General features: G+C 49.1%; 7 protein-coding genes, 2 long non-coding RNA genes and 4 pseudogenes across 16 annotated transcripts; 8 read left to right on the top strand and 5 right to left on the bottom strand.

Moving 5' to 3' along the window:
- Positions 1-17,103: 17,103 nt before the first annotated feature.
- LOC100345716 (carbonyl reductase [NADPH] 1) lies at positions 17,104-20,127 on the bottom strand. The gene is made up of 3 exons (XM_002721254.5): positions 19,703-20,127; positions 19,055-19,162; positions 17,104-17,810 (listed from the first exon to the last, which is right to left on the bottom strand). The coding sequence occupies exons 1-3, from the start codon at positions 19,989-19,991 to the stop codon at positions 17,374-17,376; spliced, it is 834 nt and encodes a 277-aa protein (XP_002721300.3). The 5' UTR covers positions 19,992-20,127; the 3' UTR covers positions 17,104-17,373.
- A 5,873-nt stretch (positions 20,128-26,000) lies between these two features.
- On the top strand, positions 26,001-29,741 carry LOC138842983 (carbonyl reductase [NADPH] 1-like). Its single transcript, XM_002721253.5, has 4 exons — positions 26,001-26,261; positions 26,420-27,170; positions 27,630-27,737; positions 29,024-29,741. Exons 2-4 carry the CDS (start codon positions 26,882-26,884, stop codon positions 29,458-29,460), a joined length of 834 nt encoding a protein of 277 aa, XP_002721299.3. The 5' UTR covers positions 26,001-26,261; positions 26,420-26,881; the 3' UTR covers positions 29,461-29,741.
- Positions 29,742-33,094: 3,353 nt separating this feature from the next.
- Positions 33,095-183,712, top strand: LOC100348276 (carbonyl reductase [NADPH] 1). 3 transcript variants are annotated; one of them, XM_008274855.4, is made up of 4 exons: positions 33,123-33,584; positions 34,765-34,872; positions 35,871-36,002; positions 36,845-38,569. In XM_008274855.4, the coding sequence occupies exons 1-4, from the start codon at positions 33,296-33,298 to the stop codon at positions 37,279-37,281; spliced, it is 966 nt and encodes a 321-aa protein (XP_008273077.3). In that variant the 5' UTR covers positions 33,123-33,295; the 3' UTR covers positions 37,282-38,569. The 3 variants fall into 3 exon arrangements, with proteins under 3 accessions (XP_069927951.1, XP_008273077.3, XP_002721308.3); XM_070071850.1 differs by lacking the exons at positions 35,871-36,002; positions 36,845-38,569 and adding an exon at positions 183,186-183,712 and having other exon boundaries at positions 33,095-33,584; XM_002721262.5 differs by lacking the exon at positions 35,871-36,002 and having other exon boundaries at positions 33,130-33,584.
- LOC138849231 (uncharacterized) lies at positions 52,907-62,619 on the bottom strand. The gene is made up of 2 exons (XR_011387692.1): positions 62,502-62,619; positions 52,907-53,144 (listed from the first exon to the last, which is right to left on the bottom strand). It is a non-coding gene; the product is annotated as an uncharacterized lncRNA (long non-coding RNA).
- Positions 62,537-66,230, top strand: LOC138843082 (carbonyl reductase [NADPH] 1-like; annotated as a pseudogene).
- On the top strand, positions 91,114-94,670 carry LOC138843083 (carbonyl reductase [NADPH] 1-like). 2 transcript variants are annotated; one of them, XM_008274854.4, is made up of 4 exons: positions 91,114-91,402; positions 91,871-91,978; positions 92,975-93,106; positions 93,950-94,670. In XM_008274854.4, the coding sequence occupies exons 1-4, from the start codon at positions 91,114-91,116 to the stop codon at positions 94,384-94,386; spliced, it is 966 nt and encodes a 321-aa protein (XP_008273076.3). In that variant the 3' UTR covers positions 94,387-94,670. The 2 variants fall into 2 exon arrangements, with proteins under 2 accessions (XP_008273076.3, XP_002721307.2); XM_002721261.5 differs by lacking the exon at positions 92,975-93,106.
- LOC138849232 (uncharacterized) lies at positions 103,563-105,677 on the top strand. The gene is made up of 2 exons (XR_011387693.1): positions 103,563-103,632; positions 103,750-105,677. It is a non-coding gene; the product is annotated as an uncharacterized lncRNA (long non-coding RNA).
- LOC138849441 (carbonyl reductase [NADPH] 3-like) lies at positions 141,640-142,772 on the bottom strand (annotated as a pseudogene).
- LOC127487583 (alcohol dehydrogenase class-3 pseudogene) lies at positions 143,375-144,072 on the top strand (annotated as a pseudogene).
- On the bottom strand, positions 147,499-157,024 carry LOC100345202 (carbonyl reductase [NADPH] 1). 4 transcript variants are annotated; one of them, XM_070071853.1, is made up of 6 exons: positions 156,896-157,024; positions 156,235-156,324; positions 151,008-151,309; positions 150,096-150,572; positions 149,528-149,635; positions 147,499-148,221 (listed from the first exon to the last, which is right to left on the bottom strand). In XM_070071853.1, exons 4-6 carry the CDS (start codon positions 150,382-150,384, stop codon positions 147,785-147,787), a joined length of 834 nt encoding a protein of 277 aa, XP_069927954.1. In that variant the 5' UTR covers positions 150,385-150,572; positions 151,008-151,309; positions 156,235-156,324; positions 156,896-157,024; the 3' UTR covers positions 147,499-147,784. The 4 variants fall into 4 exon arrangements, with proteins under 4 accessions (XP_069927954.1, XP_069927952.1, XP_069927955.1 ...); XM_070071851.1 differs by having other exon boundaries at positions 150,096-150,844; XM_070071854.1 differs by lacking the exons at positions 151,008-151,309; positions 156,235-156,324; positions 156,896-157,024 and having other exon boundaries at positions 147,499-148,737; positions 150,096-150,839.
- On the top strand, positions 157,044-160,436 carry LOC100344949 (carbonyl reductase [NADPH] 1). Its single transcript, XM_008274853.4, has 3 exons — positions 157,044-157,468; positions 158,009-158,116; positions 159,727-160,436. Exons 1-3 carry the CDS (start codon positions 157,180-157,182, stop codon positions 160,161-160,163), a joined length of 834 nt encoding a protein of 277 aa, XP_008273075.3. The 5' UTR covers positions 157,044-157,179; the 3' UTR covers positions 160,164-160,436.
- On the top strand, positions 164,779-182,388 carry LOC100347782 (carbonyl reductase [NADPH] 1-like; annotated as a pseudogene).
- Positions 183,713-195,344: 11,632 nt separating the features above from the next.
- On the bottom strand, positions 195,345-202,629 carry LOC100344692 (carbonyl reductase [NADPH] 1). 2 transcript variants are annotated; one of them, XM_070071857.1, is made up of 3 exons: positions 202,232-202,629; positions 201,286-201,393; positions 195,345-199,301 (listed from the first exon to the last, which is right to left on the bottom strand). In XM_070071857.1, the coding sequence occupies exons 1-3, from the start codon at positions 202,611-202,613 to the stop codon at positions 198,874-198,876; spliced, it is 918 nt and encodes a 305-aa protein (XP_069927958.1). In that variant the 5' UTR covers positions 202,614-202,629; the 3' UTR covers positions 195,345-198,873. The 2 variants fall into 2 exon arrangements, with proteins under 2 accessions (XP_069927958.1, XP_008273071.3); XM_008274849.4 differs by having other exon boundaries at positions 195,350-199,301; positions 201,286-201,402.
- Positions 202,630-211,338: the final 8,709 nt, after the last annotated feature.

Consider the following 211,338-nt stretch of genomic DNA (forward strand, 5'->3'; position numbering starts at 1 on the left):
GTATTTTCCCTCTATATACCTAATTTGTGGATTTTTAAAAATCATGCAGTAATTTTTTTTTAAGAATTATTTTATTTATTTGAAAGACAGAGTTACAGAGAGAGGTAGAGCCAGAGAGAGAGAGGTCCTCCATTCTGCTGATTCACTCCCCAAATGACCGCAACGGCCAGAGATGAGCTGATCTGAAGTCAAGGACCTGGGCCATCCTCCACTGCTTTCCCAGGCCACAGCAGAGAGCTGGATCGGAAGAGGAGCAGCCGGGACTAGAACCGGCGACCATATGGGATGCTGGTGCCGCAGGCGGAGGCCTTAACCCCCTGTGCCAGCCCCTGCAGTAATGTTGAATCTTAACAGATTGCTTCCTCATACACAGAGTAACTCATGGACTTAGAAAACTTAGAACAAACCACACCTGGGCCATCACTGTGTCACAGCAGGGTACGACAGCTACTTGTGATGCCAGCGTCCTGCACTGGAGTTCCAGCTCAAGTCCTGGCTGCTCCCCTTCCAAGCCAGCTCCCTGCTAATGCATCTGGGAAAGAGTGACAGCCCAAGTACTTGGGCCCCTGCCACCCACGTGGGAGTTCTAGGCTCCAGGCTTTGGCCCGGCCCTGCCTAGGCTGCTGTGGCCATTTGAGGAGTGAACCTGAGGATGGAAGATCTCTTTCTATCTCTCTCTCTGCCTCTTCCTCTCTCTGTGTAACTCTGACTTTTAAATCAATCAATCAATAATTATTTAATAAAACAGTAAATAAAGAGAGAACATGTCAAACCTCAAATTAGTAGGAGACAAGAAACAATAGGATCAGAGTAGAAACAAATGAAAATGAAACTTTAAAAAGGTCAATGCAGAAGGTTAACAAAATAAAAAACCTTTTTTTTTTCCCAAAAGGTAAACAGAAAGGGAAACAGCTTATATCTTGATCTCAGACCCCGAGCCTCTGAAGTGTGAGAGAAACTCACTTCTATTGTATACAGATGCCCCGCTCCCGGGATTTTGTTATAGCAACACAAACAGCCAAAGACCTACACAGACAGAAATTCATGGCACACAAATCAGGAATAGGCACCTTTCTACTGTGATTACAAGGAGTCTATGATGTCGAAGTTCATGTGTCTTCCTCCCGTGGGAATTGCTAGGGCAGCTTTTCCTGCAGACTCCTCCCCCTCTGTGTGAGATGACAGCAGAACAAGGATGTTCTCTAAAGGTGGCTCCTGACAGGCTGTTGCAGAGCTCAGGAATCAATGTGCAAGATGAGAATGGCTGTACATTTAAAGTGAAGGTTTATCACTTGTTTGCCATCATTAAAACACTGTTTGTGTGGTTTTCTCTTAGAGCTCAGTGATTCTTTGGCCCCTAGTCTGCATCTGCAGGAGCAGCGTTTGCTGCCCGACGCTGCCCTCTTGTGGTCTTGTGGCCGCTGCACTGCCTGGCAGATGCATCAGTGCCCAGGCTTCCACAGCCAAATGCCTCACAGTGGCTGGCCTCAAACAGCAGAGATCCATTCTCTCACAATTCTAAAAGCCACAAAAAGAACATCAAGGCATTGACAGCGTCTGCAAGGATTTGCTTTAATGTTCTTCCTATCCCAGTTGGCCTCATCTTAGGTAATTATATGTACAAGCAGTTACAGAGCAAGATTGGGGGCTCTGTAGGATGGACCAGTGATCTTCCTCCTAGAGACACCCAGTTCATCAGCTATGCACACACCAGGCCACCTTCACAAGAGCTAAGGAAGCTGGTAAATTCCTGATGGAACAGCACAGACACTCTGTAAGCCAGTGGAGGGACAGGACAAACTTGCCTCCATTGCCAGTGTGACACCTACAACTTCTACCTTACCTGCTCCTGGCTCAGGTGCCATCTTACTGGAAAAATGTAAGAGGACACTGTGGCCCCACCAGTATACAGACCACCAGCCTTGGCTGTGGGGGATTACACAGTGCTCACTGGCTTCAAGTCCACTTTAGAAAGACATGCCTCTTGCTCTCTTCTCCTCTCTCTCTTTCTCTCCCTCCTTCTCTCCATCTCCTAATCTATCTCTCTTGATCTCTCTTACACTCTCCTCCCTCTTTTCCTTCTTCGCCCCTTCCCTCCAGTCTGTTGGGTTTCCCCCAGTAAACCCTTCCCCTTACTCCGGTGTTTGGTGTGTTTTGTGGCCGCCTTACATTGGTGATGTGATGCTGATTCAGGCTCCCCCAGTGACTTTGCTCTCCCTTCAGGGATCTTTGAGCTGCTCTGGGGTCCTGGATTTCTGTCAGTCACAAAACACACCCCTGGAACTCCTTCCACACCACCAAATGGCCATGATCTCCATCCACACATTGGCCTTTCAAATTCTGAGGTAAGATGCGGAACGGGAAGTTCTCATGGCAACTTCTACTTTGAGTTGTGGTTCTCCTCTCATCTGCTTGTCTGAAAGTCCTAGTGCTAGTGCCAACCACAACTCCTAAAGGCTTTTAGTCTCTATGGATACCGTGTCCAGGCAACCGTGAGTGTGGGTGATGACTCAACCTCTTGTTTTCCTTTCTACAAGCTAAGCCCTAGGCTCCTGTGGGCACTTGGGTGATGACCCTACCTTCTGCTCCCATATCCTCATGCTAGTCAGACAGCCGGGATTCCAAGGACACTTGCTGTCCACCGATCTGACCTATTAAGTTGCCATGGGAACTTTCTCTAACCACGTTTGGTCCAAGTCTCCTCTTGGTAGCCTCTTAAGTACTATGGTTCTTCTCAAATTGGCTCCAGCCCACAAACATTGATGCCTCATTCTTCTCTGTAATTGAGCATGGCCCATGTATGACCTTAACAGTCAATAAAGTGGCCCCTCCATGGCAGCGCATTTGGCCCTGAGGGATCAGCCCATAGTTGAAGAGGTTTGACCCTGATATCATTCAAGATCTTTATCACCTCTGTGAGCATTCGGGAAAATGGAAGGAGATCCCATATGCTCAAGGTTTTCTCTCCAATCTACACCTTCTATGTGTACTGCTCTCTGGCCCAGGTCCTATTGGCCTCCAAAGTTTCCACTAGAGGTCAAGAGCCTGAGCCAAAACCTCTTCTTTCTACGTTTGCGGCCCCAACTTTTCACTATCTCAGCTCACTGTACCTCCCCCTCCCACCCAAGAATTCGGACTTTATCCTAGAACCAGGTCTGGTCCAAAGTCTACTCTTCCTGTCTTAGTGATTCTCTGGCAAGTCTTGGAATGGCTATCTCCACGCTTTCACTCTCCAGCCCTAGTCCTCCAACTGGTCTTTTGTCCCTCCCTCTCTTGTTCCAGTTCTACCATAAGAATAGCAAAGGAGTGGTAATTGATCCTTTTGAGCTCCCAGCCTAATGAAACAAATTAGGTATCCCACCCTTCTGGTGGCTCTTTTGTTTTATCTTGAGCAAACCGGACAGGAAAATCAGGTCTTTTGATCTCCACTTCTTGTTCTTGGTGCATCGACCTTTGGCCCACTGTCACCTTTGGGAACTGTCTTGCAGCTGCCTCAACCTTTTATTCAGAGGCAGGCCCAAGTGGCTGATTGACTATGATGTCATGGGCCTAAGGTGTTCTTAGGAAAAAAAAGCAACTGTAACTAGACACTGAGTTTGAAGCAATTTCTATCTTTGAATCCAGGAAGATCACTACCTTTAAAAATATTGCTTTGTAACTTGCTGAACTTATTTTGCAATTAATTTTAACAGGTTTCTGGGTAAACAGTACTCAGTGAAACAGCAATGGGTAATTAGTACTTATTCTTGATGAATGCAATTTTAATTTTAATTGAATTCAGATAGAGATATAATGTCAGCATCTTAAGTGTAACTGCTAATTTAAATTGGGTAAAGGCAAATGAGATAAATATGTCTAAATGTAAACTTTGGTACTCTCAGTATGTTATATTCTATAGAAAAACTATTTGGGTTGGTTTAACAAATATGTTTTCATAAACTGTCCATGAAAAATAGCTCAACACTGCTTAAAGTAACTCATTCTGAAATCTAATTTGTTACCTTATTTAAAAATGTCACCTTAATTTGGAGATTGTTAACAGGTTATTTCAAAACATGAATCAAGAAAATTGGCAGATGGAAAACATCACAAGTATAGAAACGTGTGCTTGGTAATAAAGGTTAAGAAGGAAAGAGTGTTCTTGGTGAGGAAGGTTAAGAAGGCAAGAGTTCTTTTGAATAGAAAGGACATGGTTCTAAGAATGACTTCATCCTGATGGCTAGTTGACTCTAGACTGGAATGGACATGATGGAATGTTTCAAGTAAGTTGAAGAGGGTGTGTGGAAGTCACAGAAGGTTATGAAAGAAAGAAATCTTGAATATAAAAGCTATTAATCTATTTCTCTTTGATATAGAATTAGAATCTGATCCTCTATTAAAGCAATGAGTTAAAGTAATCTATTATGTTCTCTTGATGTCTCTGTTAAATTCTAATGGTTTAGAAATAGCTGATTTTTTATTAAGAGCTATGGGTTAAAAGCAGGACACACAGCAGACTCATAGAATGGCAAATGCCCAAAACAGCACTCCTGCCTCAGAATCAACCCTTGGGACATTCGGATCTGGCTAAAAGGTCCATGAGAGTCTCACAGGCATGGGAAGCCATGACACGGTGGCAAAAAACAATCTAAATGAAAGATCCTGGTGAACAAGACCCCAGCAGAAGGAACAGGCCATCGAAGAGGGAGGCGCCTTTCTCTGAAGGGAGGAAGGAACCTCCACTGTGATATGGCCTTGACTAAACAAGTTCAGAGTCAGTGAACTCAAGGGGCTTCCATAGCCTAGACAGCTCATGGCAAGAGTCTCGGGTGATTGCTGACGTCATAAATAAGAGTGCCAATTGTTAATCAACAACGGGAGTCACTGGGTACATGCTCCCCACGTAGGATCTTGTCCTTAATGTGTTTTATTATGAAACTTAAAAACAACACTACTAGTCGAACAATACCCTATACCTTGTGCGGTTGTGTGAGTGCAGCCTGTTGAAATCCTTGCTTAGTGTATACTAAGTTGATCTTCTGTATATGAAGGTGATTGAAAATGAAACTCGATAAAGGGCGGGATGGGAGAGGGAGTGGGAGAGGGGAGGGCCGTGGGAGGGAGGGAGGTTGGGGGGGGAGCCACAACAATACAAAAGTTGCACTTTGTAAATTCACATTTATTAGATAAAAAAATAAATATATGCTTATTCTATGTTATGTTATATGTGTATACATACTGTATATCTACATGGGAAAATTTATTAAGAGTTTTTATTTTAATTGGCTTATAGTTAAAAGATTGCCCATAAATTTAAACAGCTAAAATTAATCAAAGATACATTTTGATTCATGTGGACCTGAATCTCTGTATCAGATGTTTTAAATCTGTTGGTAGAAATTAAAACGTTTTATATGTTTGTGTTTGAATTTGCTAGTTAAACAAATTACATCATGTTAGATATTTAAGAGATATTTCCAAATACATGTATTCTTAAAATTTATAGAAGGCATTGGACCTTCCAGTAAGTGTTTTCCTAAGTTGTTATATAATGGTTGAAATTGCTTGCTAAGTTTTTATTTGATATTGCTGTTATCAGTAAGCAATCTGGGACTCGCACCCTCATTTATCTGTTCTAAGCCCAACTTTCCCCCTCATTTCCCCCTCATTTCTCTATTCTCTTTGAGGTAGGAAATTAATGCTATTCTGAAGGACTCTTCAGATGCAAAATTTGATGTTTACATCTTATAAAAGGGAATGGCTAACATTTTCTGTAATAACATAGCCAAAATGAAAGCTTAAATTATAATTTCACAGCTAGATCTACTTCGCCATGGGCAAAGCCTCTCAGACCAAACAAAGGGAGAGAAAGTTTTAAAGTGAGGACCTAGCTTTCCTCATGGGCATTGTCTACCTGAGAAAAACCACTGTCAGAGCCTGCCTGTGACTATGAATGTCTAGTTCAGGCCACAAAGATTAGAGATGAGACCTGAGCACCCCTTGACTTGCATCCTCTGGTCTGCTTTAACAAAAACCAGGAGGAAGAGAAAGCTAGGCATCAGAAGCAATGTAAAGATAGGTGCAGGCCTACTAAGGGCTGCTCTGTACAGTGATCTGCCCTCAGGGAGACCCAACAGGCCAGTCCAAGCAGTGGCTTTCGATGTGGAAAGCCAGGACTGCAGCAGAAGTCAGCTTATGAAGAGGCCTGGCAGCTCGGCCAGCCAAGAGTTGGATCACCGGAAACAGAACTGCCCTGGAGTCAAAGGACTTCAGGTCAGAGCTGCAGACCTTTCTGGCTCCAAGCTGAAAAGCCCTTCACTAGGCCAGCTTCCAAAGTAACCCCTGCTGTGGAGGGGGCGGCCAAGTAGGGTCAGCAACGTTGCAGGCAGCACTGCAAATTTCCTGTTAGAGATGCCACCTGTCTTCACCTGGCCCGCTCTCCTCCCAGGCCAGCTGGGTAATGGAAGTCAACAGGGTGCCTTCCTGAGGAGGTTCACACCTCCCTTAGGATGTACCCCATGTGGAGATATAAATAGGTCTGGGCCTCATAACTGGCAAAGCCTTAAAGCCCACCTGATTATTACCAGGCCCCCTCTGTCTGTTTCTATTTGGCTCAGACAGCACATTTCTTAAGTCCTCTAATAATGACTCTGTCCTTTGTTCTAGACCCTGTCTAACCCACTTGGGGCCTCATTCCTTTGTAATCATAGCCTCTACTCTAACATCAGTGGCTCTGCTCCCAACCTGTGTGTACTGATGGTCCTCTCCCCCACTTAATGTAGTATGATCAGAATTTCCTCCATAGTTAAACTCCTCTACCTGCAAAGTACCTCCTGGTCTTGGTTGGCATCAGCTTTAAACCACATCCATCAAACAGTCCTCACAAGGATCCAGAGACCCCCACCCCCATTTCTTCTCCTCTATAAAATCCTCTCATTACCTGGTTAATGCCACTCTTAGGATCATTGGTTGCTATTCTCACCCTGTCTTTTATACTACCATGTCTGTTTAAGTGTTTACAGCAAGTGATAATGGAACCAACCAAGGCCTTCAGCAACCAGGCTGTCAACCAAATGCTGCTACAGGGATATACTCGGCTCCCCACCCAGGAGACAGCGGCTTGAGACATCGCCCCATGCCAGCGAAGAGTACCTCATCGCCCCATGACAGCAGGAAGTAGCTCTAAAGACAGATCATCATCCCTCTACCCCTCCTGGACTTTTGGGGCTAATGTAATCCCATACAACTCCTGCTTTATAAAAAACAAAAGGGGGAAGTGTTAGTAAAATGGCGCAGTCTTATGTATGGCACGATCTACACCCTGACTCCATCCCAGGCTCTAGCACCCACCACCATTGCTGGAAGCCAGGAGGGCAAATGGCCCAATCACTGGTGTCAGCCCCACCTACAACCTAATGGGATTCGCTTCTCCTACTTCTCTGCTCACCCCCCAACCCCCGGCAAAGTTTTAAAGGACCTTCTCTTGAACACGTGTCTCTCGCTCTCCTCTTTTCTCTCCCTTTCTCTCCTCTCTCTCCTTCTTTCTGTCTCCTGACCTCTCTGTATATCTCTCTTGATCTCTCTTATGCTCTCCTCTCTCTTTTCTTTCTTCGCCCCTACCCTTGTCTGTCGAGTTTCCCCCAATAAACTCTTTCCCTTAAAAAAAAAGAAAGACATGCCTGCATCTTGGCAGGGTGGACTGAGCCCCCTGGGTCCTGTGGGGCCCAGATTCCAGGGCCACACAGCACTGTCCACTGCAGTAGATTGTGGGGGCAGTGCAGCCTGGATAGAGAGTCCCTGGGATTCTGGAAATAAGAAGGCTGGTCCGGTCAGAATTGGGGACCATACTCTTCCCCGTTGCCTCTCCTCTTCTACCACGTGGAGAATTTCAGAATACAGCTGGGTCCCCATGCACCTGCTCGTCTGACCTCAGAGGCTCGAGCTCCCCGTACACTGGGGCTGGATCTCACAGTGGGGTTGAGGTCACAATAGGGAGTGAGTCATGTGCAGAAACACTGTGGACTCTGCACACATATGGGTGGGTAAAGGGAGTCTGAACACACACGAGGCAGTGCCAACATCCTCTCCCCACACTGAGAGTGGCCAGGGGCGCTCACCCCACCCACCTCAGGGATTACTTGGACTCCTGGCTGCACCACTGAGTGAATGGTGACTGGATCTGCTCCATAGGTGCTCCACCTAGCCCAGGAGCACCTTGCTCACTGGGAATTGTCACGGAGCTCTTTGTGTGGAACCTAACATGGGACAACACCTTAGCTTGCTGGGATCTCTGGCCCACAGGGTCAGTGCTGGCCCAGGCCTAGTATAGGGCTCAGGGCTCTGAGCTCCAGTGTCTCCTGCAGAAACTGCCAGAATTTAGGTTCTGCTGCTCACTGGATGCTGGGGCCTGAGGTAGCTGTGCACAGCCCAAACCACAAACAGCGCACAGAGAGGGGCCCACGACAGCTTGTGTTGCTGTTACAGTGCCAGAGTCACTCTCACGTTCCAGCCACTGTCAACACAGCTAGGAGTCTCTAAGTGCTCCCAGGCCAGGACTCTAAGTCACCCAGCTCCTAGAGCCAGCACAGAGCCTACAATGCCAGGGCCTGATTGGATACTGGCTGGTAGTCTAAGTGCCAGGCTACCCGCAACTCCAGCAAGGCCTACTCCCAACACCCAAGAAGCTCACCACACCAGTCCTTCCCCCGAGACACCTGCAGAGCTGTGTGGTGGGAATCGCAGTGAACATATCGAGCACAGGGAGAGCCCAGATCCCTGTGGCAGCTACCACCAACTATACTGAATAAAGGGATAGGGAGACTGCATTATAAGATGTAACCAGGACTTAGAGACTCATAACGCACTCTACCACACCAACACCCAAGGCACATCAACAAAAACCATCCTTAGAAATGAAAGAATTATGGCCAGTGCCTCGGCTCAATAGGCTAATCCTCCGCCTGTGGCGCTGGCACACCGGGTTCTAGTCCCAGTTGGGGTGCCGAATTCTGTCCTGGTTGCTCCTCTTCCAGGCCAGCTCTCTGCTGTGGCTCGGGAGTGCAGTGGAGGATGGCCCAAGTGCTTGGGCCCTGCACCCCATGGGAGACCAGGAAAAGCACCTGGCTCCTGGCTTCAGATCAGTGCAGTGCACCAGCCACAGCACGCTGGCTGCAGTGGCTGCAGTGGCCATTGGAGGGTGAACCAACGGTAAAGGAAGACCTTTCTCTCTGTCTTTCTCTCTGACTGTCCACTCTGCCTGTAAAAAAAAAAAAAAAAAAAAAAAAGAAATGATAGAATCAAGACATCCCCCAGATACACAAAAATCAACATAGAAACACAAGAAATACGAACAAGGAAGGCAACATATGACTTCCCAAAGGGAATATAATAATGCATTAACATTGAGCCAGGGAGAAAGGGAGAATGACAAAATGCTAGAAAAAGAATTCAAGAGAATGAATGTAAGGTTCCTGAAAAATACAGAGGAACAACAACAACAACAAAAAAACGAATAGATTAGGAAAACAGGAGATGACATGGATGAGAAATTCAGCAAAATGATAGAGATGTTGAAAAAAATGAAACAGAAACATTACAATATTATAAATGAATTCTCAAGAAGACAAGTTTAAAGACATCATGGAAAGCCCTTACAGACTAGGTGAAGCAGAAGACAGGATAGCAGCTCTGGAAGACAAGTCCTTTGAAATACCTCAGCTCAAAAGAAGAAAAGGAAGAAGAAAAAAGGAATGCAAACGGTGTTTGAGATCTATGGGGTCCCACAGAACCGGGGCTGTGGGAGCTATTGTGCTTCCTTGATTCTTCATGTTTCCTATGTGCCTATGTTGATGCCCACGCATCTGATGTAACAGTGGCATCTTCTCTACGGACCAGCACTCATTGGAAAGATTTACGTTTCGTGCAGATGATGGGATGCTGGGTGTCAGTTGAGTAGTGGCTTTGGCTTTGGTCCTAGGTGAGTCTACAAGTGTAATCTCTAGTGATTTTCATAGCTCTAACCAATGCCAGCAGTATCTATGAGTGCCTCCATGGTCTAGCTTGTGGAGAGAGTTAGGTATGACTGAAGTGGACATGGGCTTCCTAAGGTTTTTGTCTCCAGATGGTTGATTATCAGTCACCCTGGGGTTTGTGATGGCAGTAGCTATGTTGGTATTGCCCTGGGACACAGAGGGGGACTGTCCCCTCATTTTTCCAGGGGAGTCTGCATGACATGGGGGCTTGTGGCACCACTAGCTGTAGCCCTGGAAATGTGGAATGTGGATGGGACTTTCCTCAGGCCCTTTTGTGTGGGTGTGGGTAATGCCGGGGTTTGTAACAGCGAAAGCTCAGCTTCAGTCCTGGAAGATGTGAAATGGAACTTGTTGGGGGCCCAAGGGCTGAGTGCAGGTCAGTCTGTGGATTGTGTGCCAGCAGGCGTAGGTCTGGAGCTTTGGCATGGAGACGGGCCCCTTCCAGGTCCCAGGGTGTGAACACAGGAGACTGTGGAGTCAACTACAATAGTCGCTGCCACAGAACTGCAGGCGTTCTGTAGCCTTACCCTCAGACTTCCTGTAGGTTAAGCTGGGGACTGTGCAGTAGCAGGTGCGTGCCTGGAGCAGTGGAATGCAGAGAAAGCCTCCCCCAGGGCCCACAGGGGACGCACAGTGGACCCTGGGACCCATAGAACCAACAGTCAGAATTCTAGATCTTCAGAATGCAGTGGGGTGCTTACCTAGGTCCGTCGGCACAAGTGTCCGTTGTGCGGGTGATTGTGGACTGGTCACTGCGAGCCTGAAGCAGAGGAATCCAGAGGGGGCTTCTGACTCCCATCTGCGAGTGCGGGGTGCCCCAGGGATTACAGCATCAGTTGGCATGGTCCCAGAGCTGCAGGACCCGGCTGTCCCCAGGTCCCAGGGTCATGCGTGGGTGATGCTGGGGCTTGTGGCCTGGCTACCCAGCTCCCTGAGCTAAGAGGTGGAAAAGCAGACTTCCGCAGGTCCGGGCTTCAGGGCTGTTATCTGTTGTTGCTGCTGCTGAGCTCCAAGAAGCAGAGCAGAACCTCTCTAGACCTTGGGGGTGGGGGAGGGAGATGGGCCGGGGCTGCGCCCAGTAGTCTCACAGCTGTGGGCAGCAGAGTGGCCTGCTTTCCTCTGTGTAGCTCACTGTCTCCCAGAGCTCCTGGTGGTGAAGGGCTGTCTGCTGGCTCCTGAGACAGGATGGAGTGTACCTGCACCTGGGCTATAACAGCTCGGGTCTGGGGCTTTTGCTGGGGCCGGGGGAGGGAGGCAATGGGGGGTTCTTTTTTGGAGCAAAGCAGTCATTTGGACCTCAGTCAGCTTCTAGACTGCATTGAGAGCCAGTGAGGACTGGGGGATTCTGCTGTAATTAGGGCTGCCAGTGCCAGTGGGGCTGGGGTGACTGGGTCTCCTTGCTAACTTGTCCTGGCACGGCTGAGTGCCCTGATGTGGAAGCCAAGTTCAGGCCTGAGTGTGCTTCGTTCCTGTTCTGTCCCGCCTTTCGAGTCTCTGTGCTGTTTAGGGCCCATCCTTTCTTTCCTGAAGTTTTCCCTTAGTCGAACTCAGGGAAACGTGGTCCTAGCGTTGTCCTGGTTCTCACCCCGTGGGGACAGAGGCCAGGCCAGGGCCGCTCTCTGCTGGTATTTCAGATCTCTGCCCAGGTCTGGTTTCTGGTGAGGGCCCTGTCCCTGCTTCCCAGATGCTGCCTTGCTGCTGTGGCCTCCAGATGGGATGGACGTGGTCTCCTCACACAAAAGGGAAAGAGGCAGCTCCACTGGCCAAGCTTGCAGAGGCCATCGATCCCATCTGTGAGGTAGAGCCCCCTGACCTGAGTACCCCCTGCATCACTGTTTCCTGTGCTATGCAGAGGAGGACCAGAGCTCTGTGTAGCTCAGTTAGAGACGCATGGGCATGGTTCCTGCATCAGCTCAGTTCCGGTGAGGCCACCTCTGCTGTGTCACATCGTGGCAGTTGGCCATGGTGGGCACACGCGTGGGATCAAGCCATCTCCTCCCCAGACAGGAAGCCTGAGCAAGAAGAAGAGGGGCCAGGCTTGCTCCTTTTACAATAACCTTTTACAATAATTCCAGGGAATCACATCCATGCCTTCAGGGCCCAGGGTCCTCCCCGTGCCCAGGACCTCCCACAGGTCGCACATCTTAAAGGGCCCACATGTCCACATTTCCACACGGGGCTGCTTGGGGGACAACCCACCCCCAGCTGTAGCACTGCTGCACAGCTCTCCCTGCTGACACCACCACTTCTGTGCCTAGGTTCAGTCCCTGAGTTTGTAGGGACAAGCACATCAAACCACACAAGCATACATAACACTTAGTGGACTTTTGATACAATTTCCATTTATATTCATATCTTTTCACATTATTATAAAAGGAGTGATCATGAGTTCTTGTAGAATATGTATTATGGAAATATGGTGGAAGGACTTCATAACTTTGTATCAGTATTCAGAAACTTTTTAATTCCATTTCCACAAACTTTTTCTAAGTTCTTAAAAATACCTATTTTTTATTTGAAACTCAGAGTTACAGAGAGAGAGAGAGAGAGAGAGAGAGAGAGACAGTGATCTTCCGTCCACCGGTTCACAACTCAAATGGCAATGGCCAGGGATGGGTCAGGCCAAAGCCAGGAGCTTGGGACTCCAGCTGGGTGTCCTAGTGGCTGGCAGGGATCCAAGCACTTGGACCACCTCTGCTGCATTACCAGGGAGCTAGATCAGAAGAAGGGCAGGTGGGATTCTAAACACGATGTCTGCATCTCAGGTGGTGGCTTAGCCCCCCTACCCAGGGCCCTCTTTTTCCATTTCGGAGCCACTTGCTGACACTGATATGCCAACTCCTCTGATCAGTCCCAGTGCTTGGCTCTGGGAAAACCTAAGGCTAAGGCCACGAGTTCAGTGAGGGCCGTCTACCGAGCGGTGTTCGGCCCACCTCTTTTCTTCAGCTTCAAGTTACTCTTGGTGTGCTTGTTTCCATATTTGTAAAAACCACTTCATCAGAAAATCTCGGGCCTGCCGAGTTTCTAAATCTGCTGACCACTGTCCAATTGAATTCCTGCCTCTATAATGAATTTTCACTGCTCTCTGAGCATCCTAGACATGTACTCATCCAAAAGTAGGAGCATTACCCATGTGTGATCACCCCTTTCATTCATAGCCTACTGGTGAGATCCAGTGAGTGCACTGATGGTTCTCTCCAGTAGGAGCTGGTTCTCTGAAGACGAATTTAAACCCGCTGTATTTTCATTCAGCAATCACTGTCACACATGGAGCTTCCATGGTAGTCTGCAGCAATTGGGGGGGGTATAGAAGGTTCTGGAAACATGTGAAAGAAGGTTAAGCAAACAGGAAGTATGCGTCCTCAGATAAAGGATAACTGAGATAGGGATCAGGATCTGCCTCTGTGGATATAAATGGGTGAGTCAGACAGTAATAAAATTTCCTGGGAGGTGTGTGCTCTCTGAGCAATGTTGATTATTTTAGTGAGCAGAATGACACAGCAAAAGGACCATTACATTACAGGTCCTGGGAGTAAGTTGGTAGAGGTCTCCAGACCCATGACTGTGGCTGGGCTGTGGTTGTTGGTATGTGACCTTGCTTGGCCACTCTGCGTCCACCCAGACTCGCCCAGATCTGGACACCAACACATATGGAAGATACAGATACGTACAGATAACAACCAAGACAGTTACATGGAGCTTGCCCATTTGTTTGGCTTTATGGATCATGTCATGACTGCAAGCACCTACTGTTTCTGGACCACAGAGGGGCTCTGGTGGTTGGATTGTCCTAACCATTGGGAATCTCAGTCTCTTCACCTCTGGGCTGATGTTTTCCCTTCTTCTTGCAGCCTCACTAAAAGGAAAGGAGAGACAAAGGAGCAAACAGATTCAGAATCTGAGGAAGGCAGGCAAAGGAAGTGTGTTCAGGTGTTTTGTATGAGTTGTGCCCACAGAGCTGGCCCTACTAGTCAGGTGTTCTGTCGTGAGCTGTGCACACAGAGCTGGCCCTACTATGCACGATGGACAAAGGCCCAAGGGAAGTTCCAATTGACTTCTCCAAGCAGTGCACTGGTCCCTGGATGTCTTTGTCTCTCTTGGCTGCACCGGCCTGCTCTGCTGGAGCTACGTGGGCTTCAGAAGCTGGCCCTGTTCTGAGCAAAAGCCTGCCAAAGTTAATGACAACCTGAAGAAAGTTGTGGTCAGGAACAATGGAGGGCATAATACAGTAGGTCTTGTTTCCAGGCTCCTTGGTGGGACCTATGTGAGTAAGTTTTGGGGAGTGCCTTAGACATTTCTATTCCCCAGTGGCTGATTACTGAATTTAGGGGTGTGGTAGGATGACTAGGATCGATTGTGGACTCGTATTTAGGAGCAACACTGCAGTTTCCTGTTTTGGATGAAAGCACTGGCATGGTGGGCAGTGGGCACACAGATGAGGCAGAACACCTATCGGAGAACCCCACTCCTGATAACAGAGCAGTGAAGCGATGGCCTCTGTCTTCATTGCCTACTTGCTCCCAATACTGCTGGGGGTTTCTGACCCAGGGAATGAACTGTATTTCATTCCCACTAGTGAGTCCAGCACACTTGTAATTCAAATTTCTTTTTTTTTTCAAACTTTTATTTAATGAATATAAATTTCCAAAGTATAGCTTATGGATTACAATGGCTTCCCCCCCATAACGTCCCTCCCACCCGCAACCCTCCCCTTTCCCACTCCCTCTCCCCTTCCTTCACATCAAGATTCATTTTCATTTCTCTTTATATATAGAAGATCAGTTTAGCATACATTAAGTAAAGATTTCAACAGTTTGCTCCCACACAGAAACATAAAGTGAAAAATACTGTTTGAGTACTAGTTATAGCATTAAATCTCAATGTACAGCACACTAAGGACAAAGATCCTACATGAGGACTAAGTGCACAGTGACTCCTGTTGTTGACTTAACAAATTGACTCTCTTGTTTATGGCCTCAGTAATCACCCTAGGCTCTTGTCATGAGCTGCCAAGGCTATGGAAGCCCCCTGAGTTCACTGACTTTGATCTTATTTAGACAAGGCCATGGTCAAAGTGGAAGTTCTCTCCTCCCTTCAGAGAAAGGTACCTCCTTCTTTGTAATTCAAATTTCATCGAAGAATAATAAGGGAAGAGGGGAAATGCCAGCTCCCATATTCCATCATGACAGAATTCCACTTATTCCTCTCTTCTGCTCCTTTGTCATTGCTAACACCTGTCTGCGGGAAGAGAAGGGTGCATAGGACGTATGGATATCTTCTTTTGCTCAACGGAATTTCTTCAACAATAGGTCTGTATTTACCTTACACACTGCTGTAGGTTGAAATGAAAGATTCTCAGTGTAAGCTTAGTTTTGTTTGTTTAAAAGAGCGTATGGACTAGAGTGATGTCAACTTAAAATTGTCCTCAGGGCTGGCGCTGTGGCTCAACAGGCTAATCCTCCGCCTTGCGGGTCTGGCACACCGGGTTCTATTCCTGGTCGGGGCGCCAGATTCTGTCCAGGTTGCTCCTCTTCCAGGCCAGCTCTCTGCTGTGGCCAGGGAGTGCAGTGGAGGATGGCCCAAGTGCTTGGGCCCTGCACCCCATGGGAGACCAGGAGAAGGACCTGGCTCCTGCCATCGGATCAGCGCGGTGCGCTGGCCGCGGCAGCCATTGTAGGGTGAACCAATGGCAAAGGAAGACCTTTCTCTCTGTCTCTCTCTCACTGTCCACTCTTCCTGTCCAAAAAAAAAAAAAAAAAATTGTCCTCAGTTGTGGCTGAAAAATGCTACTACCCCAGTGTAATACTTGTTGTAAACAACTCAAGTTAACGTGTAAGGAAGCCCAGTAAATGTGGCATCCTGGACTTTAATATCCTGCCATTCACAATCCTGACAAGTGTGGAGATTGTGATTTGTGTGGCTTATTGCACATTTTTTCCTCATTCCTGAGGGTTAATGATTTAAAAAGTGTGTTTCCTATCTGACCATTGGAAAGCATAAAAATATTTTTGACTCAAAATTAAAAGAAAATCTAAAACTCAAAAAACCCAAATTACTAGGAGGAAGGGAAGAACCCTATTAAAATCAAAACTTGCAACGTAAACCTCACTTTTAAAACATGGGCTGCATGCTTTTTTCCATTCTCTAGGTCTGAAATTCACTGGCAAGGAAGGAAGATCATGACAGTAGAGTCCTCACACAACAGGTAGTGACTGTGGAGGTGAGGGGACGGGGGACATTTTCATGTCAACCAGCTCCGTGGGGTGATGAGCAGAGAACGGGTGCCTGTCGGCACCGGCAGGGGCGGGGTCAGCTCTGACTACAAGTACTAATGAGAGCAGACACTTTGCGTGTACATCCGTCAGGGCTGTTTCAACACTGCATATCCATACATGTCATCATATGATCCCCATTTGAAAACTAGCAAACTGACGCAGCATAATTGCTTACATATTTTGAGACCACACATTCAGGTGGCAGGGCTGGGATTCACCCCCCCCCCCCAGGTTTTCTGAGCTTCAAAGAATTCAAAATAGTATAATGAGACGCCCAACTCCATAAATGTGAACATTGCATGTTGGACTGTGTAGATACTTTGCTGAGATGTCAGTGTTGCAGATCTCAGCACACATCCACCCTGCATAAATGTAAATAAAGGAGACTTGATTTTCCCTGGGGTCAGAGTGCATTACAGCAGAGTGCTTCATATAAAGTATGCACTCATGACACACATGGACACTGACTGTTTTCCCCAATGACTTAAGCTTCTTAAAGAAACCAGGCCAGGTCAGTGCTCTTCCCTTCATGGTAAGGTCATGGTATGGTCCCTGTTCTCTCTGAGCTTGGAAAACTGAAGCCTAAGAGCCACATCCTGCCACGCTCCCCAGTCTCCATGCTGTGTTACCCACTGGTCCATCTGAGTAGTTGTGACTGAGTGTGGGACACAGAGAGCCCGGGATATTGACCCTCAGGGTCTTTCTAGAGAGTTTGCTGAATTCTGACCTGCATCCTCTCTTCCACTGCCCTAACTTTAAGATGCTTTTCCTTGTGGAAAGAGCTGTGTCAGCAAGTAAACAAAATGCACACGATCTCAGTAAAGAATTATTTATTCAACTCTTGAATCACATTCATTATTTTCAGCAATTACAGTTTTACTCCCCCTATACCTACAGGCAGTCACAAGAGTTCACAGAGGTAGGAGTCAACTCAGGGAGGAGCCCACGCAATAGCAGTACATTAGTAGAGATTAGAGATATTTGCATTTTTCCCCTATGGATAGAAAATTTGTTGACAGTCAAAAATCCTTTAGGTTAAATCAGGACAGGCTAGGAAGCAGGATCCACCGGAGGAGCTGGGGGTGAGCTCACCACTGTTCAACCCTTTTTTCCACGACAAACTGTCCATGAGGGCCCTCGGCATCTGGAGGCAAAAGGGCCAAGTACACGGGGGTCTCTGCTCCTTCTTCTGGGCTCTTGGTGGCGTTGGGTCCTGCCATGTCAGTTCTCACCCACCCTGGGCAGCAGGCGTTCAGGAGGATCTTGTCCCCTCCCCTCTGCTCACTCAGGTGCCTGGCCTGGATTCTGGACAGCACAGTGACTCCGATCTTCGTCACCCCATATGCGGTACTAGGCCAGCCTTCCTTCTGGTGCACCCCCTTCTTCGTGTCTTCCACGAACTTCTTCATGAGCCCCACCAGCTCCTCCTCCGTGATGGTCTCACTGCGAAACTTCTGCTGCAGCTCCGGGCTGCAGGATTTAAGGGCCCTGAGACTCTCCATGCTGGACACGTTCACCACTCTGCCTAAAATGCACCAGAAATCACTGGTCGGAGAGGCGTGTACAAGACAGCTGGAGCCCAAAGGCGCTGGGATTTGAGACCAGAAAGCTTCCTCTTGAGAAACAAATGCCAGTGTGCATTTTAAGAGAAAATGATGTAGATGGTGTAGAGACTGCATAAGGAACTCCATTAAAAACTACGCAAGGAAGGTAACATTGGGGAGATCTGTCCTTAGAGGTCCCAGTGAACCAGTCTTGGAGGCTTCAGAATCTTTCAAAAGGACAGAACAGGGAATAGGACAGGAGTTGAGAGTAAACCCTATATGCAAATCCTCAACCTCACATTTCCACCCTTTGAGAAGTGACTGCTGTTCTTTCTTGGTGTAGATGTGCTGAGTGACAGTTCACCTCCTGTCTCATTACTTGGGATTATTGTTGCAGCACTTCACAACAAAGAAATACGATCATGCGCACATCAAGAACAATGAGTGTACTGAATAGCAGGGAATATGAGCATGGAGTTAGGCAGGGTCAGATTATGGAATCCCTGTGAACCGTGGTGAGATCTGCACTTTGCTCCTGGAGGACTTCTGCGAGGGGTGGCCATCAGAGCCTGTGTAGGAAGCCAAGAAAGGAAAGGACCCAAGAAGAGACGTCTCTTAGGGGGGTTGCAGCTGTGCAGAAGCCCACGGGAAGGCCAGCTCTGCAGCTGGGAGCAATGGGCGGGGAGAGTGAGTGGGCACAATCTTGGGACCTGTAGTGACTGTGAGGTCTCTGTGCAGGGTGACCTCCAGGACCTGGTGGGTGGCCAGGGTGACGCAGGAGGATGACGAATGTTCTCTGGAAATGTGTTAGCTGGGGAGGGGCATCAGGAGGAGGAGAGGAAGGAGGAACTCCAGGAGTACCCTAGGCAGGTGACAGAGTTTAGGGGGATGATGGATGGCTGTAGGAAGCCTCTGCTAGCCAGAATGCCACTCATGAAGCAGAGGGCACAGAGTTGTATCGAACAGGTCTCCAACAAGAGATGGGCATGGAGGCAATAAAAGCCCTTCTTGGATTTGTGAGCTAAGACTGCAGGGTCAGAAGGTGCCAGGTCTGCCAAGAGCAGAGACTGCAGGGCCAGTGCAGGAGCGGGGACGATGTCCTGACCCAGGACTGCCCAGGCCAGTGCAGCTGGAGCAGGACAGGCAGCAGGGATGGAGCTGAGAGCTCAGGCAGCAGGGCCAGCTCCCTCCTGAGGGCACAGCGTGGGGTCCCCAGGAGGCTCACCTCCAGGCCTCATGAGAGGCAGCAGCTCCGTGCAGACATCTCGGGTGCCATCAAAGTTTGTCTTCATAGTCACTTCCGCTTGAATATGAAAGGGGGTGGTGCCCGCAGCTTTTAGGGCAGAGAGAACACGGTCAATTAACAGCAAGCACGAGAGACCACTCCACTTGTGACACGGGTGACTTCTGAGTTGGGTCTGGGTGCAGTCACAGCATCGCGCCAGCGTCTATCCCTGGTTTGACCACGGCCTCTCTCTGTAAGACGGCAGCACTGGGAGAGGCTGGGCGAAGCCTGCTGGCCTGGGCTCTGGAGTTAACCAGTTCCAATTTACTTATTCCAGAAGCAGTTTAAAATCTACCCCACACCCTGACGCCAATCACCCAGACACTGCGAATAGCTCCTAGAAATGACGCCCTGGTGTCCAGCCAAGGAAATACAAAGGTCCCTGTGGCCGGGGATGCCTCCCAGTCTCCGGGCTCTCTCCCTGCCTTCCCTGCAGCCTTCCTTCCCCTCCCGGAGTGGGGGAGGGGGGCTGTTCCAAACTCCATAGGCGCAGGGCCCACCCCAGGCTCCCCAGACAGGCGCGGCCCACTCTGGCTGGGGGTTCTGGGCCGTCCCACCCCACACGCCCCCCTCCCGCCCCGCCCTCACTTTTGAAGGCGATGCCCGCGTTGTTGACCAGCACGTTGAGGCCCCCGTACTCCCGGCGCAGGAAGTCGCGCAGGGCGCGGATGCTCTGCAGGTCCGTGATGTCCAGCTGGTGGAAGCGCGGGCTCAGGCCCTCGGCCTGCAGCTGCTGCACCGCCGCCCGGCCCCGCGCCTCGTCCCGCGCCGTGAGCACCACGTCCCCCGAGAAGAGCCGGCACAGGGCGCGCGCGATGGCGAAGCCGATGCCCTTGTTGGCGCCGGTCACCAGCGCCACGCGGCTGCTGGACGACATGGCTCGGCTGTAAGCGTGGGATTCGGGCGCGCAAAGCGACCGCGACGCAGGCGCCAGGGATGCAGTCCCGCGTCTCGGCTGTGTGTGCACCCGTAGTGGAGGCTGGGCCGTGCGGCGAGTGCGCAGGCGCAGCCCAGGCGCAGGCCCCGCCCCGGAGACCCTGGTTTCCAGTTACCGCCGGGCTTCCTAGCCCCGCGACCTTGGTGACCTCGGGAACCCCGCTGGTGAGGACGGGCTGCTGCTGCAGGTGCACGCCCGCCAGGTAGCAAAGGACCCTTCAGGTGGGCCTTGTTACTGTTCTCATTCACCGGTTACCTCGCTTCTTTAAAGTTTTTTTTTTTTTTTTTTTTTTTTTTTTTTTTTTTTTTTTTTTTTTACCCCTATGCCTAAGTATCCTTTATGCTGGAGATGAATTGGCACCGATAGACTCTGCCCTCCCCCGGCGTTCTAAAAAAGAGCGCCTAAATTAAAATCTTCGGACGTACAGTTGTAAAATAAACAGAAAAATCGCGGGGATCAGGTTTGGTCGGGTCCCTCCCTGGATGCCTGGAAGCCAAGCTCCTGGCGGGTCCCTGCCAGGTTTTCCTCTTGCGGTGGGAAGCATTTAGGGAAGAGCTCCCTGGCTGCGCCGTGGAGCGCCATGGTCTTACCTGGAAGGGGTCCTGCGGCACAGGTGCGAGGGGGTCTCGCAGCCCTGTTTTATACTCAGTGTGTCGGGGTACACCTTGATGTTCCCATTCCAAGTGAAAAATGGATATATCCTGGGCAGTGGGGGGCTACAAATGGTCAGGCTGGGAAATGGATTTTGCTTGCTACTCACTACTTAGCACAGAGGAATGAGGCTCTAAGTTCAAGTTTCATGTCTGTGCCATCTCACAGGTGGCCACTGGACTCAGCGGTTGTTTCCATGTAAATTTAAGCAAACTGAAGGCAATGAAAATTTTGGTTTTTCAATTCAGGAGCCACATTGTAAGTGCTTGTGTTTTAGTGACCACTATTCTTGGCTGTGCTGTCCTAAAGCATCTCCATCCTTGGCAAGTTCAGAAGGAAGCTGCTTTAAATAGATCCTAGTGGTGTTTGCATGTTAAGGTAGGTCTCTAACCAGTGGCTGGACAGAACTGAAACTGGGAAGGCCCTTGCTGTTTTCACTGTTAGTGTTGGAAATTGTTTTAACTTCATGTGCAGTTGGAAGATGTAACACAAAGATTCCTTATGCTATAACCATTCTGTGTTAACAGTTTGCAAAACTGCAGTGCAGTTTCAAATTTGCATTTTGCCCACAAAGCAACACACCGTCCTGTTCAGAGTCCCCCAGTTCTGTGTGTGTGGTGTTTGCCCGTGTGTGTATAGTCCGGCAGAGTTCCATCACGTGCCGTTTGCATTTCCACCACTGCAGTCCAGATCAGAATCTTTGCACCTGCGCCAGGAGCCCCTGTTGCTCTTGTAGAACCAAACACTCCTCTCTTGGTCCCTCGCAAATCTGTCCTCTGACATCCATGAAACACTCCTCTGTTGGTGCCTCGCAAATCTGTCCTCTGACAACCATGAATTTGTTCACCATTTAATCATTTAAAAATTGTTATCCTTTAGAAAATATGTACACAGAGACAGGAGTCGTGGAAGAGCAGGTTATGCCCCTGCTTACATCACCTGCACCTTGTATTGGAGAGCCCCTTTGAGACCCGGCTCTTCCGCTCCCTATCCAGCTTCCTGCTCATGCATCCTGAGAGCCAGTAGATGATAACTCAGTGCTTGGCCCCTGCTCTGGGACTGGGTGACTGGGATAGAGTTCCTGCCTCCTGGCTCCTGGCTCCTGCCTGGTGCTGTCCTGGTCTGTGGTCATTTGTGGGTGTACCAGTGGATGGAAGATCTGTTTCTCTTTCCCTTTATCTGTTTCCCTTCCTTTCATACTACAAAAAAACAAACAAATGAACTTCTAAATGGTATATAGATGGAATTATACCACCTGGGATTATTTTTCCCCAGTGAACTGAATTGAGAGCTGCCTGGAATTTCTCCCCTATCTCAGTTTATATATGCCATGTTGTTTCTTGGTTCCTTTTTTTTAAAAAAAGATTTATTTATTTATTTCTTTGAAAGTCAGTGTTACACAGAGGGAAGGAGAGGCAGAGAGGTCTTCCATCTGCTGGTTCACTCCCAATTGGCCACAATGGCTGGATCTGTGCCTATCTGAAGCCAGGAGCCAGGATCTTCTCCTGGGTCTCCCACACAGGTGCAAGGGCCCAAGTACTTGGGCCATCTTCTACTGCCTTTCCAGGCCATAGCAGAGAGCAAGATCAGAAGTGGAGCAGCCAGGACTCAAACCAGTGCCCATCTGCGATGCTGGCACTTCTGGCGATGGCTTTATCCGCTATGCCACAGTGCTGGCCCTCATCCTGGTTTCTTTATAATTTGTCTGTAGGTAGTGTGAGCCAGTGTTAGACAGCAGTGGGTGGATTAATTACAGTACCACACCTGTCAGTGATAGCACGTGGTATGCGGGGAACTTTGGTAGTGGGGAGCACCCTGCTGTTTCTAAAGGCAAACTTGGGGGGCCCAAGAATCATGATCTCAGCCCAATTTTGTTATACTTTAATACTGTTACCCACACAGAACTGACAGGTCAGCTTGGCTGGATGCCTCACTTAACCTAATCCTGGTGAACTTCCAAAAGATCATGGGAAAATTAATTTAAAATATAATGCACATTTTCTATGACTTTTAAATTTTGTTTACTTCTTTATTCATTCATTCATTTGACCAAAGGGGGCAGGGATGATCTCCTATCCACTGATTCTCTCCTTAATTGCTCAGAACAGAAGGGGGAGGGCAACGCTGAGAACCAGAAACCCGATCTAGAGGTGGGTCAGCTCCATCACCTGCTTCCTCTTGGGGCACACGCTTTGAATCAGCTGTAATCCAGAGGTGGGGATACAACTGATATTCCAGTATGGGATATGAGTACATTGACTGCTAGACCAAACGCCCGTGACCTTTTTGAACTTACCTTCATTGTACCATGTGCTGGGTCAGATGCTACCACCATCCCAGGAGGGATGGCCGAGGCAGGACAGGCAGGCATGCGCTGGCTATTCTTGAGATGCCAAGGAAGCTGCCCTTTTGGAGCCGTGGAATTAGCTCCTGGCCTGTATATCGGAGTAACCAGGGGAAAAGGGAACTGCTTCCTCTCAGGACTGGCGACCTGCAGGAAGCCAGTTCCCTGCCAACGTGCATGAGCCATTTGAGTGTAGTGTCTGCAAGTGGGCTTCATGCTTGAAACAGAAATAGCCTCACCCATGCAAGGTGGAGGAGGGGCCCTGGACACTGGGGGTCCCCTCTGCCCATCAGGCTGGGGAGCACTTGAGCTGGGACGTGTGGGTCAGTGGCTCTCAGCTCTGTCCTTTGTGCCCTCATCATTGCTAAGGCTTAGTCAACACAGCCTTGTCCACATTTCTCCCGAGTGCACAGTTTGCAGCCCACCTGGAGAGCACTTGGCCTGTGTGTGTCTTCCAGGGATGGGAGTATCTGCAGACTCCTCCCCTGTGTGAGCAGTGACAGCAGAACCAGGGTGTTATTCCAACGTGGCTTTTTAGCAGGCTGTTACACAGCTCAGAAATTATTCCATAAAAAGATAATGGCTGTAAATATTTAAAGTGAAATTAATACCTGTGTGCCATCATTGAAACACGACTTGTTTGGTTTTCCCCCTAGGCCTCAGTGATTATTTTGGCCCCGAGTTTTCATCTGCAGGATCAGCGCTTGCTGCCCGACACTGCCCTCTTGTGGACTTGTGGCCGCTGCACTCTGGGGCAGGTGCATCAGTCCCTGGCTGCCATATGTAAGTGCCGCATGGTGGGGACCTCAAACAGCAGAGATCCATCCTCTCAGGGTTCTGGAAGCCACAAGCCCGAGGTCCAGGAGTGGCAGGGCCCTGCTCTCTCTCCAAGCTCTGACCCAGGATCCTCCCTTGCCTCTCCCAGTGGCTGCTGCTTGCGTCTGTCCCTGGTGGGCCTTGAACATGGCAGCAGAACTCCAAGCTGTGCCTCTACCTCACACAGCCTCTTCTCTACGGAGCATCCGTGTGTCTTCTTCCCTTCCTATAAGGAACCTTGTCTTTCGATTTAGGACCTGACCATCCCTAATCCAGCATGATGGGTACCGAGGGTGCCCAGTGTCCTGTGGCCCCTAATCCAGCTAGCACAAGCAGGGCTTGTGTCTTATGCCATGTTGGCAGGGAGACTGGCTTCCTGCAGTTACTAGACATAACAGTAAGAATCTCTCTTTTTCCTGGGCTACTTTGAACATAGAGGCCAGGAACTAATTCCAGGACACCTAGGGCAGCCACCCTGCTGGCGTCTGGACTAGGCATCACTACCTGCTCGTCCTGCCTTGTCAGGCCCTGCTGGGACACGTGGCAGCCCTTTTCCCATCATTTGTATATTTGAGGTAACTTCAAAAGGTCTCCTAAGGGGACGGGCATTGGCCTAGCAGTTAAAATGCCTGTAGCCCATGTTGAATAGGTGGGTTAGATTCTCTCTTCTGGTTCCTGATAGCAGCTTCCTGCTGCAGTCACCCAGAGGTAGAGCAAGTAACTACTTAAGTAGTTGGGTCCATGACGTCCACATGGGAAACGCAGATAGAGATGTGGCTCCCAGCTTTGGGTCTCTGCTCATTCTGGGCATTTGAGGAGTTAACCAAGGAATGGAGATATCTCTCTCCCTCTCTCCCTCTCTCCTTCTCTCCCTCTCTCCCTCTCTCTTTCTCTCTCTCTCCCTCTCTCCCTCTCCCTCCCTCCTTCCATCCTTCTCTCTCTCTCTCTCTCTCTCTCTCTCTCTCTCTCTCTCTCTGTCTCATACACACACACACACACACACACACAGTTGAATGAATGAATGAATTTTTAAAATTCGTAGAGATTGTGCACTATCTTTTAAGCCATTTTTCCCCAGGACCTTATAGAAGTTCACTAGTGTTAGTTAATCTGGAGCATCCAGCCCCATTGACCTGTCAGTTCTGTGTTGATACCAGTACTAAATGGTAAAGAAATTGGGCTGAAAATCAATATTCTTGGGCCCTTTTGGGTTTCTCCTTTGAAACAGCAAGAGGCTACCATGGCCAAAGCAGGGAACTGTATCAAATTCAGGGCAGGTGGACTTGAACAGGCGCTTTGATATTGCAGGCAGGCACCAGAGGTGACAGCCTATCCCACTGTGACACAGCACCTATCCAGGTACTGTACATTTGCAAATCATTACCAATGATGGAAAGTGGGCAAAGTATAAGGCATCTCTGTATTATTTCTTTTTTTTTTTTAATTTTTGACAGGCAGAGTGGACAGTGAGAGAGAGAGACACACACAGAGAGAAAGGTCTTCCTTTTGCTGTTGGTTCACCCTCCAGTGGCCGCTGCGGCCGGCACACTGTGGCCGGCGCATGGCGCTGATACGAAGGCAGGAGCCAGGTGCTTTTCCTGGTCTCCCATGTGGGTACAGGGCCCAAGGACTTGGACCATCCTCCACTGCACTCCCAGGCCATAGCAGAGAGCTGGCCTGGAAGAGGGGCAAGCGGGACAGAATCCGGCGCCCCGACCGGGACTAGAACCCAGTGTGCCGGCGCCGCAAGGCGGAGGATTAGCCTATTGAGCCACTGCACCAGCCAAAACAACAACAACAACAACAACAACGACAACAACAACTCTGTATTATTTCTAACAATTGCCTGTGAATCTACAATTATCTCAATAACAATTTCACTTCAAAAACAGCAAGGGTCTTTCCCAGTGATCAACCTTCTGTTAAGCCACTGGTTGGAACCCCACCTTGCAGCAACCTAATGGAATCCTTATAAAGCACCACGGTCCATCCGTTATGCCCAGTGTCTGCACAGCCCAACACTGTGTCCACAGAGACTGAACACTGGGTCTGTGGCTACTGCAGCTGAGAAATGAATTTTCTCTTGCATTCATTTAGTTTCTTGAAATTGACATGGAAGCAGCCAGTTGTGTGTAGTGGCAACCTACTGGATGACACAGAAATGAAACCTAACCTGTAGTCACCAGCCCCTTACCTATAACGTCCTCAGGAATATACTATGTCACAATAGTGAGCAGTGAGGAACATTGATTTCCCACCGCAAGGCGATGGATGAAGTCTCTGGGAAGAGACCTGTTTCTTCATTAACCATGGGGCTAGAAAGGAGTATCTCGACACCTTGAGGGAACTATAGGGCTGGGAAGGCCCCAGCACCTGTGCCCTGCAGGACTCCCAGCCAGGTAAGATGATGGCCCTGCAAGGGCCCAGGGCGCCCTCTGCTATTCCACTCAGTGCCTTGCATGCCGGTGGATCAGCGGGACAAGAGGAGCCAGTGGCTGTGCTTTTGTCTTGTTATGGGGAAACCAACAGAAGCCTGTCCCTTGTCATTCTCTTCCAGTTCATCTCACAACACTAATGCCAAAGACGCCAGCTCCTGCGATATTTTTCAAAACAGCAGAAAGTATGTGCATACAGGAGTCTAGGTTTGCGAGGACAGTGAGGAGCAGTTGAACAGTTGGGAGAATCTGGGGGGGAAAAAAAGAACTTTAGAGAATGGGGATAAAGGTCAGCTCAGATCCACAGCACGGCCAATCAGAATGGTTCTTTGTGCCTGGCACGCAGGCGCTAGCAGCCACCAACTTGGTCCTCAGCCAATTATTTCGCAACTTAGAGGCAGGTTGCTCCAACCCCAGACCTGCACTACAACCCCAGGAACTTACTGGAACACAAGCCCTGCACAGGCTGGGGGCGGGGCAGCGCCTCCCTCTGGACCTGCTCTGCACCTGCACACTTAGGCTCCAGACCCACGCCGACAGCATTGCTCCCCAGCTCAGGCTCTGAGTTGAACTCCCACTCAGCCATGTCATCCTGCAGCCGTGTGGCGCTGGTGACCGGTGCCAACAAAGGCATCGGCTACACCATTGTGCGCGACCTGTGCCGGCTCTTCTCGGGGGATGTGGTGCTCACGGCGCGGGACGAGGCGCGGGGCCGGGCGGCCGTGCAGCAGCTGCAGGCCGAGGGCCTGAGCCCGCGCTTCCACCAGCTGGACATCACGGACCTGCAGAGCATCCGCGCCCTGCGCGACTTCCTGCGCAAGGAGTACGGGGGCCTCAACGTGCTGGTCAACAACGCGGGCATCGCCTTCCAGGGTAAGGAGTTCGTGCACCGTGTGAGAGACCTCCCCAGATCACTGCAGCTGGGATGGGCAGAGCCTATGGGGGGAGCCTGTGTGGTCCAGAACAGACCTCCCTGGGAAGGAAAAGGAAGTCTCATGTTGGGCAGTACCCTTGGGGCCCCTGGGGACTGGGACCCTTTTCCAGCCAAAGGAGCCTGGGTGTTTCCCAGACTGGACACCAGGGAGCGTGTCCAGGCTTCCTTCAGTTTCTCTTTGATTGAGATTTAGAGGGTGGGTCAATTTTTAAGTGTATTTAAAATAAACAATACATTGTATACAATAATAGTAATAGTGATAATGACCAACATGAGATACCAGGGTAGATCCTTCACTCCCCCAAGGGTGCCCTCCTGCAGAAATGGATCAGCTGTTTTGTTCCTGTAGCGTTCTGGCCAAGGCTGTGTGTTTATTATCTGTTCTCTGCCCCTAAAAGCTGCGGATACCACGCCCTTTCATATTCAAGCGGAAGTGACTATGAACACAAACTTTGATGGTACCCGACATGTCTGCACAGAGCTGCTGCCTCTCATGAGGCCCGGAGGTGAGTCTCCTGGGGACCCCACACTGTGCCCTCAGGAGGGAGCTGGCCCTGCTGCCTGAGCTCTCAGCTCCATCCCTGCTGCCTGTCCTGCTTCAGCTGCACCAGCCTGCTGCTACCCCTGCCAGGGGCTGTCCAGAGTCAGGACATCGTCCCCGCTCCTGCACTGCCCCTGTGGTCTCTGCCCTTGGCACACCTGGCGCCTTCTGACCCTGCAGTCTTAGCTCACAGGTCTCCTGGGAGAGGCTCCTCATTTCTCCCATGCCCATCTCATGTCGGAGGCCCTGGGGGTGCCACCCTGGGCCCTCTCTGCTCCCTGAGTGACCTGAGTCAGCCTGGCAGGTCCTTCCTAGCAGTCACCCACTGTATCCCCCAGAGGACGTCTCCTCCTTAGACACCCTGAGCTGTCCTGCCTCTCCGTCACCTCCTGATGCCCCTCGCAGGCTAAAACGCATTTCCAGAGGCTGCTCCTCCACCCCTGTGTCACCGTGGGCACCGACCCGATCCTGGCAGTAACCCTGCCCTGCCCCGTCCTCCACGGTCACTTCCAGGTCTGAGACGGAGCTCCCTCAGTCTCCCCCTGCATTGTATCCCAGTTGCACAGCAGGGGCCTTGGACGTGGCAGATTCACTGTGGTTCTGGAAGAATGCGAATCCCTAGGGACCCCAGTTCTTGAGTCCCCTCCTTCCCAAGCCTCTGTGAACTTGCTGCATGGATTCTCCCTTCTGAGAGATAATTTGGACGCACAGTCTGGGCCCTTGGCATGGTTTGCAGGGAGCTGCATTCTCTGTTGCTGCCTAACTCCTGGCTCAGTTTAACTGCACTTCAGTGGGCTCATTGTGCACAACACGACACAGGATCCTATTTGCTGTGGAACGTGGTACAGCACTCATCCCGAGTGATGCAGTGACATGCATGTACACCAAAAGACAAGCAGCCACTAACAAAACATTGAAACGTGGGATGCAGACTGAGGACTTCACATTCGGTTCCCTCTCAACTCCTGTCCAGTTCCCTGTCCTGTCCTCCTGGCAGGTCCTGCTGCTTACAGGACCCTGCGTTACTGGGACCTCGAAGGCGGCTCGTTGCAATGTCACTGCCTTCTCTGCTCACCCAGAAGGTGAAGGCAGAAGTGGAGTCGTTGGCTGTGTGACCACCATGCTGTGTCTGTCCATTTCACTTGGAAATCACTCTGCCATTTGTTTGTCGGGTTTCTCAAATCCCAGCACCTTTGGGCTCCAGCCGTCCTGTGCAAGCTTCTCCTGATAGTGATTTCTGGTGTATTTTAGGCAGAGTGGTGAACATGTCTAGCCTGATGTGTCTCAGAGCCCTTAAATCCTGCAGCACGGAATTGCAGCAGAAGTTTCGCAGTGAGACCATCACGGAGGAGGAGCTGGTGGGGCTCATGAAGAAGTTTGTGGGAGACGCGAAGAAGGGGGTGCACCAGAAGGAAGGCTGGCCTGACACTACCTACGGAGTGACCAAGATCGGAGTCACTGTGCTGTCCAGAATCCAGGCCAGGCACCTGAGTGAGCAGAGGGGAGGGGACAAGATCCTCCTGAATGCCTGCTGCCCAGGGTGGGTGAGAACCGACATGGGGGGACCCAACGCCACCAAGAGCCCAGAAGAAGGAGCAGAGACCCCCGTGTACTTGGCCCTTTTGCCTCCAGATGCCGAGGGCCCTCATGGACAGTTTGTCATGGAAAAAAGGGTTGGACAGTGGTGAGCTCACCCCCAGCTCCACCCACAGGTCCTGCTTGCTAACCTGTCCTGATTTAACCTAAAGGACTTTACACTGTCAGCAAATGTCCCAGCCACTGGGGAAATCCAAACATTGCTAGTAACTAAGACCTACAAATGTTCTACACCTTGTGTAGATAACTCAGTGACCTGACTCTTAATTCTCTGAATTTTCTTGCGATATCCTCTGTGTATGGGGAGAGACTAGTTGTAATGGCTGGAAATAACCCAGGGAAATCAAGAGTCAAATAAATGATTCATTATAAAGCTGCTATGCACATTGTTCGAATACTGAGAAAATTCATCCCACAAATCTGATCACAGGAAAAGTGAGAGCCAGGGAATGGATGGGGCAACTCAGGAGATAGCAAGCACTAGAGACAGGACACAAAGGAAACGTCCTTGGCTCTGTAGGCCACACACCCGGTCACAGACACTCAGATGGGCCATTAGGTAAATGAAAGCAGATACTACATGGAAAACAATGAATGTGTCTGAAGATGGCCCTCAGACTTCAGGATTTGGACCTGTAGGACTACCTGGACAGTACTGCACAGGGAAAGGCAGTTGACCTCTTTCTGTAAGCAGCCTAAGTCACTGGGAAGGAGAACCAGTGTCCGTGTGTGACATGAGGGCCACTTGTGGGAAGCACTCAGCTATGAAGTCCTCTGAGATCACTGGGAGTCTGCAGGAAAACCTCTCCCATGAATCCCATCCCCGGAAGACTCGCACAGGCCAAGTGCTCTCCAACTGGGCTGCACCACTCTGCACTCAGCAGAAGTGTAGGTAGGCATGGCCGTGTTGACTAAGCCTTGGCAACGCTTTTCCAAGCTACGTGGTAGAAACCAGACTTTAGGAGAAGCAGACTTTAGGGCTTAAAGGACAGAGCTGAGGGCCGATGACCCACTCGTACCAACCTGGGTGCTTCCCAGCCTGATGGGAATGGAGGTCCCAGTGTCCCAGGCCCCCTCTCCACCTGGCAGGGCCTGGCCCTTTCTGTTTCATGCATGAAGCCCACGTTCAGACACCTCACTGGGTTCCTGCCACACTGGCAGGCAGACCGGCTTCCTCCAAGAGTCGGAGCCGAGAAGAAGAAGAGGCCCCCTTTGCCATGAGTTAATCTGAATACAGAGGCCTGGGTCTGATTCCTGGGCACCAAGGGAGCGGCCACCCTGATTCCCTCAAGATCACCATCACAGGCCTGCCTGTCCCGCCTGCTCAGGCCCTGCAGTAGCCTTGTCCCCACTTCATTAGATACACAAGGTGACTTCAAAACGTTTGTGCAAGTGGTGGGCATTCGGCCTAACCTACACCCCACACCAGAGGACCTGGGTTAGACCCCCAGGCTCTTGCTCCTGATGGCAGTGTCCTGCTAACACTGAGGCAGGAGGCAGCAGGCCACGGCTCAAGTGGCTGGGAGCCTGCTAACGGGGGCTTCGATGGAGTCTCTGTCTTCCAGTGTTGGCCTGCAGGCATTTCGGGAATTTGAAGAGTGAACCAGTGAATGAGAGATGTGTGTCTCAAATGAATAAAGACAATTGTTTAAAATTCATAGAAAAAGGTGCATTATCTTTTAACTAGAATTTCCCACGATGAAGTTCACGAGGATTATTGTCTGGGCCATCCAGCCACATTGACCTGTGGATTCTGTATGGTGCTAACACTAAATGCTAAAGAAATCAGGCTGAACATCATGATTCTTGGGCTTCGGTGGTGAGGCAGCAGGAGGCACCCCACAGACAGATTTCCCCGCACACTGTGTGTTATCCACTCTCATACTGGTGGATTTAATCCAACCCACTTCTGGCTAATACTGGGTCACACTACCTCCATACAAGGTAGCCAGTAGTGTGGAAGGAAGCTGGCCATTGTTGGAGCAACATGCATGGTGGCAAGGAAGCGTATAAACCATCTCCTAGTTAACTGCTGCGGGAGAAATCCCAGGAGGTCACACACTGGATGATCCATCTCTGTAGTATATTTGAACTGACAAAAGGGTGGAAATGGTGAACAGATTCATGGCTGCCAGAGGACAGGGTTGGATTAGGGGACAAGGGAGGAGTGTTTGTTTCTACCAGGGTGACAAGGGGATCCTGATGCAGGTGGACAGGCTCTGATTTTTTTTTTTAAAGATTATTTACTTGAAAGTCAGCATTAGAGAGAGAGAGAGAGAGAAAGAGAGAGAGAATCATCTATCTGCTGGTTCACTCCACAACTAGCTGCAACGGCTGGAGCTGTGCTAATCTGAAGCCAAGAGCTTCTTCCGGGTCTCTCATGTGGGTCCAAGGGGCCCAAACACTTGGGCCATCCCCTACTGCTTTCCCAGGCCACAGCAGAGAGCTGGTTCAGAAGTGGAGCAGTGGGACTCAAACCAGCACCAACATGGGATGCTGGCAATGCAAGTGGCAGCTTTTACCAGCTGTGCCACAGCACCAGCCCCCATGGCTCTGATCTTGACTGCAGTGATGGAAATGCAAAATTGCATGAGATGAACCTGTCCAGAACTAAACACACGGGCAAACACACACACAGAGCTGGGGGACTCTGAGAAGGGTTGCACTGTTCTACAGTGGTCTTAACTGTGATATTTTACTGTGCATATCCCAAATTGTTACTGGTGATGGCAATCGGCAAAGTCTATGGAATCTCTGTGTTACTGCTCACAACTGCATGTGGATCTACAATTGTCCCAATAAAAATGTCCCTTGGAATGCAGCAAGGGTCTGTCCTGGGCTGTTGACCTTCTGTTAACCCCTGGTTGGACCCTCCCTTACAGCAACCTATCCGGAATCCGTGTGAAGCCCCATGGTCCGTGAGAAATGTCCTGTGCCTGCACAGCCCAGACAGTGGCCATTGAGACACGAACACTGAGCACCTGAAACGTGACTATTGCAGCTAAGAACTGACTTTTTCATTGCATTCATTCAGTTTCCTATAACGGACATTGCAGTGGCCACTTGTGTGTGGGGGCAACTACTGGATGACACGGAAATGAAAGCTGACCCTACAGCCTCCAGTCCCCCATTCTAAGCAGACCGCAGTGAGGAGCATTCATTTCCCACCACTCAACCAATTGGCCATGTCTCCAAGGATGGAACCAACTCTTCATTTTGAAAGGGGGATAGAAATCCTGACACACTGTGGAATAGTAGGCAGTGAAAGTCCTTCGCACCTGTACTCTGCAGGACCCCCATCCAGGTGAGAAGACGGCCCAGCAGGTGCACAGACCCAGATGTGTCGCTAGCTGCTTTAGCCAACGTTTCCCAAACAACCTCAGGAACAAACTTAGCTTCTGTTCCCTGGTTAGGGGTGAAATAAACAGACACTTGATCTTCTATAATTTTCCCCCCAATATATTGTGCAATTCTAGTACCAAAGATGGCAGTTCCAGGAATACTCTCAGAACACCAGAGAGAATGTGCATAAGGGGGGTCCCAATTCTACAAGGACAAGGAGGAATAGGTGAACAGCTGGGGGGATGGGGGAAGGGAAGGCTTTGGAGAAGCAGAGATAAAGCTCAGCTCAGATCAATAGCGTGTCCAAGTTGAACAGATCTTTGATGCTAGGCAGGCCACTAGCAGCAATCACCAGCCTAGGTCCTCGCTTGGCTGGTTTTGCAACACCCAGCCAGGAGGCTCTCTGGGAATCTGCATGCAAGGTCATTATGGAACTGGAAAGCCCTGCCCAGGGCTGGGCGGGGCGGAGCCTGCCTCTGCAGCTGCACACTCAGGCGGCTCCGGGCACAGCAGGTGCCTCTGCGAGGGTATAGCCTTGCAGCTCAGGCTGCGAGGTCTGCGGGTGTTGTGAGCTCCCACCCAGCCATGTCGTCCTGCAGCCGCGTGGCGCTGGTGACCGGCGCCAACAAGGGCGTCGGCTTCGCCATCGCGCGAGACCTGTGCCGGCTCTTCTCGGGAGACGTGGTGCTCACAGCGCGGGACGAGAGGCGGGGCCGGGCCGCCGTGCAGCAGCTGCAGGCCGAGGGCCTGAGCCCGCGCTTCCACCAGCTGGACATCACGGACCTGCAGAGCATCCGCGCCCTGCGCGACTTCCTGCGCCGGGAGTACGGGGGCCTGGACGTGCTGGTCAACAACGCGGGCATCTACATGGATTGTAAGGAAGGGGTCCCCTGAGCTTGCAGCAGGGTTGGGATGCATCTGTGGGAGGATCCTGCTGTGCACCTTGGGAGACTGGGGTCTGAACAGCGCCCCATGCGCGCACTCCCCAACCCCCGACGACACTCCCCAAGGAGTGGCAAGGAAAGGCTGGGAGGGTGGGGGTGGGACCTGTGGAGCTTCTGAGAACTGGGACCTCTTTCCAGTCAAAGTGACCTTGGTCTTTCATACTGGGGAGCATCTCCAGGTTTTTTTTTTTTTTTTTTCCAAAATTTCTATGTGACTGAGATGTAGGACTTTTCTGAAATTGTAACTGATTTTGAATTAAATAAGAAATTGTCAAAAACGATAATAGGAGATCAGCAGTATCTTCTTCTTTTTTAAAGATTTATTTTATTTATCTGAAAGAGTTACAGAGAGAGGTAGAGACAGAGAGAGGTCCTCCATCTGCTGATTCACTCCCCAGATGGCCGCAACGGCTGGAGCTGTGCCGATCCAAAGCCAGGAGCCAGGAGCTTTTTCTGGGTCTCCCACACGGGTGCAGAGGCCCAATGACCTGGGCCATCTTCTACTGCTTTCCTAGGCTACAGCAGAGAGCTGGATCGGAAATAGAGCAGCCGGGACTAGAACTGGTGCCCATATGGGATGCTGGTGCTTCAGGCCAGGGCTTTAACCCGCTGGGCCACAGTATTTTCGTAAATAAGTGGAGGACCATGTCAGAGTAGGAGATTAACATTGGCCAGGCACTGTGGCTAGAGGCAGACTTACTCAAGGTTGCTGGGTTTCCCATGCTCTGCTTTTATGTCTACAGAATTCTGGTCCCTGGGGCCGGCATTGTGGCAAGCTGCCAGTTAGCCCTCCCACTTCCATTGCTGGAGTGGCAGTTCCAGTCCTGGCTACTCTGCTTCCCCTGCAGAATCCTGCTAATGCATTAGAGTGCAGCAGAAGATGGCTCAAGTGCTTGGGTCCCTGCAATCTGTATGGGAGACCTGAATGGTGTTCCTGGCTTCTGGCTTTGGCTTGGTCCCAGTCTTGGGTGTTGTGGGCATTTGGGGAGTAAACAGCAGGTGGAAGATCTTATTCCATTTAAAGTAGATGAACATTAATACATAAAATAAATTCCAAGAATTCTAGCCGATGGTTATGATTGACGGAAACTGTTCTCTATGCCCCAAAAGTACAGGATTCCACCCCCTTTCATATTAAAGCGGAGGTGACTATGAAGACAAACTTTGATGGCACCCGAGATGTCTGCACAGAGCTGCTGCCTCTCATGAGGCCCGGAGGTGAGTCTCCTGGGGACCCCATGCTGTGCCCTCAGGAGGGAGCTGGCCCTGCTGCCTGGGCTCTCAGCTCCATCCCTGCTGCCTGTCCTGCTCCAGCTGCACCAGCCTGCTGCCGCCCCTGCCAGGGGCTGTCCTGGGTCAGGACATCGTCCCTGCTCCTGCACTGCCCCTGCGGTCTCTGCCCTTGGCACACCTGGCGCCTTCTGACCCTGCAGTCTTAGCTCACAGGTCTCCTGGGAGAGGCTCCTCATTTCTCCCATGCCCATCTCATGTTGGAGGCCCTGGGGGTGCCACCCTGGGCCCTCTCTGCTCCCTGAGTGACCTGAGTCAGCCTGGCAGGTCCTTCCTAGCAGTCACCCACTGTATCCCCCAGAGGACGTCTCCTCCTTAGACACCCTGAGCTGTCCTGCCTCTCCGTCACCTCCTGATGCCCCTCGCAGGCTAAAACGCATTTCCAGAGGCTGCTCCTCCACCCCTGTGTCACTGTGAGCACCTACCTGATCCTGGCGGTCACCCTGCCCTGCCCTGTCCTCCACGGTCACTTCCAGGGCTGGAACTGAGCTCCCTCAGTCTACCCCAACCCATGCATCCAGGTGCGCAGCTGCCCTTAGGTGTGGCTGTGGACAGGTGCAAACCTCCCCTGGGACCTCCCCTCTCCAGCACTTTCCTCTCTGGCATTCTGTCCACCTCTGACGGTCTCGCCCCTCCCCAGAGTCCAGGCCCTGAGCGTGGCTTACAGGGGCCTCCTTACCATGACCCGGCTAACTCCAGGCTCATGGTCACTGCCCTCCAGTGGGCTTTGTTCCCAACACAGCACACGGTCACTGTCTTTGTTGTGAAGTGCTGTGACACTCACCCCAGCCACACTCCTTCCATCTACACCGAGAGGCACCAGCCGACACTTGCAGGAAGACTGGTATGCGAGGTGGAGAGTTGAGGACTTGCTCATACGACTTACTCAACTCCTAACCTGTTTTCCTGACCTGTCCCTGGGGAAGGTCCTACTGCCTCCAAGACTCTAGTTCGGCAGGACCTCAAAGGATGGCTTTTCCAATGTCGCTGCCTCCTCTACGGATTCAGACTTGAAGGCAACAACGGAGCTCCTGCAGGCTGGCGTGGTGTCGTAGCCAGTAAGTCCTCCCCCTGCGAGCCAGCATCCCATATATGTGCCTATTCGAGTCCCAGCTGCTCCACTTCTGATCCAGCTCCCTGTTGATGGCCTGGGAAAAGCAGCAGAAAATGGCCCAAGTACTCGGGCCCCAGCCACCCACATGGGAGACCCAGATGAAAGTCCTGGTCCTGGTTTTGGCCTGGCTTAGCCCTGGCCATGGCGGCCATCTGGGGAGTGGAAGTGGAAAATCTGTATCTTTTTGTCTCTCCCTATCCCTATGGGAGTGGCCAAAGGTTGGAAGACCTTTCCCTCCTTCTGTCTCTCCTTCTCTCTCTGTAACTTTGACTTTCAAATCAGTCTTTAAAAATTGGAGCTTCTTATGCCAGTACCGCACCATCCTTGCCTGTTGCCCTTAGAATACACACTGCTGTGTGTCTCTCAAGAGAACGTTCTCTGGTCTTAAATCCCCATCAGCTTCGGTCTTTACCAGCCATGATGTGCACACCTTTTCACATAGTGATATTTTAAAACTTATTTATTTGTTTGATAGGTAGAGTTATAAACTGAGAGAAAGGTCTTTCATCTGCTGGTTCACTTTACAAACAGTTGCATTGGCCAGAGTGGACCGATCTGAACCCAGGAGCCAGTAGTCTCTTCCATGTCTCCCACATCAGTGCAGGGGCCCGAGCGCTTAGCCCAACTTCCACTGCTTTCCCAGGCCCTAAACAGAGAGCTAGATTGGAGAAGAAGGTCCTGGGACATGAACTGGCACCCATATGGGATGCCGGTGCCACAGGCAGAGACTTAGCCTACAGTGCCACAGCACTGGCCCCTCATATAGTGATTTCTGGTGCATTTTAGGCAGAGTGGTGAATGTGTCCAGCTTGGAGGGTCACCGAGCCCTTAAATCCTGTAGCCCGGAGCTGCAGCACAAGTTTCGCAGTGAGACCATCACGGAGGAGGAGCTGGTGGGGCTCATGAAGAAGTTTGTGGGAGACGCGAAGAAGGGGGTGCACCAGAAGGAAGGCTGGCCTGACACTACCTACGGAGTGACCAAGATCGGAGTCACTGTGCTGTCCAGAATCCAGGCCAGGCACCTGAGTGAGCAGAGGGGAGGGGACAAGATCCTCCTGAATGCCTGTACCCCAGGGTGGGTGAGAACGGACATGGCGGGACCCAATGCTCCCAAAAGCCCAGAAGAAGGAGCAGAGACCCCCGTGTACTTGGCCCTTTTGCCTCCAGATGCCGAGGGCCCTCATGGACAGTTTATCAAGGACAAAAAAGTTGAACAGCTATGAACTCACCGCCAGCTCCAGCCACAGGTCCTCCTTCCTAGCCTGTCCTGATTTAACCTAAAGGACTTTACACTGTCAGCAAATGTCCCAGCCAATGGGGAAATCCAAACATTGCTATCAACTAAGACCTGCAAATGTTCTACGACTTCTGTTGGCTACTCAGTGACTAGAGTGCTAATTCTGTGAATTCTCTTGAGATCCCTCTGTGATGGGGGAGAGAGGGTGCGATTGCTGAAAATAACAACTGGAAATCAAGGGTTGAATGAATGCTTCTTCAGAAAGGTCTATATGCAGATTGTTTATGTGCTGATGAAAATCCACCCCACATGCCAGGACAGGGGAGAGAGATTGGGCTCAAGTAGGAATTCAGGAAGCAACCTTGGGAACTGATACTCAAAGGTTGCCTGGAAGGAGGAGGGTTGACAAAGGGTAGGGTTGGTCTTTGCTAAAGTGACCTAGCAGGATTCTTTTTGAAAGCAGACTGGGGTGATCAGATGTCCCCTGTGGAGTGGTGTGGGGTGAGAAATGTGGTCAGGAGCCAGGGTGAGCGATCCTGGCCAGGGCTTGCAAGGACAGAGGCTGAAGCCCCAGGTCAGTCCTTGTTGAGCAGAGGCGTCAGAAGAGCTCCAGGAAATTTGGTCAAGGAGCGAGGCTTTGTTATGGCCCAGGCAGACACCAGCCAGGCCATGCTGTTGGTTCTTGAGGCTCCTGGGGCACTGCTCTCTTTGTTCCCATAAATGCTGAGTAAGTGCTTCCCCCAGGGGGAGGCCCTGAGTAATCACAGCTGGATTGAATGGAAGCTCAGGTCTAAGGCAGAATTGCCCGGCTGTGCAGTTTAAAGAAGGGTCTCTGCAGAAAGATCTCAGTGCAGTTCTCCAGGTGCATTACATGTTGGGCTGAGCGAGGTGGACACAGGTGTCTTGCATTCAATGGTGGATGTATCTGGATGAGGTGTGTGGGGTTCCAGGATAAAGTGGAGTTCTTAATCATGCAGGTCTGTGCCTACATCTGGTATTGATAGATTACTCATTAGCAGCTCCCTGCTGTGCACTGGGAAAGCAGTGGATGGTGGAACAAGTACTTGACTTCTGCCAGCTGTGTGGGAGACCCAGATGGCGTTCTTGGCTATGTTTGGTACAGCCCCAGGTACTGAGGACATTTGAGGAGTGAACCAGAGGATAGACGATCTCTTTCTCTCTCTTTCACACACACTCTCTCTCCCCCTCTCCCTCTCCCTCTCTTACCGTGACACTCACATTCAAATAAAGAAATAAATGGTTTAAATAGTAAAGTAGTGTTGAAGTTAACAGACTGTGCTTTGTCAGATGGCCTTTTCACAAAAACACAAAGCTCTACCACCTACTGAGACCAGGGAGCAGCGTCAGGGCCACAGAGACTTAGGTCAAAGGTGTCCTCACAGGCACAGTTGAAGCAGGACCCAAAACCTATGACTAAGAAACAGGAAAGTGAAGCAAATGTGGACACAACTGTCACATGCAAACCGGGAACATGAAATGCAAAGATCCCCTGTTTAAGCAGAAACAGCTCGAGCACCCGTTGTCCTGGAAGACGTCTACGTTTAGAAAGATGAGGTCATTTCAGCGACTATCACACAACTACTCTGGTCCAGCCCCAGAGGAGGTCTCAGTCACTCCCCTCTGTCCTAAAATCACCTGCCTGCCAATTATGTGAGCATGGGGTCAATGCTCACGACCACGTGGCGTCTGTTGGTCCCCCTCGCACAGGAAGTTCCTACTGAGGTGATTGGTGTTTCCTGTAGTGATCTGATTTTCTGGCATTCCCCCAGGAGGTCTTGATGGCTCTTTGGAGAGCACTCAGGAGACATGGCCAGGCCTCTGGCAGGGCTGGTAGTAACAGGGAATTGTGAGAGGCACAGAAGCAGATGGGCTCAAGGACTCCTGCAAGGAAGAGGAATCCCCCAAGTTCCCCACATCTGTGAGGACGGAAGCCAAGCGTGGGGACAGCACCGTGGTGTGCAGTGAGCAGATCGGAGACTGACACAGAAGGTGCGTTCCTAGGAGACGGTCTCAAGGCTGCAAGGACTGGCATCCTGCTTCGTTCATGTTGCAGGGTGGAGGGAAGAGTGGGCTGGCTGGGGGGGGGCAGACACCAGACGTGGAGGGAAGGAGCCAGGACCAGGAGCTGCCACCACTGTGTCCCTACGGGGCCCGCAAGGACACTCATGAGGCCCCTGGTACCTCCAGTGAGAACACAGACGAGTCCAAACACAACCCCCCAGTTTGAGCCCACAGTTCCTCTTCCTGTGCAAGAAATTAAAATGTTGGGGGAAGATGAAGAGGGAATTTTTAAAATGTGGGCCAAGCTGTTCTAATTGGCTTCAGAGAAGGGCAACCCAGAGTGGAAGGAGGCAGTAACAAGGGGTCTCACCTTCCTTTCCTTTCCTTTCCCCTCCTCTCCCTCCCCTCCTCTCTCTCTCTCTCTCTCTCTCTCTCTCTCTCTCATGTGTATCTCCATCTCTATCACTATCTCTATCTCCATTATATTTACTAAGATTCTGCCCATAGCTTTATGTAACAAGACAACAGCATACCAGCCTGCCACTCAACTGGTTTATGCTTAAGTCTCTGTTCCAGTAGGAAGCTATTTAAAAAAGAAATGAAAAGCCTGCTGTGTACATGCTAACTATCTTGGCGGGTATGCCATGAAACATGGAACTGAACTTCAGAAAGCAAGCGTAAGGAGTTAATAAAGCTGATCCTTGAAACCTAAATAAAATTCGGACAGAGAATAAGTAACTAGCCCTGGTTACGTGTGAAATTTTCCTGAGTGGTTAAAGCTTACCACCACAAAGCATGCATTGTGGACTCTTTAGCTGGCAAGGTCTGAAAGTGCCAGTGTCTATTTGAAATGCTTCTTCTCCAAAGCCCAGGTGAAGCCAGAGTTAATGCCCAGGGCGTCCATTTTAATGCTAAAACTATTCAGGTACTGTTCAGGGGGAGGTAAAGCCCAGGCTGCAGAGGGCCTGTTTCTCTGGCTCACTCAAAGCCGCCCAGGACAGAGCCCCAGGACGAGCTCAGCAAAGGGCAGGAGTGCTGTCCGATGGCGATGGCGTCTCCATCCTTTGGCTAAGATCAAGCCTAGAGCGCTGTCCGCAGCTCTGAGCGCCCCAGGAAGCCGGCGACTGTGTCCCCAGAAAGAGGATGTGTGAGGACCCAAGTCACTGCTGTTGTGCTTGCTAGAGACAGCAACCCCACCCCATCCCCAACCCTAACAGCTCCTTGTCCAGGTCAATAAATGTATACAAGGGGCAAAATTAAACACACTTACCTACAGTGTAAGGATTTTAGAACATCAGTGTGTTACTGGGAAGCAAAGGGTCCTTGTCTTCATGCAAGAAAGAATTCAGGCGTGAGACAGACAGCAGTGGAAAGCAACATAGCCAGGTGCATCAGGGTAGGGACAGCTGTTAAGAACAGATGGGCACCTCTCCAGACAGAACCTGAGAGAGTGTGTGGTTCACATTTAGACTGGGGTTTTTAAGGGGATGGGTCTTGCCTTCCCACCTTTTCCCTCCCCCTCTCCTTCTCCTCCTGAACAAAGGACTTGTTGGATGTAAATACAAAAAATTCCTTGCTGAGTATTTCCCCCTGAAGTTATCAGACAGGGGTAGCCTGGCTGTCATTGCCCCGCCTTAGAGGAAAGATGGTTATCAGGCCAGGTAGAAGGGGCATCAGGATCCGGGCAGGACGTTTGAGGTGCAGATACTGGGCTGACCAGGAAGGTTATCAGGATGGCTTTGAGTTGCGGATGCTGGACCACTGTAGATGTCAATTCCTTAGGGCTTTGTCACACACACATAAGCTCATTTCTGACTTCCTACCTAACAAATGGAATTCCTACTTTAAAAGATTTAACTCGGCTCATGTGGCCTGGGTACAAGCTAGAGGATGGAGGGGTTGAAAGGTCATCACAAAACACACCCAACACCAGGGTAAGGAAAAGGTTTATTGTCGGGTCGGGGAAACCCTACAGGCTGCCTCCCCGTGCACAGAGAGAGCAGCAGCCTGTACTGGGAGAACAGGTCTTCTACAGCTTTCCACTTGTAGGGACTTGGGAGGGGCAACTCCCGTTAGGGTGGGGGTGGAGCTGACGCTTGTGGTTGGGCCATTTGGTCACCTGACTCCTAGTAAGCCAGGCTGGGCTTACTGTGCAAGATGGAGTCTGGGACTTGAGATGGCACCTGAGATAAGACAGCTTGGCAACATATCACACTGTAGCGTGTCGCTTGTTCATGCTCACGCTGGTGTGGTTGAATAGGGCCCGGGCTCCCTGCCTCTGCCCAGCTTCTCGAGGGAGCATTGAAGCACGTACATACAGGACAGATCAAAATTCAGAATTTAGAAGTTGTAGTTCTGATTCTATTGATAGCTTATTGCTTTCACGTATCATGAATATGGAAAACGGTAGGCTGGGACCATGGCAATTTAGAACGTTTTGACATCCTGGGAGCCTGCTGGCTGGAGACAGAATGCCCCTTCCAGAGTCGGTGAATTCCTGGAGATAGCAAATTCCTTTGCATGCACACACACTTTGATACCTAAACCAACTAAGCAGGAGCTCATATTCCCGACCACCCACTTATCAAACCCCACTCAACCAGCCAGTGGTTCCCTTGCCCCAAATCACTCCAGGGCCAGCTACTGGACCTCTCAGGACCACCCTGATAGCCCAAAGCCCTCTGATAAAATTCTAAATCCTACACTTGCTCTACATCCCTTACCCCGCCTCACCTACTCTTTCCAGCAGAAACCACAAAACAGGCTCTGACTTGTGCCTTTTCCTGTCTCCCTTCTGCCTCCTGACATACCAGCAAGAGCATCAGAAGATCCACACAGAGGCACACATCCAGGAGGCAGTCTAAGATCTCGAGTCTGCAAGAATCTACATCCGACCAGACACGCCAGGTGGATTTTGAAGGTCACCTTTCTGAACCCAGCGTAGGAAATCAAATCTGAAGTAAATGGGGACCCGCATAGCTGTGACCTCAAGGGCTACTTCTTGATGTCACAGCCAAGTTTTTCAAATGCTGGTTAGACTGACTTAGTCTCCCGTGTCCTATTGACTGGTTGTGCAGCAGTGAATTATAATCCCGCAGTTTCACCTCTTCCTCCAGCACTAGTTTAGAATGCAACCCACCTCCCCACTGATGCTGCGGTGCTGCCTTGTGCTCAGTTTGGGCTTGCAGAGCAGGATCTCATGGCAATGGAGAATGGTGGGAATCTGTCACTTGAGGAAACTTCTCCCTTCCTATGTTCATCATCTCAGAATCATTGGCTATGAACTGTAAGGAGAAACAGCAAGTTCAAGGGTACAAATGCCTCATAACTGCTTCCTGAGTATGCTCCAATGAACTATCTAATACCTATGAGAACAACAAAAAATCTGATTATTAAAAAAAATACAAGGGTCAGTGTTTTGTACAGCGGGTTAAGCTGCCTCCTATGACGATAGCAGTGCCTCTGAGTACTGGTTCAAGTCCCGGCTGCTCCACTTCTGATCCAACTTCATGCTAATGCACTTGGGAAAGCAGAGAAGATGGCCAAACCTCTTGAGCCCCTGCCACCCCCATGGGAGACCCAGACAGAGTTTCAGGCCTCTGACGTCAGCCTGGCCCAGCCCTTGCCCTTGTGGCCAGTTGGGGGAATGAACCAATGGGGGGAAATGCTCTTTATATCTGTCTCTTCCACTTCTTCCATAACTGAATTTCATACAAATAAATCAATCTCTTAAAAAGGCATCAAAAATTGTATAGAGACTTGCTGGGCAAGGAGGCCATTGGTTGAATAAACTCTGTCCAACAGATGCCCGCGTGGTCTTGACACTGAGTCTAATGCCCGCGTGGTGAGTAGGCAGGTGCTATCAGGCAAAATTTAGACTGAGATCCGTTCTCTAGCTGGTTAGTACTAGTCATGGGGGAGAGCTGCTGACACGCTCTGCAATGAACAAATCTCTGCAATCTTATCTTCCTAAATCATAGCAATCTTCCAAGACAGTTGTTGCTCCAACTGTTTGCATTTGAACACTCTATCTTGCTTTGTATGCGTTCTGTTTTCACTGTCGTTCACCTACGTGGCAAGATATCTCTGTATCTTCTTCAATCCCTGTTTTTCAGCCCCACGTTTTGGCCATACTTCAGCCTATGATCAGAGACGTCACTGACCTACAGCACAGTGCTGTTTATCTGTGGTCATGATGGCGGTCACTGGTCTCCGTGTGTGGCAGAGCCTCCTGTTTTTGTCAGATGGTCATCGGACAGACATAGCAATGTTTTAGCAATATTTAAAGATTAATCATTGAACCATGTTTTTATTGCTTATTTATTGATTTGAGAGAGAGAGAGAGATTCAGAAAGACAGAAATAGAGATAACTTTCATCCTCTGGTTCATTCCCCAAATGCCTGCAACAGCCAAGGCTCAGCCAGTCTTCCTCCTGTCTGATAACTTCAGCGGGGAAAACTCAGAAAGGAATTTTTAGTATTTACATCCAAAAAGTCCTTTGTTCCAGTAGGAGAAGAGGGGAAGGCAAGGCCCATCCCCTTAAAAACCCCTGGCCTCAACTGGACTGCGCACTCAGCCCTCTGCCTCTCTGCTGAGTCGCCCGCCTGGCCTGCCCAGGTGTACTCTCCACTCAGCCAAGTAGCCTCACTCTCCCCCAGTCTGAGCGACTGGGCACTCTCTCTCAGGTTCTGTGTGGAGAGGTGCCCATCCGTTCTTATAGATATCCCTGCCCTAATAAAGCTTGCTATTTTGCTTTCCACTACTCTCTGTCTCACACCTGAATTCTTTCTTGCGTGAAGACAAGGGCCCTGCCATTCTCATGCTACAATGACTGTATCTGTTTAAGTATCTCAGTCTTCGTAAGTAATCCATGTATGATTATTAACAATAGATAAATTTGCTTTTTAAAATATTTATTTTATTTATTTGAAAGACAGTGTTACAGATTGAGGTAAAGACAGAGAGAGAGAGATCTCCCATCCGCTGGCTCACTCCCTAGATGGCTACAGTGGCTGGAGCTACACTGATCTGAAGCCAGGTGCCTCTTCTGGGTCTCCCACATGGGTGCAGGGGCCCAAGGACTTGGGCCATCTTCTACTGCTTTCCCAGGCCACAGCAGAGCTGGATGAGAAGAGGAGCAGCCAGAACTAGAACCAGCCCCCATATGGGATGCCAGTGCTTCAGGCCAGGGCATTAACTTGCTGCGCCACAGCGCCGATCCCCAACAATAGATAAATTTAAGCAAGTTAAATGCTTCTAAGTATAAATAAAAAACGAATAAGTAGAAAAAAGTAAAAATTCTAAGTATAAAATTATGTTTTTGGCCAGCACCGCGGCTCAACAGGCTAATCCTCCTCCTTGTAGCGCCAGCACACCGGGTTCTAGTCCCGGTCGGGGCGCTGGATTCTGTCCCGGTTGCCCCTCTTCCAGGCCAGCTCTTTGCTGTGGCCTGGGAGTGCAGAGGAGGATGGCCCTGCACCCCATGGGAGACCAGGAGAAGCACCTGGCTACTGCCTTCGGATCAGCGCGGTGTGCCAGCCGCAGCGGCGCTGTGGCAGCCATTGGCGGGTGAACCAACGGCAAAGGAAGACCTTTCTCTCTGTCTCTCTCACTATACACTCTGCCTGTCAAAAAAAAATTATGTTTTTAATAGGTAAATATGTGAGATTTGAGAGATATGTTTTAAATAAATAAACATTTGACCAGAAACCACATGGCTGGTGTAATACTAGGAAAAAAAAGTAAGACATATACTGAACAATTAAAGAAGTGTTTTAGAAAATGTATGAAACATGCATCTATGAGATTAATTTGGCTCAGATGAAAATAAAATCCCATATATAAGTTTCTGAAAACTGTGCCATTAACAATGTTCTAACGTTAACCAAAATTTGGCCCCCTACACTAAAGGAATCAGGTTTTCTTAAGATGTAGACATATTAATATGTATTACAAGATGCCTTGATCTTTAATTGTAAAATCTGTTCTCTAATCTAAACTGCAGCTTCTGATTTCCACAGTGTCTGTGTACTTGGGACGCCCTTGACTCTCTGGGCAGCGCCTGTGAGCTGTTTCTCCTCCCTGGTTCTCACCCTGCTAGAAACGGACACTAAAAATGTTTGTCTTGGAACCTAGGAGAACAGGACCATTTCATTCTTTACCTCTGGTCTTTCCTGATGTCTTTACATTGTTCCAAACAGTGAGACAGTTTCTTACACTCATGCTTCTAGTCCAGGTCTTACCATGGCCTCTGTTGGTGAGGGACCAAAAGGGGGAAAAGATTTTGTATTTTGTTGCTGCAATTTACTCTGGTCTGTAACTCAGGTGAAATCACCCTGGCTGAATGGATGATGAGTGTTTCTCACAGGGGTCAGGGATCCTGTTTTTGACCAAGCGTTTGGAAACTTTGGATATTGTAGTCAGGCTTTCTCAATCAAAGTTTCAAATTAAGGTCTCTGAGCTTGGGATTTGCAGCTGGGCCCCCGAGAGACTTCATGGATGCAGTTCTCACCCTACAGAGATCAAGCAGATGAGGCTCAGGTGGATTGCACAGAAAGTACTCTCAAGTTATAGAACAAACAAATGCCATGTCGCATTGCTATAGGTGCATTGCTGATACACTATTCTAGTGTTCTTGGACTTTCATACAGGCCTGCTGGTTCTGATTCGATGTCGTCAGGCATGATTGTGAGCTTAGTAATAACAAAGACCTGGGGGCTCTGGGACGCTTTCACAAGTGCCCCTCCCACCACAGGCCCCTACCTGAAGGACAGAAAGGTCGCAAAACTCTCCTGTGCTTTTGAACGGTTTGACAAATTCTATCCAAGTTTTAATCATGATGCTTTCACATCTTTAGTCATCCACAGTTGTGGTTCTTCTCTGAAAACACAATCAAAGGAGACTACAAACAAATGTTTGCAAATACAGTTGTCTGACTAAAGCTCAGTGAACACACTAACCTTTCCAAAAACTGGTAAGGACACTGATGGATTCACAGACCTGCTAATGGAGATCACGCAGGACAAGAAGCAGTTACAGGAGAGGCAGCAACGTGAACTTATTGTGTGTGTCTGTGTCTTCCATAAGCCATTGTTGCTTCTTACTTAAAGACCTCTTCTTCTAGGTTAAAGATTTTCTTGTGATTCCTATGGGATACACTGCTTTGGTGAAATACAGTTTTGCAAACAAGAGGTAAAAACAATTCCCTTTCCCTCTGAGTCTACCCAAAATCCAAAAACTTTTGTAAGATTTTTCATGGCAATGTGTGGTTTACGTGAGTCCACTAAAAATCTGTTCTTGTCTGAATAGGATATAATTAAAAACACTGACATGTCCAAATATCACACCAGTTCAAGTCCCAGCTGCTCCACTTCAAATGCAGCTCTCTGCTATGGCCTGGGAAAGCAGTGGAAGACGGCCCGAGTGCTTGGACCCCTGCACCCATGTAGGAAATCTGAATGAAGCTCCTGGCTCCTGGCTTCAGTCTGGACCAGCCCTGGCCATGGCAGCCATTTGGGGAGTGAACCATTGATGGACGGCTTCTCTCTCTCTGCCTCTGCCTCTCCCTCTCTGTAACTCTGCCTTTCAAATAAATAAAAACGCTTTATCTAGAACATTCTCTAGGACTTTCAGATCCGCACCAAATTGGCTTACAGGGCCGGTGCTGTGGTGTAGCGGGTAGAGCCGCCACCTGCAGTGCCAACATCCCATATGGGTGCCATTTCCAGTCCCGGCTACTCCACTTCGGACCAGCTCCCTGCTGTGGCCTGGGAAAGCAGTAGAAGATGGCCCAAGTCCTGGGCCCTGCACCCACGTGGGAGACCAAGGGGAGGCTCCTGATGGTCGCAGCTCCATCCGTTGTGGCCATTTGGGGAGTGAACCAGTGGATGAAAGACCTCTCTGCCTCTCCTCCTCTCTCTGTGTAACGTGTAACTCTGACTTTCAAGTAAATAAATAAATCTTTAAAAAAATCTTTATTTAAAAAAAAAGCATCCCAGTATCTGAGTGGAAAGAAAGCAAACCTGTCTTTGATCAGAAAACATACACACTTATGCAGCCAAACTGATGGAATACTTAAGCAGCTACCAAACTTGAAAGAATACAGCAAGGTCACAGGATACAAAACTGACACAGAAAAAAATAGCATTTTTTTAACTAGCAAGAAATACAACTTAAAATTTTTAAATCGCACCATTTGTAATATATGAATTACCTGGTTTTTGTGGGTGGTTTTGCTCAGTAGGTACACAAAACATAAAATCTGTTAATAGTATCACGGGTAATAGATTAATTACTGATCTTGTTGGTGGATTTGTTCAGTAAGAGTCGGAAATTTGCGGATACTTTAGCCTCTAGCCCAGCGCGCCGGGGCGGGACTCGCTAAATGCACGACTTGGAAGGGAGGCGACTGTACTGCGGCGCACAGAACACCGCCGGGACTGCCCAACCTGCCGTCTCACTCACATCTTTCTCGCACGCAACAACTACAAACTGAGGGAACCTCGCAGCCGGCCGCACTCCCGTCACCTCGGCAACGGAAGCCCTTCCGGTTCCCCTCAGCGCCGGAAACGGCCTCAAAGATGGCGTCGGCGGTGGGCGGGGCGGAGCGTCCCGAGGCGCATGCGCAGTTCCCTCAGGCTCGCCGAGGCGGGACCGCGAGTGCTGTGGGCCGCGAGCCCTCGCTGGTTCCCGGCCCCGCGTCCCGGGTTCCCTACGCCCTCCCCCGCGCCTTCCCGCCTGGCGGGACCGGCCAGGACCAGGCCCGCTCCACCTCGCCGTTTCTGCCTCCTCCCGGAGCCGGCCTTACGGGACGCTGAATTTCTCTGTTTCCGACAAAATTCAGCGTCCGCCCTCCCTCCCCGCCACGCTCGGGGCTGTGCTTGCGGACTCGAGGCTGTGCTTGCGGACTCGATTCCGAAGAGTGAGCATTGAAGGGGTCGCAGGAGGCTGGCCAGCACGGCCAGGGCACCGCGGGCACCGTGAACCGCCTTGATGGCCCGGGTTCTCCCCGGAGCCCCGGTGCTTCCACGAGAAAGCAAACCGCGCGACACCTGCCCAGCGTTCCTAAAACACGCTTTTCCGTCGCTACAAAATAAAATCTACAGGCTTGTCGTAAACCAGAGGAAGCTGGAGACGCAACACCTAAACGCAGTGTATTCCTAGAGGAGAAAGTGGGGGGAGCAGGACACCCTAAATAAAAGGCGGAGCTTAGCTGACGCTGCCCCGAGTGTCCACAGCTCCCTTGTACAAATGCAGCATAGCAAGAAGATGAGGCTAACGGGAACTGGGGGCGAAAGGCGCTACATTCGCAACTTTTCAGTAAAACTATTGTGACATTCAAGTTTTTAAAGGTCTGCTGGTTAAGACGCCTGCATAATAAGGTGCCAACACCTCCGAGTTGCCAGGGCTGATGACTGGCTCCGGTGCCCAAGTCCAGGTTCCCGCCCATGGCTTAAGGGGCTGCCTCCCTGCCTCCCAAGTGCCTGACCTGGATGAGTTCCAGGTGCTGGTTCTACTGGACTCCACACCTTTGTGGGCATTTGGGGGAGTGAACCGCTGGATAGAAATTGCTGTGGCTCACTCTCTCCCAACAAATAAATAAATACAAATTAAATTAAAAGGCAGTCCTATGGCCGGCGCTGCGGCTCACTAGGCTAATCCTCCGCCTTGCGGCACCGGCACCCCGGGTTCTCGTCCCGGTCGGGGCGCTGGATTCTGTCCCGGTTGCCCCTCTTCCAGGCCAGCTCTCTGCTGTGGCCCAGGAGGGCAGTGGAGAATGGCCCAGGTGCTTGGGCCCTGCACCTGCATGGGAGACCAGGAGGAAGTACCCTGCTCCTGCCATCGGATCAGCGCGGTGAGCCAGCCGTGGCGGGCATTGGAGGGTGAACCAACGGCAAAGGAAGACCTTTCTCTCTCTCTCTCTCACTGTCCACTCTGCCTGTCCAAAAAAAAAAAAAAAAAAGGCAGTCCTAGAAATAGATGCTTTCAAACTTGGAGATGTTAAAAAATAACTGTTGGGCACCAAAAAAATATGTGGATCCCCGCAGAGACCCCCAGAGCGTCGATCACACCAAACTGCAAAAGCAAGGTTTGTTCTGGAGTACAAGCCGCAACAGGGACCCCATCCAACCAACCGACACAGCGGAGGAAGGAGTGAGGCCCCGGTCTTTGTTAGGGAGAGTTTTTAAAGGAAAAAAGGGCTACATCAGCAGGAAAAAAGAGTTACATGCAGCATAGAAGCTCTGGGCACAGGGAGTTACTTTGTTCAGCGATCTCTACTGTGCTGTCCTTGGTCTGCCGAGCTAGCTGTCCCTGGTGAGCTTTGATATAATGCCTGAATGCCTGCTTTTACAAGGACCCGGGTCTGCTATGGGAAACGGAGGCTGCTTTTCTATTGTTTTAAAAATGGAGTCACTTTGGTTCTTCATAACATTTTGGGCATGTTAAAATTTTTCAGACTTTGAGCAGAAATTCGTGAATTGGGCAGCTTCAAACCAAAAGTAGCTTGGGTATCCTCCAAAAAGACACTAAGGGAAGCTTTTCATAGGGTGAATACAGAAACAGAACAGAGAAATTATTTTCAGCAAAAGAAAATGGGAACAAAGTATTCCCTTGGGAAGCACAAGACCAGCTGTGTTTGGCTGAGTTGAAGTCTCGCCTTCTTTTCAATTCTAGTTAGTTTTTAGTTTATTTACATAGGAACCTTGTTTAGTTTATTTATATGGGCTCTTATCGTTTACCACATCACACTTTGTAATTGCTTTGAAGTTACTTCATTTCTACAAATTGAAGACTTGTGGCAACCCTGCATCAAGTGTCCAGGAGCACCATTCTCCCATCAGCAGGGGTTCACTTTAGGTCTCTATCACATGTGATAATCCCACAATATTCTAAAGCTTTTCATTATTTTATCATGCTGATCTGTGATCTCTGCTCTGATGTTAGTATTTGTTGCAATTGTTTTGTGATATCATGCAACCTGGCAACCTTAATCAATGAATGTTATATGTATTTTTTAAGATTTTCTTTATTAATTTGAGAGGTAGAGTTACAGACAGTGAAAGAGAGAGACAGAGAGAAAGGTTTTCCATCCACTGGTTCAGTCCCCAAATGGCTGCAACAGTCAGAGCAGTGCCGATCCAAAGTCAGGAGCCAGAATCTTCTTCCGGACTCCCGCATGGGTGCAGGGGCCCAAGAACTTGAGCCATCTTCCACTGCTTTCCCAGGCCATTAGCAGAGAGCTGGGTCGGAAGTGGAGCAGCCGGGACTCGAACTGGCACCCATATGGGATGCTGGCGACGCAGATGGGGGATTAACCTACTGCGACACAGCACCGGCCCCTGTATGTTTTCTTTCTTTCTTTCTTTCTTTCTTTCTTTCTTTCTTTCTTTCTTTCTTTCTTTCTCTCTTTCTCTCTTTCTCTCTTTCTCTCTTTCTCTCTTTCTCTCTTTCTCTCTTTCTCTCTTTCTCTCTTTCTCTCTTTCTCTCTTTCTCTCTCTTCTCTCTCTCTCTCTCTCTTTCTCTCTCTCTCTCTCTCTCTTTCTCTCTCTCTTTCTCTCTCTCTTTCTCTCTCTCTTTCTCTCTCTCTTTCTCTCTCTCTTTCTCTCTCTCTCTCTTTCTTTCTACAGGCAGAGTGGACAGTGAGAGAGAGAGAGACAGAGAGAAAGGTCTTCCTTTGCTGTTGGTTCGCCCTCCAATGGCCGCCGCGGCTGCAGCCAGCTCACCGCACTGATCTGATGGCAGGAGCCAGGTGCCTCTCCTGGTCTCCCATGGGGTGCAGGGCCCAAGCACTTGGGCCATCCTCCACTGCCTCCCTGGGCCACAGCAGAGAGCTGGCCTGGAAGAGGGGCAACCGGGACAGAATCCGGCACCCCGACCGGGACTAGAACCCGGTGTGCTGGCGCCGCAAGGCGGAGGATTAGCCTCGTGAGCCGTGGCGCCGGCCCCCTGTATGTATTCTAACTGCTGGCCTGATCAGCTAGCTACTCACCCATCTCTTTTCCTCTCTTTGGGCATCCCTACTCCCTGAGACACAATGACATTAGGTCAGTTAATAACCCCCCAATAGACTCTGAGTGTTCAGGTGAAGAAAGCAGTCATACATCTCTCACTTTAAATCAACAGCTGAGTGAAGAAGACCTGACAAAAGATGACACAGATCAAAACTCGGGCTCTTGGGGACCTGCACTGTGGCTTAGTAGGCTAAGCCTCAACCTACAGCGCTGGCATCCCTTAGGGGTGCCGATTCCTGTCCTGGCTGCTCCTCTTCCAATCCAGCTCTCTGCTTATGGCATGGAAAAGCAGCCTAAGGTGGCTCAAGTGCTTGGGCCCCTGCACCTGCCTGGGAGACCTGGAGGAGGCTCCTGGCTCCTGGTTTCAGATCAACCCAGCTCCAGCCACCATGGTCATTTGGGGAGTGAATCAACAGATGGAAGACCTTTCTCTGCCTCTCCCTCTCTGTGTAATTCTACCTGTCAAATAAAATAAAATAAAATAAAATAAAATAAAATAAACCAAACCAAACCAAACCAAACAAAATAAAATAAAAGACTCGGCCTCTTGCACTGAAAAGTTAGCCAAGGTTCGAATGCAAAGGAAAAACTCTTGAAGGAAATTAAATGCAGTTTTCCAGTGAACACACAAATGGATGCTAAGAAGGCAAAACAGCCTCACTGCTGGTGTGGAGAAAGATGAGTGGTCCGGATAGAAGATCAGCCCCGCCGCAGCATTCTGTTAAAGCAAAGTCTAAGCCAGAGCAAAGCCTTAACTGTGCTCAAGTCTATGCAGGATAAGAGAGATGAGACAACTGCAGAAGAAACGTTTGAAGCTAGCAGAGGTTTTGTGATGAGGCTGAAGGAAAGAAGCAATCGCTGTGACCTAAAAGTACAAAATGCAGCAGCAAGTCCCGGCGTAGAAGCTGCAGCCAGCCACCCAGAAGAGCTAGCTAAGATCACCGATGAAGGCGGCTACACCAAAGAACAGAGTTTGGGTGCAGAACTAAGCAGCCTTATATTGGAAGATGCCATCTGGGACCTGCACAGCTCGAGAGGAAAAGTCAACACCGGACAACTGCTTCCAGAACTTCCAGGGAGAGGCTGGCTCGCTTGTGTGGGGCTAAGGTCAGTGGCCAAAGGTAATGCTCATTTACCACTCCGGAAAGTTCTAGGTTTTTTTTTTTTTTTTTTTTTTTTTTTTGACAGGCAGAGTGGTTAGAGAGAGAGACAGAGAGAAAGGTCTTCCTTTGCCGTTGGTTCACCCTCCAGTGGCCGCCGCGGCCGGCGCACCACGCTGATCCGATGGCAGGAGCCAGGTGCTTCTCCTGGTCTCCCATGGGGTGCAGGGCCCAAGTACTTGGGCCATCCTCCGCTGCACTCCCTGGCCACAGCAGAGAGCCGGCCTGGAAGAGGGGCAACTGGGACAGAATCCAGCGCCCCGACCGGGACTAGAACCCGGTGTGCCGGTGCCGCAAGGTGGAGGATTAGCCTATTGAGCCGCGGGCGCCGGCCAGTTCTGGGGTTTTAAAGAATTATACTAAATCTATTCTGCCCATGTTCTATAGATGAAACAACAAAGCCTACATGGCAAGACATCTGTTTACAACGTGGTTTATTGAATATTGTTTTTAAAGATTTATTTATTCATTTGAAAGGCAAAGTTACAGAGAGGCAGAGGAGGGGAGAGAAAAGGTGCTTCATCCACTCGTTCACTCCCCAAATGGCTGCAATGACTGGAGCTGGGATGATCTGAAGCCAGGAGCCAGGAGCTTCTTCTAGGTCTCCCACATGGGTGCAGGGTCTCAAGGATTCGGGCCATCTTATACTGCTTTCCTAGGCACATTAGTGACAAAGGCAGGCAGATAGGCTCAAATTGATTCCATCTGTAAGCTGGAGACCACACCTTCATCCTGCCCCCTTTGGTGATCTTATGCCCCTACCTGCTCTCACCTGTACACCCACCTGCCAATCAGACTATGTAAACACTCCCCTTTTTAAGTGAATAAAAGGCCTGGAGCATGGTGGGCCTCTCCCTTATTGTCCTGTGCCTTTACCCATGCAGCCTCTTGGCCACCTCTCTGCCTTTGCTTTCCTGCCCATGCTAAGCTCCCTGTGGCTGCTTATAACCATAGGCCTCGCTCCGCGTGGCTCCCAGCCCGCTCTCTGCCTGGTGTGGACCCAGCTTGTGCTTCCAGACTTCCTTCTCCCCTAAATAAAGCCCTCACTTTCCTGTGCATTCCTTTCACTGAATAACTGTTTTTTTAAAAAAATTACCATGTCACCTGGTTTATTTTAAGCTGATATTCAGAATTCTTCTCTGGATAGCAAGAACCCACCAAAATCATTAATATCTAAAAATTATTAATAAGGCCAGCTGATATCATTAGCAGGGAGCTGCTAGGACTTGAACTGGCACCTCATGGGATGCCAGCACTGCGGGCAGTGGCTTTTACGTCCTACACCACACTGCCAGCCCCTTTACTGAACATTTTGAGCCCACTGTTGAGAACTACTGCTTAGGAAAAAAAAAATCCTTTCAAAACACTACTACTAATTGGCAATGGATGGGGCCGGTGCCATGGCTCACTTGGTTAATCCTCCGCCTGCGGCACCGGCATCCTCTGTGGGCACTGGTTCTAGTCCCGGTTGCTCCTCTTCCAGTCCAGCTCTCTGCTGTGGCCCGGGAAGGCAGTGGAGGATGGCCCAAGTGCTTGGGCTCCTGCACCCACATGGGAGCCCAGGAAGGGGTGCCTAGCTCCTGGCTTCGGATCAGCGCAGCACCAGCCATGGAGGCCATTTGGGGAGTGAACCAATGGAAGGAAGCCCTTTCTCTCTGTGTCTGTCTCTCACTGTCTATAACTCTACCTGTCAAATAATAAAAAAAAATGGTAATGGACCTGGTCATTCAAGAGCTCGGGTTAATGTTGTTTTCGTGCTGTTCATACAACATTCTGCAGCCCATGAAATTCATATTGTTATGTCTGCTAATACAGCAGCCACGTTACAGTCAATGCATTAAGGGGTAATTGCAACTTTTATTTTTAATTGCAACTATTATTTTTTTAATTTATTTGACAGACAGAGTTAGATAGTGAGAGAGACAGAGAGAATGGTCTTCCTTCCGTTGGTTCACCCCCCAAATGGCTGCTACGGCCAGCGCTGTGCCCAAGCGAAACTAGGAGCCAGGTGTTTCCTCCTGGGCTCAAATGCGGGTGCAGGGGCCCAAGCACTTGGGCCATCCTCCACTGCCCTCCCGGGCCACAGCAGAGAGCAGGCCTGGAAGAGGAGCAGCCGGGACTAGAACCAGGGCCCATATGGGATGCCAACGCTGCAAGGTGGAGGATTAACCAAGTGAGCCACGGCACCAGCTCCCAAATTGCAACTATTATTTAAAGTATTATCATTTTCAAAACATATTTTGTAAAGTTACAGCTGCTGTAGATGGTGATTCCTTTGATGGGTCTGGGCAAAATAAGTTGAAATCTTCTAGAAAGATTTCCCGTTCTAGATGCCATTGAAGTGAGCTTTGGCCTGACCTGAGTCACTCTATTTTGTCTCTGATCTCTAATCACTCTGTTTGTCCTCTTTTTCTAATCAATTGCACAACTACTATGTACTCAAAAATTAGCCTTGTAAAAATGTTATTCATAAGGATTGTTTACATTAAGTGCTAGGAAAATGGGTTCAGTGCGCCCTCAGAGATAAGCGTAACCTTGCTTGTTCTGGCTTCTGTAACGAATGCTTGGCTTTGGATTAACTCCCAACAGGATGTGGTTTTTGCCTTTATAAGCTTACCCTGAGCTCTGTAAGGGCTGCATGATTTGGAGAGCACATGCCCCCACCCTATCACTCCTCCCTCCCTCCCCCCATCCCCTACTCCCCATCCAGTGCAGCCACCAGCTTTGCTGGCTTTGCTGACTCTCAGAAGTAGACTCCATAATTCAGCCTCGAGACTTTGGCAGAATGTAACACCGTTAAAATCATTCCTGACTGATGGGAGGAAGTCAGAATATCAATATTAACAGGTATTTGGAAAATGCTGATTTCAGCCCTCACACATAACTTTGAGGAACTGAATACTTTATTGAAGGAAGTAACAGCAGAAGTGGTAGATGGGCCAGCACTGTGGCATAGTGGGCAAACCTCTGCCTACAGTGCCAGCATCCCATATGTGCACTGGTTCAAGTCTCAGCTGCTCCTCTTCCAATCCAGCTCTCTGCTATGGCCTGGGAAGGCAGTAGAAAATGGCTCTGCACCCGCATGGGAGACCTGGAAGAAGCTCCTGGCTCCTTGCTTCGGATTGGCCCAGGTCCAGCCATTTTGGGAGTGAACGAGCAGATAGAAGACCTCTCTCTCTGTCTCTCCCTCTCTCTGTAACTCTACCTCTCAAATAAATAAATAAAATCTTTAAAGAAGAAAATTGGAATTAAAATGGGAACCTGAAGATATGGCTGAATTGCTGCAATTCTATTGGATGAGAAGTTGCTTCTTACAGATGAACCGCAAGAATGATTTCCTGACGTAGAATTACTCCTGCTGAAGATGCTGTGAACATTGCTAGAATGATTACACATGATTTAGACTATTACAGAAACTTAGTTGATAAAGCAATGGCAGAACTTGGGAAGACTGAGTCCAGTTCTAAGAGAAGTTCTGCACTGGGCGAAATGCTGTCAAGCAGCACTGGATGCTACAGGGAAATCTTACTGATGTCCTAATAAGCTGCCACACCCACTCCAATCTTCAACAAGCACCACCTCGACCAATCAGAAGTCAACAACAAGGAGGCAGGACCTTCCACCAACAAAACCTCATGACTGGCTGAAGGCTCAGATGAACCCTTTAGTGTTTTTTTTTTTATTATTATTATTTGTTTCATTGCCATAAAGTGTTTTTATTTTTTAAGATTTATTTATTTGAACCATAGAGTTAGAGAGACAGAGACAGAGAGAGATTTTCCATCTGCTAGTTCACTCCCCCAAATGGCCTCAGCAGCTGGGGCTGTGCTAGGCTGAAGTCAATAGCCAGGGGCTTCTTCCATGTTTCCCAAGTGGATGCAGGGGACCATGGACTTGCGCTATCTTCCGCTGCTTTCCCAGGTGCATTAGTAGGAGCTGGACTAAAAGTGGAGCAGCTGGGACTTGAACTGGGGCCCATATGGGATGCTGGCATTGTAGGCCATGGTTTAATGAGCTGTGCCACAGTGCCCACCCCACAATAAAGTATTTTTTAAGTATGGTATATACGTTGCTTTTTTAGACATAATGCTATTTTACATACTTAAAAGACGATAGTGTAAATATAACTTTCATAGGCACTGGGAAAACAAAATTTCATGAGACTTGTTTTGTTGTGATAATCACTATTGTGAGGGTCTGGAACTAAAATGCCTCCAAGGTATGACTATCTTAACAGATTGATAATTCAGAGAAGTCATTGAATATCAGCGCTCTTTCTTACTTTCCATATGACCATTCTTAGGGAGGTGGCTGTTCAAATCACCTTTCTGTTTTCACTTGTGGTCTTAAGATCATGGATGTAGCTCTAGGCATCCATTCTTATAAACTGTACTCAAGACAGGAATAAAGGGTGGCATTGTGGTCCAGTCCCAGCTACTCTACTTCCAACCCAGCTTCCTCCTAATGTATCCTGGGAGGCAGAAGGTGGTGTGAGTGCCTGGGCCCCTGCCAGCCGTTTGGGAGACCTGATGGAGTTTTGGGCTCGTGGCTTCAGCAAGAGCTGTTGTGGACATTTGGGGAGTGAACCAACAGATGGAAGATCTACTTCTCTCTATCTTTCTTTATCTTTATCTATTTACTGCTCTGCTTTTCAAGGAGATGAAAATAAATATTTTTAGGAAGGGAGAAAGGCGTGGTTGAAAGGCGAGCATTGCTTTCAAGAAGGAGGAAAATGATGTATGTTCCGATTTTCCTCATGGGAATTGACAAAGATTCTCTTCTTGATCAAACACTAGCCAGAGTCCTCTGAACAAAAGCTTGTCCAATAGAAACTACAGATTTTCAGCTGGCGCCACGGCTCACTAGGCTAATCCTCCTCTGCCTGTGGCGCCGGCACCTCGGGGTTCTAGTCCTGGTTGGGGCGCCGGATTCTGTCCCAGTTGCTCCTCTTCCAGTTCAGCTCTCTGCTGTGGCCCAGGAAGGCAGTGGAGGATGGCGCAAGTGCTTGGGCCCTGCACTCGCATGGGAGCCCAAGAGAAGTACCTGGCTCCTGGCTTCGGATCGTTGCAGCGTGCCAGCCACAGCACGCCTGCTGTAGCGGCCACTTGGGGGGTGAACCAATGGAAAAAGGAAGACCTTTCTCTTTGTCTCTCTTTCTCCATCTAACTCTGTCAAAAAAATAAAATAAAATAAAATAAAAAGAAACTACAGCTTCTCAGCACAAATGATTTCACCCCCCATGCCTCCAAATGTAAAGACCTAATCAGTAAGAGTGGGAATTTGGTACGGTAGCTAAGAGCCCACTTCAGGTGCCAGCATCTTGCATTGGAGTGCTTGCTTTGAGCCCTGGCTCCACTCCAGAAATGTGTAATGTGGGAGGCAGCAGAAGTAGTTGAGACCCTGCCACCACGTGGGAGACCCAGATGCTTCAGTCTGGCCCGGCCCTGGCTGTTGTGGGCATTTGGGGTGTGACCCAGATCTAATGTAATATGTCCACCTTTCAAATAAAATAAAAATAAATAATTTAAAAAAACTACTTAAGCACTAACATAGTTTCTAATAACTCAGGGCTGTGTCCCTAGGATGACCCTGTTCCCTCCATTTAAGTGCCTTCCTAAGATGTTCAAAGCTGCCAAAACAAAAACAAAAACAAAAACAAAAACAAAAACACAAAAACAAACAAACAAACAAAAACCTCATTCTAGCCAACATCTAACATTAGGCCCCTGACCACATTTTCTTAAAGCATTAACTGAAAAAGTCTTATAGATATGAATTTTTCCTCTGTCCCTTTAAGATGTGCATTTGCCTCAGGAGAGTTTTTCTCAAGGACTTCATTAAATACAGTGGAAATTGGATCAAAGTATGATTTCACAAACCGCATGCTTTGTTGCTATACAAGGAGAATTTTTCTTATGTCCAAAATGCTCAAAGAGGGAGAGATTAACAGAACCAAACCTCATGGGGAACACAACCATTATACAAGGTATGTTGACCACATAGTGAATAAGCTCCAAAATAAAGTCCAATTTCTCAATCAGTATAAAAACAGGCCAGGGCCAGCATTGTGGTGTAACTAGTCGAGCCACCGCCTGTGATGCCAGCATCCCATATGGGCACCACTTTGAGTCCTAAGTGTTCTGCTTCTTATCCAGCTCCCTGCTAATGCACCTGGGAAAGCTGCAGAGATGGTCCATGTGCTTGACCCCTACACCCACATAAGAGACTCAGATGAAGTTCCTGGCTTCTGGCTTTGCTCTGGCCCAGCCCCAGCTGTTGCAGCCATTTGGAGATTGAACCATTAGATGAAGGATCTCTCTCTCTCTCTTTATCTCTCGGAGTGAACCATCGGATGGAGGATCTCTCTCTCTCTCTCTCTCTCTCTCTCTCTCTCTCTTCCTCTCTCTGTGTAACTCTGCCTTTCAAATAAATAAAGTAATTTTTTTAGAAAAGTAGGCCTTGGTGGGAAGCGAAGTCTACCTAAGGTTGGAAGTGCATCTTTATGCCAGTGGTTCTCGGGAGATGCTGGCTTGACCACCACAGTGGAGACAGTAACCACCTATGATGTCGCCCACCCCGCACACACTAGAGGGTGGAGCTAGGGGGTGCTGTAACTGACTTCACAGCTCCAGAGCCTGCTGCAGCTCTACACATGTGCAGAAGGAGCTGACAGTACAGCCTACTGTGTGCATAGTCTTAGTCTAAGGTCTCCAAATGTTGGTCAAATTCAAGTTTGTATGTATTTCAAAGTCCAGTAGTTAGGCCCGTAACTCCTGTAGGGGAGATCTGACAACATTTGAGATAACATTCCCAAGGAGAGGGTAATTTCACTCCAGGCTCTCACATCTAAGAACTAGTAAGATGTAGCACTCTTGAAGATGGCAAATACACCCTAAAACATCACCTAGCAAACCATGTGAGTATTTGGAATCATTTCAAAGGTATGTTACAGGCCTGCAAGCCATTCCTTTGAAATGCAATCATCAGAAATGACAGATCCTCTTTCAGTCTTTTTAGTAGGACAGAATTTTCATTTTGCTAATTGTCAACTACCAGACACGGCCATTAACCAGCATTTCTACGAAGCAGCCCTCTGTAATTTTTCTGTCCCTGATTGCTCAAGCCCCACCGTTCCCCCTTTCAGGTCTCTCATTCTCCCTTTAAAATCCACCCTCTCTCCTCTACAAATAAAAATTGAGTTCAGCTTCCACTAGGCCAACTTATTATTGCAATAACACGTTGCTGATTAAAAGCTGTCCTGAACACTTTCACGGGTACATGGCTTGGTTCACCTTTGGCAGGACTGACTAAATTGTTTAGAATTACATAACTAGTAAGCATTTGGGCCGCGGTTTGAATCCAGGAGCCAAAGTCCATGCTGTACTGAGCACCTCAGATAAGCAAAAAGTGAAAGGAGAAAAGACAGTGTCAAGTGAAGTTCGTGAGCCAGGAAAGCCCCTGAGGCTTCACAATTCATAATTTAACAAAATCCTGTGCCAACATTTTCTATTTGAATCGACACCATGGACCAGTGCTCTTTAAGAAAAATAAAATAACTGCTCAAACCAGGTAAAGTGCATTAAAGGTGTGAAGGTTATTCCACAACAGATGTGATACGATTCTTTCTCCACACAGCTGCCAGGCTGGTCTCAGTACGCCGATGTCCACCACTAAGCAGTGTCAGGAACTCCCATCTTTACTCTTTGATTTTATTTTGATTTGCTTAGAACCCAGACAAGGTCCCAGGGATGGGGCCCCTCACAAACACACCACTAGAATTAAGATCCAAAATACAAAATCATTCACGTAGAGCTTAAGCGTGGGTTTAAATTCTCATGATTTTCAAGAACAAATTTTCAAAAAATATCTTCTAGTGAAATCTGTCAGTCACTTCCCCTATGATTCCTCCCTTATTCCCATGCTTATAAAGATCTTTACACACACTAAAAATACAATTTTTATGGTTTCATTTGTAAATCAGCTTTCTTCTCTCGCTTTACGAATTACTTGGTGTATGTTGTAATTTTTTTTCTGATCATCACTTCCTTTCTCTAGACCAATTTTAGAAAATTTATTTCTTTCCTCCACTAACTGTTTATGCCACCTATATCATATACTGAATTTTCATTAATGCCTAATATTTTTAGACTGCATTTTATGGAGCATGCTTCTCCCATTGAACAACTCTCCTAAAGTAAACACAGATCAGAGTGAAGATCCTACTTCACGTCCCTCCTAGAGTTTGTGATTTGAAATATCAGGAGGCTCCCAGGCCCAGAGTTCCCTGAACAGCCTGTTCTATCTTCGATGGCTATGAGCAAATTTAATCCATCCCACTTTCTTCTTCTAATAATGCATACCCAGCTACAGAAGAAAGTAATTAATGGTGTGGAAAAAAGCCAGCCACGAACAGAGCAAACATTCACTGAGAGAAGGAAGCAATAACGTTCTTAATTACCCTGAATAGAAAAAAAATCCATGAAGATACACGTTGTATAAGTCCATACGTGTAACATTTGAAACCACAAAATGGTAGAAAGGCTGAGCACATGCAAAGCCGTCAGAGGCGGGAACTGGGTTGGGGCTCCGGGAGAGTGCTTTAGTTCTACCAGAGCCACAGGGGCTCCTGGTGCGGGTGCCAAGGTCCGATCTGGACTGCAGTGGCGGAAACGCAAAACTGCACGGGATGAAACGGTGCTGGACCAAACACACCTAAGACTAGGGAGCTCCGAACAGGATGGAGGATTATTTTGTTGTCAAATGGCTCACTGTGGTATTGTACTGCAGTTTTAAAAATTGTGAAGACAAAATGGAACTGGATAAAGCCTAAGAAATCCCTGGATTGTATTGTACTACTGCATGTGAAGCTAAACCATCTTAATAACACTAACAGCCAGAAGAGCAAGGGCCTTTCCCAGTTTAAATTCTGCTAAGCCACTGATCACAAACCTGCGTTAAAATAGCAGCATTCCTGGAATCTGTCCAAAGCACCTTCCTTCAGAACCTTCTTCAAGAATGGACATGTCCGGGCCGGCGCCCGGGCTCACTAGGCTAATCCTCTGCCTGCGGCGCTGGAACCCTGTGTTCTAGTCCCAGTTGGGGCGCCGGGTTCTAGTCCTGGTTGCTCCTCTTCCAGTCCAGCTCTCTGCTGTGGCCCGGGAAGGCAGTGGAGGATGGCCCAAGTGCTTGGTCCCTGAACCCGCATGGGAAACCAGGAGGAAGCAGCACCTGGCTTCTGCTTCGGATCAGCGCAGCGCGCCAGTTGTAGAAGCCATTTGGGGGGTGAACCAATGGAAGGAAGACCTTTCACTCTCTCTCTCACTGTCTAACACTGCCTGTAAAAAAAAAAAAAAAAAAAAAAAGAATGGACATGTCCTGGATCTGGACAGCCCAAAACAGTGGCCACGGTGGCACACGAACATTGCCCATCTAGAATGTGGCTATTGCAACGACATTTTTCATTGCATGAATGCCGCTCATTGAAGCTGACATTGAAACGGACACGTGTGCCTAGTGGCAACCTATGCGATGACACAGAAATTAAATTGACCTTCAAGTCACTTATCCCTTTGTTGGAAGCAGGGAGGACAATGCATTTCCCACCGCTGAGCCATTTATAAATCCCCCGAGGATGTATCCATTTCTTCATTTTGAATGGGGATATAAAGGTGCACTCGCACACACTGAGTGTATAAAACAGGGCTGCGAGGCCCCCTCGCACCTGTGCACCGCAGGACCCAGCCAGGTAAGGCGATGGCGCTCCAGGCACGCGCAGACAGCAAACTGCACGCTGCTTCCCTAAACGCGTCCCACTGCAAGAGGAAAACCTGGCCAAGGACTCTCAGGAGCTTAGCTTCCATGCGCTCAGGGAGGGACCCGACAGAAGCTGATCCCCTGTAATTTTCCTCCGAGTTTATTGCGTAACCCTACTTTCAAACATTCCCTTTCCCCCTGCAGGTTTCGCAAGGTCCACCGAGGTCACTAGGTGCAGTAATAAGAAATCAAGCCTTACCGAGGCGGGGCCGGCGCCAGCGCCGGCGCACTCGCGAAGCTGCACCGCACTCAAGACTCCGGGCACGCATCCAGCGGGCTCCAGACCGGCGTAGACTCCCGGACACCCCGCATAGCGCAGGCTCCGCGCCAGGGTCGTTCTCCACGCAGTGGTCCAGCGGTGACAGCCCAGCGATGACGAGTGACCGCCGCGTGGCATTGGTGACCGGCGCCAACAAGGGCATTGGCTTCGCCATCACGCGCGCCCTGTGCCGGCTCTTCTCCGGAGACGTGGTGCTCACGGCGCGGGACGAGGCGCGGGGCCGGGCGGCGGTGCAGCAGCTGCAGGCCGAGGGCCTGAGCCCGCGCTTCCACCAGCTGGACATCACGGACCTGCAGAGCATCCGCGCCCTGCGCGACTTCCTGCGCAAGGAGTATGGGGGACTGGACGTGCTGGTCAACAACGCGGGCATCGCCTTCAAAAGTGAGGGCGGGGACGCGGGGGTGGGACCGCCCAGAACCTCCAGCCAGAGTGAGCCACGCCTGTCAGGGCAGCCTGGGTTGTGCCCTGCACCTTTCGGGGAGGCGGAATGGGATGGGGGAGGCACAGAGTCCAGCCACAGAGACCTTTGTGTTTCCTTGTCTCCAAGGTTTTCTTCGCAGTGTCTGGGTGATTGGCGTCAGGGCGTGGGGTAGATTTTAAGCTGCTCCTGAAATAAGTAAATTGGAACTGGTTAAATCCAGAGCCCAGGCCAGCAGGCTTTGCCCAGCCTCTCCCAGTGCTGCCCTCTTACAGAGAGAGGCCGCGGTCAAACCAGGGATAGACGCTGGCGCGATGCTGTGACTGCACCCAGACCCAACTCAGAAGTCACCCATGTCCCACGCGGTTCTACTAAATGGAGTAGTCCCCTGTGCTTGCAGTTAATTGACAGTGTTCTCTCTGCCCTAAAAGTGGAGGATACCATGCCCTTCATATTCAAGCGGAAGTGACTATGAAGACAAACTTTCATGGCACCCGAGATGTCTGCACAGAGCTGCTGCCTCTCATGAGGCCCGGAGGTGAGTCTCCTGGGGACCCCACGCTGTGCCCTCAGGAGGGAGCTGGCCCTGCTACCTGGGCTCTCAGCTCCATCCCTGCTGCCTGTCCTGCTCCAGCTGCACCAGCCTGCTGCTGCCCCTGCCAGGGGCTGTCCTGGGTCAGGACATCGTCCCTGCTCCTGCACTGCCCCTGCGGTCTCTGCCCTTGGCACACCTGGTGCCTTCTGACCCTGCAGTCTTAGCTCACAGGTCTCCTGGGAGAGGCTCCTCATATCTGCCATGCCCATCTCATGTCTGAGGCCCTGGGGGTGCCACCCTGGGCCCTCTCTGCTCCCTGAGTGACCTGAGTCAGCCTGGCTGGTCCTTCCTAGCAGTCACCCACTGTATCCCCCAGAGGACGACTCCTCCTTAGACACCCTGAGCTGTCCTGCCTCTCCATCACCTCCTGATGCCCTTCGCAGGCTAAAACACATTTCCAGAGGCTGCTCCTCCACCCCTGTGTCACTGTGGGCACCTACCTGATCCTGGCGGTCACCCTGCCCTGCCCCGTCCTCCATGGTCACTTCCAGGGCTGGGACTGAGCTCCCTCAGTCTACCCCAACCCATGCATCCAGGTGCGCAGCTGCCCTCAGGTGTGGCTGTGGACAGGTGCGAACCTCCCCTGGGACCTCCCTTCTCCAGGACTTTCCTCTCTGGCATTCTGTCCACCTCTGACGGTCTCGCCCCTCCCCAGAGTCCAGGCCCTGAGCGTGGCTTACAGGGGCCTCCTTACCATGACTCGCTAACTCCAGGCTCATGGTCACTGCCCTCCAGTGGGCTTTGTTCCCAACACAGCACACGGTCACTGTCTTTGTTGTGAAGTGCTGTGACACTCACCCCAGCCACACTCCTTCCATCTACACCGAGAGGCACCAGCCGACACTTGCAGGAAGACTGGTATGTGAGGTGGAGAGTTGAGGACTTGCTCATACGACTTACTCAACTCCTAGCCTGTTTTCCTGACCTGTCCCTGGGGAAGGTCCTACTGCCTCCAAGACTCTGGTTCGGCAGGACCTCAAAGGATGGATTTTCCAATGTCGCTGCCTCCTCTACGGATTCAGACTTGAAGGCAACAACGGAGCTCCTGCAGGCTGGCGTGGTGTCGTAGCCAGTAAATCCTCCCCCTGCGAGCCAGCATCCCATATATGTGCCTATTCGAGTCCCAGCTGCTCCACTTCTGATCCAGCTCCCTGTTGATGGCCTGGGAAAAGCAGCACAAAATGGCCCAAGTACTCGGGCCCCAGCCATCCACATGGGAGACCCAGATAAAAGTCCTGGTCCTGGTTTTGGCCTGGCTTAGCCCTGGCCATGGCGGCCATCTGGGGAGTGGAAGTGGAAAATCTGTATCTTTTTGTCTCTCCCTATCCCTATGGGAGTGGCCAAAGGTTGGAAGACCTTTCCCTCCTTCTGTCTCTCCTTCTCTCTCTGTAACTTTGACTTTCAAATCAGTCTTTAAAAATTGGAGCTTCTTATGCCAGTACCGCACCATCCTTGCCTGTTGCCCTTAGAATACACACTGCTGTGTGTCTCTCAAGAGAACGTTCTCTGGTCTTAAATCCCCATCAGCTTCGGTCTTTACCAGCCATGATGTGCACACCTTTTCACATAGTGATATTTTAAAACTTATTTATTTGTTTGATAGGTAGAGTTATAAACTGAGAGAAAGGTCTTTCATCTGCTGGTTCGCTTTACAAACAGTTGCATTGGCCAGAGTGGACCGATCTGAACCCAGGAGCCAGTAGTCTCTTCCATGTCTCCCACATCAGTGCAGGGGCCCGAGCGCTTAGCCCAACTTCCACTGCTTTCCCAGGCCCTAAACAGAGAGCTGGATTGGAGAAGAAGGTCCTGGGACATGAACTGGCACCCATATGGGATGCCGGTGCCACAGGCAGAGACTTAGCCTACAGTGCCACAGCACTGGCCCCTCATATAGTGATTTCTGGTGCATTTTAGGCAGAGTGGTGAATGTGTCCAGCTTGGAGGGTCACCGAACCCTTAAATCCTGTAGCCCGGAGCTGCAGCACAAGTTTCGCAGTGAGACCATCACGGAGGAGGAGCTGGTGGGGCTCATGAAGAAGTTTGTGGGAGACGCGAAGAAGGGGGTGCACCAGAAGGAAGGCTGGCCTGACACTACCTACGGAGTGACCAAGATCGGAGTCACTGTGCTGTCCAGAATCCAGGCCAGGCACCTGAGTGAGCAGAGGGGAGGGGACAAGATCCTCCTGAATGCCTGTACCCCAGGGTGGGTGAGAACGGACATGGCGGGACCCAATGCTCCCAAAAGCCCAGAAGAAGGAGCAGAGACCCCCGTGTACTTGGCCCTTTTGCCTCCAGATGCCGAGGGCCCTCATGGACAGTTTATCAAGGACAAAAAAGTTGAACAGCTATGAACTCACCGCCAGCTCCAGCCACAGGTCCTCCTTCCTAGCCTGTCCTGATTTAACCTAAAGGACTTTACACTGTCAGCAAATGTCCCAGCCAATGGGGAAATCCAAACATTGCTATCAACTAAGACCTGCAAATGTTCTACGACTTCTGTTGGCTACTCAGTGACTAGAGTGCTAATTCTGTGAATTCTCTTGAGATCCCTCTGTGATGGGGGAGAGAGGGTGCGATTGCTGAAAATAACAACTGGAAATCAAGGGTTGAATAAATGCTTCTTCAGAAAGGTCTATATGCAGATTGTTTATGTGCTGATGAAAATCCACCCCACATGCCAGGACAGGGGAGAGAGATTGGGCTCAAGTAGGAATTCAGGAAGCAACCTTGGGAACTGATACTCAAAGGTTGCCTGGAAGGAGGAGGGCTGACAAAGGGTAGGGTCGGTCTTTGCTAAAGTGACCTAGCAGGATTCTTTTTGAAAGCAGACTGGGGTGATCAGATGTCCCCTGTGGAGTGGTGTGGGGTGAGAAATGTGGTCAGGCAGCCAGGGTGAGCGATCCTGGCCAGGGCTGGCAAGGACAGAGGCTGAAGCCCCAGGTCAGTCCTTGTTGAGCAGAGGCGTCAGAAGAGCTCCAGGAACATTTGGTCAAGGAGCGAGGCTTTGTCATGGCCCAGGCAGACACCAGCCAGGCCATGCTGTTGGTTCTTGAGGCTCCTGGGGCACTGCTCTCTTTGTTCCCATAAATGCTGAGTAAGTGCTTCCCCCAGGGGGAGGCCCTGAGTAATCACAGCTGGATTGAATGGAAGCTCAGGTCTAAGGCAGAATTGCCCGGCTGTGCAGTTTAAAGAAGGGTCTCTGCAGAAAGATCTCAGTGCAGTTCTCCAGGTGCATTACATGTTGGGCTGAGCGAGGTGGACACAGGTGTCTTGCATTCAATGGTGGATGTATCTGGATGAGGTGTGTGGGGTTCCAGGATAAAGTGGAGTTCTTAATCATGCAGGTCTGTGCCTACATCTGGTATTGATGGGTTACTCATTAGCAGCTTCCTGCTGTGCACTGGGAAAGCAGTGGATGGTGGAACAAGTACTTGACTTCTGCCAGCTGTGTGGGAGACCCAGATGGCGTTCTTGGCTATGTTTGGTACAGCCCCAGGTACTGAGGACATTTGAGGAGTGAACCAGAGGATAGACGATCTCTTTCTCTCTCTTTCACACACACTCTCTCTCCCCCTCTCCCTCTCCCTCTCTTACTGTGACACTCAATACATTCAAATAAAGAAATAAATGGTTTAAATAGTAAAGTAGTGTTGAAGTTAACAGACTGTGCTTTGTCAGATGGCCTTTTCACAAAAACACAAAGCTCTACCACCTACTGAGACCAGGGAGCAGCGTCAGGGCCACAGAGACTTAGGTCAAAGGTGTCGTCACAGGCACAGTTGAAGCAGGACCCAAATCCTGTGCCTAAGAAACAGGAAAGTGAAGCAAATGTGGACACAACTGTCACATGCAAACCGGGAACATGAAATGCAAAGATCCCCTGTTTAAGCAGAAACAGCTCGAGCACCCGTTGTCCTGGAAGACGTCTACGTTTAGAAAGATGAGGTCATTTCAGCGACTATCACACAACTACTCTGGTCCAGCCCCAGAGGAGGTCTCAGTCACTCACCTCTGTCCTAAAATCACCTGCCTGCCAATTATGTGAGCGTGGGGTCAATGCTCACGACCACGTGGCGTCTGTTGGTCCCCCTCGCACAGGAAGTTCCTACTGAGGTGATTGGTGTTTCCTGTAGTGATCTGATTTTCTGGCATTCCCCCAGGAGGTCTTGATGGCTCTTTGGAGAGCACTCAGGAGACATGGCCAGGCCTCTGGCAGGGCTGGTAGTAACAGGGAATTGTGACAGGCACAGAAGCAGATGGGCTCAAGGACTCCTGCAAGGAAGAGGAATCCCCCAAGTTCCCCACATCTGTGAGGATGGAAGCCAAGCGTGGGGACAGCACTGTGGTGTGCAGTGAGCAGATCGGAGACTGACACAGAAGGTGCATTCCTAGGAGACGGTCTCAAGGCTGCAAGGACTGGCATCCTGCTTCGTTCACGTTGCAGGGTGGAGGGAAGAGCGGGCCGGCTGGGGGGGCAGACACCAGACGTGGAGGGAAGGAGCCAGGACCAGGAGCTGCCACCACTGTGTCCCTACGGGGCCCGCAAGGACACTCATGAGGCCCCTGGTACCTCCAATGAGAACACAGACGAGTCCAAACACAACCCCCCAGTTTGAGCCCACAGTTCCTCTTCCTGTGCAAGAAATTAAAATGTTGGGGGAAGATGAAGAGGGAATTTTTAAAATGTGGGCCAAGCTGTTCTAATTGGCTTCAGAGAAGGGCAACCCAGAGTGGAAGGAGGCAGTAACAAGGGGTCTCACCTTCCTTTCCTTTCCCCTCCTCTCCCTCCCCTCCTCTCTCTCTCTCTCTCTCTCTCTCTCTCTCATGTGTATCTCCATCTCTATCACTATCTCTATCTCCATTATATTTACTAAGATTCTGCCCATAGCTTTATGTAACAAGACAACAGCATACCAGCCTGCCACTCAACTGGTTTATGCTTAAGTCTCTGTTCCAATAGGAAGCTATTTAAAAAAGAAATGAAAAGCCTGCTTTGTACATGCTAACTATCTTGGCGGGTATGCCATGAAACATGGAACTGAACTTCAGAAAGCAAGTGTAAGGAGTTAATAAAGCTGATCCTTGAAACCTAAATAAAATTTGGACAGAGAATAAGTAACTAGCCCTGGTTACGTGTGAAATTTTCCTGAGTGGTTAAAGCTTACCACCACAAAGCATGCATTGTGGACTCTTTAGCTGGCAAGGTCTGAAAGTGCCAGTGTCTATTTGAAATGCTTCTTCTCCAAAGCCCAGGTGAAGCCAGAGTTAATGCCCAGGGCGTCCATTTTAATGCTAAAACTATTCAGGTACTGTTCAGGGGGAGGTAAAGCCCAGGCTGCAGAGGGCCTGTTTCTCTGGCTCACTCAAAGCCGCCCAGGACAGAGCCCCAGGACGAGCTCAGCAAAGGGCAGGAGTGCTGTCCGATGGCGATGGCGTCTCCATCCTTTGGCTAAGATCAAGCCTAGAGCGCTGTCCGCAGCTCTGAGCGCCCCAGGAAGCCGGCGACTGCGTCCCCAGAAAGAGGATGTGTGAGGACCCAAGTCACTGCTGTTGTGCTTGCTAGAGACAGCAACCCCACCCCATCCCCAACCCTAACAGCTCCTTGTCCAGGTCAATAAATGTATACAAGGGGCAAAATTAAACACACTTACCTACAGTGTAAGAATTTTAGAACATCAGTGTGTTACTGGGAAGCAAAGGGTCCTTGTCTTCATGCAAGAAAGAATTCAGGAGTGAGACAGACAGCAGTGGAAAGCAACATAGCCAGGTGCATCAGGGTAGGGACAGCTGTTAAGAACAGATGGGCACCTCTCCAGACAGAACCTGAGAGAGTTCGTTGTTCACATTTAGACTGGGGTTTTTAAGGGGATGGGTCTTGCCTTCCCACCTTTTCCCTCCCCCTCTTCTTCTCCTCCTGAACAAAGGACTTGTTGGATGTAAATACAAAAAATTCCTTGCTGAGTATTTCCCCCTGAAGTTATCAGACAGGGGAAGCCTGGCTGTCATTGCCCCGCCTTAGAGGAAAGATGGTTATCAGGCCAGGTAGAAGGGGCATCAGGATCCGGGCAGGACGTTTGAAGTGCAGATACTGGGCTGACCAGGAAGGTTATCAGGATGGCTTAGAGTTGCGGATGCTGTACCACTGTAGATGTCAATTCCTTAGGGCTTTGTCACACACACATAAGCTCATTTCTGACTTCCTACCTAACAAATGGAATCCCTACTTTAAAAGATTTAACTCGGCTCATGTGGCCTGGGTACAAGCTAGAGGATGGAGGGGTTGAAAGGTCATCACAAAACACACCCAACACCAGGGTAAGGAAAAGGTTTATTGTCGGGTCGGGGAAACCCTACAGGCTGCCTCCCCGTGCACAGAGAGAGCAGCAGCCTGTACTGGGAGAACAGTCTTCTACAGCTTTCCAGCTGCAGGGACTTGGGAGAGGCAACTCCCGTTAGGGTGGGGGTGGAGCTGATGCTTGTGGTTGGGCCATTTGGTCACCTGACTCCTAGTAAGCCAGGCTGGGCTTACTGTGCAAGATGGAGTCTGGGACTTGAGATGGCACCTGAGAGAAGACAGCTTGGCAACATATCACACTGTAGCGTGTCGCTTGTTCATGCTCACGCTGGTGTGGTTGAATAGGGCCCGGGCTCTCTGCCTCTGCCCAGCTTCTCGAGGGAGCATTGAAGCACGTACATACAGGACAGATCAAAATTCAGAATTTAGAAGTTGTAGTTCTGATTCTATTGATAGCTTATTGCTTTCACGTATCATGAATATGGAAAACGGTAGGCTGGGACCATGGCAATTTAGAACGTTTTGACATCCTGGGAGCCTGCTGGCTGGAGACAGAATGCCCCTTCCAGAGTCGGTGAATTCCTGGAGATAGCAAATTCCTTTGCATGCACACACACTTTGATACCTAAACCAACTAAGCAGGAGCTCATATTCCCGACCACCCACTTATCAAACCCCACTCAACCAGCCAGTGGTTCCCTTGCCCCAAATCACTCCAGGGCCAGCTACTGGACCTCTCAGGACCACCCTGATAGCCCAAAGCCCTCTGATAAAATTCTAAATCCTACACTTGCTCTACATCCCTTACCCTGCCTCACCTACTCTTTCCAGCAGAAACCACAAAACAGGCTCTGACTCGTGCCTTTTCCTGTCTCCCTTCTGCCTCCTGACATACCAGCAAGAGCATCAGAAGATCCACACAGAGGCACACATCCAGGAGGCAGTCTAAGATCTCGAGTCTGCAAGAATCTACATCCGACCAGACACACCAGGTGGATTTTGAAGGTCACCTTTCTGAACCCAGCGTAGGAAATCAAATCTGAAGTAAATGGGGACCCGCATAGCTGTGACCTCAAGGGCTACTTCTTGATGTCACAGCCAAGTTTTTCAAATGCTGGTTAGACTGACTTAGTCTCCCGTGTCCTATTGACTGGTTGTGCAGCAGTGAATTATAATCCCGCAGTTTCACCTCTTCCTCCAGCACTAGTTTAGAATGCAACCCGCCTCCAACTGACGCTGCGGTGCTGCCTTGTGCTCAGTTTGGGCTTGCAGAGCAGGATCTCATGGAATTGGAGAATGGTGGGAATCTGTCACTTGAGGAAACTTCTCCATTCCTATGTTCATCATCTCAGAATCATTGGCTATGAACTGTAAGGAGAAACAGCAAGTTCAAGGGTACAAATGCCTCATAACTGCTTCCTGAGTATGCTCCAATGAACTATCTAATACCTATGAGAACAACAAAAAATCTGATTATTAAAAAAATACAAGGGTCAGTGTTTTGTACAGCGGGTTAAGCTGCCTCCTATGACGATAGCAGTGCCTCTGAGTACTGGTTCAAGTCCCGGCTGCTCCACTTCTGATCCAACTTCATGCTAATGCACTTGGGAAAGCAGAGAAGATGGCCAAACCTCTTGAGCCCCTGCCACCCCCATGGGAGACCCAGACAGAATTTCAGGCCTCTGACGTCAGCCTGGCCCAGCCCTTGCCCTTGTGGCCAGTTGGGGGAGTGAACCAATGGGGGGAAATGCTCTTTATATCTGTCTCTTCCACTTCTTCCATAACTGCATTTCATACAAATAAATCAATCTCTTAAAAAGGCATCAAAAATTGTATAGAGACGTGCTGGGCAAGGAGGCCATTGGTTGAATAAACTCTGTCCAACAGATGCCCGCCTGGTCTTGACACTGAGTCTAATGCCCGCGTGGTGAGTAGGCAGGTGCTATCAGGCAGAATTTAGACTGAGATCCGTTCTCTAGCTGGTTAGTACTAGTCATGGGGGAGAGCTGCTGACACGCTCTGCAATGAACAAATCTCTGCAATCTTATCTTCCTAAATCATAGCAATCTTCCAAGACAGTTGTTGCTCCAACTGTTTGCATTTGAACACTCTATCTTGCTTTGTATGCATTCTGTTTTCATTGTTGTTCACCTACGTGGCAAGATATCTCTGTATCTTCTTCAATCCCTGTTTTTCAGCCCCACGTTTTGGCCATACTTCAGCCTATGATCAGAGACGTCACTGACCTACAGCACAGTGCTGTTTATCTGTGGTCATGATGGCGGTCACTGGTCTCCGTGTGTGGCAGAGCCTCCTGTTTTTGTCAGATGGTCATCGGACAGACATAGCAATGTTTTAGCAATATTTAAAGATTAATCATTGAACCATGTTTTTATTGCTTATTTATTGATTTGAGAGAGAGAGAGAGATTCAGAAAGACAGAAATAGAGATAACTTTCATCCTCTGGTTCATTCCCCAAATGCCTGCAACAGCCAAGGCTCAGCCAGTCTTCCTCCTGTCTGATAACTTCAGCGGGGAAAACTCAGAAAGGAATTTTTAGTATTTACATCCAAAAAGTCCTTTGTTCCAGTAGGAGAAGAGGGGAAGGCAAGGCCCATCCCCTTAAAAACCCCTGGCCTCAACTGGACTGCGCACTCAGCCCTCTGCCTCTCTGCTGAGTCGCCCGCCTGGCCTGCCCAGGTGTACTCTCCACTCAGCCAAGTAGCCTCACTCTCCCCCAGTCTGAGCGACTGGGCACTCTCTCTCAGGTTCTGTGTGGAGAGGTGCCCATCCGTTCTTATAGATATCCCTGCCCTAATAAACCTTGCTATTTTGCTTTCCACTACTCTCTGTCTCACACCTGAATTCTTTCTTGCGCGAAGACAAGGGCCCTGCCATTCTCATGCTACAATGACTGTATCTGTTTAAGTATCTCAGTCTTCGTAAGTAATCCATGTATGATTATTAACAATAGATAAATTTGCTTTTTAAAATATTTATTTTATTTATTTGAAAGACAGAGTTACAGATTGAGGTAAAGACAGAGAGAGAGATCTCCCATCCGCTGGCTCATTCCCTAGATGGCTACAGTGGCTGGAGCTACACTGATCTGAAGCCAGGTGCCTCTTCTGGGTCTCCCACATGGGTGCAGGGGCCCAAGGACTTGGGCCATCTTCTACTGCTTTCCCAACCACAGCAGAGCTGGATGAGAAGAGGAGCAGCCAGAACGAGAACCAGCCCCCATATGGGATGGCAGTGCTTCAGGCCAGGGCATTAACTTGCTGCGCCACAGGGCCGATCCCCAACAATAGATAAATTTAAGCAAGTTAAATGCTTCTAAGTATAAATAAAAAACGAATAAGTAGAAAAAAGTAAAAATTCTAAGTATAAAATTATGTTTTTGGCCAGCACCGCGGCTCAACAGGCTAATCCTCCTCCTTGCAGCGCCGGCACACCGCGTTCTAGTCCCGGTCGGGGCGCTGGATTCTGTCCCGGTTGCCCCTCTTCCAGGCCAGCTCTTTGCTGTGGCCCGGGAGTGCAGAGGAGGATGGCCCAAGTGCTTGGGCCCTGCACCCCATGGGAGACCAGGAGAAGCACCTGGCTACTGCCTTCGGATCAGCGCGGTGTGCCAGCCGCAGCGGCGCTGTGGCAGCCATTGGCGGGTGAACCAACGGCAAAGGAAGACCTTTCTCTCTGTCTCTCTCACTATACACTCTGCCTGTCAAAAAAAAAATTATGTTTTTGATAGGTAAATATGTGAGATATGAGAGATACGTTTTAAATAAATAAACATTTGACCAGAAACCACATGGCTGGTGTAATACTAGGAAAAAAAAGACAAATGCTGAACAATTATAGAAATGTTGTAGAAAATGTATAAAACATGCATCTATGAGATTAAGATGGCGAAGATGAAAAGAAAATCACATATAAAAGTTTCTGAAAATTGTGCCATTAACAGTGTTCTAACACTAACCAAAATTTGGCCCCCTACACTAAAGGAATCAGGTTTTCTTAAGATGTAGACATATTAATACGTATTACAAGATGCCTTGATCTTTAATTGTAAAATCTGTTCTCTAATCTTCTAAACTGCAGCTTCTGATTTCCACAGTGTCTGTGTACTTGGGACGCCCTTGACTCTCTGGGCAGCGCCTGTGAGCTGTTTCTCCTCCCTGGTTCTCACCCTGCTAGAAACGGACACTAAAAATGTTTGTCTTGGAACCTAGGAGAACAGGACCATTTCATTCTTTACCTCTGGTCTTTCCTGATGTCTTTACATTGTTCCAAACAGTGAGACAGTTTCTTACACTCATGCTTCTAGTCCAGGTCTTACCATGGCCTCTGTTGGTGAGGGACCAAAAGGGGGAAAAGATTTTGTATTTTGTTGCTGCAATTTACTCTGGTCTGTAACTCAGGTGAAATCACCCTGGCTGAATGGATGATGAGTGTTTCTCACAGGGGTCAGGGATCCTGTTTTTGACCAAGCGTTTGGAAACTTTGGATATTGTAGTCAGGCTTTCTCAATCAAAGTTTCAAATTAAGGTCTCTGAGCTTGGGATTTGCAGCTGGGCCCCCGAGAGACTTCATGGATGCAGCTCTCACCCTACAGAGATCAAGCAGATGAGGCTCAGGTGGATTGCACAGAAAGTATTCTCAAGTTATAGAACAAATGCCATGTCGCATTGCTATAGGTGCGTTGCTGATACACTATTCTAGTGTTCTTGGACTTTCATACAGGCCTGCTGGTTCTGATTCAATGTCGTCAGGCATGATTGTGAGCTTAGTAATAACAAGGACCTGGGGGCTCTGGGACACTTTCACAAGTGCCCCTCCCACCACAGGCCCCTACCTGAAGGACAGAAAGGTCGCAAAACTCTCCTGTGCTTTTGAACGGTTTGACAAATTCTATCCAAGTTTTAATCATGATGCTTTCACATCTTTAGTCATCCACAGTTGTGGTTCTTCTCTGAAAACACAATCAAAGGAGACTACAAACAAATGTTTGCAAATACAGTTGTCTGACTAAAGCTCAGTGAACACACTAACCTTTCCAAAAACTGGTAAGGACACTGATGGATTCACAGACCTGCTAATGGAGATCACGCAGGACAAGAAGCAGTTACAGGAGAGGCAGCAACGTGAACTTATTGTGTGTGTCTGTGTCTTCCATAAGCCATTGTTGCTTCTTACTTAAAGACCTCTTCTTCTAGGTTAAAGATTTTCTTGTGATTCCTATGGGATACACTGCTTTGGTGAAATACAGTTTTGCAAACAAGAGGTAAAAACAATTCCCTTTCCCTCTGAGTCTACCCAAAATCCAAAAACTTTTGTAAGATTTTTCATGGCAATGTGTGGTTTACGTGAGTCCACTAAAAATCTGTTCTTGTCTGAATAGGATATAATTAAAAACACTGACATGTCCAAATATCACACCAGTTCAAGTCCCAGCTGCTCCACTTCAAATGCAGCTCTCTGCTATGGCCTGGGAAAGCAGTGGAAGACGGCCCGAGTGCTTGGACCCCTGCACCCATGTAGGAAATCTGAATGAAGCTCCTGGCTCCTGGCTTCAGTCTGGACCAGCCCTGGCCATGGCAGCCATTTGGGGAGTGAACCATTGATGGACGGCTTCTCTCTCTCTGCCTCTGCCTCTCCCTCTCTGTAACTCTGCCTTTCAAATAAATAAAAACGCTTTATCTAGAACATTCTCTAGGACTTTCAGATCCGCACCAAATTGGCTTACAGGGCCGGTGCTGTGGTGTAGCGGGTAGAGCCGCCACCTGCAGTGCCAACATCCCATATGGGTGCCATTTCCAGTCCCGGCTACTCCACTTCGGACCAGCTCCCTGCTGTGGCCTGGGAAAGCAGTAGAAGATGGCCCAAGTCCTGGGCCCTGCACCCACGTGGGAGACCAAGGGGAGGCTCCTGATGGTCGCAGCTCCATCCGTTGTGGCCATTTGGGGAGTGAACCAGTGGATGAAAGACCTCTCTGCCTCTCCTCCTCTCTCTGTGTAACGTGTAACTCTGACTTTCAAGTAAATAAATAAATCTTTAAAAAAATCTTTATTTGAAAAAAAAAAAGCATCCCAGTATCCGAGTGGAAAGAAAGCAAACCTGTCTTTGATCAGAAAACATACATACATATGCAGCCAAACTGATGGAATACCTAAGCAGCTACCAAACTTGAAAGAATACAGCAAGGTCACAGGATACAAAACTGACACAGAAAAAAATAGCATTTTTTTAACTAGCAAGAAATACAACGTAAAATTTTTAAATCGCACCATTTGTAATATATAAATTACCTGGTTTTTGTGGGTGGTTTTGCTCAGTAGGTACACAAAACATAAAATCTGTTAATAGTATCACGGGTAATAGATTAATTACTGATCTTGTTGGTGGATTTGTTCAGTAAGAGTCGGAAATTTGCGGATGTTTTAGCCTCTAGCCCAGCGCGCCGGGGCGGGACTCGCTAAATGCACGACTTGGAAGGGAGGCGACTGTACTGCGGCGCACAGAACACCGCCGGGACTGCCCAACCTGCCGTCTCACTCACATCTTTCTCGCACGCAACAACTACAAACTGAGGGAACCTCGCAGCCGGCCGCACTCCCGTCACCTCGGAAACGGAAGCCCTTCCGGTTCCCCTCAGCGCCGGAAACGGCCTCAAAGATGGCGTCGGCGGTGGGCGGGGCGGAGCGTCCCGAGGCGCATGCGCAGTTCCCTCAGGCTCGCCGAGGCGGGACCGCGAGTCCTGTGGGCCGCGAGCCCTCGCTGGTACCCGGCCCGCGTCCCGGGTTCCCTACGCCCTCCCCCGCGCCTTCCCGCCTGGCGGGACCGGCCAGGACCAGGCCCGCTCCACCTCGCCGTTTCTGCCTCCTCCCGGAGCTGGCCTTACGGGACGCTGAATTTCTCTGTTTCCGACAAAATTCAGCGTCCGCCCTCCCTCCCCGCCACGCTCGGGGCTGTGCTTGCGGACTCGATTCCGAAGAGTGAGCATTGAAGGGGTCGCAGGAGCCTGGCCAGCACGGCCAGGGCACCGCGGGCACCGTGAACCGCCTTGATGGCCCGGGTTCTCCCCGGAGCCCCGGTGCTTCCACGAGAAAGCAAACCGCGCGACACCTGCCCAGCGTTCCTAAAACACGCTTTTCCGTCGCTACAAAATAAAATCTACAGGCTTGTCGTAAACCAGAGGAAGCTGGAGACGCAACACCTAAACGCAGTGTATTCCTAGAGGAGAAAGTGGGGGGAGCAGGACACCCTAAATAAAAGGCGGAGCTTAGCTGACGCTGCCCTGAGTGTCCACAGCTCCCTTGTACAAATGCAGCATAGCAAGAAGATGAGGCTAACAGGGGAACTGGGGGCGAAAGGCGCTACATTCGCAACTTTTCAGTAAAACTATTGTGACATTCAAGTTTTTAAAGGTCTGCTGGTTAAGACGCCTGCATAGTAAGGTGCCAACACCTCCGAGTTGCCAGGGCTGATGACTGGCTCCGGTGCCCAAGTCCAGGTTCCCGCCCATGGCTTAAGGGGCTGCCTCCCTGCCTCCCAAGTGCCTGACCTGGATGAGTTCCAGGTGCTGGTTCTACTGGACTCCACACCTTTGTGGGCATTTGGGGGAGTGAACCGCTGGATAGAAATTGCTGTGGCTCACTCTCTCCCCAACAAATCAATAAATACAAATTAAATTAAAAGGCAGTCCTATGGCCGGTGCCGCGGCTCACTAGGCTAATCCTCCGCCTTGCGGCACCGGCACCCCGGGTTCTCGTCCCGGTCGGGGCGCTGGATTCTGTCCCGGTTGCCCCTCTTCCAGGCCAGCTCTCTGCTGTGGCCCAGGAAGGCAGTGGAGGATGGCCCAGGTGCTTGGGCCCTGCACCTGCATGGGAGAGCAGGAGGAAGTACCCGGCTCCTGCCATCGGATCAGCGCGGTGAGCCGGCCGCGGCGGCCATTGGAGGGTGAACCAACGGCAAAGGAAGACCTTTCTCTCTCTCTCTCTCACTGTCCACTCTGCCTGTCCAAAAAAAAAAAAAAAAAAAGGCAGTCCTAGAAATAGATGCTTTCAAACTTGGAGATGTTAAAAAATAACTGTTGGGCACCAAAAAATATGTGGATCCCCGCAGAGAGCCCCAGAGCGTCGATCACACCAAACTGCAAAAGCAAGGTTTGTTCTGGAGTACAAGCCGCAACAGGGACCCCATCCAACCAACCGACACAGCGGAGGAAGGAGTGAGGCCCCGGTGTTTGTTAGGGAGAGTTTTTAAAGGAAAAAAGGGCTACATCAGCAGGAAAAAAGAGTTACATGCAGCATAGAAGCTTTGGGCACAGGGAGTTACTTTGTTCAGCGATCTCTACTGTGCTGTCCTTGGTCTGCCGAGCTAGCTGTCCCTGGTGAGCTTTGATATAATGCCTGAATGCCTGCTTTTACAAGGACCCGGGTCTGCTATGGGAAACGGAGGCTGCCTTTTTTATTGTTTTAAAAATGGAGTCACTTTGGTTCTTCATAACATTTTGGGCATGTTAAAATTTTTCAGACTTTGAGCAGAAATTCGTGAATTGGGCAGCTTCAAACCAAAAGTAGCTTGTGTATCCTCCAAAAAGACACTAAGGGAAGCTTTTCATAGGGTGAATACAGAAACAGAACAGAGAAATTATTTTCAGCAAAAGAAAATGGGAACAAATATTCCCTTGGGAAGCACAAGACCAGCTGTGTTTGGCTGAGTTGAAGTCTCGCCTTCTTTTCAATTCTAGTTAGTTTTTAGTTTATTTACATAGGAACCTTGTTTAGTTTATTTATATGGGCTCTTATCGTTTACCACATCACACTTTGTAATTGCTTTGAAGTTACTTCATTTCTACAAATTGAAGACTTGTGGCAACCCTGCATCAAGTGTCCAGGAGCACCATTCTCCCATCAGCAGGGGTTCACTTTAGGTCTCTATCACATGTGATAATCCCACAATATTCTAAAGCTTTTCATTATTTTATCATGCTGATCTGTGATCTCTGCTCTGATGTTAGTATTTGTTGCAATTGTTTTGTGATATCATGCAACCTGGCAACCTTAATCAATGAATGTTATATGTATTTTTTAAGATTTTCTTTATTAATTTGAGAGGTAGAGTTACAGACAGTGAAAGAGAGAGACAGAGAGAAAGGTTTTCCATCCACTGGTTCAGTCCCCAAATGGCTGCAACAGTCAGAGCAGTGCCGATCCAAAGTCAGGAGCCAGAATCTTCTTCCGGACTCCCGCATGGGTGCAGGGGCCCAAGAACTTGAGCCATCTTCCACTGCTTTCCCCGGCCATTAGCAGAGAGCTGGGTCGGAAGTGGAGCAGCCGGGACTCGAACTGGCACCCATATGGGATGCCGGCGCCGCAGATGGAGGATTAACCTACTGCGACACAGCACTGGCCCCTGTATGTTTTCTTTCTTTCTTTCTTTCTTTCTTTCTTTCTTTCTTTCTTTCTTTCTTTCTTTCTTTCTTTCTTTCTTTCTTTCTTTCTTTCTTTCGACAGGCAGAGTGGACAGTGAGAGAGAGAGACAGAGAGAAAGGTCTTCCTTTGCTGTTGGTTCGCCCTCCAATGGCCGCCGCGGCTGCAGCCAGCTCACCGCACTGATCTGATGGCAGGAGCCAGGTGCCTCTCCTGGTCTCCCATGGGGTGCAGGGCCCAAGCACTTGGGCCATCCTCCACTGCCTCCCTGGGCCACAGCTGAGAGCTGGCCTGGAAGAGGGGCAACCGGGACAGAATCCGGCACCCTGACCGGGACTAGAACCCGGTGTGCTGGCGCCGCAAGGCGGAGGATTAGCCTCGTGAGCCGTGGCGCCGGCCCCCTGTATGTATTCTAACTGCTGGCCTGATCAGCTAGCTACTCACCCATCTCTTTTCCTCTCTTTGGGCATCCCTACTCCCTGAGACACAATGACATTAGGTCAGTTAATAACCCCCCAATAGACTCTAAGTATTTAGGTGAAGAAAGCAGTCATACATCTCTCACTTTAAATCAACAGCTGAGTGAAGAAGACCTGACAAAAGATGACACAGATCAAAACTCGGGCTCTTGGGGACCTGCACTGTGGCTTAGTAGGCTAAGCCTCAACCTACAGCGCTGGCATCCCTTAGGGGTGCCGATTCCTGTCCTGGCTGCTCCTCTTCCGATCCAGCTCTCTGCTTATGGCATGGAAAAGCAGCCTAAGGTGGCTCAAGTGCTTGGGCCCCTGCACCTGCCTGGGAGACCTGGAGGAGGCTCCTGGCTCCTGGTTTCAGATCAACCCAGCTCCAGCCACCATGGTCATTTGGGGAGTGAATCAACAGATGGAAGATCTTTCTCTGCCTCTCCCTCTCTGTGTAATTCTACCTGTCAAATAAAATAAAATAAAATAAAATAAAATAAAATAAAATAAACCAAACCAAACCAAACCAAACAAAATAAAATAAAAGACTCGGCCTCTTGCACTGAAAAGTTAGCCAAGGTTCGAATGCAAAGGAAAAACTCTTGAAGGAAATTAAATGCAGTTTTCCAGTGAACACACAAATGGATGCTAAGAAGGCAAAACAGCCTCACTGCTGGTGTGGAGAAAGATGAGTGGTCCGGATAGAAGATCAGCCCCACCATAGCATTCTGTTAAAGCAAAGTCTAAGCCAGAGCAAAGCCTTAACTGTGCTCAAGTCTATGCAGGATAGGAGAGATGAGACAACTGCAGAAGAAACGTTTGAAGCTAGCAGAGGTTTTGTGATGAGGCTGAAGGAAAGAAGCAATCGCTGTGACCTAAAAGTACAAAATGCAGCAGCAAGTCCCGGCGTAGAAGCTGCAGCCAGCCACCCAGAAGAGCTAGCTAAGATCACCGATGAAGGCGGCTACACCAAAGAACAGAGTTTGGGTGCAGAACTAAGCAGCCTTATATTGGAAGATGCCATCTGGGACCTGCACAGCTCGAGAGGAAAAGTCAACACCGGACAACTGCTTCCAGAACTTCCAGGGAGAGGCTGGCTCGCTTGTTTGGGGCTAAGGTCAGTGGCCAAAGGTAATGCTCATTTACCACTCCGGAAAGTTCTAGGTTTTTTTTTTTTTTTTTTTTTTTTGACAGGCAGAGTGGTTAGAGAGAGAGAGACAGAGAGAAAGGTCTTCCTTTGCCGTTGGTTCACCCTCCAGTGGCCGCCGCAGCCGGCGCACCACGCTGATCCGATGGCAGGAGCCAGGTGCTTCTCCTGGTCTCCCATGGGGTGCAGGGCCCAAGTACTTGGGCCATCCTCCGCTGCACTCCCTGGCCACAGCAGAGAGCCGGCCTGGAAGAGGGGCAACTGGGACAGAATCCAGCGCCCCGACCGGGACTAGAACCCGGTGTGCCGGTGCCGCAAGGTGGAGGATTAGCCTATTGAGCCGCGGCGCCGGCCAGTTCTGGGGTTTTAAAGAATTATACTAAATCTATTCTGCCCATGTTCTATAGATGAAACAACAAAGCCTACATGGCAAGACATCTGTTTACAACGTGGTTTATTGAATATTGTTTTTAAAGATTTATTTATTCATTTGAAAGGCAAAGTTACAGAGAGGCAGAGGAGGGGAGAGAAAAGGTGCTTCATCCACTCGTTCACTCCCCAAATGGCTGCAATGACTGGAGCTGGGATGATCTGAAGCCAGGAGCCAGGAGCTTCTTCTAGGTCTCCCACATGGGTGCAGGGTCTCAAGGATTCGGGCCATCTTATACTGCTTTCCTAGGCACATTAGTGACAAAGGCAGGCAGATAGGCTCAAATTGATTCCATCTGTAAGCTGGAGACCACACCTTCATCCTGCCCCCTTTGGTGATCTTATGCCCCTACCTGCTCTCACCTGTACACCCACCTGCCAATCAGACTATGTAAACACTCCCCTTTTTAAGTGAATAAAAGGCCTGGAGCATGGTGGGCCTCTCCCTTATTGTCCTGTGCCTTTACCCATGCAGCCTCTTGGCCACCTCTCTGCCTTTGCTTTCCTGCCCATGCTAAGCTCCCTGTGGCTGCTTATAACCATAGGCCTCGCTCCGCGTGGCTCCCAGCCCGCTCTCTGCCTGGTGTGGACCCAGCTTGTGCTTCCAGACTTCCTTCTCCCCTAAATAAAGCCCTCACTTTCCTGTGCATTCCTTTCACTGAATAACTGTTTTTTTTAAAAAAATTACCATGTCACCTGGTTTATTTTAAGCTGATATTCAGAATTCTTCTCTGAATAGATAGCAAGAACCCACCAAAATAATTAATATCTAAAAATTATTAATAAGGCCAGCTGATATCATTAGCAGGGAGCTGCTAGGACTTGAACTGGCACCTCATGGGATGCCAGCACTGCGGGCAGTGGCTTTTACGTCCTACACCACACTGCCAGCCCCTTTACTGAACATTTTGAGCCCACTGTTGAGAACTACTGCTTAGGAAAAAAAAATCCTTTCAAAACACTACTACTAATTGGCAATGGATGGGGCCGGTGCCGTGGCTCACTTGGTTAATCCTCCGCCTGCGGCACCGGCATCCTCTGTGGGCACTGGTTCTAGTCCCGGTTGCTCCTCTTCCAGTCCAGCTCTCTGCTGTGGCCCAGGAAGGCAGTGGAGGATGGCCCAAGTGCTTGGGCTCCTGCACCCACATGGGAGCCCAGGAAGGGGTGCCTAGTTCCTGGCTTCGGATCAGCGCAGCACCAGCCATGGAGGCCATTTGGGGAGTGAACCAATGGAAGGAAGCCCTTTCTCTCTGTGTCTGTCTCTCACTGTCTATAACTCTACCTGTCAAATAATAAAAAAAAATGGCAATGGACCTGGTCATTCAAGAGCTCTGGTTAATGTTGTTTTCATGCTGTTCATACGACATTCTGCAGCCCATGAAATTCATATTGTTATGTCTGCTAATACAGCAGCCACGTTACAGTCAATGCATTAAGGGGTAATTGCAACTTTTTTTTTAATTGCAACTATTATTTTTTTAATTTATTTGACAGACAGAGTTAGATAGTGAGAGAGACAGAGAGAATGGTCTTCCTTCCGTTGGTTCACCCCCCAAATGGCTGCTATGGCCAGCGCTGTGCCCAAGCGAAACCAGGAGCCAGGTGTTTCCTCCTGGGCTCCCATGCGGGTGCAGGGGCCCAAGCACTTGGGCCATCCTCCACTGCCCTCCCGGGCCACAGCAGAGAGCAGGCCTGGAAGAGGAGCAGCCGGGACTAGAACCAGGGCCCATATGGGATGCCAACGCTGCAAGGTGGAGGATTAACCAAGTGAGCCACGGCACCAGCTCCCAAATTGCAACTATTATTTAAAGTATTATCATTTTCAAAACATATTTTGTAAAGTTACAGCTGCTGTAGATGGTGATTCCTTTGATGGGTCTGGGCAAAATAAGTTGAAATCTTCTAGAAAGATTTCCCGTTCTAGATGCCATTGAAGTGAGCTTTGGCCTGACCTGAGTCACTCTATTTTGTCTCTGATCTCTAATCACTCTGTTTGTCCTCTTTTTCTAATCAATTGCACAACTACTATGTACTCAAAAATTAGCCTTGTAAAAATGTTATTCATAAGGATTGTTTACATTAAGTGCTAGGAAAATGGGTTCAGTGCGCCCTCAGAGATAAGCGTAACCTTGCTTGTTCTGGCTTCTGTAACGAATGCTTGGCTTTGGATTAACTCCCAACAGGATGTGGTTTTTGCATTTATAAGCTTACCCTGAGCTCTGTAGGGGCTGCATGATTTGGAGAGCACATGCCCCCACCCCATCCCTCCTCCCTCCCTCCCCCCATCCCCTACTCCCCACCCAGTGCAGCCACCAGCTTTGCTGGCTTTGCTGACTCTCAGAAGTAGACTCCATAATTCAGCCTCGAGACTTTGGCAGAATGTAACACCGTTAAAATCATTCCTGACTGATGGGAGGAAGTCAGAATATCAATATTAACAGGTATTTGGAAAATGCTGATTTCAGCCCTCACACATAACTTTGAGGAACTGAATACTTTATTGAAGGAAGTAACAGCAGAAGTGGTAGATGGGCCAGCACTGTGGCATAGTGGGCAAACCTCCGCCTACAGTGCCAGCATCCCATATGGGCGCTGGTTCAAGTCCCAGCTGCTCCTCTTCCAATTCAGCTCTCTGCTATGGCCTGGGAAGGCAGTAGAAAATGGCTCTGCACCCGCATGGGAGACCTGGAAGAAGCTCCTGGCTCCTGGCTTCGGACTGGCCCAGGTCCAGCCATTTGGGGAGTGAACTAGCAGATAGAAGACCTCTCTCTCTGTCTCTCCCTCTCTCTGTAACTCTACCTCTCAAATAAATAAATAAAATCTTTAAAGAAGAAAATTGGAATTAAAATGGGAACCTGAAGATATGGCTGAATTGCTGCAATTCTATTGGATGAGAAGTTGCTTCTTACGGATGAACCTCAAGAATGATTTCCTGACGTAGAATTACTCCTGCTGAAGATGCTGTGAACATTGCTAGAATGATTACACATGATTTAGACTATTACAGAAACTTAGTTGATAAAGCAATGGCAGAACTTGGGAAGACTGAGTCCAGGTCTAAGAGAAGTTCTGCACTGGGCGAAATGCTGTCAAGCAGCACTGGATGCTACAGGGAAATCTTACTGATGTCCTAATAAGCTGCCACACCCACTCCAATCTTCAACAAGCACCACCTCAACCAATCAGAAGTCAACAACAAGGATGCAGGACCTTCCACCAGCAAAACCTCATGACTGGCTGAAGGCTCAGATGAACCCTTTAGTGTTTTTTTTTTTTATTATTATTATTTGTTTCATTGCCATAAAGTATTTTTATTTTTTAAGATTTATTTGTTTGAACCATAGAGTTAGAGAGACAGAGACAGAGAGAGATTTTCCATCTGCTAGTTCACTCCCCCAAATGGCCTCAGCAGCTGGGGCTGTGCTAGGCTGAAGTCAATAGCCAGGGGCTTCTTCCATGTTTCCCAAGTGGATGCAGGGGACCATGGACTTGCGCTATCTTCCGCTGCTTTCCCAGGTGCATTAGTAGGAGCTGGACTAAAAGTGGAGCAGCTGGGACTTGAACTGGGGCCCATATGGGATGCTGGCATTGTAGGCCATGGTTTAATGAGCTGTGCCACAGTGCCCACCCCACAATAAAGTATTTTTTAAGTATGGTATATACGTTGCTTTTTTAGACATAATGCTATTTTACATACTTAAAAGACGATAGTGTAAATATAACTTTCATAGGCACTGGGAAAACAAAATTTCATGAGACTTGTTTTGTTGTGATAATCACTATTGTGAGGGTCTGGAACTAAAATGCCTCCAATCTTAACAGATTGATAATTCAGAGAAGTCATTGAATATCAGTGCTCTTCTTACTTTCCTATGACCATTCTTAGGGAGGTGGCTGTTCAAATCACCTTTCTGTTTTCACTTGTGGTCTTAAGATCATGGATGTAGCTCTAGGCATCCATTCTTATAAACTGTACTCAAGACAGGAATAAAGGGTGGCATTGTGGTCCAGTCCCAGCTACTCTACTTCCAACCCAGCTTCCTCCTAATGTATCCTGGGAGGCAGAAGGTGGCGTACGTGCCTGGGCCCCTGCCAGCCGTTTGGGAGACCTGATGGAGTTTTGGGCTCGTGGCTTCAGCAAGAGCTGTTGTGGACATTTGGGGAGTGAACCAACAGATGGAAGATCTACTTCTCTCTATCTTTCTCTATCTTTATCTATTTACTGCTCTGCTTTTCAAGGAGATGAAAATAAATATTTTTAGAAAGGAAGAAAGGCGTGGTTGAAAGGCGAGCATTGCTTTCAAGAAGGAGGAAAATGATGTATGTTCCGATTTTCCTCATGGGAATTGACAAAGATTCTCTTCTTGATCAAACACTAGCCAGACTCCTCTGAACAAAAGCTTGTCCAATAGAAACTACAGATTTTCAGCTGGCGCCGTGGCTCACTAAGCTAATCCTCCTCTGCCTGTGGCGCCGGCACCCGGGGTTCTAGTCCTGGTTGGGGCGCCGGATTCTGTCCCAGTTGCTCCTCTTCCAGTCTAGCTCTCTGCTGTGGCCCAGGAAGGCAGTGGAGGATGGCCCAATGGGAGCCCAGGAGAAGCATCTGGCTCCTGGCTTCGGATCGGTGCAGCCCGCCGGCCACAGCACGCCTGCTATAGCGGCCACCTGGGGGGTGAACCAATGGAAAAAGGAAGACCTTTCTCTCTGTCTCTCTCTCTCTGTCTAACTCTGTCAAAAAATAAATAAAATAAAATAAAAAGAAACTACAGCTTCTCAGCACAAATGATTTCACCCCCCATGCCTCCAAATGTAAAGACCTAATCAGTAAGAGTGGGAATTTGGTACAGTAGCTAAGAGGCCACTTCAGGTGCCAGCATCCTGCATTGGAGTGCTTGCTTTGAGCCCTGGCTCCACTCCAGAAATGTGCACTGTGGGAGGCAGCAGAAGTAGTTGAGACCCTGCCACCAGGTGGGCGACCCAGATGCCTCAGTCTGGCCCGGCCCTGGCTGTTGTGGGCATTTGGGGAGTGACCCAGATCTAATGTAATGTGTCCACCTTTCAAATAAAATAAAAATAAATAATTTAAAAAAAAACTACTTCAGCACTAACATAGTTTCTAATAACTCAGGGCTGTGTCCCTAGGATGACCCTGTTCCCTCCATTTAAGTGCCTTCCTAAGATGTTCAAAATTGCCAAAAAAAAAAAAAAAAAAAAAACCAAAAAAAAAAAAACCAAAACCCCCCCCCCCCCCCCAAAAAAAACCTCATTCTAGCCAACATCTAACATTAGGCCCCTGACCACATTTTCTTAAAGCATTAACTGAAAAAGTCTTATAGATATGAATTTTTCCTCTGTCCCTTTAAGATGTGCACTTGCCTCAGGAGAGTTTTTCTCAAGGACTTTGTTAAATACAGTGGAAATTGGATCAATGTATGATTTCACAAACCGCATGCTTTGTTGCTATACAAGGAGAATTTTTCTTATGTCCAAAATGCTCAAAGAGGGAGAGATTAACAGAACCAAACCTCACGGGGAACACAACCATTATACAAGGTATGTTGACCACATAGTGAATAAGCTCCAAAATAAAGTCCAATTTCTCAATCAGTATAAAAACAGGCCAGGGCCAGCATTGTGGTGTAACTAGTCGAGCCACCGCCTGTGATGCCAGCATCCCATATGGGCACCACTTTGAGTCCTAAGTGTTCTGCTTCTTATCCAGCTCCCTGCTAATGCACCTGGGAAAGCTGCAGAGATGGTCCATGTGCTTGACCCCTACACCCACATAAGAGACTCAGATGAAGTTCCTGGCTTCTGGCTTTGCTCTGGCCCAGCCCCAGCTGTTGCAGCCATTTGGAGATTGAACCATTAGATGAAGGATCTCTCTCTCTCTCTTTGTCTCTCGGAGTGAACCATCGGATGGAGGATCTCTCTTTCTCTCTCTCTCTCTCTCTCTCTCTCTTCCTTTCTCTGTGTAACTCTGCCTTTCAAATAAATAAAGTAATTTTTTTAGAAAAGTAGGCCTTGGTGGGAAGCAAAGTCTACCTAAGGTTGGAAGTGCATCTTTATGCCAGTGGTTCTCGGGAGATGCTGGCTTGACCACCACAGTGGAGACAGTAACCACCTATGATGTCGCCCACCCCGCACACACTAGAGGGTGGAGCTAGGGGGTGCTGTAACTGACTTCACAGCTCCAGAGCCTGCTGCAGCTCTACACATGTGCAGAAGGAGCTGACAGTACAGCCTACTGTGTGCATAGTCTTAGTCTAAGGTCTCCAAATGTTGGTCAAATTCAAGTTTGTATGTATTTCAAAGTCCAGTAGTTAGGCCCGTAACTCCTGTAGGGGAGATCTGACAACATTTGAGATAACATTCCCAAGGAGAGGGTAATTTCACTCCAGGCTCTCACATCTAGGAACTAGTAAGATGTAGCACTCTTGAAGATGGCAAATACACCCTAAAACATCACCTAGCAAACCATGTGAGTATTTGGAATCATTTCAAAGGTATGTTACAGGCCTGCAAGCCATTCCTTTGAAATGCAATCATCAGAAATGACAGATCCTCTTTCAGTCTTTTTAGTAGGACAGAATTTTCATTTTGCTAATTGTCAACTACCAGACACAGCCGTTAACCAGCATTTCTACGAAGCAGCCCTCTGTAATTTTTCTGTCCCTGATTGCTCAAGCCCCACCGTTCCCCCTTTCAGGTCTCTCATTCTCCCTTTAAAATCCACCCTCTCTCCTCTACAAATAAAAATTGAGTTCAGCTTCCACTAGGCCAACTTATTATTGCAATAACACGTTGCTGATTAAAAGCTGTCCTGAACACTTTCACGGGTACATGGCTTGGTTCACCTTTGGCAGGACTGACTAAATTGTTTAGAATTACATAACTAGCAAGCATTTGGGCCGCGGTTTGAATCCAGGAGCCAAAGTCCATGCTGTACTGAGCACCTCAGATAAGCAAAAAGTGAAAGGAGAAAAGACAGTGTCAAGTGAAGTTCGTGAGCCAGGAAAGCCCCTGAGGCTTCACAATTCATAATTTAACAAAATCCTGTGCCAACATTTTCTATTTGAATCGACACCATGGACCAGTGCTCTTTAAGAAAAATAAAATAACTGCTCAAACCAGGTAAAGTGCATTAAAGGTGTGAAGGTTATTCCACAACAGATGTGATACGATTCTTTCTCCACACAGCTGCCAGGCTGGTCTCAGTACGCCGATGTCCACCACTAAGCAGTGTCAGGAACTCCCATCTTTACTCTTTGATTTTATTTTGATTTGCTTAGAACCCAGACAAGGTCCCAGGGATGGGGCCCCTCACAAACACACCACTAGAATTAAGATCCAAAATACAAAATCATTCACGTAGAGCTTAAGCGTGGGTTTAAATTCTCATGATTTTCAAGAACAAATTTTCAAAAAATATCTTCTAGTGAAATCTGTCAGTCACTTCCCCTATGATTCCTCCCTTATTCCCATGCTTATAAAGATCTTTACACACACTAAAAATACAATTTTTATGGTTTCATTTGTAAATCAGCTTTCTTCTCTCGCTTTACGAATTACTTGGTGTATGTTGTAAATTTTTTTCTGATCATCACTTCCTTTCTCTAGACCAATTTTAGAAAATTTATTTCTTTCCTCCACTAACTGTTAATGCCACCTATACCATATACTGAATTTTCATTAATGCCTAATATTTTTAGACTGCATTTTATGGAGCATGCTTCCCTCATTGAACGACTGTCCTAAAGTAAACACAGATCAGAGTGAAGATCCTACTTCACGTCCCTCCTAGAGTTTGTGATTTGAAATATCAGGAGGCTCCCAGGCCCAGAGTTCCCTGAACAGCCTGTTCTATCTTCGATGGCTATGAGCAAATTTAATCCATCCCACTTTCTTCTTCTAATAATGCATACCCAGCTACAGAAGAAAGTAATTAATGGTGTGGAAAAAAGCCAGCCATGAACAGAGCAAACATTCACTGAGAGAAGGAAGCAATAATGTTCTTAATTACCCTGAATAGAAAAAAAATCCATGAAGATACATGTTGTATAAGTCCATACGTGTAACATTTGAAACCACAAAATGGTAGAAAGGCTGAGCACATGCAAAGCCGTCAGAGGCGGGAACTGGGTTGGGGCTCCGGGAGAGTGCTTTAGTTTCTACCAGAGCCACAGGGGCTCCTGGTGCGGGTGCCAAGGTCCGATTTGGACTGCAGTGGCGGAAACGCAAAACTGCACGGGATGAAACTGCGCTGGACCAAACACACCTAAGACTAGGGAGCTCCGAATAGGATGGAGGATTGTTTTGTTGTCAAATGGCTCACTGTGGTATTGTACTGCAGTTTTAAAAATTGTGAAGACAAAATGGAACTGGATAAAGCCTAAGAAATCCCTGGATTGTATTGTACTACTGCATGTGAAGCTAAACTATCTTAATAACACTAACAGCCAGAAGAGCAAGGGCCTTTCCCAGTTTAAATTCTGCTAAGCCACTGATCACAAACCTGCATTAAAATAGCAGCATTCCTGGAATCTGTCCAAAGCACCTTCCTTCAGAACCTTCTTCAAGAATGGACATGTCCGGGCCGGCGCCCGGGCTCACTAGGCTAATCCTCTGCCTGCGGCGCTGGAACCCTGTGTTCTAGTCCCAGTTGGGGCGCCGGGTTCTAGTCCTGGTTGCTCCTCTTCCAGTCCAGCTCTCTGCTGTGGCCCGGGAAGGCAGTGGAGGATGGCCCAAGTGCTTGGTCCCTGAACCCGCATGGGAAACCAGGAGGAAGCAGCACCTGGCTTCTGCTTCGGATCAGCGCAGCGCGCCAGTTGTAGAAGCCATTTGGGGGGTGAACCAATGGAAGGAAGACCTTTCACTCTCTCTCTCACTGTCTAACACTGCCTGTAAAAAAAAAAAAAAAAAAAAAAAAAAAAAAAGAATGGACATGTCCTGGATCTGGACAGCCCAAAACAGTGGCCACGGTGGCACACGAACATTGCCCATCTAGAATGTGGCTATTGCAACGACATTTTTCATTGCATGAATGCCGCTCATTGAAGCTGACATTGAAACGGACACGTGTGCCTAGTGGCAACCAATGCGATGACACAGAAATTAAATTGACCTTCAAGTCACTTATCCCTTTGTTGGAAGCAGGGAGGACAATGCATTTCCCACCGCTGAGCCATTTATAACCCCCCGAGGATGTATCCATTTCTTCATTTTGAATGGGGATATAAAGGTGCACTCGCACACACAGAGTGTATAAAACAGGGCTGCGAGGCCCCCTCGCACCTGTGCACCGCAGGACCCAGCCAGGTAAGGTGATGGCGCTCCAGGCACGCGCAGACAGCACACTGCAAGCTGCTTCCCTAAACGCGTCCCACTGCAAGAGGAAAACCTGGCCAAGGACTCTCAGGAGCTTAGCTTCCATGCGCTCAGGGAGGGACCCGACAGAAGCTGATCCCCTGTAATTTTCCTCCGAGTTTATTGCGTAACCCTACTCTCAAACATTCCCTTTCCCCCTGCAGGTTTCGCAAGGTCCACCGAGGTCACTAGGTGCAGTAATAAGAAATCAAGCCTTACCGAGGCGGGGCCGGCGCCAGCGCCGGCGCACTCGCAAAGCTGCACCGCACTCAAGACTCCGGGCACGCATCCAGCGGGCTCCAGAACTGCGTAGACTCCCGGACACCCCGCGCAGCGCAGGCTCCGCGCCAGGATCGTTCACCACGCAGTGGTCCAGCACAGCCCAGCGATGCCGAGTGACCGCCGCGTGGCGTTGGTGACTGGCGCCAACAAGGGCGTCGGCTTCGCCATCACACGCGCCCTGTGCCGGCTCTTCTCCGGGGACGTGGTGCTCACGGCGCGGGACGAGGCGCGGGGCCGGGCGGCGGTGCAGCAGCTGCAGGCCGAGGGCCTGAGCCCGCGCTTCCACCAGCTGGACATCACGGACCTGCAGAGCATCCGCGCCCTGCGCGACTTCCTGCGCAAGGAGTATGGGGGACTGGACGTGCTGGTCAACAACGCGGGCATCGCCTTCAAAAGTGAGGGCGGGGGCGCGGGGGTGGGACCGCCCAGAACCTCCAGCCAGAGTGAGCCAAGCCTGTCAGGGCAGCCTGGGGTGTGCCCTGCACCTTTTGGGGAGGCGGAATGGGATGGGGGAGGCACAGAGTCCAGCCACAGAGACCTTTGTGTGTCCTTGTCTCCAAGGTTTTCTTCGCAGTGTCTGGGTGATTGGCGTCAGGGTGTGGGGTAGATTTTAAGCTGCTCCTGAAATAAGTAAATTGGAACTGGTTAAATCCAGAGCCCAGGCCAGCAGGCTTTGCCCAGCCTCTCCCAGTGCTGCCCTCTTACAGAGAGAGGCCACGGTCAAACCAGGGATAGGCGCTGGCGCCATGCTGTGACTGCACCCAGACACAACTCAGAAGTCACCCATGTCCCACGCGGTTCTACTAAATGGAGTAGTCCCCTGTGCTTGCAGTTAATTGACAGTGTTCTCTCTGCCCTAAAAGTGGAGGATACCACGCCCTTTCATATTCAAGCGGAAGTGACTATGAAGACAAACTTTCATGGCACCCGAGATGTCTGCACAGAGCTGCTGCCTCTCATGAGGCCCGGAGGTGAGTCTCCTGGGGACCCCACGCTGTGCCCTCAGGAGGGAGCTGGCCCTGCTACCTGGGCTCTCAGCTCCATCCCTGCTGCCTGTCCTGCTCCAGCTGCACCAGCCTGCTGCCGCCCCTGCCAGGGGCTGTCCTGGTTCAGGACATCGTCCCTGCTCCTGCACTGCCCCTGCAGTCTCTGCCCTTGGCACACCTGGTGCCTTCTGACCCTGCAGTCTTAGCTCACAGGTCTCCTGGGAGAGGCTCCTCATTTCTCCCATGCCCATCTCATGTCTGAGGCCCTGGGGGTGCCACCCTGGGCCCTCTCTGCTCCCTGAGTGACCTGAGTCAGCCTGGCAGGTCCTTCCTAGCAGTCACCACTGTATCCCCCAGAGGACGACTCCTCCTTAGACACCCTGAGCTCTCCTGCCTCTCCGTCACCTCCTGATGCCCTTCGCAGGCTAAAACACATTTCCAGAGGCTGCTCCTCCACCCCTGTGTCACCGTGGGCACCTACCTGATCCTGGCGGTCACCCTGCCCTGCCCCGTCCTCCATGGTCACTTCCAGGGCTGGGACTGAGCTCCCTCAGTCTACCCCGACCCATGCATCCAGGTGCGCAGCTGCCCTCAGGTGTGGCTGTGGACAGGTGCGAACCTCCCCTGGGACCTCCCTTCTCCAGCACTTTCCTCTCTGGCATTCTGTCCACCTCTGACGGTCTCGCCCCTCCCCAGAGTCCAGGCCCTGAGCGTGGCTTACAGGGGCCTCCTTACCATGACTCGCTAACTCCAGGCTCATGGTCACTGCCCTCCAGTGGGCTTTGTTCCCAACACAGCACATGGTCACTGTCTTTGTTGTGAAGTGCTGTGACACTCACCCCAGCCACACTCCTTCCATCTACACCGAGAGGCACCAGCCGACACTTGCAGGAAGACTGGTATGCGAGGTGGAGAGTTGAGGACTTGCTCATACGACTTACTCAACTCCTAGCCTGTTTTCCTGACCTGTCCCTGGGGAAGGTCCTACTGCCTCCAAGACTCTGGTTCGCCAGGACCTCAAAGGATGGATTTTCCAATGTCGCTGCCTCCTCTACGGATTCAGACTTGAAGGCAACAACGGAGCTCCTGCAGGCTGGCGTGGTGTCGTAGCCAGTAAATCCTCCCCCTGCGAGCCAGCATCCCATATATGTGCCTATTCGAGTCCCAGCTGCTCCACTTCTGATCCAGCTCCCTGTTGATGGCCTGGGAAAAGCAGCAGAAAATGGCCCAAGTACTCGGGCCCCAGCCACCCACATGGGAGACCCAGATGAAAGTCCTGGCTCCTGGTTTTGGCCTGGCTTAGCCCTGGCCATGGCGGCCATCTGGGGAGTGGAAGTGGAAAATCTGTATCTTTTTGTCTCTCCCTATCCCTATGGGAGTGGCCAAAGGTTGGAAGACCTTTCCCTCCTTCTGTCTCTCCTTCTCTCTCTGTAACTTTGACTTTCAAATCAGTCTTTAAAAATTGGAGCTTCTTATGCCAGTACCGCACCATCCTTGCCTGTTGCCCTTAGAATACACACTGCTGTGTGTCTCTCAAGAGAACGTTCTCTGGTCTTAAATCCCCATCAGCTTCGGTCTTTACCAGCCATGATGTGCACACCTTTTCACATAGTGATATTTTAAAACTTATTTATTTGTTTGATAGGTAGAGTTATAAACTGAGAGAAAGGTCTTTCATCTGCTGGTTCACTTTACAAACAGTTGCATTGGCCAGAGTGGACCGATCTGAACCCAGGAGCCAGTAGTCTCTTCCATGTCTCCCACATCAGTGCAGGGGCCCGAGCGCTTAGCCCAACTTCCACTGCTTTCCCAGGCCCTAAACAGAGAGCTGGATTGGAGAAGAAGGTCCTGGGACATGAACTGGCACCCATATGGGATGCCGGTGCCACAGGCAGAGACTTAGCCTACAGTGCCACAGCACTGGCCCCTCATATAGTGATTTCTGGTGCATTTTAGGCAGAGTGGTGAATGTGTCCAGCTTGGAGGGTCACCGAACCCTTAAATCCTGTAGCCCGGAGCTGCAGCACAAGTTTCGCAGTGAGACCATCACGGAGGAGGAGCTGGTGGGGCTCATGAAGAAGTTTGTGGGAGACGCGAAGAAGGGGGTGCACCAGAAGGAAGGCTGGCCTGACACTACCTACGGAGTGACCAAGATCGGAGTCACTGTGCTGTCCAGAATCCAGGCCAGGCACCTGAGTGAGCAGAGGGGAGGGGACAAGATCCTCCTGAATGCCTGTACCCCAGGGTGGGTGAGAACGGACATGGCGGGACCCAATGCTCCCAAAAGCCCAGAAGAAGGAGCAGAGACCCCCGTGTACTTGGCCCTTTTGCCTCCAGATGCCGAGGGCCCTCATGGACAGTTTATCAAGGACAAAAAAGTTGAACAGCTATGAACTCACCGCCAGCTCCAGCCACAGGTCCTCCTTCCTAGCCTGTCCTGATTTAACCTAAAGGACTTTACACTGTCAGCAAATGTCCCAGCCAATGGGGAAATCCAAACATTGCTATCAACTAAGACCTGCAAATGTTCTACGACTTCTGTTGGCTACTCAGTGACTAGAGTGCTAATTCTGTGAATTCTCTTGAGATCCCTCTGTGATGGGGGAGAGAGGGTGCGATTGCTGAAAATAACAACTGGAAATCAAGGGTTGAATAAATGCTTCTTCAGAAAGGTCTATATGCAGATTGTTTATGTGCTGATGAAAATCCACCCCACATGCCAGGACAGGGGAGAGAGATTGGGCTCAAGTAGGAATTCAGGAAGCAACCTTGGGAACTGATACTCAAAGGTTGCCTGGAAGGAGGAGGGCTGACAAAGGGTAGGGTCGGTCTTTGCTAAAGTGACCTAGCAGGATTCTTTTTGAAAGCAGACTGGGGTGATCAGATGTCCCCTGTGGAGTGGTGTGGGGTGAGAAATGTGGTCAGGAGCCAGGGTGAGCGATCCTGGCCAGGGCTTGCAAGGACAGAGGCTGAAGCCCCAGGTCAGTCCTTGTTGAGCAGAGGCGTCAGAAGAGCTCCAGGAACATTTGGTCAAGGAGCGAGGCTTTGTCATGGCCCAGGCAGACACCAGCCAGGCCATGCTGTTGGTTCTTGAGGCTCCTGGGGCACTGCTCTCTTTGTTCCCATAAATGCTGAGTAAGTGCTTCCCCCAGGGGGAGGCCCTGAGTAATCACAGCTGGATTGAATGGAAGCTCAGGTCTAAGGCAGAATTGCCCGGCTGTGCAGTTTAAAGAAGGGTCTCTGCAGAAAGATCTCAGTGCAGTTCTCCAGGTGCATTACATGTTGTTCTGAGGGAGGTGGACACAGGTGTCTTGCATTCAATGGTGGAGGTATCTGGATGAGGTGTGTGGGGTTCCAGGATAAAGTGGAGTTCTTAATCATGCAGGTCTGTGCCTACATCTGGTATTGATGGATTACTCATTAGCAGCTCCCTGCTGTGCACTGGGAAAGCAGTGGATGGTGGAACAAGTACTTGACTTCTGCCAGCTGTGTGGGAGACCCAGATGGCGTTCTTGGCTATGTTTGGTACAGCCCCAGGTACTGAGGACATTTGAGGAGTGAACCAGAGGATAGACGATCTCTTTCTCTCTCTTTCACACACACTCTCTCTCCCCCTCTCCCTCTCCCTCTCTTACTGTGACACTCACATTCAAATAAAGAAATAAATGGTTTAAATAGTAAAGTAGTGTTGAAGTTAACAGACTGTGCTTTGTCAGATGGCCTTTTCACAAAAACACAAAGCTCTACCACCTACTGAGACCAGGGAGCAGCGTCAGGGCCACAGAGACTTAGGTCAAAGGTGTCGTCACAGGCACAGTTGAAGCAGGACCCAAATCCTGTGCCTAAGAAACAGCAAAGTGAAGCAAATGTGGACACAACTGTCACATGCAAACCGGGAACATGAAATGCAAAGATCCCCTGTTTAAGCAGAAACAGCTCGAGCACCCGTTGTCCTGGAAGACGTCTACGTTTAGAAAGATGAGGTCATTTCAGCGACTATCACACAACTACTCTGGTCCAGCCCCAGAGGAGGTCTCAGTCACTCACCTCTGTCCTAAAATCACCTGCCTGCCAATTATGTGAGCGTGGGGTCAATGCTCACGACCACGTGGCGTCTGTTGGTCCCCCTCGCACAGGAAGTCCCTACTGAGGTGATTGGTGTTTCCTGTAGTGATCTGATTTTCTGGCATTCCCCCAGGAGGTCTTGATGGCTCTTTGGAGAGCACTCAGGAGACATGGCCAGGCCTCTGGCAGGGCTGGTAGTAACAGGGAATTGTGAGAGGCACAGAAGCAGATGGGCTCAAGGACTCCTGCAAGGAAGAGGAATCCCCCAAGTTCCCCACATCTGTGAGGACGGAAGCCAAGCGTGGGGACAGCACCGTGGTGTGCAGCGAGCAGATCGGAGACTGACACAGAAGGTGCGTTCCTAGGAGACGGTCTCAAGGCTGCAAGGACTGGCATCCTGCTTCGTTCACGTTGCAGGGTGGAGGGAAGAGTGGGCCGGCTGGGGGGGCAGACACCAGACGTGGAGGGAAGGAGCCAGGACCAGGAGCTGCCACCACTGTGTCCCTACGGGGCCCGCAAGGACACTCATGAGGCCCCTGGTACCTCTAGTGAGAACAGACGAGTCCAACCACAACCCCCCAGTTTGAGCCAACAGTTCCTCCTCCTGTGCAAGAAATTAAAATGTTGGGGGAAGATGAAGAGGGAATTTTTAAAATGTGGGCCAAGCTGTTCTAATTGGCTTCAGAGAAGGGCAACCCAGAGTGGAAGGAGGCAGTAACAAGGGGTCTCACCTTCCTTTCCTTTCCCCTCCTCTCCCTCTCCTCCTCCCTCCCTCCCTCCCTCCCTCCCTCCCTCCCTCTCTCTCTCTCTCTCTCTCTCATGTGTATCTCCATCTCTATCACTATCTCTATCTCCATTATATTTACTAAGATTCTGCCCATAGCTTTATGTAACAAGACAACAGCATACCAGCCTGCCACTCAACTGGTTTATGCTTAAGTCTCTGTTCCAATAGGAAGCTATTTAAAAAAGAAATGAAAAGCCTGCTTTGTACATGCTAACTATCTTGGCAGGTATGCCATGAAACATGGAACTGAACTTCAGAAAGCAAGCGTAAGGAGTTAATAAAGCTGAACCTTGAAACCTAAATAAAATTCGGACAGAGAATAAGTAACTAGCCCTGGTTACGTGTGAAATTTTCCCGAGTGGTTTAAGCTTACCACCACAAAGCATGCATTGTGGAATCTTTAGCTCTCAAGGTCTAAAAGTGCCAGTGTCTATTTGAAATGCTTCTTCTCCAAAGCCCAGGTGAAGCCAGAGTTAATGCCCAGGGCGTCCATTTTAATGCTAAAACTATTCAGGTACTGTTCAGGGGGAGGTAAAGCCCAGGCTGCAGAGGGCCTGTTTCTCTGGCTCACTCAAAGCCGCCCAGGACAGAGCCACAGGACGAGCTCAGCAAAGGGCAGGAGTGCTGTCCGATGGCGATGGCGTCTCCATCCTTTGGCTAAGATCAAGCCTAGAGCGCTGTCCGCAGCTCTGAGCGCCCCAGGAAGCCGGCGACTGTGTCCCCAGAAAGAGGATGTGTGAGGACCCAAGTCACTGCTGTTGTGCTTGCTAGAGACAGCAACCCCACCCCATCCCCAACCCTAACAGCTCCTTGTCCAGGTCAATAAATGTATACAAGGGGCAAAATTAAACACACTTACCTACAGTGTAAGAATTTTAGAACATCAGTGTGTTACTGGGAAGCAAAGGGTCCTTGTCTTCATGCAAGAAAGAATTCAGGAGTGAGACAGACAGCAGTGGAAAGCAACATAGCCAGGTGCATCAGGGTAGGGACAGCTGTTAAGAACAGATGGGCACCTCTCCAGACAGAACCTGAGAGAGTTCGTTGTTCACATTTAGACTGGGGTTTTTAAGGGGATGGGTCTTGCCTTCCCACCTTTTCCCTCCCCCTCTCCTTCTCCTCCTGAACAAAGGACTTGTTGGATGTAAATACAAAAAATTCCTTGTTGATTATTTCCCCCTGAAGTTATCAGACAGGGGAAGCCTGGCTGTCATTGCCCCGCCTTAGAGGAAGGATGGTTATCAGGCCAGGTAGAAGGGGCATCAGGATCCGGGCAGGACGTTTGAAGTGCAGATACTGGGCTGACCAGGAAGGTTATTGGGATGGCTTTGAGTTGCGGATGCTGGACCACTGTAGATGTCAATTCCTTAGGGCTTTGTCACACACACATAAGCTCATTTCTGACTTCCTACCTAACAAATGGAATCCCTACTTTAAAAGATTTAACTCGGCTCATGTGGCCTGGGTACAAGCTAGAGGATGGAGGGGTTGAAAGGTCATCACAAAACATACCCAACACCAGGGTAAGGAAAAGGTTTATTGTCGGGTCGGGGAAACCCTACAGGCTGCCTCCCCGTGCACAGAGAGAGCAGCAGCCTGTACTGGGAGAACAGTCTTCTACAGCTTTCCACTTGCAGGGACTTGGGAGGGGCAACTCCCGTTAGGGTGGGGGTGGAGCTGACGCTTGTGGTTGGGCCATTTGGTCACCTGACTCCTAGTAAGCCAGGCTGGGCTTACTGTGCAAGATGGAGTCTGGGACTTGAGATGGCACCTGAGAGAAGACAGCTTGGCAACATATCACACTGTAACGTGTCGCTTGTTCATGCTCACGCTGGTGTGGTTGAATAGGGCCCGGGCTCCCTGCCTCTGCCCAGCTTCTCGAGGGAGCATTGAAGCATGTACATACAGGACAGATCAAAATTCAGAATTTAGAAGTTGTAGTTCTGATTCTATTGATAGCTTATTGCTTTCACGTATCATGAATATGGAAAACGGTAGGCTGGGACCATGGCGATTTAGAACGTTTTGACATCCTGGGAGCCTGCTGGCTGGAGACAGAATGCCCCTTCCAGAGTCGGTGAATTCCTGGAGATAGCAAATTCCTTTGCATGCACACACACTTTGATACCTAAACCAACTAAGCAGGAGCTCATATTCCCGACCACCCACTTATCAAACCCCACTCAACCAGCCAGTGGTTCCCTTGCCCCAAATCACTCCAGGGCCAGCTACTGGACCTCTCAGGACCACCCTGATAGCCCAAAGCCCTCTGATAAAATTCTAAATCCTACACTTGCTCTACATCCCTTACCCTGCCTCACCTACTCTTTCCAGCAGAAACCACAAAACAGGCTCTGACTCGTGCCTTTTCCTGTCTCCCTTCTGCCTCCTGACATACCAGCAAGAGCATCAGAAGATCCACACAGAGGCACACATCCAGGAGGCAGTCTAAGATCTCGAGTCTGCAAGAATCTACATCCGACCAGACACACCAGGTGGATTTTGAAGGTCACCTTTCTGAACCCAGCGTAGGAAATCAAATCTGAAGTAAATGGGGACCCGCATAGCTGTGACCTCAAGGGCTACTTCTTGATGTCACAGCCAAGTTTTTCAAATGCTGGTTAGACTGACTTAGTCTCCCGTGTCCTATTGACTGGTTGTGCAGCAGTGAATTATAATCCCGCAGTTTCACCTCTTCCTCCAGCACTAGTTTAGAATGCAACCCACCTCCCCACTGATGCTGCGGTGCTGCCTTGTGCTCAGTTTGGGCTTGCAGAGCAGGATCTCATGGCATTGGAGAATGGTGGGAATCTGTCACTTGAGGAAACTTCTCCCTTCCTATGTTCATCATCTCAGAATCATTGGCTATGAACTGTAAGGAGAAACAGCAAGTTCAAGGGTACAAATGCCTCATAACTGCTTCCTGAGTATACTCCAATGAACTATCTAATACCTATGAGAACAACAAAAAATCTGATTATTAAAAAAAATACAAGGGTCAGTGTTTTGTACAGCAGGTTAAGCTGCCTCCTGTGACGATAGCAGTGCCTCTGAGTACTGGTTCAAGTCCCGGCTGCTCACTTCTGATCCAACTTCATGCTAATGCACTTGGGAAAGCAGAGAAGATGGCCAAACCCCTTGAGCCCCTGCCACCCCCATGGGAGACCCAGACAGAGTTTCAGGCCTCTGACGTCAGCCTGGCCCAGCCCTTGCCCTTGTGGCCAGTTGGGGGAGTGAACCAATGGGGGGAAATGCTCTTTATATCTGTCTCTTCCACTTCTTCCATAACTGCATTTCATACAAATAAATCAATCTCTTAAAAAGGCATCAAAAATTGTATAGAGACTTGCTGGGCAAGGAGGCCATTGGTTGAATAAACTCTGTCCAACAGATGCCCGCATGGTCTTGACACTGAGTCTAATGCCCGCGTGGTGAGTAGGCAGGTGCTATCAGGCAGAATTTAGACTGAGATCCGTTCTCTAGCTGGTTAGTACTAGTCATGGGGAGAGCTGCTGACACGCTCTGCAATGAACAGATCTCTGCAATCTTATCTTCCTAAATCATAGCAATCTTCCAAGACAGTTGTTGCTCCAACTGTTTGCATTTGAACACTCTATCTTGCTTTGTATGCATTCTGTTTTCACTGTCGTTCACCTACGTGGCAAGATATCTCTGTATCTTCTTCAATCCCTGTTTTTCAGCCCCACGTTTTGGCCATACTTCAGCCTATGATCAGAGACGTCACTGACCTACAGCACAGTGCTGTTTATCTGTGGTCATGATGGCGGTCACTGGTCTCCGTGTGTGGCAGAGCCTCCTGTTTTTGTCAAATGGTCATCGGACAGACATAGCAATGTTTTAGCAATATTTAAAGATTAATCATTGAACCATGTTTTTATTGCTTATTTATTGATTTGAGAGAGAGAGAGAGATTCAGAAAGACAGAAATAGAGATAACTTTCATCCTCTGGTTCATTCCCCAAATGCCTGCAACAGCCAAGGCTCAGCCAGTCTTCCTCCTGTCTGATAACTTCAGCGGGGAAAACTCAGAAAGGAATTTTTAGTATTTACATCCAAAAAGTCCTTTGTTCCAGTAGGAGAAGAGGGGAAGGCAAGGCCCATCCCCTTAAAAACCCCTGGCCTCAACTGGACTGCGCACTCAGCCCTCTGCCTCTCTGCTGAGTCGCCCGCCTGGCCTGCCCAGGTGTACTCTCCACTCAGCCAAGTAGCCTCACTCTCCCCCAGTCTGAGCGACTGGGCACTCTCTCTCAGGTTCTGTGTGGAGAGGTGCCCATCCGTTCTTATAGATATCCCTGCCCTAATAAAGCTTGCTATTTTGCTTTCCACTACTCTCTGTCTCACACCTGAATTCTTTCTTGCGCGAAGACAAGGGCCCTGCCATTCTCATGCTACAATGACTGTATCTGTTTAAATATCTCAGTCTTCGTAAGTAATCCATGTATGATTATTAACAATAGATAAATTTGCTTTTTAAAATATTTATTTTATTTATTTGAAAGAGTTACAGATTGAGGTAAAGACAGAGAGAGAGATCTCCCATCCGCTGGCTCACTCCCTAGATGGCTACAGTGGCTGGAGCTACACTGATCTGAAGCCAGGTGCCTCTTCTGGGTCTCCCACATGGGTGCAGGGGCCCAAGGACTTGGGCCATCTTCTACTGCTTTCCCAGGCCACAGCAGAGCTGGATGAGAAGAGGAGCAGCCAGAACGAGAACCAGCCCCCATATGGGATGGCAGTGCTTCAGGCCAGGGCATTAACTTGCTGCGCCACAGGGCCGATCCCCAACAATAGATAAATTTAAGCAAGTTAAATGCTTCTAAGTATAAATAAAAAACGAATAAGTAGAAAAAAGTAAAAATTCTAAGTATAAAATTATGTTTTTGGCCAGCACCGCGGCTCAACAGGCTAATCCTCCTCCTTGCAGCGCCGGCACACCGCGTTCTAGTCCCGGTTGGGGCGCTGGATTCTGTCCCGGTTGCCCCTCTTCCAGGCCAGCTCTTTGCTGTGGCCCGGGAGTGCAGAGGAGGATGGCCCAAGTGCTTGGGCCCTGCACCCCATGGGAGACCAGGAGAAGCACCTGGCTACTGCCTTCGGATCAGCGCGGTGTGCCAGCCGCAGCGGCGCTGTGGCAGCCATTGGCGGGTGAACCAACGGCAAAGGAAGACCTTTCTCTCTGTCTCTCTCACTATACACTCTGCCTGTCAAAAAAAAAATTATGTTTTTGATAGGTAAATATGTGAGATATGAGAGATACGTTTTAAATAAATAAACATTTGACCAGAAACCACATGGCTGGTGTAATACTAGGAAAAAAAAGACAAATGCTGAACAATTATAGAAATGTTGTAGAAAATGTATAAAACATGCATCTATGAGATTAAGATGGCGAAGATGAAAAGAAAATCACATATAAAAGTTTCTGAAAATTGTGCCATTAACAGTGTTCTAACACTAACCAAAATTTGGCCCCCTACACTAAAGGAATCAGGTTTTCTTAAGATGTAGACATATTAATACGTATTACAAGATGCCTTGATCTTTAATTGTAAAATCTGTTCTCTAATCTTCTAAACTGCAGCTTCTGATTTCCACAGTGTCTGTGTACTTGGGACGCCCTTGACTCTCTGGGCAGCGCCTGTGAGCTGTTTCTCCTCCCTGGTTCTCACCCTGCTAGAAACGGACACTAAAAATGTTTGTCTTGGAACCTAGGAGAACAGGACCATTTCATTCTTTACCTCTGGTCTTTCCTGATGTCTTTACATTGTTCCAAACAGTGAGACAGTTTCTTACACTCATGCTTCTAGTCCAGGTCTTACCATGGCCTCTGTTGGTGAGGGACCAAAAGGGGGAAAAGATTTTGTATTTTGTTGCTGCAATTTACTCTGGTCTGTAACTCAGGTGAAATCACCCTGGCTGAATGGATGATGAGTGTTTCTCACAGGGGTCAGGGATCCTGTTTTTGACCAAGCGTTTGGAAACTTTGGATATTGTAGTCAGGCTTTCTCAATCAAAGTTTCAAATTAAGGTCTCTGAGCTTGGGATTTGCAGCTGGGCCCCCGAGAGACTTCATGGATGCAGTTCTCACCCTACAGAGATCAAGCAGATGAGGCTCAGGTGGATTGCACAGAAAGTATTCTCCAGTTATAGAACAAACAAATGCCATGTCGCATTGCTATAGGTGCGTTGCTGATACACTATTCTAGTGTTCTTGGACTTTCATACAGGCCTGCTGGTTCTGATTCAATGTCGTCAGGCATGATTGTGAGCTTAGTAATAACAAAGACCTGGGGGCTCTGGGACGCTTTCACAAGTGCCCCTCCCACCACAGGCCCCTACCTGAAGGACAGAAAGGTCGCAAAACTCTCCTGTGCTTTTGAACGGTTTGACAAATTCTATCCAAGTTTTAATCATGATGCTTTCACATCTTTAGTCATCCACAGTTGTGGTTCTTCTCTGAAAACACAATCAAAGGAGACTACAAACAAATGTTTGCAAATACAGTTGTCTGACTAAAGCTCAGTGAACACACTAACCTTTCCAAAAACTGGTAAGGACACTGATGGATTCACAGACCTGCTAATGGAGATCACGCAGGACAAGAAGCAGTTACAGGAGAGGCAGCAACGTGAATTTATTGTGTGTGTCTGTGTCTTCCATAAGCCATTGTTGGTTCTGCACGTAGAGACCTCTTCTTCTAGGTTAAAGATTTTCTTGTGATTCCTATGGTATACACTGCTTTGGTGAAATACAGTTTTGCAAACAAGAGGTAAAAACAATTCCCTTTCCCTCTGAGTCTACCCAAAATCCAAAAACTTTTGTAAGATTTTTCATGGCAATGTGTGGTTTACGTGAGTCCACTAAAAATCTGTTCTTGTCTGAATAGGATATAATTAAAAACACTGACATGTCCAAATATCACACCAGTTCAAGTCCCAGCTGCTCCACTTCAAATGCAGCTCTCTGCTATGGCCTGGGAAAGCAGTGGAAGATGGCCCGAGTGCTTGGACCCCTGCACCCATGTAGGAAATCTGAATGAAGCTCCTGGCTCCTGGCTTCAGTCTGCACCAGCCCTGGCCATGGCAGCCATTTGGGGAGTGAACCATTGATGGACGGCTTCTCTCTCTCTGCCTCTGCCTCTCCCTCTCTGTAACTCTGCCTTTCAAATAAATAAAAACGCTTTATCTAGAACATTCTCTAGGACTTTCAGATCCGCACCAAATTGGCTTACAGGGCCGGTGCTGTGGTGTAGCGGGTAGAGCCGCCACCTGCAGTGCCAACATCCCATATGGGTGCCATTTCCAGTCCCAGCTACTCCACTTCGGACCAGCTCCCTGCTGTGGCCTGGGAAAGCAGTAGAAGATGGCCCAAGTCCTGGGCCCTGCACCCACGTGGGAGACCAAGGGGAGGCTCCTGATGGTCGCAGCTCCATCCGTTGTGGCCATTTGGGGAGTGAACCAGTGGATGAAAGACCTCTCTGCCTCTCCTCCTCTCTCTGTGTAACGTGTAACTCTGACTTTCAAGTAAATAAATAAATCTTTAAAAAAATCTTTATTTAAAAAAAAAAAGCATCCCAGTATCCGAGTGGAAAGAAAGCAAACCTGTCTTTGATCAGAAAACATACACACTTATGCAGCCAAACTGATGGAATACTTAAGCAGCTACCAAACTTGAAAGAATACAGCAAGGTCACAGGATACAAAACTGACACAGAAAAAAATAGCATTTTTTTAACTAGCAAGAAATACAACTTAAAATTTTTAAATCGCACCATTTGTAATATATGAATTACCTGGTTTTTGTGGGTGGTTTTGCTCAGTAGGTACACAAAACATAAAATCTGTTAATAGTATCACGGGTAATAGATTAATTACTGATCTTGTTGGTGGATTTGTTCAGTAAGAGTCGGAAATTTGCGGATGTTTTAGCCTCTAGCCCAGCGCGCCGGGGCGGGACTCGCTAAATGCACGACTTGGAAGGGAGGCGACTGTACTGCGGCGCACAGAACACCGCCGGGACTGCCCAACCTGCCGTCTCACTCACATCTTTCTCGCACGCAACAACTACAAACTGAGGGAACCTCGCAGCCGGCCGCACTCCCGTCACCTCGGCAACGGAAGCCCTTCCGGTTCCCCTCAGCGCCGGAAACGGCCTCAAACGTGGCGTCGGCGGTGGGCGGGGCGGAGCGTCCCGCGGCGCAGGCGCAGTTCCCTCAGGCTCGCCGAGGCGGGTCCGCGAGTGCTGTGGGCCGCGAGCCCTCGCTGGTACCCGGCCCGCGTCCCGGGTTCCCTACGCCCTCCCCCGCGCCTTCCCGCCTGGCGGGACCGGCCAGGACCAGGCCCGCTCCACCTCGCCGTTTCTGCCTCCTCCCGGAGCCGGCCTTACGGGACGCTGAATTTCTCTGTTTCCGACAAAATTCAGCGTCCGCCCTCCCTCCCCGCCACGCTCGGGGCTGTGCTTGCGGACTCGATTCCGAAGAGTGAGCATTGAAGGGGTCGCAGGAGCCTGGCCAGCACGGCCAGGGCACCGCGGGCACCGTGAACCGCCTTGATGGCCCGGGTTCTCCCCGGAGCCCCGGTGCTTCCACGAGAAAGCAAACCGCGCGACACTGCCCAGCGTTCCTAAAACACGCTTTTCCGTCGCTACAAAATAAAATCTACAGGCTTGTCGTAAACCAGAGGAAGCTGGAGACTCAACACCTAAACGCAGTGTATTCCTAGAGGAGAAAGTGGGGGAGCAGGGCACCCTAAATAAAAGGCGGAGCTTAGCTGACGCTGCCCTGAGTGTCCACAGCTCCCTTGTACAAATGCAGCATAGCAAGAAGATGAGGCTAACAGGGGAACTGGGGGCGAAAGGCGCTACATTCGCAACTTTTCAGTAAAACTATTGTGACATTCAAGTTTTTAAAGGTCTGCTGGTTAAGACGCCTGCATAATAAGGTGCCAACACCTCCGAGTTGCCAGGGTTGATGAATGGCTCAGGTGCACAAGTCCAGGTTCCCGCCCATGGCTTAAGGGGCTGCCTCCCTGCCTCCCAAGTGCCTGACCTGGATGAGTTCCAGGTGCTGGTTCTACTGGACTCCACACCTTTGTGGGCATTTGGGGGAGTGAACCGCTGGATAGAAATTGCTGTGGCTCACTCTCTCCCCAACAAATCAATAAATACAAATTAAATTAAAAGGCAGTCCTATGGCCGGTGCCGCGGCTCACTAGGCTAATCCTCCGCCTTGCGGCGCCGGCACCCCGGGTTCTAGTCCCGGTCGGGGCGCCGCATTCTGTCCCGGTTGCCCCTCTTCCAGGCCAGCTCTCTGCTGTGGCCCAGGAAGGCAGTGGAGGATGGCCCAGGTGCTTGGGCCCTGCACCTGCATGGGAGAGCAGGAGGAAGTACCCGGCTCCTGCCATCGGATCAGCGCGGTGAGCCGGCCGCGGCGGCCATTGGAGGGTGAACCAACGGCAAAGGAAGACCTTTCTCTCTCTCTCACTGTCCACTCTGCCTGTCCAAAAAAAAAAAAAAAAAAAAAAAAGGCAGTCCTAGAAATAGATGCTTTCAAACTTGGAGATGTTAAAAAATAACTGTTGGGCACCAAAAAATATGTGGATCCCCGCAGAGAGCCCCAGAGCGTCGATCACACCAAACTGCAAAAGCAAGGTTTATTCTGGAGTACAAGCCGCGACAGGGACCCCATCCAACCAACCGACACAGCGGAGGAAGGAGTGAGGCCCCGGTGTTTGTTAGGGAGAGTTTTTAAAGGAAAAAAGGGCTACATCAGCAGGAAAAAACAGTTACATACAGCATAGAAGCTCTGGGCACAGGGAGTTACTTTGTTCAGCGATCTCTACTGTGCTGTCCTTGGTCTGCCGAGCTAGCTGTCCCTGGTGAGCTTTGATATAATGCCTGAATGCCTGCTTTTACAAGGACCCGGGTCTGCTATGGGAAACGGAGGCTGCTTTTTTATTGTTTTAAAAATGGAGTCACTTTGGTTCTTCATAACATTTTGGGCATGTTAAAATTTTTCAGACTTTGAGCAGAAATTCGTGAATTGGGCAGCTTCAAACCAAAAGTAGCTTGGGTATCCTCCAAAAAGACACTAAGGGAAGCTTTTCATAGGGTGAATACAGAAACAGAACAGAGAAATTATTTTCAGCAAAAGAAAATGTGAACAAAGTATTCCCCTGGGAAGCACAAGACCAGCTGTGTTTGGCTGAGTTGAAGTCTCGCCTTTTTTTCAATTCTAGTTAGTTTTTAGTTTATTTACATAGGAACCTTGTTTAGTTTATTTATATGGGCTCTTATCGTTTACCACATCACACTTTGTAATTGCTTTGAAGTTACTTCATTTCTACAAATTGAAGACTTGTGGCAACCCTGCATCAAGTGTCCAGGAGCACCATTCTCCCATCAGCAGGGGTTCACTTTAGGTCTCTATCACATGTGATAATCCCACAATATTCTAAAGCTTTTCATTATTTTATCATGCTGATCTGTGATCTCTGCTCTGATGTTAGTATTTGTTGCAATTGTTTTGTGATATCATGCAACCTGGCAACCTTAATCAATGAATGTTATATGTATTTTTTAAGATTTTCTTTATTAATTTGAGAGGTAGAGTTACAGACAGTGAAAGAGAGAGACAGAGAGAAAGGCTTTCCATCCACTGGTTCAGTCCCCAAATGGCTGCAACAGTCAGAGCAGTGCCGATCCAAAGTCAGGAGCCAGAATCTTCTTCCGGACTCCCACATGGGTGCAGGGGCCCAAGAACTTGAGCCATCTTCCACTGCTTTCCCCGGCCATTAGCAGAGAGCTGGGTCGGAAGTGGAGCAGCCGGGACTCGAACTGGCACCCATATGGGATGCCGGCACCGCAGATGGAGGATTAACCTACTGCGACACAGCACTGGCCCCTGTATGTTTTCTTTCTTTCTTTCTTTCTTTCTTTCTTTCTTTCTTTCTTTCTTTCTTTCTTTCTTTCTTTCTTTCGACAGGCAGAGTGGACAGTGAGAGAGAGAGAGACAGAGAGAAAGGTCTTCCTTTGCTGTTGGTTCGCCCTCCAATGGCCGCCGCGGCTGCAGCCAGCTCACCGCACTGATCTGATGGCAGGAGCCAGGTGCCTCTCCTGGTCTCCCATGGGGTGCAGGGCCCAAGCACTTGGGCCATCCTCCACTGCCTCCCTGGGCCACAGCAGAGAGCTGGCCTGGAAGAGGGGCAACCGGGACAGAATCCGGCACCCCGACCGGGACTAGAACCCGGTGTGCTGGCGCCGCAAGGCGGAGGATTAGCCTCGTGAGCCGTGGCGCCGGCCCCCTATATGTATTCTAACTGCTGGCCTGATCAGCTAGCTACTCACCCATCTCTTTTCCTCTCTTTGGGCATCCCTACTCCCTGAGACACAATGACATTAGGTCAGTTAATAACCCCCCAATAGACTCTGAGTGTTCAGGTGAAGAAAGCAGTCATACATCTCTCACTTTAAATCAACAGCTGAGTGAAGAAGACCTGACAAAAGATGACACAGATCAAAACTCGGGCTCTTGGGGACCTGCACTGTGGCTTAGTAGGCTAAGCCTCAACCTACAGCGCTGGCATCCCTTAGGGGTGCCGATTCCTGTCCTGGCTGCTCCTCTTCCGATCCAGCTCTCTGCTTATGGCATGGAAAAGCAGCCTAAGGTGGCTCAAGTGCTTGGGCCCCTGCACCTGCCTGGGAGACCTGGAGGAGGCTCCTGGCTCCTGGTTTCAGATCAACCCAGCTCCAGCCACCATGGTCATTTGGGGAGTGAATCAACAGATGGAAGACCTTTCTCTACCTCTCCCTCTCTGTGTAATTCTACCTGTCAAATAAAATAAAATAAAATAAAATAAAATAAACCAAACCAAACCAAACCAAACAAAATAAAATAAAAGACTCGGCCTCTTGCACTGAAAAGTTAGCCAAGGTTCGAATGCAAAGGAAAAACTCTTGAAGGAAATTAAATGCAGTTTTCCAGTGAACACACAAATGGATGCTAAGAAGGCAAAACAGCCTCACTGCTGGTGTGGAGAAAGATGAGTGGTCCGGATAGAAGATCAGCCCCGCCGCAGCATTCTGTTAAAGCAAAGTCTAAGCCAGAGCAAAGCCTTAACTGTGCTCAAGTCTATGCAGGATAAGAGAGATGAGACAACTGCAGAAGAAACGTTTGAAGCTAGCAGAGGTTTTGTGATGAGGCTGAAGGAAAGAAGCAATCGCTGTGACCTAAAAGTACAAAATGCAGCAGCAAGTCCCGGCGTAGAAGCTGCAGCCAGCCACCCAGAAGAGCTAGCTAAGATCACCGATGAAGGCGGCTACACCAAAGAACAGAGTTTGGGTGCAGAACTAAGCAGCCTTATATTGGAAGATGCCATCTGGGACCTGCACAGCTCGAGAGGAAAAGTCAACACCGGACAACTGCTTCCAGAACTTCCAGGGAGAGGCTGGCTCGCTTGTGTGGGGCTAAGGTCAGTGGCCAAAGGTAATGCTCATTTACCACTCCGGAAAGTTCTAGGTTTTTTTTTTTTTTTTTTTTTTTTTGACAGGCAGAGTGGTTAGAGAGAGAGACAGAGAGAAAGGTCTTCCTTTGCCGTTGGTTCACCCTCCAGTGGCCGCCGCGGCCGGCGCACCACGCTGATCCGATGGCAGGAGCCAGGTGCTTCTCCTGGTCTCCCATGGGGTGCAGGGCCCAAGTACTTGGGCCATCCTCCGCTGCACTCCCTGGCCACAGCAGAGAGCCGGCCTGGAAGAGGGGCAACTGGGACAGAATCCAGCGCCCCGACCGGGACTAGAACCCGGTGTGCCGGTGCCGCAAGGTGGAGGATTAGCCTATTGAGCCGCGGGCGCCGGCCAGTTCTGGGGTTTTAAAGAATTATACTAAATCTATTCTGCCCATGTTCTATAGATGAAACAACAAAGCCTACATGGCAAGACATCTGTTTACAACGTGGTTTATTGAATATTGTTTTTAAAGATTTATTTATTCATTTGAAAGGCAAAGTTACAGAGAGGCAGAGGAGGGGAGAGAAAAGGTGCTTCATCCACTGGTTCACTCCCCAAATGGCTGCAATGACTGGAGCTGGGATGATCTGAAGCCAGGAGCCAGGAGCTTCTTTTAGGTCTCCCACATGGGTGCAGGGTCTCAAGGATTCGGGCCATCTTATACTGCTTTCCTAGGCACATTAGTGACAAAGGCAGGCAGATAGGCTCAAATTGATTCCATCTGTAAGCTGGAGACCACACCTTCATCCTGCCCCCTTTGGTGATCTTATGCCCCTACCTGCTCTCACCTGTACACCCACCTGCCAATCAGACTATGTAAACACTCCCCTTTTTAAGTGAATAAAAGGCCTGGAGCATGGTGGGCCTCTCCCTTATTGTCCAGTGCCTTTACCCATGCAGCCTCTTGGCCACCTCTCTGCCTTTGCTTTCCTGCCCATGCTAAGCTCCCTGTGGCTGCTTATAACCATAGGCCTCGCTCCGCGTGGCTCCCAGCCCGCTCTCTGCCTGGTGTGGACCCAGCTTGTGCTTCCAGACTTCCTTCTCCCCTAAATAAAGCCCTCACTTTCCTGTGCATTCCTTTCACTGAATAACTGTTTTTTTAAAAAAATTACCATGTCACCTGGTTTATTTTAAGCTGATATTCAGAATTCTTCTCTGAATAGATAGCAAGAACCCACCAAAATAATTAATATCTAAAAATTATTAATAAGGCCAGCTGATATCATTAGCAGGGAGCTGCTAGGACTTGAACTGGCACCTCATGGGATGCCAGCACTGCAGGCAGTGGCTTTTACGTCCTACACCACACTGCCAGCCCCTTTACTGAACATTTTGAGCCCACTGTTGAGAACTACTGCTTAGGAAAAAAAAAAATCCTTTCAAAACACTACTACTAATTGGCAATGGATGGGGCCGGTGCCGTGGCTCACTTGGTTAATCCTCCGCCTGCGGCACCGGCATCCTCTGTGGGCACTGGTTCTAGTCCCGGTTGCTCCTCTTCCAGTCCAGCTCTCTGCTGTGGCCCAGGAAGGCAGTGGAGGAAGGCCCAAGTGCTTGGGCTCCTGCACCCACATGGGAGCCCAGGAAGGGGTGCCTGGCTCCTGGCTTCAGATCAGCGCAGCGCCGGCCATGGCGGCCATTTGGGGAGTGAACCAATGGAAGGAAGCCCTTTCTCTCTGTGTCTGTCTCTCACTGTCTATAACTCTACCTGTCAAATAATAAAAAAAAATGGCAATGGACCTGGTCATTCAAGAGCTCTGGTTAATGTTGTTTTCGTGCTGTTCATACAACATTCTGCAGCCCATGAAATTCATATTGTTATGTCTGCTAATACAGCAGCCACGTTACAGTCAATGCATTAAGGGGTAATTGCAACTTTTTTTTTAATTGCAACTATTATTTTTTTAATTTATTTGACAGACAGAGTTAGATAGTGAGAGAGACAGAGAGAATGGTCTTCCTTCTGTTGGTTCACCCCCTAAATGGCTGCTACGGCCAGCGCTGTGCCGATGGGAAACCAGGAGCCACGTGCTTCCTCCTGGGCTCCCATGCGGGTGCAGGGCCCAAGCACTTGGGCCATCCTGCACTGCCCTCCGGGGCCACAGCAGAGTGCTAGACTGGAAGAGGAGCAGCCGGGACTAGAACCAGCGCCCATATGGGATGCCGACACTGCAAGGTGGAGGATTAACCAAGTGAGCCAAGGCACCAGCTCCCAAATTGCAACTATTATTTAAAGTATTATCATTTTCAAAACATATTTTGTAAAGTTACAGCTGCTATAGATGGTGATTCCTATGATGGGTCTGGGCAAAATAAGTTGAAATCTTCTAGAAAGATTTCCCGTTCTAGATGCCATTGAAGTGAGCTTTGGCCTGACCTGAGTCACTCTATTTTGTCTCTGATCTCTAATCACTCTGTTTGTCCTCTTTTTCTAATCAATTGCACAACTACTATGTACTCAAAAATTAGCCTTGTAAAAATGTTATTCATAAGGATTGTTTACATTAAGTGCTAGGAAAATGGGTTCAGTGCGCCCTCAGAGATAAGCGTAACCTTGCTTGTTCTGGCTTCTGTAACGAATGCTTGGCTTTGGATTAACTCCCAACAGGATGTGGTTTTTGCATTTATAAGCTTACCCTGAGCTCTGTAGGGGCTGCATGATTTGGAGAGCACATGCCCCCACCCTATCACTCCTCCCTCCCTCCCCCCTATCCCCTACTCCCCACCCAGTGCAGCCACCAGCTTTGCTGGCTTTGCTGATTCTCAGAAGTAGACTCCATAATTCAGCCATGAGACTTTGGCAGAATGTAACACCGTTAAAATCATTCCTGACTGGTGGGAGGAAGTCAGAATATCAATATTAACAGGTATTTGGAAAAATGCTGATTTCAGCCCTCACACATAACTTTGAGGAACTGAATACTTTATTGAAGGAAGTAACAGCAGAAGTGGTAGATGGGCCAGCACTGTGGCATAGTGGGCAAACCTCCGCCTACAGTGCCGGCATCCCATATGGGCGCTGGTTCAAGTCCCAGCTGCTCCTCTTCCAATCCAGCTCTCTGCTATGGCCTGGGAAGGCAGTAGAAAATGGCTCTGCACCTGCATGGGAGACCTGGAAGAAGCTCCTGGCTCCTGGCTTCGGACTGGCCCAGGTCCAGCCATTTGGGGAGTGAACTAGCAGATAGAAGACCTCTCTCTCTGTCTCTCCCTCTCTCTGTAACTCTACCTCTCAAATAAATAAATAAAATCTTTAAAGAAGAAAATTGGAATTAAAATGGGAACCTGAAGATATGGCTGAATTGCTGCAATTCTATTGGATGAGAAGTTGCTTCTTACGGATGAACCGCAAGAATGATTTCCTGACGTAGAATTACTCCTGCTGAAGATGCTATGAACATTGCTAGAATGATTACACATGATTTAGACTATTACAGAAACTTAGTTGATAAAGCAATGGCAGAACTTGGGAAGACTGAGTCCAGGTCTAAGAGAAGTTCTGCACTGGGCGAAATGCTGTCAAGCAGCACTGGATGCTACAGGGAAATCTTATTGATGTCTTAAGAAGCTGCCACACCCACTCCAATCTTCAACAAGCACCACCTCGACCAATCAGAAGTCAACAACAAGGAGGCAGGACCCTCCACCAGCAAAACCTCATGACTGGCTGAAGGCTCAGATGAATCCTTTAGTGTTTTTTTTTTTTTTTTTGATTATTTGTTTCATTGCCATAAAGTATTTTTATTTTTTAAGATTTATTTGTTTGAACCATAGAGTTAGAGAGACAGAGAGAGATTTTCCATCTGCTAGTTCACTCCCCCAAATGGCCTCAGCAGCTGGGGCTGTGCTAGGCTGAAGTCAATAGCCAGGGGCTTCTTCCATGTTTCCCAAGTGGATGCAGGGGACCATGGACTTGCGCTATCTTCCGCTGCTTTCCCAGGTGCATTAGTAGGAGCTGGACTAAAAGTGGAGCAGCTGGGACTTGAACTGGGGCCCATATGGGATGCTGGCATTGTAGGCCATGGTTTAATGAGCTGTGCCACAGTGCCCACCCCACAATAAAGTATTTTTTAAGTATGGTATATACGTTGCTTTTTTAGACGTAATGTTATTTTACATACTTAAAAGACGATAGTGTAAATATAACTTTCATAGGCACTGGGAAAACAAAATTTCATGAGACTTGTTTTGTTGTGATAATCACTATTGTGAGGGTCTGGAACTAAAATGCCTCCAAGGTATGACTATCTTAACAGATTGATAATTCAGAGAGGTCACCAAATATCAGTGCTCTTTCTTATGTTCCACATGACCATTCTTAGGGAGGTGGCTGTTCAAAATACCTTTCTGTTTTCACTTGTGGTCTTAAGATCATGGATGTAGCTCTAGGCATCCATTCTTATAAACTGTACTCAAGACAGGAATAAAGGGTGGCATTGTGGTCCTGTCCCAGCTACTCTACTTCCAACCCAGCTTCCTCCTAATGTATCCCGGGAGGCAGAAGGTGGTGTGAGTGCCTGGGCCCCTGCCAGCCGTTTGGGAGACGTGATGGAGTTTTGGGCTCGTGGCTTAAGCAAAAGCTGTTGTGGACATTTGGGGAGTGAACCAACAGATGGAAGATCTGCTTCTCTCTATCTTTCTTTATCTTTATCTCTTTCTTTACTGCTCTGCTTTTCAAGGAGATGAAAATAAATATTTTTAGAAAGGGAGAAAGGCGTGGTTGAAAGGCGAGCATTGCTTTCAAGAAGGAGGAAAATGATGTATGTTCCGATTTTCCTCATGGGAATTGACAAAGATTCTCTTCTTGATCAAACACTAGCCAGACTCCTCTGAACAAAAGCTTGTCCAATAGAAACTACAGATTTTCAGCTGGCGCCGCGGCTCACTAGGCTAATCCTCCTCTGCCTGTGGCGCCGGCACCTCGGGGTTCTAGTCCTGGTTGGGGCGCCGGATTCTGTCCCAGTTGCTCCTCTTCCAGTCTAGCTCTCTGCTGTGGCCCAGGAAGGCAGTGGAGGATGGCCCAATGGGAGCCCAGGAGAAGCATCTGGCTCCTGGCTTCGGATCGGTGCAGCCCGCCGGCCACAGCATGCCTGCTATAGCGGCCACTTGGGGGGTGAACCAATGGAAAAAGGAAGACCTTTCTCTCTGTCTCTCTCTCTCTGTCTAACTCTGTCAAAAAATAAATAAAATAAAATAAAATAAAAAGAAACTACAGCTTCTCAGCACAAATGATTTCACCCCCCATGCCTCCAAATGTAAAGACCTAATCAGTAAGAGTGGGAATTTGGTACAGTAGCTAAGAGGCCACTTCAGGTGCCAGCATCCTGCATTGGAGTGCTTGCTTTGAGCCCTGGCTCCACTCCAGAAATGTGCACTGTGGGAGGCAGCAGAAGTACTTGAGACCCTGCCACCACGTGGAAGACCCAGATGCCTCAGTCTGGCCCGACCCTGGCTGTTGTGGGCATTTGGGGAGTGACCCAGATCTAATGTAATGTGTCCACCTTTCAAATAAAATAAAAATAAATAATTAAAAAAAAACTACTTCAGCACTAACATAGTTTCTAATAACTCAGGGCTGTGTCCCTAGGATGACCCTGTTCCCTCCATTTAAGTGCCTTCCTAAGATGTTCAAAATTGCCAAAAAAAAAAAAAAAAAAAAACCCAAAAAACAAAAAACCTCATTCTAGCCAACATCTAACATTAGGCCCCTGACCACATTTTCTTAAAGCATTAACTGAAAAAGTCTTATAGATATGAATTTTTCCTCTGTCCCTTTAAGATGTGCACTTGCCTCAGGAGAGTTTTTCTCAAGGACTTTGTTAAATACAGTGGAAATTGGATCAATGTATGATTTCACAAACCGCATGCTTTGTTGCTATACAAGGAGAATTTTTCTTATGTCCAAAATGCTCAAAGAGGGAGAGATTAACAGAACCAAACCTCACGGGGAACACAACCATTATACAAGGTATGTTGACCACATAGTGAATAAGCTCCAAAATAAAGTCCAATTTCTCAATCAGTATAAAAACAGGCCAGGGCCAGCATTGTGGTGTAACTAGTCGAGCCACCGCCTGTGATGCCAGCATCCCATATGGGCACCACTTTGAGTCCTAAGTGTTCTGCTTCTTATCCAGCTCCCTGCTAATGCACCTGGGAAAGCTGCAGAGATGGTCCATGTGCTTGACCCCTACACCCACATAAGAGACTCAGATGAAGTTCCTGGCTTCTGGCTTTGCTCTGGCCCAGCCCCAGCTGTTGCAGCCATTTGGAGATTGAACCATTAGATGAAGGATCTCTCTCTCTCTCTTTGTCTCTCGGAGTGAACCATCGGATGGAGGATCTCTCTTTCTCTCTCTCTCTCTCTCTCTCTCTCTTCCTCTCTCTGTGTAACTCTGCCTTTCAAATAAATAAAGTAATTTTTTTAGAAAAGTAGGCCTTGGTGGGAAGCAAAGTCTACCTAAGGTTGGAAGTGCATCTTTATGCCAGTGGTTCTCGGGAGATGCTGGCTTGACCACCACAGTGGAGACAGTAACCACCTATGATGTCGCCCACCCCGCACACACTAGAGGGTGGAGCTAGGGGGTGCTGTAACTGACTTCACAGCTCCAGAGCCTGCTGCAGCTCTACACATGTGCAGAAGGAGCTGACAGTACAGCCTACTGTGTGCATAGTCTTAGTCTAAGGTCTCCAAATGTTGGTCAAATTCAAGTTTGTATGTATTTCAAAGTCCAGTAGTTAGGCCCGTAACTCCTGTAGGGGAGATCTGACAACATTTGAGATAACATTCCCAAGGAGAGGGTAATTTCACTCCAGGCTCTCACATCTAGGAACTAGTAAGATGTAGCACTCTTGAAGATGGCAAATACACCCTAAAACATCACCTAGCAAACCATGTGAGTATTTGGAATCATTTCAAAGGTATGTTACAGGCCTGCAAGCCATTCCTTTGAAATGCAATCATCAGAAATGACAGATCCTCTTTCAGTCTTTTTAGTAGGACAGAATTTTCATTTTGCTAATTGTCAACTACCAGACACAGCCGTTAACCAGCATTTCTACGAAGCAGCCCTCTGTAATTTTTCTGTCCCTGATTGCTCAAGCCCCACCGTTCCCCCTTTCAGGTCTCTCATTCTCCCTTTAAAATCCACCCTCTCTCCTCTACAAATAAAAATTGAGTTCAGCTTCCACTAGGCCAACTTATTATTGCAATAACACGTTGCTGATTAAAAGCTGTCCTGAACACTTTCACGGGTACATGGCTTGGTTCACCTTTGGCAGGACTGACTAAATTGTTTAGAATTACATAACTAGCAAGCATTTGGGCCGCGGTTTGAATCCAGGAGCCAAAGTCCATGCTGTACTGAGCACCTCAGATAAGCAAAAAGTGAAAGGAGAAAAGACAGTGTCAAGTGAAGTTCGTGAGCCAGGAAAGCCCCTGAGGCTTCACAATTCATAATTTAACAAAATCCTGTGCCAACATTTTCTATTTGAATCGACACCATGGACCAGTGCTCTTTAAGAAAAATAAAATAACTGCTCAAACCAGGTAAAGTGCATTAAAGGTGTGAAGGTTATTCCACAACAGATGTGATACGATTCTTTCTCCACACAGCTGCCAGGCTGGTCTCAGTACGCCGATGTCCACCACTAAGCAGTGTCAGGAACTCCCATCTTTACTCTTTGATTTTATTTTTATTTGCTTAGAACCCAGACAAGGTCCCAGGGATGGGGCCCCTCACAAACACACCACTAGAATTAAGATCCAAAATACAAAATCATTCACGTAGAGCTTAAGCGTGGGTTTAAATTCTCATGATTTTCAAGAACAAATTTTCAAAAAATATCTTCTAGTGAAATCTGTCAGTCACTTCCCCTATGATTCCTCCCTTATTCCCATGCTTATAAAGATCTTTACATGCACTAAAAATGAAATTTTTATGGTTTCATTTGTAAATCAGCTTTCTTCTCTCACTTTACAAATTACTTGGTGTATGTTGTAAATTTTTTTCTGATCATCACTTCCTTTCTCTAGACCAATTTTAGAAAATTTATTTCTTTCCTCCACTAACTGTTAATGCCACCTATATCATATACTGAATTTTCATTAATGCCTAATATTTTTAGACTGCATTTTATGGAGCATGCTTCCCCCATTGAACGACTGTCCTAAAGTAAACACAGATCAGAGTGAAGATCCTACTTCACGTCCCTCCTAGTGTTTGTGATTTGAAATATCAGGAGGCTCCCAGGCCCAGAGTTCCCTGAACAGCCTGTTCTATCTTCGATGGCTATGAGCAAATTTAATCCATCCCACTTTCTTCTTCTAATAATGCATACCCAGCTACAGAAGAAAGTAATTAATAGTGTGGAAAAAAGCCAGCCATGAACAGAGCAAACATTCACTGAGAGAAGGAAGCAATAATGTTCTTAATTACCCTGAATAGAAAAAAACCCATGAAGATACACGTTGTATAAGTCCATACGTGTAACATTTGAAACCACAAAATGGTAGAAAGGCTGAGCACATGCAAAGCCGTCAGAGGCGGGAACTGGGTCGGGGCTCCGGGAGAGTGCTTTAGTTCTACCAGAGCCACAGGGGCTCCTGGTGCGGGTGCCAAGGTCTGATCTGGACTGCAGTGGCGGAAACGCAAAACTGCACGGGATGAAACTGCGCTGGACCAAACACACCTAAGACTAGGGAGCTCCGAATAGGATGGAGGATTGTTTTGTTGTCAAATGGCTCACTGTGGTATTGTACTGCAGTTTTAAAAATTGTGAAGACAAAATGGAACTGGATAAAGCCTAAGAAATCCCTGGATTGTATTGTACTACTGCATGTGAAGCTAAACCATCTTAATAACACTAACAGCCAGAAGAGCAAGGGCCTTTCCCAGTTTAAATTCTGCTAAGCCACTGATCACAAACCTGCATTGAAATAGCAGCATTCCTGGAATCTGTCCAAAGCACTTTCCTTCAGAACCTTCTTCAAGAATGGACATGTCCGGGCCGGCGCCCGGGCTCACTAGGCTAATCCTCCGCCTGCGGCGCTGGAACCCTGTGTTCTAGTCCCAGTTGGGGCGCCGGGTTCTAGTCCTGGTTGCTCCTCTTCCAGTCCAGCTCTCTGCTGTGGCCCGGGAAGGCAGTGGAGGATGGCCCAAGTGCTTGGTCCCTGAACCCGCATGGGAAACCAGGAGGAAGCAGCACCTGGCTTCTGCTTCGGATCAGCGCAGCGCGCCAGTTGTAGAAGCCATTTGGGGGGTGAACCAATGGAAGGAAGACCTTTCACTCTCTCTCTCACTGTCTAACACTGCCTGTAAAAAAAAAAAAAAAAAAGAAGAATTTTAAAGAAGGGTCTCTGCAGAAAGATCGCAGTGCAGTTCTCCAGGTGCATTACATGTTGGTCTGAGGGAGGTGGACACAGGTGTCTTGGATTCAATGGTGGAGGTATCTGGATGAAGTGTGTGGGGTTCCAGGATAAAGTGGAGTTCTTTTTTTTTTTTTTAACTTTTATTTAATGAATATAAACTTCCAAAGTACAGCTTATGGATTACAATGGCTTCCCCCCTATAATGTCCCTGCCACCCGCAACCCTCCCCTTTCCCACTCCCTCTCCCCTTCCATTCCCATCAAGATTCTTTTTCAATTCTCTTTATATACAGAAGATCAGTTTAGCATACATTAAGTAAAGATTTCAACAGTTTGCTCCCACACAGAAACATAAAGTGAAAAATACTGTTTGAGTACTAGTTATAGCATTAAATCACAATGTACAGCACATTAAGGACAAAGATCCTACATGAGGAGTACGTGCACAGTGACTCCTGTTGTGGACTTAACAAATTGACACTCTTGTTTATGGCATCAGTAATCACCCTAGGCTCTTGTCATGAGCTGCCAAGGCTATGGAAGCCCCCTGAGTTCACCGACTCTGATCATATTTAGACAAGGCCATGGTCAAAGTGGAAGTTCTCTCCTCCCTTCAGAGAAAGGTACCTCCTTCTTTGATGACGCGTTCTTTCCACTGGGATCTCACTTGCGGAGATCTTTCATTTAGGTTTTTTTTTTTTTTTCCCCAGAGTGTCTTGGCTTTCCATGCCTGAAATACTCTCATGGGCTTTTCAGCTGGATCTGCATGCCTTAAGGGCTGATTCTGCAGCCAGAGTGCTGTTTAGGATATCTGCCATCCTATGGGTCTGCTGTGTATCTCACTTCCCATGTTGGATCGTTCTCTCCCTTTTTTATTCTATCAGCTAGTATTTGCAGACACTATTCTTGTTTATGTGATCCCTTTGGTTCTTAGTCCTATCATTATGATCAATTGTGAACAGAAATTGATCACTTTTTAGTGAGATATTAGCAGAAAATTTCCCAGGTTTGGAGAAGGACAGAGAAATCCTAGTACAGGAAGCTCATAGAACCCCTAATAAACATGACCAAAAGAGATCCTCACCACGACACGTTGTAATTAAACTCTCCACAGTGAAACATAAAGAAAAGATCCTAAAATGTGCAAGAGAGAAACGTCAGATTACTATCAGAGGATCTCCAATCAGACTCACAGCTGACTTCTCATCAGAAATCCTACAAGCTAGGAGGGAATGGCGAGATATAGCCCAGGTACTGAGAGAGAAAAACTGCCAGCCCAGAATATTATATCCTGCAAAGCTCTCATTTGTGAATGAAGGTGAAATAAAGACTTTTCATAGCAAACAGAAATTGAAAGAATTTGTCGCCACTCGTCCAGCCCTGCAAAAGATGCTTAAAGATGTGTTGCACGCAGAAACACAGAAACACGGTCATCAATATGAAAGAAGGTAAAGGAAGGAAACCTCACAGCAAAAGATCACAGGGAATTCAAAGCATATATTAGAACTTATCTTTGGCAAATGGCAGGGCAAAGTTACCACTTATCAATAGTCACATTGAACATTAATGGCCTGAACTGTCCAGTTAAAAGACACCGGTTGGCTGATTGGGTTAAGGAACAAAACCCATTTATTTGCTGCTTACAAGAAACACATCTTTCCAACAAAGATCCATACAGACTGAAAGTGAAAGGCTGGAAAAAGATATACCATGCCAACAGAAATGAAAAAAGAGTGGGCGTAGCCATGTTAATATCAGACAACATAAACTTTACCACAAAAACTGTTAAGAGAGACAAAGAGGGGCACTATATAATGATTAAGGGATCAATTCAACAGGAAGATATAACAATTACCAATGATATGAACCTAACTATAGGGCACCGGTTTATCTAAAAGATTTGTTAAGGGACTTAAAGGGAGACTTAGACCCCAATACAATAGTACTGGGGGACTTCAATACTCCACTCTCAGAAATAGACAGATCAACAGGACAGAAGATCAACAAGGAGACAGTAGATTTAAACGACACTATAACCCAAATGGATCTAACAGATATATACAGAACTTTCAATCCTACAGCTAAAGATTTTACATTCTTCTCAGCATTCTGTAGGATTGACCACATACTAGGCCATAAAGCAAGTCTCAGCAAATTCAAAGAATTAGAATCATACCATGCAGCTTCTCAGACCATAAAGGAATGAAGTTGGAAATTAGCAACTCAGGAATCCCTAGAGCATATGCAAACACATGGAGATTGAACAAGATGCTCCTGAATGAACAATGGGTCATAGAAGAAATTAAAAGAGAAATCAAAATTTTTCTGGAGGTAAATGAGGATAACAGCACAACATACCAAAACTTATGGGACGCAGCAAAAGCAGTTTTAAGAGGAAAGTTTATATCAATAGGTGTCTACATCAAGAAATTGTAAAGGCACCAAATAAATGAGCTTTCAATTCACCTCAAGGATTTAGAAAACCTACAGCAAACCAGACCAAAATCTAGTAGGAGAAGAGAAATAATTAAAATCAGAGAAGAAATCAACAGGATTGAATAAAAAAAAAATTACAAAAAATCAGCCATGCGAGGAGCTGGTTTTTTGAAAAAATAAACAAAATTGACACCCCATTGGCCCAACTAACTAAAAAAAGAAGAGAAAAGACCCAAATCAATAAAATCAGAGATGAAAAAGGAAACGTAACAACAGACACCACAGAAATAAAAAGAATCATCAGAAATCACTACAAGGACTTGTATGCCAGCAAACAGGGAAACCTATCAGAAATGGATAGATTCCTGGACACATGCAACCTACCTAAATTGAACCAGGAAGACATAGAAAACCTAAACAGACCCATAACTGAGACAGAAATTGAAACAGTAATAAAGGCCCTCCCAACAAAGAAAAGCCCTGGACCAGATGGATTCACTGCTGAATTTTACCAGACATTTAAAGAAGAACTGACTCCAATTCTTCTCAAACTATTCAGAACAATCAAAAAAGAGGGAGTCCTCCCAAATTCTTTCTATGAAGCCAGCATCACCTTAATTCCTAAGCCGGAAAAAGATGCAGCATTGAAAGAGAATTACAGACCAATATCCCTGATGAACATAGATGCAAAAATCCTCAATAAAATTCTCGCCAATAGAATGCAACAACACATCAGAAAGATCATCCACCCAGACCAAGTGGGATTTATCCCTGGTATGCAGGGATGGTTTAATGTGCGCAAAACAATCAATGTGATCCACCACATTAACAGACTGCAGAAGAAAAACCATATGATTATCTCAATAGACGCCAAGAAAGCATTTGATAAAATACAACACCCTTTCATGATGAAAACTCTAAGCAAACTGGGTTTGGAAGGAACATTCCTCAATACAATCAAAGCAATCTATGAAAAACCCACAGCCAACATCCTATTGAATGGGGAAAAGTTGGAAGCATTTCCACTGAGATCTGGTACCAGACAGGGATGCCCACTCTCACCACTGCTATTCAATATAGTTCTGGAAGTTCTAGCCAGAGCTATTAGGCAAGAAAAAGAAATTAAAGGGATACAAATTGGGAAGGAAGAACTCAAACTATCCCTCTTTGCAGATGATATGATTCTTTATTTAGGGGACCCAAAGAACTCTACTAGGAGACTATTGTAACTCATAGAAGATTTTGGCAAAGTAGCAGGGTATAAAATCAATGCACAAAAATCAACAGCCTTTGTATGCACAGGCAGTGCCACGGCTGAGGAAGAACTTCTAAAATCAATCCCATTCACAATAGCTACAAAAACAATCAAATACCTTGGAATAAACTTAACCAAGGACGTTAAAGATCTCTATGATGAAAATTACAAAACCTTAAAGAAAGAAATAGAAGAGGATACCAAAAAATGGAAAAATAGTCCATGCTCATGGATTGGAAGAATCAATATCATCAAAATGTCCATTCTCCCAAAAGCAATTTATAGATTCAATGCAATACCAATCAAGATACCGAAGACCTTCTTCTCAGATCTAGAAAAAATGATGCTGAAATTCATATGGAGGCACAGAGACCTCGAATAGCTAAAGCAATCTTGTACAACAAAAACAAAGCTGGAGGCATCACAATACCAGATTTCAGGACATACTACAGGGCAGTTGTAATCAAAACAGCATGGTACTGGTACAGAAACAGATGGATAGACCAATGGAACAGAATTGAAACACCAGAAATCAATCCAAACATCTACAGCCAACTCATATTTGATTAAGGATCCAAAACCAATCCCTGGAGTAAGGACAGTCTATTCAATAAATGGTGCTGGGAAAATTGGATTTCCACATGCAGAATCATGAAGCAAGACCCCTACCTTTCACCTTACACAAAAATTCACTCAACATGGATTAAAGACTTAAATCTATGACCTGACACCATTGGAAAAACCCTGCAAGATATAGGTACCGACAATGACTTCTTGGAAAACACCCCAGAAGCACAGGCAGTCAAAGACAAAATTAACATTGGGGATTGCATCAAATTGAGAAGTTTCTGTACTGCAAAAGAAACAGTGAGGAAAGTGAAGAGACAACCGACAGAATGGGAAAATATATTTGCAAACTATGCAACTGATAAAGGGTTGATAACCAGAATCTACAAAGAAATAAAGAAACTCCACAACATCAAAACAAACAACCCACTTAAGAGATGGGCCAAGGACCTCAATAGACATTTTTCAAAAGAGGAAATCCAAATGGCCAACAGACACATGAAAAAATGTTCAAGATCACTAGCAATCAGGGAAATGCAAATCAAAACCACAATGAGGTTTCACCTCACGCCAGTTAGAATGGCTCACATTCAGAAATCTACCAACAATAGATGATGGAGAGGATGTGGGGAAAAAGGGACACTAACCCACTGTTGGTGGGAATGCAAACTGGTTAAGCCACTATGGAAGTCAGTCTGGAGATTCCTCAGAAACCTGAATATAACCCTACCATTCAACTCAGCCATCATCCCACTATTTGGAATTTACCCAGAGGAAATTAAATTGGCAAATAAACAAGCTGTCTGCACATTAATGTTTATTGCAGCTCAATTCACAATAGCTAAGACCTGGAACCAACCCAAATGCCCATCAACAGTAGACTGGATAAAGAAATTATGGGACATATACTCTATAAAATACTATACAGCAGTCAAAAACAACGAAACCCAGTCATTTGCAACAAGATGGAGGAATCTGGAAAACATTATGCTGAGTGAATTAAGCCAGTCCCAAAGGGACAAATATCATATGTTCCCCCTGATCGGCGACAACTAACTGAGCACCAAAGGGGAAACTTGTTGAAATGAAATGGACACTATGAGAAACAGTGACTTGATCAGCTCTTGTCCTGACGGTTGATGTACAATGCAATACTTTATCCATTTTAGTATTTTTTTTTGTTCTAGTACCATTGGTTGAACTCTGTAATTAACACACAATTATTCTTAGGTGTTTAAATTTTAACTGAAAAGTGATCCCTTTTAGGAATTTGGAAAACATTATGCTGAGTGAAATAAGCCAATCCCAAAGGGACAAATACCACTTGTTCTCCTTGATAGGTGACAACTAACTGAGCACCAAAAAGGAAACCTGTTAAAGTGAAATGAACGCTATGAGAAACGGTGACTTGATCAGCCCTCACCCTGACTGTTGATGAGCAACTTGATATGTTATCCCTCTTAGTATTTTTTTTGTTTGTTCTACTTAATACTTTTGGTTGAAAGTGGAGTTCTTAATCATGCAGGTCTGTGCCTACATCTGCTCTTGATGGGTTACTCATTAGCAGCTTCCTGCTGTGCACTGGGAAAGCAGTGGATGGTGGAACAAGTACTTGACTTCTGCCAGCTGTGTGGGAGACCCAGATGGCGTTCTTGGCTATGTTTGGTACAGCCCCAGGTACTGAGGACATTTGAGGAGTGAACCAGAGGATAGACGATCTCTTTCTTTCACACACACACTCTCTCCCCCTCTCCCTCTCTTACTGTGACACTCATATTGAAATAAAGAAATAAATGGTTTAAATAGTAAAGTAGTGTTGAAGTTAACAGACTGTGCTTTGTCAGATGGCCTTTTCACAAAAACACAAAGCTCTACCACCTACTGAGACCAGGGAGCAGCGTCAGGGCCACAGAGACTTAGGTCAAAGGTGTCGTCACAGGCACAGTTGAAGCAGGACCCAAATCCTGTGCCTAAGAAACAGGAAAGTGAAGCAAATGTGGACACAACTGTCACATGCAAACCGGGAACATGAAATGCAAAGATCCCCTGTTTAAGCAGAAACAGCTCGAGCACCCGTTGTCCTGGAAGACGTCTACGTTTAGAAAGATGAGGTCATTTCAGCGACTATCACACAACTACTCTGGTCCAGCCCCAGAGGAGGTCTCAGTCACTCACCTCTGTCCTAAAATCACCTGCCTGCCAATTATGTGAGCGTGGGGTCAATGCTCACGACCACGTGGCGTCTGTTGGTCCCCCTCGCACAGGAAGTTCCTACTGAGGTGATTGGTGTTTCCTGCAGTGATCTGATTTTTCTGGCATTCCCCCAGGAGGTCTTGATGGCTCTTTGGAGAGCACTCAGGAGACATGGCCAGGCCTCTGGCAGGGCTGGTAGTAACAGGGAATTGTGAGAGGCACAGAAGCAGATGGGCTCAAGGACTCCTGCAAGGAAGAGGAATCCCCCAAGTTCCCCGCATCTGTGAGGACGGAAGCCAAGCGTGGGGACAGCACCGTGGTGTGCAGCGAGCAGATCAGAGACTGACACAGAAGGTGCGTTCCTAGGAGACGGTCTCAAGGCTGCAAGGACTGGCATCCTGCTTCGTTCACGTTGCAGGGAGGAGGGAAGAGCGGCTTGGGGCAGAGACGCCAGACGTGGAGGCAAGGAGCCAGGACATGAGTTGCCACTTAAATTGGAGATGACTCCCTAAAATCTACACCATAAATGTGGCTCTTTAGAGTTCCCCAGAAGCGGATCTGGGGTGCCTCATATGCTACCAGAATTTAGGGTGCCATATGATATCACCTTATGCTTATTAATAAATCCCCATTATTAGTAAGCCCAAGAGGGTTCTTGCCTAATATTTAGAGAAGAATTCTAAATACTGGCACAGATAAATGAGGCATCATGGTACATTTTAAGCCTTTATTTCGTACAAAGATGCATAGGAGAGTGGGAGCTTTATTTAAGAGAGAGAGGTAAATCTGGGTTCATACCAAGCACCAGGAACCAGCCACATGGAGGAGCATCTAGGCCAGGAAGCCTCGGGTGGGTGGTCCGAAGGCTATGCTCCCTGGAGGTGCAGGGCTATAGCAAGCCCCCTCCTGGCAAGAGGCCAGGGAATAAGAGAAGTGCCAGGACACACCGTGTCCCAGGCTTTTAACCCACTTCCAAAGGCTGGTGGGCACCCAGCCGTGGCCAGGTAGGGGCATGAGGTCACACAGGGGCGTGGTGAAGGTGTGGTCTTCCAGCTCACAAACCTAATGGATTTTAACCTGTATGCCCGCCCACTTCATTCCCCCCTCAGAGACTCCATCCCTTAATCCTAAGGGGAGTTGATGGGCGTCGAGTCATTTCTTCTGTAACTGCTTCCTGCTTATGAGGGTTGTGGGGAATCCCACAGGAGTCTCAAAAAGAGTCACAGATCACTGCTTACCTGAAAAGGAGATGAGCTGTGGAAACTCCACAGTAAAACATTGACTTAAAAAGTTACCACTAGCCACAAAATAAAAGTAAAGTGGAGTTATAAGTCAAGAGCTGAGGCAATACCTAACAGCTGTTATGGAGACGCTCCTATTCATACCAAACAGACATCTCTGGTCAGTCAGATGACAGTGTGCTACGGGCAGTACCCACCTACCCACACTGACTGGACAGTTCAAACATAAGTAAGGCGGGAACAGTATTGATTGGACTGTTCAACTATAAACAAGGAGGAAAGAGCATTAATTGGACAAAAAGTCGGAGGGTGGCAAGCTGGAGGACTGCCAGAAAATGAGGTAAAAAAGGGGAGCCCTTGTACCACTCTCCATCCTCTCGGGGATCATTGCCCGGTGTGTGTGAACCTCTGGATCTCCACACATCCAGAGCTGAAGCGGCAGCCCGCTACTCTGCATGGAGCAGATAATGGCACAAGCTGACCTGCAGAGCTGTCCCTGAGTTGTAACCCCACTGTCTGTGTGTGAGTGTGTGTGGGGGCTCAGTGTGTGCGAACCTCTGGAGCTCCTTGCACTTGGAGCTGAAGAGCAAGCCCGCTAGCTTTTGCTACACAGCACAAGGCGATGGCAGGATCACGAGGCCAGCGGAGCTGCTGTGTCGCTGCCCTGCTGCTGTGTCTGACCAGCCAAGATGCCACCTCACTGCCTGGCCTGGAGTCCTTATCAGCCTGCTGCCAGAGTTGACCACAGAGCTGGAACAGGCCTCTCAGCAGGGGGCCTCTCCTACTTCTCGCCTGCCGTCCACCTGGGAACTTTGAGCCTACTGCCCAGAGTGACAGCCTTCCCATGACTTCCTGCCTGTGAGTGACTGATCTGAGATCTGTCTCTGCTGAGACATGGAGCTCTGGATCTTGAACACTGACACTCTTTTTCGTGACTGTGATACGAGCCTTGGAAACGCAGCTTTTACAAATAATGTTAGTCATGTGTAATATAATATAACTATTTGACCCTATGTTTTGACCCTGTGCAAGGTATCTGCAAATAATGCTGGAGACCTTGAGGTACATATACTATTATAATTGGATAGCTCTCAAAATTACTTTAACACTGTATACTGTGATCTGTGGATTAATGAATAAGTTCAAGTAGTATTATTGATATTGATATTAATGGTATTGATTCCAATAGCCCTCTCGTCATTAAGGAAATAGTGTTACTCTGATAGTTCAGTATTATAGTAAGTAGAAGATAAGTAGTTACGTTAAGCTAAGTAGCTAAGTAAAGTAGTTAAGTCATGATTAAGTAGTGGTGTTAAGTTTATTATAAGTGTATTAAATAGTACAGATTAATAAGTATATTGATACTGATAAGTTTGTTGACCTCAATGAGCATGCTGATGAGTAGCGTGATAAAAAAAAAAAACCCTGGTGTGTAAGCAATAAATCTTTCATTGGAAAGACAGTCTTGTGTCCTGGTGTTCCTTTCTTCCCCGTGACAAGTCGTACGTCGCACTTGCTACGCTTGAGCTGCATGACAGTAGGCGCTCGTGACAAGGGGCGTAGTGCAGCCCTGCCTATCCATGGTCAGGAAGTCTCTGCCTATCTTATCTAACAAATTTGCTTTGTGAGCTGGGGCAGTCTCGGTCATTGCCAACATCTGTGTCCTCTGCATGGTCAGTTACTCCAAGAGGCTGAATTCTGAAACATATAAGTTGTTGATTAGTATAAGCAAAACTGGAGCAAAACCAATTGTAGGTGGGGTTCCCCATAGATGAAAACTGTGCCCCCATGGGGCCCCCAAGAACACTCATGAGGCCCTGGTACCTCCAGTGAGAACACAGAGGAGTCCAAACACAACCCCCCAGTTTGAGCCCACAGTTTCTCTTTCTGAGCAAGAAATTAAAATGTCAGAGGAAGATGAAGAGAGAATTTTTAAAATGTGGGTCAAGCTGTTCTAATTAGCTTCAGAGAAGGACAACCCAGAGTGGAAGGAGGCAGCAACAGGGGTCTCACCTTCCTTTCCTTTCCTCTCCTCTCCACTCCCCTCTGTTGCTCCCCCTCTTCGCGGAGGAATGACACAGGACCCTGCACTGTTCTTTTGTCTTCTCGGCCCTTCCCGGGTTTGCTGCTGGTCCTTCCCAGGTTGGCTGCCGACCCCTCCACCTCCGTGGAAGGGCGGCTCCCTCTGCCACTTTCCCCACTTCCGTGGGGGAGCGGCGCATCGCCGGCCAGCTCTCTCGGGGGCTGCTCAGATGTTATCCGGATGTTCCTGGTGCATGTTGTCTCTCTCCTCCTTTATAGTCCTCTTCCACCAATCCCAACTCTGCTACCCACATGCCGAGCACGCTGCTCTCCTCCAATCAGGAGCAAGATCAGCTCCTGCAGCTCATCACTCAAGTTGGCGAGAGGCAGCTGCATAGAAGTTATTTACTCCTCTCCCAGCGCCATATTGTGGGAGAGCAGATGCATAGAATAAGTCTTAATTCCAGTAACTTAGTCTAGTGCGAGTTGCTCCCCACACCCCTCCTCTCTCTCTCTCTCTCTCTCTCTCTCTCTCTCTCTCTCTCTCTCTCTCTCTCTTTCTCCCTCGTGTATCTCCATCTCTATCACTATCTCTATCTCCATTATATTTACTAAGATTCTGCCCATAGCTTTATGTAACAAGACAACAGCATACCAGCCTGCCACTCAACTGGTTTATGCTTAAATCTCTGCTCCAATAGGAAGCTATTTTAAAAAGAAATGAAAATCTTGCTGTGTACATGCTAACTATCTTGGCAGGTATGCCATGAAACATGGAAATGAACTTCAGAAAGCAAGCGTAAGGAGTTAATAAAGCTGATCCTTGAAACCTAAATAAAATTCGGACAGAGAATAAGTAACTAGCCCTGGTTACGTGTGAAATTTTCCTGAGTGGTTAAAGCTTACCACCACAAAGCATGCATTGTGGAATCTTTAGCTCGCAAGGCCTGCAAGTGCCAGTGTCTATTTGAAATGCTTCTTCTCCAAAGCCCAGGTGAAGCCAGAGTTAATGCCCAGGGCATCCATTTTAATGCTAAAACTATTCAGGTACTGTTCAGGGGGAGGTAAAGCCCAGGCTGCAGAGGGCCTGTTTCTCTGGCTCACTCAAAGCCGCCCAGGACAGAGCCACAGGACGAGCTCAGCAAAGGGCAGGAGTGCTGTCCGATGGCGATGGCGTCTCCATCCTTTGGCTAAGATCAAGCCTAGAGCACTGTCCGCAGCTCTGAGCGCCCCAGGAAGCCGGCGACTGCGTCCCCAGAAAGAGGATGTGTGAGGACCCAAGTCACTGCTGTTGTGCTTGCTAGAGACAGCAACCCCACCCCATCCCCAACCCTAACAGCTCCTTGTCCAGGTCAATAAATGTATACAAGGGGCAAAATTAAACACACTTACCTACAGTGTAAGGATTTTAGAACATCAGTGTGTTACTGGGAAGCAAAGGGTCCTTGTCTTCATGCAAGAAAGAATTCAGGCGTGAGACAGACAGCAGTGGAAAGCAACATAGCCAGGTGCATCAGGGTAGGGACAGCTGTAAGAACAGATGGGCACCTCTCCAGACAGAACCTGAGAGAGTGTGTGGTTCACATTTAGACTGGGGTTTTTAAGGGGATGGGGGTTGCCTTCCCACCTTTTCCCTCCCCCTCTCCTTCTCCTCCTGAACAAAGGACTTGTTGGATGTAAACACGAAAAATTCCTTGCTGAGTATTTCCCCCTGAAGTTATCAGACAGGGGAAGCCTGGCTGGCATTGCCCCGCCTTAGAGGAAGGATGGTTATCAGGCCAGGTAGAAGGGGCATCAGGATCCGGGCAGGACGTTTGAGGTGCAGATCCTGGGCTGCACCTGGAAGGTTATCGGGATGGCTTTGAGTTGCGGATGCTGGACCACTGTAGATGTCAATTCCTTAGGGCTTTGTCACACACACATAAGCTCATTTCTGACTTCCTACCTAACAAATGGAATCCCTACTTTAAAAGTTTTGACTCGGCTCATCTGGTCATTTTTGATTGCATCATAAAGATGTTTCCAGAGAATTTTTTTTTTTTTTTGACAGGCAGAGTGGACAGTGAGAGAGAGAGACAGAGAGAAAGGTCTTCCTTTGCTGTTGGTTCACCCTCCAATGGCCGCCACGGCTGGCGCACTGCGGCTGTCACACTGCGCTGATCCGATGGCAGGAGCCAGGTGCTTCTCCTGGTCTCTCATGGGGTGCAGGGCCCAAGGACTTGGGCCATCCTCCACTGCACTCCCTGGCCACAGCAGAGAGCTGGCCTGGAAGAGGGGCAACCGGGACAGAATCCGGCACCCTGACCGGGACTAGAACCCGATGTGCTGGCGCCGCAAGGCAGAGGATTAGCCTAGTGAGCCGCAGCGCCGGCCTATCTATGTTAATAATCATACATGGATTAATTACAAAGACTGAGATATTTAAACAGATACAGTCATCACTTCACATTTCAATGGATAGAACATTTTTTCCTGGTTGTAAGACCCCAGAGCTTGCAGAAAAAAATGTCTCATCTTTTTCTGCCCCACCACCTGGCCTGGGTACAAGCTAGAGGATGGAGGGGTTGAAAGGTCATCACAAAACACACCCAACACCGGGGTAAGGAAAAGGTTTATTGTAGTCACTGGTGTCCATGTGTGGAGAGCCTCCTGTTTTTGTCAAATGGTCATTGGACAGACACAGCAATGTTTTAGCACTATTTAAAGATTAATCATTGAACCAGGTTTTATTGCTTATTTGATGATTTGAGAGAGAGTGAGAGAGAGAGAGAGAGAGAGAGAGAAAGACAGAAATAGAGATAACTTTTATCCTCCGGTTCACTCTCCAAATGCCTGCAACAGCCAGGGCTGAGCCAGGCCTAAGCCAGGAGCCAAGAATTCTATCCGGGTGTCCCGCCTGGGTGGAGGCAGTTAGGTACATGTTCCCTCATCCTGCTTTCCCAGGTGCATTAACAAGAAGCTGGATCAGAAATGGTGCATCTGGGACTTGGACCAGCAATCTGATATGAGATGGCATTGTTGCAAGCAGTGGCTTTAACAGTTTTTCTGTCTCATGAGCTTTGTTACATATGTTACATGTATATACATGTGGTGTGTTGTATCTGCATGTTAAAAAATCCCTTAAGAATTTCCTTTTAATTGCTTTACAGGTTAGTAAATTAAGACGCCTAAATCAGCCCATGTGACTTTTAGTTCCATGGCTCACACAAACCCTTAATAAATAAGCTGGGTAAAATAAGATAAAACTGTTTTGGCTTGTTAACCTGTTTGTCCCTGAGTCTGCTGCCCTGACAGGACTGTATTTATGTTTGTTGGACATCTGAGATCATAAAGGTATGGATTCGACTTACAACCAGGAAAAAATGTTTTATCCATTGAAATGTGAAGTGATGACTGTATCTGTTTAAATATCTCAGTCTTTGTAATTAATCCATGTATGATTATTAACAATAGATAGGCCGGCGCTGCGGCTCACTAGGCTAATCCTCTGCCTTGCGGCGCCGGCACACCGGGTTCTAGTCCCGGTCAGGGTGCCGGATTCTGTCCCGGTTGCCCCTCTTCCAGGCCAGCTCTCTGCTGTGGCCAGGGAGTGCAGTGGAGGATGGCCCAAGTCCTTGGGCCCTGCACCCCATGAGAGACCAGGAGAAGCACCTGGCTCTTGCCATCGGATCAGCGCGGTGCGCCGGCCACAGCGCGCTGGCCATTGGAGGGTGAAACGGCAAAAGGAAGACCTTTCTCTCTGTCTCTCTCTCTCACTGTCCACTCTGCCTGTAAAACAAACAAACAAACAAACAAAAAACCAAAAGATAAATATAAACAAGTTAAATGTTTCTAAGTATAAATGAAAAAAAACTAATAAGTAGAAAAAAATATAAATTCTAACCATAAAATTATGTGTTTGGTAAATATGTGAGATATGAGAGATACGTTTTAAATAAATGAACATTTGACCAGAAACCACATGGCTGGTGTAATACTAGGAAAAAAAAGACAAATGCTGAACAATTATAGAAATGTTGTAGAAAATGTATAAAACATGCATCTATGAGATTAAGATGGCGAAGATGAAAAGAAAATCACATATAAAAGTTTCTGAAAATTGTGCCATTAACAGTGTTCTAACACTAACCAAAATTTGGCTCCCTACACTAAAAGAATCAGGTTTTCTTAAGATGTAGACATATTAATACGTATTACAAGATGCCTTGATCTTTAATTGTAAAATCTGTTCTCTAATCTTCTAAACTGCAGCTTCTGATTTCCACAGTGTCTGTGTACTTGGGACGCCCTTGACTCTCTGGGCAGCGCCTGTGAGCTGTTTCTCCTCCCTGGTTCTCACCCTGCTAGAAACGGACACTAAAAATGTTTGTCTTGGAACCTAGGAGAACAGGACCATTTCATTCTTTACCTCTGGTCTTTCCTGATGTCTTTACATTGTTCCAAACAGTGAGACAGTTTCTTACACTCATGCTTCTAGTCCAGGTCTTACCATGGCCTCTGTTGGTGAGGGACCAAAAGGGGGAAAAGATTTTGTATTTTGTTGCTGCAATTTACTCTGGTCTGTAACTCAGGTGAAATCACCCTGGCTGAATGGATGATGAGTGTTTCTCACAGGGGTCAGGGATCCTGTTTTTGACCAAGCGTTTGGAAACTTTGGATATTGTAGTCAGGCTTTCTCAATCAAAGTTTCAAATTAAGGTCTCTGAGCTTGGGATTTGCAGCTGGGCCCCCGGAAGTCTTCATGGATGCAGTTCTCACCCTACAGAGATCAAGCTGATGAGGCTCAGGTGGATTGCACAGAAAGTACTCTCAAGTTATAGAACAAACAAACGCCAAGTCGCATTGCTATAGGTGCGTCGCTGATACACTATTCTAGTGTTCTTGGACTTTCATACAGGCCTGCTGGTTCTGATTTGATGTCATCAGGCATGATTGTGAGCTTAGTAATAACAAGGACCTGGGGGCTCTGGGACGCTTTCACAAGTGCCCCTCCCACCACAGGCCCCTACGTGAAGGACAGAAAGGTCGCAAAACTCTCCTGTGCTTTTGAACGGTTTGCCAAATTCTATCCAAGTTTTAATCATGATGCTTTCACATCTTTAGTCATCCACAGTTGTGGTTCTTCTCTGAAAACACAATCAAAGGAGACTACAAACAGATGTTTGTAAATACAGGTTGTCTGACTAAAGCTCAGTGAACACACTAACCTTTCCAAAAACTGGTAAGGACACTGATGGATTCACAGACCTGCTAATGGAGATCACGCAGGACAAGAAGCAGTTACAGGAGAGGCAGCAACGTGAACTTATTGTGTGTGTCTGTGTCTTCCATAAGCCATTGTTGGTTCTGCACGTAGAGACCTCTTCTTCTAGGTTAAAGATTTTCTTGTGGTTCCTATGGTATACACTGCTTTGGTGAAATACAGTTTTGCAAACAGAGGTAAAAACAATTCCTTTTCCCTCTGAGTCTACCCAAAATCCAAAAACTTTTGTAAGATTTTTCATGGCAATGCATTGTTTACATGAGTCCACTAAAAATCTGTTCTTGTCTTAATAGGATATAATTAAAAACATTGCCAGGTCCAAATATCACACTCGGAATGCCTGACTTCCTGGGTTCCCAGCCTTCCAGAGTACAGTGAATAAAGAAAGCTGAAATTTCACAGTAAGCCATAAAACCTCTAAAGTGTAGGCATGTTACTTTAAAAAAAAAAAAACCTATGTCTTGCATTGACTGTTTAACTTTGAGAGTTTTCCAAATCTGAGGTTATTAAATGGCAAAGGGACTTCTGGTACTGTATTTGGTGCAAACAGGCAATCAACAAACTACAATACACCTGCTGTTGGATGGAACTCTGTCCATTGTTTTGGGGACACAAACCTGGTCTGTTGTGCTCATGGTGGTCTGCTTTGTGTTCTCTCGTGAACTTTATGTCTATTGCCTGTCAAAAACTACAATTCCCTCAAGATAATGCTGGCTTAGAGATGATGGCTCTCTTATCACAAACTGATACGGTTAATTTTACCAAAGGACTCCAGGTAGAGGACGCCCAAGGTCCCCTCCTTCCAAAATGTCTGTTGCTTAAAAATGTTACCTAAAGGATTGCTGGCACTGACTCTTGGCTGTCAATCACACACCCTCCACTATGGGACAAAATCAGACCAACATCCAGGACACTCCTGTCCTGACAAGGGATAAACAAAACTAGCTACAGGATGACTGATCAGTTTTGTTTAAAAAGAGAGAAAGTGAGCAGAGGAGATAAAGGGTTAAGATGAAGTCACTAGTGTCACCCCTAAAATAAAACACATAAGACTGATGTTACAGGAATTTGGAGTTAGTTCTGTATCTCATGCTGATGAAGAATTAGGATGAGGACACAAATGGGGAAGAGAAAAGCAAGGAAAGTAGATTTTACTGGGAAACAGAGACTCCTGCATGCCAGAGGGGTCCTCCAGGGAGGGAGCTGTCAAGGTCTGGATATTGGGAGCTTATATAGGGAGAGCTTATCAATTAATCAATTCTTCTACATGGTTTTGATACATCAGGGGTCGGCCTTTTGAAGATTTATTGATTTGAAAAACATAGTTTCAGGGAGATTTCCATATGCTGCTTCATTCCCCAAATGGTCACAATAGCCTGGGATAGGCCAGGATGAAGTTAGAAGTTTTATATGGATCTCCCACATGGGTGCAGGGGCCCAAGGAACTGGGCCATCTCACTGCTTTCCTGGCACATTAGTTGGGATTGAGATTGGTAGTGGAGCAGCCAGAGCTCGTGAACTCGTGCCCAGATGGGCTTCTGGTGTTGCAGGTGGCAGCTTACCTGACTGTGCCACAATTCTGGAACCTGCTGTGTTTTTCTGTGCCTTTTGTGTAGCAGTGATGGTTCCTGGCCAGCTAACAAACATTACAATGTCCACCCCTTGGAAGATGTGACTAATTAGAAACACTGTTGACCTGAACAGTGAAGGCAGGTTATACCTAGCTCATCAGTTGCTAAGCACTTGAGACATGTTGCTTATTGGTGTGCTCTGTTATGAAGCCAGAGTCCAGTTTCTCATCGGGTTATCTATGAGTGTGGGACCCATCATGTTCCCTATCAGTCTTTCATTTTCAATGGGCAATGTCTTCTGTTTAATCAGTGAATGGCAGCTTTCACATGAACACCTGATTCCTTATTCCCACAGGGGTTCTTCCTAACTGCCTGTTAACCCTTCTAACTCCTGACACCAATTGTTGCAAAGAAGAAAGAAAATAGAAAAAAAGAAGGCATTCATGATTATCTGATAATGACAATATCAAACCTCTGCCAGGGACACAACTCTACAGAAGCCATCATTGGAAAAAAGGAACAATTAGTAGATACGATATCTAGTGCCCTAACAGCCTATTCTTCCTGGTGTGTTTATGTTATTGTTTTATCCCAATAAAAATAGGGATTGATAAAATTCAGAGATAGTCCAACAGACTTTAACTATCTTTGGATAATCAAAAACCACTACTCTCAATGAGCAAAAATTGGTTTTCAAATTTATTCTTCTGGATGCCAACTTAAATGAGATCTGTTTTTTAAGCATATCTGTTATACATATGAACACTTCTAGTAAAGTAGTAAGACTACTTAGGGCTTAAATTCATTATATATTTTTATACACAAACTTTATGAACACACAACTCAACCAACAGGCAAACAAATGCCTTTGACCTGCTCTCCTCAAGGAGAAAACAAATACACTTCAAAGCTTTCATTCCTGAAGCTCTCTCTTCAGGTCCACCCTGAACAGGAGTGTACAACAGGAGGGGAACCACCTGATTATGACTCAGGGATGGAAATGCTCTCCCTCCCTTCAAAATGAGGCAGGAAACCACATTTGGCCAAGGGTGCCAGTAGCCAGGGTGGTGCAGTAACATCCTATAGGAAGTTGGAATGCAGAGGGGCAGCCAGCCCACTATTACTGGACCTAAAGTTGTTCTTCTACCTAATGTACAGAGAAAAACCTCAGAAAATCACTGAGTTGTTTACCATATCTTTCAACACATGACTCCACTTGGGCATATACACAGAAGTCTCTTGCTACACATTCTGCTTCCTGCTAGTGAGCAAAGGTTTGTTATGGACAGAGCCAAAAAAGAAACACCAACCCCTCAATGATGAGACCCCAGGCCCACTCTCAATCACGCAGCTTCCAGCCCAACCCTACAGCCTGGTTGGGACCCTACTGTAGATGCAGACAGTGGCAGAATCAGTAACCACAGGAGATGCTTCCCGGCTGGCCTTGGACATGGGGATCATTTGTCACCAGCAGGACGATTGGGCAAATGCCAGGCTGTCCCTCAGATAATCTAAAGGTGAAGCTCCAGGCTGTGTGCACTCTGAGTCCTGCCACTCTCCTGCCCATCCATGAAAATGCGTTCCTTCATCTGGACTGTCTGCAAATATTCGAGACTGTTTCTCCAGCAAAATGGACCTGGGGGAGCAGCCCCTGCCAAGACGACTAGGCCCTCTTCCCCCAACGGAGCAGGTGTATTGGTAATGGGCAATGGAGGGCTGGGTGAGCAGCCACCCAGGACTGCAGCCTGGACGGCTGAGCTGCTCACTCTGACAAGAGCTCTCCAGCTCCCAAAAGGAAAGAAGGTCAATATTGGCACAGACACCAGACAAGGTAAATACTGGCACAGACACCATACAAGGTAAATACTGGCACAGACACCAGACGTGTCTCCAGTTGCGCAGGCTCCTGGTGCTATTTGGAAGGAAAGGGGGCTCCTGACAACAGGGATAAGGATGCTAAGTGTGGGGAGCAACTGAGACTAGACTAAGTTACTGGAATTAAGACTTATTCTATGCATCTGCTCTCCCACAATATGGCGCTGGGGAGGAGTAAACTTCTACGCAGCTCCTTCGCCAATTTGACTGATGAGCTGCAGGAGCTGATCCTGCTCCTGATTGGAGGAGAGCAGCGTGCTCAGCGTGTGGGCAGCAGAGTTGGGATTGGTGGAAGAGGACTATAAAGGAGGAGAGAGACAACATGCACCAGGAACATCTGAGGGAACACCTGAGGAACATCTGAGCAGCCCCCGAGAGAGCCAGCCGGCGGTGTGCCGCTCCTCTGTGGAAGCGGGGAAAGTGGCAGGGGGTGCTGCCCCTCCACGGGGCACCCACCCGGGGTGGTGTCGTTCCTCCGAGAGTGAGGGAACGAACGGCAGCTAACCCGGGAAGGGCCGGGCAGAAATAACAGCGCAGGGTTAGGTGTCGTTCCTCTGCAAATGGGGGAGCGACACTAAGTACGCAGCTGAGATGCTGACCCTGTGGAGGCAGTGGCAGAGCCAGAACAGGTGACTACAAGCCATTGTCCTAGTCACCAGTTGGTGGACACTTAACGTTTCTGCAGGAAACCAGGCTGCCCTATTGACTGCCAAAGCCACAGCTCAAGGCAAGGCTCTTCCTGGGGGCCTTGATACCTTCGGCTGATTGAGAACACTGGAAACCTCCTCACACCGAGGAAGACGTGGGAAGAGCAAAGGACTGGGTATTGACACTGGGGTGACACCAGCTGATGAATAGAGAGCTCCCATGGACTCATTCTCGAGTCCCTGGCCCTGGTCCACCCACCACAAAGCACTTGGGTGAGAATCCAGATAAAGGCTCAAGGCCTTCATGAGCTCTGCACAGCTTCATTCATGAGGACCACCTCTTCATGTAGTTACAGTAATAAATAACACAGGGTTGTCTTTAATGAGCTTGAAACAACCCCCAAACAGCAAAGGCTTCCAGCAGAAAGGGACATCCAACATGTGGGGGCACCCACCTCTCTGATGACTGAGAAGTAGGCTTTGCTCTGATGCCTAGGACAACCGAGAGCTTCAGATATTTACTGGTATGAACGGACTTCCTTCTTCTATGCAAGTAATAGCGAGCACTGCTCCATATGGGAACTACCTGAGAAATATGTAAATCTCTTAATTTAAAATGAAATCTAAGTGTGTCTTAAGATCTCAATCTACTAAAAAACCCAAAAGAGAAATCACATCTTTAAAAAGGTGATTGCCAAATTATACCAAGAATATAGCCTAACTTGGTATAAGGTACCACCACTTAAATTCCTACATATAGGTGTGGCTCCTAGAAGCAGACATAAACAAGCCACTATAAAGTAATACATGGGAGATTCTGCCTGGTGCATGTCACAGATTCTGGTTCTGAGTCATAGTCATGTCTTCTAGAGATCCAATATTCAATCTACTACAGTTCCCAAGCATGGGCGCTTTCACTGAGGATGTAGTTTAAGTCAAAGAATTATGATGGTTTTGGAAATCTAGGAACTTATTTCTACAGAAATAAGTGTGACCCCAAATCTCCTTTAATTGCTCTTTCACATCAGGACCACCACTTCTGAATCTTTCCCAATCCTTGTGAGGGGTTCTCCTTCCTGGTGTGATGTGATGTCCATTGTTTTCCATAACTGGACTTCACAGGGTAGAGGTAGAGCACACAGGTGCTACAAGTAGCACACCAATAGCCGCTGTAGGTGCAGACCTGTGTGTGACAACTCCTCTTTGTGCTGGGACCCCACACACCTCATCCAGACACCACTGCAGTGGAAACCTAGACATCCTCTTCAATGTTCCTGCACAGGGCGAGTAGTGTTGAGATTTGTCTGCACAGAGACCCTTCTTCTGGAAACGACATGACCTGGTAATTCTGAGTGAGACTGAGCTCCCAATCAATCCATCTTTGATTATTCAGGGCCTGTCCCTGGGGGAAGCACTTACTCAACATTTATGTGAACAATGAGAGCAGTGCCCAAAGTGCCGCAAGCCTCAACTGCCTGGCCTGGTCACTGTCTGTCTCTATCACGACAGAGCCTCTCCCCTTGATTCAATGTTTGTTGAGCTCTTCTGATCCCCTCTGCTCAATCAGGGCCAGCCTGTGGCTTCTCCTCTGTTCTGTAGCGCTCTAGCCAGAATCCATTGCCCTGGCTACTTGACCACATTTCTACCCACACCACCCCACACTGCCCCCGCCCCAGCTGACGTCTGATCATTCACTCTGCTTTCTATAAAAATCCTGTTTGTCCAGGACCAGGCTGAGCTAGAATGTAATTTTGGACCTAAACTGTGGTTATAGAAACCCTGGCTATTGCCCCTCCTTGGCCCTATAGCTTCCTTCCTCTTGCTGTTTCTCTCTGAACCGTGTGTCTTTTAATACTCTCACCCATTTGGTCTCTAGCAGAGTATCAGCTGTCCAGCTCCAGATGATCATGAGACATGGCATCCAGCCTATCACTTTGGACGATGTGGCCAGTCCTCTGGACCACACAAGACAATCATTCCCAGGCCCCCTCTGAACACTCTCGACAGACAGCAAGAGAAGAATGCCCATCACCACTCTATGCCCATAGGTCAGCTCTAATAAAGCACAGGAGATGGACCTTCCTCCATGTTATCCCCATAAGATTACAGGTTATTTCTCTTGAGGGGGGGTGTTATGGTAGCTCGGTAGACATGAACCTATGTGTTTGAGGGGCTGAAGAAAAATGGGACTTTCTGGGTGATGGAACCAGGAAGCAGCCAGCATTTACTTATCAAAGTCTGGCCATTGTCCAATAACCTGGTCGAGGGGCCCGAGCCCTCTCCTAGGGGGTGCTCAGGGGACTGTCTTCTATCCTTCACCATGGGGACTATTATGAAGTTCTGGGAAGGATTCCACACCCAGAAAGCCCTCCACCCAGCTGTATTCCAGACAGGGTGTAGGGGCAGGAGGAAGAAGGCCCACAGCAAACAGCCATAAATACTCCAAGTAAAGCAGACTGGGCTCTCCGTTCTTCACTGAGATGCCCACCGACCTCTCGGCTGTGTTCTCTTCATTATTTCCCTTCATCATACCTTGCTATCTTGCTGACCACCAAAAAAAAAAAAAAATCCTCTTAGATCAGGTTTGCAAAGAGTGACCCTACCCCGTGACAACCCTCCTCCCTCCAGCCTTCCCCTTGGGTATCAATTCCTATTTTCCTCCTGGATTCCCCGTTGAGCCCAATCTCTCCCCTACTGCAAACTCTTACTGCAGGGCTATCAATACGCATCAGGATGGCCCTGAATCATTCTGCCTTGATGTTGCTTAGTGTTAAAAACAATTCTTTTCTTTGACAAAATCTCTTAAGTGGCTCATGTTTCTTGCAGCATTTACAGATTTACATATGAGAAAGGAGTGTTCCTTACTGACATGGGCAGTATCCTAGTGACCTTGAGAATGGCATGTTAAGTAAAATGTAGAGGAGGCCATTTATTTAGACTGAACTCCAGTGAGTCCCAGGTCGTGACAGCAAAATAGGGGACACTTGTGGTAGAGTTCCACATTTGTAAGCCACACAAGTTAACTGGGAGAAATCGGAACACAGAGATAACAGCCAAATCCCCAAATAGCCCAGTGTTAGCTGGCATGATTGGAAGTCCTCTCCACTTATGTCTGCACAAGAAAGGTCACTTTGAAACAACAAATCTGCTTTGTGTTTTCTGTTTCTGCTTTCCTCAGCCTGTTCTCTGCTCCCCTACTCAGTCCATTCTAACACTCCTACTTTATGGTAGGAAGCATAGGACAATTCTAAAAATGCAAACAAATCCAATCAAGATCTGGAAGCAAAATCTTAAAGCAAAATCTCTCCTGAGGGTTGCAGGGCCCCAAACACTTGAGACTTTTTATCTGCAGCTCCCAGCCATGTTAGCAGGAAGCTGGATGAGAAGCAGAGTAGCCAGGACTGGAACTGGCGCTGCCACACTGGATGGCTGTTCTGAGCAGCATCTGCCACAGAGCCTGTCCCTTGGCTAGAATTCTGTAGACATAAAGCAGTGCACGGGAAACCCAGCCACCCCGAGAGAAGTCTGCCTCTCATTGCTGCTTTGTGCCAACCTCACTGTCATCAGATAACATCCTCCATTCCTGAAAGTGGCAGCCTTCATGGGCCATCTCTTGTCACCATTAAAAAATAACTTGCTTATTTCAAAATCAGTTGAAAAATTGATCCATAGCCTAAATCTCAATCATAGAGATGGAAGAGGACCTGGAAATGCCCCCTGGTGTTGGAGCCTGGGAAACACCAAGGTCCCTTTGTCTTGAAAAGCCCACCACTCCCCAAGGGTCCAGCTTCCCACTCTCACCCTCCCTGCCTCTCCTTCTTCTCCTTGGGGGTCCTTTTCTAGACTCCAGTGGCAAAGCTTGCACCCCAGGATCCTCTGACAGATGCACCCCACCCCTCTGTTGTCTTTGGGGAGGTCTCCCGCCCTTCCGCCTTACTTTCCATGTAGATGCCAGCGTTGTTGACCAGCACGTCCAGGCCCCCATACTCCTTGCGCAGGAAGTCGCGCAGTGCGCGGATGCTGTTGCAGGGCCGTGATATCCAGCCGGTGGAAGCGCGGGCTCAGGCCCTCTGCCTGCAGCTGCTGCACGGCTGCCTGGCCCCGTGCCTCGTCCCGCGCCATGAGCACCACATCCCCGGAGAAGAGCCGGCACAGGTCGCGTGTGATGGTGAAGTCGACGCCCTTGTTGGCGCCAGTCACCAGCGCTGCAGGACGACATGGCTGAATATGAGCTCAGGACACGTGCGTGATGAGTGTCTGGGCGCTTCGGTCTACGCGTGTTCTGCGTGTGCTGCCTGCCCACTGGTAGGCGGTGCGCTCAGAGCTGCCTGGAGAAGTGTAGGTGTGCAGAGGCAGGCGCCAGCCCTGCTCTCAGGTCGGGCGTGGTTTCCTGTAATGGCCATGGGTTGCAGAGATATCCCAGAGGAGCCCCCTGTCTGAAGATTGCAAAACCAGCCAACTGAGGACCCAGGCCAGTGGCACATGGGCGCTGCTTGCCTGGCATCAAAGAACCATTCCTCTTAGCCATGCTGTTGATTTGGGCTGAGCTTTATCTGTGGTTCTCTTTATTTTATTTTATTTTTTGACAGGCAGAGTGGACAGAGAGAGAGAGACAGAGAGAAAGGTCTTCCTTTTGCCGTTGGTTCACCCTCCAATGGCCACTGCGGCCAGCATGCTGCAGCTGGCGCATTGCGCTGATCCGAAGCCAGGAGCCAAGTGCTTCTCCTGGTCTCCCATGCGGTGCAGGGCCCACTGCACTCCTGGGCCAGAGCAGAGAGCTGGCCTGGAAGAAGGGCAACCGGGACAGAATCTGGCGCCCCGACTGGGACTAGAACCGGGTGTGCCGGCGCCGCAAGGTGGAGGATTAGCCTATTGAGCCGAGGCGCCGGCTTATCTGTGGTTCTCTAAATCTTCCCCCACCATTCTCCCATCCTTTCAAGGGTTGGTCACCATCCTTCCAGAATTGAGACATCTTCTCCCCCACCCCTATTCCGGGGAGATTCTGAAACTGGAACTGGAGTCTTTGAAGCTAGAATTGTTCAATAAATTAGAAGAAAATGACAGAGGATCACATTTCTTTTTGATTTCCCCCTTTATGCGATGAGAATGAAGTTTCCATCTTTGCAGCACGTTTTTGGAATACACAGTTGTGGCTGAGGTCTCTGTTGCTAAAATTTAGACCCTACAGCACCTTGGGATAAAGCCTTCCTTCTGTGCTGTCACATCTCCATTGCGTTAAAACACTGTCAGGGGTGAACGCTCTGTGTAGCAGGTAAAGCTCCTGCCTACAGTGTCGGTTCGAGTCCCGGCTGCTCCAATTTCCAAACTAGCTCTCTGCTATGGCTTGGAAAAGCAATGGAAGATGGCCCAAGTGCTTGGGCCCCTGCACCCATGTGGAAGACCAGGAAGAAGCTCCTGGCTCCTGGCTTCAGATCAGCTCCACTCTGGCTGATGTGTTTATTTGGGGAGTGAACCAGCAGATGGAAGCTCTCTCGTGCCTCTCTCTCTCTCTCTGGCTCTACTTCTCTCTGTAACTCTTTCAAATAAATAAAATAAATCTTAAAAACACAAAACACTGCCAAGGTGGAGGCTGGCTCTACTGTGTGTCTTCGGCCTGGGAGGAGCTGGGTTGACAGCTCTCATAGGCTGTAAAGCGACTGTGCATCCCGGACCATTGGTGTGGGTTTGAATAAAGAGACATTTTCAAGGGCCAAAGAGTTTGGAGTCACTGATTGTATTAACCCCCAAGACTTCGGTAAACCCAGCCAGCGATGCTCACTGAGATGGCTGATTGAGACACGGCCCGTTCCTTCGAGTGCATGGCAGTGTGAGGTCATGACACCAGCACCCGGGACATGCCACAAAGGCTGGGGCTTCAACATGGTGGCTGGAGTAGCCGGTCCAGGCGAAGAACTCGTGCCTGTCCATTCCAGCTGGTGACAGGTCGCATGCGGGAAAGCACCATCTCTGGAGGATGGGAGAGTGTGACAAGTGTCCCGGAGTTTGTGCCTGAATGTATGATGAAGAAGATAAAAGTTGATGCATTTGTGACCAACAACCTGCTTTTAACGACATTAACAAAGCCATTGAGCTGATGCATTCAGCAAAGAACATTTGGAGGGTTGTAAAGATGTAAATTCAGATGGGAAGTCTGTCTGTCCTGGACTTAGGTCTTCTTATCTGATGGGAGATTGAGACACACGGAAGAATCTCTTCCTGCCGAACGGCTTATGGCACCTTCACTTACTACGCTAGGGCTTAGTTACGCCACATCAGTGATAAATGTGGTCACTAGTGTCTTCCTCAAATGAATGATTGCTAACTCATAAAGGAAGATTTTAACATAATTAAAGTGATCTCTGCAAAAAACAAAAACATAGTGCACAGGCACTTGCTGGGCCATCGTCTCACCTGGATGGGGGTCCCACAGTGCACAGGTGCAAGGGGCCTTCACAGCCTAATAGTTCACAGGGTGTCAGGATGCACCTTTTTCTTTTTTAAAAAAGATGTTATATATTTATTTGAGAGGTAGAGTTACAGACAGCGAGAGGGAGAGACAGAGAGAAAAGACTTCCATCCACTGGTTCACTCCCTAGATGTCCGCAACGGCTGGAGCTGCACTGATCTGAAGGCAGGAACCAGGAGCTTCTTTTGGGTCTCCCACACAGGTGCCTATACCCAAGTGATTGGGTCATCTTCTACTGCTTTCACAGGCCATAGCAGAGAGCTGGATGGGAAATGGAGCAGCCAGGACTAAAACTGGTGCCATATGGGATGCCGGTGCTGCAGGCAGAGGATAAACCTACTGTACCACAGAGCAGGCCCCCAGGATGCACCTTTCTATACCTCTTTCAGAATGAAGAGTTGGTTCCATCCTTGGAGATGTGGCTGATTGGTTGAGTGGTGGGAAATGAATGTTCCTCACCGCGTTCTGCTTAGGATGGGGGACCGGAGGCTGTAGGGTCAGCTTTCATTTCCGTGTCATCCAGTAGTTGCCCCCACACACAAGTGGCCACTGCAATGTCCGTTATAGGAAACTGAATGAGTGCAATGAAAAAGTCAGTTCTTAGCTGCAATAGTCACGTTTCAGGTGCTCAGTGTTCGTGTGTCTCAGTGGCCACTGTCTGGGCTGTGCAGACACAGGACATTTCTCACGGACCATGGGGCTTCACACGGATTCCGGATAGGTTGCTGTAAGGGAGGTTCCAACCAGGGGTTAACAGAAGGTCAACAGCCCGGGACAGACCCTTGCTGCATTCCAAGGGACATTTTTATTGGGACAATTGTAGATCCACATGCAGTTGTGAGCAATAACACAGAGATTCCATAGACTTTGCCGATTGCCCTCACCAGTAACAATTTGCGATATGCACAGTAAAATATCACAGTTCAGACCACTGCAGAACAGTGCAGCCCTTCTCAGAGTCCCCCAGCTCTGTGTGCGTGTTTGCCCGTGTGTTGAGTTCTGGACAGGTTCATCTCGTGCAGTTTTGCATTTCCATCACTGCAGTCAAGATCAGAGCCATGGGGGCTGGCGCTGTGGCGCAGCTGGTAAAAGCTGCCACCTGCATTGCCAGCATCCCATGTTGGTGCTGGTTTGAGTCCCACTGTTCCACTTCTGAACCAGCTCTCTGCTGTGGCCTGGGAAAGCAGTAGGGGATGGCCCAAGTGTTTGGGCCCCTTGAACCCACATGAGAGACCCGGAAGAAGCTCCTGGCTCCTGGCTTCAGATTAGCACAGCTCCAGCCGTTGCAGCTAGTTGGGGAGTGAACCAGCAGATAGATGATTCTCTCTCTCTCTCTCTCACTAACTCTGACTTTCAAGTAAATAAATAAATCTTTAAAAAAAAAAAGATCAGAGCCTGTCCACCTGCATCAGGATCCCCTTGTCACCCTGGCAGAAACAAACACTCCTCCCTTGTCCCCTAATCCAACCCTGTCCTCTGGCAGTCATGAATCTGTTCACCATTTCCACCCTTTTGTCAGTTCAAATATACTACAGAGATGGATCATCCAGTGTGTGACCTCCTGGGATTTCTCCCGCAGCAGTTAACTAGGAGATGGTTTATACACTTCCTTGCCACCATGCATGTTGCTCCAACAATGGCCGGCTTCCTTCCACACTACTGGCTACCTTGTATGGAGGTAGTGTGACCCAGTATTAGCCAGAAGTGGGTTGGATTAAATCCACCAGTATGAGAGTGGATAACACACAGTGTGCGGGGAAATCTGTCTGTGGGGTGCCTCCTGCTGCCTCACCACCGAAGCCCAAGAATCATGATGTTCAGCCTGATTTCTTTAGCATTTAGTGTTAGCACCATACAGAATCCACAGGTCAATGTGGCTGGATGGCCCAGACAACATAATCCTTGTGAACTTCATCGTGGGAAATTCTAGTTAAAAGATAATGCACCTTTTTCTATGAATTTTAAACAATTGTCTTTATTCATTTGAGACACACATCTCTCATTCACTGGTTCACTCTTCAAATTCCCGAAATGCCTGCAGGCCAACGCCGGGAGACAGAGACTCCATCGAAGCCCCCGTTAGCAGGATCCCAGCCACTTGAGCCGTGGCCTGCTGCCTCCTGCCTCAGTGTTAGCAGGACACTGCCATCAGGAGCAAGAGCCTGGGGGTCTAACCCAGGTCCTCTGGTGTGGGGTGTAGGTTAGGCCGAATGCCCACCACTTGCACAAACGTTTTGAAGTCACCTTGTGTATCTAATGAAGTGGGGACAAGGCTACTGCAGGGCCTGAGCAGGCGGGACAGGCAGGCCTGTGATGGTGATCTTGAGGGAATCAGGGTGGCCGCTCCCTTGGTGCCCAGGAATCAGACCCAGGCCTCTGTATTCAGATTAACTCATGGCAAAGGGGGCCTCTTCTTCTTCTCGGCTCCGACTCTTGGAGGAAGCCGGTCTGCCTGCCAGTGTGGCAGGAACCCAGTGAGGTGTCTGAACGTGGCTTCATGCATGAAACAGAAAGGGCCAGGCCCTGCCAGGTGGAGAGGGGGCCTGGGACACTGGGACCTCCATTCCCATCAGGCTGGGAAGCACCCAGGCTGGGATGAGTGGGTCATTGGCCTCAGCTCTGTCCTTTAAGCCCTAAAGTCTGCTTCTCCTAAAGTCTGCTTTCTACCACGTAGCTTGGAAAAGCGTTGCCAAGGCTTAGTCAACACGGCCATGCCTACCTACACTTCTGCTGAGTGCAGAGTGGTGCAGCCCAGTTGGAGAGCACTTGGCCTGTGCGAGTCTTCCGGGGATGGGATTCATGGGAGAGGTTTTCCTGCAGACTCCCTGTGATCTCAGAGGACTTCATAGCTGAGTGCTTCCCACAAGTGGCCCTCATGTCACACACGGACACTGGTTCTCCTTCCCAATGACTTAGGCTGCTTACAGAAAGAGGTCAACTGCCTTTCCCTGTGCAGTACTGTCCAGGTAGTCCTACAGGTCCAAATCCTGAAGTCTGAGGGCCATCTTCAGACACAGTCATTGTTTTCCATGTAGTATCTGCTTTCACTTACCTAATGGCCCATCTGAGTGTCTGTGACCGGGTGTGCGGCCTACAGAGCCAAGGACGTTTCCTCTGTGTCCTGTCTCCAGTGCTTGCTATCTCCTGAGTTGCCCCATCCATTCCCTGGCTCTCACTTTTCCTGTGATCAGATTTGTGGGATGAATTTTCTCAGTATTCGAACAATGTGCAAAGCAGCTTTACAATGAATCATTTATTTGACTCTTGATTTCCATGGGTTATTTCCAGCCATTACAACTAGTCTCTCCCCATACACAGAGGATATCGCAAGAAAATTCAGAGAATTAAGAGTCAGGTCACTGAGTTACCTACACAAGGTGTAGAACATTTGTAGGTCTTAGTTACTAGCAATGTTTGGATTTCCCCAGTGGCTGGGACATTTGCTGACAGTGTAAAGTCCTTTAGGTTAATTAGGACAGGCTAGCAAGCAGGACCTGTGGGTGGAGCTGGGGGTGAGCTCACCACTGTTCAACTTTTTTGTCCATGACAAACTGCCCATGAGGGCCCTCGGCATCTGGAGGCAAAAGGGCCAAGTACACGGGGGTCTCTGCTCCTTCTTCTGGGCTCTTGGTTGCGTTGGGTCCCCCCATGTCGGTTCTCACCCACCCTGGGCAGCAGGCATTCAGGAGGATCTTGTCCCCTCCCCTCTGCTCACTCAGGTGCCTGGCCTGGATTCTGGACAGCACAGTGACTCCGATCTTGGTCACTCCATAGGCAGTGTCAGGCCAGCCTTCTGTCTGGTGCACCCCCTTCTTTGCGTCTCCCACAAACTTCTTCATGAGCCCCACCAGCTCCTCCTCTGTGATGGTCTCACTGCGAAACTTCTGCTGCAGTTCCAGGCTGCAGGATTTAAGGGCTCTGAGACACATCAGGCTGGACACGTTCACCACTCTGCCTAAAATACACCAGAAATCACTATCAGGAGAGGCTTGCACAGGACGGCTGGAGCCCAAAGGCGCTGGGATTTGAGAAACCCGACAAACAAATGGCAGAGTGATTTCCAAGTGAAATGGACAGACACAGCGTGGTGGTCACACAGCCAACGACTCCACTTCTGCCTTCACCTTCTGGGTGAGCAGAGAAGGCAGTGACATTGCAACGAGCCACCTTTGAGGTCCCAGTAACGCAGGGTCCTGTAAGCAGCAGGACCTGCCAGGAGGACAGGACAGGGAACTGGACAGGAGTTGAGAGGGAACCGAATGTGAAGTCCTCAGTTCTGCATCCCACGTTTCCGTGTTTTGTTAGTGGCTGCTTGTCTTTTGGTGTACATGCACGTCACTGCATCACTCAGGATGAGTGCTGTACCACGTTCCACAGCAAATAGGATCCTGTGTCGTGTTGTGCACAATGAGCCCATTGAAGTGCAGTTAAACTGAGCCAGGAGGTGGGCAGCGTCAGAGAACGCAGCTCCCTGCAAACCATGCCAAGGGCCCAGACTGTGCGTCCAAATTATCTTTCAGAAGGGAGAATCCATGCAGCAAGTTCCCAGAGGCTTGGGAAGGAGGGGACTCAAGAACTGGGGTCCCTAGGGATTCGCATTCTTCCAGAACCACAGTGAAGCTGCCGTGCACAAGGCCCCTGCTGTGGAACTGGGATACAACGCAGGGGGAGACTGAGGGAGCTCAGTCCCAGCCCTGGAAGTGACCGTGGAGGACGGGGCAGGGCAGGGTGACCGCCAGGATCAGGTAGGTGCCCACGGTGACACAGGGGTGGAGGAGCAGCCTCTGGAAATGTGTTTTAGCCTGCGAAGGGCATCAGGAGGTGACGGAGAGGCAGGACAGCTCAGGGTGTCTAAGGAGGAGACGTCCTCTGGGGGATACAGTGGGTGACCACTAGGAAGGACCTGCCAGGCTGACTCAGGTCACTCAGGGAGCAGAGAGGGCCCAGGGTGGCACCCCCAGGGCCTCCGACATGAGATGGGCATGGGAGAAATGAGGAGCCTCTCCCAGGAGACCTGTGAGCTAAGACTGCAGGGTCAGAAGGCGCCAGGTGTGCCAAGGGCAGAGACCGCAGGGGCAGGGCAGAGACCGCAGGGGCAGTGCAGGAGCGGGGACGATGTCCTGACCCAGGACAGCCCCTGGCAGGGGCAGCAGCAGGCTGGTGTAGCTGGAGCAGGACAGGCAGCAGGGATGGAGCTGAGAGCCCAGGCAGCAGGGCCAGCTCCTCCTGAGGGCACAGCGTGGGGTCCCCAGGAGACTCACCTCCGGGCCTCATGAGAGGCAGCAGCTCTGTGCAGACATCTCGGGTGCCATCAAAGTTTGTCTTCATAGTCACCTCCGCTTGAATATGAAAGGGCGTGATATCCGCAGCTTTTTGGGGCAGAGAACAGATAATAAACACACAGCCTTGGCCGGAACGCTACAGGAACAAAACAGCTGATCCATTTCTGCAGGAGGGTACCCTTGAGGGAGTGAAGGATCTACCCTGGTATCTCATGTTGGTCATTATCACTATTACTATTATTGTATACAATGTATTGTTTATTTTAAATACACTTAAAAAATTGACCCACCGGCTAAATCTCAATCAAAGAGAAACTGAAGGAAGCCTGGACACGCTCCCCGGTGTCCAGCCTGGGAAACACCCAGGCTCCTTTGGCTGGAAAAGGGTCCCAGTCCCCAGGGGCTCCAAGGGTACCACCCAACATGAGACTTCCTTTTCCTTCGCAGGGAGGTCTGTTCTGGACCACACAGGCTCCCCCCATAGGCTCTGCCCATCCCAGCTGCAAGAATCTGGGGAGGTCTCTCCCACGGTGCACAGACTCCTTACCCTGGAAGGCGATGCCCGCGTTGTTGACCAGCACGTCCAGTCCCCCATACTCCTTGCGCAGGAAGTCGTGCAGGGCACGGATGCTCTGCAGGTCCGTGATGTCCAGCTGGTGGAAGCGCGGGCTCAGGCCCTCGGCCTGCAGCTGCTGCACGGCCACCCGGCCCCGTGCCTCGTCCCGCGCCGTGAGCACCACGTCCCCCGAGAAGAGCCGGCACAGGTCGCGCACAATGGTGTAGCCGATGCCTTTGTTGGCACCGGTCACCAGCGCCACACGGCTGCAGGATGACATGGCTGAGTGGGAGTTCGACTCAGAGCCTGAGCTGGGGAGCAATGCTGTCGGCGTGGGTCTGGAGCCTAAGTGTGCAGGTGCAGAGCAGGTCCAGAGAGAGGCGCTGCCCCGCCCCCAGCCTGTGCAGGGCTTGTGTTCCAGTAAGTTCCTGGGGTATAGTGCAGGTCTGGGGTTGGAGCAACCTGCCTCTAAGTTGCAAAATAATTGGCTGAGGACCAAGTTGGTGGCTGCTAGCGCCTGCGTGCCAGGCACAAAGAACCATTCTGATTGGCCGTGCTGTGGATCTGAGCTGACCTTTATCCCCATTCTCTAAAGTTCTTTTTCCCCCCCCAGATTCTCCCAACTGTTCAACTGCTCCTCACTGTCTTTGCAAACCTAGAATCCTGTATGCACATACTCTCTGTTGTTTTGAAAAATATCGCAGGAGCTGGTGTCTTTGGCATTAGTGTTGTGAGATGAACTGGAAGAGAATGACAAGGGACCAGGCTTCTGTTGGTTTCCCCATAACAAGACAAATAAATGCACAGCCACTGGCTCCTCTTGTCCCGCTGATCCACTGGCATGCAAGGCACTGAGTAGAACAGCAGAGGGCGCCCTGGGCCCTTGCAGGGCCATCATCTTACCTGGCTGGGAGTCCTGCAGGGCACAGGTGCTGGGGCCTTCCCAGCCCTATAGTTCCCTCAAGGTGTCGAGATACTCCTTTCTAGCCCCATGGTTAATGAAGAAACAGGTCTCTTCCCAGAGACTTCATCCATCGCCTTGTGGTGGGAAATCAATGTTCCTCACTGCTCACTATTGTGACATAGTATATTCCTGAGGACGTTATAGGTAAGGGGCTGGTGACTACAGGTTAGGTTTCATTTCTGTGTCATCCAGTAGGTTGCCACTACACACAACTGGCTGCTTCCATGTCGATTTCAAGAAACTAAATGAATGCAAGAGAAAATTCATTTCTCAGCTGCAGTAGCCACAAACCCAGTGTTCAGTCTCTGTGGACACAGTGTTGGGCTGTGCAGACACAGGGCGTAACGGATGGACCGTGGTGCTTTATAAGGATTCCATTAGGTTGCCGCAAGGTGGGTTTCCAACCAGTGGCTTAACAGAAGGTTGATCACTGGGAAAGACCCTTGCTGTTTTTGAAGTGAAATTGTTATTGAGGTAATTGTAGATTCACATGCAATTGTTAGAAATAATATAGAGATGCCTTATACTTTGCCCACTTTCCATCATTGGTAATGATTTGCAAATGTACAGTACCTGGATAGGTGCTGTGTCACAGTGGGATAGGCTGTCACCTCTGGTGCCTGCCTGCAATATCAAAGCGCCTGTTCAAGTCCACCTGCCCTGAATTTGATACAGTTCCCTGCTTTGGCCATGGTAGCCTCTTGCTGTTTCAAAGGAGAAACCCAAAAGGGCCCAAGAATATTGATTTTCAGCCCAATTTCTTTACCATGTCGTACTGGTACCAACACAGAACTGAGAGGTCAATGGGGCTGGATGCTCCAGATTAACTAACACTAGTGAACTTCTATAAGGTCCTGGGGAAAAATGGCTTAAAAGATAGTGCACAATCTCTATGAACTTTAAAAATTCATTCATTCATTCAACTGTGTGTGTGTGTGTTTGAGAGAGAGAGAGAGAGAGAGAGAGAGAGAAGAATGGAAGGAGGGAGGGAGAGGGAGAGAGGGAGAAAGAGAGAGGGAGAGAGGGAGAGAGGGAGAGAGGGAGAGAGATATCTCCATTCCTTGGTTAACTCCTCAAATGCCCAGAATGACCAGAGACCCAAAGCTGGGAGCCACATCTCTATCTGCGTTTCCCATGTGGACATCATGGACCCAACTACTTAAGTAGTTACTTGCTCTACTTCCAGGTGACTGCAGCAGGAAGCTGCTATCAGGAACCAGAAGAGAGAATCTAACCCACCTATTCAGCATGGGCTACAGGCATTTTAACTGCTAGGCCAATGCCCGTCCCCTTAGGAGACCTTTTGAAGTTACCTCAAATATACAAAGGATGGGGAAAGGGCTGCCACGTGTCCCAGCAGGGCCTGACCAGGCAGGACCAGCAGGTGGTGATGCCTAGTCCAGACGCCAGCAGGGTGGCTGCCCTAGGTGTCCTGGAATTAGTTCCTGGCCTCTATGTTCAAAGTAGCCCAGGAAAAAGAGAGATTCTTACTGTTATGTGTAGTAACTGCAGGACGCCAGTCTCCCTGCCAACATGGCATGAGACACAAGCCCTGCTTGTGCTAGCTGGATTAGGGGCCACAGGACATTGGGCACCCTCAGTACCCATCATGCTGGGTTAGAGATGGTAGGGCCCTAAATCCAAAGACAAGGTTCCTTACAGGAAGGGAAGAGGACACATAGATGCTCCGTAGAGAAGAGGCTGTGTGAGGTAGAGGCACAGCTTGGACTTCTGCTGCCATGTTCAAGGCCCACCAGGGAGAGATGCAGGCAGCAGCCACTGCGGGAGGCAAGGGAGGATCCTGGGTCAGAGCTTGGAGAGAGAGCAGGGCCCTGTCACTCCTGGACCTCGGGCTTGTGGCTTCCAGAACCCTGAGAGGATGGATCTCTGCTGCTTGAGGTCCCCACCATGCGGCATTTATATATGGCAGCCAGGGCACTGATGCACCTGCCACAGAGTGCAGCGGCCACAAGTCCACAAGAGGGCAGTGTCGGGCAGCAAGCGCTGATCCTGCAGATGAAAACTCGGGGCCAAAATAATCACTGAGGCCTAGGGGGAAAACCAAACAAGTCGTGTTTCAATGATGGCACACAAGTATTAATTTCACTTTAAAAATTTACAGCCATTATCTTTTTATGGAATAATTTCTGAGCTGTGCAACAGCCTGCTAAAAAGCCATGTTGGAAGAACACCCTGGTCCTGCTGTCACTGCTCACACAGGGGAGGAGTCTGCAGATACTCCCATCCCTGGAAGACACACACAGGCCAAGTGCTCTCCAGGTGGGCTGCAAACTGTGCACTCGGGAGAAATGTGGACAAGGCTGTGTTGTCTAAGCCTTAGCAATGATGAGGGCACAAAGGACAGAGCTGAGAGCCACTGACCCACACGTCCCAGCTCAAGTGCTCCCCAGCCTGATGGGCGGAGAGGACCCCCAGTGTCCGGGGCCCCTCCTCCACCTTGCATGGGCGAGGCTATTTCTGTTTCAAGCATGAAGCCCACTCGCAGACACTACACTCAAATGGCTCATGCACGTTGGCAGGGAACTGGCTTCCTGCAGGTCGCCAGTCCTGAGAGGAAGCAGTTCCCTTTCCCCCTGGTTACTCCGATATACAGGCCAGGAGCTAATTCCACGGCTCCAAAAGGGCAGCTTCCTTGGTATCTCAAGAATAGCCAGCGCATGCCTGCCTGTCCTGCCTCGGCCATCCCTCCTGGGATGGTGGTAGCATCTGACCCAGCACATGGTACAATGAAGGTAAGTTCAAAAAGGTCACGGGCGTTTGGCCTAGCAGTCAATGTACTCATATCCCAAACTGGAATATCAGTTGGATCCCCACCTCTGGATTACAGCTGATTCAAAGCGTGCGCCCCAAGAGGAAGCAGGTGATGCAGCTGACCCGCCCCTAGATCGGGTTTCTGGTTCTCAGCGTTGCCCTCCCCCTTCTGTTCTGAGCAATTAAGGAGAGAATCAGTGGATGGGAGATCATCCCCACCCCCTTTTGTCAAATGAATGAATTAATAAAGAAATAAACAAAATTTAAAAGTTCATAGAAAATGTGCATTATATTTTAAATCAATTTTCCCATGATCTTTTGGAAGTTCACCAGGATTAGGTTAAGTGAGGCATCCAGCCAAGCTGACCTGTCAGTTCTGTGTGGGTAACAGTATTAAAGTATAACAAAATCGGGCTGAAGATCATGATTCTTGGGCCCCCCAGGTTTGCCTTTGGAAACAGCAGGGGGCTCCCCACTACCAAAGTTCCCCGCATACCACGTGCTATCACTGACAGGTGTGGTACTGTAATTAATCCACCCACTGCTGTCTAACACTGGCTCACCCTACCTACAGACAAATTATAAAGAAACCAGGATGAGGGTCAGCACTGTGGCATAGCGGATAAAGCCGTCACCTGAAGTGAAAGCATCCCAGATGGGCACTGGTTTGAGTCCTGGCTGCTCCACTTCTGATCTTGCTCTCTGCTATGGCCTGGAAAGGCAGTAGAAGATGGCCCAAGTACTTGGGTCCTTGCAGCTGTGTGGGAGACCCAGGAGAAGATCCTGGCTCCTGGCTTCAGATAGGCACAGATTCAGCAATTGTGGCCAATTGGGAGTGAACCAGCAGATGGAAGACCTCTCTGCCTCTCCTTCCCTCTGTGTAAATTTGACTTTCTTTCTTTTTTTTTTTTTTTTTGATAGGCAGAGTGGACAGTGAGAGAGAGAGACAGAGAGAGAGAGAGAAAGGTCTTCCTTTGCCGTTGGTTCACCCTCCAATGGCCGCCGCTGCAGCCGGTGCACCGCGCTGATCCGATGGCAGGAGCCAGGATCCAGGTGCTTTTCCTGGTCTCCCATGGGGTGCAGGGCCCAAGCACCTGGGCCATCCTCCACTGCACTCCCTGGCCATAGCAGAGAGCTGGCCTGGAAGAGGGGCAACCGGGACAGAATCCGGCGCCCCGACCGGGACTAGAACCCGGTGTGCCGGCGCTGCAAGGTGGAGGATTAGCCTATTGAGCCAAGGCGCCGGCTTTAAATTTGACTTTCAAATAAATAAATAAATCTTTTTTTTTTTTAAAAGGAACCAAGAAACAACATGGCACACATACACTGAGATAGGGGAGAAATTCCAGGCAGCTCTCAATTCAGTTCACTGGGGAAAAATAATCCCAGGTGGTATAATTCCATCTATATACCATTTAGAAGTTAATTTGTATGTTTTTCGTAGTATGAAAGGAAGGGAAACAGATAAAGAGAAAGAGAAAGAGGGAAAGAGAAATAGATCTTCCATCCACTGGTGCACCCAAAATGACCACAAGAACCAGGACAGCACCTGGCAGGAACAGGAGGCAGGAACTCTATCCCAGTCACCCAGTCCCAGAGCAGGGGGCCAAGCACTGAGTTATCATCTGCTGGCTCTCAGGATGCATGAGCAGGAAGCTGGATAGGGAGCGGAAGAGCCGGGTCTCAAAGGGGCTCTCCAATATAAGGTGCAGGTGATGTAAGCAGGGGCATAACCTGCTCGTCCACGACTCCTGTCTCTGTGTACATGTTTTCTAAAGGATAACAATTTTTAAATGATTAAATGGTGAACAGATTCATGGTTGTCAGAGGACAGATTTGTGAGGCACCAACAGAGGAGTGTTTCATGGTTGTCAGAGGACAGATTTGAAAGGGACCAAGAGAGGAGTATTTGGTTCTACAAGAGCAACAGGGGCTCCTGGCGCAGGTGCAAAGATTCTGATCTGGACTGCAGTGGTGGAAATGCAAACGGCACGTGATGGAACTCTGCCGGACTACACACACACGGGCAAACACCACACACACAGAACTGGGGGACTCTGAACAGGACGGTGTGTTGCTTTGTGGGCAAAATGCAAATTGTGAGACTGCACTGCAGTTTTGCAAACTGTTAACACAGAATGGTTATAGCATAAGGAATCTTTGTGTTACATCTTCCAACTGCACATGAAGTTAAAACAATTTCCAATACTAACAGTGAAAACAGCAAGGGCCTTCCCAGTTTCAGTTCTGTCCAGCCACTGGTTAGAGACCTACCTTAACATGCAAACACCACTAGGATCTATTTAAAGCAGCTTCCTTCTGAACTTGCCAAGGATGGAGATGCTTTAGGACAGCACAGCCAAGAATAGTGGTCACTAAAACACAAGCACTTACAATGTGGCTCCTGCATTGAAAAACCGAAATTTTCATTGCCTTCAGTTTGCTTAAATTTACATGGAAACAACCGCTGAGTCCAGTGGCCACCTGTGAGATGACACAGACATGAAACTTGAACTTAGAGCCTCATTCCTGTGTGCTAAGTAGTGAGTAGCAAGCAAAATCCATTTCCCAGCCTGACCATTTGTAGCCCCCCACTGCCCAGGATATATCCATTTTTCACTTGGAATGGGAACATCAAGGTGTACCCCGACACACTGAGTATAAAACAGGGCTGCGAGACCCCCTCGCACCTGTGCTGCAGGACCCCTTCCAGGGAAGACCATGGCGCTCCATGCGCGCAGCCAGGGAGCTCTTCCCTAAATGCTTCCCACCGCAAGAGGAAAACCTGGCAGGGACCCGCCAGGAGCTTGGCTTCCAGGCATCCAGGGAGGGACCCGACCAAACCTGATCCTCGCGATTTTTCTGTTTATTTTACAACTGCACGTCTGAGGAATTTAATTTAGGCGCTCTTTTTTAGAACGCCGGGGGAGGGCAGAGTCTATCGGTGCCAATTCATCTCCAGCATAAAGGATACTTAGGCATAGGGGTAAAAAAAAAACCACAAAACTTTAAAGAAGCGAAGTAACGGGTGAATGAGAACAGTAACAAGGCCCACCTGAACGGTGCTTTGCTACCTGGCGGGCATGCACCTGCAGCAGCAGCCCTGTCCTCACCCGCGGGGTTCCCGAGGTCACCAAGGTCGCGGGGCTAGGAAGCCGGGCGGTAACTGGAAACCAGGGTCTCCGGGGCGGGGCCTGCGCCTGGCCTGCGCCTGCGCACTCGCCGCACGGCCCAGCCTCCACTACGGGTGTGCACACAGTCGAGAGACGCGGGACTGCATCCCTGGCGCCTGCGTCGCGGTCGCTCTGCGCGCCCGAATCCCACGCTTACAGCCGAGCCATGTCGTCCAGCAGCCGCGTGGCGCTGGTGACCGGCGCCAACAAGGGCATCGGCTTCGCCATCGCGCGCGCCCTGTGCCGGCTCTTCTCGGGGGACGTGGTGCTCACGGCGCGGGACGAGGCGCGGGGCCGGGCCGCCGTGCAGCAGCTGCAGGCCGAGGGCCTGAGCCCGCGCTTCCACCAGCTGGACATCACGGACCTGCAGAGCATCCGCGCCCTGCGCGACTTCCTGCGCCGGGAGTACGGGGGCCTGGACGTGCTGGTCAACAACGCGGGCATCGCCTTCAAAAGTGAGGGCGGGGCGGGAGGGGGGCGTGTGGGGTGGGACGGCCCAGAACCCCCAGCCAGAGTGGGCCGCGCCTGTCTAGGGAGCCTGGGGTGGGCCCTGCGCCTATGGGGTTTGGAACAGCCCCCCTCCCCCACTCTGGCAGGGTAAGGAAGGCTGCAGGGAAGGCAGGGAGAGAGCCCGGAGACTGGGAGGCATCCCCGGCCACAGGAACCTTTGTGTTTCCTTGGCTGGACACCAGGGCGTCATTTCTAGGAGCTATTCGCAGTGTCTGGGTGATTGGCGTCAGGGCGTGGGGTAGATTTTAAGCTGCTCCTGAAATAAGTAAATTGGAACTGCTTAACTCCAGAGCCCAGGCCAGCAGGCTTCGCCCAGCCTCTCCCAGTGCTGCCGTCTTACAGAGAGAGGCCGCGGTCAAACCAGGGATAGACGCTGGCGCGATGCTGTGACTGCACCCAGACCCAACTCAGAAGTCACCCATGTCACAAGTGGAGTGGTCCCCTGTGCTTGCTGTTAATTGACCGTGTTCTCTCTGCCCTAAAAGTGCGGGACACCACCCCCTTTCATATTCAAGCGGAAGTGACTATGAAGACAAACTTTCATGGCACCCGAGATGTCTGCACAGAGCTGCTGCCTCTCATGAGGGCCGGAGGTGAGTCTCCTGGGGACCCCACGCTGTGCCCTCAGGAGGGAGCTGGCCCTGCTGCCCGGGCTCTCAGCTCCATCCCTGCTGCCTGTCCTGCTCCAGCTGCACCAGCCTGCTGCCGCCCTTGCCAGGGGCTGTCCTGGGTCAGGACGTCGTCCCTGCTCCTGCACTGCCCCTGCAGTCTCTGCTCTTGGTAGACCTGGCGCCTTCTGACCCTGCAGTCTTAGCTCACAAATCCAAGAAGGGCTTTTATTGCCTCCATGCCCATCTCTTGTTAGAGACCTGTTCGATACAACTCTGTGCCCTCTGCTTCATGAGTGGCATTCTGGCTAGCGGAGGCTTCCTACAGCCATCCATCATCCCCCTAAACTCTGTCACCTCCCTAGGGTACTCCTGGAGTTCCTCCTTCCTCTCCTCCTCCTGATGCCCCTCCCAAGCTGACACATTTCCAGAGAACATTCATCATCCTCCTGCATCACCCTGGCCACCCACCAGGTCCTGGAGGTCACCCTGCACAGAGACCTCACAGTCACTACAGGTCCCAAGGTTGTGCCACTCACTCTCTCCCCGCCCATTGCTCCCAGCTGCAGAGCTGGCCTTCCCGTGGGCTTCTGCACAGCTGCAACCCCCCTAAGAGACGTCTCTTCTTGGGTCCTTTCCTTTCTTGGCTTCCTACACAGGCTCTGATGGCCACCCCTCTCAGAAGTCCTCCAGGAGCAAAGTGCAGATCTCACCACGGTTCACAGGCATTCCATAATCTGACCCTGCCTAACTCCATGCTCATATTCCCTGCTATTCAGTGCACTCATTGTTCTTGATGTGCGCATGATCGTATTTCTTTGTTGTGAAGTGCTGCAACAATAATCCCAAGTAATGAGACAGGAGGTGAACCGCCACTCAGCACATCTACACCCACAAAGAACAGCAGCCACTTCTCAAAGGGTGGAAATGTGAGGCTGAGGATTTGCATATAGGGTTTACTCTCAACTCCTGTCCTACTCCCTGTTCTGTCCTCTTGAAAGATTCTGCTGCCTCCAAGACTGGTTCACTGGGACCTCTAAGAACAGATCTCCCCAATGTTACCTTCCTCGCGTAGTTTTTAATGGAGTTCCTTATGCAGTTTCTACACCATCTACATCATTTTCTCTTAAAATGCATGCTTTCGGCCGGCGCCATGGATCACTGGGCTGATCCTCCGCCTGCGGTTCCGGCACCCCGGGTTCTAGTCCCAGTTAGGGCGCCAGATTCTGTCCTGGTTGCTCCTCTTCTAGTCCAGCTAACTGCTGTGGCCTGGGAAGGCAGTGGAGGATGGCCCAGGTCCGTGGGCCCGACACCCGCATGGGAGACCAGGAGGAAGTGCCTGGCTCATGGCTTCGGATTGGCACAGCGTGCTGGCTGTGGCGGCCATTTTGGGGGGTGAACCAACGGAAAAGAAAGACCTTTGTCTCTGTCTCTCTCTCTCTCACTGTCTAACTCTGCCTGTCAAAAACAAACAAACAAGAAATGCACACTGGCATTTGTTTCTCAAGAAGTTTTCTGGTCTCAAATCCCAGCGCCTTTGGGCTCCAGCCGTCTTGTACACGCCTCTCCAACCAGTGATTTCTGGTGCATTTCAGGCAGAGTGGTGAATGTGTCCAGCATGATGTGTCTCAGAGCCCTTAAATCCTGCAGCCCGGAGCTGCAGCAGAAGTTTCGCAGTGATACCATCACAGAGGAGGAGCTGGTGGGGCTCATGAAGAAGTTCGTGGAAGACACGAAGAAGGGGGTGCACCAGAAGGAAGGCTGGCCTAGTACCGCATATGGGGTGACGAAGATCGGAGTCACTGTCCTGTCCAGAATCCAGGCCAGGCACCTGAGTGAGCAGAGGGGAGGGGACAAGATCCTCCTGAACGCCTGCTGCCCAGGGTGGGTGAGAACCGACATGGCGGGACCCAATGCCACCAAGAGCCCAGAAGAAGGAGCAGAGACCCCCGTGTACTTGGCCCTTTTGCCTCCAGATGCCGAGGGCCCTCATGGACAGTTTGTCATGGAAAAAAGGGTTGAACAGTGGTGAACTCACCCCCAGCTCCTCCGGTGGATCCTGCTTCCTGGCCTGTCCTGATTTAACCTAAAGGATTTTCGACTGTCAACAAATTTTCTATCCATAGGGGAAAAATGCAAGTATCTCTAATCTGTACTAATGTACTGCTATTGCGTGGACTCCTCCCTGAGTTGACTCCTACCTCTGTGAACTCTTGTGACTGCCTGTAGGTATAGGGGGAGTAAAACTGTAATTGCTGAAAATAATGAATGCGATTCAAGAGTTGAATAAATAATTCTTTACAGAGATCGTGTGCATTTTGTTTACTTGCTGACACAGCTCTTTCCACAAGGAAAAGCATCTTAAGGTTAGGTCAGTGGAAGAGAGGACGCAGTTCAGAATTCAGCAAACTCTCTAGAAAGAGCCTGAGGGTCAATATCCCGGGCTCTCTGTTCCGACACTCAGTCACAACTACTCAGATGGACCAGTGGGTAACACAGCATGGAGACTGGGGAGCGTGGCAGGATGTGGCTCTTAGGCTTCAGTTTTCCAAGCTCAGAGAGAACAGGGACCATACCATGACCAAACCATGAAGGGAAAAGCACTGGCCTGGTTTCTTTAAGAAGCTTAAGTCATTGGGGAAAACAGTCAGTGTCCATGTGTGTCATGAGTGCATACTTTATATGAAGCACTCTGCTGTAATGCACTCTGACCCCAGGGAAAATCAAGTCTCCTTTATTTACATTTATGCAGGGTGGATGTGTGCTGAGATCTGCAACACTGACATCTCAGCAAAGTATCTACACAGTCCAACATGCAATGTTCACATTTATGGAGTTGGGCGTCTCATCATACTATTTGGAATTCTTTGAAGCTCAGAAAACCTGGAGGGGTGGGGTGGGAATCCCAGCCCTGCCACCTGAATGTGTGGTCTCAGAATATGTAAGCAATTATGCTGCGTCAGTTTGCTAGTTTTCAAATGGGGATCATATGATGACATGTATGGATATGCAGTGTTGAAACAGCCCTGGCAGATTTACACGCAAAGTGTCTGCTCTCATTAATACTTGTAGTCAGAACTGACCCCGCCCCTGCCGGTGCCGACAGGCACCCGTTCTCTGCTCATCACCCCACGGAGCTGGTTGACATGAGGAAATGTCCCCCGTCCCCTCCCTCCCACAGTCACTACCTGTTGTGTGAGGACTCTACTGTCATGATCCTCTCCTTGCCAGTGAATTTCAGACCTAGAGAATGGAAACAAGCATGCAGCCCATGTTTTAAAAGTGAGGTTTACGTTGCAAGTTTTGATCTTAATAGGGCTCTTCCCTTCCTCCTAGTAATTTGGGTTTTTGAGTTTGAAAGTTTTTTTTTTTCATTTTTAGTCAAACATAATTTTTTTGCTTTCCAATGGTCATATAGGAAAGACACTTAGTTTTTAAAATCATGAACCCTAAGGAACGAGGAAAAAGTGTGCAATAAGCCACACAATTCACAATCTCCACACTTGTCAGGATTGTGAATGGCAGGATATTAAAGTCCAGGATGCTACACTTACTGGGCTTCCTTACACGTTAGCTTGAGTTATTTACAACAGGTATTACACTGGGGAAGTAGTATTTTTCAGTCAAAACTGAGGACAATTTTTTTTTTTGACAGGCAGAGTGGACAGTGAGAGAGAGAGACAGAGAGAAAGGTCTTCCTTTAGCTGTTGGTTCACCCTCCAATGGCCGCCGCGGCCGGCGCGCTGTGGCCGGCGCACCGCGCTGATCCGAAGGCAGGAGCCAGGTGCTTCTCCTCGTCTCCCATGGGGTGCAGGGCCCACTGCACTCCTGGGCCAGAGCAGAGAGCTGGCCTGGAAGAGGGGCAACTGGGACAGAATCTGGCGTCCCGACTGGGACTAGAACCCGGTGTGCCGGCGCCGCTAGGTGGAGGATTAGCCTATTGAGCTGCGAGCTGGCCAACTGAGGATAATTTTAAGATGACATCACTCTAGTCCATACACTCTTTTAAACAAACAAAACTAAGCTTACATTGAGAATCTTTCATTTCAACCTACAGCAGTGTGTAAGGTAAGTACAGACCTATTGCTGAAGAAATTCCGTTCAGTAAAAGAAGATATGCATACGTCCTATGCACCCTTCTCTTCCCGCAGACAGGTGTTAGCGATGACAAAGGAGCAGAAGAGAGGAATAAGTGGAATTCTGTCATGGAATATGGGAGCAGCTGGCATTTCCCCTCTTCCCTTATTATTCTTGGATGAAATTTGAATTACAAGTGTGCTGGACTCACTAGTGGGAATGAAATACAGTTCATTCCCTGGGTCAGAAACCCCCAGCAGTATTGGGAGCAAGTAGGCAATGAAGACAGAGGCCATCGCTTCACTGTTCTGTTATCAGGAGTGGGGTTCTCCGATAGGTGTTCTGCCTCATCTGTGTGCCCACTGCCCACCATGCCGGTGCTTTCATCCAAAACAGGAAACTGCAGTGTTGCTCCTAAATACGAGTCCACAATCGATCCTAGTCATCCTACCACACCCCTAAATTCAGTAATCAGCCACTGGGGAATAGAAATGTCTAAGGCACTCCCCAAAACTTACTCACATAGGTCCCACCAAGGAGCCTGGAAACAAGACCTACTGTATTATGCCCTCCATTGTTCCTGACCACAACTTTCTTCAGGTTGTCATTAACTTTGGCAGGCTTTTGCTCAGAACAGGGCCAGCTTCTGAAGCCCACGTAGCTCCAGCAGAGCAGGCCGGTGCAGCCAAGAGAGACAAAGACATCCAGGGACCAGTGCACTGCTTGGAGAAGTCAATTGGAACTTCCCTTGGGCCTTTGTCCATCGTGCATAGTAGGGCCAGCTCTGTGTGCACAGCTCACGACAGAACACCTGACTAGTAGGGCCAGCTCTGTGGGCACAACTCATACAAAACACCTGAACATACTTCCTTTGCCTGCCTTCCTCAGATTCTGAATCTGTTTGCTCCTTTGTCTCTCCTTTCCTTTTAGTGAGGCTGCAAGAAGAAGGGAAAACATCAGCCCAGAGGTGAAGAGACTGAGATTCCCAATGGTTAGGACAATCCAACCACCAGAGCCCCTCTGTGATCCAGAAGCAGTAGGTGCTTGCAGTCATGACATGATCCATAAAGCCAAACAAATGGGCAAGCTCCATGTAACTGTCTTGGTTGTTATCTGTACGTATCTGTATCTTCCATATGTGTTGGTGTCCAGATCTGGGCGAGTCTGGGTGGACGCAGAGTGGCCAAGCAAGGTCACATACCAACAACCACAGCCCAGCCACAGCCATGGGTCTGGAGACCTCTACCAACTTACTCCCAGGACCTGTAATGTAATGGTCCTTTTGCTGTGTCATTCTGCTCACTAAAATAATCAACATTGCTCAGAGAGCACACACCTCCCAGGAAATTTTATTACTGTCTGACTCACCCATTTATATCCACAGAGGCAGATCCTGATCCCTATCACAGTTACCCTTTATCTGAGGACGCATACTTCCTGTTTGCTTAACCTTCTTTCACATGTTTCCAGAACCTTCTATACCCCCCCCCCAATTGCTGCAGACTACCATGGAAGCTCCAGGTGTGACAGTGATTGCTGAATGAAAATACAGCGGGTTTAAATTCGTCTTCAGAGAACCAGCTCCTACTGGAGAGAACCATCAGTGCACTCACTGGATCTCACCAGTAGGCTATGAATGAAAGGGGTGATCACACATGGGTAATGCTCCTACTTTTGGATGAGTACATGTCTAGGATGCTCAGAGAGCAGTGAAAATTCATTATAGAGGCAGGAATTCAATTGGACAGTGGTCAGCAGATTTAGAAACTCGGCAGGCCCGAGATTTTCTGATGAAGTGGTTTTTACAAATATGGAAACAAGCACACCAAGAGTAACTTGAAGCTGAAGAAAAGAGGTGGGCCGAACACCGCTCGGTAGACGGCCCTCACTGAACTCGTGGCACTGGGACTGATCAGAGGAGTTGGCATATCAGTGTCAGGAAGTGTCTCCGAAATTGAAAAAGAGGGCCCTGGGTAGGGGGGCTAAGCCACCACCTGAGATGCAGACATCGTGTTTAGAATCCCACCTGCCCCTCTTCTGATCTAGCTCCCTGGTAATGCAGCAGAGGTGGTCCAAGTGCTTGGATCCCTGCCAGCCACTAGGACACCCAGCTGGAGTCTCAAGCTCCTGGCTTTGGCCTGACTCATCCCTGGCCATTGCAGCCATTTGAGTTGTGAACCGGTGGACGGAAGATCACTGTCTCTCTTTCCTCTGTCTCTCTCTTCCTCTCTCTTTCTGCCTGTGCATTTCAAATAAATCATTTTTTTATTGGAAAAGAGACCTCAGGAAGAATCTGGCTGCATGCATAAGAAAATTTTCCCCGTGTTCTCAGGACAGAAGTCCACGAAGTGAAGCCTGGAAGATTTTGCCATGAAACGGTGCCCCAGTTAGGACACACTGTGACTGTTCTTGGCCAGCACTGTGGAACTTTCTCTACTAAAGCTGCTGAGGATGTTTCTGGTTCATGCTTCATCTGCTACCAACAAAATGCTGAGAAAACGAAAGCAGAGACTTGGACAGGAGTCCAGGCTTCAGAGCCCCTCAGAGCACTCCCAAATGGACTTAAGACGATGAATAGTGGCGAATTTGAATGCATTTTGGTCATGCTTTATGTATTCTTGGGATGGGTAGAGGCTCTTGGTTGTCAAGGCGATAGCTCTTACGCTAGGTAAGCACCTGTTTCATGTTTTTTTGCTTTGCTGCAGTTGTCACTAAGGGACCCTGCTACTGTTTAGCTTCCTCAGTCTTGAGGAACAGGCAAGAGAGCAAAGGATGTACCCCAGCAATGCAGGTCAAAGGTGTCAAAATCTCAAAGGTGTGGTTGATAGAATGCAATCTCTGTGAGTGAGATCCCGGTGCAAAGATGTGGCCATCAAGGGGCATGTGTTTTTCTCTGAAGACAGCTGAGAACTTCCACTTTGCTTATGGCCTTGTCTAGATGCTGGTGGAGCCTGTGGCTCCACAAGGCTTCCATATCGAGCTGGCACTGTGACATAGCAGGTAAAGCTGCCTCCTCCAGTGCCAGCATCCCATATGGCACCAGTTTGAGTCCCGGCTGCTCCACTTCTGACCCAGCTCTCTGCTATGGCCTGGGAAAGCAGTGGAAGATGGCCCAAGTCCTTGGGCCCCTGCACCTACATGGGAGACCCAGAAGAAGCGCCTGGCTCCTGGCTGCAAATTGGCGTAGCACTGGCCATTGTTGCCATCTAGGGTGTGAACCAGTGGATCGAAGACCTCTGTCTTTTCTTCTCTGCCTCTACCTCTGTAACTCAGCCTTTCAAATAAATAAATCAATCTTTTTTTTTAAAAAAAGGCTTCCATAGTCTAGGCAGCTCATGTAAAGAACCTTGGGTGGTTACTGATGTCATATATAAGAGTGTTAATTGTTAAATTAGCAACTTGAGTCACTGTGCACTAACTTAATGAGTTGTATCATGAGAGTTAACTGTAAACCTTGTTCTCAGTTTGTGTGTGCAAATTGTCAAAACCTTTACTTAGTACAGAGTTGGTCTTCTGTGCACAAAATTGATTGAAAATGGATCTTAGTGGAGAATGGGACTGGGAAGAGGAGAGGGAGGAGGAGGTGTGGGAGGGTGGGTATCGTGGGAAGAATAACTATATTCCTAACGTTGTAATATGACATTTTGTATTCAATAAATAAAAGGTTTCTTTGAGAAAAAAAGTAAAAAATTAAACATAACAACTAGCAAGCCAAAGAAAATATGATCAAAAACTTGTGTCTGAGAAAGAGAAAAGGGAAGTAAATAGGAGTATAACTTGTCAGACAGGTGAACCACATGGAAGCTACACAAGTACAGAGATAGAATGTTCAGAGGCCAACAGCTTGAGCAATTGCTGTCTGGGTAGACCCATGTGTTTTAGACAGATAAGCTCACTCATCAACTGTTCAAATAGATAGCGTTTCAGCAACTCTCCTACATGACTAACACTGAAGAACCCAAGAGTAGGTCTCAATTACTAACTTCTGCCCTAAAATCACCTGCCTATTAACCATCAAAATATGGCACTCCTGGGGAGTCTTGGATAGAATGCACTCAACCGGTGTCATCCTTGCACGGCAAGTTTGTAGTGAACATCACTGTTTATTTTTTTAATCAGATTTTTTCTAGTGGTCTCATGGTAGGGGATCATTGACAGCTAATTGTGTAATATTTAAGAAGCATCAAATCCAGTGTTTTAGCTCTTCAGCCTGCTCTCTTTCATGCCGTGTGTAGCTAGTGATTTTGAGATGCTGTATATAAGAATGAGGAAGTCATTTTCTCTGGTTACAAAGCCTTTACTGCCTCATTCTCCAGTAGGATCCTTCTATGTAACCCAGAACTGAGATGAAAACTGCAACACACCAGTACCAATGATGGGGGTTTGATGCTTTATATAGTAGTGCTGGAGATAGTGGAGAAACTACGGGATTGTAATTCACCTATACAAAACCACATATATAGTAGATAAGACATCAGTACAACTGATGTCTTAAAAACATGCCTAAGACTTCAAAATTTACTACTTGAAGTCACAACACTCATCTCTCTCTCCTATGTACTATGACTGCTTTGTGGATGGGGGAGGGGCTGGAGGAGGTGACATAAGAAAGAAACATGGCAGAGATGTCAGAGAGGCAGCAAAGTCCCTTAGGTGAGGTGAGGCTGGTGGTACAGGACCTGGATTGGCCACCCTACTTCATTTGTGTTGGTGGCACAGTTCCCATGTCTAACTCCCAATAGGAGTTGTGGCCTCACATGTTGTCATTTTTGTCCCCCAAACACCATGATCAAAATATTGAAGTTGAGACAGGGTAACCTCATCTTCAGGCTCAGGAGTGTCTGTTCACCAGGTCTTCGGTTACTCAATGGATCCATGCGTGCAGTTGAACTGAATACTTGAGGTCGTTTGCGGTCAGTGCTGTCAAGATCAGTTTTGGGGGGACTCACCCCCCCCCCACAGTCCATCGTCACAAAAGCTCCATGCTAAGAGCACAGTGTCTCCTGTGGAGACGATACAAGGATTTGCAGCAGAGCTCAGCAGCTGCTGGCTTCAGCTTGAGCCAGGAGCCTTCGGTTTCCCAGGAGGGGCTGTCCCACCACAGATGTGTGCTGCTCCGAGCCAGCTCCCCTGATCCACCAAGATACACAGGCTGGCCCAAGCCTGAGGATGACCGCACTGACGCTCCTGGGTTCAGCTCCTCTGATGCCCCACCGAAAAGAGGCATCATGGGCCCCCCAGCCAGCTTTCCATGCCAAACAGGCTCGAGTTCTGAGCACTTGCTGGTGATAAGGGTCTCTGAATCCAAAGAGAAGCTACGGAGGAAACCAAAGACAGAATGTGGGTGCTGGCTATGTTGGCCTCTGGGCAGGATCCTTCAGCTACAATGCACCCCCAGATTACGGTTGGGGTCTCAAATCCTGCAAACAGCAGTCAGCAGCCGCTACACACTGCTCTGGCCCTAACTGCCCCCAGGACCACAGGCCATCACCATCCGGGACACAGTGGCCCTTGCAATCAGAGTCTACCTTTATCAGCCCTCCTTATTTTCTTCCCAAAGCACATCTTCCAACTCCTTCTGCTGCTGTTGAGACTGTTAATGAGCTAATGGCGTACTTTGCCCTCAGGATGCAGCCTGTGCCTAAGGGTCTCCCAGTGTTGTCTCCAATCACCCAGGGACTTGAGCATTGTCCTCAAGAAGTGTCTTTGATCTGGGCAGGGACTGAACCTGCTGTGTAGAGAGTGCATCAGGTGTGCCTGTGCACACAGAGAGAGCGTTATCTGTTTGCCCTTCTTACGCAGGTGTGGAGTTCCAACAGACCCGAGCCTCTGTCCCTCCTCCAGCATGGAGGGCCTCATTAGCAGTGAGTCCAGCAACTGGCAGAACAGTCTAGGCAGCTGGCCAGCTGGCACCGCCCTCCTCCAGCCTGCCCCTTCACCCAGAGAGCACTGGCGCTGCAGGGGAGCTCGGATTTCTCACCAAGGAAGGCCTTTATCAAGCAGGAGGGGGAGGGGGAGTGTGGGGGTGTTAAAGAGGAGAGAGTGCTGCATCTCCAGCACCTCATTCACTCTGTGACACCAGAGTGTGGAACCCTGCGTTCCTGGACGTTGAAGACCTGGCAGGGGGCTGGACGTTCCTCAGAGAGCCCCTAGGAAGCTCTGGGCATCACTGCCCGAACCAGCTAAGAATGCATGCTGGCTTGTGTAAGATCCTGTTGGAATCTTAATGGCCAAATCAGAATCTGTTTCCAATCTTCTGTGTCTGAGATGCTGAAATAATTTTCTCCTACTGAAGGCAGAGGATGCCAGTGTGAGTTTCCTCCTTGGTTCATTTAGCAGACCTCTACGGTAGGCTAGAAAATCTCTCTCCTCGAATTTCTCTTCCTGTTTCCCAGGACTTGTGCGCATTGGGTGTATGGTGAAAATGTACATGGCACTTTTGTGGCAAACTTACACGACCGGTATATGAGTGGTTAAATGTGTGAGATACTGATTACACGGTGCGCAATCCACTCATCATTCAGTGGCTTTGGATATTGCAGAACTAGGTAACCATCACGGTCGTCTTGTTTTAGAACATTTTCATTCTAAGGTCTCTTGAACACAAGCACTCTGCTCCTGAAATAGTTGAGCTGAGAACCACGATGGTTCAGTGATTCAGCCTGGCCAGCCCTGGCTGTTGCGGTCATCTGGGGAGTGAACCATTGGGTGGATGATATCTTTCTCCTTCTCCCTCTTCCTCCTTCACCTTTCCCGTCTCCTTCCCGGTCCCTCTCCCTCTCTGCTGCTCTGCCTTTCAAACGAAGAAATAATTTTTATTTCAAAATTTTGTTAAGATTTATTTTTATTTATTTGAAAGACAGTTACAGAGAAGGGTAGAGACAGAGAGAGGTCTTCCATCCGCTGGTTCACTCCCTAGATGACCACAATGGCTGGAGCTCTGCCGATCTGAAGCCAGGAACCAGGAGCTTCTTCCAGATTTCCCACGCAGGTGCAGGGGCCCAAGGACTTGACCCGTCTTCTACTGCCTTCCCAGGCCATAGCAGAGAGCTGGATCGGAAGTGGAGCATCCAGGACTAGAACCAGCGCCCATGTGGGATGCTGGCACTGCAGGCCAGGGCATTAACCTGCTATGCCACAACACCAGACCGGAAATACATAATTTTTTAAATAGATAGCTAAATGGCATATGGGCAGGTGGCATATAGCGTATGCATGCACTGGTCTCAGGGATGACTCACGTCCCTGGCAGACAGAAGGGGATAATGTGATACTGCTCATGCTGCCCTGAACAGTAGAAAATTTGAAATTTACACGTTCCTTATTTCTGGGATTTTTCATTTAATATTTTCAGTTCATAGCTGACTGGGTAACTGGGATATCAGAAATTGAAACTGTAGATATGAAGGAGTAATGGGACCAAATAACAAATCAGTGAAGATAAGGTGGTGTTTCAGAGAGTTGAGGGAGGATTGTGGGTGATGCATGGTTAAGACATGGCTTGAGATGTCCACAGTACCAATCAGTGGGCGGCTACACTTCTTTGTTTAAGGAACTATTTTTTGTTTGAAAGAGTTACAGAGAGAAGTAGAGACGGGGAGAAAGAGAGAGAGAGAGACTGCAATGGCCAGAGCTGAGCCGATCCAAAGCCAGATCCAGGAGCCTCTTGAGGTCTCCCACGTGAGTGCAGGGGCCCAAGTACTTGGGCCATCTTCCACTGCTTTCCCAGGCCATATAGAGAGCTGGATCAGAAGAGGAGCAGCCAGCACCCTAAATAGCGCCCATATCGGATGCTGGTGCTGCAGGCTGGGGGTTTAACCTGCTGTGCCGCAGCGCGGGCCCCGTGGCTACACTTCTGATGCCAGCTTCCTGCTAATCCACACCCTGGGAGCAGCAAATGATGACTCATCAGTTGGGTCCCTGACACCCATGTGGGAGACCAGGATTGGATGGGATTTCTGGCTCCTGAATTCAGCCTTGCTTAGCTCTTTCTATTGCCAATGTTACAGAAATGAACACAGCAGATGGGAGATCCACCCCTGCAAACAAAATGAATAAAAATGTTTTAAAAATGGGGAGCTTTAGCGGTTAAGCTGCCACCTGCCATGCCAGCATCCCATATGAGTGCCCATTGAGTGCCAGTTCAAGTCCCAGCTGCTCCACTGACTATCCAGCCCCCTGCTGATGCACCTGCAAAGCAGTGAAAGATGGTCCAAGACCTTGGGTCCCAGCATACACGTGGGAGTCCTGGATGGAGTTCCAGGCTTCTGGCTTTGGCCTGGCCCAGCCCCAGCTATTGCAGCCATTTGTGGAGTGAATCAGTGGATGGAAGATTGATTCTCCTTCTCTCTCTTTCTCTCTATCTGTAACTCTGCCTTTCAACTAAAAAATACGTACTTTTAACAACTTAGAAAAATTTATGAAAATGGAATTAAAAGGTTTTTGAATACTGATACAACAGTTTTGAAGTCCTTCCACCATATTTCCATAATACATATTCTATAAGAACTTCATTATCACCCCTTTTATACTAATGTGAAATGTATGAATATAAATGCAAATTGTATCAAAAGTCCACTAAGTGTTATGTATGCTTGTGTGGTTTGACGTGCTTGTCCCTGTAAACTCAGGGACTGAACCTAGGCACAGAAGTGGTGGCATCAGCAGGGAGAGCTGTGCAGCAGTGCTACAGCTGGGGGTGGGTTGTCCCCCAAGTAGCCCCGTGTGGAAATGTGGACATGTGGGCCCTTACCTGTGGGAGGTCCTGGGCACGTGGAGGACCCTGGGCCCTGAAGGCATGGATGTGATTCCCTGGAACCCCAGTAGTTCTTTTTTTTGACAGGCAGAGTGGACAGTGAGAGAGAGAGACAGAGAGAAAGGTTTTCCTTTGCCGTTGGTTCACCCTTCAATGGCCACTGCGGCCGGCCCGCTGCGGCCGACGCACAGTGCTGATCTGAAGCCAGGAGCCAGGAGCTTCTCCTGGTCTCCCATGCGAGTGCAGGGCCCAAGGACTTGGGCCATCCTCCACTGCACTCCCTGGCCACAGCAGAGAGCTGGCCTGGAAGAGGGGCAACCGGGACAGAATCTGGCGCCCTGACTGGGACTAGAACCTGGGGTGCCGGCGCCGCAGGCGGAGGATTAGCCTAGTGAGCAGCGAACCGGCCCCCAGTAGTTCTTGCTTGAAGATTATTGTAAAAGGAGCAAACCTGGCCCCTCTTCTCCCTCAGGATTCCTGTCTGGGGAGGAGATGGCTTGATCCCACGCGTGTGCCTACCATGGCCAACTGCCACGATGTGACACAGCAGAGGTGGCCTCACTGGAACTGAGCTGATGCAGGAACCACGCCCATGCGTCTCTAACTGAGCTACACAGAGCTCTAGTCCTCCTCCGCATAGCACTGGAAACAGTGACGCGGTGGGTACTCAGGTCAGGGGGCTCTGCCTCACAGACGGGATCGATGGCCTCTGCTAGCTTGTCCAGTGGAGCTGCCTCTTTCCCTTTTGTGTGAGGAGACCACGTCCATCCCATCTGGAGGCCACGGCAGCAAGGCAGCATCTGGGAAGCAGGGACAGGGCCCTCACCAGAAACCAGACCTGGGCAGAGATCTGAATAGCAGCAGAGAGCGGCCCTGGCCTGGCCTCTGTCCCCACGGGGTGAGAACCAGGACAACGCTAGGACCGCGTTTCCCTGAGGTCGACTGAGGGAAAACTTCAGGAAAGAAAGGATGGGCCCTAAACAGCACAGAGACTCGAAAGGCGGGACAGAACAGGAACGAAGCACACTCAGGCCTGAACTTGGCTTCCACATCAGGGCACTCAGCCGTGCCAGGACAAGTTAGCAGGAGACCCAGTCACCCCAGCCCCACTGGCACTGGCAGCCCTAATTACAGCAGAATGCCCCAGTCCTCACTGGCTCTCAATGCAGTCTAGAAGCTGGCTGAGGTCCAAACGACTGCTTTGCTCCAAAAAAGAACCCCCATTGCCTCCCTCCCCCGGCCCCAGCTAAAGCCCCAGACCCGAGCTGTTATAGCCCAGGTGCAGGTACACTCCATCCTGTCTCAGGAGCCAGCAGACAGCCCTTCACCACCAGGAGCTCTGGGAGACAGTGAACTACACAGAGGAAAGCAGGCCACTCTGCTGCCCACAGCTGTGAGACTACTGGGCGCAGCCCCGGCCCATCTCCCTCCCCCACCCCCAAGGTCTAGAGAGGTTCTGCTCTGCTTCTTGGAGCTCAACAACAGATAACAGCCCTGAAGCCCGGACCTGCGGAAGTCTGCTTTTCCACCTCTTAGCTCAGGGAGCTGGGTAGCCAGGCCACAAGCCCCAGCATCACCCATGCATGACCCTGGGACCTGGGGACAGCCGGGTCCTGCAGCTCTGGGACCATGACAACTGATGCTGTAATCCCTGGGGCACCCCGCACTCGCAGATGGGAGTCAGAAGCCCCCTCTGGATTCCTCTGCTTCAGGCTCGCAGTGACCAGTCCACAATCACCCGCACAACGGGCACTTGTGCCGACGGACCTAGGTAAGCACCCCACTGCATTCTGAAGATCTAGAATTCTGACTGTTGGTTCTACGGGTCCCAGGGTCCCCTGTGCGCACCCTGTGGGCCCTGGGGAAGGGTTTCTCTGCATTCCACTGCTCCAGGCACGCACCTGCTACTGCACAGTCCCCAGCTTAACCTACAGGAAGTCTGAGGGTAAGACTACAGTACGCCTGCAGTTCTGTGGCAGCGACTATTGTAGTTGACTCCACAGTCTCCTGTGTTCACACCCTGGGACCTGGAAGGGCCCGTCTCCGTGCCGAAGCTCCAGACCTACGCCTGCTGGCACACAACCCACAGACTGACCTGCACTCAGCCCTTGGGCCCCCAACAAGTTCCATTTCACATCTCCCAGGACTGAAGCTGAGCTCTCGCTGTTACAAACCCCGGCATTACCCACACCCACACAAAAGGGCCTGAGCAAAGTCCCATCCACATTCCACATTTCCAGGGCTACAGCTAGTGGTGCCACAAGCCCCCGTGTCATGCAGACTCCCCTGGAAAGATGAGGGGACAGTCCCCCTCTGTGTCCCAGGGCAATACCAACATAGCTACCGCCATCACAAACCCCAGGGTGACTGATAATCAACCATCTGGAGACAAAAACCTTAGGAAGCCGTGTCCACTTCAGTCATACCTAACTCTCTCCACAAGCTAGACCATGGAGGCACTCATAGATACTGATGGCATTGGTTAGAGCTATGAAAATCACTAGAGATTACACTTGTAGACTCACCTAGGACCAAAGCCAAAGCCACTACTCAACTGACACCCAGCATCCCATCATCTGCAGGAAACGTAAATCTTTCCAATGAGTGCTGGTCCGGAGAGAAGATGCCACTGTTACATCAGATGCATGGGCGTCAACATAGGCACACAGGAAACATGAAGAATCAAGGAAGCACGATAGCTCCCACAGCCCCGGTTCTGTGGGACCCCATAGATCTCAAACACCGCTTGCATTCCTTTTTTCTTCTTCCTTTTCTTCTTTTGAGCTGAGATATTTCAAAGGACTTGTCTTCCAGAGCTGCTATCCTGTCTTCTGCTTCACCTAGTCTGCAAGGGCTTTCCATGATGTCTTTAAACTTGTCTTCTTGAGAATTCATTTATAATATTTTAATGTTTCTTTTCTCTTCTTTTCAACATCTCAATCCTTTTGCTGAATTTCTCATCCATGTCATGTCCTGTTTTCCTAATCTCATTCATTTTTTTTGGTTGCTCTGTATTTTTCAGGAACCTTACATTCATTCTCTTGAATTCTTTTTTCTAGCATTTTGTCATTCTCCCTTTCTCCCCAGCTCAATGTTAATGCATTATTATATTCCCTTTGGGAAGTCATATGTTGCTTTCCTTGTTCATATTTCTTGTGTTTCTATGTTGATTTTTGTGTATCTGGGGGATCTCTTGATTCTTTCATTTCTAAGGATGGTTTTTGTTGATGTGCCTTGGGTGTTGGTGTGGTAGAGTGCGTTATGAGTTTCTAAGTCCTGGTTACATCTTATAGTGCAGTCTCCCTATCCGTTTATTCAGTATAGTTGGTGGTAGCTGCCACAGGGATCTGGGCTCTCCCTGTGCTCGATATTTTTACTGCGATTCCCACCACACAGCTCTGCAGCTGTCTCGGGGGAAGGATTGGTGTGGTGAGCTTCTTGGGTGTTGGGAGTAGGCCTTGCTGGAGTTGCGGGTAGCCTGGCACTTAGACTACCAGCCAGTATCCAATCAGGCCCTGGCACTGCAGGCTCCGTGCTGGCTCTAGGAGCTGGGTGACTTAGACTCCTAGCCTGGGAGCACTTAGAGACTCCTAGCTGTGTTGACAGTGGCTGGAACGTGAGAGTGACTCTGGCACTGTAACAGCAACACAAGCTGTCGTGGGCCCCTCTCTGTGCGCTGTTTGTGGTTTGGGCTGTGCACAGCTACCTCAGGCCCCAGCATCCAGTGAGCAGCAGAACCTAAATTCTGGCAGTTTCTGCAGGAGACACTGGAGCTCAGAGCCCTGAGCCCTATACTAGGCCTGGGCCAGCACTGACCCTGTGGGCCAGAGATCCCAGCAAGCTAAGGTGTTGTCCCGTGTTAGGTTCCACACAAAGAGCTCCGTGACAATTCCCAGTGAGCAAGGTGCTCCTGGGCTAGGTGGAGCACCTATGGAGCATGTGCTGAGTAGGCACAAGGAGTTCCAGTCACCATTCACTCAGTGGTGCAGCCAGGAGTCCAAGTAATCCCTGAGGTGGGTGGGGTGAGCGCCCCTGGCCACTCTCAGTGTGGGGAGAGGATGCTGGCACTGCCTCGTGTGTGTTCAGACTCCCTTTACCCACCCATATGTGTGCAGAGTCCACAGTGTTTCTGCACATGACTCACTCCCTATTGTGACCTCAACCCCACTGTGAGATCCAGCCCCAGTGTGCGGGGAGCTCGAGCCTCTGAGGTCAGACGAGCAGGTGCATGGGGACCCAGCTGTATTCTGAAATTCTCCACGTGGTAGAAGAGGAGAGGCGACAGGGAAGAGTATGGTCCCCAGTTCTGACCGGGCCGGCCTCAGTTCCAGAGTCCCAGGGGGTCTCTATCCAGGCTGCCCTGCCCCACCATCTACAGCAGTGAACAGTGCTGTGCAGGCCTTGAATCTGGGCCACTACTGCCCTGTTGGGCCCCACAGGACCCAGGGGGCTCAGTCCACCCTGCCAAGATGCAGGCATGTCTTTCTAAACTGGAACTGAAGCCAGTGAGCACAGTGGAATCCCCCACAGCCCAAGTTGGTGGTCTGTATAGCTGGTGGGGGCCACAGTGTCCTCTTAGCTTTTTCCAATAAGATGGCACCTGAGCCAGGAGCAGGTAAGGTAGAAGTTGCAGGTGTCGCACCAGCAATGGCAGCAAGATTGTCCTGTCTCTCTACGTCTTACCAAGTGTCTATGCTGTTCCATCAGAAATTTACTGGCTTCCTTAGCTCTTGTGAAGGTGGCCTGGTGTGTGCATAGCTGATGAACTGGGTGTCTCTAGGAGGAATATCACTGGGCCATCTTACAGAGCTACCGTCTTGCTCTGTAACTGCTTGTACATATAATTACCTAAGATGAGGCCAACTGGGATAGGGAGAGCCTTAAAGCAAATTCTTGCAGACGCTGTCAATGCCTTGATCTTATTTCAGAATTGTGAGAGAATAGATCTCTGCTGTTTGAGGCCAGCCACTGTGAGGCATTTGGCTGTGGAAGCCAGGGCACTGATGCACCTGCCAGGCAGTGCAGTGGCCACAAGACCACAAGAGGGCAGTGTCGAGCAGCAAACACTGCTCCTGCAGATGCAGACTAGGGGCCAAAGAATCACTGAGCTCTAAGAGAAAACCACACAAACAGTGTTTTAATGATGGCAAACAAGTGATAAACCTCACTTTAAATGTACAGCCATTCTCATCTTGCACATTGATTTCTGAGCTCTGCAACAGCCTGTCAGGAGCCACCTTTAGAGAACATCCTTGTTCTGCTGTCATCTCACACAGAGAGGGAGGAGTCTGCAGGAAAAGCTGCCCTAGCAATTCCCACGGGAGGAAGACACACACAAGGCCAAGTGCCCCTAAGTGGGCTGTAGCACTGTACTCTCAGCAGGAATGCACGGATGGCTGTTTTTACTAAACCTAAGCAGTATTTTCCAAATTGAGATTATTTCTAAAAAAAAACTGATAACAGGCTTTAGAAGAAGCAGTGAAGAGGGCTCAAAGTTCAGGGCTGAATGCTGATGGACCCACATTTCCCTGCTCAGGTGCATCCCAGGCTGATGGGTGACAAGGATCCCCAGTGTCCTGGGGCCCCTACTCCACCTAGCACAAGCCACATTGGCAGGGAGACTGGCTTCCTCCAGTTACTAGACATAACAATAAGAATCTCTCTCTTTCCTGGGCTACTTTGAATGTAGAGGCCAGGAACTAATTCCAGGACACCTAGGGCAGCCACCCTGCTGGTGTCAGGACTGGGCATCACCACCTGCTCGTCCTGCCTTGTCAGGCCCTGCTGGGACACGTGGCAGCCCTTTTCCCATCCTTTGTATATTTGAGGTAACTTAAAAAAGTCCTCTAAGGGGATGGGCATTTGGCCTAGCAGTTAAAATGCCTGTAGCCCATACTGAATAGGTGGGTTAGATTCCCTCCTCTGGCTCCTGATAGCAGCTTCCTGCTAATGGGTGACATGAGATAGAACAAGTAGTACTCAAGTAATTGTGTCTGTGACATCCACATGGGAAACACAGATTGACATTTTGGCTCCAGCTTGTGTCCTTTCTTTCTGGGCATGAGGAGTGACCACTGGGTGGTTCTCTCTCTCTCTCTCTCTCTCTCTCTCACACACATACACACACACACACATTGTTTGAGATCATCTATACAACTTTTTCAGTGTTTATTTTTATTTACTAAAATCAGAAGCAACGGAAAGAGATAGAGACCTTCCATCCATTGGTTAACTTCCAAAATGTCCACAAGAGCTGGGCTTTGTCCAGGCTGAAGCCAAGAGCCAAGAACTCCATCCAGCTCTCCTATGTGCATGGCAGGGCAGCAAATACTCCAGCCACCATCTGCTAGTAGGATCAGCTCCCGTGAAGCTGGATCAACAGAAGAGTACCCAGTTCTGGAACTGGCACTGTGGTATGGGATGCAGGCATCCCAAGTGGTAACATAACTGGCTGTACCACAAGACCTGTCCGTGTACAACATTTCTGATGGACAAAAGGATGAACAGTGAAGAGATTCATGGTTTCCAGGGACAGAATGAAGTTTGGGGGCAAGAGTGTTTGGTTCTACAGGAGCGACTGTTGGGATCTTCTTGCAGGTGCACAGGTTCTAGATTTTTCTTTGTTTTAAATTTATTATATTTATTTGAAAGGTAGAGTTACAGAGAGAGAGAGAGATAGGAAGAGCAAGAAAGAGTAAGACCTTCCAATTGTTGATTCACCCCAAAGGTGGCCACAATAGTCAAGCCAAAGACAGGAGCCAGGAGGCATCCAGGTTTCCCAAGTGAGTGGCAGGGTCTCAAGTACTTGCACTGTCTTCCACTGCTTTCCCAGGCTCATTAGCAAGGAACTGGATCAGAAACAGAGCCATTGTACCTGAACAGGTGCTTTGATATTGGATGCCAGCACCACAGGTGACAGCTTATCCCACTGTGCCCCAGCACCATACTTTTGCAAACTGTTACCACTGATGGAAAATGGGCAAAGTATAAGGAATCTTGTGGGGAGCAACTCGGACTAGACTAAGTTACTGGAATTAAGACTTATTCTATGCATCTGCTCTCCCACAATATGGCGCTGGGAGAGGAGAAAACAGCTTCTACACAGCTGCCTCCAGTTCAGCCAATAAACTGTAGGACTTGCTCCTGATTGGAGGAGAGCAGCGTACTCGGCGTGTGGGCAGCTGAGTTGGGATTGGCAGAGGAGGACTATAAAGGAGGAGAGAGATGGCATGCACCAGGAACATCTAAGAGGAACATCTAAGGGGAACACCTGTGCAGCCCCCGAGAGAGCCGGCCGGCGGTGTGCCGCTCCCCTGTGGAAGTGGGGAAAGTGGCCAGGGGGAACCGCCCTTCCACGGAGGTGGAAGGGACAGTAGCCAACCCGGGAAGAACCAGCAGCAAACCCGGGGAGGGCCGAGCAGACGAAAGAACAGCACAGGGTCCTGTGTCGTTCCTCCACGAAGACGGGGAGCGACATAATGGTGCCGTGACTCGGATATGAAGCCTAGGCAGGGTTCAGTGTCATTCCTCCACGAAGAGGGGGAGCGACATAATGGTGCCGTGACTCGGATAGGAAGCCTAGGCAGGGCTTAGTGTTGTTCCTCCACAAAGAGGGGGAGCGACATAATGGTGCCGTGACTCGGATAGGAAACTTAGGAGGGAAGAAACGGGAAGAAATGGGAAAATACCGGAGAGAGAGACTAGCAAACAGCCTAGGGGAAAGCCGGACGAAAAAGGTGCCGGAAGAAGCTATCAAAAGCCTAGGCATAGACTCAGATATGGACTACGGGGGGAAGCTGGGAGAAATCTCTAAGGTCGAAAGCGAAAGTGAAAGCTAGAACAAACAGACTTGGATACGGACTGTGGGGAGAGGCCAGGAGAAATGAGGGAGGAGTATTGTTGGAGGAAAGCTTGGGGAAACATACCGGGTAGAGAAAAATGTTAGGGAAATTGAAGCCGCGGGGGGCAGGCCGAGGCGGAGACAAAAGCTACTTTGGGATTCGTCGAGTTAGCCCGGGAATAAGGGGCGAAAAGTTAAAACAAGAAGCGGAAACGTAAGCCAGGTTGGAATCCGTCTGATTAGCCCGGGGAGCAAAGGACGGGAAGCCAAATCGTGGGGCGGAAACGTGAGCTGGGTTGAATTCGCCAGGTTAGCCCGGGGAACTTAGATTGAATGCTAGTGGCGGAGACGTAAGCTATGCTGTGTGACTCGTGGAGGCTGCCGTGTGCAGAGAGAGCATGCGGGGCACAAGTAGATAGGGAACGCTGGGCTAGTGCAAGACCGCGGAGTGTGCGCGCAAAGCCGAGCCGCGCAGATGAGAGAGGCGCGGGCTGAAGCGGCTCAGAGCCGGGAAGCCGCCGCGGGGTGGGTGCCGAGAAGCAGCCTCGGGGCGGGCGCCGGGAAGCCGCAGGGATAAGAGAAACAGAAGTTTAGAAGTAAAATGAGAGAAATAGGAATGCTGGAAGATAGAAGCGAAATGGGAGAAATAGGAATGCCCGGAGATAGAGAAATAGAGAAATAGAAAGGCCTCCCCACAACATGGCAATGAGAGAGCTTGGATTCGGTCTGCCTGATTAGTGAGGCGATGAGCACCTGCGGGCGGCTAGCAGCTTATGCGCCGCAGGTCACCGGAGACAGGCACGTTATCAACACCAATAAGTCACCCCACAACATGGCAATGAGAGAGCTTGGATTCGGTCTGCCTGATTAGTAAGGCGGTAAGCACCAGCAGGCGGCTCGACCAGAGTATGAGCCGCAGGTCAACAAAGATAGGCACGAATCAACACCAATAGGCCTCCCCACAATATGGCAATGAGAAGGCTTGGATTCGGTTTGCCTGATAGGGCTTGTAAGCACCTGCAGGCAGAGCAGAGCATGCGCTGCAGGGCACCGAACACAGGCACGCATCAGCGCCTGAAAACCTCCTCACAACATGGCGAAGAGAGGACCCGGATTCGGTTTGCCTGATTGATAGGACTTGTAAGCACCTGCGGGCAACTCTAGCAAGTAGAGCAGAGTGTGTGCCGCGGGACACCGAAGACAGGCGCGTATCAACGCCAAAAAAAATAAAAAGAAAGGGGTATCTGTGGGGAGCAACTCGGACTAGACTAAGTTACTGGAATTAAGACTTATTCTATGCATCTGCTCTCCCACAATATGGCGCTGGGAGAGGAGAAAACAGCTTCTACACAGCTGCCTCCAGTTCAGCCAATAAACTGTAGGACCTACTCCTGATTAGAGGAGAGCAGCGTACTCGGCGTGTGGGCAGCTGAGTTGGGATTGGCAGAGGAGGACTATAAAGGAGGAGAGAGACGGCATGCACCAGGAACATCTAAGAGGAACATCTAAGGGGAACACCTGTGCAGCCCCCGAGAGAGCCGGCTGGCGGTGTGCCGCTCCCCTGCGGAAGTGGGGAAAGTGGCCAGGGGGAACCGCCCTTCCACGGAGGTGGAAGGGACAGTAGCCAACCCGGGAAGAACCAGCAGCAAACCCGGGGAGGGCCGAGCAGACGAAAGAACAGCGCAGGGTCCTGTGTCGTTCCTCCATGAAGACGGGGAGCGACATAATGGTGCTGTGACTCGGATATGAAGCCTAGGCAGGGCTTAGTGTCATTCCTCCACGAAGAGGGGGAGCGACAGAATCTGTATTATTTCTAACAATTGCCTGTGAATCTACAATTATCTCAATAACAATTTCACTTCAAAAACAGCAAGGGTCTTTCCCAGTGATCAACCTTCTGTTAAGCCACTGGTTGGAAACCCACCTTGCAGCAACCTAATGGAATCCTTATAAAGCACAATTGTCCATCAGTTACGCCCTGTGTCTGCACAGCCCAACACCGTGGCCACAGAGACTGAACACTGGGTCTGTGGCTACTGCAGCTGAGAACTGAATTTTCTCTTGCATTCATTTAGTTTCTTGAAATCGACATGGAAGCAGCCAGTTGTGTGTAGTGGCAACCTACTGGATGACACAGAAATGAAACCTAACCTGTAGTCACCAGCCGCTGGTGACCGGCGCCAACAAGGAGATGGGCTTTGCCATCACCGATCACACTTCACATCACACTTCGACATCACCTGTGTCAGCTCTTCTTGGGGGACGTGGTGCTCACGGCGCGGGACAAGGCACGGGGCCAGGCTGCCGTGCAGCAGCTGCAGGCTGAGGGCCTGAGCCCGCGCTTCCACCAGCTGGACATCACGGACCTGCAGAGCATCCGCGCCCTGCGCGACTTCCTGTGCCAGGAGTACGGGGGCCTGGACGTGCTGGTCAACAATGCAGGCATCAATTCCAGCGTAAGGGGTCTGTGCACCGTGTGAGAGACCTCCCCAGATTCCTGCAGCTGGGATGGGCAGAGCCTATGGGGGGAGCCTGTGTGGTCCAGAACAGACCTCCCTGGGAAGGGAAAGGAAGTCTCGTGTTGGGCAGTACCCTTGGAGCCCCTGGGGACTGGGACCCTTTTCCAGCCAAAGGAGCCTGGGTGTTTCCCAGGCTGGACACCGGGAAGCATGTCCAGGCTTCCTTCAGTTTCTCTTTGATTGAGATTTAGCAGGTAGATCAATTATTAATTGATTTTGATATAAACAATACATTGTATACAATAATAGTAATAGTGATAATGACCAACATGAGATCCTAGGGTAGAGCCTTCACTCCCCCAGGGCTGCCCTCCTGCAGAAATGGATCAGCTGTCACACCAGGGGTTGACACTGGCACAAGGCTGGGACAGGAGGCAGACGTCACTGGAGCAGCGAGGTTTTCCACACACTGCTTTGTTCCTGCAGCGTTCTGGCCAAGGCTGTGTGTTTATTACTCTGTTCCTTCTGCCCCCTAAAAATTGTGGACACTACCCCCTTTCATATTCAAGCGGAAGTGACTATGAAGAAAAACTTTGATGGCACCCGAGATGTCTGCACAGAGCTGCTGCCTCTCATGAGGGCCGGAGGTGAGCCTCCTGGGGACCCCACGCTGTGCCCTCAGGAGGGAGCTGGCCCTGCTGCCTGAGCTCTCAGCTCCATCCCTGCTGCCTGTCCTGCTCCAGCTGCACCAGCCTGCTGCCGCCCCTGCCAGGGGCTGTCCTGGGTCAGGACATCGTCCCTGCTCCTGCACTGCCCCTGCGGCCTCTGCCCTTGGCACACCTGGTGCCTTCTGACCCTGCAGTCTTAGCTCACAGGTCTCCTGGGAGAGGCTCCTCATTTCTCCCATGCCCGTCTCATGTCGGAGGCCCTGGGGGTGCCACCCTGGGCCCTCTCTGCTCCCTGAGTGACCTGAGTCAGCCTGGCAGGTCCTTCCTAGCAGTCACCACTGTATCCCCCAGAGGACGTCTCCTCCTTAGACACCCTGAGCTGTCCTGCCTCTCCGTCACCTCCTGATGCCCTTCGCAGGCTAAAATGCATTTCCAGAGGCTTCTCCTCCACCCCTGCATCACCGTGGGCACCTACCTGATCCTGGTGGTCACCCTGCCCTGCCCCGTCCTCCACGGTCACTTCCAGGTCTGAGACGGAGCTACCACTGCGTTGTATCCCAGTTCCACAGCAGGGTCCTTGTGCACGGCAGCTTCACTGTGGTTCTGGAAGAATGGGAATCCCTAGGGACCCCAGTTCTTGAGTCCCCTCCTTCCCAAGCCTCTGTGAACTTGCTGCATGGATTCTCCCTTCTGAAAGATAATTTGGACGCACAGTCTGGGCCCTTGGCATGGTTTGCAGGGAGCTGCGTTCTCTGACGCTGCCTACCTCCTGGCTCAGTTTAACTGCACTTCAATGGGCTCATTGTGCACAACACGACACAGGATCCTATTTGCTGTGGAACGTGGTACAGCACTCATCCTGAGTGATGCAGTGACGTGCATGTACACCAAAAGACAAGCAGCCACTAACAAAACACGGAAACGTGGGATGCAGAACTGAGGACTTCACATTTGGTTCCCTCTCAACTCCTGTCCAGTTCCCTGTCCTGTCCTCCTGGCAGGTCCTGCTGCTTACAGGACCCTGGGTTACTGGGACCTCGAAGGTGGCTCGTTGCAATGTCACTGCCTTCTCTGCTCACCCAGAAGGTGAAGGCAGAAGTGGAGTCGTTGGCTGTGTGACCACCACGCTGTGTCTGTCCATTTCACTTGGAAATCACTCTGCCATTTGTTTGTCGGGTTACTCAAATCCCAGCGCCTTTGGGCTCCAGCCGTCCTGTGCAAGCCTCTCCTGATAGTGATTTCTGGTGCATTTTAGGCAGAGTGGTGAACGTGTCCAGCCTGATGTGTCTCAGAGCCCTTAAATCCTGCAGCCCGGAGCTGCAGCACAAGTTTCGCAGTGAGACCATCACGGAGGAGGAGCTGGTGGGGCTCATGAAGAAGTTCGTGGAAGACACGAAGAAGGGGGTGCACCAGAAGGAAGGCTGGCCTAGTACTGCATATGGGGTGACGAAGATCGGAGTCACTGTCCTGTCCAGAATCCAGGCCAGGCACCTGAGTGAGCAGAGGGGAGGGGACAAGATCCTCCTGAACGCCTGCTGCCCAGGGTGGGTGAGAACCGACATGGGGGCACCCAACGCCACCAAGAGCCCAGAAGAAGGAGCAGAGACCCCCGTGTACTTGGCCCTTTTGCCTCCAGATGCTGAGGGCCCTCATGGACAGTTTGTCATGGAATAAAGGGTTGAACAGTGGTGAGCTCACCCCCAGCTCCTCCGGTGGATCCTGCTTCCTGGCCTGTCCTGATTTAACCTAAAGGACTTTACACTGTCAGCAAATGTCCCAGCCATTGGGGAAATCCAAACATCTCCATCAAATAATAGTTGTTGATGGTCTGTGATTTATGTAGGCTTTGCATGACCTGACTGTTAATTGTGTGTATTTTCTTGTGATTTTCTCTGAAATTTGGGGAGAGAAAAGTTGCAATTGTTGGAAATAGCACATGGAAATCAAGAGTTGAATAAATTGTTCTTTATAAAGCCCCCTATACCGATTGCTTATATGTTAAGAAAATTCATCCCACAACTCTAATCAAAGGAAAAATGGGAGCAAAGGAAGGGATCGTGCAACTCAGGAGACAGCAAGCTATAGATAGGAACCAATAGGAAATATCTTGACTTCTTCAAGTCACACAACTCTGTCACTATGACTCAGGCATACTCTTTGGGAGCCCAAATGCAGACACCGTATGGGACCCAACGTGGATGGCTGCAAGTGGCCTTCAGGCATCAGCTTTGTAATCTCCAGGAGAAAGCGCATAGCACCATGAAGGGAAGGGTCGCTCGCCTTGCTTACTTAGGAAGCCTAACCCACGGGAAAATACAACCGTGTCCGTGTGGGACCTGAGGGAGGAGTGTTCAGAAAGACTCAGTGAAAGGCACTGGGAGATGAGAGAGTTACTGTGACGTCTCCTCCATGTCACTGTGTTATATAGGGATGAGGTGTGCTGAGGTCTGTAACACTTACCTATCTCAACAGCACACGTGCACAGACATGCACATCCAACATGATGAAATTGCCACAGTTTTTGAATCATCATGGGTGGCTATTATACAATTTCTTGAACTTTCTGTTTCTTTAAAACCTACAAGACATGGGGTATCGAGGGGGAGGAGATGGATCCAGGCTCCACCACCTTAGTGCATGATCTTGGGCAAAGTGACTGCATCTTGATGTGCCTCAGTTTCTCCAGCTGTCAAATAGGGGACGTAGGGTGACATGGTTGGATGTACAGTGTTGAAAACAGCACCTGGAAGTTCTACATGCAAAGCAGAGACTATCCCCGTCCCTGGTGGTACTGAGAAGCATCTGTTCAAGGCCCATCCCCCAGTCGGGGTCCTGGACGGGAGGAAATGTCCCGTGTATTCCCTCCTATTCACAGACCCACTGCAGGTGGTGCAGGTGTGAATTTCAGGCTTAGAGAATGCAAAGTGATCCCCTCTGAAAACAGATCAGGGCCATGTTTTACAGTGAGATTTACACAAATTCTGTGCTTTAATATGGCTTTTCGTTTCCTCCTAGGAATTGTGTTTCTGTCAATAAACACCAGAGGAACAGCTGTGAGTGGGTCAGGGACTCGTGGATGGTATTTCAACTACCATCTGGAAATGTAGAGTGGAATTGCAAAACTGTCTTCCCCTAAGAGCTGAAGAAGATTATTGAAGGAATTTAAGAAAGCATTGTTCCAGATTCTGGTTACCTCTGAGAGGACAGGGGATACACAAGTCTCATCTCTGTTGCCAAGGCTTGCTTTCTTAAGCTGGAGGATAGGTACATGTTGCTAAAATGAAATCTTGAGAAATAGTAAAATTTCTCATATAAATATAAAAATAAACTCTTTAAAAGTATTTTTGCTCATGATATGTGGGAACCAGGCATATGTGATAACTTGCTGAAAGGAAAAGCCAGAAGGGCAGTGGTTTGGATGGAAGAGAGGAATGTTGAGCTCAGTTGCAAATGCAGACAAAACTCATGCCTCCATATGGGAAGGGAGTCCATTAAGTCACTTAGAGATCAGACAACCGTTACCTATCTGTGCATTATCTACAAAGTATACTTGTACCAGAGCTCAATGACAAGAGCAAGGCTGGAATGTGGGAACCCAGAGGAGATGATGTAGACTCTCAAGGGTTTTCCAGTGAAATATCTGTTTCCCACTGTCTCTCCATTTGATCGAACAATCTTGGAGATATGTTATTCTTTTTTTTTATTTGACAGATAGAGTTAGACAGTGAGAGAGAGACAGAGAGAAGGTCTTCCTTTCGTTGGTTCACCCCCCAAATGGTCGCTATGGCCAGAGCTGCGCTGATCCAAAGCCAGGAGCCAGGTGCCTCCCTCTGGTCTCCCATGCGGGTGCAGGGGCCCAAGCACTTGGGCCATCCTCCACTGCCTTCCTGGGCCACAGAGGAGAGCTAGATTGGAAGAGGAGCAACCGGAACTAGAGTCCAGCACCCATATGTGATGCCTGCACCAGAGGTGGAGGATTAACCAAGTGATTCACAGCGCTGGCCCTATTATTCTTGATCATAAAGTAATATTCATCCCATCAAGTTTGGCTGATATATAAAGACAGAGTCTACATACCAATTTGTTTTAGTTTGTTCATTTGCTTGTTTTCACCAGTGTTATTCTACATTTATTTTCTAACGAGTCTTTATAAAGAATATTTTTTTTTGTTTATTTGAGAGGTAGAATTACAGAAAAAGATATGGAGAGACAGAGAGACAGGTTATTCATCTGTTGGCTCATTGCACAGATGGCTGAAACGGTCGGAGCTGGGCCATTCCGAAGCCAGGAACCAAAAGCTTCTTCTGAGTCTCCCACGCAGGTGCAGGGACACAGGGATGTGGGCCATCTTCCATGGCTTTCCCGCCCATAGCAGGGAGCTGGATCAGAAGAGGAGCAAACAAGATATCAACTTGTGCCCACATGGTATGCCAGCGCTGCAGGCAGAGGCTTAGCCTAATACGCCACAGTGCTGGACCCAAGGAATATTAATTAGTATTTGCTTTCAAAGTGGCTCGAGGTTAGGAAGGCCAGCCAGGAACTTGACACCAGATTTTGCTGACAGTACCTACTAACATAGGCTAATTTCTCTGGACAAAAGACAAAATTACGAAAAAAGATTTTGCTTCCAGATCTTGATTGGATTCATTTACATTTCTAGAGTTGTCCTATGCCTCCTACCATAAAGTAGGAGTGTTAGGATGGACTGAGTAGGGGAGCAGAAAATGTGCTGAGGAAAGCAGAAACAGAAAACACAAAGCAGATTTGTTGTTTAAAGTGACCTTTCTTGTGCAGACATAAGTGGAGAGGACTTCCAATCATGCCAGCTAACATGGGCTATTTGGGGATTTGGCTGTTATCTCTGTGTTCCGATTTCTCCCAGTTAACTTGTGTGGCTTACAAATGTGGAACTCTACCACAAGTGTCCCCTATTTTGCTGTCACGACCTGGGACTCACTGGAGTTCAGTCTAAATAAATGGCCTCCTCTACATTTTACATGCCATTCTCAAGGTCACTAGGATACTGCCCATGTCAGTAAGGAACACTCCTTTCTCATATGTAAATCTGTAAATGCTGCAAGAAACATGAGCCACTTAAGAGATTTTGTCAAAGAAAAGAATTGTTTTTAACACTAAGCAACATCAAGGCAGAATGATTCAGGGCCATCCTGATGCGTATTGATAGCCCTGCAGTAAGAGTTTGCAGTAGGGGAGAGATTGGGCTCAACGGGGAATCCAGGAGGAAAATAGGAATTGATACCCAAGGGGAAGGCTGGAGGGAGGAGGGTTGTCACGGGGTAGGGTCACTCTTTGCAAACCTGATCTAAGAGGATTTTTTTTTTTTTGGTGGTCAGCAAGATAGCAAGGTATGATGAAGGGAAATAATGAAGAGAACACAGCCGAGAGGTCGGTGGGCATCTCAGTGAAGAACGGAGAGCCCAGTCTGCTTTACTTGGAGTATTTATGGCTGTTTGCTGTGGGCCTTCTTCCTCCTGCCCCTACACCCTGTCTGGAATACAGCTGGGTGGAGGGCTTTCTGGGTGTGGAATCCCTCCCAGAACTTCATAATAGTCCCCATGGTGAAGGATAGAAGACAGTCCCCTGAGCACCCCCTAGGAGAGGGCTCGGGCCCCTCGACCAGGTTATTGGACAATGGCCAGACTTTGATAAGTAAATGCTGGCTGCTTCCTGGTTCCATCACCCAGAAAGTCCCATTTTTCTTCAGCCCCTCAAACACATAGGTTCATGTCTACCGAGCTACCATAACACACCCCCCCTCAAGAGAAACAACCCATAATCTTATGGAGAAAACATGGAGGAAGGTCCATCTCCTGTGCTTTATTAGAGCTGACCTATGGGCATAGAGTGGTGATGGGCATTCTTCTCTTGCTGTCTGTCGAGAGTGTTCAGAGGGGGCCTGGGAATGATTGTCTTGTGTGGTCCAGAGGACTGGCCACATCGTCCAAAGTGATAGGCTGGATGCCATGTCTCATGATCATCTGGAGCTGGATGGCTGATACTCTGCTAGAGACCAAATAGTTCAGAGAGAAACAGAAAGAGGAAGGAAGCTATAGGACAAAGGAGGGGCAATAGCCAGGGTTTCCATGACCACAGATTAGGTCCAAAATTACATTCTTGCTCAGCCTGGTCCTGGACAAACAGGATTTTTATAGAAAGCAGAGTGAATGATCAGACATCTGCTGGGGCGGGGGCAGTGTGGGGTGGTGTGGGTAGAAATGTGGTCAAGTAGCCAGGGCAATGGATTCTGGCTAGAGCGCTACAGAACAGAGGAGAAGCCACAGGCTGGCCCTGATTGAGCAGAGGGGATCAGAAGAGCTCAACAAATATTGGATCAAGGGGAGAGGGTCTGTCGTAATAGAGACAGACAGTGGCCGGGCCAGGCAGTTGAGGCTTGCGGCACTTTGGGCACTGCTCTCATTGTTCACATAAATGTTGAGTAAGTGCTTCCCCCAGGGACAGGCCCTGAATAATCAAAGATGGATTGATTGGGAGCTCAGTCTCACTCAGAATTACCAGGTCATGTCGTTTCCAGAAGAAGGGTCTCTGTGCAGACAAATCTCAACGCTACTCCCCCTATGCAGGAGTGTCAGTCTGCGGAACATTGAAGAGGATGTCTAGGTTTCCACTGCAGTGGTGTCTGGATGAGGTGTGTGGGGTCCCAGCACAAAGAGGAGTTGTCACACACAGGTCTGCACCTACAGTGGCTATTGGTGTGCTACTTGTAGCACATGTGTGCTCTACCTCTACCCTGTTAAGTCCAGTTATGGAAAACAATGGACATCACGTCACACCAGGAAGGAGAACCCCTCACAAGGATTGGGAAAGATTCAGAAGTGCTGGTCCTGATGTGAAAGAGCAATTAAAGAAGATTTGGGGTCACACTTATTTCTGTAGAAATAAGTTCCTAGATTTCCAAAACCATCATAATTCTTCGACTTAAACTACATCCTCAGTGAAAGCGCCCATGCTTGGGAACTGTAGTAGATTGAATATTGGATCTCTAGAAGACATGACTATGACTCAGAACCAGAATCTGTGACATGCACCAGGCAGAATCTCCCATGTATTACTTTATAGTGGCTCGTTTATGTCTGCTTCTAGGAGCCACACCTATATGGAGGAATTTAAGTGGTGGTACCTTATACCAAGTTAGGCTATATTCTTGGTATAATTTGGCAATCACCTTTTTAAAGATGTGATTTCTCTTTTGGGTTTTTAGTAGATTGAGATCTTAAGACACACTTAGATTTCATTTTAAATTAAGAGATTTACATATTTCTCAGGTAGTTCCCATATGGAGCAGTGCTCACTATTACTTGCATAGAAGAAGGAAGTCCGTTCATACCAGTAAATATCTGAAGCTCTCGGTTGTCCTAGGCATCAGAGCAAAGCCTAATTCTCAGTCATCAGAGAGGGAGGTGGGTGCCCCCACATGTTGGATGTCCCTTTCAGCTGGAAGCCTTTGCTATTTGGGGGTTGTTTCAAGCTCATTAAAGACTACCCTGCATTATTTATTACTGTAACTACATGAAGAGGAGGTCCTCATGAATGAAGCTGTGCAGAGCTCATGAAGGCCTTGAGCCTTTATCTGGATTCTCACCCAAGTGCTTTGTGATGGTGGACCAGGGCCAGGGACTCGAGAATGAGTCCATGGGAGCTCTCTATTCATCAGCTGGTGTCACCCCAGTGTCAATACCCAGTCCTTTGCTCTTCCCACATCTTCCTCGGTGTGAGGAGGTTTCCAGTGTTCTCAATCAGCCGAAGGTATCAAGGCCCCCAGGAAGAGCCTTGCCTTGAGCTGTGGCTTTGGCAGCCAGAAGGCAGCCTGGTTTCCTGCAGAAACGTTAAGTGTCCACCAACTGGTGACTAGGACAATGGCTTGTAGTCACCTGTTCTGGCTCTGCCACTGCCTCCACAGGGTCAGCATCTTAGCTGCGTACTTAGCATCCTTATCCCTGTTGTCAGGAGCCCCCTTTCCTTCCAGATAGCACCAGGAGCCTGCGCAACTGGAGACACGTCTGGTGTCTGTGCCAGTATTTACCTTGTATGGTGTCTGTGCCAGTATTTACCTTGTCTGGTGTCTGTGCCAATATTGACCTTCTTTCCTTTTGGGAGCTGGAGAGCTCTTGTCAGAGTGAGCAGCTCAGCCGTCCAGGCTGCAGTCCTGGGTGCCTCTCACCCAGCCCTCCATTGCCCATTACCAATACACCTGCTCCGTTGGGGGAAGAGGGCCCGGTCATCTTGGCTGGGGCTGCTCCCACAGGTCCATTTTGCTGGAGAAACAGCCTCGAATATTTGCAGACAGTCCTGATGAAGGAACGCATTTTCATGGATAGGCAGGAGAGTGGCAGGACTCAGAGTGGACACAGCCTGGAGCTTCACCTTTAGATTATCTGAGGGACAGCCTGGCATTTGCCTAATTGTCCTTCTGGTGACCAATGATCTCCGTGTCCAAGGCCAGCCAGGAAGCATCTCCTGTGGTTACTGATTCTGCCACTGTCTGCATCCATAATAGGGTCCCAACCAGGCTGTAGGGTTGGGCTGGAAGCTGCATGATTGAGAGTGGGCCTGGGGTCTCATCATTGAGGGGTTGGTGCCTCTCTTTTTGTTCTGTCCATAACAAACCTTTGCTCACTAGCAGGAAGCAGAATGTGTAGCAATAGCCATCTGTGTATGTGCCCAAGTGGAGTGATGTGTTGAAAGATATGATAGGGGCCTGCATTATGGCGTAGCAGGTAAAACCTCTTCCTGCAGTGCCAGCATCCCATATGGGTACCAGTTCAAGACCTGGCTGTTCCTCTTCTGATCCAGCTCTCTGCTATGGCCTGGGAAAGCAGTGGAAGATGGCCCAAGTGTTGGGCCCCTGCACCCAAATGGGAAGACTTGGAAGAAGCTCCTGGCTCCTGGCTTTGGATAAGTGAGGCTCTAGCCATCGTGGCAAATTGGGGAGTGAACCAGTGGATGGAACATCTCTCTCTCTCTCTCTCTCTCTCTCTCTCTCTCTCTCTCCCTGCCTCTCCTTCTCTCTCTGTGTAACTCTGACCTTCAAATAAATAAATAAAATCATAAAAAAGAAAGATATGGTAAACAACTCAGCATTTTCTGAGTGTTAGAAGAACAACTTTAGTTCCAGTAATACCTGGCTGGCTGCCCCTCTGCATTCCAACTTCCTATAGGATGTTACTGCAACACCCTGGCTACTGGCACCTTTGGCCAAATATGGTTTCCTGCCTCATTTTGAAGGAAGCGAGAGCATTTCCATTGTGGGTCATAATCATGTGGTTCCCCTCCTGTTGTACACTCCTGTTCAGGGTGGACCTGAAGAGAAGGCTTTAGGAATGAAAGCTTTGGTGTGAATTCATTTTCCCCTTGAGGAGAGCAGGTCAAAGGCATTTGTTCACCTGTTGGTTGAGTTGTGTGTTCATAAGTTTATGTATAAAAATATATAATGAATTTAAGCCCTATCTATTCTTACTACTTTACTAGAAGTGTTCATATATATATATCAAATTTCCTTTGAAAAAATTTCTCAGGTGAATATATTTGGAAAACATTTTTTCTCCTTGAGAGTAGCGGTTTCTGATTTTCCAAAGATAGTTGGAGCCTGGTGGACTATCTCTGAATTTTATCAATCCTTATTTTCATCTGGGATAAAACATTAACATAAACACACCAGGAAGAATAGGCTGTTAGGAAATAGATGTCATATATACTAATTGTTTCTTTTTTTCCAATGATGGCTTCTGTAGAGTTGTGTCCCTGGCAGAGTGTTGTGATTTGCATTATCAAACAATCATGAATGTCCTTTTTTGCAACCTCTTGGTGTCAGGAGTTAGAAGGGTTAACAGACAGGAAGAACCCCTGTGGGAATAAGGAATCAGGTGTTCGTGTGAAAGCTGCCATTCACTGATTAGACAGAAGACATTGCCCATTGAAAATGAAAGACTGGTAGGGAACATGATGGGTCCCACACTCATAGATAACCCGATGAGAAACTGGACTCTGGCTTCATAACAGAGCACACCAATAAGCAACATGTCTCAAGTGCTTAGCAACTGATGAGCGAGGTATAACCTGCCTTCACTGTTCAGGTCAACAGTGTTTCTAATTAGTCACATCTTCCAAGGGGTGGACATGGTAATGTTTGTTAGCTGGCCAGGAACCATCACTGCTACACAAAAGGCACAGAAATAACACAGCAGGTTCCAGAATTGTGGCTCAGTCAGGTAAGCTGCCTCCGCAACACCAGAAGCCCATCTGGGCACGAGTTCACGAGCTCTGGCTGCTCCACTACCAATCTCAATCCCAACTAATGTGCCAGGAAAGCAGTGAGATGGCCCAGTTCCTTGGGCCCCTGCACCCATGTGGGAGACCCAGATGAAGCTTCTGACTTCATCCTGGCCTAGCCCAGGCTGTTGTGGCCATTTGGGGAATGAAGCAGCATATGGAAGATCTCCCTGTAACTCTGTTTTTCAAATACATAAATCTTTAAAAGGCCGACCCCTGATGTATCAAAACCATGTAGAAGAATTGATTAATTATTAAGCTCTCCCTATATAAGCTCCCAATATCCAGACCCTGACAGCTCCCTCCCTGGAGGACCCCTCTGGCATGCAGGAGTCTCTGTTTCCCTGTAAAATCTACTTTCACTTGCTTTGTTCACCCCCATTTGTGTCCTCATCATAATTCATTTTTTTTTGACAAGCAGAGTGGACAGTGAGAGAGAGAGACAGAGAGAAAGGTCTTCCTTTGCCATTGGTTCACCCTCCAATGGCCGCCGCAGCGGGCACGCTACGGCTGGAGCACCGCGCTGATCCGATGGCAGGAGCCAGGTGCTTCTCCTGGTCTCCCATGGGGTGCAGGGCCCAAGCACTTGGGCCATCCTCCACTGCACTCCCTGGCCACAGCAGAGAGCTGGCCTGGAAGAGGGGCAACCGGGACAGAATCCGGCACCCTGACCGGGACTAGAACCCGGTGTGCCGGCGCCGCAAGACAGAGGATTAGCCTAGTGAGCTGCAGCGCCGGCCTCTCTATTGTTAATAATCATACATGGATTAATTACAAAGACTGAGATATTTAAACAGATACAGGCATCACTTCACATTTCAATGGACAGAACATTTTTTCTTGGTTGTAAGTCAAATCCATACCTTTATGATCTCAGATGTCCAACAAACATAAATACAGTCCTGTCAGGGCAGCAGACTCAGGGACAAACAGGTTAACAAGCGTAAAACAGTTTTATCTTATTTTACCCAGCTTATTTATTAAGGGTTTGTGTAAGCCACGGAACTAAAAGTCACATGGGCTGATTTAGCCGTGTTAATTTACTAACCTGTAAAGCAATTAAAAGGAAATTCTTAAGGGATTTTTTTTAACATGCAGATACAACACACCACATGTATATACATGTAACATATGTAACAAAGCTCATGAGACAGAAAAACTGTTAAAGCCACTGCTTGCAACAATACCATCTCATATCAGATTGCTGGTTCAAGTCCCAGATGCACCATTTCTGATCTAGCTTCTTGTTAATGCACCTGGGAAAGCAGGATGAGGGAACATGTACCTAACTGCTTCCACCCAGGTGGGACACCCGGATAGAATTCTTGGCTCCTGGCTTAGGCCTGGCTCAGCCCTGGCTGTTGCAGGCATTTGGGGAGTGAACTGGAGGATAAAAGTTATCTCTATTTTTGTCTTTCTCAATCTCTCTCTCTCTCTCTCTCTCTCTCTCTCTCTCTCTCTCTCTCTCACTCTCTCTCAAATCATCGAATAAGCAAAAAACATGGTTCAATGATTAATCTTTAAATAGTGCTAAAACATTGCTGTGTCTGTCCAATGACCATTTGACAAAAACAGGAGGCTCTCCACACACGGACACCAGTGACTACAATAAACCTTTTCCTTACCCCGGTGTTGGGTGTGTTTTGTGGTGACCTTTCAACCCCTCCATCCTCTAGCTTGTACCCAGGCCAGGTGGTGGGGCAGAAAAAGATGAGACATTTTTTTCTGCAAGCTCAGGGGTCAAAGAAATCTCAAAGTAGATGTTTGCCTCCTGGCTGGAATGAGAGGGTAAAAACAGAGGCGTACTTCAGGCCCTATGTCTCCTGAGTTAGAGACCTCTCACAAAACCCTCTTGCTGCTTGCAGTGTCCAGATGTGCACTGAAGCCCACAGGGAAGGGAGGAAGGTGAGAGTCGCTAATTTAGCATGTACCACCCACCTCTGCTCAGCCTTCCATGCCTGTAGCCTAGGCTGTTCGGTTAATGTGACCAAGACCACCGAACAAGACCGTGCTGAGAAAAGTGTAGAAGAGTTTACTGGGGGCATAACTGCTGGGCTGTCTCCAAGGAGAGAGAGAGAGCAGAAGCAGGAGTTTCTGTGCATGCATTAGCTGGGGGCTGCTGCTTCCAGGCTACAACAGCCTGCAGCTGGGGAGGAAGTGGGATTGGGGTTAGGAAGTTTGCTATCTATTGGGAAAGTTTACTGCAACCGTGGGAAGTGCTGTTTTGCAGGAATGAAAGGGTGTAGGTTATATCTGTAGTTGTGCAAGGGGCATGGTTTATTTTGCTAGTGTAAGCACAGCTGTAGGCACACTTGCTTGGGTGCCCTAACATAGGATATAGCTTTGTCAGAATAGCACAGGCAGGTCCCTTACTGGAGGTGTGCTGCACGGGACCTCTGCCTGGTCAAATACACACTGTCACTTGGTTCTTCGACATAAGGAAACATAGTTGTTTTGTGCCTCTTAACCTCCAGTCTTATCTGATGGGCCTCATTTCAACAATGAGCCTTCATGGCAAGAGCTTAGCAAACAAAGGTGTTTCAAGCTAGAGTTTGGCAAGAGAGTGCCAGTCCTGGTTACTGACTAGGCCTGCTGACTAGGCAGGTGAAGTCACTAAGAAGCTCAGTGGGGGAGTGAAATTCTCCCCAGCAAACCTGATCTGAGGTATATACTGCATAGCCAGTTTCAGACTAAGTGACCCAAAAGAAGTGAGTTGAGAAGGAAGATAAGGGGACACCAGAGACATGCTGAGACTTGACTACACAGCTCAGGCCACATGGGGACTGCATCTAACGGGAGTCTAGATCAAAAAAGGTGTGGCTGGTACTGTGGTATAGTGGGTTAAAGACCCAGCCTTCAGTACCTGCAAGCCATATGGGCACTGGTTTGAGTCCCGGCTGCTCCTCTTCTGATCCAGCTCTCTGCTATGGCCTGGGAAAGCAGTAGAAGATGGCCCAAGTCCTTGGGCCCTGCACCCACGTGGGAGACACAGAAGAAGCTTCTGGCTCCTGGATTCAGACGGGTGCATCTCTGGCCATCTGGGTTGTGAATAGCTGATGGAAAACCTCTCTCTCTCTCTCTCTCTCTCTCTCTCTCTCTCCTCCACCCCACCCCTGTAACTTTGCCTTTCAAATAAATAATTAAATCTTCTTTTTTAAAGGAAGCATGAGAAAACACAATAGAAGAAGAAAAAGAAGGCAGCAAGTTCAAATCCTGACTAATTACATCAAGAACAGTCAGGCTCCCTTATAAAGAAAGTGCAATGTGTAAGGAGCTTTCAACTGTGAAAGCATGGCACAGCTAACTAAAGTGCTTCCCAGTAACACACTGATGTTCTAAAATCCTTACACTGTAGGCAAGTGTGTTTAATTTTGCCCCTTGTATACATTTATTGACCTGGACAAGGAGCTGTTAGGGTTGGGGATGGGGTGGGGTTGCTGTCTCTAGCAAGCACAACAGCAGTGACTTGGGTCCTCACACATCCTCTTTCTGGGGACGCAGTCGCCTGCTTCCTGGGGCGCTCAGAGCTGCGGACAGTGCTCTAGGCTTGATCTTAGCCTAAGGATGGAGACGCCATCGCCATCGGACAGCACTCCTGCCCTTTGCTGAGCTCGTCCTGCGGCTCTGTCCTGGGCGGCTTTGAGTGAGCCAGAGAAACAGGCCCTCTGCAGCCTGGGCTTTACCTCCCCCTGAACAGTACCTGAATAGTTTTAGCATTAAAATGGACGCCCTGGGCATTAACTCTGGCTTCACCTGGGCTTTGGAGAAGAAGCATTTCAAATAGACACTGGCACTTTCAGACCTTGCGAGCTAAAGATTCCACAATGCATGCTTTGTGGTGGTAAGCTTTAACCACTCAGGAAAATTTCACACGTAACCAGGGCTAGTTACTTATTCTCTGTCCGAATTTTATTTAGGTTTCAAGGTTCAGCTTTATTAACTCCTTACGCTTGCTTTCTGAAGTTCAGTTCCATGTTTCATGGCATACCCGCCAAGATAGTTAGCATGTACACAGCAGGCTTTTCATTTCTTTTTTAAACAGCTTCCTATTGGAGCAGAGACTTAAGCATAAACCAGTTGAGTGGCAGGCTGGTATGCTGTTGTCTGTTACATAAAGCTATGGGCAGAATCTTAGTAAATATAACGGAGATAGAGATAGTGATAGAGATGGAGATACACGAGAGAGAGAGAGAGAGAGAGAGAGAGGAAGGGAGGTAGAGGAGGGGAAAGGAAAGGAAGGTGAGACCCCTTGTTACTGCCTCCTTCCATTCTGGGTTGTCCTTCTCTGAAGCCAATTAGAACAGCTTGGCCCTCTTCATCTTCCCCCAACATTTTAATTTCTTGCACAGGAAGAGGAACTTTGGGCTCAAACTGGGGGGTTGTGTTTGGACTCGTCTGTGTTCTCACTGGAGGTACCAGGGGCCTCATGAGTGTCCTTGTGGGCCCCGTAGGGACACAGTGGTGGCAGCTCCTGGTCCTGGCTCCTTCCCTCCAGTCTGCTGTCTGCCCCCCCCAGCCGGCCCGCTCTTCCCTCCTCCCTGCAACGTGAACGAAGCAGGATGCCGGTCCTGCAGCCTTGAGACCGTCTCCTAGGAATGCACCTTCTGTGTCAGTCTCCGATCTGCTTGCTGCACACCACGGTGCTGTCCCCACGCTTGGCTTCCGTCCTCACAGATGTGGGGAACTTGGGGGATTCCTCTTCCTTGCAGGAGTCCTTGAGCCCATCTGCTTCTGTGCCTCTCACAATTCCCTGTTACTACCAGCCCTGCCAGAGGCCTGGCCATGTCTCCTGAGTGCTCTCCAAAGAGCCATCAAGACCTCCTGGGGGAATGCCAGAAAATCAGATCACTACAGGAAACACCAATCACCTCAGTAGGAACTTCCTGTGCGAGGGGGACCAACAGACGCCATGTGGTCGTGAGCATTGACCCCACGCTCACATAATTGGCAGGCAGGTGATTTTAGGACAGAGGTGAGTGACTGAGACCTCGTCTGGGGCTGGATCAGAGTAGTTGTGTGATAGTCGCTGAAATGACCTCATCTTTCTAAACGTAGACGTCTTCCAGGACAACGGGTGCTCGAGCTGTTTCTGCTTAAACAGGGGATCTTTGCATTTCATGTTCCCGGTTTGCATGTGACAGTTGTGTCCACATTTGCTTCACTTTGCTGTTTCTTAGGCACAGGATTTGGGTCCTGCTTCAACTGTGCCTGTGACGACACCTTTGACCTAAGTCTCTGTGGCCCTGACGCTGCTCGCTGGTCTCAGTAGGTGGTAGAGCTTTGTGTTTTTGTGAAAAGGCCATCTGACAAAGCACAGTCTGTTAACTTCAACACTACTTTACTATTTAAACCATTTATTTCTTTATTTGAATGTATTGAGTGTCACAGTAAGAGAGGGAGAGGGGGAGAGAGAGTGTGTGTGAAAGAGAGAGAAAGAGATCGTCTATCCTCTGGTTCACTCCTCAAATGTCCTCAGTACCTGGGGCTGTACCAAACATAGCCAAGAACGCCATCTGGGTCTCCCACACGGCTGGCAGAAGTCAAGTACTTGTTCCACCATCCACTGCTTTCCCAGTGCACAGCAGGGAGCTGCTAATGAGTAACCCATCAATAGCAGATGTAGGCACAGACCTGCATGATTAAGAACTCCACTTTATCCTGGAACCCCACACACCTCATCCAGATACCTCCACCATTGAATGCAAGACACCTGTGTCCACCTCCCTCAGCCCAACATGTAATGCACCTGGAGAACTGCACTGAGATCTTTCTGCAGAGACCCTTCTTTAAACTGCACAGCCGGGCAATTCTGCCTTAGACCTGAGCTTCCATTCAATCCAGCTGTGATTACTCAGGGCCTCCCCCTGGGGGAAGCACTTACTCAGCATTTATGGGAACAAAGAGAGCAGTGCCCCAGGAGCCTCAAGAACCAACAGCATGGCCTGGCTGGTGTCTGCTTGGGCCATGACAAAGCCTGGCTCCTTGACCAAATGTTCCTGGAGCTCTTCTGACGCCTCTGCTCAACAAGGACTGACCCGGGGCTTCAGCCTCTGTCCTTGCAAGCCCTGGCCAGGATCGCTCACCCTGGCTCCTGACCACATTTCTCACCCCACACCACTCCACAGGGGACATCTGATCACCCCAGTCTGCTTTCAAAAAGAATCCTGCTAGGTCACTTTAGCAAAGACCGACCCTACCCTTTGTCAGCCCTCCTCCTTCCAGGCAACCTTTGAGTATTAGTTCCCAAGGTTGCTTCCTGAATTCCTACTTGAGCCCAATCTCTCTCCCCTGTCCTGGCATGTGGGGTGGATTTTCATCAGCACATAAACAATCTGCATATAGACCTTTCTGAAGAAGCATTTATTCAACCCTTGATTTCCAGTTGTTATTTTCAGCAATCGCACCCTCTCTCCCCCATCACAGAGGGATCTCAAGAGAATTCACAGAATTAGCACTCTAGTCACTGAGTAGCCAAGAGAGAAGTCGTAGAACATTTGCAGGTCTTAGTTGATAGCGATGTTTTGATTTCCCCAGTGGCTGGGACATTGGCTGACAGTGTAAAGTCCTTTGGGTTAAAACAGGACAGGCTAGGAAGCAGGACCCATGGGTAGAGCTGGGGGTGAGCTCACCACTGTTCAACTTTTTTGTCCATGACAAACTGTCCATGAGGGCCCTCGGCATCTGGAGGCAAAAGGGCCAAGTACACGGGGGGTCTCTGCTCCTTCTTCTGGGCTCTTGGTGGTGTCGGGTCCCCCCATGTCGGTTCTCACCCACCCTGGGCAGCAGGCGTTCAGGAGGATCTTGTCCCCTCCCCTCTGCTCACTCAGGTGCCTGGCCTGGATTCTGGACAGCACAGTGATGCCCATCTTGGCCACTCCATAGCCATTGTCAGGCCAGCCTTCCTTCTGGTGCACCCCCTTCTTCGCGTCTCCCACAAACTTCTTCATGAGCCCCACCAGCTCCTCCTCCGTGATGGTCTCACTGCGAAACTTGTGCTGCAGCTCCGGGCTACAGGATTTAAGGGCTCTGAGACACATCAGGCTGGACACATTCACCACTCTGCCTAAAATGCACCAGAAATCACTATATGAGGGGCCAGTGCTGTGGCACTGTAGGCTAAGTCTCTGCCTGTGGCACCGGCATCCCATTTGGTTGCCGGTTCATGTCCCAGGACCTTCTCCTCCAATCCAGCTTCTTTTTATGGCCTGGGAAAGCAGTGGAAGATGCGCTAAGCGCTCGGGCCCCTGCACTGATGTGGGAGACATGGAAGAGACTACTGGCTCCTGGGTTCAGATCGGTCCACTCTGGCCATTGCAGCCATTTGAGCGTGAACCAGTAGATGGAAGACCTTTCTTTCTGTCTCTACCTCTCTCTGTTTGTCACTCTACCTCTCAAACAAAGAAATAAAATCATTTTAAAATATCACTATGTGAAAAGGTGTGCACATCATGGCTGGTAAAGACCGAAGCTGATGGGGATTTGAGACCAGAGAACGTTCTCTTGAGAGACACACAGCAGTGTGTATTCTAAGGGCAACAGGCAAGGATGGTGCGGTACTGGCATAAGGAGCTCCGATTTTTAAAGACTGATTTGAAAGTCAAAGTTACAGAGAGAGAAGGAGAGACAGAAAGAGGCAAAGGTCTTCCAACCTTTGGCCACTCCCATAGGGACAGGGAGAGAAAAGATGATATTTTCCACTTCCACTCCCCAGATGGCCGCCATGGCCAGGGCTAAGCCAGGCCAAAACCAGGACCAGGACTTTCATCTGGGTCTCCCATGTGGGTGGCTGGGGCCCGAGTACTTGGGCCATTTTCTGCTGCTTTTCCCAGGCCATCAGCAGGGAACTGGATCAGAAGTGGTGCAGCTGGGACTCCAATAGGCACGCATATGGGATCCTGGCTTGCAGGGGGAGGATTTACTGGCTACGCCACCACGCTAGCCAGCAGGAGCTCCGTTGTTGCCTTCAAGTCTGAATCCGTAGAGGAGGCAGCGACATTGGAAAAGCCGTCCTTTGAGGTCCTGCCGAACCAGAGTCTTGGAGGCAGTAGGACCTTCCCCAGGGACAGGTCAGGAAAACAGGTTAGGAGTTGAGTAAGTCGTATGAGCAAGTCCTCAACTCTCCACCTCGCATACCAGTCTTCCTGCAAGTGTCGGCTGGTGCCTCTCGGTGTAGATGGAAGGAGAGTGGCTGGGGTGAGTGTCACAGCACTTCCCAACAAAGACAGTGACCGTGTGCTGTGTTGGGAACAAAGCCCACTGGAGGGCAGTGACCATGAGCCTGGAGTTAGCCGGGTCACGGTAAGGCGGTCCCTGTAAGCCACGCTCAGGGCCTGGACTCTGGGGAGGGGCGAGACCATCAGAGGTGGGCAGATTGCCAGAGAGGAAAGTGCTGGAGAAGGGAGGTCCCAGGGGAGGTTTGCACCTGTCCACAGCCACACCTGAGGGCAGCTGCGCCCCTGGATGCATGGGTCGGGGTAGACTGAGGGAGCTCCGTCTCAGACCTGGAAGTAACCGTGGAGGACGGGGCAGGGCAGGTGACCGCCAGGATCGGGTCGGTGCCCACGGTGACACAGGGGTGAAGGAGAAGCCTCTGGAAATGCATTTTAGCCTGCGAGGGGCATCAGGAGGTGACGGAGAGGCAGGAGAGCTCAGGGTGTCTAAGGAGGAGTCGTCCTCTGGGGGATACAGTGGGTGACTGCTAGGAGGACCTGCCAGGCTGACTCAGGTCACTCAGGGAGCAGAGAGGGCCCAGGGTGGCACCCCCAGGGCCTCCAACATGAGATGGGCATGGGAGAAATGAGGAGCCTCTCCCAGGAGACCTGTGAGCTAAGAATGCAGGGTCAGAAGGCACCAGGTGTGCCAAGGGCAGAGACCACAGGGGCAGTGCAGGAGCAGGGACGACGTCCTGACCCAGGACAGCCCCTGGCAGGGGCGGCAGCAGGCTGGTGCAGCTGGAGCAGGACAGGCAGCAGGGATGGAGCTGAGAGCCCAGGCAGCAGGGCCAGCTCCCTCCTGAGGGCACAGCGTGGGGTCCCCAGGAGACTCACCTCTGGGCCTCATGAGAGGCAGCAGCTCTGTGCAGACATCTCGGGTGCCATGGAAGTTTGTCTTCATAGTCACCTCCGCTTTAATATGAAAGGGCGTGGTATCCACAACTTTGGGGTCTGAAAGATACGGTCAATCATTTTTAAAAAAATGATTATTGTCCATTTATTTGAAATGTAAAAGAGAGAGAGAGAGAGTGAAAGAGAGAGAGAGAAAGCAAAGTATCTTTCAGCTCCTATTCTATTCCCCAAATGCCCACCACTGCCAAGGCTGGGCAAGGCAGAAACTAGGAGCTAGGAAAGCTACCCAGGTCTCTCCTGAGGGTTGCAGGGCCCCAAGCACTTGAGACGTTCTCTGCAGCTCCCAGCCATGTTAGCAGGAAGCTGGATGAGAAACAGAGTAGCCAGGACTGGAACTGGCGCTGCCACACTGGATGTGGCTGTTCTGAGCAGCATCTGCCACAGAGCCTGTCCCTTGGCTAGAATTCTGTAGACATAAAGCAGTGCACGGGAAACCCAGCCACCCCGAGAGAAGTCTGCCTCTCATTGCTGCTTTGTGCCAACCTCACTGTCATCGGATAACATCCTCCATTCCTGAAAGTGGCAACCTCCACGGGCCATCTCTTGTCACCATTAAAAAATAACTTGCTTATTTCAAAATCAGTTGAAAAATCAATGCATAGCCTAAATCTCAATCATAGAGATGGAAGAGGACCTGGAAATGCCCCCTGGTGTTGAAGCATGGTAAACACCAAGGTCCCTTTGTCTTGAAAAGCCCACCACTCCCCAAGGGCCCAGCTTCCCACTCTTCACCCTCCCAGCCCCTCCTTCTGCTCCTTGGGGGTCCCTTTTCTAGACTCTGGTGCTGATCCTGCACCCCAGGATCGTCTAGTAGATGCACCCCACCGCTCCGGAGGCTCTGGGGAGGTCTCCCGCCCTGCCTCCTTACTTTCCATGTAGATGGCCGCATTGTTGACCAGCACGTCCAGGCCCCCGTACTCCCGGCGCAGGAAGTTGCGCAGGGCGCGGATGCTCTGCAGGTCCGTGATGTCCAGCTGGTGGAAGCGCGGGCTCAGGCCCTCAGCCTGCAGCTGCTGCACGGCTGCCCGGCCCCGCGCCTCGTCCCGCGCTGTGAGCACCACGTCCCCGGAGAAGAGCCGGCACAGGGCGCGCGCGATGGCGAAGCCGACGCCCTTGTTGGCGCCGGTCACCAGCGCCACGCGGCTGCAGGACGACATGGCTGGGTGGGAGCTCACAACACCCGCAGACCTCTCAGCCTGAGCTGCAAGACTATACCCTCGCAGAGGCACCTGCTGCGTCCAGAGCCGCATGTTTGAGTGTGCAGCTGCAGAGGCAGGCTCCGCCCCGCCCTGGGCAGGGCTTTCCAGTTCCATAACGAACTTGGGTGCAGAGATTCCCAGAGGGTCTCCTGGCTGGGTGTTGCAAAACCAGCCAAGCGAAGCGAAGCCCTAGGCTGGTGCTTGCTGCTGCTAGTGGCCTGTCTAGCATCAAAGGTCTGTTCAACCTGGACATGCTATTGATCTCAGCTGAGCTTTTTTTTTTAAATGCTTTTTTTTTTTTTTACAGGCAGAGTGGACAGTGAGAGAGAGAGACAGAGAGAAAGGTCTTCCTTTGCCGTTGGTTCACCCTCCAATGGCCGCCACGGCCGGCGCTCTGAGGCCAGCCACCGCGCTGATCTGAAGGCAGGAGCCAGGTGCTTCTCCTTGGTCTCCCATGGGGTGCAGGGCCCAAGCACCTGGGCCATCCTCCACTGCACTCCCGGGCCACAGCAGAGAGCTGACCTGGAAGAGGGGCAACCGGGACAGAATCCGGTGCCCTGACCAGGACTAGAACCCGGTGTGCCTGCGCCGCAAGGCGGAGGATTAGCCTAGTGAGCCGCGGCGCTGGCCTGAGCTGAGCTTTATCTCTGCTTCTCCAAAGCCTTCCCTTTCTCCATCCTCCCAGCTGTTCACCTATTCCTCCTTGTCCTTGTAGAATTGGGACCCTGTACGCACATTCTCTCTGGTGTTCTGAGAGTATTCCTGGAACTGCCATCTTTGGTACTAGAATTGCGCAATAAATTTGGGGGAAAATTATAGAAGATCAAGTTTCTGTTTATTTCACCCCTAACTAGGGAACAGAAGCCAAGTTTGTTCCTGAGGTTGTTTGGGAAACGTTGGCTAAAGCAGCTAGCGACACATCTGGGTCTGTGCACCTGCTGGGCCGTCTTCTCACCTGGATGGGGGTCCTGCAGAGTACAGGTGCGAAGGACTTTCACTGCCTACTATTCCACAGTGTGTCAGGATTTCTGTCCACCCTTCAGAATGAAGAGTTGGTTCCATCCTTGGAGACATGGCCAATTGGTTGAGTGGTGGAAAATGAATGTTCCTCACTGCGGTCTGCTTAGGATGGGGGACCGGAGGCTGTAGGGTCAGCTTTCATTTCCGTGTCATCCAGTAGTTGCCCCCACACACAAGTGGCCACTGCAATGTCCGTTATAGGAAACTGAATGAATGCAATGAAAAAGTCAGTTCTTAGCTGCAATAGTCACGTTTCAGGTGCTCAGTGTTCGTGTGTCTCAGTGGCCACTGTCTGGGCTGTGCAGACACAGGACATTTCTCACGGACCATGGGGCTTCACACGGATTCCGGATAGGTTGCTGTAAGGGAGGGTCCAACCAGGGGTTAACAGAAGGTCAATAGCCTGGGACAGACCCTTGCTGCATTCCAAGGGACATTTTTATTGGGACAATTGTAGATCCACATGCAGTTGTGAGCAATAACACAGAGATTCCATAGACTTTGCCAGTTGCCATCACTGGTAACAATTTGTGATATGCACAGTAAAATATCACAGTTAAGACCACTGTAGAACAGTGCAACCCTTCTCAGAGTCCCCCAGCTCTGTGTGTGTGTTTGCCTGTGTGTTTAGTTCTGGACAGGTTCATCTCATGCAGTTTTGCATTTCCATCACTGCAGTCAAGATCAGAGCCATGGGGGCTGGCGCTGTGGCGCAGCTGGTAAAAGCCGCCACCTGCATTGCCAGCATCCCATGTGGGTGCCAGTTTGATCCCGGCTGATCCACTTCCAATCCAGCTCTCCTTTATGGCCTGGGAAAGCAAGTGTTTGGGCCCCTGCACCCACATGGGAGACTTTGAAGAATCTCCTGGCTCCTGGCTTCAGATTGGTGCAGCTCCAGCCATTGCAAGTTGTGGAGTGAACTGGTGGATGGAAGATTCTCTGTCTCTGTCTCTCTCTCTCTCAGGATAAGGGAAAATGAAATAAATGCGTCTAACTGTAAACACTGATACTCTTAACACCTTACATTCTATAGAAAAACTATTTGGGTTTGCTAATGTTTTCTTAAGTTGTCCATATGAAAATAGTTCTATACTCTTGAAAGTAACTAAGGATGGGGCCAGCGCTGTGGCGCAGTAGGTTAATCCTCTGCTTGCAGTGCAGGCATTCCATATGGGTGCAGGTTCTAGTCCCAGCTACCTCTCTTCCAGTACAGCTCTCTGCTGTGGCCTGGGAAAGCAGTAGATGACCCAAGTCCTTGGGCCCTGCACCCGCATGGGAGCCCAGGAAGAAGCTCCTGGCTCCTGGCTCAGATCGGCCATTGCAGCCATCTGGGGAGTGAACCAATGGGTGGAAGACCTCTCTCTCTGTCTCTTCCTCTCACTGTCTGTAATTCTACCTCTCAAATAAATAAATAAATAAAAATCTTTTTTTAAAAAAATAACTAAGGTTGAAATTTGATGCTATCTTATTTGGAAAATTCTTAATTTGGAGATATCTAAAGCATTATTTTGAAATGTAAATCAAGGAGATCAGCAGATGGAAAGCAAAAGCTATTAGTCTATATGACATAGAGAGGGATCATCCAGTGTGTGTCCTCCTGGGATTTCTCCCACAGCAGTTCATTAGGAGGGCCTGACTTACTCCCTCATTCCTCTATTCTCTTCAAGATGGAACCTGACTCTACACTGAAGAACCCTCCAGGTTGTACAGTTTGATCTTTAGGCTTTATAAAAGGGATGGCTAACATTTTTCTGTAGTGACAGCATTGCCAAAATGAGAGCTTAAATTATGATTTCATGGCTAGATTTACTTTACCATGGGCACAGTAAACAGGCAAACCCCCCCTTTCAGACCAAAGGAAGGGAGAGAAAGTTTTACTAATGACTTCAACTTTTATATATAAGATGGTCATCATGTTTGATGCTAAAGTGAGAACATAGCTCTCCTCATGGGCATTGTCTACCTCACAGAAAGACCACTATCAGAACATGCCTGTGACTACAGACTTCTAATTTAGGCCACCAAAACCTGGAGATGGGACCTGAGCACCCCTTGACTTGCATCCTCTGGTCTGCTTTAACAAAAACCAGGAGGAAGGCAAAGCTAGGCATCAGAAGCAATGTAAAGATAGGTGCAGGCCTACTAAGGGCTGCTCTGTACAGTGATCTGCCCTCAGGGAGACCCAACAGGCCAGTCCACTGCAGTGGCTTTTGATGTGGAAAGCCAGGGCTGCAGCACAAGTCAGCTTATGAAGAGGCCTGGCAGCTCGGCCAGCCAAGAGTTGGATCACCAGAAACAGAACTGCCCTAAAGCAAAAACGCCCAGGTCTTGTTGGCTCCAAGCTGAAAAACCCTTCACTTGGCCAGCTTCCAAAGTAACCACCGCTGCGGAGGGGACGGCCAAGTAGGGTCAGCAACATTGCAGGCAGCACTGCAAATTTCCTGTTAGAGATGCCACCTGTCTTCACCTGGCCAGCTCTCCTTCCAGGCCAGCTGGGTAATGGAAGTCAACAGGGTGCCTTCCTGAGGAGGTTCACACCTCCCTTAGGATGTACCCCATGTGGAGATATAAATAGGTCTGGGCCTCATAACTGGCAAAGCCTTAAAGCCCACCTGATTATTACCAGGCCCCCTCTGTCACTTTCTATTTGTCTCTCAATCAGAAAACTTATTCATGGTTTAGACAGCAGCTTTCTTAAGTCCTCTAATAATGACTCTGTCCTTTATTCTAGACCCTGTCTAACCCACGTGGGGCCTCACTCCTTTGTAATCACAGCCTCTACTCTAACATCAGTGACTCAACTACCGACCCGGGTGTATCGATGGTCCTTTCCCCAACTTGATATTGTATGATTGTCCAGGAGTTTTCTACAGAGAAACCCCTCTATCCATAGGAGATGAGTGGCCTTTCTCCCAGCCTTGGTGGGGATCAGCTTTGCAGCCTCTCTCTCCTCAGTACTGATCTCAGGAAGATCTGTGGGTCACAACTCCAAAACAACTCTAACAGTTACAAGGGGAGGTCACTAGGTCCAAAGCCATATCACCTCACTAACAGGCATGGTACTGTGGGACAGATGGGCCTTACCAGTGCTGTTATTGTGTTAACCAATCAGACCACGTAAAACCACATCCATCAAACAGTCTTCATAAGGTCAGAGACCCTCCTCATTTGCTCTCCTCTATAGGTCCTCTCATTACCTAGTTAACGCCACTCCTGGGACCAATGGCTGCTATACTCACCCTGGCTTTTATACTATCTTGTCTGTTTAAGTGTTTACAGGTGATAATGGAACAAACCAAAGTCTTCACCAACCAGGCGGTCAACCAAATGCTGCTACAGGGATATACTCGCTCCCCACCCAGAGATCATGGGTTGAGATGTCGCCCCATGGCAATGGAGAGTAACTCGCTGCCCCATGTCAGCTTGAAGTAGATCTAAATAAAGATTATCTTCCCTCTACCCCTCCTGGACTTTTGGGGCTGAGGTAATCCTATACAACACTTGCTCTATAAAAAACAAAAGGGGGGAATGTTAGCAAAAGGGTGCCACCCATGCCCCAGACACCATCTTAGACTCTGGCCCCATGTCACCTTGCACACTAAGCTTTGGTCCTAAGCCCCATGGCCCAACCACATGCATCAGCTCCACTCCAAACCTAATGGGATTCACTGCTCCCACGTCCCTACTCCCTGCAAGAGTAAAACAGGACCTGCCTCCTGCACATGTGCTCGCTCTCCTGATCTCTCTCTCGACCCCACTCTCCTTCTTTCTTCTCTCTTTCCCTCCAGCCTGTTGGGTTTCCCCCACCCAACAATAAACCTTTCCCTCAAAAAAAAAAAAAAAAAAAAGACTTCCACAGGCTAGGCAGCCAATGTCAAGAGTCTCAGGTGATCAATGACGTCATACATAAGAGTGTTAATGGTTAGATTAACAACAGGAGTCACTGTGTACCAACTTCCCATGCAGGAACTCTGTCCTCAAAGAGTTGTATTATACTTTTAGAAAGAATTATTTGAATAGCCCTTGTCCTGACTGTCGAGGGACAGTTTTTTATTGTCATCTTCTATCTTGTATTTCCTTTTTTTCTTTTTCTTTTCTTTTCTTGTACTATTCATTGACCTCTATGTAACATAGAGTTAATCATATGTATATAACGTCAATTGAAAAAAAAATCCTAGCAAAAAGTAAGAGGGGGAATCAGAGAGGGAGGAGGGAGTCTATAACTGTAAAGCTGTGTAGTTCTGCATAGAGTCCTACAGATTTACTTCTAATGGTACAGCCTAAACACTTGTCATGGGACTCCAAACCCACTAAAACTGGTGGTAAAAATGCCGTCTTAATTGTAAAAGTGATTATATGAAATGCTAAAGTCAACATATAGCTAGGTTTAAGTGTAAAAGTGATCATGTAAATAGCTTCAAGTGCCTCATAAAAATAATAGACAGAATTAGGAAGGAATGTCTAATATGGGAAGCAGTCCACAGAGCAGACTCCTAGAATGACATTCACTGTAAGTAGCATTCTGACCTCAGAACCAACCCTTAAGGCTTCCTGGTCTGGCTGAAAGGCCTGTGAGAGCATTTCAGGCATGGAAAGCCAAGACGCTGTGACAAAAAATATCCTACACAAAGGATCTCTGTGAGACCCCAGTGGAAAGAAGGGGCCATCAAAGAAGGATGTACTTTTCTCTGAAGAGAGGAGAAAACTGTGTGTCCAAAAACTGATGTCTGTCCTCACAAAAGTCTCCCATAGCCTTGGTAGCCTCTGACATCATGAATAAGAGTGTTAATTGTTAAAGGAACAATAGAAGTCACTGTGCACTTACTCCCTGGGTTGGACCTCCATCCTTAATGAGTTGTACTATGAGAATTAACTGTAAAACTTGTTCTCAAACTGTACTCTGTATGTTGTGTGTGTGTGTGTAGGGGGGGTGTGCAAACTGTTGAAATCTGTACTTGGTATAGAGTTGGTCTTCTGTATATAAAATTAAACTAAACATGAACCATAATGAAGAGGGGGATGGGAGAGAGAGTAGGAGGTGGGACGGGAGTCGGGGTGGGAAGGTGAGTATGGGGGAAAGAACCACTATCTTCCCAAAGTTGTACCTATGAAAAATGCATTCACTAAATAAAAGCTTTAAAAAATAGAGTTGTATTATGAGAGTTAACTGTAAAACTTGTTCTCAAAGATTATTTCATTTTAGTGTATTAAGTAGAAGATATGAACAGCCCTTGTCTAGATTGTTGAGGAACAGGGTTTTTGTGCAAATTTCCTCCTCCCTGTGTGCATGGTGACAGCAGGACAAGGGTGTTCTTCCAAAGGGGCCCCACGGCAGGCTGTTGCGAAGGTCGGTATTGTGCAAGACGATAATGGCTGTGAAGTTTTAAAGTTAAAATTAATACCTGTGTGCCAATCATTAAAACACTATTTAGTTTTCCCCAAAGGCCTCACTGATTCTTCAGGCCCTGAGTTTGCATCTGCAGGAGCAGCGTGTGCTGCCCGACACTGCCCTCTTGTGGACTTGTGGTCGCTGCACTCCAGGGCGGGTGCATCAGTCCCTGGCTGCCATATCCAAGTGCCCCATGGTGGAGGCCTCAAACAGCAGAGATCCATCCTCTCAGGGTTCTGGAAGCCACAAGCCCGAGGTCCAGGGATGGCAGGGCACTGCTCTCTCTCCAAGCTCTGACCCAATCCTCCCTTGCCTCCTCCAGTGGCTGCTGCCTGCGTCTGTCCCTGGTGGGCCTTGAACGTGGCAGCAGAACTCCAAGCTGTGCCTCTGTCCTCACACAGCGTCTTCTCTCTGCAGCATCTGTGTGTCCTCTTCCCTTCCTGTAAGGACACTCGTGGTGGGATTTGGGGCCCTCCCTAACCCAGCAGGCCCTCAGTGAATCTGTTACATCTGCAAAGGCCCCGTTACCCCCATGTCACACCTCAGCCTGGAAGAGGACGTGAACTTGGAGGACGCAAGACTGAATCCACTGCAGAACCTCTCCTGAAAGTTTCCATTGCCTCCTTCAGTCGTGGTAGAGGTGCCTGGTCCTGGCTTGTTCATCATGGATTTTGTCTGTGTAGGTCTTGGACTTTTGAGCTACTGTAGCAAATACCTGAGACTGGACTTGTGTAAGCAATAGAGGTGTATTTATCACACTTCTGGAGAGTAGGATGTTCAAGACCAAGGAATGAGCAGGTTTCATCTCTGTTTATCTCTTCTGTTTAGGTTTTGAAAAAATCAGCTCCTTTTTTTTTTGGAAAGGCAGAATGGACAGTGAGAGAGAGAGACAGAGAGAAAGGTCTTCCTTTGCCGTTGGTTCACCCTCCAATGGTTCAATGGCCGCCGTGGCTGGCGCGCTTTGGCTGGCGCACCACGCTGATCCGATGGCAGGGGCCAGGTGCTTCTCCTGGTCTCCCGTGGGGTGCAGGACCCAAGGACTTGGGCCATCCTCCACTGCACTCCCTGGCCACAGCAGAGAGCTGGCCTGGAAGAGGGACAACCGGGACAGAATCCGGCGCCCTGACCGGGACTAGAACCCGGTGTGCCAGCACTGCAAGGCAGAGGATTAGCCTAGTGAGCCATGGCGCTGGCCGAAAACCAGCTCTTTATTTTGTTGATTTTTAGTTTGAATGTCATTTATTTCTGTTCTGATCCTTACTATTTCTTGCCTCCTGTTAATTTTTGGTTTGCTTTTTTGTTTTTAATGGAAAGTTTTGGTCCAGCGCTGTAGCGCAGTGGGTTAAAGCCCTAGCCTGCACACAGCAGACTCATAGAATGACAAACGCCCTAAACAGCATTCTGGCCTCAGAATCAAAGACTGCTGTCTTCAAACAACGCTTTATACTTTGTGTGTCTATGTGGGTGGAAACGATTGACATCTTTACTTAGTATATAGTTGATCTTCTGTATATAAAGATAATTAAAAATGAATCTTAATGAAGAATGGGATGGGAGAGAAAAACCTGACTCTGGGGGGGGGTGGTGGTGAATTAACAGGAGATTAGGACCTAGTGAATTTGTGGTGCTACTGAACTGAGACTGTGAAAAAAGAGACGGTGGGGGAGAGAACACACGGAATTCACGTGAGTACTCTCCAGAGATGCTACAATTCCCTAACTTTGGCAACCCAGTGGGAGACTGAAGGAGAATTTGAGCCCACACTGAGGGCAGAACAGATTCCCTGTGTGGTCCTTGGGAAAGAGCTTCCGATCTCTGGCTCCTGAGTATATCATTTGCCTGCTAACTACCTCCAACTTTGTTCACCTGTGCGGAATTACTTCCCTTTTGAATCAAAAAAAGAACCCCTAATAAACACGACCAAAAGAGATCCTCACCACGACACGTTGTAATTAAACTCACCACAGTGAAACATAAATATCCTAAAATGTGCAAGAGAGAAACGTCAGATTACTCTCAGAGGATCTCCAATCAGACTCACAGCTGACTTCTCATCAGAAACCCTACAAGCTAGGAGGGAATGGCGAGAAATAGCCCAGGTACTAAGAGAGAAAAACTGCCAGCCCAGAATATTATATCCTGCTAAGCTCTCATTTGTGAATGAAGGTGAAATAAAGACCTTTCACAACAAACAGAAATTGAAAGAATTTGTCGCCACTTGTCCAGCCCTGCAAAAGATGCTTAAAGATGTGTTGCACACAGAAACACGGTCATCAATATGAAAGAAGGTAAAGGAAGGAAACCTCACAGCAAAAGATCACAGGGAATTCAAAGCATATATTAGAACTTATCTTTGGCAAATGGCAG

This window comes from Oryctolagus cuniculus, chromosome 4 (assembly GCF_964237555.1).
Source record: "Oryctolagus cuniculus chromosome 4, mOryCun1.1, whole genome shotgun sequence".
NCBI classification, from domain to species: domain Eukaryota; kingdom Metazoa; phylum Chordata; class Mammalia; order Lagomorpha; family Leporidae; genus Oryctolagus; species Oryctolagus cuniculus.

Coding starts and splice junctions, on each gene's coding strand:
- LOC100344949 (XM_008274853.4), top strand. CDS start 157,180: ATGTCGTCCAGCAGCCGCGTGGCGCTGGTGACCGGCGCCAACAAGGGC. Junction 157,469..158,008: donor CGCGGGCATCGCCTTCAAAA/GTGAGGGCGGGG, acceptor CTGCCCTAAAAG/TGCGGGACACCACCCCCTTT. Junction 158,117..159,726: donor GCCTCTCATGAGGGCCGGAG/GTGAGTCTCCTG, acceptor GGTGCATTTCAG/GCAGAGTGGTGAATGTGTCC.
- LOC138842983 (XM_002721253.5), top strand. CDS start 26,882: ATGTCATCCTGCAGCCGTGTGGCGCTGGTGACCGGTGCCAACAAAGGC. Junction 27,171..27,629: donor CGCGGGCATCGCCTTCCAGG/GTAAGGAGTTCG, acceptor TGCCCCTAAAAG/CTGCGGATACCACGCCCTTT. Junction 27,738..29,023: donor GCCTCTCATGAGGCCCGGAG/GTGAGTCTCCTG, acceptor GGTGTATTTTAG/GCAGAGTGGTGAACATGTCT.
- LOC100348276 (XM_008274855.4), top strand. CDS start 33,296: ATGTCGTCCTGCAGCCGCGTGGCGCTGGTGACCGGCGCCAACAAGGGC. Junction 33,585..34,764: donor CGCGGGCATCTACATGGATT/GTAAGGAAGGGG, acceptor ATGCCCCAAAAG/TACAGGATTCCACCCCCTTT. Junction 34,873..35,870: donor GCCTCTCATGAGGCCCGGAG/GTGAGTCTCCTG, acceptor TCCCTGGGGAAG/GTCCTACTGCCTCCAAGACT.
- LOC100345716 (XM_002721254.5), bottom strand. CDS start 19,991: ATGTCGTCCAGCAGCCGCGTGGCGCTGGTGACCGGCGCCAACAAGGGC. Junction 19,163..19,702: donor CGCGGGCATCGCCTTCAAAA/GTGAGGGCGGGG, acceptor CTGCCCTAAAAG/CTGCGGGCACCACCCCCTTT. Junction 17,811..19,054: donor GCCTCTCATGAGGCCTGGAG/GTGAGCCTCCTG, acceptor GGTGCATTTTAG/GCAGAGTGGTGAACGTGTCC.
- LOC100345202 (XM_070071851.1), bottom strand. CDS start 150,690: ATGGGGATAAAGGTCAGCTCAGATCCACAGCACGGCCAATCAGAATGG. Junction 149,636..150,095: donor CGCGGGCATCGCCTTCCAGG/GTAAGGAGTCTG, acceptor TGCCCCAAAAAG/CTGCGGATATCACGCCCTTT. Junction 148,222..149,527: donor GCCTCTCATGAGGCCCGGAG/GTGAGTCTCCTG, acceptor GGTGTATTTTAG/GCAGAGTGGTGAACGTGTCC.
- LOC100344692 (XM_008274849.4), bottom strand. CDS start 202,613: ATGCGGCTCTGGACGCAGCAGGTGCCTCTGCGAGGGTATAGTCTTGCA. Junction 201,403..202,231: donor TGCGGCCATCTACATGGAAA/GTAAGGAGGCAG, acceptor CGTATCTTTCAG/ACCCCAAAGTTGTGGATACC. Junction 199,302..201,285: donor GCCTCTCATGAGGCCCAGAG/GTGAGTCTCCTG, acceptor GGTGCATTTTAG/GCAGAGTGGTGAATGTGTCC.
- LOC138843083 (XM_008274854.4), top strand. CDS start 91,114: ATGCCGAGTGACCGCCGCGTGGCGTTGGTGACTGGCGCCAACAAGGGC. Junction 91,403..91,870: donor CGCGGGCATCGCCTTCAAAA/GTGAGGGCGGGG, acceptor CTGCCCTAAAAG/TGGAGGATACCACGCCCTTT. Junction 93,107..93,949: donor CTGGCGTGGTGTCGTAGCCA/GTAAATCCTCCC, acceptor GGTGCATTTTAG/GCAGAGTGGTGAATGTGTCC.